Source organism: Artibeus jamaicensis, unplaced genomic scaffold, assembly GCF_021234435.1.
Source record: "Artibeus jamaicensis isolate MK-2021 breed Jamaican fruit bat unplaced genomic scaffold, CSHL_Jam_final contig_729, whole genome shotgun sequence".
Classification (NCBI taxonomy): domain Eukaryota; kingdom Metazoa; phylum Chordata; class Mammalia; order Chiroptera; family Phyllostomidae; genus Artibeus; species Artibeus jamaicensis.
In genome coordinates this window covers 3,397,908-3,616,528 of record NW_026521939.1, presented here as the reverse complement: position 1 = coordinate 3,616,528, position 218,621 = coordinate 3,397,908, and the positions used below count along the sequence as shown (strand labels likewise).

At 40.9% G+C, this 218,621-nt stretch overlaps 5 protein-coding genes, 1 non-coding gene and 3 pseudogenes across 11 annotated transcripts in view; 5 read left to right on the top strand and 4 right to left on the bottom strand.

The window, feature by feature from the left end:
• Window positions 1–3,285, bottom strand: part of LOC119046270 (group 10 secretory phospholipase A2) — a 9,382-nt gene extending 6,097 nt beyond the window's left edge. Inside the window, exons 1-2 of the mRNA XM_053672141.1 lie at window positions 3,213–3,285; window positions 56–206 (exon numbers count right to left, since the gene is read on the bottom strand). Coding sequence (XP_053528116.1) covers window positions 56–206; window positions 3,213–3,261 — 200 coding nt within the window. The 5' untranslated portion in view covers window positions 3,262–3,285. The remainder of the gene's footprint in view (window positions 1–55; window positions 207–3,212) is intronic.
• A 25,365-nt stretch (window positions 3,286–28,650) lies between these two features.
• Window positions 28,651–29,455, bottom strand: LOC119046269 (ras GTPase-activating protein-binding protein 1-like; annotated as a pseudogene).
• Window positions 29,456–47,343: 17,888 nt separating this feature from the next.
• On the top strand, window positions 47,344–50,277 carry LOC128628409 (cytochrome b-c1 complex subunit 7-like; annotated as a pseudogene).
• Window positions 50,278–58,361: 8,084 nt separating this feature from the next.
• On the top strand, window positions 58,362–102,904 carry RRN3 (RRN3 homolog, RNA polymerase I transcription factor). The gene is made up of 18 exons (XM_037141223.2): window positions 58,362–58,488; window positions 60,320–60,425; window positions 61,824–61,880; window positions 75,868–75,957; window positions 76,060–76,189; window positions 76,565–76,624; window positions 76,966–77,029; window positions 78,179–78,248; window positions 80,903–81,001; window positions 85,266–85,358; window positions 86,406–86,544; window positions 87,773–87,903; window positions 92,036–92,166; window positions 93,124–93,308; window positions 95,512–95,620; window positions 97,861–98,013; window positions 99,425–99,512; window positions 101,081–102,904. The coding sequence occupies exons 1-18, from the start codon at window positions 58,400–58,402 to the stop codon at window positions 101,240–101,242; spliced, it is 1,956 nt and encodes a 651-aa protein (XP_036997118.2). The 5' UTR covers window positions 58,362–58,399; the 3' UTR covers window positions 101,243–102,904.
• Window positions 90,801–91,707, bottom strand: LOC119046278 (caspase-3-like; annotated as a pseudogene).
• A 1,660-nt stretch (window positions 102,905–104,564) lies between the features above and the next one.
• NTAN1 (N-terminal asparagine amidase) lies at window positions 104,565–118,727 on the top strand. 4 transcript variants are annotated; one of them, XM_037141218.2, is made up of 10 exons: window positions 104,565–104,731; window positions 110,731–110,833; window positions 110,910–110,975; window positions 111,274–111,382; window positions 113,521–113,594; window positions 114,880–114,933; window positions 115,487–115,540; window positions 116,486–116,583; window positions 117,884–117,997; window positions 118,403–118,727. In XM_037141218.2, exons 1-10 carry the CDS (start codon window positions 104,651–104,653, stop codon window positions 118,580–118,582), a joined length of 933 nt encoding a protein of 310 aa, XP_036997113.2. In that variant the 5' UTR covers window positions 104,565–104,650; the 3' UTR covers window positions 118,583–118,727. The 4 variants fall into 4 exon arrangements, with proteins under 4 accessions (XP_036997113.2, XP_036997115.2, XP_036997116.2 ...); XM_037141220.2 differs by lacking the exon at window positions 114,880–114,933; XM_037141221.2 differs by lacking the exon at window positions 110,731–110,833 and having other exon boundaries at window positions 104,643–104,731.
• A 517-nt stretch (window positions 118,728–119,244) lies between these two features.
• On the bottom strand, window positions 119,245–171,632 carry PDXDC1 (pyridoxal dependent decarboxylase domain containing 1). Of its 3 annotated transcripts, XM_037141215.2 has the most exons (23): window positions 171,433–171,632; window positions 160,853–160,926; window positions 160,243–160,308; window positions 158,357–158,437; window positions 156,451–156,597; window positions 154,646–154,835; window positions 152,298–152,366; window positions 151,562–151,640; window positions 146,274–146,358; window positions 145,358–145,406; window positions 145,104–145,205; window positions 144,099–144,224; window positions 141,669–141,719; window positions 130,308–130,371; window positions 128,569–128,657; window positions 127,079–127,184; window positions 125,013–125,184; window positions 124,265–124,383; window positions 123,860–123,981; window positions 122,778–122,870; window positions 122,608–122,704; window positions 121,565–121,669; window positions 119,245–121,051 (listed from the first exon to the last, which is right to left on the bottom strand). In XM_037141215.2, the coding sequence occupies exons 1-23, from the start codon at window positions 171,451–171,453 to the stop codon at window positions 120,792–120,794; spliced, it is 2,367 nt and encodes a 788-aa protein (XP_036997110.2). In that variant the 5' UTR covers window positions 171,454–171,632; the 3' UTR covers window positions 119,245–120,791. The 3 variants fall into 3 exon arrangements, with proteins under 3 accessions (XP_036997110.2, XP_036997111.2, XP_053528101.1); XM_037141216.2 differs by lacking the exons at window positions 160,853–160,926; window positions 171,433–171,632 and having other exon boundaries at window positions 158,344–158,437; XM_053672126.1 differs by lacking the exons at window positions 160,243–160,308; window positions 160,853–160,926; window positions 171,433–171,632 and adding an exon at window positions 158,715–158,862 and having other exon boundaries at window positions 158,344–158,437.
• Window positions 171,633–172,913: 1,281 nt separating this feature from the next.
• On the top strand, window positions 172,914–173,122 carry LOC119046280 (small nucleolar RNA U3). The gene has a single exon (XR_005081946.2). It is a non-coding gene; the product is annotated as a small nucleolar RNA U3 (small nucleolar RNA).
• Window positions 173,123–187,002: 13,880 nt separating this feature from the next.
• MPV17L (MPV17 mitochondrial inner membrane protein like) lies at window positions 187,003–197,658 on the top strand. Its single transcript, XM_037141233.2, has 4 exons — window positions 187,003–187,392; window positions 190,897–190,967; window positions 196,540–196,569; window positions 196,742–197,658. The coding sequence occupies exons 1-4, from the start codon at window positions 187,083–187,085 to the stop codon at window positions 196,919–196,921; spliced, it is 591 nt and encodes a 196-aa protein (XP_036997128.1). The 5' UTR covers window positions 187,003–187,082; the 3' UTR covers window positions 196,922–197,658.
• Window positions 197,659–218,621: the final 20,963 nt, after the last annotated feature.

Sequence of the window (218,621 nt, the reverse complement as noted above, 5' to 3'; positions counted from 1 at the left end):
CTTAACTACCCCAGAGGGTGGGAGACATTTTAGCCTGGCCCAAGCATGAACTCACCAGTCAATGGCATCCAGGGGCTGGCCACGGCCACCCAGGCCACAATAGCAGCCATAGCTAACATAGGCTAGGGGGGTGCGGGAGCCAACACAGTTTATGGTTTCTGCCAGTTCTATCAGTCCGCGCCGGTGCACGTGTGACTTCAAGGAGGCTGGAGAGAAACAAAGGTGAGAGGCTGAAGGTCAGGTCTGCCTGGGCCCTGGGCCCTGGGGAAGGCCCTGCTGGCCTGAGAAGAGCCTAGATGACTGCCTGGTTTTGAATCCTGCTCCTCCTATTTCCAAGCTGTGTGACCTTGACAACTTATTCAAGCTCTCTGTGCCTTGTTTTCCTCATCTATAAAATAGGGGGATAAGTGTATCTCGTTTGATAAAATAAAGTGAGGCCATAAATGTAAAGCACCTGGCACATAACAAGCTCTAACTATTATCACCAATATCCTCAAGGCAGCCACGAAAGAGAAAACGACACAGAGCCACAGCATCTGGAAGATCCCACCACTGGGCCTGTGCATAGGCTAAGTCCCTCTTCCTGGAATGTCCTGATTCCCAATCTCCTGCCCTTGTCAATTCTAGACACAATCAGAGTCCAAGTTGGACACCAAATGTCTGTCCAGTTGCCTGTGAAGAGTACTGGACATCAGAGATGAGCTAAACAGGGTCCCTGCCACCAAGGAGAGCTCCTCTGTGTGGGTTTCCCTGTCCCTGGTTCTTCCCCCACCCCCTTCTGCTCCCAACTAACACCACCTCTTCTGTCAATCTCTGGTTCAGGGGCCTCTCAATCTCCTCTTACTTCACTGCCCAGGCCCTGCTTCCTCCCACACAGGGAGGCCCTGTGGCCCAAGCCCAGCCATGGCTCTGACACAGAGCAGTGCACAGTAGGTGCACTGAAAACCCTGCCTTTCACAGGTGAGCAAGAAGAGACATGGGCAGTAAGGATGAGCCCCGCAGCTGCACGCCAACAAGAAGCCGGCTGACCGGGGGCTCCAACCTAGGCTTCTGACTCTCAATCCAGCATTTGTCCCTCCTTGTCCAGGAACATCCGGGCAAGGAGGTCTGCCAGGGTGGCCGAGCTGAGGGGCACTGAGCAGACAGAGGCCACTCCTCAAAGCCAGGCACCTCCAAACCCACTGTAACCTGGGCATCAGAGAATCCCAGAGCAACTCCTCCTTCTGAAAGCAATGAGTCTATTCTTTCTGGCATGTGGTCAAAAACAAGTCAGGGCAATAACAGGTGATGCATTCCCTTGAATCTCGCCTTGCACCAGGCATCATCTGTGGTTAATGGCACAGCCTCCTTGTCTTGTGGGTAGCAGTAATCCCACTTACAGATAGGGACAGTGAGCCTGAGAGAGGAGAAAGGACCCTTCCCAGGTCCCGGGGCTGGTGAGCCTCAGAGCAGAAGCCCGCACCCAGGCCTGCCTGGTTCCTGAGAGTCCACTCTCCACTGCTCTGGGGCTGCCAGGACAGAGATGTATGCCTTGTATGTGGGCACCATGTCTCTTTTTTGTCTTTTTATCTAGAACAAGTTTTTATGACACTGACTTTTTTGAAGAATACTGAACCAAATTAAATCTAATTTTTTTTTCAGTGCAGAAAGTAGCATATTCATGTGGGGGGACAGAGAGGAGTTAAATATAAAACAAAATGTAAAAAAAAACAAGTTTAGACTTCAACGCTTCACCTTCCTTTCTGGATGACCAGTCCTTGCGCTCCCGGGACTTGCTGAGTGCTGCTCCCAGCTGCCCTGCCTCAAACCTCCCGTGGCTCCCACCGCCCTCCAGATAAAGCGCCAGGGGCCTGGCAGGAGCCCATCCCTCCCTCCTCGCCAGTGTCCTCTCTCAATGCCCACCCCACGGACTTGCTCATCATTGCCTGTTCCTCCAGTTACACTTCCCATCACATGTATCCTGTGCTGCAAATGCCCTTGCACCATCCTCACCCAGCTCGCCTGCTAGACTCTGCCTGCCCTCAGGTGACCACAGGGGCCCTTGTCACACTGTGCTGCTATCTGCTTATGCTAGTGACCTTCCAGCCTGGGAGCTCTTCGAGGACAGATCTCTGCCATAGGCAGCTTCAGCTCCCCTGGCACACACTGGGCTTCCAGGAAAGGTCCCTTGACTTCTGGATCCACCAAGCCCCAATTCAAGCATACCTGACAGGACCCCAGTCTTAATCCCATACCTCACAGCTGTCCCCAGAGGTCCCCCACCGTGACCTAACTATGTTCTGGCACTTCAGTGTCCTGGGTACAGCCCTATGGGGAACCCAAGCATGGGGCAGACGCCCAGCAGTGGGTTTGGAACCAAGGAAAACACTTCCTCCAGGCCAGCGTAGGTGGGGCAGGTCACTCTGGGGTCTGTTTGCTCTGTCTGCCCACGGCAGCCTCGCTGGGAGTGCCACGGCTGTCCTAGCTTCCTTCCTATCTTCCAGGGCCTGAGGGTGTGTGTGTGTGTGTGTGTGTGTGTGTGTGTGTTTTCCTTGGGGTACCTTTGCTTATGTCTGTGTGTGAGCTTGTTCATGAGCCATACACCTAAGTGTCCAGGTTAGGCTGGGGGTGTGAATGTATATAATGTGGTATCTATGTATTTTCCTGTGAATGTGTGTGCCTGTACACCCCAGAAATGGGCAGTCACTGAGGGGACCTCTCCAAGGATGGGTGAGTAGGTAGCCTTATGCTCTTCCCTGACCCCAGGTAGTGCTGAGCCTCTTCTTCCCCTGCTCCTCCCAGCCTCTGATGTCCACTCCCACCTCCCATGCCCCAGGGGCTGGTGGAGTGAACAGTCAGTTCACTGCACCCAGGGCCAGGTAAATGGGGAGGGTCTGGCCTGTGAAGAAGGATATGGTGATTGGAGGGGATGTTTAAATAGGACACTGAGCTTCCCTGAGCGCCGCCAAGGAAGGACTGGGCTAGACTTGGGTTCCTAGGAGAAGTTAATGAGTGGAAGTTCTTGGGGCGGGCTGGGGGACAGGGTTTTTAAAAACGTGTCAGTGAGGCAGAGAAAGGAGGGCTCAGGCTGCAGAGCTCCTGGGACCTTGGAAAGCTCTGGTAAGTTGGAGTCCTTGCAGAGGGGTGGGGAGCAGGAGTCCTGGGTCGGGAGAGAGGGTTGAAGGAGTCCCTGGAACTCCTGGGTCCCCTCGAGGGGCCCATTCCTCACTCACCTGCGCGGGGCAGGAGTCCGGGTACCAGTAGCAGCAGCAGAGGCAGCATTATTGGCTGGCACAGGGGCAGCTGACCCACAGGATGGAGGCAGGTGTGGGACGATCTGGCGGGCCACTGGATTCACCCAGCCCCGGCCGAACCCCCTCCCCCACGCCCCGCCCATTCCCGCTGCTGCCTTCACCTGCCCTCAGGGCCGGGCGGAGCCCGGTAAGGTCAGGCCCCTGGGGAGCCGAGAAAAGGAATGGGCGCCCGAGGCGTGAGAGAGAATCCAGCCTGGAAACTCTCAGAAGAGGGTTTGGGGGAATTACGGAGGAAAGGAGTTTAGAACAGATGAAGCCACAGAGTAAATTCGTAAAAAGTGTGCTGTGTTAATATTATCACTTGCGGCCCCCTCCCAGCGCTCACCTGGCCTCCAAAAGGAGAAGACTTGGAGGAGGGGGAAATACTGAAATTATTTGAAACACTTTAAATGTAGGAAACTTGGCGCTCCTGATACCTCTAGAAACCAGCTCTTTGCACCAGCCCCCACCACCGGTACAGTCGGGAGACCGTGGGGGTCAAAGATTTGCGGAAGGTCACACAGTGGGTTCTGCTTACAGACAGAGCTGAAATAGTGTAGGAGCCAAGCGAGCCCCGCACCCCTCACCCTTTCTAACTCAGGCTTCTCATCTGGGCAAGGGTAATAAGGCCTCCTCCAAAGGACGTGTGAGGCGAAGACAGACGCAGTAGCGGCTCAGCACTGAGAGGAGATGAGACCTGTGACACACATCCGTTCCCCTTTGTCCCTACCCAATGGCATCAGTTTCTGTTGATTTCTAGCCGTAACTGCTTCTGAGAGTGGAACCCTGGACTCCTCCCCTCGGACCACGGCCAAGCTCTAGTCAAAGTAATGGCAACTAACGATAGTCCTGTCTCACCAGCTACAACTGCGCTATAACGGCAGCAGGCGCATGTGCTCATCACGACCTCGGACCCCTGGCGCCCCCATTTCACAGGGAAAAACTGAGGCTCAGGGAAGCTAAGAACTGAGAATTGCGAGTGCCGAGATCCAAATCCATTACTGTATGGTGCCAAACCTCCATCTGCCTCCCGCTATGAAAACCTGAGGCATCAGACCACTGCTCTGCCTCTCTCGGAGTTACCGCCTCCCCACTGGAGTGAGCTCCTCAAGGCCAGGCCTGGCTCTCTCCTCTTGAAGCCCTGGCGTGAGTGTGCCTGGCACACAACAGGTGTTCAGTTAGGGCTTGTCCTTACAGATTATGGGTTTCAGACTCTCCAAAACAGGGGGTTAAAAAACATTTTCTTTCTTCTGAATCTCCCATGGGTAACGGGGGATAAAATAACCCACAAAAATCTGTGGAGAAAGACTTTTGCTTTCAAGGAATTTTCTAATCAATGTGCACAAAGAAAAAATTATTTATATTGATAATTCCTTATAATTAAAAAGTTAGGAAATCTGTTCTCAGTATTAAAACTTTTGCATCAAAAATTCTATTACTTTAACTGGTTAGCCTCAATCGTCTGCAAAGCTCATCCATACAGAATAATTTGTTCCTAATTATGCTCAATAACTGGGGCCTGGGGCCCATCACCAAATAGACTAATGTCCCGCACTCCATCAAAATTTACATGTTAAAAACAAATTATAAGTCATGTCTTCAAGAGCCTCAGTTGAAAGTACTGAGAGATGAGGGGGTATGGAAGAATGTGAATAGGATCAGAAATTGGTTCACTTCCTAAGGGTGAGTTGCACATGTCAATGACCTGTGCCCTAGTGTTGGTCTCAGTGTAGCCAGATCTTCGGTTTCGTCCCAGTTTACTGATAAAAGGTTGCTACAAATGTTCGGTGAGTGAAAGGATTTCTTCTTCTTTGTGGCAGAAGTGGGCACCCTTCTGTGACTGCAAGGTAAAATAACCACCCACACCAGGAAACGTGTGACTTGAGGGTTTCTCCAGCTCATGAGACCACGCAGAAGAGAATGGCGAATTCCGGTACAGACCAGCACGCCCTTTGCCCGAGTGACCTGTTTCTGGAAGTAGCTCTAAAAAAATAGACAAGATTTATTAACAAAATTGATCCTTTGCAAAGAGCAAAAACAAGTGAGAAGAAATCTCAATATCCAACAATAAAAAGAGTTAAATTATAAGATTTTTCCATGTGATAGAATATGCATTTATTCTAATAGAGTGTTTAAAAAAATATTTAATGGCCATTTAAAAATACTTTAAAAAAGTAGAAACTTACCATATAATTACAGACCATATGGCTGAAAGGGTGATGTGCATAAGTATATCTGCAAACACATACTGACTATAATACATAAATGGGGCTCCCTGGAGGGAGCAGGAGGAAGAGGGAAGAAAAAAGATAGGAAAACTGAATGAAATGTATTAAAATGTAATACCGGTTATCTTCTGGTGGTGGAGTTGCATGAATTTTTATCTTTGTCTCTTCATCCAAATTTTCATCAAAACGTAAACTTTCGTGATTCAGAAAAATTTAAACCCAATCTAGACTAACAAACTTTAATTCAATAAAGCACACCTCACTGGTGTGACTCAGTTAGTTGGGCATCATCCCATGAAGCCAAAGGTCACCGGTTCGCTTTCCGGTCAGAGCCAGGCCTGGGTTGCCGGCTGGTCACTGAAGGCAACTTTTAGATGCTTTTTTTTCTCACATCAGTGTTTCTTCCCCCTTTTTCTCCCTCCCTCTAAAAAGAAATAAATAAAATCTTTTGAAAAATAAAGCTTGTCTATTGAAAAAAGTCGTCTTGACATTATTCTAAAAACAGAGACACAACATAAAGATACCTATATTCATCAGTTTTTTATTTCTATTTTGCGATTTTTTAAAATAATTTTATTTATTTATTTTAGATGGGAAGGGAAGGAGAGACAGAGAGAAATATCAATGTATGGTTGCTTCTCATGTGACCCCTGCTGGGAACTGGCCTGCAACCCAGGCATGTGTCCTGACTGGGAATCGAACCGCAATCTGTTGGTTTGTAGGCCCGTGCTCAATCTACTGAGCTACACCAGCCAGGGCTGTTTTGTGATGTTTTAAAAAAAAACTTCATATTCTTGCAGTTAACACGGGTTGTGGGGAGGGAGAAGAGGGTGTTGTTTAATAAGTATGGCATAAATACATATGCATTTACCTTTTGAGCAGCAATACAATTTTAAGAATCTATGACAAACATACACTGGCAAAACTAGGACAGGACGCATGCTCAAGGCTATTATTCATTTTAACACCTATTATAGTAAAGTAGTGGAAGCAACAGAAATGCCTATCGACAGAGGAATAGTGCAGCCTTGCAATTTTAATAACTTTTAATCAGAACCAGTACTGTTTTTAAAGTATATATTTTTATTTATTTTAGGGGGGAGAAAGGAAGAGAGAAACATCAGTGTGTGAGAGAGACATCAATTGGTTGCCTCCCATACACACCCTGACCCAGGATCAAACCTGTAACCTAGGTATGTGCCCCGATTGGGATTTGAACCCCCAGTCTTTTGGTGTACAGGACGATGCTTCAACCAACTGAGCCACATCAGCCATAGCAGAAACAGTACAGTTTTTGTTGGGAACTGCCCTGCTTGGTTTCAGAAGCTGTAAGCCCCCATGGCTAAGGCTGAGTAAAGGACCTTGGGACCATAAGCCACATAGGAGACAAGGCTTTTCTTCCTTGTAGGGGCACCACCTCTGCCCCCTTTCTCTTCACCCTGCTTGGCCCCGAGTGGATGACTGGTTAGCCAACGATGGGTAAGATTCCCCAAAAGAGGGATGACCTAAGACAGGCATGGTCATGAAGGGACCCTCAGGGAAGGACTTGGGGGGCTATAGAAAAAGGAGGGGATGGACCCTTACCCCTTAGCTTTGACATAGCCTGAGTCCTCATTCTGCCTGCAAGAGGTCTCCTAATCTTTTGGCTGCCTGACTTCAGCCTGAAACAAAGCTGGACATGGATGTGGCCCTGTGCTGGAAAAGGCAGGTTCCCTAGGGCAATCAGGATTAAGAGAGAATGCAAAAAATCCTATGAAACCTACTTTGCTAATACCTTCTATTTAAATGATAAGAATCCAAGCAGGAAGTAAGTTTGTTCCCTAAAGTTTTATGGCCCTTTAACTAGCTGACCCTGACTCAGAATAAGCCCTCAGGGTTCTTTGAATGTTATCTATTGTTTAATCATTTCTGCCCGACAATAACTGATGAGCTTTACATATACATTCTGTATTCCTGTGCAAATCGAACCCAATAAAAGCTTGTCAAGGCAAGGGTCGAGGTGCTCTCCCCTTGAGAGAGAAGCTGTGCCATCCCTTTTCCTCTACAGGACTCAGTAGTCTGTGTGAATTTGTTTCATATCACCCATGATGCCACAGACCCCAGGAGCCGGGATCCACATCAGTTTTAATGAGGAAGCATTTTGCACATAGCTATGGGTGATCTCCAGAACATATTGTCAAGTAAAAAAAAAAAAAAATCAAGATGTAAAAAGGTATGTATATTAGGCCCTGTTCTGTTTTCAAAAGGTAAGGGGAGTATATAAATGCACATACACATAACTTGTTCTGTATATAAAAGTAACATTGGGAAGATAAACCAAAAATGAATTAAAATGATTGCCTAGGTTACCTGTAGGGAACAACAGAACAGACTGAAAAAAGGGTAAAAGGGAGACTTCTCTTTGTGTATATTATTTTATTACTTTTGACTGCAGATTCATGTAAAAACTTTACATAATTTGAGCCCTGGCTGGTGTAGCTCAGTGGATTGAGTACGGGCCTGTGAACCAGAGGACTGCAGTTCGATCAGGGCACATGCTTGGGTTGCAGGCAGGTTCCCTGCAGGCCAGTTCCCTGTAAGGGATGCACTAGAGGCAACCATACATTGATGTTTCTCTCCCTCTCTCCTTCCCCTCTAAAGATAAATAAATAAAATTTAAAAAAATTAAAAAAAAAACTTTACATAATTTGGAAAGTAAGCTAAAAGGATAATATCCCTAAAATAAAAACAAACAAATGAATCTATCTATGTAAATAGTAGGTAGATACCAACAAGAAGAATTATTTTGAAAGATTTGAATATATAATATTTTGACTGTACATCCTAAAGACAAAACACCTACACCAAGCAATTCTAAATTGTGTTCAACAAGTTTATTGATATGGGTAATGGTATATAAATTTTAAAATAAAGTGAATATAGCAAACTAGGAATAGAGAAAACTTCCTCATCTTGATGAAGAATATTTACAATAAACTTCATAGTTAATGGTGAGAAAGTACAAGCTTTCCTACTAAGATCGGGAATACAGCAAGGATGGCCTTTTGCACCACTCCTTTTCAACATGATGCTGGAAGTCCTAGTTAATTTCTATAGAGGGAATGTTTGTGACCTCTCTTATTCATATGTTGAAATCTACCTCCTGAGCTACTACCTTTTGCAACAACATGGATGGAACTGGAAAGCATTATGCTGAGTGAAATAGGCCAGGTGCTGAAAGACAAATACCACATTCTCACCTTTAACAGGAAGCTAAACAACAAAACAAACAAGCAAGCAGAAAAAAAAAAAAAACAAAGACACTGAAATAGAGAACAAGGGGATAGTGACCAGAGGGGAGAAGGAAGGGAAGTTAAGGGGAAAAAGGGGGAGGGATTTGGAGGAACAAATAGGAAGGACACAGGGAGGAGAACTAAGGGGGGTGGAAATGGGAGGGAGGTGGGGAGCAAGGGGCGGGGGAGGCTGGGATGGGAAAAATAGACAAAAAACTGTACTTGAAAAATAACTAAATAAAATTAATTTAAAAAAAAAAGAAATCTACTTCCCAAGGTGATGGAATTTGGATGTGGGGCCTTTGGGAGGTGACTATGTTATGAGGGTGGAGCCATCCTAAATGAAATTAGTGTCCTTACAAGAGACCCCAGCAAGCTCCCTCACCCCTTTCCTCCGTGTAAGTACATAGAGAGAAGATGGCCATCTATAAACCAAGGAGTAAGCCTCACCAGATAATAAATTTGCTGGAAACTTGATCTTAGACTTCCTGGCCTCCAGAACTGTGAGAAATATATTTTTGTTGTTTATAAACCACCCAGTCTATAGTAATTTTGTTATTGCAGCTCAAAAGGACTAAGACACTAATGCAATATGACAAGAAGAGGAAATAACAAGCATATTTGATTGCAAAGGAAAAAATAAACTTGTCTCTGCTTACATATGACATGACTGTCTATGAAGAAAATCCTGGAAGTAATAAGCAACTATAGCAAGGTTAGAAGGATACTGGGTTAATATACAAAAGTCATTTGCTTTCTTGTATACCAGTGATGAATAAATGGAACTTGAAATTAAAAACACAATATCACCCTGGCCGTGTAGCCCAGTTGGTTGGGTGTCATCCCACAGAGTGAAAAGTTGCTGGTTTGATTCCCAATCAGAGCACATGCCTGAGTTGCAGGTTTGGTCCCTGGTCAACGTGCCTGAGAGAGTAAACAGACCGATGTTTCTTTCTCATATCAATGTTCCTCTTCCTCTCTTTCTCCCTCCCTTCCCCTCTCTCAATAAATAAATAAATAAAATCTTTCAAAAAAAACACAATACTATTTACATTAGAACTCCCAAAATGAAATACTTAGGTTTAAGTCTTGCAAACTACAGGATCTGTACAAGGAAAACTACAAAAACTGATGAATGAATCCGAGAAGTACTAGATAAATGGAGTTATTCCATGTTCATGGATATGAAGGCTCAATATTACCAAGATGTTGGTTCTTCTCATTTTTCTTTTATCCTCACCTGAGAACATTTTTCCAGTGCTTTCAGAGAGACAGAGAGAGAAAAGGAGAGAGAGAAACATCCATGTGAGAGAGAAGAATCGATTGGTTGCTTCCCTTATGCTTTTGGACCCGGGATAAAACTCACAACATAGGAATGTGCTCTGACCAGCAATCAAACCCTCACCCTTTCAGTTTCAGGACAACACTCCCACCAACTGAGCCACACTGGCCAGGGCAGTTCTTCTCACCTCCCAATTTGATGCATAGATTCAATGCAATCCCAATTAAAATCCCAACAAGTTCTTCTTTGAATATTGACAAAGTAGTGCTAAAGTTTACATGGAGAAGCAAAAATGCCAAAATAGCCAACAACAATATTGAGGAAGAAGAACAAAGTCAGAGAAATGACACTACTGAACTTTAAGACTTACTCTAAAGCTACGGTAATCAAGGCACTGAGGTGCTAGTGAAAGGATAGTCAAATAGACCAATAGGACAGAACAGAGAGCCTAGAATAGACCCACACAATTTCAGTCAACTGATCCTTGGCCAAAAAAACAAATGCAATACAGTGGAACAAAGTCTTTTCAACAAGTGATACGGGAACAACTGGACATGCACATGGGGAAAAACTGAATCTAAACAGACTTTTACCCCTTCACACACACACACACACACACACACACACACACACAAAATGAAATGGATCAGAGACCTAAATGTAAAATGAAAACTATAAAACTCCTAAAATGTAACATCTGGAGAAAATCTAGATGACTTTCAGTATGGTGATGACTTTTTTAGATAAAACATGATCCATGAATAAAATAATTGATAAATTAGACTTTATTAAAATTTAAAACTTTTTAAAAAGATTTTATTTATTTATGTTTAGAGGGGAAGGGAAGGAGAGAGGGAGAGAAATATCAATGTATGGTTGCCTCTCGTGGGTCCCCTGCTGGGAACTGGCCTGCAACCCAGGCATGTGCCCTGACTGGGAATTGAATCTCAATCCTTTGGTTTTCAGGCCCACATTCAATCCACTGAGCTACACCAGCCAGGGCAAAATGTAAAACTTTTATGTGAAAGGCACTGTCAAGAGAATGAGAAAACAAGGCACAGACTTGGAAAAAATATTTGCAAAATATACATCTGATAAAGTACTGTTATGCAAAATTAATCAAGAACACTGAGAAAACAACCCGATTAAAAAAAAAAACAGATGAAAGAACTTTATAAACACCTCATCAGAAAAGATATACAGATGGCAAAGAAGCACATGAAAAAATGCTCCTCATCATATGACGTCAGGGAAATGCAAATTAAAACAACAATGTGATACTACTACACGCCTATCAGAGTGTCCAAAATCCAGAACCCTGATGACACCAACTGCTGGTGAGGATGTGCAGTGGCAGGGATGCAAAACGGTAGAGCATCTCTGACAGTTTAGTGATTTCTTTCAAAACAAAACATACCTTTACCATATGATCTGGCAACGCTCTCCCTGGTGTTTACCCGAAGGAGTTGAAAGCATCTGTGCACACAAAACCCTGCATACAATGTTTACAGCAGCTTTAATCATAACTGCCAAAATTTGGAGACAACCAAAATTTCCTTCAGTAGGGTGAATGGATAAACAAACCGTGCTACATCCAGACAATGAAATATTATTTGGTGCTAAAATGAAATGAGCTATCAAGCCTAGAAAGAACATAGAGGAACCACAGCTGCATATTAATAAGTGAAAGAAGTCAATCTACATACTGTATGATTACAACAATATGATATTCTGAAAAAGACAAAATGAAGAAAACAACAAAATGATCCATTGTTGTGGAGAATGAGAGATAAGTAGGAAGAGCACAGAGAACATTTAGGGCAATGAAAATACTCTATAAGACATTAAAATGAGAGCTATATGTCACTAGACTTTTGTCTAAACCAGTAGAATGCACAAAACCAAGAGTAAGCCCTAAGGCAAACAATGGGCTTTGAGTGATTATGATGAATGGATACTGGTTCGTCCTTGGTAAAAAAAATGCACCATTCTGGTGAGTGATGTTGATAATGGGAGGGGCAGGGAGTACATGGGAAATGTATTAACCTCCTTCTGAGTCTTGTTGTAAACCTAAAACTGCTTTAAAAAAATAAAGTGTTTTTAAAAAATTCCACTTCAGCCCTGACTGGTATGGCTCAGTGGATTGAGTCCTGGCCTGTGAACCAAAAGGTCACTGGTTTGATTCCCAGTCAGGACGCAGGCCTGGGTTGCCGGCCAGGACCCCACACAATGATGTTCCTCTCCCTCTCTTTCTCCCTCCCTTCCCCTATGTCTAAAAATAAATAAATAAAATTAAAAAAAAATTCCACTTCAGCTTAAAACTCTGCTCTCATAAAGGATGTAAGGCTCTTCTTTCTACCCATTTTGCAGGTCACACCTGAAGTGGAGTGGGTGGGACATCATCTATTTCTTCACTCCCTCTCCTTCCCTTTTTCTAAGCCAGTGGTCTTCATGGAGAGGCGCATTAACCACAGGGAATACACAAAGTGCACTGGGATGCGGGAGAAAAGATTAAAGCTTCCACTGACACTTGTTTTTACCTCAAAAGAAAAAATAAATTAAGCTTTCTGGTAATGCAGTGCAGACTGAAGAGTGATGTCATGCACACATTCTCTGTGAGTCACGTAGTCACAGAGCTACATTAACAGAGGAGTGAAAGCACCGCAGTGCAAAGGGGTTAGAAGTGGTGTCCTCTCATTTTTTCACTTTCAGTATTTTCTGTGTATTACAATGTCCAGTCATTGGATTTATGAATTATATTATACTTCTAAATAAACTAACCTTCAGAAAATGGGCAGAAATGAAAAACAAAAAACAAAAACCAGAGCCAATGTTTCTTTGACTCTCACAAGGAGCTTTTGTCCAGCTATAATTGAGATCAAAATAACAACCCTCCTCCCCTCACCTATCAGCACCTTCCCCCACAGAAGTTCTCCAGTGAGAGGTGGAAACTAATCAAAACAGACACACGTCAGGAGCGTACTAACCCCCATTTCTCTACAAATTTTTCAAATAAGAAATACTCTGATTATATATATATATATATATTTATTTATTTATTTATTTATTTATTTATTTAATCAGCTGCAAATCTCCTTTTGGATGTGGTTTTACTATCACTGAAGTGGGAGTATTTCTCTAAACTCAAACTGTTCTGAATTACTCGGAATTCAAATTTATAAGTAAATAATGTTACTCATGATACCAGTCTGCCAAGCACAAACATTGTGTACACTTACTGTATTTTTTCACACTGCATTTTCAGCAAATGAAATATTTTCTTTTTTCTTCCAACTTAATAATTTTTTTCGAATTTTTCTTTGTGAAATTATTTTCACACAGAAAAAAGGCATTTATTCTAAAAAAAGAAGACACACTTATCTTGTTCTTACAGGTCTAAAATTAAAAGCTATGTGGGGGAGATTGCCAAGTTGGGAAATAAAAATCCATATGCCTAGTTCAATACGAATTACGGATAAACAATGAATTTGTTTAGTATAAGCACGTCTTAGGCAATGCTTGGACAAAATCTTACTAAAAATTATTCAGTGTTTATTTAAATCCACATTTTACTAGGCACCCTGTATCTAACCCGGCAGCCCTAGGTGTGAAGTAGCACTCTAATAGCTGAGCAGTTCCCGAATTTCAGGTGGCATTAAAGTGTTTATTAAAACACTGATTGCTGGGCCCCTATCTTCCAGTTCAATAGGTCTCCGTGGGGCTTGATGATTTACAGATCTAACAAGTTCCCAAGCGATGCTGGTGCTGCTGCGGCGTGAGGACTGTACTTGGAGAACCAGCGCAATAGCTTAGAAGTAGCCTTCATTTAGAAATCACACCTGCATCGAAATAACGTCATGTGAAACAAAATCAGGAGGCAATCACAGTTTCTAATGGAAACAAAGGGTAAAATAAAGTTATGTACCATTTTCCCATTTTTACATAATTGCCTTCAAATGACTTAGTTCGTAGTCGTAGTTTTTGGCCCTGGATGAGTTTTAGAATAACCCGGGAGCTTTTCATTTCTACTGATACAGGTCCTCACCCTCAGGGAGTCTGTTTCAGATGGTTTGGAGCAGGGCAGAGGCAACTGTATTTTTTATAATTTAAAAATATTTATTAATTTTAAAGTAGCCATAATGAACCTATTACATATTAACATGAATGACATATTTTTATGAAAAATAACTATATTTTTCAGGACAAAAAAGATGTAGTAAAAAGGTAGCGCTGTTTTACATTTTTACACATCTCTTTAAGAGGCATCTTTGTTTTAAAAACTCTTTCAGTAGTGGATTCTTCTAGGCAGCAGGTTGGGAACCACTGCCCTGCAGTACCAAGTATTGTTCGCAGCCCCTATTGACAAGATCTTTCACTACCCAAACCACAGGCTTAACTAGGGGAAAAGCAAATCCGAGTTGTAAAAATGGGTTCCTCTAGAAATCCCTGTTACTATAATTAATGACAATCGATCCCACTCATTTAAAAAGGTGAGACGTAGAGAAAAGGTGGGTGCTTAATTTCTTCAGATGTCATCTCTGAAGGTTAGAAGATATCTTGTTTCTTCCCCCAAAATCTTTTTATTGTTACTCTATTACAGTTGTCCCAATTTTTCCCCCTTGGCCCTCCTCCACTGAGCTCCCAAGTCAGCCCCTACACTGTTGTCCATGTCCATGGGTCATTCATACATGCTCTTTAACAAGTCCTTTCCCCTTCTTTCCACAATTATCCCCCTTTCCCACCTCCTCTGACTGCTATCAGTCTGTTGCATGCTTCCATGATCTGGTTCTATTTTGCTCATTAGTTTATTTTGTTCATTAGATCCTCTTATAAGTGAGATCATCTGGTATCTCTCTCTCAGTGGCTGGCTCATTTCACTTAGCATAATACTCTCTAGTCTCAATTATGCTGTTGCAAAGGGTAGAAGTTCCTTCTTTCTCTCTGCTGCATAGTATTTCATTGTGTAAATGTACCACAATTTTTTGATCCACTCATTTACTGATGGGCACTTAGGTTGCTTCCAGCACTTGGCTATTGTAAATTGTGCTGCTATGAACATAGGGGTGCATAGGTTCTTTTGAACTGGCAATTCAGGATTCTTAGGGTATAGTCCCAATAGTGGAATTGCTGGGTCAAAAGGCAGTTCCATTTTTAGTTTTTTGAGGAAATTCCATACTCTTTTCCATAGTGGTTGCACAAGTCTGCAATCCCACCAACAGTGCACTAGGGTTCCCTTTTCTCCACACCCTTGCTAACATTTGTTGTTTGTTGCTTTGTTTATGATGGCCATTCTGACCAGTGTGAAGTGATATCTCATTGTGGTTTTAACTTGCGTCTCTAATGGCTGGTGTGGTTCAACATCCTTTCATATGTCTATAGGTCATCTGTATGTCCTCCTTGGAGAAGTGTCTGTTCAGGTTCTTTGCCCATTTTTAACTGGATTTTTTGTCTTCCTGATGTTGAATCATATGAGTTCTCTGTATATTTTGGAGATCAAACTTTGTCTGATGGATCATTGGCAAATATGTTCTCCCATATGGTCTGTTCCCTTTTCATTTTGATAACGGTTTCTTTAGCTCTGCAGAAGCTTTTTAGCCCTGTTTGGTGTTGCCCAGTGGGTTGAGTGCTGGACTGCAAACCAAAAGGTCACTGCTTTGATTCCAGTTAGGGCACAGGCGTGGGTTGTGGGCTGGGTGCCCTGTGAGGGCATGTGAGAAGCAACCGATTGATATTTCTCTAACACATCAATGCTTCTCTCTCTCATTTTCTCCCCCCTTCCCCTGTCTGTAAAAATAAATAAATAAATATATTTTTTAAAGATTTTTAATTTGACATAGTTTTATTCGTTTATTTTTTCCTTTATTTCCTTTGCCTTAGGAGATATATTGGCAAAATATAGCTAAGAGGGATATCTGAAATTTTCCTCCCTAAGTTTTCCTCTAGGACTTTAATGGTGTCATGATTTATATTTAAGTCTTTTGTCCATTTTGAGTCCATTTTGTCCACCTTATTCTGGTGTATGGTGTAAGTTGGTGGTCTAGTCTCATTTTTTTTTTTTTTGCATGTACCAGTCCAGTTCTCCCAACACCATGTATTGCAGAGGCTATTTTTACTCCAGTGTATACTCATGCCTCCTTTGTCAAATATTGACTGCAGAGCTATGCATTTACTTCTGGGCTCTCTATTCTGTTCCATTGATCTATGTGTCTGTTTGTACTATGTGTTAGCCAGTACCAGACTGTTTTGACTACAGTGGCCTTGTGGTATACTTTGATATCAGGTATTTTGATTCCTCCACTTTGGTTTTTTTTTTTCTCAAGATTTCTGAGGCTATTCAGGGCCTTTTTTGATTTCACACAAATTTTTGAAATATTTGTTCTAGATCTGTGAAATATGCCATTGGTATTTTAACAGGAATTGCGTTGAATCTATAGATGGCTTTGGGTGGTATGGACATTTTAATGATGTTAATTCTTCCAATCCATGAACACAGTATATGCTTCCATTTATTTGTATCTTCCTTAATTTCTTTCTTCAGGGTACTATAGTTTTCCAAGTACAGGTCTTTTATCTCCTTGGTTGAATTTATTCTTAGGTACTTTATTTTTCTTGTTGCTACAGTAAATGGGATTTTCCCCTAGTTTCTCTTCTTGTTTGTTTCTTAAAGTGTCTTCTAATTTGTTGCCTAAGAGACACTATTTATACAAGTAAATGAAATAAAAGTTTCATATAAAATGCTTCAGAAGTTTTTTACTTTTCTCCTGAAACCAAGGTCTCCTTAACGTGAACTCAAAATTCCTTTAAAAAGTTCCTTCTTCTTATCAAGCATGGTAATGATTGTTAGTCCTCAGAATATTCATTAACTTTAAATGTATTAGAAAAATATAGTATCTTAACTGGTCAGAGTGCTTTTTAGAAATTTTTGAAATGATGTCTAAATTTAGCTTCTATCATGTTAAGAAATTTCTTTAAAGGTTTCTAAGAATCCTCAACCGTGGGGAACAAGCTCTCTAAGGAACAAGAGCAATGTTTTAAGCTAGTTTAGCAGCATTTTAGGGCTGCTGAATGTCTCCCTGATAAGGGATCTTTAGCCTTAGTTATTTAGGGAAAAAGTTGAGCAGAAGTTGAAATAACACCAGGTGGTGTGAGATAAGATTCTAAGGTTAATGTCTTACTCCCTCTTTTAGAGGATTTAATTTGAAAAGACTGGTTTGCTTGAATTTTGTTTTTGTTTTTGTTTTAAAAGGAACAGCTTGGTTTCAAAATATTTTGTTAAACCTCTGGTAAATAGAGTAAGATCTCTAATGTTGTTACATCATAACGACTCTACTCAGAAAGAATTTAAATTAATTGTTTAAAGAAAGAAAAAAGATCTCACTTCCCTCAGACAGTAAAAAGCACAGGAAGAAAAATAATGAGAAAATGTGGTCTTTTGACCACTCTGAATCTTCCTTATGGAGGCCCAGGGTCTGCTTTAGTCCTAAGAACAAAGCGTGTGGAGCTTAGCATCTCCCCCCTTGCAGTAATCAATAAGAATTAACAAAAAAAGTAAATGTATTTGCCAGTAGAGAAAAAACTGTTTCTGAAAGTTATGAATGTGTTCATAAGTTTGTCAATCTAAAGCTTGATTAAGTGAGATAGGGGTGTGACATGTTAAAGAAATATAAAGAATCCTCTTCCTTATGCCAGAGTTGTGACCCTTTATTGTAAAAATGAAATGTAGGTGTACTGTCTCCCAGGGAGAACTAGCCCTTCTCCATGGAAGACAAAGGACCACTTTTTAACTGAGTACCTATAAACACTGATCATTTTTGGGGGGAAGAACTGGCTATATTCTCCTGGAAGGAACAGTTAGTCAATCAAGTCACAAACTTGGCATATAACCATTTTTCAAATTATTAAAGAATGTCCTGATTGCCAAGCCCTTAGCAAGGGACCCCCATTTACAGGAATTAATCCTCAAGGACTAAGTTCTCAAATAATTTGGCAAAAGATGCCACTCATTACGCTCCCTTTAGAAAATTCAAATATGTTCATATTTCTACTGATACTTTCTCTGATGCCCTACGTGCATCTGCTGTAACAGGAGAATCTGCTAAAATATACAAGCCCATTGGCTTGAGGCCTTTAATCATTTAGGACGGCTTCAGCAAATTAAAACTGTTAATGGCCCTGGATACCTTGCCCGTTCTACTCAAGTTTTTCGTCAGCGTTGGAACATCCAACATAAAACAGGAGCACCTTACAATCCAACTGGTCAGGCAATTATAGAACGGGCTCATCATAGTTTTAAAAATCTTCTTAAAAACAAAAAAGGGGGGGTCATGAGTCCTCCCCCGCCAAAATTTGATTTTATTAGCCATGTTTACCTATAATTTTCTAAATTACAATGAATTGCTCTATACTCCAATTGAAAAACATTTTCAGACAAAAGAGTCAAAACCGGATTTTACATAGAGATCAGCTACAAGATGCTCCTTGGCAGGATCCTGTAGACCTCTTCACTTGGGGAAGAAGGTATGCTTGTGTTTGCTTTCCAGAATGACCTTTGGAACTGCCAGTGAAGAAGGTGAAGCCATATCATGGAAAAGGCTTCCCTGGCCACGACCCACCTCCACCCATTGGACTCTCCCTATCCAGACTTCTCCAAGCTGTGTGTCATTGCCCTGAAGTGGAATTCCAGCTAGCAGCCCTGGAGCAGTATTCAACATCACCTGAGAGGGACTTTTTCTACCAACTTAAAGAAACAAATTGATAAATTGCAGCTGCAGCTACATCGACAGCTACAGGGCATTCAATACTTAACCAAGCAGGAGGTTTCTCGGACCCTTCGTGATACTTTTGGCTTGCTGAATCCCAAAATTGGTTTGATGGACTTAATCTGAGAATGTGGGTCTTTGGAGCCACCAGTTGTTTACTGATTCTAATAATGCTTCATGACTTGCTAAAACCCTCTCACCCTGAATTCAGGCACAAGCCCTTGCTGCATATTTTTTAACTTCCTGAAGTCTGTTCTAATTCTCCCAAGGACTGAAGTGTTACCAGACCTGTTACTCTTACTGTTCCCTTGCATTTGCAATATTTTTCAATGGACTGAGTTTACGAGTTTGGATCATGGCAGCCTTTGGGTGCCTCCATGTCTTAATCCTTGTTTGTGCTCTCTCTCTCTCTCTCTATATATATATATATATACATACATAAAATGTTATTATATAATGTTATATAATGTTATCTATATATATTATATAATATATATTATATAATGTTAGATAATGTTATCTCTCTCTCTCTATATATATAATGTTATTTTCCTAAGATTGCATTCAGGAACAGCAAATAGTAAGTTTCACAGGCCTAACAGCTACAATTGATTTAAAAAACAAAAAAGGGCCCTGGCTGGTGTGACTCAGTAGACTGAGCACGGGCCTGTGAACCAGAGGATCATGGTTCGATTCCTAGTCAGGGCATATGCCTGGGTTGTAGGCCAGTTTCCAGCAGGAGATGCATGAGAGGTAACCACACATTGATGTTTCTCTCCCTCTCTCCTTCCCTTCCCATCTAAAGATAAATAAATAAGTAAATAAATAAATAATTAAATTTACTAAAAACACTTCACCAAAAAAAATTTTTTTTAAATAAAAAACAAAAAAGGGGGAGATGTTGGGAGCCACCCTGCCTGGTTTCAAGAGCTGTAACCATCCCCTCCCCATGGCTAAGGTTGAGTGAGTGACCTTCAGACCATAAGTCACTAAGGAGACAAAGCTTATCTCCCTGGCAGGAGTACTGCTTCTGTGCCTTTTTTCATAACTGGCCCCCAGTGCTTGATCAGTTAGTCAATGACAGGTAAGATTTCCCAAGGGGGGAATGACCTAAGACAGGCATGATCACATGGAGGCCCCAGGGAAGGACTTGGGGTGCCATAAAGAAAGTGGGTGATGGACCCTCGCCCCTAGATTTTCACGAAGCCTGAGTCCTCATTTCTCCTAATTCTTATTTTATTTTATTTATTTTTAATATATTTTATTAATTATGCCATTACAGTTGTTCTATTTCCCCCTTCATTCCCCTCCACCCTGAACGCCCCTCCCCCACCATTCCCCCCCTTTAGTTTATGACCACGTGTCTCAAGTTTATAGATTCTATATTTCCCATACTATTCTTGCCCTCCCCCTATCTATTTTCTACCTACCATCTGTGCTGCTTATTTTCTGTACCTTCTCCCCCCTTCTCCTTCCCCCACTCCCCTGTTGCTAACCCTCCATGTGATCTTCATTTCTATGGTTCTGCTCCTGATCTAGCTGTCCTCTTAGTTTGCTTTTGTTTTAGGTGTGGTTGTTAATTGTTGTAGACGATCGGCTGGTAAATACACACTCTCGGAGTCCGGAACCGAATTGATAAAAAATTTAATGGCCAAAGATTTTCCTGCACAGGGGCGAACTTCCCCAACTGTGACCGGAGTCACGTAGCTATTCAGAGCTACAAAATGGAAGTCGAGCCTGGCTTACAGACTACTGGGTATTTATATTTTCTAGCAAGCAAGCAAAGGCATACAGAAGCAGAGGTGGTGGTTAGCTATTGGCTTATTTAAAAACGGCGAGGGTCCCTGATTGGTGGGTGCTGCTGCTGGCGGGCACTTTCTGGCGGGCCGGGTTAGTTACCTTATTTGGCTAGAATTTTAAACCCAATTGTTCCCTGATGTTTGTTCATTACCCTGTTCCAGGAACTGCAGATTTAGGGTTGGGTAATGCCCTAGCTATAATTTTCCTAGCTGGGTATAACATTAATGACTGAGCTTGCTGTCCTTTCACTGTTCATCTTTTTTATCTTCTTTCTTTTAGATAAGTCCCTTTAACATTTCATATAATAAGGGCTTGGTGATGATGAACGCCTTGAATTTGATCTTATCTGAGAAGCACTTTATCTGTCCTTCCATTCTAAATGAAAGCTTTGCTGGAGAGAGCAATCTTGGTTGTAGGTCTTTGGTTTTCATGACTTGGAATACCTCTTTCCAGCCCCTTCTTGCCTATAAGGTCTCTTGTGAGAAATCAGCTGACAGTCTGATGGGAAGTCCTTTGTAGGTGACTGTCCCCTTATCTCTTGCTGCTTCTGGGATTCTCACCTTCATTTTATTTTTTTATTTTTTCCCCTTTATTTATTTATTTTTATTGATTATGCTGTTACACTGTTCTATTCCCCCCCTTCATTCCCCTCCACCCTACCCCCCCGTCCCCACCATTACCCCCCCTTTAGTTTATGTCCATGTGTCTCAAGTTCTTTAGATTCTATATTTCTCATGCTATTCTGCCCCCCCCATCTATTTTCTATCTACTGCCTATGCTACTTATTTTCTGTACCTTCCCCCCCTTTCTCCTCCTCCCACTCCCCTGTTGCTAACCCTCCTTGAGATCTTCATTTCTATGTTTCCACTCCTGATCTAGCCGTCCTTTTAGTTTGCTTTTGTTTTAGGTGTGGTTGTTAATAACTGTGAGTTTGTTGTCCTTTCATTGTTCATGTTTCTTTAACTTCTTTTTCTTAGATAAGTCCCTTTAACATTTCATATAATAAGAGCTTGGTGATGATGAACTCCTTGAATTGGATTTTATCTGAGAAGCACTTTATCTGCCCTTCCATTCTAAATGAAAGTTTTGCTGGATAGAGCAATCTTGGTTGTAGGTCTTTGGATTTCATGACTTGGAATACCTCTTTCCAGCCCGTTCTTGCCTGTAAGGTCTCTTTTGAGAAATCTGCTGACAGTCTGATGGGGACTCCTTTGTAGGTGACTGTCCCCTTAGCTCTTGCTGCTTCTAGGATTCTCTCCTTCATTTTAATCTTGGCTAATATAATTATGATGTGCCTTGGTGTGTTTTTTCTTGGGTCCAAGTTCTTTGGGACTCTTTGAGCTTCCTGGACTTCCTGGAAGTCTATTTCCTTTGCCAGATTGGGGAAGTTCTCCTTTATTATTTGTTCAAATAAGTTTTCCACTGGTGGCTGTTCCTCTTCCCCTTCTGGTACCCCTATAATTTGGATGTTGGAACATTTAAAAATGTCCTGAAGGTTCCTAAGCCTCTCCTCATTTTTTTTGAATTCTTGTTTCTTCATCCTTTTCCATTTGGTCATTTTTTTTCTTCCTTCTGGTCCACTCCTTTGATTTGAGTCCCAGTTTCCTTTCCATTACTACTGGTTTCCTATGTATTTCCATTAATTTCAATTAGTTTAGCCTTCATATATTCCTCTAATTTGTGACTAAAATCAACCAGTTCTGTGAGCATCCTGGTCACCAGTGTTTTGAACTGTTCATCTGAAAGTTTGGCTATTCCTTCATCGCTTAGATTTATTGGCTCAGGGGCTCTGAGTTGTTCTTGCACCATGTTTTGATCTGTTCGTGCCTGTTAGGTATGAGGAGCGGATCCTTAGTTGTTCATCAGGGCAGGGCCACCCAGGTCTCTGGTTTGTAATGCTGTATGTGGGGGCGAGGTCAGAGAGGGACAATGGTGGTTCCCTCTGCCACTTTCTGCCTCTGGGGCCTGTAGGGTCTGTCTCACTGCTAGCTCCTTCACCGGTTTATCTGCACACGAATGTGTGACCGAGATCAGCTCTCAGTAGGACCACCGCCTTGTGTCCTCCGTGGATCTGCCCATGGCTGCTGGCGTACCTAGGTTGAGCACCCAGGTCATTCCGGTGGATCTTTCCTGCCCAACCCCGCTCTGCTGCTGGCTCTGCCCCTCTTACCGGTTTGGCTGAAGGTCCACTGTTGTCAGACTTCCATATAGTTCAATTTTCTGTGGTTTGGCTGTGTTTTTGTTGCTGAAACTTTGTTGTTCTTAAACTTGGTTGTGCGAGAAGGTGCAGTGCTTCCACCCACGCCTCCATCTTGGTGGAAGTCCCTCTCCTAATTTTTTGGCTATCTTGTCTCCTCTACCTGACTTAAGCCTGAAACAATGACAGAGGGCAGTGCACCCCCGTGCTGGAAAGAGCAGGCTCCCCGGGTGATTGGGCCTGAGAAAGGATATGTAAAATCCTGTGACACCTCCTTTGCTAAGAATGATCTTAGTTAAATGATAAAGGCCCAATCAGGAAATGAGTTTGTTTCCCAAAGTTTTGTAGTCTTTTAGCTGATAGACTCTGATTGAGAAGAAGCCCTAATAGTTCTTTGTATGCTATCTACTGTTTGATCCTTACTGCCTGACAATGATTAATGAGCTGTACCTATATTCCTGTGTAAATTAAACCCAATAAAAGCCTGTCTAGGCAAGGGTCAGCACACTCTTCGCTTGAGAGAGTAGTGGTGCAGTCTGTTTTCCTCCATGGAACTTGGTAGTCCATGTGAATTTAACTCATATCTCATCCATAATGCCATGGACACTGCAGGCTGGTGCATGCATCACTATCACTATTCATATGATACAGAAGAAAGGTACCTGAGATTTAAAAAATATTTATGTTCTGAATTTATCAAAAAGGAAAGATACCTTGAGTGCACTAGTTCTGAACCCTCCTGATAGGAGGTTGTGGGAGAGGAAGAAACTTTCCTCTACCTTACAGGTTCTTTCTGCTGGTCTAATAATTAAATTCACATGAGAAAGATGAACAAGAGAAAAATAACCAAATTTAATTATATACATACATGTGGGCACACATGAGTCAGAGACCCCCACATACATGAAAGATTCAGAGACAGAAAAGGAAAAGAAAATGAGATATATAAAACCATTTTAGCTAAGGCTGAGGTAAGGTGACTTAGGACTTCAGAGGGGAGGAAGGTGCATTACAAGATAGTAAGATCTGATATTTAGTAGTTAGTTTGTCCTGCCTCATTGTTGGGTCATAAAAAAGTTATTTCTGGTGATAACTCTTATAGGAAAGACCCCTAATTTAAATTCTCCTAGGTGGTTAAGGGGAAGGTGGAGTTTCTCATGAGCCTGCAGGGTCTCTGTGGCCTTTACCTCAAATTAATGTACATACCACAGAGGAATATCTTGAAGTGGCTTGTTCTGAAGCTGTATAAAGTTGCAGGTTATCACTACAACAAAGCTATCAGGAAGATGTGCTTCACCGGGACCAACAGAGTGTCCTCTCCTGATCTTAAAGACAATTTCTTGGAATTGTTTTAAGTATCAACAACACATAGCCTTTGGTGCTTTAACTTTTTTAAACCTCCCCTGAGAATATGTTTGTTGATTTTACAGAGAGAGCGGTGAGGGAAGTGAGGGGAGAAACATCTGTCAGAGAGAAACATCCATTAGTTGCCTCCCTTACACCTTCCTCTCCACTCTCTGCACCAGAGATGGGGTCAAACTACAAGGCAACGCACCAATCAACTAAGCTACCAAGTCAGGGCTGTTGCTTTGATTTTATTTGGAAATAGGGGTACTTCCAAAAAAAGTAACATTTTTTTGAACTCTTCCTACTTACAAGCTTTTAAAAAGATAGTATAATTCATGGTTTTTTTGAGTGCCTCTACAATTGTCTTTGCTGTGAACATTTTGTTATGCATGTTCTCCTTTACTATTCTGTTACTTGCTCTCTGCTTTCAAGTTTTTTCATGAAACTTTTTAATAAGAATCAACAATCATTTCCTAGAAATACACAGTCTGGTCTTAATAAGTGGCTAAAAGTAAGCATATTGTTGGGAGATTTGAATTATGAAAGAGTTTATAATTATCCTCTTAGATAGCATTTTTCAATTCTAGCAAATTAAGAGCAGGTGAAACCAAATGAGAAGGGGCTATAAATACTAATTGAAAACCAATCAGTTAAACGTATATATTTTATTATATTATAAATATTTATTTTCAAATTACTTAATACCTTATTAATATTCGTTTACGGATTTTGAAAGTGATGTCTAAAACAAGTTTGCCGGTGTGCAACTAACATCATACACTCAAGTAGTAAAAATACTATCTGGGGTGCAGTCACCTTTCGGAGATGGACTCCTTTCAGAAATGCCTGGAGTATTAGCTTCTCCTTATAACAGGAAGAAAAAAGGTGTCATTTTTTTCTCTGGTGACTTTGGGGTTTTTTTCGTTTGTTTGAAGAACACCTGTTTATGAAACTGTTTCTTCGTCTTTGTTTGAAAACCTCTTTTTATCCCAGGTAAACGAACTTGGAGTTTTTTTTAAAAAGTGATTACTATCTCATTGTTCTGCAAGGGTATTCTTTTCTGAAAGTTTGTACAGTATTCTTGAACATGCAGTTTATTTTACTTACCTCTTTCTCAGCTTAATCTGTAGAGTAATTCCTGTTATCCTCAGAAAATGTTTGCTAATTTCCCAGTCTGTTTTAAATTAAATACTTTATCTGACCAGAATGCTCCTCATCATTGAAAATGACTTTATTAGAATGCTGTAACAATTTAATAAATATAAAATTCAAAGTAACTTAAGAGAAATAGTTGCTGAGCACTTGCGATGTGCTGGGTAATATAACCCTCACAAGGTGAACACTACTGTTAGCATCTCCCCTGTACAGGGGGAGAGATGCGAGCTGTGTGATTAAGCAATGTGCTCAAGGTCACGTGGTCAGAAAGTGGCAGAGGTAAGACCTGAACCCAGTGCAGCCCCAGCACCCATGTTCTTTGTCACTCTGGAATTGGGTACAGATCTGCCCAATTCCAAAGTTCTTTCACTTACAACAAACTGGGTTTTACACCCAAATTATAAAATCTTTCATATTTTCCTTAACTTATGTCAAAGGACACTTTTGGTCTACGAGATAAGAAAGCTTGCTCTGCTATCTATTAAGATGTTTGGTGCCAAAGAATGATCTTATTAAGTAGTGCTGAGCCTATGGAAAACATCTGAATAAAACTTGGAGGATGTGTTCCCAAGGGCATGAGTTCTGCACAATTTTAAAAGGTCTTGGTGGAAAGTGGTTCAATGGCCAGGTGATTTGGGGGAAGACTAGGTTTCACATGCAAAAGTCTTCAATGCAAAATTTTCCAGAGCTTGAGGAGAGCTGAGTACGTAGCATTTCCCAAACTTTCTACTTGCGAAGCAGTTCTTTGGAGATGAGCGTTCTGTGGAGCTCCAGTGAGGAAATATCTGAAATGCCGGCAATAGCTAAGAAGTAACTGAGATCTTCCTCACTGATTGTGAAAAACTTACATTGATTGTCTAAAAGGTGCTATGGAGCTTCAGATTGGTGCCTTTCTGCCTTCCACACCCTACTTCTCAACCTTTACCACTGTTTCCAGCCAACAGTTGTACATAAAATTTAAATGAGTGATATTTTTCTCATATAATCATAGGACTTCAACTCTGCTCCCCAAAATTTTTCAAAAATTTTCTTTCTGGTCGTAACTATGCTTAATTTGTTCCAGAATCACTCTGTTGAAGAAGTATCTGTGTAGCTACTATGTGACAGCCACCACAGCTGCAACAAACAGTAGAGATGGTTTCTGTTTTCTTGGAGTAGAGTCAGATGACTGGAAGTGAGTGCACCTTTAGCCTTCCTATGCAGGGAGAAATTTAGTAGAGAATAACAGCTAACATGGCCCGTTGCCTTACAGAAGACCTGGGGGTTAAACAACCAGGCAGTGGGCCACTAAGTCCTGTGCTCCACTCTCTCTATTGCTTTCTGCCGGTTCTTTCAGAATGATCTTGCCCATTCCATGGCCTCAACCACTTTCTGTATGCTGGCAACCATTTCTAACTTTTCTTTTCTTTCTTTTTTCTTAAAGCTAGACTTTTTAAAAATTACTCTTGTTTATAAATAATTCCCAAGGCTGGAATCAAAGATAAGTAGAAGGCACAACAGTTTTGCTCTGGTTTTGTGTTATTCAAATTGTGATAGTGGTTTTAGTATTTTGTTTGTGTGTTTTAACAAATACAAATTAAACACAAAAAAATCTCTACTTAAAAAAACTAACAATTCAAGAAAAACATATCAGTTGCATTCTAGATATTTAAAACCTATCTCGATTTAAATTTCAAGGTAAAAGCAGTGGATTTTAGAATCGTTTTGTGGTTTATATCAAAATAAAAAACTTCACTAATACATTTCATTCAGTTTTAACCATACCAGCAAGAATCAAAATTGTCAATTTTTCCAATGCAGACAAATGCCTGCATGAATTTTCCCAAAGCTTGGTTGTTATTAGAGAACAACTCCATCACCTGGACCACCACACCATTGTTCAGAGTGGCACAAGCATCAACATGGTGAATCTTAGTGTGGCAATTGGTGAAGTTTCTCTGCACCAGAAGGTAGTCATGTCTCTCCAAAGAAGAAACAATTTGGGTTTTTTTCCTGCTTTCAAAATGTTATCAAATCTTGTATTTCTCGAAGGCTTTGATACAAGTAGAAAATAAGAAATATCCCAATGAATAAAATATACCAAATGTCAGTAATAAGTAAGACATATTACTTTGGAGGAATGGCTGTTTAAAATAAAATCCAGCCCTGGTTGGTGTAGCTCAGTGGATTGAGCATGGACCTGTGAAGCAAAGGGTCACCGGTTCGATTCCCAGTCAGGGCACATGTCTGGGTTGCAGGCTAGTTCCCAGCAGGAGACACATGAGAAGCAACCGCACATTGATGTCTCTCTCCCACTCTTTCTCCTTCCCTTTCCCTCTCTCTATAAATAAATAAAATAAAATAAATGTTTTTAAAAATTAAAAAAAAATCCAGTCTATATATGCAAAGTAAAGCAAAGAAATTCAATCTTTTTTCTTCTTTTAAAATCCATTTTTTCTAAAATATCATTCCACAAAATTGGAAGTGAAGGACTGAAAGGTGAGCAAAGGAGAAGGGAGGGAACATACACTATTGACACAAAAAATAAAATTGTAAAAACTTAAGCAGTTTGTAAGAGACCAGGGTCACACTGCAAGATACTAAAGGTGACTGATGAAATTCACCTTTCTGCAGGAGCAGGAGTCTGTACTGCGCGTGAGCATCAGTACGAACTGATCGATTCGCTGCCTTGGAGCAATTCCCCTTCCCACCCCAAATCCTGGTCTCTGCACCCTGCCTCCACAGGGAGGGCCTCTCATTCCACCAGCCAGGCCACCTGGAGGGTGTCCGGGTCCTCACAGGCAGTTATCTCTCCTTCCCAGGCAGCTTGAGTCTCCTTCTTTTCCGTATTCACCAGACCTCACCTCTGAACAGGATAGGCCTGTTGCTAAGGACATTTTGAACAGGTTCAGAATCATCAAACACAATGAAACCAAAACTGGGTAATTTCCCACCACTGTTAATGCACAGCTCCACCATATTCCCATAATTTTGAAAGAAATATTTACAGCAGAGTGAAGGGGCGAATGCAGACCACTGCACTTGAGCAACAATGAAATGAAATGAAATGAAATGAAATGAAATGAAATGAAATGAAATGAAATAAATATTTAAGCTCTGACTTATCCACTTCATGAGGCAGACTGCCAATGAAGAGTAGTTGGAGACCATCAGGATGACCATCGCAGTTCTTCAGGGTTCAACACCACCTTGCTCACCAGCCTCACAGATTGGTCTAGGTCCCCTCTGGGGAGAAATATTTATTCATTGTTCTCAAACTCTTTGATCCCTCTGAGACCTGTACAGTGGGATCTGAAATTCAGGCTTAGGCTCTCGTTGAGGCCAGGAAGGTTGTACTTTTACAACATGAGGTGGTATCCCAGTACTTGGAAGAGCTCCACTGGGTGGATGGGTGGAAGGTTCTTACTGGTCACAGATGCCCATGAAAATGTCCTCAAGTCTCCCCGCACCATAAGAGTTGTGTCTGTATGTGCCGCAGAACTCTTCTGAGCATCCTTAGGAGCAGTTTCTTCCAACACTGGCTCACACTTTTCCTCTTGGATTTCAGACACAGGCTCTAGCTCTGGTTCAGCAACAGTTTCCTCTAAATGTTCTTTCAAGTCATTGATGACAGTCTGATTACAGAAAGTTCCAGAATCACCAGCTACCACCTCAGGTGCCTGCTTTCTTCAGGTTCCTCTTCTTCCTCAGATTCCTCCTGTGGCTTAGTAACAAAACCACCACAGACCTCATCCTGGTATCTGAAGGTGTCACTGTGAACGTACAACTTACATGCAACAGAGCCCTCAGGAGCAAGGACAAACGCCTGCATGAATTTCCTCAAAGCCTGGTTGTTATTAGAGAACAACCCCATCACCTGGACCACCACTCCATTGTTCAGAGTGGCATGAGATTCAGAGATTCACCATCAACATGGTGAATCTTAGTGTGGCAATTGGTGAAGTTCCATGACATCATTTTCCTATGGATTTCTTTCTGTCCATAGACCACATCTGCTGGCTATCCATTTGAATCCAATCCCCCATGGTCATAAGAAGAGTTCTTCCCACAAAATCTGTGTAGTATGCCTGGGGCCTGATTCAGCAGTGTGTAATACTGTTTCATGAATTCCCACCTGACCAGCAGAGGACTAAGCTTCTCCATAACCGTTGCTTTGGTCAATTCAACCTGTGCAGCTGAGTGGGGGAGGAACAAAATTTGCTCCACAGCTCAGAGGAAGGAAAAAACCCTCATGCAACTGCATTGGCACCAGCCCTTTCATCTGTCTCAAGTTGGAGGTGTTGCCCACTAGACCCATCCATCTAGATCTGTATAAGCATTTCAGTCCTGACATGTCTACAGCTGAATTCTTCCTCCTAAAAACCATTTTCACCCTGTGTATCCAATCTTAGAAAATGTAGCTATGATAAAACCAGTCATCCAAGCCAGCCGACCCCAATACCCATATACCGTGAGTCATAAAGACCTATTCATTTGTCTTCGGCAACACTTCTCTCGGTTTCTATTAATACTGCCTTTGTTGAGGCCCATGCACCCCCCTTCTGGACTCATTAATAGCTCCCTCATACACATCATTCTCAAGACTAAGTGAGTGTTAATTCTTAAATGTGAGGTGTAAATGTTACTTTTCAGGGCACTATGCTAAGTGTATCATAATTTATCCATTTATCCATTGATGGACAGTTAGGATGTATCCACATCTTGGCTATTATAAATAATGTGGTGGTAATCATGGGGGTTCATATATCTTTTCAAATTAGTTTTTTTTGTTTTCTTTAGATAAATACTCATAAGTGGAATTGCTAGATCAAATGGTAGTTCTACTCTGAATTTTTTTTTATCTAATAGTTTTAGAGAAAGGAGAGGGAGGGAGGGCGGGAGGGAGGGAGAAAGGAGAGAAAGAGAGAGAGATTTCTTTGTTATTCCACTTATTATGCATTCATTGTTGTTTCTTGTATGTGCCCTGACTGGGGATTTAACCCACAACCTTGGTGTACCCAGACAATGCTCTAACCAACTGAGCTAGCTGGCCAGGGCCAATCATGTTTCTTTTTATAGAAGTAGAAAATGACTTGCCATATAGTGGAAATGATGTTTCAGAAAGATGTACAAATTGTATTTTTGTTTCAGGTAACCCATAGCATGACTCAGTAAAATAGGTTATATCTGAGTTTTAAAATAAGTTAACTGGGATTTGTTCAATAAACTTCATGGCCTAAAGCCATAAAGAAGCTAGGCATTTGTCTTTTCTTGAGGAAATCTCATGGAAGATACTCTAGATTACCCTAGAACATTATCTTCTTTATAATATCTCCATGAAACTAGACAGGGCAGAAGACTAGTTTGACCAGTTATGCTCATTGTGAGTACAAATGAACATTATATTGAAAACAATGTCCTTTCAAAATGAGTTCTTCAGTCAGTCTTTATAAATGGTATTTGTAATTCTTTCTCTCTTGTTCCTGCCATCAGCAAAAATCTGCCATATCTGGTAGACCATGTGTCCTTAATTAAAGCACCAGGTCACAGAGATTCAGCATGTAGGAAATTTCTTAATTTAGTGCCATGAATTTATCATTCTCCTTATATAAGGATATTTGCTGTGCACTATTGGAATGGCTTTGTCAACTGATGACTGGATACCTTTTATCCTTGGGCTAATTCTTCTCTGTGTACTGATATTCAACATATGAACACCATAGTGGAATGATGGAGAAGGTGAGTCAAAGGCAAGAAAAGCATTATGGTGCCCACCTGCAGAATGAACCTCTGACCTAACCTTGGCTGCAACAGCCACAATGAGCCTGTTACACATTTTTGGGTGCAGAGCTGAGTCCCAAATGTATCTTAATTTTATTTTCTCTTCTTAAACCCAAAACCTTAGTCTTGAAGTTACAGCAACAAAGATTTTGCTCCTATTCAGTTTATTTCCATTTTCAGAAAAGTTTTTTTTTTTTACATTGTTTGGGGCAGAGGGAAAATTCTTTATCTTAGTAATTCCCAGTTCTCTCCAAATGTTAGTAAGTAGCACAATAAAGTAACCAACAGAAGAGGCAGGTGTAGGGGGAATTTCTTCAGAGCCAGTGTGCAAACCTTTCCTGAGTTCTAGAGTCAGTGCTCTCTAGAATAAAGAATGGCAAAATTCCTATTCCCATGTAACTTTATACCAACCCATCAGCTAAAAAAAAATCCAAATACCACTGACTGTGCCGTTACAGCCTTTGCTTCTAGAGAACAAATTAGGTGGCCCCCAGAAAACATAAACAAAATCAGCACAATAATCCCTGTTTACTAAACAGAAACTACTTGGGAAGGGTGAGGTGTCTTTTGTCTGTTCTCAGGATTTTATTGCCTACACATATGCTGAAGCCTTTTTTTCCCCTTAGAACCTATCCCCCTCCCTCACAGTCTGCCCCTATAAAGAGAGCAATAGAGCCAAGACCCAATTGCTCCTCAGGGTTCCATATGCACAATAAATAAGTACATTTGAAAAGGATACATATTTAATCGCACTATTTGCATCATCCCATGTCCAAACAATTACTAAGTCTTATCATGTCTTTATTCACTCAGACAAATTTTATTGAGAGATTATATGCCAAGTTCTATGCTAGGCTGAGAGAATATCAAGATAAGGCATAGTTCCTACCCTCAACAAGTATGTACTCTCCAGTGCAAAGACAAATAACCAAATAAGTAAAATAAAGATTCAATTTTTAAATCGGGACATTCTATTCTTCTAAACTATTAATTGGCCTTTGAGGAATATGAAGCCATGGTTTTCAACTTTGGTTACACATTAGATTCATCTAAAACTTAAAAAAAACAACAACAACAAAAAACCCTGATGCCCCACCCAAGACAGTTAAATAAACTCTCTGGTGATGTGTTTCAGACAGTGGAACATATATATTCTTCAAGTGATTGTATTGTGTAGGCAGAACTAATAATCAGTGGCTTAAAGTATGTCATATTACTTAGTCATAGTATTTTATCAATAAGTAAAACAAAAGGGAGACCAATGGCTCCCAACTAAAAGGCATTATCAGTGTAAAATAAATCTATTTCCAAAACTAAGGCACAGGCACTATCATGGACAGTTAACAAATATTGCTCCTATTTCCTTGGTTCATAAATTCTTTCTTAAAAATGCATACATACATATATTCCTTCTTGGCCAATAAGTGAATAATTAAGTTATTGACTTAATTAAGAAAGAAACTGCCCTGGTTGGGTAGCTCAGTTGGTCAGAGCATTGTCCTGATATACCAAGGTTGCAGGTTCCATCCCCTGTCAAGGCACATACAAGAATCAACCAAGGATGCATAAATACCTAGAACAAATCGATGTCTCTCTAAAAAAATCTGGAAAGTGAAATATATGTATAAAAATGAAAAAACTAATTTGAAGTGTGAAAGTAGCTTCCTCTAAGAAAGTATGTTGACTTCCGCCAAGATGGTGGCATAGGTGGATATGCCGTGCCTTCTCACACAACCAAGTTTAGAGACAACTAAGTATTAGCAACAGAAAACATAGCCAGAACATGGAAAATTGAACTTTTTGGAAGTTTGTTAACAACAAATTCTTCAGCCTGACCAGTAAGGGGCGAAACCAGCAGCTGGTGAAGCAGGGTTGCACAGGAAAACTCGGTCAGACAGACTCAGGCGTGCGGAATCCAGGCGCAGGGTTGGACCTAGTGAGCGACCGGGCGAGCGACCAGGCGAGCGACCGCGGGGGAGACAGCAGGGGAGCAGGGCTGCGTGTTGACTGTGGTCGCGAATTTATGCGTGGATAGACAAGCGAGGGAGTGGGCAATTGGACCGGAACCCAGCGGGTCCCCACAGCAAGCGGCAGGGAGGGCACCGCCATTTCCCTGCTCTGACCCCACCTCCACATACAGCGTCATAACCCAGCGACTCTGAGTGGCCCAGCCCAGGTGAACCACCTAAGGCGCTGCTCCTCACCCAGCTGTGAGAAACAGCAGAGGGGGTCGCCCTTTCCCCACTCTGACCACGCCCCCACATACAGCATCACAACCCAGCGACCTGGGAGTCTAAGGCGCCTCTTCTCACACTTAAAGGGCGCGAGCAGACCAAAAATGGCTCAAGAAGATCTCAAAGCCCCAGAGCCTATAGATCTAAGTGATGAAGAAATAGCAAAACTCTCAGATGCACAGTTTAAAACACTGGTGATCAGGATCCTCACAGAACTGGTTGATTATAGCCACAAATTAGACGAATATATAAAGGCGAAACTAATTGAAATGAATGGAATTGCACAGGACACCAATAGCAATGAAAAGGAAACTGGGACTCAAATCAATGGAGTGGACCAGAAGAAAGCAAATAGTGGCCAAACAGAAAAGAGTCAAGAAGCAAGAATTCAAAGAAATGAGAGTCTTAGGAACCTCCAGGACATCTTTAAATGCTCCAACATCCGAATTATAGGGGTACCAGAAGGGGGAAAGGCACAGCCATCAGTGGAAACCTTATTTGAACAAATAATAAAGGAGAATTTCCCAAACTGGCAAAGGAGATAGACTTCCAGGAAATTCAGGAAGCTCAGAGAGTACCAAAGAAGTTGGACCCAAGAAGGAACACACCAAGGCACATCATAATTACATTAGCCAAGATTAAAAGGAAGGAGAGAATCCCAGAAGCAGCAAGAGCTAAGGGGACAGTCACCTACAAAGGAGTCCCCATCAGACTGTCAGCTGATTTCTCACAAGAGACCTTATAGGCAAGAAGGGGCTGGAAAGAGGTATTCCAAGTCATGAAATCTAAAGACCTACAACCAAGATTGCTCTATCCAGCAAAGCTTTCATTTAGAATGGAAGGACAGATAAAGTGCTTCTCAGATAAGATCAAATTCAAGGAGTTCATCGTCACCAAGCCCTTATTATATGAAATGTTAAAGGGACTTATCTAAGAAAAAGAAGTTAAAGAAACATGAACAGTGAAAGGACAACAAACTCACAGTTATTAACAACCACACCTAAAACAAAAGCAAACTAAAAGGACAGCTAGATGAGGAGTGGAAACATAGAAATGAAGATCTCATGGAGGGTTAGCAACAGGGGAGTGGGAGGAGAAGGTACAGAAAATAAGTAGCATAGGCAGTAGATAGAAAATAGATGGGGGGGCAAGAATAGCATGGGAAATATAGAATCTAAAGGACTTGAGACACATGGTCATAAACTAAAGGGGGGGTAATGGTGGGGATGGGGGGTAGAGTGGAGGGGAATGAAGGGGGGAATAGAACAACTGTAACAGCATAATCAATAAAAAATAAAAAAAAGAAAGTATGTTGTTGTAATTGTCTAATCAAGACCCTACCTCATGAAAAAGAACTGACTTGCCATGGCTTTTTATAATTTTTTTCATTTATTGATTTGAGAGAGAGAGACAGACAGGTATCAATTGGTTTTTCTACTTATTTATGCATTCATTGGTTGACACTTGCATGTGCCCTGAGAATAAAATCCTCAACCTTGGCATGTGGGGGCGGCACTCTAACCAACTGAGCTATCTGGCCAGGGCATTGTGGCTTTTTAACGATTCACTGCTCATTGTGCTGTTTGACTTGAAAGGCTTTGATCTGTGTCCTTGTATAAGACCTACTTTTTGCTATCAGGTAAGTGAAGCATTTTTTTCATAAAAATAACTTTTTTAAAATACTAAAAAATATCACGACCAAAAAACATTGAAAAATAAGCATAATTTCTTCTAAGCCTTGTCCAACTTGAAGAATTTGAAATCTCCTCACATATCATTTAAACTTTATCAGCCTTTCATAAAACTTCTGATATGGTATTCTTTAACATTTTAAACCTTAAAAAGTTTTACTTGTAGCTCTTGCTGGTGTAGCTCAGTGGATTGAGCACTAGCCTGCAAACCAAAAAGTTACTGGTTTGATTCCCAGTCAGGGTACATGCCTGGGTTGTGGGCCAGGTCCCCAGTTGGGAGTGTGAAAGAGGCAACCACACATTGATGTTTTTCTTCTTCTTTTTCTCCCTCTCTTCCCTTTTGTCTAAAAATGAAATAAATAAAATCTTTTAAAAAAAATTTTGCTTATAGTCCTGGCTGGTGTGGCTCAGTGGACTGAGTGCTAGCCTGCAAATCAAAGGGTTGCTGGTTCAATTCCCAGTCAGGACACATGCCTGGATTGTGGGCAAGGTCCCCAGTTGGGGGTGTGAGATAGGCAACAATACATTGATGTTTCTCTCCCTTTCTTGCTCCCTCCCTTCCTCTCTCTCTAAAAATAAAAAATAAAATAAAATAAAATCTTTAAAAAAAGATTTGCTTATATCAGGCAAGGCAATTTGAATTTTCTTCTCACACCTGATGACAGAATTTAATTCTATTATTCAGAGGACATAGTGTTTAATTTTTGGTCTGTAATAACTATTTTAAAATCTGTTTTAGGATCTGTCAGAAGGAACGCAATGGTAAATAAGATGGATGTTGGTCTCCAACTTCACAGAGGTTTCAAGCCTGTGATTTAGGGGACACACTGTACACCTTCAGACTACGAAAGCTGCTGGGCTAGAGAACACAGGACAGTTTGTATGTATGTATGTATGTATGTATGTATGTATGTATTTAACCTGCAGGCTGTGATCCATTAATAGAAGCTCCTCAGATTTCCCTTGTCAATTCTAATTTCTTAAACAATTTTTTTGGGGGGTCAGGCACTAATTCTCTATCTTACCACTGCTGTCTCAGTCATCCTCTTAATACCCCTCTCCTAAAATGTTACATGAATCTTAATTAACCAGTATCCCTGGTGACAGTCTTGCTATCTTCAGTCTACTTTTCCCACTTAGTTACTAACAGGGCACTATCTAAAATAGTAACTTTGATCATATTCCCTGGTTTAGGGCTTTTCTGTGGTTTTCTCCTACTCACAAAGTCTAACCCATATATGATATCATAAACTCCTTGACCATCAAACCCCTTCTAGCTTCATTTCACCGCTTGTGTGTCTGTATCACACTTTTCCTCAAATCCACAGACACCCACATCAACTAAACTAATCCACTGGCAATTTCCTTAATTACCAGTGCTTTTATTCTTCCTTGCTCACACAACTGTACTACCTTGCTGAAAGACCCATTACCTATAGGAGACAGTTCTGCGTGGCATGGACCCAGCTCCCACTTGGAGATACACAGGACCCATGCCCAAGGATGTGGGGAATCAGGCCTGCATTGTACCTAGACTGCTATGGGACTTGCTTTTGCCAAAAATCCCTCCTCCTGAATTGAGGCAGAAAATGTTTATTGTATATCTTTAAAGTAACTTCCTAAAATCCATGCTAAACCTTCCAAGGATGAGTGTAACCAGGTCAACCACTTTTCTCTTTGCATTTACAAATATTCTTCTTCTGTGATATGATTAGCAGCATCCTTTCCTTTGTTTTCTGTAAAAGGTAAACCACCTAAAGTGAACTTGTGCATAGTAAATGAGGACCATCATGTAATGTGCCTAGAAAAGCAATAAAAGCTTGTCAAGGTAAGGGTTGAGGCTTTTTCTCCTCTAGAGAGAGAAGCTTCTTAGAGTCCCACTTCGTTTATCACTGATGTGCCCCACTGTCCCTTGTGTGTACCTCTATCCTAGCACCTAAAACACAAATTTGATGTCTTGTGTCTCTCTCTATCTTAGGCTGTAAGCCATTTCTAAGCACTCTGCTCGAATGCATTTGCAGCCTCAGCAGCACATAGTAGGCCTTGAAGCCTTGTCTCCTGACTCCCAGTCCACTATGCTGTTCTACATTATGCACCAATTTGCAACCTCGTGGCTATATGATCTTGAACAAGATGGTCACCATTTCTTATTTTCTTCAATCATAAAACACAGATAATAATAAAACCTATTGCATAGGACTGTTGTAAGAATTAAATGACACTTCAAATAAGGAAGTTAGAATAGTATCTAACACACAGAAAGAACTCAAGTGAAGCTGTTCCTATTATCAGAAACCTTTTAGTGATACAAGAAAATCTATCTTACTGTGGAAAGAACTTATGAAAACTAAGAACTACAAAGATTTTATGAAGAATCAGAAAGACGAATTCAGTTTTTAAAAAGATGGTACAATCTTGGCATAGAGTCTTGTATTGGGGACACCTTTCACTACTGAGAACTTGATCATAATACAAACAAAAAATGTGACTGTACCACACCTAAACTAAAGATGAACAAACAGAGAAAGGAGCATTCTGGAGAAGAGAACACACTGTTTTTCTTCGGGACAATTAACTCTTTTCCTGAAGGAGGTGGAATAAGTAAAAGAAAATGTGGTTGTTCCATTCCATGAAAGATGGCCAGTAGTGAGTCTTCCATTTACAGAGTTCTTCCACTGAGCCCCAAAGGTTGAAGGATTGTAATTTTCTGGGCCTGTAAGAGAACCCCATAATTTTTAGACTCTAAAATTACTAAGATTTCCTGCCACTGTTAACTAGTCCTACTGTTGTCTTGTTTAAATAATAGCATGTTTGTCACAGAAAAGTAAATAATACAAACTAATATGTACTTCCTTTAAATTGCCTTTTTTATACACTCTGGTGTTAAAAAAAAACACCTAAGGGTATAATTATCTATTGTGTGTTATTAAATGGGTTTTTTGGTCTGTGTCCTGCAGTGGTTCTATTATAATTTGGTCACCCTAGACTAGGGACAGATTCAGAATTTAGAAAATCCATTTCACATGATGGCTGAACATTTTCAAAGACTAGTTTTATTTTTTTTAAAAACATTCTAATGGCAAATTGATTCATTTTTTACTCACTCTCTTATTCCAAATAATCTTTGTCTTTGTTTCCACATGTATTTTGGGGGGCAGTAATTCAACAGACTCAAATATTTACAAATCAAAAAAATATTTAAAGATGGGAAGAATGGGCCCTGGCTGGTATAGCTCAGTGGATTGAGTGCGGGCCTGCGAACCAGAGTATTGCGGTTCAATTCCCAGTCAGGGCACATGCCTGGGTTGCAGGCCAGTTCCCAGCAGGGGACACAACCCTACATTGATATTTCTCTCCTCTCCTTCCCTTTTCCTCTAAAGATAAATACATAAAATCTTTTAAAAAATGGGAAGAATGGCCCTGGCTAGGTGGCTGTGTTGTTGGGAGCATTGTCCCTTGCAAGAAGAGTTGCGGGTTTGATCCCCAGTCAGGGCACAAACCTAGGTTGCAGGTTCAGTCCCCTGTTGGGGCATGTATGGGAGGCAGTCAATGTTTCTCCTTCACATCAGTTTCTCATTCTCTCTCTCTCTCAAACCAACAGGCATACCCTCAGTGAGAATTAAATAAAAAACAGTTTGGAAGAATGTAAACAGAATTTGTGAACTAAAGATTCAATATTTCATGATAAGGTTTTCTAAAACAAAAGGGTATAGAAATACTCAAACTGATAGTTTCCTAGATGATGCTTAGCAGATAGTAATAAAATCAGAGGGTAAGGCCCTGGCTGGTGTAGCTCAGTGGATTGAGCGTGGGCCTGTGAACCAGACAATCGCGGTTCAAATCCCAGTCAGGGCACATGCCTGGGTTGCAGGCCAGTTCCCAGCAGGGGACACACGAAAGGCAACCATACATTGATGTTTCTCTCCGTCTCTCCTTCCCTTCCCCTCTAAAGATATATAAATAAAATATTTTAAAAAAATCAGAGGGTAAAAGGCAGAATATTTTGCCAGTGATTTTAGATATTGTTTCATGCAAAAAAAACCAAAAAGGTATACCTCTTAAAGCACTGGAAGCCTAAACCCTAGAATCTTTCCACATTTAGAAGAATTCATAGTTTATAACAATGTTGATATAGCTAATGATAAACAGGGATCTGTGTCTTATTTGTGTAATAGAATTTAAAAGTAATTTATAATACTAGTAGAAAATCTCATTAGACCTGAAATACTGTTACGAATACAAGAAGAAAAACATTCTTTTTGCTTTTGATTGTAAATAATACAATCCATCATATACAAATGTGTACATTCACGTTTAGAGTGCTGTCATGCCAATAGAAGAAAGATGTATTGACTTTATGGAGTGAAAAAATTTCCATATGAATAAGCTTAGGAAACTAATGGGAAAAAAGATGATACTGACATGCAAATGCTCATGGCCAGAAAAATGATAATGCAGCAATTATGGCCGCTATATAAAAGGGTAGAAGTCATCATCTCCCCACAAATGATCATCCCACATTTGTGCATTGCTCTGCTCTTAATTTTACATGCAAAATTTCTGTCTGTAAGTTAAAATATATAACCATTTAAACTATTTTATGCACTTAAATAATTTTTTTGCAAATTCAGTGATCAGAAGGGCTATCCTCATATGTTCTAAAAACATTATAGCCACATAAGAATACATAATAGACATTGAGATCACATGCTGTCAAGGCATTTCCTACACAAATTAACATTCACCCAATACTAATATATATTGGGTTGTCGTTTAGTTTTTTCCATATGGTGGCTCTAGTGGTGCTTATTTGTCTCTCACTTTATTCCAAACAATTTTGTTAGATTATGTTGTGACAGCTGTCACATCAGTGTGTGTTTTAAAAAAACTCAAAAATTTTGAATTATTGTGCAGCCATTTTGATATTGAAGATGGAAGAAAATTCACAACATTTTTGGCATATCATGCTTTATTATTTCAAGAAAGGTAAAGTGCAACTGAAATGCAAAACGTTTGTGCAGTGTGTGGAGAAGGTGCTGAGACTGATTGAATGTGTCAAAATTGGTTTAGGGCGTTAATTGGTAGTATTGACATTTTGGCCAAATAGTTCTTTGCTGTGGGGCTGTCTTATGCATTGGAAGATGTTTAACAGCACCTCCGGTCTCTACCCACCAGAAGCCAATAGCTGGATAGCCAACATACTCAAAATATCTAAGTCAATATACTTATTGGTGAAAACAAAAAAATGTGTCTTTTATTTTATTGAAAAAACGAAATGGACTTTTTGGCCAACCAAATGTAATATCAAATGAGGAAATACACTATGATAAAATCACAAGCATTTTGGTGTAAACAGACCACACATTTCATGCAACTTACCAGTGTAGGACGATATTTTGAATTAAGTGTTAAAAGATTACAAAATCCTCCAGTGAGAAAACTTGACAATATAGAAAACTTCATGCTTATTTAAAGGCCTATCCCCTTGATTACAGCAAAGGAAAGTAACTTTGCAAGTATGCTTGTTGCATGTAAAACTTCACCAAACCTGGCGAGTGTGGTTTGGTGGATTGAACATTGGTCTACAAACCAAAGGATCACTAATTGGATTCTCAGTCAGGGCACATGACTGGGTTGCAGGCCAGGTCTAAAAGAGGAAACCAAGAAAATAAATCTAGCCCTAGCTGGTTTAGCTCAGTGGATTGAGTGCGGGCCAGCACACCAAACAACCACGGTTCAATTCCCAGTTAGAACACATGCCTGGGTTGCAGGACAGTTCCCAGCAGGGGATGCACAAGAAGCAACCACACATTGATATTTTTCTCCCTCTCTCCTTCCCTTCCCCTCTAAAAATAAATAAATAAAATCTGAAAAAAAAAAGAAATCTCAAAAGTAAAGAAATGTAATGTATGAATCACTGGATTAAATTATCAATTATTGTGAGAAATAGGTATACTTAAAAATATTAGGATATTATAGACATTCTCATTTCACCTTTCAAATGAAGATGTAAAAAATTAAACTGTCTTCAGATTTTAATTGGTCAAAAATTATTTTCAATGGATATTTCTGACTTATAACAAGCAATCACTGATTTAATTCTCAAATATTCTGATGATTTAAGTCTGAAGCTTCATCTTGAATTATTTTAAGCAGCATGCAGTATCAACAATTCATATTTTAAAAGCCACCATTGTGGTTTGATCTTCTAAAATTTGTTCACAAATTTTACTTAATGTAATCATATCTAAATTAGGAAATGGCCTTCATATATTTTTTAATACTACCAGTCACGATGTTAGAGTCCTATGAAAGATGTGTGTTTCAGTAAGTATACAGCAATTACAAATTAAATTATAAAACATGGCAATTCTCTCCATCGAAAACAAGATATGCTAAGAAGTGTATTATAAAAATATTGTTGATGTTTGCCTCCATAAACATCAGGAATGTAAATTTGCAATACATTCTGCTGTTGGTATAAATATGAAATTTAAACTTAATGTGAGTTTTAATACACCTAGTTTTCAATTTCCAACCTTTTTTCAACTACTTTAACATAGTAGAAAAACTAACCATTAAAAATTAGTGAGAGTGTGAATTTATTGATCATACCTTTTCTCTTTCACATTTGGGTCCAGTGTGACTTGGCTCCCTACTTATTCACCTAGAAAGTCTCAATACATTTTTTTGTTCTCTTTTCTTTCTGTTGTTAAGATTTTATTTATTTTTAGAGAGCGGGGAAGGTAGAGAGGAAGACAGGGAGAGAAACATCGATGTGTGAGAGGTGTGGCATACCCCCAACCAGGGACCTGGCCCAAAATCTAGGCATGTGTCCCGAACCAGAATCAAACCAGTGACCTACCAATTTGCAAGACAAAGCCCAACCCACTTAGCCACACCAGCCAGTCTCCGCATTTGTTTTCTGACTGAATGTTTTTTTCTTTAAATTTGGGTTTTTCCCCAGAAACAATCCCAAGTCTGTAAAAAACATTATAGCATGATAACATTTGGAGCCATCAGTTTGCTCAATAAGTGGATATTTTGTAAATAAATCTTTCTAAAATATTATAAGAGAAGGGAAAGAATAAAACTCATGGGAACAGTCCAGACAATGAAAGGTGCAGTGATTGCATATTTCTCTACAAGTTTATGTCCCCAGAGAAGGGAAGGTTCAGCAAAGCAGTCAGGACTATAAGAAGAAAGTTTTTAACTCAGTATTGACAGTACACCAAGTTAGTCCCAAAATCAATAGGCACATCCTACAGGAGGTATATCCTGATATAACAAAGGTAACACAACGGTTTCATGCTATCTTTCACGCACACAGAACTACTAATGCTTACTCAACAATAAATTGTGTTCTCTCGTTCTCTTTTATATTGGTATAAAGGGGTCTTTGGTTGACAGGACTGTTTTATTTCCCCAATGAAATGATGAAATTTCTCAACAAAGAAAGCAAGCCCCTATGCTGGAGATACAGTGCAAAGCTGTGTGTTTTATTATTTTAAATGTACATGTATTTTTATTCTACTCCATAATATCCACATGCTTATTTTAATGTATGAAAACATAGTAAAAATATAAATATATAATAAAAAGAAATATCTATGAAAATTTGTCAAGTTTCTTATTAAGAAACTGAGGTTCCTGGAAGATGTGCCATGTTTAAATACACTAAAGCGTTGTGTAGATTGGCACATTAACTAATATTCCTATCTCATAGAGAATAAACTTATAGCATGGTTACTTAGCCCCAAATTTCCACTTTTTCATTTTAGAATCTATTCCATACCATATGTTTGGTTTTGTAATATTAATATTTTGTAACATTAATATTATAAAGTGCCTTACATTTAAAGTGCTTACTACTAAGGAAAATTGACATACTAGGAAGGACCATAATTTATCTTGTGATATCAGGTACCCCTTAGCATACTTCAAAGGTACCCAGGTTCAGAAGTAGTCTTACTGATTGGTTCAGAAAGGTCACGAAACATTGCTTCCTAAACTTTTATAAGCACCTATAAAAATAAGTAAGGAACTTTGTAATGTATTTTAAAAAACAAAGGATAACCCTGGCTGGTGTAGCTCAGCAGATTGAGTTCCTGCCTGTGAACCAAAGGGTCACTGATTCAATTCCCAGTCAGGGCACATGCGTGGGTTGCAGGCTGGGTCCCCACTTGGGGGCTAGTGAGAGGTAACCACACATTGATGTTTCTCTCCCTTTCTTTCTCCTCCTCTCTCTAAAAAATAAATAAAGTCTTTTTAAATATCTTTTTTTTAAAAAGCAAAGGCAGTTACTGAGTGTTTAGAAGTATAGAAGAACTCTGTATAGTATCTTTACAACTTTCCTGTAAATCTGTCCATTCTAAAATTTAAAAAGATTTTTTTAAATTCCATCTTTAGAACTGAAGAACCAAGGGCCTATAACTTTTCATTAATACTATAACCTGAATGAAAGCAGGTATTAAACTTTTTCCTACATCTTATTCTCAATCAAGTCTGAAATGCTCATTTTTAAGCTATTGCAGTTTTTATGCTCCAGTCAGTTTTTCTTTTTTTTTTTTTAACAGTTTTCCTATTTTACTCTGTGGCTAATAGTGAGAAAAGATCTTTAAGCATACCCAAGGATCTGGCCCGACTGGTCAACAAATGTGGTAAAAATAAAAGGGAAGAAATTGGAAAGGGCTAGCAGAACCCCAAGAATTCATCTCTAGGTCTGCAATAGTCCAGTACTGGGCAAACAGATAAAGTTGGAATTAATATCTTCTAACAACAGACCCTAACCTAGCCACTTCTTCACAAAAATAAAACTATTAAGTCCTCAAGAGGGCAAGGTGTACAAACTCACTAGGGGTCTTTACTAGAAGAGTATCCTTGCCCTTCGTCCTTCAAGATCTCTCACTCGTTTGGGGAGACTGGGGAGACTGGGTGCGGACGGAGGAAAGTTGACAAACCAGAAACCAAACCCAAGAAGCTCAAACCCAAGCTCGGCGTATGCGGGGAACACGCGAGAGATGCACGGAGAGGAGGAACTGCGCATGCGGAGACGGGCAGCGAGTTGCGGTACCGGCGGGGTTCACCTTCTGGGCGGCACCCTTTTTCCCCGAGGGCGGGTGAAAGGCCGCGGGGCTTTCCCGCTCTCTGGCCCCGCCCCTTACGGGGCGCACCGCCCACCGTTGCCATGGGGATTCAATGGCCACATTCTGCCTTAGGCTGCGCTTTTCGACCCGTAGCCTCTGCGGACCTGGCGAAGGCGTCAGTGGGAGGTCATGGAGGTCTCAAGAAACTCCTTCATGGAGACCAGGAAGTGGACAGGCCTGGGCCGTTGCCGGCATTTCTTTTGGCTGGGCGTCGTCTTCGACACGTTGGGCGCGGCGGTACTATTCACTGGAGTCTTCACCGACCTGCTCTTCTACGACCTGCTGCTCTACCTGGGTTCCATCATCATCTTCTTCAGCCTCCTCTGGTGGGTCTTCTGGTACACAGGCAACATCGAGTTGATTCCTGACAAGGCCTTGCAGAGGCTCTACCACGTCCCCTCCTCCTCCGTGGTGAACTCGCTAAACCAGAGCCCCAGCCTCACTTTTACCATCCGCACCTTTTCCGCCACCTTGGGGCAGCTCCGGCCTGGGCAGCACCACAGGATGCTCCTCCGAAGGTCCCCTCATTTTCTGAATATGACGACCCTCACAGGCCAAGTAGAAAAACAGCTAGCGAAGGAGGACCAGGACAAAGGAGGAATGAGAAATGTCAGGGAGAGTGGTGATGCTGAAGGCTTTAGCAGAGAGGATCTGAGTCCAGAACCGAAAGAAGCCAAAAGTGCAGGAGTTTGTGCCCCAGGCCCTGATGCTGGTCCTCTGGGCCCTGAGGCTGGACAACCAGTGACCCACCTGATGCACCCAGAGTTCACTCCATCTCTCCTGGACCGGTCTCTGCCTCCCATCATTCTTGCCTCTACAAGCCTGCCTGCTGTCCCCTTGCCCTTTAAAGGGCAGCCTGTGGACACCTTGGCCTCTGAGATCCAGACCGCAGCAGCCCCCATGGTTTCACGGAGCCTTCCCCTGGTGTCCGTGGACTTGCAGAACAACAGCCTATCGACTCTGGCCTCTCAGATCCACCCACTGGTGGCTGCCCAGAGCCAATTCCAGGTCCCCATAGTCTCAGAGAGTGATTTCCAGAATCTTTCTTCAGCCTCTCAAACTCAGCCTCCAGCTGTTCAGGCTGCTCAAGCCCAGGCTCTGGCCACCCAGGTCTTCCCAATCCAGCTTCTGCCAGCCCCACTTTTTCAGAACCAATCTTCGGACCAGCAGGTCACTTTGGCTGTCCAGGACACCCTGCATGACACCCAACAGGCCCCCAAGAGCAGTGTTTTAGTTCAAGAGATTGCTCTCAGCCGGTCTTCACATGCCCAGGAGCCCCCAGCTGGCCAGGAGCTAAGTCAGGAAGTCCCTGACGCAGTGCCCCAGCTCCCCACATCGCTGGCTCTAGCTACTGAGGCCCAGCAGTCAATGCCCCATGAAAGTGCACCCTGCCCTACGGCTGAGAATGGTCACCTTCCCTAATACAGAACCAGATGCTCAGGCCTCTGCCAAGTAACTGTCTTGGGGGGAATCTTCACCTACATTATTTCTTGATCATTTCCAGGTATATGTTCTAGCCATTTCCTCAACCCCTTCTGTTCAATAAAATTTAGTGGAGGTGAAGTGGCTTTTTCCCTCAGAGATTAGATTTTTGGAACTTTGGTAGGTTTTTGAAACCTAGTTCCCTGGCCTATAATGTTTTACCAAATCTACCAGACACTAGTGTGATCACTTTCTTTTATTTCAGCCCAGTTAGGAGGGACTGAAATTACATTTCCTTTTGGAGCTCTAAGGTAGGAGGAGGGAGGGGGACTGCAATATTTTCTAAACAAGGCGATTTTAGGTGGTACAGGGACACAGCATTAAATAGCAATGAGCTATCCTGTGGGAAAGTTACTCTCTTTTCAGTTCTTTCTCAATCTTTGTGATTGATTATGTCAAAGAGAATGTCCTTAGTTTGGAGGTCAGTGATCCCTAATACCTCTAATGTTTTGGTAGGCAACAAGTGTCCATGTCGCCAGCTAGGATTTAATACCATTTGTGTTAACAGAGTAATTTTAGTGGATAACATTTATTTATGCCAAGCAACACTGGTTTTTCTGTTTACAATGGTGTTGGTTGCTTTTTGAAATGCATTTATTTAAGTAAAAAAAAAACACTTTACATGAGTCAGCTGAAAGGTAAAAGTTATTGTATAAATGAATCAAAACAATTTAGAAGTTTGGACATTTTCTTATTTGTACTAAATCACTCGTGCTTTCTACTAATCACAAGACCCTTTGTGCTAACCTGCTTGATGAACTTTATGGTGAAGATTATTGAAGATGAATTCTGCTTAACTTTCCAACTTCTTGACCATAAGAAAGGTAGAAAAGACCATAGGGCTGTCAGAATTGGAGACCCTGCTTCTTGGTGAGTTACATGCAGTCATAATAGTATCCATTGTCGAGTATCAATTTCCTGGTCTTTCTAATTCTGTTCTGTAAGTTACCTGCTCTTTGGGGGTTAAGGGGAAAGATATGGGGCAGAGCAATACTTTGGAGACTGTTAATACTCTTTGTTGCTCAAAAATACTAAGAAGGTGTTCATCTGGATTTCATATGGGTTTCCTATTGGTTGGTTTCATTTTCAGTATGAAAGACAACTGAATATAAAGTGGAAGTCAAACTCTTAATTTCCTTACAGATTTCTTCAATTCTCCTTTAAGGGACTGTATATACACTCTCTGGGTGTGTGTGATGTATATATGTTCACACACTCACATATATCACAAAAATAATCTGTATGGGCAAAGCATTTTGATTTCTTTGGTTTTGTACGCTTTGAACACTGGGATTCTGAAATGAAATACATTCAGTGATTTGTTTATTTTTTTAACAGTACAGAGATCTTTTTTTTACACTTATCATACCATGAATTCATTGTGAATGGGTTCCAGCAGCTCAGGCTCCTTTCTATTCGTTCTTACAAGGTAGTCTCTGGGTGGAGCAGGCTGGCACTTCAGCTGAACCCAGGTATTAAGGTATTTTTCTGTTTGGCTTCCTTCTTTTTCTGATCATTTCCTTCACACATTTCAGGAAGTTATCTTAGCTCTTAGAGTGCTTGATATGCTTAATATGTACATTAATTCTCTTGGCAAGAATCTTTCCCTTAACTTGTGTACAGCACTGCCCACTTATGCTTAGTGACATTTGTAGCCTCTTCTAGTTTTGTCCTAGTAACATTTGTGGGGCATTCCTTTTTGGACAGTGGCCCGTTCCCTTGATGTGTACAATATCACCTTTCTTGGAGATTCTCATGTATGTGGCCAAAGGAACAACTCCGTATTCTAAAAGGCCTAGAGAATGCATAGCAGGTGTCTCTTCTCTTTCCCTTTGTGTTAGTCATTTTGGCTACTTAGTGGAAGATGGCAGTTCTGCATGAAAGGAAGGTGGTGGTTTATTTCTGTTTAAAAAAAAAAGACAAGAGGAGCAAAACACTTGCAAGCCAAAACAATTCCAGAAGGAAAGGATTTAGTATTAGTGAATGAGATTATTAATTTTTTCCCCATTAATTCTATTCTTTCAGGTGAAATGTATGATTGAAATAATCAGAATGCAGATTTTGCTATCAGAAAGCTTATAGACTTGGTGTTTTAAATCAAAGGAATGGCTTTTTTAAAAATGTACTTATTTAGAGAGAAGGGAAGGGAGGGAGAAAGGGAGAGAAACAGCAATGTGCAAGAAATGAATGGCTCAATAGGGGACACTTTTATACAAAAACGAGAAGGAGGAGGCTGATGCCTGTCTAATTCTTAGGAGAAAAATTATTTTTGATAGGAAGAGCTATGCAATGCCCTTTAAATAATTAATTCACTGATCAGACATTTATTGAAAACTAGCAAGTGCCAGGCATTACATTATGCACTGGGGATTCAGAGCTACATGGGATTTCCCTGCTCTCCAAGAGCTGTTTGTTAGGGAGACATAGGGATAACTGGTACAGTGTAATATAACAAGTCTAGTCAAAGTTCTTTCAGAATGTAGGTGTAGGATGGGTGAGAGATTTTTGAGTTGCATCCTAAAGTAGTTGTTCACTGGATGAAGAAGATGGGAAGAACATTCCATGCAAAGGGAAAAGCATCAACAGAAAGGCACAGAGGTGTAGTAGTCCTTGGCTTGTTGGGGACACATTTGGGAAAAGATAGCCTAATGCTGTAGGCAAGAGTGCTTGAGACTCAGAGGTTGGAGAGGGGGAGGGAGAGAGACAGAGAGAAAGGGCAAGGGGTACCAAGCGAGACCAACCTTTGAAGGTTTTTTTAAGCAGGGTATTTTGTGTTTTTAATTCTACCTGAGGGCTCTGTGTCATTATGAAGTACATAATGACAATAGACCAATAATTAGAGAATAATTGCCAAGGTCTTTCCCAGTTCTAAGCTGAAAACAGACCTTTTAAATGTTAACAACAGTTTTTAAGCTAAGCATAGGCTCTGCGGGTATTCATCTGGGAAAACACTTTCAGGTGTTTATTTACTTGTACAGACTTTTTTTTTGCTGAAAAGATGACATCAGACAGAGTAAACATCAAATGTTATGAGATATTTATCTATATGATTGTAAGATAAATATTTACCTAAAACAGAGGTTGAGGCCCTCTTAGACTTACCCAGTAGGAAACGCTTCCGTCCTGGGCTGATGGAGAGCCGGCCTGCAGCATCAACCCTGTGGCCAGAGGGTGTTCTGAGATGGCAGTGCAACACTGTGGGATTCAGTAAACTGAGGGTAATGGGGAAAGGTACAATACATGTAGATGACAATGTGAAAGAAGCCGTAAGAAGGCTTCCTGACAACGTGTGTAATGACAGAGTGTTTCGAATTAAGAAAGCACTGGACCTCTCCGTGAGGCGGCAGACTTTGCCTAAAGAGTAGTGAACAAAATCTGAGGAGGATAAAATTTTACCTTGAACCATATCCGAAAGAGGTTATTCAGGAAAGGAAAGGAAGAGAAGAATTTACAGGCAAAGAAATAATCACGTAATCAAAATCTGTGGAATCATCTTCCCTCACTAATTTAATGATGTTGGTTAAACCTGAAATGTACAGTTTAGAACCCTCTCAGCTGCAAATATATTGCTTAAGTAAATGTCTATTATCACTTTAAAAAATAAGTGAAACGGGCATTGATGAATTTTCTATTTGGGCCCAGATAGTAAATATTTTAGGCTCTAAGTATCAAAAAGCAAAATCAAGGATAGTATGTAGCTGCTTGTATAACAAGAAAGAAAACTCCTGCTCCCCCTATTTGCCAGGTGCACAGTTACTTGGACTCTGGTTGCATCAGCTGAATCCCTGTACCTGACTAAGAACAGCTGGCCTGAGGGAGGAGGAGAGGGGCCTGGCCTGTCAGGCCTGCCCCCTACACAGTGTATTTCACTTTGCCCCAGTGACACCCAGATCTGAGGGTGCTGTTCTCTCTTCTCAGAGAACCTGGCCTTCTCATCTTGGTCTGCTGGCCTGAGGATAGGTGATTTGCCGAGTCTCTTGACTCCTAGATTGAGATTTCATTGTTTGGTGCCAGCACTTGCCATCAGTGGAGCCTGCAGTGTGTAGGTGGTGATGCTCAGGCCCTGAGCAGTCTGCTGGTCAGATGGGTGGGCTCTGAGTGCTCTGGGAATGGCAGGGGTGGAAACTTATGCCCCAACTTGGACTTTGAGTCTCATGTTATAAGGTCTATGTTATAACCTTTCCTTCCAAGTTAAAGTTATTAATGAGCCTTTTTCTTAAGCCCGTTAATTATAACTTGGGATGTAATGCCCTAGATTAGTCAGTGGGTTACTTTTCTGTATTTAATGCCTTACTTTCAGAGAGAGAGAAATGAAAATCGACAACTCTAATTTTTTGTTCCAGTCTATGTTTATAAGTGTCATCTCAAATAAAAATTGTTTTTTTTCTTTCCAGAACTCACCAATGTTTCTACAGATTTAAGTCCCAACTTTATAAAAGCACAAATACTTACACTAGTCTCGTTTTGGAAACCTCAGACCAGCAGACTTGCTAGACTGCCTTTGCCAAGTATACATGTTTCAGGGCTAGGGAGAGTTTTCCAGCTAAGATAATAAAGTTATTTATTGCCAGAACTTTAACTCATAATAAATTATGCCATTCCAAATGAACTTTGTTATAAAATAAGTTTTTTTTAAATAGACTCCTCCTGTGAAAGCATTCCGATATTTCAAATGGAAAATAATGTCTCCACGTACTCTGGGTGGAGATGTTAGTTAATACAATTTCTACAGAATAGACATTGAAAATTCAGCTGATTGATTTTAAGGATACTTTGTGACCTCATTAGCTATCAGAAAGGTTAACACAGCCCTGACTGATGTGGCTCAGTGGATTAAGCACCAGGCTGTGAACTAAAGGGTCACCAGTTGGATTCCCAGTCAGGGCACATGCCTGGGTTGTAGGCCAGGTCCCCAGTTGGGGGTTCGCAAGGGGCAACCACACACTGATGTTTCTCTCTGTCTCTTCCCTCCCTTCCCCTCTCTCTAAAAAGAAATAAAGTCTTAAAATAAAAAAGGTTAATACAATCAATGTATTATGCTACAATTTATATTTATATGTTCATTTGATTTAAGTAACATCTGTATTTCCCTTTTTCCTAAGGATTTAAAGTCTACTGAATTGATTGATTGCATTTTGTTTGCATATGTATAGTAAAATAGAATTCATATGGGACTGCCCACCTTTTATGTTCTTTCTTTGTAACAGTGGATTGTTTATATAGCAATGCTCTGCTGCAAAAGTAGTTTCCTTTTGAAATTTCTAGTTATAGGCAAAAGAAAAACCCTACATTTTTTAGGTGGTACAATACTTTGGATCAAAACTTGCAAAATTTTTAGCTGTTTTTACATTTCTCCCCATTTTCTGTGCCATGCGTCAGTATTTTCTATTTGTAATTTTAAACTTAACTCAAGCTGGAAGACTTTATGCATTACAGATGCTTGGAAAAAAGAATAATTGGAAGGACATTCTCCTAAGTGAAACAGGAAATACTGTATGATTCCACTTGTATAAGATTTCTAGAAAATCAACTCCATAGAGACAGAAAGTAGGATGCTGGTTGCTAGGGGCTGGGGAAAGTGTACAATGGGGAGTTATTTAAAGAGTATAATTTCAGATGAAAAGAGTTCTGGAGGTGGGTTGCACAAAAGTATGAATGTGCTTAACTCTAATACGTTGTACACTTAAAAATGACTAAGATGCTAAATTCACTTAAAAAAAAGAATAGTTGGATTAAACCAGCAATGTATAAACACATGACACATATGTATTTCTTTTTAAGGAGTAAATATATGCAACAGTTGAGTGCAAAGGGCATTTTAGAGAAGTGTGTATATTTATCCCTTGAGTTTGCAGCAATGTACAGAAAAGCCTTTAATCTTGCAATGGCTGATCAATAGTAATATGATTGGATTTTGTGTAAATAGAGGTGGTTCTTAAGAACTGTAACTAGTGAATTTCAGGTGGTACCAATAGGGCTTAGAAGAGAAGATGGTCTCCTGGAAAGATAAATAGAAACAGCTTTAATCGTCTTAATGAAGATAGATGTTTATGTATTTTAAAAACACTAAACTTTCCTGGTTTATTTTTTTCACATTAACAAAAAATCATTTGGCCCTGGCTGGTATAGCTTAGTGGATTGAGCATGGGCTGTGAACCAAAAGGTTGCCAGTTTGATTCCCAGTCAGGGCACATGCCTGGGTTGTGGGCCAGGTCCCCAGTGGGGGCCATGTGAGAGGCAACCACACATTGATGTTTCTCTCCCTGTCTTCCTCTCTTCCCCTCTCTCTAAAAATAAATAAATAAAATCTTTTGTAAAAAAAGAATTGTTTTTATAGGATGGACAGATCTTTAAAATTTAAATCTTTGGCTAAGTAATATGTTTACATATCACAAAATTTTAGGAGCATAAATGGCACATACTGAAATTTCATTACAACCTTTGGCACAAAGGTTTCATTACAACCTTTGGCACATATGTCTATCAGCGAGACTGATAGACAAATACTGTTCTTAGTTTCTTATAAATCCTTTTATTTGTATATAATATATATTTATACATTATTAATTTTATATATACTTACATATTCCTGTGCTTTTTACATACTGCTCAGCATCTTGCTTTTTTCACTTAACATATGTCAAAGATCATATGAGCACATGGTATTCCATTCAGTGGCTGCATCGTAATTTGTTTCTTATTGATGGGAATTTTGGTTGTTTGTAACCTAATAAATGTTTCTTTAATAAATGTTTTTAAGCAATAATAAATTTGGATCTAATAAATAGTTATGAACCAATCAGTTACTAAATGATTGCTTATTGAGTTTGAGAATCCCAAAGGTCGTTCAGTTTAGCCTCTTCCTTCTCTCCTCCAAAACTAACAAAAATCATAAGTCAATTACTTAAAATTGCATAGCTGGTTAGTGGCCCCGAGTTTTGATCCTCTTTCCAATAAATCAGTATAATTATCCTTCCGCTGCATTGTAGGTTGCCTCGTTAAAATAATATCATCTTAGAGGTTTGAATTTGAGCTCAGAGAGGGTAATGGAGCATTTTACATTTCCCTTACTACCAGAAGATTTTCATTTTTTTAGAGGCAGTACATGAACAGTTTTTTTTTTAAGTGGTAAAGGCTATTCATGGAAAAGTAAATCTTCCAACCCCTAACCCTCAGTCTTCCAGGACCCTTCCCTAATTGTTGTTATTAGTGTCTGATGTACCTATTGAGAGAGTGCAAAACCCAACATATATACATATGTGTGTGTGCTTTTTAAAGAAAATGTAAATAGTAGGATACTGTACATCTTGTTCTGTACCTTTGCTTTCTTGTTTCCTTTTAAAGTTTCTCTATAGTTGTTAATGTGCAGTTAAATCTGATTTAACAGATTTGTAAGCTCCTGGAAGGCTGGAATCCTCTCTCTCGTTTCTCTCACAGGATATATAAAATACTTCAATGTATAAAGCCAGCCTGGCTGGCTAGCTCATTTGGTTAGAGCACCAACCTGACAAGCTAAGGTTGTGGGTTTGATCCCCCGTCAGAACACACACAAGAATCAGCCAACACATGCATAAATAAGTGAAACAGCAAATCAATGATTCGCTCTCCCCTATCCTCTCTCTCTCTCTCTCTCTCTCTCTCAGATCAATTAAAAAATATACTGAAGTATTTTGGACTTAGCTTTATAATAACAGCACTCAAAGAGTCCCATTTTCACCTTTGGTCTTAAGACTTCTAAAACAGTTACTAAAGAGAGATTACATTGATATATTTGCCAATTTAGCTCATACTAAGTGCTAGGTACTACATGGAACACAAAAATGATTCTTTGTATCAGTCATCCTTTCTAAGTTCAATTATAGAGTGCATGTGATATAACTAATGCTTCCCACACTACAGTTCACAAATCCAGTGTAAATTCCTCATAATCTTATGCTCTTTCATAGATTGACTTGTGGGACAAAATGGCATGGGGGTCATTAGTTATGATTAACAAAATGATGTAGTACTTTTGGAAAAGTAGAAATGGGCTTAAGGACTTATTTCAGCAGTAGTCTGCTTTGATCAGCCTGAGAAAGAATATTTTTCTGGTTCTTGTTTCTGAGTTGGGCAGAAATTGGTGAGCTGCTAGTTTAACCCTCTAAGCTAGGTCAAGACATACTGCTCTAGAGTTTATTTACTTATTCATTTACATTTTAATTCTCACCCGAGGATATTTTTTCATTGCTTTGAGAAAGAGAGAGAGGGAGGGGGGAGAGAGAGAGAGAGAGAGAAAGCATCAAATGGTTGGCTTCTTGTACATGTCACAACCAGGGATCAAACACACAATCTGGGTATGTGCCCTGACTGGGAATCAGAACCCATGATATTTTGGTCTTCAGGAGGATTCTCCAACTGAGCTACATTGGCCAGGGCACTGCTCTAGAGCTTAATGCTCTTTCTACTGCACCATTCTTCTTCCTTAACATACATTTATATCATACACTCTGTATTTGCCATACTATTTTAATGGATCATTCAATTAAATATAGTTTTAGGATGTTCTTTATCTTCTGCTATAGAACTAAGTTTTTAGTTGAATGATTTCATATGGACAAAACTTTCCAGTACCATTATCAGATTATACATGGTGAATTTCTTTTAAATAATACTTCTAAAACTTAACATCCATTCAATTTAGATTGCTGTATCTTTTTGTCTTGCTCTGCAAAGGGACTGTAATAAAGGACAATAATTTGACTGTAAAGAAGGACAAGAAATATTGGCCTTACAAACAAATTCCCAATCATTTATTTAGTTAAGGGTTCCCATTTTGGCTGTTTTCTAAAATGATCCTCTTCATCTCAGCCACCACCATTCCTTAGCTTCGTCCCTTCACCCTTAGTGATTCTTAGATTTCAACTCAATATTTTACTTTCTTAGGGGAACTTCCCTGAGCTCCCTGAAGTTCACAATTTAACAAATGTATTAAGCGCTTAATACATTTGTTAAATTCACTTTTGATCAATGTCTGTTTCTCTCATTAGATGGTGAACTCCAGAAAGGCAATAACTGTTAGTATTATTATTTGCTGAGCACATATCCCGAAATGCATATAGCACAAGGCCTGGTACCTAGGTGTTCCATAGATATTTGGTGAATAGGTTAATGTAGATGTGCACTATTAGATTGAAAACCTATAGGAACAGATAAAGCTAAGGTTAGGTGGTCTTTACAAACCAAAGCTGGTTAGAAAGACAGATAAATCTAATTTCTGAAATTGTCCCAATAAATCAATAGGAAATATGTTACTGATTCACAACTTCAGTCAGATACAGTTGCTTTCTGAGAAATTGTGGGGGGAAATTAAGGTACTTTTATCTGTAGCATCCTTCCAGTAAAAATCTGAACAACATTCCAAATAGCATTAAACACCACGAGGCTCTTGTATATGACCACCATTGTTTTCTAATGAAATAAAATGATAAATTATTTTTCTATGTTCCCCCAAGATTATTAATGAAAAATTGAAATGTTATAACTTTGCAATATAATTGTGTATTATTTTAGTTTTTGTTCTCTAATTGTTTCAAATATGTTTTGTGTCTTTAATTGGACTAAAAGTTTATTAAGGCCAATGGTTTTTAAATTGATCAGTATTACCTCCCAGGGGCCATTTGGCATTTGGAGACATTTTTGCTTGTCACAGTAGGGAGGAGGGGAATGTTACTGTCATCTACTGGGCAGAGGCCAGAGATGCTGCTAAACGTTTTACAATACACAGGACAGCCTCCCCCCTTCAAAAAACATTATCGGGCCCCAAATATCAATACTACCAAGATAGAGAAATTCTGCTTTATACTGCTTTGTAATACTTGGAAAGGAAGGCTGTAGATTAATGGTCTGTACACATACACACAAACATACACGATAATGAATATATACATCTCGTTCGTTAAAATGAGATCTTTCACTAATGAATGGAGTTTTTATAAAGATAGTTGACTCATAATCATTGACTCTTTAGAAAGAGGAAAGAAACAAATGGCATATCTACTTCTGGTTTTACTATTTAGAAATTGTTGCTCTGGCTCTTCCTGACATTTAAGTGTTTAAAAAACATTCGTTGAGCATTTATAGTGACCCTCTCTCATCCACAGCAAAAATTCATTGGAAGCCATTTGCTACAATATGACCTCATCTCTCTAGGCTAGGTTAGAGAAGGGCACCTCATCCAAACTTGGGCAATGAGAGATTCTTTTCTGATGCCTTAAGTTACCCTTGTGTCCTTAGATTCTCTTTAAGCTAGCTTGAAATAGTTTCTGTTATTTTCAAGCCAAGAGGGTTCAACCAACAGAACTACTCTAGGGATGATTGTAAAATTTATCTCTAGGGGAAGGGTGCTGTTTTGAAAAAACAGTTTAATAGGTCTTCTGGGCATATGAAAATAAAGCAAAAATTCATCCTGGAATGAAGAAGCTCAGAACAATTATGAGCAACTGTAATGCAGTGAGGTAAAAAGGATGACTACATTGTGGGCAAGGCTTCATCTTCATAGGCAGCATGCTGTTTGTTTTGTTGTTTTGGTTTTTGGAGTGTCCGGGGTCTTTATTTTCTTTGATTTGATCTGGAAGATAAGACTGGTAAAGAAGGCTTTTTTTCCTGGCGAGTTGGCCCATGGAATTGGGTAACTGAGGAGAGGATCCCACTGAAGGGACATGACCAAAGATTTCCAACACTGAATTATGCTATTTAGTTTTAAGATTTTTCTTATAATTCAGACTTCCACTGCTAAAATTTTCAAACATGGCAACCTTGTCTTAAGCTTTGGAAAAATAAGGAAGGATCTGTGCTTAAGCTTAAGGAAAAGACACTACTAGAAGTATATAATGGCACAACTCAAGAAAGTTCTTTGACTGTTGTATCCTTCAAACCAACAATTCTACCATAAAAACAATTCTCACACACAGGGTATAGAATATACGAGAATAGTCATAGAAATTACATAATGAGCCCTGGCCAGTGTAGCTCAGTGGATTGGGCTCGGGCCTGCAAACCACACGGTCAGGGTTTGATTCCCGGTCAGGGCACATGCCTGGGTTGCAGACCAGTTCCCAGCAGGGGACCCACGAAAGACAACCATACATTAATGTTTCTCTCCTCCTCTCCTTTCCTTCCCCTCTAAAGATAAATAAGTAAAATGTTTAAAAAATTTAAAAAAAAAGAAATTACATGAGTATGAGGATGGAGAAAAGAAACACTCTAAATGTTGGTGATAGGAAAATGGATATATACATCATGGTGTATTCATACAATGGAATGCTATATGGCAGAGAAAATACAACTACATATAACAGGGATGGAGTCTAGAAACAAAGTTGATTGCAAACAAGCAGCAGTATAATATAGCAAGGAAATAACTCAAGTTCAAAGACAAGGAATAGTAAATAGTATGTTTATTATCTATGAATATATATGGTAATTATATAAAGACAAGAAAATGATTTTTGAGAATCAGGATAGTGATTACTTTTGGAAGGAAGCAGAGAGAAGGTGAAATCTGGGAGGAGCTCACAAGTTTCAACAGTACTGGTTAATTTCTTTTTCATAAATTGGGTGGTACATTCATAGGTATTCATTTTATTATGTTTTGTAATTTACATTAACATCCTTTTGTTCATATCAAACGTTATAAAAATGAAAGAATACTTAAATTGCTTTAACAGTACAGTTATACTTATGAAAGTGCATGCGAGTGCCAGGAGACTATGATTTAATTTCTTTTCTTTGGGGGTGGAGAGGAAGAGATTCTCACTTAAACAGCTGTCTTGAGCATCTCTCTGAGCTAGGATGCAATTTCCGCTGCTCTTCGATTATTGATGATTTCTGCCTAACATTCCGCAGGAACCCTAAAGCAGTGAGGGAAGCAATAGTGAAACCATATGGAGAGAGCAGAAAGACAGTTACTTATTTTAGTATTATTTTATATTTAAATAAGTGCTGCAACGGATATAACATGCTTTTGATGGGTTTCCAAAGGTTGCAACATTTTCCCTTAGAGACAGAGAGGAGATTGTCACTCTTTCCCTCTGCCTCCCAGTCCTCCATATCCTGCCCCTTGCTGCTTTGTTGATCTGGCTCCTGCACCTCCTTTAAAATTTTAGGTTAAAGGGCTTAACGGGACGCCCGGTGGAAACTGTCTCCTCTAGCTTTTCTGATTTCTCATCCCAGTATCGTCACACTCTGAGGTTTTGGGTGAGTCGTTTGGGAAACCTGTTTCCGTGAGGATAATTATACTTGAGGCTAGTGCATTGAACTCTGTAGATAGAGTTCAGTGTCTTGGGGCAAGCTGTTTAGTTTGAATCCTCTGCCCACTTCATCAGTCTGAGGGTTTAAGTTAATCTACAGGGCACCAGGTTCTTCAGTTTGACAGAGGCATGCTTTGACTCCAAAAAGTTAATTTTCGAGGAACCCAACCGCCGTTCAGCACCTCGGGTGTCCCGCTCTTTCTCTGGGATCCTTTAGAGATACACAAGACAGGACCTACGTATTGCCCTTCTTCTAGGGCGTACTTGAGACCGCTCTAGGCCCCACACCTCGCTGGGCAGAAAAAGTCCTCCAAGTGGAAGGGGCTTGATGTAGGACAGAGCTTCGGCGGCGCTCTAGCTCGCGGGGTCTCTACGCTCTCCCCACGTGGGGTTCCCGATTGGCTGAAGTCCGCTTCCGGGACAAAGGCGGTACTAGAAGGAGCACCACTTCCGGTGCCAGGCACACCCGTCGCGTTTGTCCGGCCCAATGGCGGCCCCAGTGCTTCACACGCGGCTACCTGGAGGTGCGGCCGCCTCGGCCTCTGTGGTGAAGACGCTGGGCGCCTCTAGGCCTGGGTAAGAGTGCGGCCCGCTCTTTTCTGAGCGGCTGGGACCAAAGCCGAGGAGCGGATTTGAAAGGGTCTGGGACAGAGCTAATAGTGTGGGGGTGGGAGAAGAGAGTAGAGTACATGATTGTCGCAGCTTCTCAAGCGTAAGCACGTGCTCTTTTTTTCCTTTCCTTTTAAAAAATTTTCTTAAAATATTTTATTTATTCATTTACTTATTTACTTTTGAGGGGGAAAGGGAGGGAGGCAGAGATGGAGAGAAACATCGATGCATGAGAGAAACATCAATAGATTGCCTCTCCACGCTCCTAACCCGGGATCTGGCCCGCATGCCAGGCAGGTGCCCTGACTGGGGGGAATCAGTCGGCGTTCTTTCGGTTGGCAGGCCGGAGCACACCAGTCAGGGCAGCCCATGCTCTTTAAGTGGTTATTAAAGTTGGTGGGGCTGAAAAAATGAATCTATTCTCTGGTCCAGCGTCCCCTGTTACTCCTGCCCTGCTAGCGTCCAGGCTTGGGTACTGCATTCTGCTCCTTTACTCCCCTCTTCTGCTTCGTTTAGATTTGAAAAGAGTTTCCTAGGCTATTTGAATTATCAGGGCAATGCCGTCATTGGTGGCAAATTGAGTCGTATTTTTTTTTATATTTGCTTCAACACACGTTTAACAGTCTATGTCTTTTTCAAGATTTTAAAGTCGTTTGCCCCCGAAAACACTTTGGGGTTTAACTTTATTAAGTGCCTACCTATTATGTTAGACACTGGGGACAATAGTCTATCAAAAGAGAGAAAGTCACTGCTCACTCAAGCTCCTAGCTTACAGTCTAGGAAGGGAAAGACAGTAAATAGAGGAAAGAGATGATTTTAGATAGTGATAATTGTGGTGTATTTCAGATTTCTGATGGGGCAGATCTTTCTGACATTTAAGCTTCAATTTGAATGAAGGCAAGAATGCAACCTTCTATAGATCTGGGAGTGAGTGTTTAAGGCCAGTGATTTTCAACTATGTGCCACAAGAATTTTTAAAACATGCAGTAGAGTCCCTTGGCTGGGTAGGTCAGTTGATGAGAGCATCCTCCCTGTCGGCCAAGGTTGTGGGGTCCATCCCTGGTCAGGGCACAAACAAGCATCAATCAATGAATGCATAAATCAGTGGAAAAACAGATCCCTGTTTTTCTGTCGCTCCCCCCCCCCCGAAATCAAATTTTTAAAAAATGCAATTCCTGGCTATTTAGGGGCACTGACCTTTTTTCCATTAGATTGTCAAAATAAAAAAAAAATTGCCAACAGCCAACTCAACGATAGCCATCTAGTGTGAATGTATCAAAAATTATAACTTTTGTGTCAAATTGGCAAAATATATTTTGTGGTGTGCCATAGAGTTTTAGTAATTAGTTTATGTGTTCCATGAGATGAAAATGGTTGAAAATCACTGAGACAGAAGGAATAGCAAGTGAAATGCAACCAGCTTTGCATATTTTTAGAATGGAAAGGACTGGCTGCAGTTTTGTAGATAGTTGGAAATGAGGTCAGAGTGTTAGGCAGGGGCCAGATTAATGAGGACCTGGTTGTGGAGTGTAGGTGTGAATTCTGAGTGAAGCAGGAAACCTTTGAAGAGGTTAAGCAGGGAAGTAGAGTAGCCTTATTTGTTTTAAGTTTTTGAAATACCATTAGATCTCTTGAGTGAAGAATGGATTATTGGGGGATAAGAGTGGAAGCAGGAAGCCCACCCAGTTAAGGGGCTTTAGCAGTTGTATCACTGAATGATGATGGTTTGATAAATGTCGGTAGAATTTTTATAATTCTCTGTCATACACTTAATAGCTTGATAATCTTGGTTGTACAGGATTTCAGATGTGCTTGAATTAGAGAATGATTTCTTCAACTCTCCCCCAAGAAAAACTGTTCGATTTGGTGGAACTGTGAGAGAAGTCTTGCTGAAGTACAAAAAGGTAACAGATAACACATCAAGTTTGGTGTTCCCTGTTGCCCCCTCCCCTCCATATTGACATATCGAGGTTTGTTTTTTATTGGTCAGAGTATAATTATAGCCCTGGCTGGTATAGCTCAGTGGATTGAGCATGGGCCTGTGAACCAAGGGATCACAGTTTGATTCCCAGTCGGGGCACATGCCTGGGTTGCAGGCCAGTTCCCAGCTGGGGACATACAAGAGGCAACCATACATTGATATTTCTCTCCCTATCTCCTTCCCTTCCCCTCTAAAGAGAAATAAATAAAATCTTTTAAAAAAAGAATATAATTATAGCTATTATACTAAAGACCAGTTAACATAATAACATGAATTTTAGGTATCCATTTTTTTTTTTTTTAAGATTTTATTTAGAGCGGAAGGGAAGGAGAGAGGGAGAGAAATATCAGTGCATGGTTGCCTCTCATGCGTCCCCTGTTGGGAACTGGCCTGCAACCCAGGCATGTGCCCTGACTGGAAATCATACCATAGTAGTTTGGTTCGCAGGCCTGCGCTCAATCCACTGAGCTACACCAGCCAGGGCTAGATATCCATCTTGAAATCAAATATTTAATAATAGTATGATACTGTCAGCTCACAATTAAAGAAATAATCTTTTGCTGAGGTTTCACTTCTTCAGCTGCTTTATTTACATGGTATCTTTTAAAAACTTAAGCAATTGCTACAGTAAAAAAAAACTTAGATCATAGCATTTTTTCTTTCTTTTTTTTTAAAGATTTTATTTATTTTTAGAGAGGAGAAGGGAGGGAGAAAAAAAGGGAGAGAAACATCAGTGTATGGTTGCCTCTCATGTGGCCCCCACTGGGGACCTGGCCTGAAACCCAGGCATGTGCCCAGACTGGGAATTGAACTGTTTATCCTTTGGTTCATAGCCCATGCTCAAACCACTGAGCTGCACCAGGCAGGGCATAGCATTTTATTTCTTAAGGAATTGCTGGTTTATTGTCGCATTACTTTGTGACAATAAACCAGCTTGGTTAATGGGGATTGTTTGTTTGTTTGTTTTTGTGTTAGGTTAAAAGTGATTCTACTAAATCTCAACAATGGAGGAAAAAATAAGAATGACATTTGTTTTATTTAAATTGAAGAATAATTGACATACAATGTATTTCATATGTAACATGCATCTGTATCCTATTCAGGTGGCTTTTTGTCATTTTTTCCCAAGCCTCCTAACTCCACCAATATGAATTTTAATACTTTTTATAGTCACAATTTTATAATCCACAATTGATGAGTAGGAGTTGTAGTGTTCCTTTTGTAATTTCATCAGATGTCAAAGATACAGTTAAAAGTCCTGCTGTTGATCTTTAACAGGAAAGCAAAGCAAGTAAGTCTTATTTTCCTCTTTCTTGTCAAGGGTGAAACAAATGACTATGAGTTGTTAAAGAATCAGCTGTTGGATCCAGACATAAAGGTAATTTTGTGTTTGATCATTAGCAGTTAGTCACCACTTTAGACAAATGTTAGTTTGCACTTTTGTTTGATCCTGTTCCATCCTTCAAAACCTGCTCTCTCTTTGATCCCATCTTACCTCACTCGAGTGGTTTTCAACTAGGAGCAGTTTAACCCCCTTTTATTTGGTAAAAAAACTGGAGACATTTTTGGTTGTCACAAAAGGAGGAAAGGGAAGGGTGCTGCTGGCTTCTAATGAATGAGTGAATGACAGGGACGCTGCTAAACATTCTGCAGCGCACAGTGCAGCCCTCTACAACAAAGGAATTCCCAGCACAGAGGGTCAGTAGTCCCGAAGTTGAGAAGACCCTACTTTAATTTTTCTTTTCTAGTACTTTTCCTCTATGCTGCAGGATCCTCGCATGTTTCTCCAGTGCAAATACAAAATCAGAGAAACAACAAAAGATGACTTGTCTTTGAAGCTGCTACTCTTTCAGTGTTTCAGAGTTCAAGTATACAGTGTATACTTGTTGTGTAGTAACAACTCAATTCATTTTGTTTCCCTTTTCTTTTATTGCCCAATTTTGGAAAGCATAGTCTGTTACCTTGCATTGGTAGTCAGACTGCAGGGGATAAAGTTTCAACTCCATTGTTATCCAGTGTGTGATCTTGGGCAAGCTGTTTAATTTCTCTGCTTTTGCTTCCTGTTTTAAAACCAGAAGAATAATGGTTTTTAAACATACGGTTTTTAAACCAGAGGGTTTTCTTTTTTTCTAAATTTATTTATTTATCTTTAGAGGAGAAGGGAAGGAGAGAAGGAGAGAAATATCAATGTATGGTTGCCTCTCGTGAGTACCCTGCTGGGAACTGGCCTGCAACCCAGGCATGTGCCCTGACTGGGAATCGAACCGCGATTGTGTGGTTCGCAGGCCTGAGCTCAGTCCACTGAACTATACCAGCCAGGGCTCTACCACTTACCTCTTAATCATTGCCTTGACAGGTCCTTAAATTTGGTGTTGATTGGGTTTTCAAACTTGACACTTTTCTCATTTTACAGATACCTCTTGTGTGATTTCATTATACCTTCAGGGATTTGAAATTTGCCTGTGTTTCAATAACTCTTTATATCTATAGCTCAGATTGTTCTTGTGGGTTCTAGATTTGTATCTTAACTACTGGCCCATAAGTGTTACATGTACCCGAAACTTAGCCTTCTCTCTCATCCAAACCTGTTCCTTCTGAAGCCTTCCTGTGCTTGGGTTACCTGGGTGTTGAGCTAGGGACCTTGGAGGCTTTCTGGACTCTCACCCCTCATATCTATTGATTTACCAAGTCCTCTGGGGGGTGGGGGGTATCTTTTGAGTCTTATTCTGTGAGTTTTCTCTTTTCTGGATCTTCCAGTAATCTCTTTGGTGGTCTCCAGGTTTCAGTTCTCCTCTGTCTCACTGCTCCCCCACCCCCAGATTAATCCTCAGTCGTGCAGGCAAAATCATCTCCCAAGCACATGCTAAACAACCTATTGCTGTACTGAAAAACTTCATGCCTACTGAAGTATAAAGGACCAACTTCTTTGTATGGCCGGAAACATTATTTTTTATATCTATTTTTTCTGTTATTTTTAATTCTTCACACATGCTAACATTCAATACACATTGCTTTGTACCTTGCTTTTTTCTTTAAAAAAATTTTTTTATTGTTATTCTGTTGGGGTTGTCCCAGTATTTTACCCTTTGCTCTCTTCCAGCCAGCCGCCCCCCCAGTCAGTCTCACACTGTTGTCCATGTCCATAGGTCACTTATACATGGTCTTTGACTAACCCCTTCCCCCTCGTTCCACCATTATCCCTCCCCACCCCTGGTCTGTTCCATGTTTCCATGCCTCTAGTTCTGTCTTCCCTATTTATTTTGTTCATTAGGTTTGTCTTATAGGTGAGATCATAATGCTATTTGTCTTACATCGCCTGGCTTATTTCATATAGCATAATAATCTCCAGTTCCATCCATGCTGTAGTGAAAAGTTCTTTCTGTTGTGTAGTATTCGGTTGTATAAATGTACCACAGTTTTTTGATCCATTCATTTACCTATGGGCACTTAGGCTTTTTCTAACACTTGGCTGTTGTAAATAATGCTGCTATAAACATAGGGCTGCATAAGTTCTTTTGAATTGGTGATTCAGGATTCTTAGGGTATATTCCCAGCAGTGGAATTGTTGGGTCAAAAGGCAGTTCCATTTTTAGTTTTTTGTGGAAATTCCATACGGTTTTCCACAGTGGCTGCACCAGTCTGCATTGCCATCAACAGTGCATTAGGGTTCCCTTTTCTCTACATCCTTACCAGCACTTACTGTTTACTGATTTATTAAAGATAGCCATTCTGACAGATGTGAGGTGATAGCTCATTGTGGTTTTAATTTGTATCTCTCTGATGGCCAGTGATGTTGGTCATCCTTTCATATGTCTGTGGGTCATATGTCCTCCTTGGAGAAGTGTCTGTTCAGGTCTGTTGCCCATTTTTAATTGGATTGTCTTTCTGATGTGGAGTTGTATGAGTTCTCTTTATATTTTGGAGATCAAATCCTTGTCCAGTGGATCATTGGCAAATAGGTGCTCCCATATGGTCAGTTCCCTTTTCATTTTGGTGACAGTTTCTTTAACTGTGCAGAGCTTTTTAATTTGATATAGTCCCATTTGTTTATTTTTTCCCTTTATTTCCCTTGCCCTAGGAGATATATCAGCAAAAATATTACTAGGTGGGTTATCTGAAATTTTCCTACCTATATTTTCCTTCAGGACTTTTATAGTGTCATAACTTACATTTAAGTCTTTTATCTGTTTTGAGTTTGTTCTGGTGTATGGTATAAATTGCTGATCTAGTGTCTTTCTTTTCTTTTCTTTTTTTTTTTTTTTTTGCATGTATCAGTCTAGTTCTCCCAACACCATTTATTGAAGGGGCTATTTTTACTCTATTGTATCCTCATGCCCAATTTGTCAAATATTAATTGACCATAGAGCCATGCATTTATTTCTGGGTTCTCTGTTCTGTTCCATTGATCTATATATCTATTATACCTGAACCATGCTGTTTTGATTATGGCCTTATAGTATAGTTTGATTAACAGGTATTATGATCCCTCCTACTTGGTTTTTCTTTCTCAAGATTGCTGAGGCTATTTGGGGTTCTTTTTTAAAAATTTAATATACATTTTTGAAATATTTGTTCTAGATCTGTGAAATATGCCATTAGTATTTTAATAGGAATTGCATTGAATCTATAGATCCTTTGGGTAATACGGACATTTTAATGATGTTAATTCTGAATATTGACTTTGTATCCCACTATTTGCCAAATTCACTTACTAGGTCGAGTAGTTTTTTGATGTAGACTATATGGTATTCTATGTACACTGTCACGTCATCTGCAAATAATGACAGTTTTACTTTCTTCTTTCCATTTTGGTTGCCTTTTGTTTCTTTTCCTTGTCTAATTGCTGTGGCTAGAACTTCCAGTACTATGTTGAATAAGAATAGTGAAAGCAGATACCCTTGTGTTCCTGATCTTAAGGGGACAGCTTTTAGTTTTTGCCCATTGAATATGATGTTCACTGTAGTTTTCTTGTGTATGGCCTTTATTGTGTTGAGGTATGCTTCCTCTGTTCCCACTTGGCTGAGCATTTTTATCACATATGGGTGCTAGATTTTATCAGATGCTTTTTAGCATCTATTGATAGGATCATATGATTTTTTCCCTTTATTTTGCTTATGTGGTAAATTACATTTATTGATTTACAAATATTGTACCATCCTTGCATCCCTGGGATGAATCCCACTTGATCGTGGTGTATGATTTTTTAATGGGTTGCTGGATCTGGATTGCCAGTATTTTGTTGCAGATTTTAGCATCTGTGTTCATCAGAGATACTGTTCTGTCGTTTTATTTCTTTGCTGTGTCTTTACCTATTTTTGGAATTAGGATAATGCTGGCTATTGACCTCGTAAAAAGAGTTTGGGAGTCTCCCTCTTCTTGAATTTTTTGGAATAGTTTGAGAAGGATAGAAGTCAGTTCTTTAAATGTTTGGTAAAATTAGCTTGTGAAGGTCCCTTGACAAGCCCTCTGGTCTGGGGCTTTTGTATACCTGGAGTTTTTTTTATTATTGCTTCAATGTCACTAGTTGTTATTGGTCTATTCAAACTTTCTGCTTCTTGATTCAGTTTTGGAAAATTGTATGTTTTAGAAATTGTGCATTTCACCCAGGTTGTCCAATTTCTTAGCTTATAGTTGAGTTATTCATAGTCATTTTGTATAGTCCTTTGTGTTTTTGTGGTATCACTTATAACTTCTTTTCTTTCATTTCTGATACTATTTATTTGGGACTTCTTTTTTTTCTTGATGAGTCTGGTTAAAGGTTTGTCAATTTTGTTTATCTTTCAAAGAATCATATCCTGGATTCATTGATCCTTTGAATTGCTTTTTTAGTTTCTGTGCCATTTCATTATGCTTTGATCTTGATTATTTCCTTCTTTCTACTTTCTTTGGGCTTTGATTGATGTTCCTCTACTTCTTATAGATGCAGGGTTACGGTGTTTATTTGAGTTTTTTTTTCTTTAGAGATTTTATATATTTATTTTTAGAGGGTAAGGGAGGGAGAGAAACATCAGTGTTTGGTTGCCTCTTGTGAGTCCCCTACTGGAGCTCAAGCTCCAGCAACCCAAGCATGTGCCCTGACTGGGAATCGAACCAGTGACCCTTTGGTTTTCAGGCTGGCACTCAATCCACTGAGCCACACCAGCCAGGGCTCTTTTTTTTTTTTTAAGTATGTTTTATTGATTGTGCTATTATAGTTGTCCCAGTTTTTCCCCCTTTGCCAACCTCTGTACTGTACCCACCTTCTCTCCAGTAATCCTCCCCCCTTAGTTCCTGTCCATGAGTTGTGATGTAAGTTCTTTGGTTTCTCTATTTCCTATACTTTTCTTAACATCCCTCTGTCTATTTTGTTCATGCCAGTTATGCTTTTTAATTCCTGCTTCATTTCCCCAATTTCCCCTTCCAGCTGATAACCCTCCAAATGTATTCCATACCTATGATTCTTGTCCTGTTCTGGTTGTTTGCTTAGTTAGGTGTTTTTTAAAAGATTCGGTTGTTGATAGTTGTGAATTTGTTGTCTTTTTAATGTTTGTGGTTTTGATCTTTTTGTTAAGTAAGTCCCTTTAACATTTCATTAATAATAATGGCTAGTAGATGATGAACTCCTTTAGCATTATCTTTTCTGGGAAGCATTTTATCTGCCCTTCCATTCTAAATGATAGCTTTGGATATGGTAATCTAAGTTGTAGGTCCTTGCCTTTCATCACTTTGACTGCATCATTGCCAGTCTCTTGGTTGCAAAGTTTCTTTTGAGAAATCAGCTGATAGTCTTATGGCAACTCCATTATAGGTAACTCTCTGGTTTTCTCTTATTGCTTTTAAGATTCTCTCATCTTTAATCTTAGGTAACTTAATTGTGTTGTGTCTTGGTATCTTTCTTCTTGGATCCAGTTGTTAAATATTTGGGATTCTCTGAGCTTCTTTGGAGTTTTATTTCCTTTGCCAGATTCAGGAAGTTTTCCTTCATTATTTGTTCAAGTAAGTTTTCAGTTTCTTCCTCTTCCTCTCCTTCTGGCACCCCTGTGATTTGGATGTTCGTATGCTTAAAGTTGTCCCAGAGATTCCTAAGCCTGTTCTCGTTTGTTTTGTTTTGTTTTTTTTCTTTTTGCATTCTTGTTTCTTTTCTCTGTTCGATTGACTGTTTATAATTACTTCTGTATGTTCCAAGTCATTCGTCTGAATCCTGGCTTCTTTCCCTTCACTGTTGGTTCCCTGTGGATTTTTGTTTATTTCACTTAGGGTAACCTTCCTTCCTGTGTTTCACTGTACTCACTGAGTTCTCTGAGCATCCTGATTACCAGTGTTTTGAACTGTGCGTCTGATAAGTTGGCTATCTCCGTCACCTTTAGTTCATTTTCTAGAGTTTTGTTCTCTTCTTTCATTTGGGCCATGTTTCTTTGTCTCTTCATTTTGGCAGCCTCCCTCTGTTTGTTTCTGTGTATTAGGTTGAGCTGCTTTGACTCCCTGACTTAGCATACCTGTTAAGTTGTATGGGGCAGAGCCTTAGGCATTTGCCAGGGTGGGGTGACCCACTTCATTGCTTTTAACTCTGTGGGTGGGGGCAGGCTTTGAGAGGGGACCATGTCACTACCTGGCTTCTGGAGGTTTGCCCTGCACATGACCCATGCACTTCCCATGTGCAACTGGTTAATTGCTGCTCTGTCCGTGAAACCCCGACTAGGTGGGTTTGTGTATGTTTTAAGTCCTTTAAGTGGTGAATATCTGACAGTTTCTTCCATGCCCCAACACCCCTTGGTATTTTACAGCCAGAGGTAATGGGGATTTATTTTCCCAGTGCTGGCACCCTGGGTTGTGTGGTCTTGCCTGGGACTTGGATCACTGGCTTCTAATGTATTCTCGATTTTTATTCCCCACGTGTGAATGTAGGACCCACCGTTTCACGGCTGCCGCCATCTCTCTGCAGCCCACTGCGCGAGTCTGACTCCGCTCCTCCTGTGCATCTGGATACATGTGGCTTCTTTAAATCCTTGGTTGACAGCTTGGTTTTCTGACATTTCTGGTTTTATTTGTTTTGAGATCTGGTTTTAATTCCTTCTACACTTGTGCGAGGAGGCGAAGTCTTTCTGCCTATGTCTCCATCTTGAGCAGAAGTTGAGATTTTTCTGTCTTCTTTAGGCAGGCCTGTATTGCTAGGAACTTCCCTTTTAGGACTGCCTTCACTGTGTCCCATAGGTTTTGGGCTGTTGTGTGTTCATTTTCATTTGTTTCCAGATACTTTGATTTCTTCCTTGATCTCATTGTTAACCCATTCATTATTTAATTACATATTATTCAGTCTCCATGTATTTGAATTTTTCTGAGTTTTTTCCTTGAGGTTGGTTTCTAGTTTCAAGCCACTGTGATCCAAGAAGATCTTGAATTGATTACAGTTTTCTTGGATTTGTTGAGTCTTGTTTTGTGTCTTACCACATGGTGTATCTTTGAAAATGTTTTACATGTATTTAAGAAGAATGTATATTTTGCTTTTGGGGGGCAAAAGGTTCTATATATTTCAGTGAAGTCCATTTAATCTAGAGTATTGTTTAGTGTGACAGTATCCTTGGTGACTCTTTGTTTGGAGGATCATTGTTGATGGTGGAGTGTTAAAATCCCCCATGATGACTGCTTTGTATTGATAATCTTTCTTGAAGTCTTCCAAGATTTTTCTTACATGTTTAGGTGTGCCTATCTTGGGTGCAAATATATTTACAAGGGTTATATCCTCTTGTTGGTTATATACTCCCTTAAGTATTATGTAGTGACTTTTTTGTCTCTTGTTCGGGCCTTTGTTTTAAAGTTTATTTTGTCTGATATACGTATTGCTGCCCCAGCTTTTTTTCATGTCTGTTTGCTTAGAATATTTTTCTATCCCTTCACTTTCAGTCTTTGTAGATCTTGTGTTCTGAGGTGGGTCTCTTATAGACAGCATATATGTGGGTCTGTTTTCTTATCCATTCAGCTACCCTATGCCCTTTGATTGGTGCATTTAATCCATTTATATTTAAGGTTATTATTAATAGGTACGTATTCACTGCCACTTTTTCCCATTGTACCTGTGTTTCTCTCTCTTTTTCTTCATTTTCTTAAAGCATTCTGTTTAGCATTTTTTGCAGTGCTGATTTGGTGCAGTTGTACTCTTTTAGCCTTTTTGTCTGGGAATCTCCTCATTTCGCCTTCCATTTTACATGAGAGCCTTCTTGGGTAGAGTAGTCCTGATACTAGCCCTTGCATGGAGAAATGATAAGAGTAGGGGATAGAACCAACATGAAGAAAGAAAGAAAATAAAATTTACATCTTGGAAAAAAGGGAGGAAAAAAGGCAAAATGGAGTAAGAAAAGGGAATAGGATAATATTTGGTTTAAAAAGAAATAGGAACAAAATTGAAGAAAAACATCTACCACAGCAATATGACAAATGAGCAAAGATTAATACAAGTTGAAGGGGAATAAGAAGGGAAGAAGGAGGTAAAAAAGATCATGAGATGTCTAAAGGAGGGGAAAGTGATTTTGAGAGGGCAGAGGGAGAAGAAATAATAAGAGGAATGAAAATCAGGCTAAAAGGGGGGAAAATGAAATTTAAAACAAAATAGAAAAGGGTAGGAGGAAGGCAAAATGGAGTAGGAGAGGGGAAGAGTGAAATTGGACATTTGAAATACAAAAGTACTGAACATCTAGGAATAAAATTTAATAAATGCAGCAACGACCACCATATAAACAGCCCCTGAGCAAAGAATAATGAAGGTGGAGAGAAATAAAGATATTAGAAGAAAGGGAAAAAGAATGCGAGATGACTAATGGCAAGAAAATGGTTTTGAGAGGCTGGAGGGAGGAGAAATAGTAAGAGTGTGGAATAGATACAAGTTGTGGAAATGGAAGGATAAAATTTAAAACAAAAATAAGAGGAAGAAGGCAAAATGGAGTAAGAGAAGGGAATAGTAAAATATGAGACTTGAAATAACCTAAAATTTAAAAAACTGTGAATTAATAGGAACAGTCTTGAAGAAAAAAATGTTAAAAAGCTCTGCAGGAGAAAAAAATAATACACAGAATGAAGATGACCATGGTGGATTTTATCTCAGCGGAGGCTAGCGTCTGCCACTGTCTTCTCTTTCTGCATTCATTCCTGGTATGTCAGGTGCTATTCTAGTCAAGCCATAGGCAGCCTGTTTGAGACCACAGGTGATCCAGTCTGTCTTCTTCGGGCTTCGCTGGTCTCCACTTTTCTATTCTGCAAGCTTTCCCATCAGCACAAGGCCTAGGGGTGGTTCATCTAATGTCTGAGAGCGCTGTCAGTGCCACCTCCACCTGCCTCCAGAGGGAGCCTCTGGTGGGATTGGGAGGGTGGAATCCCTTGGTCATCCCTCCTGGGGGGGGGCCCTGTTTTTTCTTCAGGGAAGATGGTAGGAGTGTTTCCCCATCCTCCCCCTCCCCCCCATGCCACAGATCTTGGTCTGTCCCAGATTATTTCCAGTAATGCATAATTTCTTATGTGTTAGTTGTCTGCTTCCTGTGAGGGGCAAATCTGTGCAAAAGGGCAGCTCTTTCCTGCTTGGTGCTGACAGGGGCTCTATGCAAGAGCCGAGGCTGGGCAGTGCCATGAACACACATTGTTGAGCCTGTCCCTAATCTCTGTGTTCTGCTGGTTTCAGTGGATCACGACCTGAGGAACCAGCATAGCTTGTAGTGTCTGAAAGAAGTTAAGAAGGGGGTCCTTTCAGAGCTCTTCTTTCCCCTGCTAATATACACTCAGCAGGGGGCTCCTGAGCCTGGTCTCACTGATCTGCAGAGCCTGTAATCCCACAGGTGGGGTTCGGGTACACCCTGTGAGGGGCCTTCCTGGCTGAAGTGAATCTCAGTGTTCTGCTCCTGGCTGTCCAGTCTCTAGCGTGCTGCTCTTGCAGGAGACTCAGGCCAAAACTCTTTCCTCTGCACAGCCCCTGCTAGTCAGCCATGCTGGGTGAGGTCCCACAGTCCCATCAGTGTGACACTTTCTACTCTTCCTGTGCAGCTAGACTCAGTGGGACCAAACTGCACTTTCACTCTGGTTTCTTTGTTGTCCAGAGCTTCTGTGCACACATATGAGCACAGGGTCCCTGCCAAGTCTCACCTCAGCTCCTCTTTTCAAAGAGTCTCTGTGTGGCCCCTACACTGCAGCGCTGAGCCCTGGGCCAGTTCTCCATACTCTCTACCTCCCCCAAAAGCACAAAGTCTCTCTGGGTCAGGGTTGTCCACAGCCTGCCAGTGTCTGTGACAGTTCCAGGAGATAGAGTTTCCTCTGGAACTGCAGGTTGGCACTGCAGCTATGGACATGCTGGTCTCTCTGTGTGTGTAGCCTAGTGTCCCAGACTGTGTACATCCTTCCAAGTCTCTCCCTATTAGGACTGTGGTTTCCCTGTGAGACCAGGGCCCTGCTCTGGGAGGAGTAGCCACTAAGCTGCGTTTTCTGTCCTCTGCTTTGCTGCAGGTGCCTTGCACAAGGCATTTCCCTATCAGTTTGTAAAATCTCTTACTGACTGGATGGCGTAAAGCATACTCTGTAGTCCTTGGCTTCAAACATTCATATCAGCTGAGTCCATTGATTGTTCAGGTCACTTGTCAGATCAGCTGAAAATCTGTGCTGGGGGCACAGACACATGGGCTCAGCTTCCACCTGCTCACCTGCCATTTTCTGAATCCTGTAGCATTTTTTTCCTTTGGTCAGTCTCACTAGATACTTTATCCCAGGAATTTGCCACTTGTTTTCATCTTTATGCCTTTGTATGTGCCTTTTCTTTCTGGCTGCAGGAGGTCTTTTATAACTGGCTACATGGCCACCTTCCTTTTCTAACTTTGTGATGGAAGGCAAATTACTGTGCTTCTGTACGTCAGTGTCCCCTTCTATAAAATGGAAACCAGTGGTAATGCTTACCTTATGGAGTGATTGTAAGGTTTAAATGAACTGATATACGTTGAAGTCTTAGAACAGTGCCTGGCACAAAGTATTATATTAGTGTTCATTATTACAGGTGCTCCTCCACTTACAATGTGGTCACACCCATTGTCAGTTGAAAATACCATAAGTCAGAAATGGCTTTGATCCATACCTGCCCTACTGAACACCATAGTTTAGCCTAGTCTACCTCAAAGGTGCTCAGAACACTTACACTGGCCTCCAGTTGGACAAAATCATCTCACTGCCTTTGCCCAGCTTTATGAGAGAAGTTGGTGCCCCATATCACTAACCTGGGAAAAGATCAAAGTTAAAAATTTGAAGTGAATTGGTATCTTCACCACTGTGAAGTCAAAAAATTGTAAGTCAAATCATCATAACTAGGGGACCGTCTGTGTTATTACTATAATCTATAAAATCCTTAGTCTTTGGGGTCCAGCTGAGATGTTATCTTCTGTAATGGAACTTAACTTGGTTCTCTGTAAGTACTTGGCTGTTCATTCAGTTCATTCCCCACACTTCCAGCAGATCTTCCTAATTGCAAATTTGGCTTATAGGGACTTCAGTGATTTATGTGGCCCCACTGTGCTCCCCAGACTTATCTGTTGGTTTGCTCACCATGTACTCCAGCCATGCTAAACTACTTTTGGTTTTTTGAAAACATGCTTTTCCCTCCGTAAGGAATCTAGCCCCCAAAGGATGCTCACTTGGTTTAAAGACACTGGCAGCATCACTTCTAGTTTAAAGCTTCCCTGGGCCTTATCTTCTGGCACAGGTACAAAGGACCATTTCCTTTGTGTCCCACTGTATTCTATATTAGCACTTCTCATCCTCAGTATCTGGACCTACCGGATAATCACATCAGTTGTGTCTGTGTTAGTTCAGAGGGGTGTTGCAAGGAATATGCTTCTGATAATAGTTAATTACTAAAGTACCAGAGTCTGACTGATATACTTTTAAAAAAAAGGAGCAGTTTAAATGTTATTATAATTTTGTCACACTTTTTCTTTTACTGGGAAAGAGGATAGAGCTAACTCATTTTCAAGTAACTTACCTTGTCTTCTTTGCCTCAGGCAGTGGTGAGCCATCATTAATGTTACCCTTAATGATTGTGGACATGATGAGATAACCACATTGCAAATTAGTTGTGATTTACATTATTTTTCTGTCAGCTTACATGGGGTTTCATCAGAAAATAGTTAATCTCATTGAAGTTTGTCACTTAGCACATAGAAAGCACTTAGTGGTTAAATGAAGGTAGGGTAAAGGAGGCGCAAGGCATTGTGGGACTGGGTAGAGTTTAGGCCCCAGGTGGCAAGCACAAGGCCCACTGGCCGAATTCAGCCCTCCACCTTGTATTATCTGCCCTGCATCTTGTTTCTACTCCGAGGCAGGGTCAAGCTCCTGCTTAACTGTTAAGGAGTAGTTACATGTATACAGTCCTAAATTACATTCAGCCCTTTGAAGGCAACTGTGAGGCTGATGTGGCCCCTTGTGAAAATGAGTTTGACACATCTGATTTAGGTTTTGACCCAGACAGATAAGTGTGAACCTGGTTATTGGTTTCTTGGTTGGGCAGGTTGCTTATAAATCCCTCTTAGCCTCCATTTCTCAACTGTAAAATGGGAGTAACAGTAATCCTTTTGCAGTGTTGGTAGGATTGGGAAAAGATAACCTATGTACAGAATTGAGCACCGTGCCAGGCACCTGATGTGTTCTCACTAAATTCTACAAATAATCTATAATTGTGGGTACAACCCTGTCTATTAATAGTCTGTCACTCTAGTTATAGCAGTGCCCTGACCAGTGCCTGGAGGAGGTCCCCTGAGGTGGGGTGAGGGGAGATGAAGAAAGACAGACACAGTTTAAGGAAAAGCAGGGGCGAGGTGGGGCATCATCCTCTGATGGAGAGACAGTGACCCTGAACATGGTCTCTGTGTTTATTTTATAAGGGTTAGTTAGATAAAGCTCAAGGATGTTTTGCAGACTCAGGGGAAAACTGCAGGCATAATTGCTCTGTTCCCAGGCTATCTAAATGATAAACATTCCTTCTGCAAAAGTTACAGTCACATTCAGCTGAAGCTCAAGGTTAACTATCTCCTTAACCCCTGTGGGTTCCGGCTGTATGATGCCAGCCTTCACCATCCTCCACACAGCACTGTCTGTTTATAATCTGTTACTGTAGATACGACACTGTATTGCTTTTTCTTTTCTTTTTTTCAGATCTCTTTTCCTACTGAGTCTTAATCTGCATTAACCATTTTTCAAAAATGAAAATTTTAGTTTTTTCTTGTAGATGTTGTATATATGCATGAATACAAACTATATTTTGTGTAACGTGATACTGCATTTTATTCATGGCTTATTTTCTTTCTTTTTTTAAATATACCCATGACTTAAAGTCTAACTTAATTTCCAGACTTGTTAAAGCTCTCTTTTTTCATTTAGCAGTTTTTTCCATGTTACTAAAAGTTGTGAACAGGAATTTTATTGCCTTAAAAATATTTCATAAAGTAGTGGAAGCTTTATTTGCATATAACACATGTTTTTTAAAGATTTTATTTATTTCGCTTTAGAAAAGAGAGAGGTGAAGGTAGGGAGAGAAACATCGATCCGTTGCATCCCATCTGGGGAGTGAGCCACAGCCCAGGCATGTGCCCTGACCAGGAATTCAACTGGTGACCTTTCACTTTGTGGATGCCCAACTGAGCCACATTGCTCTGGGCTATGCAGCATCTTAATGCATTTATTTATGTATTTATTCATTCATTCATTTATCTTAGTACATTTAAACCAAATGACAAGGTGGGGTGAGAAAAATTTATATTTATTAATGACTTTAGTCAGTCAGCCTGGACTGAATGTTATTAACATGCTTCCTTGTTAGCATGGATAGAGGTAGCTACTGGTCCTTGTAGTCTTTTTTCTTTTAAAAAATTATATTTTATTGTTTATGCTATTACAGTTGTCCACACTGTTTTCACTTTTGCCCACTTCCACCCAGCACCCCCCCAGGCAATCCCTGTACCATTGTCCATGTCCATGGGTCACGTACATGTGTTCTTTGGCGGAAGTCCTTGTAGTTTTATAATATTTGAATCTGCCATAATTCTGTGGTTATTCAAAAGTCCCAGGTGACAACATTTGAAAGGTTTGTATTCTTTTAGGGCAAATAAGTGATGAGAAGGAAATATTACATTTAATTCTTTTTCCTGTGTGAGAGTTACTACATTTTTTTCTAAAATGGGCAAATTTGACATCTTTTTCCAGTTTGCTACAAACTAAGAAATTTTTATTCCAATTTTGGCTTAAGTCCAAGTTTGCGACTTTTTTCCTAATTTGAATGTTATTGGTAGGTGATTGATACAAGATAGATATCATTTTCAGTCATTTTTGAGGATTTGTGATTTTTTAAAGTATTTTTCTGTGTTTAACTTAAGGATGACCAGATCATTAACTGGCTGTTAGAATTCCGTTCCTCTATCATGTACTTGACCAAAGACTTTGAGCAGCTTATCAATATTCTCCTGGTAAGTTCACCATTTATTTTACTGACATGCGTGATTCAGTACTTTGAAAAGTATTTTTTGTATCCATAAAATGTTTCTTTGTCTTTCTCTTCCTGCCTGTAGAGATTGCAGTGGTTGAATAGAAGTCAGACGGTGGTGGAGGAGTATTTGGCTTTTCTCGGTAATCTCGTATCAGCGCAGACTGTCTTCCTTAGACCATGTCTCAGCATGATTGCTTCTCATTTTGTACCTCGTAAGTGGTCCCTCTTGCTTTGATTTTTCACTTGTTCATTATCTTTATTAAACTGCTACCTTTCCAATACACTTTGAGATTGTGTCACCATTGAAGATTCCAGGGTACATGTTCGCAGCAGTTCTGGTACACGTGTGTTCCCTGTAATGACCTCTGTGGAAATGCTCAGACTTGTCACCGTGATTTCTATGAGTTGTAATTTGCTTTCATTGGTGAAGTCTTATTAGAACTCAGTTGTTTAAAAACTGTAGTTATGTGACTTTTTTCCCCTCCAGATTGTAAGCTTAATCATTGTACTGGTTTAGACGATGGAAAAATCACTTTTTTTGTAGGTCAATGACAGAAGAATAATATATTTTGTTTTTCATTTCAAAGCCCGAGTGGTCATTAAGGAAGGTGACATAGATGTTTCAGATTCTGATGATGAAGATGATAGTAAGTATAAAGTGGATTAAAGCAAAAAAAAAAAAAAGAAAAAGAAAAAGCCTGCTGTGTCTTAGAGAATGCATGTTGAATGATAAAGTTTAATGGCAACCTTTAATGGAATTATTTATATATATATAGAGGGCACTAACATGCAATCAATTACCCTTAATGTTTACTTATATAATTAGTCCATTTAGTCCTCATTGATAATTGGCTGTAGAGAAAAATCTGGAGACTATTTCTCTGATAAATGATTTCATTTTGGTTGCAGATGCTTTTAATTTTAAGTGTGTGATTTTTCAGTTTTCAGCATTATTTGGCTGCTCATACTCTCATTTTTTGTCTTGTAGATCTTCCTGCAAATTTTGACACGTGTCACAGGGCCTTGCAAATAATAGCAAGATATGTCCCATCGTAAGTACACTTTCATTACTTTTTTGAATCATGGTATTTAGGTCTCAAGAAAATTGCATTCAGTTAGTAGGAAATTACAAAATATTTATGGAAGCAAAACTCAAGTCGCGCGCTGCATGTTTTCTTTTCATATCCCGTTTCTATAATGTCACGTTCTACAAAAAATGGCATTTTAACTTTTTATTCATTGTCTTTATTTTGTAAAACTTGCATGCAAATTTTCCACCAAGTTATGGATAGTGATTGGAATTTTGCTTTCATCTTCAACAGATATGATACTCAGAAATTTTCAGTGAGAAATCCCTGTGTTTGTGTCATGCAATTTGAATAAAAATTGTAATTCTAAGAAATTTTAAGTGTATAGGTTTATTTTGGAGGGGTGGACTTAAGTTTTCTCTCTGTTTATTTGCTAACTTAAAAAAGTCCAAGTTGAGCCCTGGCTGGTGTAGCTCAGTGGGTTCAGCGCAGGTCTGAGAACCAGAGGATCGCGGTTCAATTCCCTGTCAGGGCAGATGCCTGGGTTCCCAGGCCAGTTCCCAGCAGGGGATGCACTAGAGGCAACCATACATTGATGTTTCTCTCCCCCTCTCCTTCCCCTCTAAAGATAAATAAATAAATATTAAAAAAAAAATCCCAAGTTGAGCCCTGGGTGCTGTGGCTCAGTGGATTGAGTGCTAGCCTGTGAACCAAAGGGTTGCCAGTTTGATTCCAAGTCAGGGCACATGCCTGGGTTGCAGGCCAGGTCCCCAGTAGGGGGCACATGAGAGGCGACCCACGTTGATGTTTCTTCCCTCTCTCCTTCCCTTCCCTTCTTTCTAAAAAAAAATTTTTAAATCTAAAAAAAAAGGCCAAGTTGACAATTTATGTGTGCAGTAAAAAATGTTTACATTTTAAACTGATGTTCTTTTTTGATCTTGTAGAAAAAAGAATTCCCCTTTAATTTGCTATTGATATCAAAGTGAATAGAAGCTTATTTTCCCTTAAGTTACAGATTTTCTCTGAAGCTATGCATTAATTTTCAGTTCTAATTGTTTGAGGTAGGAGTTTCCACTTGCCTCCTATATCCATATTTGCTCTTAGAATAGAAATGTTCCCTTCCAAGAGAGTTCAGTTAACATGGGTACGTTGATTTTTCTTTTCCCCCACCAGGACACCGTGGTTTCTCATGCCAATACTGGTAGAAAAATTTCCATTTGTTCGAAAATCTGAGAGAACATTGGTAAGAAATCTTTTCATGGGGAAAATAATGAAAAAATTGTTTTCTGTAATTTAGTTTTGGATGCTATTGGGTCTAAGACTTTGACCCAGATTCCTTTCTCATTGAGTGACTGAGGACCCCTGCTGCTACCTTCTTTGATTCCTGTGTGCAAGTCAAGGGCAGAATTTATTTCAAAAATATCTGAATAGGCTTAATGATTATACAGATACAATTACTAGAAGGTAATAGTTCATGTATTATCAATTGTAAATATACCTTATTTGAACATGAAGGCAGAGCAGAGCCTTCTATAGAATTCTGTTTTAAGTTTTACTTATTCCTTTCTGAGTTTTAGATCATCTACATTGTTTTTATTAAATAATAATGGCTCCTTTCTAAGAAGATTAGTTTTTCCTAAGTAAGGTATTACAAATACTATAAGGAGTTGATAAATTTTTATTTGTGATAGTGTTCTTCAAGTAGAATATTATAAATCCTATGTCTTTTATGAACATAGATATAAAAGTTCTTAACAAAATACTGGAAATAGACAACTGAATCTAGCAACAGGTAAAAAGAATTATGCACCATGACCAAGTGAAATGTATCCTAGGAGTACAAGGTTGACTTAATATCCTAAAATCAATTACTGTACCCTACCACGTCATAGAGTAAGTGACAGAAACTATGTGATCATCCCAATAGATGGAGGGAAAGCATCTGACAAATAGCAAAACTCTTTCATGACAAAAAATGGGACCTTTTTTAATCTGAGAAAGGACACCTATGAAAAATCTCACAGCTGCCCTGGCTGGTGTGGCTCAGTGGATTGAGTGCCAGCCTGTGAACGGAAAGGTTGCTGGTTTGATTCTGGCTCAGGGCACATACCTGGGTTGTGGGTCAGGTTCCCAGTGGCGGGGGGCATGTGAGAGGCAAGCACACACTGATGTTTCTCTCCCTCTCTCCCTTCCCCTCTCTCTAAAAATAAATAAATAAAATCTTAAAAAAAAAACCAGCTAACATTCTACCCAATGGTGAAAGACTGAAAGCTTTCCCATAAGATAAGGAACAAAAAAGGATGTCTACTTCTCTGCTTTGTTTAGTATTGTACTGAAGGTTCTAGCCAGAGCAGTTAGGCAAAAAAAATGCAAAGACATCCAGACTGGAAGGAAGAAGTAAAACTGTCTCTATTTGCACGTGATAAAATCTCACATGTAGAAAAATCCTAAGGAATTCACAAAAACACTGTTAGAGCTAATAAATGAGTTCATCATGGTCACAGGATGTAAGGGTCATAATTCAAAACCCAGTTCTATTAGACAGTTTAATGTCTAATAGAAAAGAATAGTCTTATTAACAACTAGTTCTGGGACAAGTGGATATCTATGTGTAAAGATGAAGTAGCACCTTCTCCTCAGACCATATACAAAAATGAACTTAAAAGGGATCAAAGACCTAAATGTGTAAAAGCTAAAAAAAAATTCTTAGAAGAAAACATGGGTTAAAATTCTTGTGATTTTGAATTATGCAGCAGTTTATGGATATGACATGGAAAAAACAATCAGAAAAGTAGGTGAAGTAGACTTTGATCAAAATTAAAAACAGTCATTCTTCATAGGACACTTTCAAGAAAGTGAAAAGGCAACCTAAGTAATGGGAGAGGATATTTGCAAATCACATATGGGATAAAGGTTGTATCTAGAATATTTAAAGAACTCTTAGCTCAATAATAAAAAGGCAAATAACCCAATTTACAATTGGCAAAGAATCTGAATAGGTGTTTCTCCAAAAAAGATGAGCCAAATGAGCCATCAGGAAAATGCAAGTCAAAACCACAATAACATACCACTTTGCACCTACTAGGATGGCTGTACTCAAAAAGGTAATAGTAACAAGTGGTGAAGATGAGGAGAAAACAGAACCTTGCACATTGCTGATGAGACTATAAATGGGAAATGGTGCAGCTGCTTTGGAAAACGGTCTTGACAGTTCCTAAGGAGAAATGAAAACATTTGTCCACATAAAACTTAAGCGAAGCAGCATTATTATTATTATAGACAAAGTGTAGAAACAACCAGATGTTTTATTGGTTGGTGAAGAAACCAAATGTGGTATGTCTATACAATGAAATATTTTTTGGCAGTTAAAAGGAATGGCTTGCTTACTTGCTACAACATGAATGAACCTTGAAAACATGCTGAAAAGCCACACAATTTAAGTTGCACTTATGTGAAACGTCTAGAATAGGCAAATTCATAGAGACAGAAAGTAGACTAGTGGTTACTGAGGGCTGGACAGAGGTACTGTACTAAAGGATAACAGTTTCTTTCTAGAGTGATGAAAATGTTCTAAAATTGGTTATGATGACCGTTGGTTGTACAATACTGGGTATACTATAAACCTTTGAGCTGTGTGCTTTAAATAGGTGAATTGTATAAAATATACCTCAACAAACCTGTTTTAGTATTTTACGGGGGGTAATTTACCCATTGACATGTAACAGACTACTCTGCTATAAGCAGGCAGAAAATGTATATATAAAAAGTATAGTTTCTGTGTTATTGGATGGTCTGTTTTTTCTGTTTAAGTAATTGGAACTAGAGATTATGTAATGGATTCTTTTCTTACGTAACTGAAAGATTCTCTGTTGAAATGTTTATCTTTTTATGTTTTAGGAATGTTATGTTCATAACTTACTAAGGATTAGTGTGTATTTTCCAACCTTGAGGCATGACATTCTAGAGCTTGTCATTGAAAAGTTACTCAAGTTGGATGTAAGTATCTAATAATTTTTCTTCTTCATTTTCCTTTATTAAGTGTATTTGTTATAATCAAAGTATTTGAAATAGTAGTAGCGGTGATAGAAAAGAATTTATATTTCCACTTTTGTTTCAGTTCTTGTACATTTCTTGAAATTCATTGATGTCCTGGGGATTATAGACAGTCCTCCATTTCTCATGGTTGGGGCACATGGCATTAGACAGTCACACCAGTGTAAAAGTGTAGTTGTGGTAAATGCTGTGAATGGAACGCATGCAGTGTTATGGGCTAGGAAACCTGATGTAACCAGAAGGAGTCAGGAAGGCATTTGAAGAGACCTGCAATAAGGTGCAGTAGGAATGAAAGAAAGTGGTGGATTCTCTTGACATTGTGGAAGAAAGGTGAACTCATCCTCGAGACAGGGTAGGAAGTAGAGAGAGAATGCGGGTAAAGGAAAGGAATCCTTCAAAGGTAGCTCCCTTTGGAATCTTGGTGATGACATTAACAGTAGTAAGAAAAGTCAGAAGGAAGTTGGAAGGTGATGATTTCCATTTTGGGTGGATTAAGGTATGCAGGTAGGGAGCTAGAGGGTGAGTGCTCACTAAGCAGCTGTAGCTGCAGGTAGGGGACTGAGTACAAACCTTTAGAATGATGTAATTTAGGACAGGAGAGAGGAAGTATGATAGGAAGTGTGAGGTAAACCAAAGAACACGGCTATGTGGGGAAGATCTGGAAGAAGGAAGGGTTTGGTTAGCCTGAAATATTGCTGATATTTTTAAGGAGAATGAAAAAAGCAAAAGTCCTTAGATTTGATGATTGGGAGGTAAGTCTGTTGCTTCATCAGTGTGGGGGGGACACTGTGTTTTAGAGACTGCATGGTTAGGAAGTGGGGTTGTCAGAGATCTTGGTGAGGGTTTGTGGTGTGAACAGAAGATGAGGCGGGTGAGAGGCATATGCTAGGGTTGGGGAGAGTTGAGGTTTGTGGCCCGAGGAGATGAATTGATGGAGGAGAACGCTGAAACTGTAGGGGAGAAGGAGGCTATAATGAGGCAAGTCTAGGAAGAGCTGGAGGTTGGGCAGGCTGACACAGTGCTCACTGGGAGTTAATCTCTGCCCAGCTGCATGCATAATCTTGGTAAAGTTTTTCTCGGGTTAATACTTACGGAAAAATTTTTTAAATCTTTATTTATTTTTTAAGTTATATTTTATTGATAATGTTCTTACAGTAGTCCCAATATTTCCCTCTTTGTCTTCCTCTACCTGGCATCTACAGTCCCTCAGGTAGTCACCACACCTTTGTTCATGTCCATGGGTCATGCATAGGTTCTTTGGCTACTCCATTTCCTGTGCTGTACTTACATCCCCATGGCCTATTCTGTAACTACCTATATGTACTTCTTAATCCTCTCACATCTTCACTCACTCCTTCATAGTCCCCTCCCATCTGTCAAACATGAAAATGCTCTCCATATCCATGATTCTGTCCCACTTTTTGTTTGCTTAGTTTGTTTTTTAGATTCAGTTGTTGAAAAGTATTTTTTGCCATTTTATTGCTCATAGTTTTTATCTTTTTCTTAAATAAGTCCCTTTAACATTTCATTTAGTAAGGGTTTGGTGATGATGAACTCCTTTAGTTTTTTACTTATCTGGGAAGCTCTATACCTGCCCTTCAATTGTAAATGATAGCTTTGCTGGATAGAGTAATCTTGGCTGTAGGTCTCTGCTTTTCATGACTTTGCACATTTCTTGCCAGTTGCTTCTAGCCTGTGAGGTCTCTGTTGAGAAATCAGCTGACAGTTTTATGGGAACTCCCCTATAGGTAACTACCTACTATTTCCTTGCTATTTTTAAGATTCTGTCTTTAATCTTTAACCTTTGGCATTTTCATTATGATGTGTTTTGGAGTGGGCCTCTTTGCATCTATCTTGTTTGACACTCTATGGTTCCTGGACGTACATGTCTGTTTCCTCCATCAAATTAGGAAAGTCTTTCGTTATTTTTTCAAATAGATTTCCAATTTCTTTCTCTTCTCCTTCTGGCACCCCTATGATGCAAATGTTGAAGTGCTTGAAGTTATCCCAGAGGCTCCTTACAATGTCCTCATTTTTTGGATTCCTTTTTCTTGTTGTTGTCTTGATCGGTTATTTTTTTTGCTTCCTTATGTTCCAAGTCATTGATTTGATTCTCAGCTTCATTCTACTGTTGATTTCCTATAAAGTGTTCTTTATTTCAATTAGTGTTTCCTTTGTTTTTGACTGGATCTTTCTTATGCTGTTGAGGTCCTCACTAAGTTCCTTGAGCATCCTTATAACCAATGCTTTGGACTCTGCATCTGATAGATTGCTTATTTACATTTTGTTTAGTTCTTTTTCTGTAGTTTTGATCTGTTCTTTCATCTGGGCCTTGTTCTTTGTCTCCTCATTTCGGCAGTCTCCCTGTGTTTGTTTCTATGTATTAGGTAGAGTTGCTTTGACTCCATGTCTTGGTAGCGTGGTCTAATGTGGTAGGTGTCCTGTAGGGTCCAGTGGCACAGCCTCCCCTGTCACTCAAGTTGGGTACTTGAGGTGCACCCTTTGTGAGGGCTGAGTATACCCTACTCTGGTAGTGGAGCCTTGATTGCTATTGGCAGATATGTGGGAAGGATTTACCCAGGCCAGTGAGCTGCAAGGACTGGCTATTACCACTGACCACCAACCTCCATCCCCCCATCCCTGTGGACAGTCAGCTGTGCTGGGGCAGGGCGGAGATGCTGTGACATGGGCTATAGCTGTCCTCTGGGTGCGCTGGCCTTGGGGTTTCCCAGGTGGTACAAGCCAAGTTCATCCTCCACCTGTGTTCTGCCTGGGGCCAACCTGCATGAGCTGAAAAGCTATCTGAGATGGCTGCTACATGTGCTGGGCATGGAGATTCCCAGGAAACCAAGCTGTGAATATAGTTTGGCTGCTGCTATTGCTGAGCCTGGGGCCACTTAGAAAGAGGTAGGTAGATTGAGGGCTGTGGGATACTGAGATTGGCTGTTGCTTGTTTGATTGGAATTTAGGAAGTTGTGAAGCATGAGTCAAGACCAGCCATTCATATCTTGGGTGTGCCTGTAAGTTGGGTGGAATAGCATCTCAGGGGATCTGCAGTGTGGGGTAAACATTGTAAGCCAAGTTGATGGAGTCTCAGATATGGCATCAGCCTGCTGGCTCTGTGGCTATGAAGGGGGAGGGTTCAGAAAAGGAACAATGGCCTTTGCCTGTCTTTCTCTTTGGGAGAAAGCTGTCCCCCAGCTCTTGCCTTGATGCCAGACACTTCAGTTCCTCCCTGGGTGCTGCTGGTGCCTTTCAAGCTGGTACCCAGGTGCTGGAGCTCAAAAGGAATGAGTCTGAGTAAGTCTGTGTGTGGATTCTTTAAGAGGAATTGCTTGGGACTCTTGAAGTTTCTTCCCCCCACTCAATCCTGGCTGGTTTTTGCATTCAGAAGTTATGGAGACTTAACTTCCTTGCCCTGGGGGTTCTGGGGTGGGGCAGGGACCCCTCACTTCCGAGATACCTCTCCTGAATGTTTTTCCATCACAGGTGGATTTGGGAGTAGTCCATTCCACGTCTACACCCCTCCTACAGTCTGGATGGATGTGGTTTCATTAATTCCATAGTTGTCACACTTCCATTCAACTCAGTTTCTGATGGTTCTGAGTGATGGTTGTTCTGTATTTCAGTTGTGATTTTGATGTGCTTGTGCGAGCAGGCGAGCCATGTTTACCTAAGCTTCCATCTTGACCGAAAGTCCTGCTGTGGGGAATTTTAGAGTACATTTAGACAGAAGTTCATGTTTAGATACTAGAAAAGAGGCATGTAAAAAGATAGTGAAAAGTGAATGATATTTTAAACAAGATATTTGAAGTTATATAACAATACTTTGTAATTTAGTTTACTTGCGTTTCATCATTTTTCTGCTTAGTAAGTTGATAATATGCTTCTTATACTAAATGTATGTGAGTATTTTTTATTGTAGGAATTGGAATAAATGTTGAATTTGTTGAAGCGCTCCAAATTTAGACAATCACACTATAGTTAATAGTGATTTAATGTAAGTAGTAAAAGGGACTTGATTTATAATCTCGTAAATTCCTTCAGGACTCATACCAGTTTATAGCTCTGCACCTTAATTATGTAATGAGTTACAGCGCTAATTTGGACACCTTTGAAGCAAGTATGGCAGGCGAATTTTCATTCTCCCGATGATATAGTGGTATTTTAACTGGTTTCTTTCTTTCTTTTCTTTGTTATAATGTAGGTGAGTGCGTCCCGGCAGGATATTGAAGATGCTGAGGAAATAGCAGCTCAAACTGGTAGCGGGACAGACGCCACAGAAGGACTGTTTAATATGGTCAGCGTTTATTAGGGAAAGCAGACACACCTGGTCCATAAGTCCAGCGGGTGGGAGGGGACGGCTAATGGCATCTAATCTTCTTCAAGGCGTTGGTTTAAAGTAGATTTTTTTTCTTTCTTTATTTTTTTGAAAGTGATTTTGTAAAGGAAGTGGTTGCTTCCATGTTGTTCACTGCAACATGTTGCTTTGTTTCCAAGGTTCGAATTTAGGTTTGGGAAGCATGCGTTCCTTTTATTGTTGGTTATGTTTGTTTTTGTAACCACATTATTATTGGTGAGGGAGCGATAAATAGAAGAGCACATCAACTTAATTTCTGTATTTTATAAGTTGTATGCCTTAACACAGTACTTCTGTGCCTGGTACAATGTCTTAAGTTGGGTTCACTGGGAGGAGAGCTGAGACGGGGGTTCAGGTTACCTTGGACAAGGGTGTGAGGGGGCAGGAAAGGGCAGGAGCAGGGCCTAAGCAGGAGTTCCGTTTCAGCTGGGAAGCAGCTACAGTCTGACCGCACCAGGAGCTCTGAAACATGATTGCACTAGAGTTGATCCCAGCTTGGGACGTGGGATATGGTCTCTGATGACCCCTTTTCAGTCAGCCATTAGTTCTGAGGGGGTGTTGCTGAAAGCAATAAATGGGCAGTTCTGGTTTCTGTTCTGCTGAACGTAGTTATCTGGAGAAGTGGGAGCAGTTGTGAGCTATTTGCAACCAAAACTCACAGCAGCAGGGCATGAGTGCCCTGTCCTGGGAAAGGAGGCCTGGCACCACCCACCACAGTGGGTGCCGGGAGCTGGGAAAATCCACGATGTTTGCGTGCCCATGCTCTGCGTGGGTCTTCTAGGTGAGAACCAGAGGCTGAGGCTCTGAACCTGTGCTTTTACTTTGAATTCCACTATTGGTTCTGATTCACACCTCTGGTTGAGAGCTCCTGCCCGGAATAGATTTTCTTTGTTTTATCTTTTAAAGGAAGTAATCACCACTGACAGTTTTCCCTCTAAACTACTTTTCCTGAAATTTGTAATATCAGTGTTTATATTATCTTCAAAGGATGAAGATGAAGTTCCTGAACACGAAACAAGGGCTGACCCTGAAAGGCTCAGTCAGATGGTCCATCCTGTTGCGGAACGCCTGGACATCCTGCTGTCTTTACTTTTGTCCTACATTAAGGATGTCTGCTACGTAGATGGTAATGATCTGGATTAGTCACAGTCACTACTGTTACTGAACACCTGCTGTGCACCTAGCTCTGTGCTGGGTGTTTCTCGTACGTTATCTGGTACTGATGGAAATCCTGTGAAAATCACTATTTGGAGTATGAGGAAAAGAAAGTTTAGAGAGCTTAAGTTACTTGCCAGTATAACACAGCTTGAAAATGGTGTCACTGGGATTCAGGCTCAGTTACATATCTTCAAAGCCCTCGATCTTTTTACTGACTAGTGTGTTAAAGGATTGTGTGTGGTACTTGGTCAGTTTCAGGTGGAGATTAGATTAAACCGAGGTAGTTGAAGACATTTAGGAGTGGTATAGCAGACACTGATCTGTGGTGCTTGGCGTGATGTACTGAGTGCAGAGGGTCTTGGTGCTGCGACAGTGCCAGGTGTTGGCACTGAAGTGACAGATGGGTAGGCTTCCTGTCCTCATGGACTTTTAGTCGTGGAACTTGTTTAGAGGCTTTGCCATCAAAACAGAATTTTTTCTATTCACATTGCAGTGTTTTAACTTTTTTTGCTGTTATATGACTGGAGAAAATTTGGAAATTACAGGAAAGGATTTAAAAAACCGGGCATTTTAAATAGCCACATTCCTACTATTTAGGAATTTGCATTATTAGCATTTTGATAAATGTTTTTTTCTTTTTTATTAGTATGTATATGAGTGGTTTTCAGTGGATTTGGGGGTCACCTATATGTGGTGTTTCATAATCTGCCCTTATCACCTATTGTGAACCTTTTCTCGTACCATTCACTGTTCTTTTAAAGTAGTTGCTACTGATCATACAGATTTAACTGGTCTCTTTTACCCCTGCCCCTTTTTGTGATAGTAAATAATAGTGTAATGAACGTTCTTATACATTATCTTCAATTATTTGGTTTAATAACTGACTAGCAGTAGGATTACTTGATCAAAGGACTCCTGTCCACACACACTGTAAAACTGCCCTCTAGAAGGGTTCACATTTATGGCACCAGAGTAGCGCGTGTGAGGCGAGGGCCTCGTTCCCTGCCAGAGCCAGGTTATTATACTTGAAAAGGAAAATTTGTGCAAAATAAAAACGGCGTTTTGTTTTAGTCACAGCCTAGTGGATGACGATGTATTTCTTAATGGTATTGTTTTTTTTTTTTAATTTGGTAAATGAAACCTGTAGCTTGAAAATAATGTATTTATAAAACTGAAATGCCATATTTTCTTTGTAGGTAAGATTGATATCAACAAAACAAAGGATTTATATCGCGATCTCATTATCATCTTTGACAAACTCTTATTGCCCACCCATGCCTCCTGCCACGTACAGTTCTTCATGTTTTACCTCTGCAGCTTTAAGTTGGTGAGTGTGTCATTAATATTATCATAGCTTATTTATTCTTGCCCCCAATTTTCCCTTAAAAACTGGGGGGTGGAGAGTAGGGAAGGGAGGTCATGAGGTGAGTACCTCTTTTTCTGGAGTTCAGTTTACCTTAAATGTGCGGGAGAGCAGAGGGCATTCGCTGCCTTTCTCATCAGCCAGGCGCTCTGAAAATGTCATCCTGCATCTGGTCCACTAGGTGGTGTGCTTTCATTTAAGTCAAACCTCTATTAAAATCTCATATGGGATATTTCATTTGAATTATTTTTTATTGATTTTTGAAAGATTTTATTTATTTTTTGGAGAGAGGGGAAGAGAGGGAGAAAGAAGTGGAGAGAAACATTGATGAGTGAGAGAAACAGTTCTCGCACGCTCCCAACTGGGGACCCAACTCACAAAACGTAGGCACGTGCCCTGACTGAACTAGCGACCCCTCAGTTTGATGGCCAGCACTCATCTCACTGAGCCGCCCCAGCCAGGGCTTATTTTATTGATTTTAGAGGTGGGGAGGGAAAAGAGAGAGAAAAAGAAGCATCAATTTGTTGCTCCACTTACGCATTCATTGGTTGATTCTTGTGTGGACTCTGACCGGATGATATTGAACCCAGGACCTTGGTGTATCAGGATGATGCTCTAACCAACTGAGCTACCAGACCAGGGCTCATTACTGATTATTTAACTGTTTACTTTTTCTATTCTCAGTTGATTCTGGCTAGCTCATACCAACTTTTTTAGGCTTTGGCTTTCTGTTTTGGGGAAAAAATGATTGGAAGACTCTTCTCCTTTGCACTTATTTTGTAGAACAATCAGGAGGGTATTGGTCATGGGTAAGAAGGTTAAAAATCAGCCTATGTCAAAGTGTGTGTTAAAGTTTTTGAAAAGCTATTTAGAAGAAGTTGGGCAATGCATCCTTTGTTAAAAAGAAGCATGATTAACTAAGTGGCTACAAGTACTGGGGAAGTTAATTCACAATGTGCAAAGACTGGATGGTTGCTTGGTACTCTGGAGGGTCCTGCAGAAGTGGTTCCCATGTGAGTGGATTTTCACTGATTTCCACTTCTTGCTAAATGTCACAACCACTTGTAGAGTTTTTAAAATAGGGGGTTGCAAAGCCCTGTCAACAAACCTACTGAATCTGGAAGGTTGATTTTGATGCTAAGTATGTTTTGGGATCCATTTGATTATTTAATGCTAGGAGGGAGCCTTTCAAAAAAATTCCGTTAGCATTTATATTTTGAAATGAAAGTTTATAAATCATCACATTACATGCTTCATTTACTTAGAAGAAATTACATAGTAAAAAATATATAGCTGTCATTCATAAATGAGAGTTTGTTTCTCTGAGCAAAAGGAAACTCACGTGAAATGTCTGGGATGAAAACCAGGACACATGACACTGTGGATGGCCTTTCACCTCCCTGAGTGAGGGAGGAGGCTCGCAGCCTGGCACTGGAGTGGGGCAGACTGGGTGGTTTCTAAAATCCTGTGTGTTAATGGTCCATTCATTTCAGGGAACAGTATGTAATTATGTACATAGTATCATTTTCCTTAGATCATAAACTTCAGCAGAAAATAATGTGATAACAAATTTTACTGCAGAGGGTCCTATGGATATTATTGTGACTCTTGCCATCTTTAGAAATTTTCCATTTCATAAGTTTCTGATTTGGTTCACTTCTGTGGAGATTCCTGCCCTGTGGACATGGTCCACGCACACCAGTACGTAGGGAGAAACTGGCAGTCTTCTTCCTGAAGCCACGTCTGTGACCCTGCCTTCATCGCCCAGGCTGTGCTGCCTTCTGATTACAGAGTGCCCAGCTGATGGACTTATTTCTTCCTTACGTTTCACTGTATCTTATAAGTTGTATTTTAGCATGTTCTGATAGAGTTTCTTCCATGCGTGATAGTCTCAGTTTGGTCAGCAGTTCAAGGTTTTGACTTAACAGCTCCTCAATTGCACAGGGACAAACACAGACACGGGACACTGGCTGGGGGATGAGCTGCCTTGGAGCACTTCACAGTCCTAACCCCGTCTCCCGCTAGTGAGGGTGCTCGCAGCCTGAAAACTGCCAACCTTGATTGATCAGGCTTTCAAGTAAACAATGCCTTAATGTTAAACATGATTTCTTACAACAAACCATGCTTAGGACAAACATCATGAAAACATACACTGAGATTAAATAATATAAAAACACAGCTACTTTATCTCCAAGTACCAATTCTAAAATTAAGGTCTTCATGCCTTTAACCATGGACATGGCTCCCTAAATTCTACACACATTATCCCATCATCGTATGTCACTCTGTCACCACTTCTGTAGGTTGACAAAAACTAGAATGTATACTTTCAAACGAGAGCATGTCAGTATCATTGAAATTCATTACTCAATGTTTCTCTCTCCCCTAATTCCTTGAAATTTCATAGCATAGCATTACTAAAACTTGCTGATTATCAGAGGAGTTAACTTTACAATCAGTTCCTCTTATAATTAAGCCAGTACTATTTATTTATTCCTAATTAAATTCATTTTCAACTACCTGATTATGAATTTGAGGTAGCTTCATAGTAGTTCTATTGCTGTGAAGGTGGCATGTTTCAAAAGTACAAACTGCAGCCCTGGCCGGTGTTGCTCAGGGGATTGCTCGCCGGCCTGTGAACCAAGGGATCTCTGGTTCTGCTCCCAGTCAGGGCACATGTCTGGGTCGCCGGCCAGGTCCCCAGTAGGGGGTATGCGAGAGGCAACCACACATTGATGTTTCTCTCCTTCCTCCTCTGTCTAAAAATAAATAAAATCTTAAAAAAAAAATACAAACTGGAGTATCAGATTTACCATTGCCCTCACTTTACATACAAACTAAAAAAATAATCATATAGTTCTTCAATGATGAAAATACAGTTCTTTTGTGAGCATAGACACAGTACATGGAATCTGTTTCTTTGCATGAAAAATTAGAGTCAAAGGAAAAGGACTCAAATTCCCTTGCTACCTTTCAGTTAACCTGATGAAGAATATGTGTAACCTCAAGCTTTTGAGTGTACAGTTTCAGCACAGCACGTGGTGGTTGGGTGAACAAGGACCCCTCCTGTGCATTTCACCAGGAATGGTAACCAGGTGTTGTAGAATACACATACAGGAAGTCAACCTCAAGTGGTGGTTTTTGACATGTCATCCAGTTCTGTGCCTTGTCAGGCCCCAGTAATGTGAAGTTTGAGCTTTCCAGTTAGACTTCTACAATAATCCCCTCTGAAAAAACTTGTTCATTTTCTCAGGTCAACAGATCCATCTGTTCCAAAAATTACTCCTTCATCACCATGGCTTAGAAGCACACAAATAAAACTGCTCCTTTTGCTATAATCTTCTTTAGAAACATTGCATATCAATTCCACACTTCCTTCAGCTGTAAGATAATTTTTGTTCCCAACTTCATATTTCAAGTTCATGAATGTTTCCCTGAGGTTTGCTGCATCTGCACCAGACCAAGATGCCATTCCAGTATTTTTATGAAACTTCTTATTATACATAAACCCACTTCAGGATAATCCATTTTGGAACTATTGTCCAAGGATATTCCAGAGTCCCATCAATTTACTACCATATGAGCTTTGTTTCTGAATTTTTTATGGACTTTGAATCCACTGAGTTCTCAGTGTTGTATGTAGGTACTTTTATTAACACACAGCAGCCACCCACCTGGCCCACTCTGTGTCAGCTCTGCCTTTTGTTTTTAATGTTATCTCAAGGTATTTTAAAAATAAGAACCAGGATAACAGTATTGATTACTCATCTAGTAATATAACTGAGATACTAGAATGTTCCCACATTGGTGAGGTGAAATGTTAGGATTCTGGTAGCTAGAGTATCTTGAGAATTAAAAAAGATCAGTCTGTCCCTGGCTGGTGTGACTCGTTGGGCGTTATCCTGCAAAGCAAAAAGGTCATTGGTTCACTTCCGGTCAGGGCATGTGTCAAGGTTATAGGTTTAGTCCCTGGGTAGGGGTGCATACAAGAGGCAACTGGTCGATATTTCTCTTCCTTTCTTTCTCCCCCACCTCCTTTAAAAAATGAAATATATTTGCGAAAAAAAGATGAGATTAACACCTTCATTTGTTACAGGGATTTGCAGAAGCATTTTTGGAACATCTCTGGAAAAAATTGCAGGATCCAAATAACCCTGCCATCATCAGGCAAGCTGCTGGAAATTACATTGGAAGCCTTTTGGCAAGAGCTAAATATATTCCTCTTATGTAAGTAACCTAATTTTCCAAGTGGTTTTTTTTTTTTTCATCATGCTTTAAAAGATTATAGCATTGTCTTAAACCAGAGAAATATCTGTCTTATGTTTTTGGTCTGTCTTTAAAGTGAAAAAGTCTTTCCCTACTCTCTGCAAAATGTTTATATTTTTAAGAAGCAATTTCCCAATAAAATGTGTCCTTTGTTAGATATAAAATTTCATATGCAAAGCTTTTGTCATCTGTTCAGTATGGTTGCACTTGAACAAGAAGATCCACTTTTCTCTATGGATAGTGTGCCGTGTTGTATGCTGTTTTGATTCTTTTTATAGGTTTGTCAAGTTTTTCATTTGTGTTCTGAATTGTATCTGTCAAAGCTGAAGAAAAAATCCTTTTAAAGGTAATAGAAAAATCTATGTAGGAGGCTAGCTCTGGGCCTATTTCCAGTGATCTGTGGAAATAACTTTGGGCCAGGATGCTGATAAAGACCCTCCTTCAACAACTAAAAGCCATCTGGCCATTCTGTTCTAAATTACTGACACAGGACTTCATCAGAGTCCCACAGGGAATAGTGACATCAGCCAGACTCTTTTTTCCTTATAAGTTATTGGTAGACACTTCAGTCTTTGGCCAGATCCCTCCAAGAAGTCTGGGGGTCCATTGGAGAAGCCTTTCTGAGTTGATAAGGAGAAACTGTTCTCCATCCCTTGGGACCCCAGGCATTACTGCCTCTTTTTCTTAAGAGGTTTGTGCTCTACCTGGTGATTGGAAGGCTGTCTTAACCACCCACCCACCCATCTTACTTCTTTCTTTCTTTGTTTCTCCCTTATGCCCACGGGTAATATATGAAGAATCCTATGGACTGACTTTTCTTAGTTTGTAATGAGAGGCAGTTGTGGTTTTTAAGTCACTATAGTTTTGTTTTTTTTTAATGAAGCCAATGGAGTTGACTTAATTTTTTCTTTTCTCTAGTACTGTAAAATCATGCCTAGATCTTTTGGTTAATTGGCTGCACATGTACCTTAATAACCAGGATTCAGGAACAAAGGCATTTTGTGATGTTGCTCTTCACGGACCATTCTACTCAGCCTGTCAAGCTGTGTTCTACACTTTTGTTTTTAGACACAAGCAGCTTTTAAGTGGAAACCTGAAGGAAGGTCAGTGATGTGGGATTGATGGATGCGAACTGGGTTTCCTTGTATGCTAGTCACCCTTTGGAATGGAGATTTGTTTTTGAGAATGTGGTAAAAACATTGGAGTCAGAAAACTGCACATGCACCCAAACTTTTATAAATAATTTCAGGCAGCTTTCAGAACCCCTGAGGCCTCCTCATACTGGTTGATGGATTTGAGGTTGAGAACCTCTGCTGTAGAGGGTGTGGCATCTGGAGTAACTGTAAGATATGAAGATGCTCTTCTTTAAGGGGGAGGCGGAGCACTTGTCCTGTGCCTTCGCCCTGCTCAAGAGCTTCCCGCGGACCCCTCCTTGTCCGTGTAAGGAACAAGGGCAGTGAGGGGCAGGTGTCATTTCCACCTCAGAGAGGAAGAGAGGGAAGTAATTTACTGGCAGGATTAGACATTGAAACCAGGTGAGGGTGGTTGTAAAGCTGTGGCCATAATGATTATGTATCTTTAGCTAAAGACTTTAGTAAACACTGTTTTTCAGTTTTGCTGGTTTCTAAGGGTTTATAATTAAAATCTATCAGATGAAGCCTGTTTATAGATGTAGTATATTTTAGTTGAAGACAGTCCACAGTAGGGGTGTCAGTTACATTAATTTAAATTTTGTTTATTCTCATGAATAATGCAAATGGTTTAATAGGCTCTGGTTTCCTCTAAACCAGAGTTTCTTCACCTCTGCATTACTGACATTGGACTGGATAATTGTTTGTTGTGGCTGATGCCTTTGCCTTGCAAGGTGGTTAGCAGCCTCTGTCACCCTCTAGCACCTCCCCTCACCCTCTTCGTGACAGCCAAAACTGTCCCTGGACGCTGACGATGTCCATCCTTTTGGGGGCACAATTGCCTCGAGTTGAGAACCACAGCTCTAAACTGAAACTTGTATGGGCCGAATTATATCAATATATATTTACTGACATCCTGTACACTTCTGAAAAGATAGGAGAGTTAAAAATTCGTTGTATTTATTAATTCTAGGACAGTGAAATTTGTAATTTTTCCTTCTACATCCATAGTTTTTTTGTTTAAAAAAATGTGGAATACCATCAAACCAAGGTACATTTAAAAACACGCTCAACTTGGGGGTAGAGGGATAGAGCAAATAAGAAAAACAGAGAAAAACTCATGGACAAGGACAACAGTGTGGTAATTCTTGGGGGGAGCGGGGAGGTGGAGGAGAGTAAAGGGGGGATTAGTGGAGATGGACCGGGACGTGACTTGGGGTGGCGAACACACAGTGCAGTGCGCAGATGATGTGTTTACAGGGTCGTGCACCTGAAACCTGTACGACTTGTTAACCACTCTCACCCCAGTAAATAAAGAGGAAAACCCCCAAAATAATACACACATTTACTTTACTGTTACTTTAAGACATACAAGTGTTGTTTTGTGTTTTTTTTTCCTGTCACTGGTTGCTTGTCAGATTGGCGTGTGTGTGTGTGTGTGTGTGTGTGTGTGTGTGTGTGTGTGTGTGTGTGTGTGTGTAGTATATGGTATTTGGGAAGGAGAATTTCTACACTGTACAGTCATTACCTCCAGGGATTGGAGACCATTTTGTTGCCAGAACTTTTCAATGATTTCATGATTGTTAGCTGAAATTAAATCACATGGGCTTTATACTTACTGATTTTTAGAGAGGAGAGAGAAACTGGTTTGTTATTCCACTCATTTATGCATTCATTGCCTGATTCTTGTATGTGCCCTGACCAGGGATCGAACCTGCAGCCTTGGCATACTGGGACAATGCTCTAACCAACTGAGCCACCTAGCCAGGACCAAGTCACATGGTCTTTGAACTTAGCATATGCTGTGCTAACATACATATGAATTTCAGATCGTCATAAAAGCTTATAGTCTGTTAGGAATCGTTGTTTAGTTTGTGGTTCTTTAAAAGAATCAAATTTTCTTTACAAAAGTTGTCTTAGTCATGAATGAATGTAGCCTTGTGACATTCTTCTGGGCTCCACGTTGCATGACTGTCTACATGGCCCTTATTCAAAAGCAGTTCTATAACTGACTTTGTTTTATTTTATTTTAATAATTGTTCAAGTACACGTTTGTGCCTTTTACCTACAAGTAACTTAAAAAATTTTTTTAATCCATGAAAAAAAATCTGTGCTTCTTCAGGACTTACCTTTCTACTTTTTAGAAAAGTCTTTTGTTTTTGTTTTTTTCCCAAAGGTTTGAGGTACCTTCAAAGTCTAAATTTTGAACGGATAGTGATGAGTCAACTAAATCCTCTGAAGATTTGCCTACCCTCGGTAGTTAACTTTTTTGCTGCAATTACAAGGTAAGTTATTTGTGCTTTGTTGGTGGAAGTTATTTAAAAGCAAATTTATATTACTGTTGGTATTATAAAATTCCATTATATTTCTGTGACGCTATTTAGTAAAGTTAGTTAATAACATACATTTTAAAAGCCAGTAACCCAACACTTGAAGGAAACACTGAGGTGCAGCTCTTTTTTTATATTTTGGTGGCATTGGAAATCGGTAATTTTTATCCACAGAGGATAATTCAACAGAAACCTAGACACTTTCAAATAAGTAAGGCAAGTAGTAATCTGAGAGATATAAACCAAAAATGTTTATTAGAGGGACTCCTATTATAAAACCAGACTGGATGTGAAATAAATCTGCAACAATAGGAGATTGGTTTAGTGAGGGACTGTATTCTCTCAGGCCTTTTAACTACAGCTAATGTATAGTTTTACTGTGTGCCTGGCACAAGTCTGTGTACTTTGTGTAGAACTCACTGAAACTTCACACAATCCTGTGACTAAATTATTACCCGTGTTTATAAATAGGTAGATGGAGGTACAGAGAGATTAAATGACTTCTGTGAGATCATACCTGGACTGAGGCAGAGCTGAGGTTGGAATGCAGGCACTCTGGCTCCAGAGCATTTACTGAATTATTTTGCTTCATGTAGACAGTGAATTGGAGACCTTGGGTGTTTAATCAGCAAATTTAGGACAGGGCCATAGCTTAAAATTTTCAACAGATAAGAGTCTAAGATAAAAATAATTCATCCCTCAGTCCCTTTTAGAGAGCTTGCTGCTCTCATTCTGCAGTCTTGTTTTTTTTTGTGGGGCATCTACTTCATGGTTTTCTTTTTCCTGAGATCTGAAAAGTGGTAAAGAATTGAAAGGAATAAAGGGACCAACAAGGAGCAGTGTTTAGTGGTGACATGTTGCAGCACATCGTGGGAGGATAGGCAGTCTAAGGACAGGCGGGCAAGTAGAGGCAGCTGCCCCCCGAGGATATTCTTGGGGTGGGAGCAGGGGCTGCAGCTGATGAACAGACTGGTAGAGAGGCTGTAGATTTGGGGTTGGAGTTAGCAAGAGGTTAAGAGTGAGGTATGACATTTCGTATTGGGTTTATAATTCTGTAGCTGCTGCTCTTAGTGGTTTTGAGATTCATTATCAGTTCATACATCTGTACTTTGATTTTAACTGTTATTTAATGTTCTGTTAATTTTTATTTTTTTCTATTAATTTTTTAAATTGATTCCTTGTTGGGATTTAAGTTCTTAGTTTTTCAGCATTGGGAACAGCAGCCTTGGGACATGGATTTATGTGTGTGTGTCTTGGGGCAAAGGTGCATGCTTTCTGTACACTCGAGTACAGCTGCTGCATGTGGGGGATGCACATTGTGAACTTGGCCAGATCTTGCAAACTGTGCTCCAGTGGGGTTTTGCCGGTTGACCCTCCTGCCACTAGGAGTATGGGGTGAAATATGATCTGTTGGCTACTGGAACGGAAATAAACATTAAGTTACTTAAAATTTCAATAGTGACCTGAGGAAATACACCTGAATGACTACTGTGGAAGGGAGGGTAGGAGGTAGAGAGGAGCAGAAATGAGCTAAATCCTTGTCTCAGGGAGCCTCTCTGTTGGTATCTTTAGCTGTTGGTTAAAGATTCAGGTGGCCAAGGCGTGTGGAGGTAACCACCAGAAGAACTGGCAGTAGTCCTTTGTTTTTTATCTTGAGCTCGTCAGTATATGTAACTTCTTACTCGCTGTGTCTGTTACTTTCTTTACCATTTTCTGAGACTGTGACTCAGTCATCCCACGTCCCTCTCTCAGTACTGTCCTAATTTTTCAATAGTCAAGTCTCTCCGTCATCAACCACGGTCTCCTCTTAGGAAACCATGAATCCTGTTTTCACCAATCCCCTAATTCTATTATAAACAGTAAAAATAAATGAGTGAAGACATATTATTTTTGTAAACTAGGATAGTTTTACCTTGAACACATGTAATTCTTAAATCAGTTGTGCTTATTAACAATCTTAGCCTGCTCTCATTTTCTTAAAGTGATGGCCACATTTTTTTCTCCTTGGCAATCTCATAGTGTATAGCCAGATAACTATACCCTAAAAGCACTACTTTCTGCTTCATGTTTGTTTTTCTTGCTCTCGTTATGTTTGGCAATACGTGTGGTCAGTGTAGTTGTCACTCATGTACAGGCATGTTTGTGGTGAGTAATGCCAGCATGCTCATGCCTCTGTTGGTTCTGTTGCTCCACAGTAAATACCAGCTAGTCTTCTGCTACACTATTATTGAGAGGAATAATCGCCAGATGCTACCAATTATTAGAAATACAGCTGGAGGAGACTCAGTGCAAACCTGCACAAACCCACTGGACACCTTCTTTCCCTTCGATCCTTGTGTGCTTAAGAGGTGGGTACTCTTAGTCAGCTGCCGTTGAATTTAAATGCACTGTGTATTTGCTTTTCCCAAGATTCGAATATAGAGTTTTTTTGTCACAAGGTAAAGTCATGGCCACCTTGGATATCTTTCACAGGCCCAAAGCAGAGAGTGCCTATGAGAGGCTGTGAAGCGTCATAGGCGCTCTAGGGTTCGCAGACCTTAGCCCGTTAGGAACCCAGGGTGATGCCAAGGGTTTTTCGTTTTTCTGTAAATCTGTCGGTTTAAACCTATGTGGTGCTCTGACAGGGAGGATGCTGTCTTTTCTTGTAGACACCACATCTCATACTGTTGCACAGGGTAAACAAAAGCCAGGAGGTTTATTTTGAGGGATAAGTCTGAAAAACTGCCAAGCCAGTATTTAGTTTGCATTTGTATAAGGAAGCAGAATTTTTGTTAGTTTCAAACTAGCGACACAACAATTTGGGATTAACTGGTTCCCCCAAGTCTTAATTGACAGAAACCAGATTGGTCTTTTTTCCAAACATATTTTTAGTAAATTGCTATGGGACTGTAAGAAAGAAAGTTCCATAATACAATTTTTGTTTTCATTTGGACACATAGTAACTCATTGTCAAGCTATACAAAGTTAAGAAATAATTACACTTGAAAATGAAAAGATGAGAAATAGATATCATACACCATCCATATGAGTGGATAAACTCTTAAAAAAAGAAGGAGCCACATTAGTTACATACTTATGTATGAGGAGGGACCCAAAAAACCCAGGAATTTATTTATAAAAAATTGTGTGTTTATCCTTATATGTTTAAACTTCAGTCACCCTCAAGCGCAATTGATGCACTTGATGCATTTGATACAATACACCTATTGAGACTTTTTCCATTGCTCAGAACAGTTTTTGAACTCGTCGATTTTGATGCCTTTTAGCGTTTCTGCCCTTTTTTGTTTCATCTCTTCCACATCATCAAAATGTTTCCCTTGAAGGAATTTTTTCATCAGGGAAACAAACAAAAAAAGGAACTTGGGGTGAGATCGGGTGAATGGGGCGGGGCATGGGGATCATGCCATTTTTGGTCAAAAACTGCTTGACACTCAGCATGTGGTGTGGGCAGATGTGCTAGCAATTTGCCCATTATGCAACGGGCAAATGAATTGAAAGAGCCTTCAAAAACTTTTTCACTGAAGCAGAATGCGGCCTCTCACAACACCAGCCGGTACATGGATACGATGGGTTCCTGTAACGTTCACGTAGGTAATTCTGGAGTTTTTTTGGTCCCCCCTTGTACAGTACTTTTTGGCACTTATTTTTTACGCCATAGTTTTCACTTTGAGTAATAGGTCTCGTGAAAGCTGAGCTAAGTATGTTCTGACCTTCATTGTAGTATTTAACTTGATTTCGAAATATGATCTTTGTTGACAGGTCAAAGAAGTTTATTGATTCTGTTTATCAGATATGGGAAGACATGAGTGCAGAAGAGCTTCAGGAGTTTAAGAAACCCATTAAAAAGGTAAATTTGTGATTCAGTGCATTTTTTGGGAATCTCTGTGTGGTTATAGATCATAGTCAAATAGGAAATAGCAATGTTACACTTAAAAATAGAACATTTTAGCCCTGGCTGGTGTGGATCAGTGGATTGAGTTCTGGCCTGTGAGCCAAAAGGGTGCTGGTTCGATTCCCAGTCAGGGCACGTGCCTGGGTTGCAAGCAAGGTCCCTAGCTGGGGGCGTGCGAGAGTTAACCAATGGATATATCTCTTGCACACTGATGTTTCTTTTCCTCTCTTCCCGTCTCTCTAGAAATAAATAAATGAAATCTTTAAAAAAATAGGACATTTTCTTTATTCTGTCTTTACAAAATTCCAAATTCAGGGTATGTTCTTAAGAAAAGAGTCTTTGATGTTTTTTTATGAATTATTTAAACCAGACACTTCATACATTACCTTTGGAAAGTGAAGGTTAATTAAAAATCAGCTGGACAAATTTAGGTCTTTACTACTGGATCATTGCCACCAGGTAAATGGCAGATTGACTGTGTTGGCACTGTAAGTGACACTGTAATTTTATAGAGGTTAGCACTGATTTTGTAGCTCCCTGAGAAGGTGGTGAAGACGCAGGTCTGCAGCGTGACCTCCAGTGTCTGTCGGGTGGAGGCGAGGCAGTCACTGCCAAAGGAGAGAATCAGAGTCAGGAATAAGTCGTGTCACCGTTCATTGCTTTGTGTCGCATTTCTCTCCACATTAAAAGTCAGCTTTATGTGCCTGTCTCCTTTGTCATAAGTAATCATTGGAAAGATCCCTTTATTATTTTTCTTTATATTTTGTGTTTGAGGCTGCTGCCATTCATTCACTTATTCACATTGTATTAGATGTCAATACAAGGATTATAATAGTGAGCAAGAATGACATATGTTGCCTTCCCTCACTGAATCTTTTTTTAAAAATCAGACTTTGTTTTTATTTATTTTTAAAAAGATTAGCCCTGGCTGGTGTAGCTCAGTGGATTGAGCATGGGCCTGTGAAGCAAAGGGTCACTGGTTCGATTCCCGGTCAGGACACATGCCTGGGTTGCAGGCCAGGTCCCCAGTAGGGGACACATAGAGGCAATCACACATTGATGTTTCTCTTCCACTTTCTCCTTCCCTTCCCCTCTCTCTAAAAATAAATTAAAAAAATATTTTAAAAAAGATTTTATTTGTTTATTTTTAGACACAGGGGAAGGGAGGGAGAAAAAGAGGGAGAGAAACATCAGTGTGTGCTTGCCTCTTGCCTGCCTGCACCCCCCACTACTGGGGACCTGGCCTGCAACCCAGGCATGTGCCTAGACTGGGAATCAAACAGATGACCCTTTGGTTCGCAGGCTGGCACAATCTACTGAGCCACACCGGCCAGAGCTAAAAAAAAATCAGACTTGAAACAAATAGTGACAACATGTGATGAGCAATTTAGTAGGCATCAGAGGAGGCTTTTGAAATTTAAATATTTACTTTCCCAGAAGTAGCATATTCCTAAGGAAAGGAATTCTTGGAAGCTTTTCAAATGACTTTGTAACCTTATTGATAATCTCTGTTCTTCTGACAGGAGGTGGTAGAAGATGAAGATGATGACTTTTTGAAAGGCGAAGTTGGGATCACACCAAACTCCTTTGACACGCATTTCCGAAGTCCTTCAAGTAGTGTGGGCTCCCCGCCAGTGTTGGACTTGCCAGACCATTTGCCTCTGGTGGCAAGGATTTGTGATTGAGACAAACATCCCTCCCCATCCTGCCCTTCAGTACCAGGGTGCACACTCTTGGAGCTTCACATCAGACAAGAGCAAGGGCCTGTCTCAGGCAGCTTACCTTCATGTTACACTTACTCTGGTGTCTGAATAGACATGTGTTTATTTCTTTTTGTTCCCATACAGACAAAAGGAAAAGACTGAATATCATGTGCAATATTTTACAATAGAACTGATGACAAATGTTGAAGGCTTAATTTAAGGTATACATTATTTATCTGTTACAGCTTCTTGATGTAATTATTGTGAAATTTCTATTATCAGCAACATCCTGTTTTAACAGATTGGTTCTTTAACATAGGTTTTGGTCGCAGCCACAAGTATAGGACTTTGCTGATGGGTGGAAATCCGCTAGGACACTATTAAGGTTTTTAGAATGAGTTTATTTTAAGTACATTGTTTTGGGTGCCCTGTGCTGTAACTGTATTTGTGTGCTGGGGTTTAGTGGGGTGCAGAGGAGACAGGACGAAAGTGGGGAGATGGGCAGAGCTGGTCCCAGGTGCTGAAAGTTAGCGCTCTCCAGGGACATTGGAGACCATGAAGGGCCTGGAGGGAAGAGAGGTTTAGGGAAACAGGGCGTATGCTGGTGAGTGTAAAGGTGGATTGAAAAGAAAAATGGAGTTCGGGTAGAAGTAATTCCCATTGACCGAAAGTGGGGTTGGACTTTCATAAAATACAAGCACAGAGCATTTTACCCTGAAACTCCCAAGGATGCTGTTAGAACTGAAACTACTTGTTTGTAGTGAAATACTAACTTTTTTAAAAACTTTTTTTATCAGAATTAGTAGACCAGCTCTTATCTTGAAAATTTCTTTGAGAGGGTGGGGTACATTTTAGGTCATTTGGTGGGATGGTTTTGCTAGCATCAAAAGCCAAGGTTACAGCTGCATTCTTTGTCCACTGGCTATTTGTATCATGGATTCAGCTCAGTGAAACCCTCTGTCTAGGTTCTTTTTGTATTTTTATAACTAAACACAGAGAGTTGTCGAAACCTTACTTTATAACAAATTTGTGCACACATTGCTAGAGTCGTTTTAAAGTTCATGCATATTTTAGCTTCATTTATTTGTATACTATTTTGTTACTCGTGAGAATGGACATCTTTAAACATATTTATTTTCTACCCCTTTTCCTGTATTTTATTTAAGGGCAAGTAATATTTTCTTGATGAGAAATATTTTGTAATGAAATACTTTCCTGGGGCTTTGTATGCTCTTGTATAAATGTATTGAAGGCAATGTAGAGTTTGAATTTCAGTCTGTAAATATGTTCTTGGAAAATATGAATTTTTATTGCTTTAAAAAGTTTTGAATATTGGTGATTTTCTTTTGGTGACTTTGTGGAAAGTCATTTGAGGACATTTAGGTTCTCTTTCTTAACTGCTGACAAGGTGGAATTTTTCTGTACCGGATAAAATGAGTACATGAAATGTGTCCATGGAAATGAATGGTAAGTGGGGTCTTTGTGGGTTGGGAAGTAATTTTAATGTAGATGGACATGTTTATAAATAAGTCTGTTTAATTTCAAGGGAGCTTAAGAAAAAAAACCCATTGTGACAATAAAACAATGACATGGTTAATCTGGAACTATTGTTAGGCCAATAAAGGAGGAGGTTTCAGACACAAATATTCTTTTGATTGATTTTTTTTCTTTCTTCACTGACCTACTGTATTAAAACAATGGAAAACTGCAACTGAGATTTTACTATTAAAAGGCAAAAGTTGCCATTGTGATTTAGTGTGATTTAGAATGCTCAAAAATAAATTGGATTTTGGTGATGAGAATGACTTGCAGGTGCATCTGAAGTGTCAGTGACTCCCTTTGATCACAACGAGCTGAGTGAGGCTTGAACTGGTTCAAGGAAGATGAATACTTCCTCAAAAACTTCATGTGCTTTGAAGGAACATCATGGGGGAAAAATAATTGTGAAGTTTCTTCATATGAAAACAAGGGATTTTCTCTTTCTCTTACTGAAAAGCAGACCAGTTGATGAAGGAGAACCAGGGTCCATCCCTTTGTCCATTATGGTCGGGTCTTCCTTAATAAGTGGCTTCTCTCTGTAACCAGGTATGTGACTTAAAGCTCTTCATTTTGTTGAGCTGCGAAGTGGAAATCATGTAGCTACTGTAAGCTGTGAATATTTGGTGGAAATGTATGTCAAGTTAGTTAATAGCTGCTTGGCTACCTTGTGAGAAAGCCTAAAACAGGAAGCACTCCACAGAAAATTCTTTTTAAGACAGATAACTGTCATTTCACCCATGTTACTTGCTGATTCCAACTTAAGAACTGAACTGAAGGGGCGGGGCCAGAGTGCTCCCCCTGCCAGGCCCTGCCAGCTGTGGTGGTTCTTAACTCCTGTCCTAGGGAGTGTTCCGAAAAAAAAAAATGAGAAGGTGGAATATAGATAATTGCATTTGAATAGTTTTTTTTTCCTCCATGAGATGGCTCCTCTTTCACCTCACCACCTTTTAAATTACTTTTTGTTAATGTAGAGTTGGATCTACTTGAGTGATATTTCCAAGTTTTAGAATAGAGAACCCCAGACTATTACCAGGGTGCTGAATAGGGACTGTTACGTTATCTTGCTGATCTTTACTCCCGCCTATGAGTGCCAACTGGATGCCAAGTGCCAGGTGTGATTGATGATTTCTAAATGTGGAGCTAGCCAAGTTCAGGCTCTTATTTTCCCAGTTTAAATCTGATGTGGTCCTGGCTAGTGTGGTTCAGGGTATTGGGCCTGCAAATCAAAAGGTCGCTGGTTAGATTCCCAGTCAGGGCACATGCCTGGGTTGAGGGTCAGGTCCCCAGTTGAGGGCTTGGGAGAGGATGTTTCCCTCTCCCTTCCCCCACCTCTAAAAGTAAGTAAATAAAAGAGTGTGGTGTGCGTTTATCACTGAATACAATCCTGTGGTGCATTACACTTTCCCAACTCGGACTTGCTCAAGGTTACAACAAGATGCAGTAGAGCTGTGATGTGAATAGGCACTCAGCCCCCACACCCCGCAGTGAAGCCAGGTTACCAGATTTGGGAACTAAGCTATGGCTCTGAGTAAAGGATCTCGAGTTAAGCCCCACTACCCTACCTTCATTTCCACGCTTGTAGGACCACATTTCCCAGCGCCCCTTGCGGAGGAGGCTGGCCGCCGTCCTCCCTCGAGTTTAGACTACACTCCCCATGGGGCCTTGCGGCCCCGCCCTGGGTTTCCTCACCTAGGGGCTGCGCTGTCTCTTCTTCGGACTCCACTTCCCGTCGGCGCTAGCGGCGGGGCGGGGGCGGGGCGGGGCGGGGCGACCCGGGGGCTGGGCCGGCGGGCAACCGGCGGCTGGGGAGGCCATCGCCTCCCTGGGCCTGCCGGAGTGGCTGCCTCCGCGATGCCGCTGCTGGTTGAGGGGCGGCGAGTGCGGCTGCCGCAGTCTGCTGGAGACCTCGTCCGAGCCCACCCGCTTCTGGAGGTGAGCAGGGCCCGGGCGGGGGGCTTCGAGGCAGCCCGAGCCCTCCACACCCCACGGTAACCACCCGCTCCTCCCCGAAACGGACTTCAAACTTGGCGCAGCTGAGGTGCTGGCGGCATATCCGGAGCTCGGGCCGCTGGCAGTCAACTTTATGCCTTCGCTGGAAGCATCTGTGGAGCTTTTACCTTCTTTGGACCTTAGAGGGCATCTGCCGAAGCTCCTTTTTTCTAGAGGGAGGGCGGGGCCCAGAGAGGTTAGGTGACCCGTGCAATGTCGCACAGCAGAGGGGCTTGAAGGCAAGCCGGGACCCCCTGTTCCCAAACAGGGCAGTCCCAACCTGCAATCCTGACTTGGCCCCTTTTGGGCAAATCTGGTTTGGGCAGCCGCCCTTGCTCACCAGCACTTGGCGGGGATCCCCACCCCCTGTGAACGCTGCACCGTTTTGGGGGTTCTCAGGAAGCAGGAGATTATTTAGGACAGCAGTTGGGCAGGGGTATCCTGGCAGGTCCCCTACACTCTTTGCCTCCCTCCCCCGGGGCATAGGGCTCCGGTTATTTTTAGCCAGAAGAAAGGGCCCTGCTTTTTCACAGCTGGGCCGAGTTGAGGACCACGCCTAGACGGCAGGGTTTGGGTTTGTTTTCCTGCTTTTGTCCTCAAATAGATCTCAGAACCCTCAGTCCATGCTTATGCAGAAACGGTTTAGAGAGGGGTTTTTTACTTAAAAAAGAAAAGCGGGGGGGGGGGGGGGGGGGAACCAAACCTTCACTTGCCCCAGTTCCAGTTAAGGGGGAGTCAGTTAATTGACTTTAGTGATACTTATTGAGTCCCTAAAAGCTCCTATGTTCGGCACTGTCCTGTGTTTGCCTCTATCCCTACAATCAGGGCATATACAGTCTATTGAGGGGGGGGGGATTTAATCACAGAATCATTCAAATACCATAAAATGTTAAGTGCCGTAAAGCAATAATGCCCCTTTTCACTTTGAGATATGAAATGCAAAACTTGATCTGGTCTATAGGCTTAGGGGAGGTATTCCTGAAGATTCCCCTTTAACAGTTGCATAGATTGTAATTATTTTTGCCTGCATGCTAGTTTTATTTATTCTCCCTTGATCCGTCCCTCAGCGTGTAAGCTTCCTGAAGGCAGATAGAGTCTTTGCCCTGTATCCTCAGACCATAGGGCAATGGAAGATGAGCCTGGAAATGGATCTGCACTCTGTAGATATTTGTTCCAGAAATGAGTGAACAAAGTGATCCCAAGGGCTACGAGGTGTTACCTGAAAAGGGGACAACCCAGTGAGTCTCAACTTTGCATTTCTAGAAAACATCAGGAGTAGTTGCCAACACATTCTGAGTACCTAGCAGACACGAGGCATAGTTCTAAGTAAGCACTGTCCTTGTACTGTGTCACTGTCACACCATTAACTAGTGAAGTCAGCAGTAGGACTCACCAGGGGGAAAAAAGGCAAGCTGCCGAAAAAACTAGGTGACACTCTACTTTTATGTCTGTTTGAAAATTTCTGCGACAGAAATTTAGAAAAAGATCAGTGTCCAAGACAGCCCCGAGTGTAGAGAGAGGGGGGTGTGGGCATATATCATGACGGCTGGCCCCTCCTGAAGGGGTTTGGCCTGTTGAGGCAGATGTGGCCTAGAAAGGCTGTGTGCAGTGGGGACCAATTCACGTTACAGAAAGGTGGCGGAGGGAAGGTCCCTTTCTTTTGCAGCGGTTTAAGGGAAGGAGGGTGGAGGCATGAGAGATTTGAAAAGGGGAAGAGAGGGGAGAGCTTTCTAGCTGGGGAGGCTAAGACTGCTCCGATGGACAGGAGGGGAAGGGTCGCGAGGGCAGACGGTCTAGCCAGTTTCCTTGGCACAGAGAGGGGAAGAAGGGGAGGGGTGAAGATAAACCAGAGGGGTAGGTCTTACCTGGATTAGAGGAGTTTGGATGGCTCTTTCAACTGATAAGCAGTGGGTGGAAGTGAAAGGCTTAACTATTTTTCTATAACAAGTAGTGTGTCCTCTTTATTTTAAAAAAATATCAGAAAGAAGAAAATCTTTGACATAACTACTGTTCACATTTTGGTCAATATCCTTTCATAGGTTTTTCTTTGTATATGATATACTTTTAAAAATGAGAGTATACTATAGGTTTTATGATGTCTTCTTCATGTAATAATATGTTGTAAGTAGGCAGTGACAAGCCTGTGCCTAACTAAGCCTAGCACAGAGTAACAACAGTAATGACAGTAACGCAGTGGACCTCGCTGAGCACCACTGTCTGTGAAGTAGGTGCTGCTGCTCTTCCCATTTTACAGGCGATGACTGCGAGGCATGGAGCCCTGGCAGTCTCTCTAGCTGCACTGCTCAGTGTGGCCGCCAGCAGCCGCGTGTGGCTGTTTACATTTAAATTCATTAATATTTATAAACTTTAAAAATGAGTTCCTCAGTTGAACTAACTACATTCCAAGTGATTAACAGCCACACGCGGCTGCTGTATGCGACAGCAGAGATGCAGATTGTGGCCATCACTGCAGAAAGTTCCTTTGGGCGATGCTACGAAAGTCTGCTCTTAACCAGCAACTGGATGCCCAGTAACCAGTCTTGCAACATCTTGTTTAATGGTTCCATAGAATTCCACATGTGAATGCAAAGTAACTTTGTTCCTACTCTTTTCTTTAAAAAAGATTTATTTATTTTCCGAGGGAGGGGGAGGGAGGGAGGGAGAGAAACATTGGTGTGAGAGAGAAACTGATCTGTTGCCTCTCTTCTGTACCCCGACTGGGGGAGACCCCGAAACCCAGGCTCTTTCCCTGACAGGGACTCATACTGGTGAGATTTCACTTTGCAAATGATATCCAACGAAGCCACACTGGTTAAAGCTGTTTTTACTTTTAACCGTGTAAAATACTTATAATCTTTTACTATTACAAACATTCACAGAACCAAATATTTATAAACCCCGTAATTATTCCTACAAGTGAACTTGCTGGGTTCAAAAAGTTTGGGTTTTTTTTTTTTGAGCGGAAAAGTTATGTAACAGAATCTGTGTTTTGAAGCGGTTATGCTGGCAGCCATCGAGGAGGACAGCGTGGACAGCAGAGACCTCGGGGGTCAAGGAAATGGGTGGGGAGTGGTGGCAGTCGCCCCCAACCAATATGCTCTCAGTTAATCCTCACACAATCTACGGAGTGGCCAGCACCATCCCATTTCCCAGAGGAGGAGATGGAAGCACAGGGTCAGGAGTGTGCACGGGGTCACTCGGTGAAAGGCAGGCCACTCCAAGGCCCGCATTGTCTTGCTTGCTGTCTGCTCGTAAATTCGGTGGCAGGAATTTAGATGAGATCATGAAGGAATGAAATAAGGTAGCACAAGTGGGAAAGAAGGCTGTTTTGAGAGCTATACCTGTTAATAATTTCTTAGCACCATGCTTTGCAGTTCGCAAAACAGTTTTATGCCTGCTCTCCTGTTTTTTGAAGGAAGAACCGACAGAACATAGCAAGGGCGAAGGGTCTGTGATCCTCCTTGAAGGTACAGCCAGGTGACTGGCGAACACAGGGGGCAGCAAACTACGGCTACAGGCCCAATCCTGTTCGTGGATAGCTTGGCAGCCCAGAATGGTTTTTACATTTTTAAATCGTGGGAGAAAAATCTAAAGAGTAGTATTTCGTGACTTGTGAAATTATATGAAATTCAGATTGTCCCCCATAAATAAAGTTTTGGGGGACACAGCCAGAGCTGGGCATTTACGTGTGGGCAGTGCTGCTTTCGTGCTGCCTTGCACGGTCTGCAAAGCCCCTAATGTTTACCGTCTGGCCTTTTCCAGAAAAGGGTTTGCTGCCCTTGGGTTAAGAGAAAAGTGCCATTGAATAGGAATTGGGAAATGAGGGTGAGGAGTAGCACAGAAAAACCAATGGAAAAGAGATTTGTGTTTTCAGTGAATTTTAGTGTCCAGAGAATAAATATCAAAAGTTGAGAAAGCTGGGGCTGTTCTTATTTCAGAAAGGATGTGAGTTTATAAGGTAGGGCTGGCTGTGGGTTTTCCCACAGAGAACTTTGGCTAAACTTTATTTATTTCTTCAAGTGGAAGACTGATGCAACCTACCAGTTTTGCCTAGTGACATTCTGTCCCAACAATCCATTCTTCTTTTTGCGGAGGGAATAGCAGAAGCTATGTCCAAAATGTCTGGTTTTTGGTGTTGGGTATGAAAGTGATAATCATTTCTCATGAGTAGCTTTGTTTTGGGGTGGTGGCCCAGCTGTGAAAATGAGTGGTAAAAACTCACCTTTACTCCCTCCCTGCCCCTCTTCCCAAAAGAACAAAGCAAAGGTATGTATTAAAGGAATGATACAAAGGAAATTCTGGATTCTCCTTCGTTATTTTGAATTGAGGTGAGGTGAAAAGTGGTATGAAAATGAGAAGTGTTCTCCTGTCAACGATCAGCCACATTTCTTTCTTGGACTCCACAGCAGGCAAAGCTCGCAGGCCAGTCTAGTTCACTGCAGCTCCCTTAACTCTCAATTCCTTTCTTAAATCAAGGGCTGGTCTCATTCTAATCGCTGCTTTGCTTCCAATTAATGGAGGTTCGTTAAAACACTATATAACTCATCGAGTTGGTTGTTGTGCTGTTCTGATACGTTGTACTAACGTAAATGCACACCAACCATGAGCGATGGCTAGAAGCCTGTTCAAGGCTTTAAAAGCCGTTCTCCAGACAACACATGCATGCTCAGTGTTACACATCTGGGTGAGAGTTTGTTCCTTTGGTTTATTTACTGCAGGTAAGGAGGTTATGATATTTAGACTTGTAGCAACTTGGATTTTTGAGAAAAAAAATGTGTAATTCAGTTTTCATTTAAAAGTTTTTTATATAATTTTATTTATTTCTTAGATTTTATTTATCTTTAGAAAGGAAGGGAAAGAGAGAGGGAGAGAAATATCAACAAAATGTATGGTTGCCTCTCGTGTGTCCCCTGCTGGGAACTGGCTTGCAACCCAGGCATGTGCCCTGACTGGGAATCGAACCAGCGACCCTTTGCTTCACAGGCCCATGCTCAATCCACTGAGCTACACCAGCCAGGGTTCATTAACCATCTAAATTTTTTCCCAGGTTTACTGCCTAAGAATTTATACAAATATTCGATTAAACAAAATGTTGACATCTAATATTTATATATCCTTTTTGCAAATTTGCCCCTTTTTGGTCTTTTACTTTAATAATAATGTAACTACATCATAAAAGATTTAAAGATTAAAGACCGCAGTTAAATTACTTGTTTGCCCTGTTCTAACGTAACCAAGCTCATAACGGTAAACTTCCTTCTAGTATTTTTTCCTAGGTATAGCAGCATTTTAGCATGGTAGTGTTAAGAACATATTTATAGCTTTACATTTTTTATACTTTTGTATCTTGCTTTTAAGTGTACATTTCAAAACTAGTTTCCCATAGTCTTCCTTTTCCCTGGTGGTGCAGTTAGTAGTTGTGAGTTGGCTCTGCACAATTTACTTACCTGTCCTATTGGTGCTCCCAGCTTTTTGCCGCCCTAAATCATACAGAGATTTGGGATTATTTACAGAATGGGATAGCAGATTAGGGGGTAGGGAAGGTCTTAACCCCTCTACCTCTGTAAAGCAAGTAAAGGAGGGATGTGGTTTCTGAGCCTCTGATCCACTAGAGATTCACCTATAAGCTGAATCTCTTTACAGTTGTAAAACTGTGGAGAGTCTCATATTCTTTAGTTAAAAAACTGTGAAAAAGGATTTTTGTATCTCATTCCACAGGCACTAATACCTTGTTTTATAGGTTAAAACAGAACAAACTTATTTTTTTGCATTGTTCCCCATGAGAGTTATTTTTGTTTTAGCCTTTCTGTCAAGTAACACACACACCTCAGCCCTACAAGTGTGTGTTTCCCACTTGGGGCACACTTGGCTCTCTCCACCTCTCTAGTTACTCAATTGTCACTAATTTCCATCACTATTTTATTTTTTTTTTAATTAAACAGGAAAGAGCCAGACTTCTCAGAGGTCAGTCTGTTCAACAAGTGGGACCCCAGGGCCTTCTGTATGTTCAGCAAAGAGAGCTTGCAGTGACCTCCCCAAAGGATGGTAGGTTAGGAAGCAGTGAATTGGGCATTATCCCAAAAGGCTATTGGATATTTTATGTTATTTCTTTTTTAAACAGGCTCCATCTCCATTCTGGGTTCTGATGATGCCACCACTTGTCACATTGTGGTCCTGAGGCACACAGGTATGGCAAGAGAGACGAAAGGAAATCATTACTTAAAGTGACCCAACATTTGGGACCATTCATTTCTTGATTGGAGTGTCTTGGTGTCCTCTCTGAGACCTGACCCCGCTTACCGTTCTGGTCTGCATGGTGTCTCCCTGTGGCCCTGGTCAGAACGGGTTGTCTGGGCAGCACAGTTTCTGCTTTTCCTTACAGGACGTTCAAAGATGAGGCGGTCCGAATGGACGGGAGTAGACCCGGCCTGCCTACTGAGTTCTCACTGGGAATAACATGAGTCCTTTCACTCTTTGCTCTTCAGGTAATGGGGCCACCTGCTTGACACACTGTGATGGAACCGACACCAAGGCTGAGGTCCCCTTGATCATGAACTCCATAAAATCCTTTTCCAACCACACTGAATGTGGAAGGTGAGCTTCACACTACTCTGTTTTGTGGTATCAGGAACTTTGCACCTGTGTGTAGAGGAAATCGCTGTGGAAGCTGTACAGAAGCACAGAATGTCACTGTCACATATCTGTCTTATTCCCCTGGAGCAGAGCTGGGCCCAGCATGGCCTCTTGTCAGTAGTCGTTGAGTGAATGAATGGGCGATGGGTGAGCAGGGAAGCAGTGCTGGAGTGTAAATGAAAGGTGTGAACTTGCACCTGTAGTTTTACTTTTAGTAGTGTATTTTTAGATGTTCGTATGTCAGATGTTGCTTTTGAGATGTTGCTTTTGTTATTCCCCATATGTAGTATCTAGTATCTCTTCATTCATTCATCCCTTCAGCAATTATTTATTGAAAGATTCCTGTGAGCAAGAACTTGTGACAGGTGCCAAGGACATAGCAGTGGACAGAGTAGACCAGACCTGCCGCCACTGTGTTCATATTGTAAGGCAAGGAGCCATTCAGTAAGCAGAGTAGAATATTAAATGGTGGGCAGGACCATGGAGAAAAACACGGCAGGAAAGACGGGATGGCTGACAGGCTGGGGGTACAGTTTTAGGTGCCAGTACTTCAGTGGTTTCATCGTGGACTCCTTACAAGAGCTGACGTCTGGCCTGGCCGTGCCTCACAGCATCCAACCCTCCCTGGTTACAGGAAGTGTCACCACCTCCACAGCTGTGGTCACTGTGACTCAGCTGAGCTGGACTCACACAGCTAGTTAGTGGTAGGCCCATGACACGGGTCTGCCTTGTGCTCACACCCCTGTCCCACTCTCCTTTCTCTCTCATTAGGCAGACTTTGTGGGCTTTGCTTTCATTTTATTTGAAATCTAAGGTAGCCATTGAATGAACTAGTTCTCTCATGTACGAGTTCTTAGAATTCCAGGGATATTTTTAAGCCTCTCAGAGTTTTACTAGTACAACAGAAATCAGTTTTTAAATTTAATTCTGTTTCTGCCTGTGACACAGGCTGGGCCAGCTTTACAGGCACGCGACCTGTGCAGTTGCTGAACAGCCTTTTCATTTTGCAATGGGCCCCACTGATTACACAGCGGGACCTGGCCACAGGCCCGGCTCCGTGATTCTGGGAACGCACTTGTGAGATAGCCCTGTTCTGTTCGTGGAACTCTCATGGTCATTTGGGAAGGTTTGCTGCAACCACGATGCGGAAGGCAAACCTGTAGCCCCATGTTGAGCAAAGCCATGGCGATGACGGCTCCTCTCCCTGTAGGTGTCTGTTATGGGGCCACTCGATGCTTCAGCCCGTGCTTGCTTCCTTCGGGATTCCAGCCATTCCTCACGGCCCTGTGAAATAGAGCCGCACTTTCCAAAACCCTAGTCCCCAGGTTGTTCCAAGTTGTGGACTGGTGGCTAGTAGACAAATTATCATGGGAAACATGGGGATAAACAAAGTTAGTTTGATTTTGTCAACTCTTGGACTTCTGAGGGCTTTTCTTTGCTAGCGCGCATTGTGACTCCTGGGGAGGGGTTACAGTAGGCAAGATTTCCCACACGTACTTAACTGCAAGAACACTGTTCTGTTTCATGCGGCCAACTTTTCGGGGCTTTAGACAGAAACCCAGTTTCCTTCTCTGTGGGGTGGAGAGGATCATTCCTCTCTCCAGGAGAGGTGGGCATGAGGGGGACAGTTCTGTGGAGGGGCCACTTCAGTCTCTGCACAGGACAGGCGTAGTCAGCGTAAGCTGTCCTCCCTCCCTACTTCTCCACCCCCGTTCCCCTTAGGCGAGGACACTGAAGATGCTTTAGGGAGGTGTCCTGCTTTGGGTGGGTAAATAAGTGCGATAGAGTCATACTCTTCTGGAGCAAAGTTCCTCACTTGCTGGATCAAGGTGGCATCATATTTGTGATGATATAAATCCACTTAGCCACTGGGGTTCCTGGACAGGGTCTCCAGAAGCTTGCCTGGCCTGGGCAGCCTCACCATTTACCCCAGGGAGCCACACGGTCTCCTGTGTGTGTGTGTCACGGCACGAACAAGGCCCAGGAGCACTGCTGTAGCGTGAGGGCTCACGGAAGCCGAGAACCGCCATTCACAGCAGAACCATTGCACTCTTGCTGCTTCGTGCTGGCCTCTGACCCCCGTCCCATCTCTTTGCCAGGCTGGAGGTGCACCTCGTGGGCGGCTTCAGTGATGAAAGGCAGTTGTCACGAAAACTAACTCATCAGCTTCTTAGTAAGTGCACTGTTTTTTTTTCCCCACCAATTTGGTAAAATTTGTACCCATTTTTCCTTGAATAAGTCCAGGGAGGACACAGTTGAAGAGGGGCACACCTTCCTGGAGTGACATGAACTGCTCAGCTAGGAATCTTCTATAAAGACTGAGCAGCAGAGAGCTGAGTTTTTAGGGGCTAACTGGATGGGGACAAGAATTACGGAAAAACAGAACCTCCCTCCAGGCAGAAGTGGCCATTTTATTTTATTTTTAAAGATTTTATTTATTTATCTTTAGAGGAGAAGGGAAAGAGAGGGAGAGAAATATCAGTGTATGGTTGCTTCTCATGCGTCCCCTGTTGGGAACTGGCCTGCAACTCAGGCATGTGCCCTGACTGGGAATCGAACTGCGGTAGTTTGGTTTGAAGGCCCACGCTCAATCCACTGAGCTACACCAGCCAGGGCAGAAGTGGCCATTTTAATCTGAAGAAAATGAAAACACTGATCATACCATTTTTCCCTACTCAGTGAGCAAGAACATTTTAAGAAACGCATTGTTTTGTGTTAATTAACCGAGAGGCAGTGAGGGCACAGTCACACAGTACTGGACGTGCACTGGTACAACCTGTTGGGGAAGCAGTGAGGTCTGGGAGGGGTTCATGTCCTGTGATCAAGTCGTTCTCCTTCTGGGGGTCTGTTCTAGCACAGTAATCTGAACTGTGCAGATCTGTGCTCAGACAAGCAGTGGAACATGTACAGTAGGAAATAACCTAACATTCATCAGTAGAAGAGTAATTATGTAGATGTTAAAAAATAGGACTTAGGAGGAAGTTTGAATTCCACGGGAAAAAACATACCTGTGTACAAAACTGGGATATAAAACTGTCTGCGTGCCGTGAGCCCGGCCGTGCGCAGGCCTCAGCACAGCGTACTGAGGTCATGGGCATTCAAACCCAGGTACTTCTACCACTAAACCCATTACCCCTTATAATCTCCTGTATTCGCCGTAGTTTGTCAGTGCTCAAATTTTGACTGAGAATCAGAAAAAAAAACTTACTAGGAAGAGTAAAAATCTTGAGTCAGTTTATCCCCTCAAACCTCTCAGAATGGAGAGGAATGGAAAGCCTTGGTCAGTCACCTTTGGGCTGGAGGCTAGGAGCACGCTGTCACTTAGAGCGAAGGGATCCGTGGCGTCAGGTCACGCCAACCTGGCCTCCGTCCTTCTGTCCCCTTCTTGACTTGCTTAGGATATATTCTGCTAATTAAAGGAGTTTTTCTGATGTCCAGTTTTAAAATTCTGATTGTAGGTGAATTTGACAGACAAGAAGATGACATTCACTTAGTGACATTATGTGTGACAGGTAGGTTTTGCCATCTTTCCCAAAGCAAAGCTATGAATTTCAGAGACATTTTGCCCTCAACCTGAAGCAGGACCTAGCGTCAGTACCTCACTCCTAGAAGACACAGTTTGCTGTGCTTTGCTGACATTTGTTCTGGCTTTTCCATCTGCTGGAATGGCCTTCCCCTCCTTCCCAACGTCCAGACCATGCTCAGCCTCAGTTGAGATGCTGGCGCCCTTTAGTGCAACTCATCTTTCCTTCCTTGGGATTTTCAGTAGCCTCTGTACTCCTGGGCGGAAGAGACCACCCGCCCCCCCCAGCAGGCGCTGCTGCCTTGAGTGGCAGACAGCGGGGCGTGTAGACGGTTGGGCGGTGCTAACTCTGCAAGTGGCAGTTTGTTCCATATGAACCTGAATGCTCTGGGCCTCGTCAAGGAGGCAGGGCCCCCCCCTTTCATTGTCTGTTTTCCCCCTTTTGCAGTGGGGGCTCCTTCTTGGCCTCTATTATAAAGTGAAAGCAATTGTTCAGTATTTCTTAAAAATTGGATCTTAAAAAAATTGTTTTTGTTTATTAGAATTAAACGACCGGGAAGAAAATGAAAACCACTTTCCAATCATTTATGGCATTGGTAAGTAGTATATTTACTTGAGGGTTGAAGGCTGGCCACCCGCTGACGAGGCAGGCTCCAATTAGAGGCCGATGCTGTGACCTAGTGAGCCCCCTGATGTCAGTATGTCACAGGCTTAGGTCCCTGTTTGCCAGGGGACCCTGGGCAAGCAGCTTACCTTCTCTAAGCATTATCTACAGAGGGAGGAAGGGTTCACATCCGAAGCCTGGGAGGAGAAAGCCAGGCAGCAGGTACACAGCGTGGACAGAGCCACCGGTAAGGGGGATGTTTGGTGGCACTGTGCCCACCTGAGGCTGCCAGGTGTGCTTTCCTCCAGCAGGGGCTTCAGGGGCCGGAGGGGGCCTAAAATGTTCTTACATGTAGGAAACCAAGTGAGGTTTTGGTTGAGAACAAAGATCCTACAAAGAAAAGTATTAACCATCAGATGAGGGAAAATCCAGCAACTTCCACTCCAGTGACGGCTGCTAAGACTTAAGGATATAATAGGGTGAAACTGGCTGTTACTTGCAGAGAGCTTCTACCATATCTGTAATATTTTACATATTTAGCTGGGTAGTGGGTGTACAGATGTGCATTATTTTATTCATTATAACTTTGTATATGTCTAAAATGGGTAGGAAAAATTGGAAAACAAACAAAAACACCAGACTTGGCCTTGATCACACCCAGCCACTTGCAGACATATTTGGTCACGGGGCCGGCCAGGAGGGCCTTGCCCAGGGGGCGCCGGCGCTCGGCCCGGGACAGTCTCACTGAACCTAGTTCAGCTTAGGCCTCATGTGAGTGAGATGCGTGGCTAAAAGTAATTTTGTTTCATTTCCATTCGCTTCTCTTTTTGAGAGAGACTTGTCCATATTCTGTTATGTACAGTGGGAGAACTGTAGGCCTGTGCAAAGTTTCCATGTTTGTCTTTCGCCAGCTCAGTCAGCCTGTTGTCTCTCACAGCCGTCAACATTAAAACTGCAGAGATTTACAGAGCCTCCTTCCACGATCGCGGGCCGGAGGAGGAGCTGCGTGCTGCACGCGCTTTAACAGGAGGACCAGTGAGTCTGCAGTTACCTTTGTGTTAGGGGTTAAGGAAAAAAGGGGCAGCAAACCACAAAGCCTTACAGACCTTAGAAATGAAAACTTCATGTCAGCTTCTGTAAAGCTGTGGGTTAATCATGCCCCTCCCCCCAAAACACACACACTGAATGCTTTTAGGTTATAAGTTCAAGACCCCACTTCTCCGCCTTGAAGATGTAGAGGGAAGTAATATGAACCCCAGTATCTAATCCAAACAGAATGAACCTCTTTTACTGTCTAAGAACTACCTACAAAGAGCCAGGAAGGGGGAAAGAGAAGCTTCTTTCCTCTTTGCCTGGGATCATATGCTCCTTGGGACCAAGTCACTGAAGAATGACCTGCTGGAACAAACTGATCAAAAGACTGATCAAATCACCTTATTAAAGTCTAGTTGCCTCAGCATGTTTTTCAATTAAATAACATTTTAATTTTAAAAGAAAACGAAAAACCTAAGATTGGCATGCCATTTGAGGAACAGGCGGAAAAAATCCTTTAAAAATGCGTAGAGTGTGAAAAAAGAGAACTTACATTCAGAGCACCAAAAAAAAGATCTGCTCACTCAATGTAATGCTGACACTGCCACTGGAACATAATGTCTGGATTGAGAATGACCCATTTTGCCAGCCCTATAACATTTTTAGGGTTCCTTTTATAATTCCTCAAGTGGCATAATGGCCTTGATTTACATAATATTCAGAATGTACTTCAGTCTCAATAACCAAAACTGAACATTGCTGGTTAAGCTGAGAATGACCATTGACAAATTTGAGAATTCAGAGAATTGATCATTTGGCAAATTAGCATTTTTACAAACTGTTTTCCCTTTCTTTTGATGGGGCAACAGGCATGTATAAAGTTGCAAGGTAACTTAGCTGCTTGGGCATAAATAACAAGGTAGTGTTGTATGTAGCAACAGGGAATGTGGACTTCAGACACACCTGGGTTTGAGGCCCAGCTCTGCTGCTTACTGGGAGCGTGGCTGTGGCTGGCTCTGTGACCTGTCTGAGCCTCGGGTTTTCAACCAGAAAGGGAAGAGTGCCATTTTCCTGTGGGACTGTTGCCAAGACTAACAAAATAATATATGTTACCCACAAAGTGCAGTTACCAGACAGCTGGATATAGTAAGTAGCAGCTTTTGTTATTAGGAGACAAAATTTTAAAGCTTATCATTCAGATAAATGCCTTAACTGCCAAACTGTGCTGGAGTCTGCTTTCATGGTAGTGTTTGAGAAGCTGAAGGCATTCCTTAAATTCTGTCCTTGAAATGTTCTTTTTCAGATGATTAGTATTTACGATGCAAAGACAGAACAACTTCGTATAGGGCCGTACTCCTGGACGCCATTTCCACATGTGGATTTCTGGTTACAGCAAGATGATAAGCAAATATTAGAGGTGAGAATTTACAGGTTGGGCAAACCTTAACTCTCTGGACCCAAGCATCCTCGTCTGTAAGGAAAAAAGGGTTTAGACTAAAAGCTGCTTTTCTTTCATTGGGTAGTAGTTATTTTTAGGAGGCCACTGACAGGCCCCACTCACTTCTCTATCAGTTGGGGGATAAGGGATGCCCTGGATAGACACTGGCATGGATAAAGCACTAAGCAACCAACTGCTTTGTTTCTCATTAACCCCGTACACCTCCGTTCTTAGGTGATCTTACAATTTATATATATTTATATAGTGGTCCAAGAACATCCTAATTAACGTTTAAGAAACAAAAGTGTATTTTATTTGACATCTTTTATCAAAGTAGGGAACAGAGCGAGGATATTTTCTCATGCCTCAAATCTTGTCTTCCAGAACCTTTCCACGTCACCTCTGGCGGAGCCCCCCCACTTTGTTGAACATATTAGGTCTACCTTGGTGTTTTTAAAAAAATACCCATCTCCAACAAACACACTCTTTCCTGGAAATAAAGCTCTGCTCTACAAAAAAAATGAAGATGGCTTATGGGAAAAGATCTCTTCTGCAGGGAGCTAAAAATAGGAAATTACCAAAGCAACTTTTTGGCATGACAGAGACTATTGGTGGGGGTTGGACAGAATATGAATTTGGAATCCACATCTGTTGAGTCTTGGTGTCTTTCAGATGACTTTCAAAATAAAATCTTATTTTGGCAAAGGCATTTGTTTAAGTTTACTTTTTGTTTCCAGCTTTTCTTGTTTGGTTAGTAATAAGGGGCAGAGGAGAAGCCACCTGCCTCACTATTCTGTGACAGCTATTTCAGTTACTTAGGTAAGTATTTCCAATTCTATAAAACTAGTGAATAAAGAAAATTGTAATGGAATTTGCTTTAAAACTAATATTTAAAATAAAGTTCAGTGAGAATTTATACATTTCACAGAGGGTATTTTAGCACCCCAAAATATTTTAGAAGCATCAAATCCAAAACTGCTGTAAATACATTTCTAGATGAATGAGATGAAAAGTTTGGAAAGACAAACAGGGTTTGATCTCACTGTTTTGCAGTAATAACTTCCCCTGAGACTAAATTTAATCTGAGTGTTATATGAAACCACTGATAAATGCCCAAATTGTGATTCTTTGCAAATTTTACTTGAAATCTTTCTGAAGTTGCTATCTAACCTAAAAGAATTCACTATGCCCAATTAATAGTAAGATTTATGAACTGAACTCACTGGTAACAATTTGAAGAACCTTTATTGAAACCAACATTGAAATAGTATCTCAAGGGTGAAATTCTGTTTCAGCAAAACCAACTTAACAATTCCGAATATATATAAAAATGTCTAAAAATTAATCTTGTTAAAGGTGATAATTTCCCCTTCCCCCATTTTATCTGCTATATTTCATTGCACCAAATAAACAGGGAAGACTTCGATCATTTGCACCCCCCCAAAAAAAGAAAGGAAAATTGCATTTTGACAAGTACCAAATGTCAGAAATCACATTAAATCAGAATGTAATTATAGGCCTGCTGTGGTATAACTAAGGCTTCCAATACTACAGTCCACAAACCCAGTGTGGATTCCCACCGCCTAGAGGTTTCTCCAGGCTGGCTGCTGGACTAGAGGCACAGGGCCATCACCTAGGGTAAATGGAGGGGTGCCGTGCTTCCAGAACAGTGGACATGGGCAGTCATTAAGAGCTAACCTTCAGTTATTTTAGCAGGAGTCTGGCTTGATCAGCCTGGGAAAGGTAACCTGGGAACTTCTCAGGTTCTTGTTTCTGAGCTGGCCCCAAAGGGGTGAGCTGCTAGTGGAACAGAAGCTACAGAAGCTCCCATGTGAAACAAGTCACAGACTTATTTTAGGATTTAAATTTAACTGGGTGCTACATAGCATATTTACTATTAGGCTCTTAAGAGAAGCATCTATTGGGTTTTCAGATATGAAACACAGAAATGAGCACAGTCTGTTCTTTTGTGCCAATTTAAAAGCTTTACCAGTATTTAAAAATATACATATATATGGTCAAGAAGAGTCTTTGCAGTTACTCCTAATAGATGAATCCTTTAATTTGTTTACAAATAGTATATAAAGGGAGAAATGGATCCGTGGCAGAGGAAGGCCAGACAAGCACTGCCCCACCTAACTTGCTCGACAGCCTGCTGCAACTCGCACGGACACAGTCCTTCCATCGCCGGGGAGAGCAGCAGGTGGGGGTGGCAGGAGAGGGCTTCTCTGACACTCTTGTTTACAGTCCCACTGAAACAGACCCATTCTCCTTCAAGCCAACACGATCCAGTTGTGTACTGCAACCCGATCAAAGTAATCACCAACTAATGCAAGTGGCAAAAGCTGTCTGTCCTCTGCAGCAGTTCAACAGAACCTGCAGAGGTCTAAAGAAAACTGTCTTACCAAGAAGTTATGTGCAACCTAATAACTTATGCTTACAAAGGTAAGAGCAGGTGTTTCAAGTGGCAGGCACTTGACATTCTGAGTGTTCTTTGTGAATAAAAAGTGTTTATAGTAACTTGGGGATAAAATGTATTACTACAGTTGGGGTGACAGAAACAACAGCTGATCTCTATACCCATAAAATTAGACAAGTCAATTACCCCTCCTAGGAAGCCTGGCTTTCAGGCACATACTTGTGCAAAAATCCCACCTAAGCACAAATAACAGTAATTTCTCTTGTATTAGCATGTGGCACAGTTCACATTTTCAGTATAACTTCATCTTTCTTGACAAAATATTCAATACACTCTCAAACCAAACACTGAGTTTTATCTTAAGCTTTCGGGTTCTTCTACCTGTGGGCGGTCATCTTCTGGGCCCTGGACCCTGTTCTGGGAGTCTCCAGTCCGCTTGGCTTCCTGAGGGGTAGGAGCCCCTGGGTGTTGCTCGGGGCTGTGAGCCTCCAGGGCCCGTTGTTCCGGCCCACCAGACAGATGCTCCACTTTTTCTAAGTCTTCAGTGTGACTGACTGAGCTTGTCTCACTTAGAGCATCTGAACTTCTGAGAGACCTTTTAAAAGGCTTCTGGCCTAGAGAAAGATGGGAGGTACAGCACTGAAGCGCGGTAAAGGACACTTCTGCAATGGAGCTCTCCCAGCAACACATTCCAACCGTTCTGCGGAAATCCCCGGAATTACTGGCTCTGAAGCATTTAAGTGATGAGGCAAGAAAAGACAGCTGATAGGAGACTGACATGCTCCCAAGGCGGGGAACTTTTGAGGTCGCCTTAATAGTGAAAAACTCAGGAGCGTAAACACCAGGTTAAATATGATGCGAGCTCTGGAGACCCTACCTCCCCCCTTGGGAATGCAGTGGAGGTATTCCCCCATGGCTAAAGCCCAAGGCTACTGGAATGGTTATTTAAAGAGACAGCTGGTATTAATCGAAGATAAATAGGACTTTGGGTTAAACAACCAGGAAAACAAAGGGATGCAAGTAATACCAAATGGAAATACCATTACATGATGCAAAAAGGTCTATTTTCCCAAGAGAAATACCACCCATTTTCTTTAGTGTTAATGAACTCAAACATGCAGATGTACCTGGAAGTCTCTGTTTAGTGCGAGTGCCTGAGGGGGTCTGCGGTGGTGTTACTCCTGTACCTTGTACTTTGTAGACGTAAGTGTGTTCTGTGGATTCCAGAGAGCCTGCCAGGAAAAGGAGTAGAGGGGCGGTTGGAAATCCTGGCACGGGTTGCCTTGGGAGATGCTCCCACTCAGCCTTGTTCCCTGTTGAGCTTCCTCTGGCCACGCAGCCTTGCATAGACTAGTGGAGCCTTAGGAGCCCCTGAAACATGCCAGGAACTGGAGAAAGCCATCTCACGGCTGTTTATGAGTCCCGGCCCTGCTGGTATGTTTCATCCTTGCCTCCCCAGGTATCCTGTGTACATGTGAAAACACTCAGCCTGCAGTGTGGCTGGCCTCAGCATGCCTGGAGAGCCAGGCCCACGTGGGAAAGACCCTAGCTTCCCCCTCCGAGTGCTTTAGCAACCGTACTTTTAATGGATGCCTCTGCTAAAGGCTGAGGCGTGGTAGGCTCAAAATTAGATTATCTCTGGTTGTCATATGACAGTGGAGACATCATTTCCTGGGGAAGGGACAGAGGAAGGGGCTCCTGCCAGAACAAGAAAGGGGAAGTCCTATAGTTGGATATTATCTTCCCCAAACCCCAGCAACTTGTAATTCTTGCTGGTTGCCTAGTTTGAAATTCAACTGCCAGTTCTATAGACCAGTCTTTCAACTGTCCCTTTCAATGGCAGCCCTTCGCTGGGCGAAACACGAATGAGGACTGCAATATTAACACTGAAGCAAAATGCCCAGTCTTGAGGGTCTGAACAGCTGAGTGAACATGTTCTCTTTGGATTCCAGGGAAGTCTGCGGTGGGCAATGTGTCTCTGCTTCCGTGCCATCTCAGCAGGCGGGGCAGGAGAGGGAAGATGAGCCAGTCACAGGCACAGATTCCTGGCACGGTACCCAGGATAAAGCATGGGACGTACACGAGGCTTTTCAATCTGAGTGTGGGATCCCAGCGCATTTGGTCAAAACTCTCAAGGTACATGAGTCTGGGAGGAGGCTGTGAGTCCTACCTGCTGTTAGGTTAAAAGTTCTTCCCTTCTGTGAAGGCTGGACTGGAGAAAACCAATTCAGCACGGACCCTACGACAGGGATCTGGCGTAACACCCCCTGCAAAACACAACATTGCTCAACATCACCCTGTCCAGTCTGGCCCCCAGCCTGAGCCCCTCTGCAGGCTCACCTCTTCCAGAAGGCGCTCCTCATTGGCCTTCTGCAGTTGAACTTGAGCTTCCTGAATTCCTTTCCGAACCACTTCTGTCATGTTTTCCAGAAGCTGTGTTAAGACCAAGAAAAGCATCACTTGTCTAAACTTATCGCTTGGGGCCTAGAACTATTAACATAGCACTGAGGACATTTTTTGAAAGTCTATCAGTAACCAATTTTATACTTTAAGTTGCCAGTGTAAAAGTAAAATAGAAAATCAAATAAAAGGATAAAATAAAATGCTCAAGGAACCCTAGGCAGACATACCTTGAGGACCAGCCTCATTAGCCAAGGCACAGAGAAGTAACTGTCCCTATGGTCTGAATGTCAGATCGGTAGAAAAAACAGACATGCAGCTCCACCTTCGTGGGTGTGGAGTCAGAAGTGATACGATCAGGCTTGGAAGAAGCGTCGAGAAGTCCACCCAAGAAGGAATCAAGCTGGTTCTCAGCCTCATTTCAAACTTCCTTCTCTTGCCCATCCCTCCCAAAACTGAAACATGTAATACGTGTTTGTCTCCTTTCAGATCATTCTTGCTTTGGTCCCTTGTCTCTCCTTTTGAGTGATGTCTAATGCCTCAAATCTCTGGTTTGGAGAAGCAACTTTAAGCCTCACAGTCTACTCCTCCATGCCAACTGGCCATAGGAGCACGTCTGTTACTGGTGGGAAGTCCCATTACCAGAAACATGTCTCATTCAGACTCAGGACCCAGCCGCAACCAGGAAGTCTTCCCTGACCCTGTCAGGCAGAGTGAATACTCAGTAGCTACTGAGTATTCACATCTTCCTGAATGCTCAGCTACCCCTCACTTCTACCCCATGGCATTTACCACCTCACCCAGTCATATGCATCTCTTCTCCCAACTGGCTTATGAGTTCCCTGAGGGAAGGGACCATGTCAAATCCAATTGGCATTCCTGATGCCTGGCAAGATGTAACAATTTTGGGGGAATGAACCAATGAACAGACGTTTCTGAGGGTAGCACATTCCTCTGTGACTCTAGTTAGTTGCCCAGGCAAAACCCAAAAAAGGAACAAGATGCTCATTAGTCTTACAGACCCTTGAGTTTTCCTCAATTTCTCGGGCTGTGACTGCAATGGTCTCCACGAGTTCAGAAACATCTGTGTCGTCACTCCCCATGCCAATGTAAATACAGCTCTTCATACTTTTATACTCAGGGCCTGTGGGAACAAACAGCACACCCAGCTGGATAGCTGTCATGAGCCAGACATAGGCCTGCTTTTCTGTGTAACAGCACGACCACGTGCGACGGAGTTTCCCTATGGAGTGAGGAAGGAGAAAGGTTCTAAGGAGAAAGGAAGCCCAGGGAGGCTGCAGCGGGAAAGGAGCCACCTCAGTTCCCAACAAGAACGAAACCAACGTTTCCTCAGAGCCCACTTTCTCTCAAGCAAATCAGACGTGTCCTGGCAAAGTTCACAGTTGACTTATAAAAGATGTAGTTACCAATTTTAAATGTAAGGTCAGATTCCAGTTCATTTAACTTTTTCAGGAGTCCAGCATGAATTTTTTCCCCTTCTGGATCTAATTTCAAACTGTTCTTATCATCATTAGCATGTTCGTACCTATAAACAACATCAAACAACAATATTTAAATCTAGAATGTCAAATGTCTCTTCAGACACAGGATTACAGGGGAATATAAGCTCTGAGAGGTTAGCAAGGATGTGGGATGAGACAAACGGGCAAAGGAGCCACTCCTTTGTGGTTTCAAAATCACAAACTTTCAAGAATATCTCAAGGAAAGGCCAAACCTATAGGTCCATGAAATTTGGAGAGTGAGGGCAAGGTCTGGAAGTCTCATCATAAAAAAAGAGCTGTCCCTCCTCCTGGAAGGAGGTGGAAAGCAGCCACAAGGACACAGGCATGTGCTCTGCTAGGGAACCAGGTTCTTATTTTCACACGCCACGCACAGGAAACACCTATGAGGTGTGTGCCTGAATACATCTTGTCCTAGTAACTTGTGGGCTGGCACAGAAAGCACAAACAGCAACTGCTACTGAGGGCAGCGGTGGCCCCGTCGCCTGCTCCACTGCTTTTGTAAGTGCCCAGAACATCTAGATGAATTTTCAGTACACGTGTGTACTGTGACTACACACATTCATCTGAGATTGTTAAATTGGTTCAGAAACCACACACTACAGTGTTTATACGGCAAAGAGAAATTAACATCAGGAGCAAGCCAAAAGCATACCTGACAACCCCTATTCCAGGCCAGTTAGGATCATCAACATACAAGAGGCCCGCTGTTCCGGCCACTGCCTGCTTGAACTCCTCCCGCAGCTGCAGTGTACAGGTCAGGACAGGCAGCCGGCTTTGTATGCAGGCTACAAGCTGATCCATGTCATCTCCCCGAGTTCTTAAAGCTAAAAACATTCACAGCACGTTAGAGAAATGGTTAAGGAGTGGCTAACAAAGAGAGGGCAGGACTCCCATTTCCTCTACCAGAAAGGCCTACAGCTCTAGGAACATCGATTAGCTGCAGATGAGGAAGAAAAAAACCCACTAAAGAGGGAGCAAAATATATGGTGACAGATGATCTGACTTTGGGTGGTGGGCACACGATGCAACGTACAGATCATGTATCGTAGAAATGTACGCTTGAAATCTATATGACCATACAGACCAATGTCACCCCAGTATATTTAATTTAAAAATGCGTGTGTGTGTGTGTGTGTGTGTGTGTGTAACCAGCTCCTCCAGGTGTAGAGTTTTTTTCATACAAAGACAGAATTAGCCCCTCCAATTTAATACACAATGCAACTGTAATGTGGAAATCGGATTCTTCCCACAGAAAGATTCTGCTTAAGTCATGTTATGAACATCCTGTCGCAAGTTAAGAATGAAGAGGCAACTGTGCAGTTCTTTCTGCACGTTGACATCCTGGAAAGAAAAGGACTTTGGCGTGTTGGTGGCAGGGAGGTGGGGAGGCAGGAAAGGCAGGGTGATGACAGGACGGAACTAAGTCACGCCTGAAGCTCAGAGCCTGAGAGGCTTCAGGGAGCCCAGACATGTCACCACCACTGCTCCCCCGCGTCCCTCGACGCGAACGCCGCATGGGCTCTCACAAAGCCTCAGTTCTTGCTGCCTCAGTGTCCTCAACTTGTTTGTCCAGTTTTATAGACCAAACCTCTGGGGCTTGGCATAAGGACCCCACAGAGCAAAGCAGAGACTCCTAGAGAACCCCAAGGCCGCCAGCCACCTTCATGACAGCTTTTCTTTGCAGACAATTGCCTACACTTCCCTCCTTTGATGTCTTTGAGAAAATATCTTTCCCAAAATGTTGGAAATATCTCATAAAAGCTACCAAACATTTTCTGAAAATATTTAAATCATTTCAAACACAAAAAGCATAAAAATTTTAATATATCTTTCTTCAGCTTTTTTTTTTTTTAAATCCTTACCTGAGGACATTTTTTTTCATTGCTTTTAGAGAGCAAGGAAGGGAGTGAGAGAAACATCGATGTGAGACAAGACTGACTGGTCACCTCCCACATGTGTCTGGACTGGGGTCACATGTGCTGGGTTCCGGGATCATCCGAGCCCAAACTGGGGATCGAACCCACAGCCCTTTGGTTACAGGATGATGCTCCAACCAGCTGAGCCACACCGGCCAGGGCTTTAAACCTATTTTTAACTGTCTACTACAACATGCTAAGCACTATTTCAGGCTTTTTATATATTGAATACACGATCTCATTTGAATCTCTGTACCCTTACCATGAGGTAGCGGGGAACAGGTCTGGAGGTAAGAAACTTGCTCAAGGTCCCCACGGGTATGAAGTGGTTGAGGGGGCGCCAAATACCCAGGACTTTCTGTCAATCAAGTCCATGTACTTTTAGCTAGACTCCTTTCTTAAATGACTGAAACAGTGGTTCTCAACCTTTGCTGTCCCATTCACATCACCAAGGGAACTTTTAAAAATAAGATGCCTGATTTACTCTAGACCAAGTAAATCAGAATTTCTGTGGCAGAGACGCAGCTTGAACTGAGAACCACTGAACAGAAAAGGGTCACAAGACATCAAAACACAGGCTTTTTGTATATTGAGTATATATTCAAGTGACTTCAGAAGTCTCTATTTCTGTGAAATTACACTGGAAGGCTAATCTACCTACATTTAACCCAAAAGAAGCAGCCTCTTAAAAGAAAACAGACTGTCACAGGGCAAAGCTAACTAACCCACTGCCTGGAATTCACAGGTGTGTCACTGCTGCTTCCTAGAACAAAAGTGGCTCCAACCTGCGGAGACGAGTTACCTGCTGCTGTCATCAAAGGGCTGAACTTCAAGCACACGCCCTCCACTTCCAGATCTATGATGGTGAGGCCACTTTCAGGCACCAGCTGTTTCAGCTGTTCTCCCAGCTGCAGAGAAAAGTGTAGAAGAACATACTCTTGCAAGGAGAGAATCAAGTGTCTTTAGACTGACCCTGGCCTACTCAGCCAAGACCCAAGAGGCTCCTGGGAGGTTAATTTCCTTTAATCTTTTGATTTTTCTCTGAATACTATGGCAACTCCTTTTACAAATAGTACATTTTATATGTATTTTTTTCAAGATTTTATTTACTGCTCTGCACTGGATTGAGTGCCAGCCTATGAACCAAAGGGTTGCTAGTTTGATTCCCAGTCAGGGCACATGACTGGGTTGCAGGTTCAGCACTGTTCACTGTTTCCCGTCCTCCCTTTCTCTCTCCCTTCTCCTTCCCTAGAAATAAGTAAATAAGTAAATAAAATCTTTAGACTTTATTTACTTATTTTTAGAGAGAGGAGGAGAAAGGGCAAGAGGGAGAGAAACATCAATGAGGGAGAGAAACACTGACCAGTGCTGAACCTGCAACCCAGGCATGTGCCCTGACCAGGAATCGAACTGGTGACCTTTTGCTTTGTGTAATAACAACCAACCAACAGAGCCATCCTGGTCAGGGCTTTACACCTATTCTTAACTTTAAAAAAAAATCTAAGTTCACTTCAGAAAAAATCTAGGAAATAAAGGATAACCAAAAGAATAAAATAAAAATCATCCACGATACAGTGCTGAGAAACACCCCCGGTTGCCACGTGGTACACACCCACCCCGTCCTCCTGTGTGAGCGGTGTGTGTGTGTGCGCTCTGTTGTCAAAAACAGGATATTCTACACCCTGCCTACTGACCTGCACGTTTTTCAAATACCTTACGGCCACCTCCTTTCTTTCATAACACCAGCTACATGGCTTAACCTGGCTCTTCTGCACGTCATTGTGTGGATGGACTATAACACAAAACTCCCTGGGCTGGACATGTCCAATATTTGGCCACGACTGATACTGCTTTGCTAAGCATCCTTACATTGTTTACAACATTCTTTAGACTAAAACTCCTGGAGGTACAATTTCAGTGTCGAAAGGCAGCCAGAGCACAATGCCTTTGATTCATATTGCCCGGCTGCCAGGGGTGTTCAGTGGCCTCTGGCTTACGTGCTTCTGCTATCACTGCGGACCCTCACCAGAACCCCAAAGCAGCTGCACTGCAGTCCACATGGTGCAAGTTTGAAAGAAAAGAAATGGTCACACGAGGAAACGGAGGGAAGTCTGCTGGGAAGACGTGCCAGAAGTCACACAGTAAGAGAGGCGGTGACCTGACCAGGAAACCCCAGAACGAAGCCCAGCGCCTTCAGGGGGCTCCCTCCCACGGGCCCGATTTCCCAGACGTGACCACGGGCTCTCCCCACCCCCTGGGAAACAGAAGCAGGCGCAGGACTGCCACTCTCACCCAGCGATTCAGGGCGTCACACGAGTGCCTCTCCCGGCTCACTGCGGACGGTGCCGTGTTGGGCGCTGGGACAGCATTAAGCACTGGATCTGACACCAAAACAGAAAAAGGGAATTTGCCTCCCAGAAATGCAGGGAGCTAAAACATGTGCCCCTCCAGACCCATTTCATGTAGCTCCTAATAATAACTGCCCCCCGAAAGTCTCAAATATTACAGAAATCGAATGTATACCTTACATGAATGGATATACAAAATGCAGTATAAACAGAAAATGAACTATTATTTAGCCTAGAAATTCTGTCACATGCTTAAAATAGATGAACATTGAGGAAATTATTCTAAGTGAAATAAGCCGGTTACAAAAGAACAAGTACCGCATGCCTCTGCTATTATAAAATACCTAAAAAAGTCAAATTTATAGAAACAGAAAGTAGAACATGGCTGCCAGGGGCTGGGGAGAGGAAGAAAAGGGGAGCAGTTGTTTGGTGGGTGCGGGGTGTCGGTTCTGCAGATGGAAGAGTCCGGGACAGCTGCTGCACAGCGATGGGGACACATTGAAGGCCGCCAAACTGTACACACGACGGCTAAAGGGGCACATTTTATGGTTTTTAAAACACAATTTAAAAATAAATGCGTCTTACTAAATCAAATGTACTTTTTCATGACAAATATAAACCTTGAATTTATTCACACAAATTCTTAATTTCATTTGAAATGTTTTTTCAAGGAATTTCAAAAGGAAATCACACTGTGTAACATTGCAGGTTATCGACTGAGCACTGTGCAAAGTAAGTCACGACAGAATTACCCTCTGCTCATCAAACGGTCTGGTGCCTACTTGTGTCAGGAGCTGCGTCAGGCCCGAGGGACATGAGGCCGGTAAGGTTTTTGTCATCTTGGAGTTTACACTTTACTGCACTCGAGGAAACAGATCATACAGAAAACAACGAAATCACTCACGCTGCTGTGAGTGCCATGAAAGAGGCGTCTCTGCCATAGCAGGGGTCCCTTCAGACGGGACAGAGGGGAAAGGCCTCTCTGCAGACGCGGACCCCAGGGAGACCTGGACGGTGGGGGGAAGCCAGCCGGAAGAGCCAGGGGAAATGCGTCAGAGGCACAGGAAACAGCGATTGCAAAGGCCTTACTCCAGTGAGCACGAGGAAAGTGGCCCAAGAGGAAGCCAGAGAGGAAGGCAAAAACTAGAGCTGCAGGCCTTACAAGGCCTGGTATAGAGCCTGGACCTTATTCAACTGAAACAGGGAGTTCCGGAAAGTGACACAATGTGACTTCCACTTATAATGCTCGTTCTGCCTGCCATGTAGAGAACGGCCCGGAACGCAGAGTGCGGGACGTACGGAAACTGATTGATCAGTTCAGAGGGGACCGTGGCCACCCAGGTGAAAAATGTAACAGGGTGCTGGGTCAGGCTGGTGGCACTTGGGACAGTCTTAAAAAGTAGAGACTCCTGGATCCAACCTACTAAGTCAAAATATCCAGTAAGGGGCAGTACCAGTGCAGGGGCCAGAATGTGGAAACCACTAGTTTAACAGAGGAAATTTTCAAGAAAATGCTAAGGCATTTAGGTCTGGAGTTTTTGTGAAAATTATTAAATAATTTCTGAAACAATGACTTGAGATTTTAGCAATCAAGATATTTTGGACTATGTATTTCACCTGAAGTACTTTAAAATTCCAGGCCCTTACACACACACACACATCTCTCTTTTTAGAATCACCTACCTGAGCCTGGTAGTTCCGGCAGAAACCTGAACACTACCACTGGAGAACTGAGCTCATCTTCCACCTAAAAAATGGAATCTGACATTACTCAGTCACATAAATTTCAAACACCTACCAACTGAGCCAGAGTGTGAAAAAGAAGCTAAAGATGTTATTTTTTAAATAAACGCATAAAAAGTTCAAAGGTTAATTTCAGTTGTTAGAGAAATAAAAATCAATGGTTTAGTATAATTCTTAGAAATAATTATAAAAAACACATTGCTGAAGGATAATATATGACATTGATACACTGAAAGTGGGAAGAAATTTTAACAATAGTGATTAAACATAAGTCTAACATTCAATATTAAAAAAGGCAAGGAAAAAATGGAACTAGGATCAGTGCTGAGAGCACCGAAGCTTTTTTTTTCTTTAAGATTTTGTTTATTTATCTTTAGAGGGGAAGGGAAGGAGAGAGGGAGAGAAACATCAATGTATGGTTGCCTTTTGTGAGTCCTCTGCTGGGAACTGGCCTGCAGGGAACCGGCCTGCAACCCAGACATGTGCCTTGACTGGGAATTGAACTGCGATTGTCTGGTTCACAGGCCCACGCTCAATCCACTGAGCTACACCAGCCAGGGCTGCCAAAGCTTTTAAGAATCCACGAATGATGCTAACTCAATCAGGACTGACTGGGACTTCTTACAGTCATAGAGAAAGGGAGAACAAGGTCTTGCACCTTGTAAAACTCCCGACCAGGATACAAGTCCTGCCGGCAACACAGATAACCACAGTCTAGAATGAAATCTCTGTATTCTCTAAATCACTCAAGTGGTGCTTATGTTCAGGATAGGCACCAGACAACCAACTTCACTGATGAAGTTCATAACAGATGAAAATGCCCACTGCATTAAGATAAGCCAACGCACAGCTGGCCATCAGCGCTACCATGGAGTCAGGATACAGGAGAAGCAACAACGCCCTTGACTGACTGTGGTATTTTGGGGGGTGAGGGAGGGAGAAACACAGGGAGAAAAGATCTCTAAGCATTCAACAATTCTGGTACTACTATTCCAGTTAGAAAACCTGTTTTCCGAGGCTCTGTGAGGTGATGGCTCCTTTGTGGAGCCACAACAGGAAATGCTAACTGGGAAAAATGACAGGAAGTTCTCGGCTCAAAATCGTTTTACTGACTTTTCAAAAGACCCTATGGATGTGATTCAAATCAAACATGATGGATATTCGAATCTGCTAATTATTTACTGAGCCAATTCCTGTGTCTTCACATTTATTATTCCTTTAACTTTTATAAAAATCAATGTTAATACTTTAAAGTTAGAGGGGCTTAACATTGAAATAGAATGGATGGGAAATAGAAACAAGAATGACAAAATCCTACACCTACCCCCCTCCATCAGGGTAAGGCAGAATGATTTGAGCACCAAGACGTCTATATAATCTTGTGTATCTTACTTCTTTCATCTCAATGGTCTCAAGTCAATGTGCATAAGAAATACTGCACAGTGTTACACAGTCAGCCCTTCGTATCTATGGGCTCCATATCCAAGGATTCCATTAACAGGGCATCACAAATATTTGGGGGAACAAAACTGAAATGTTGGCCCTGACATGTACTATGTGGTTAGTCCCATGATGGTTACATCTGCACTGAACACGTAGACTTTTTCTTGTCATTATTCCCAAAACGATACAGTATGACTACATAGCATTTACACTGCATTAGGTATTGTAAGTAACACAGAGATGATTTAAAGTATACAGGAGAGTGTGCATAGGTTATATGCAAATATATGTAAGGGACCTGAACACAACAGATTCTGGCAGCTGCCAGAGGGTCCTGAAGCCAGTACCCAATGGGTGCTGAGGGATGACTATACACATAGAATTCTGGTTCCAGCAACATGGCAGACTAAGCTAATAATGAAGCTATCAGTTCTAAATACCCGAAATGGTGGATTCAATGTAACTGACAACCAAATAAGGTTCAAACCTTTGCTAGTCTAACAAAAAAGGTGAACCCAGAAAGAAAACAGAAAGGCTATCACTGTAAGCTGGGCTGCAGGGTGGGGGGACGGGAACACACACGGGCTTGAAACTGGGTTTAATGTCCAGGGTCACGGGTCTTCAGGTCCATGTGAGGGAGAATGGTGACTGTGAATAAAGTCAGGACCCTTGAAGAACAGTCCTTATGAAAAGATGGAGAGAAAAACTCCACCCACTGATCAGGAAGAAAGCTTAACTCTGCCTGTGTTTCTATAAAGGGAGAGAAAAAAAGCCTTGCATGAGAAACCAAAACATCAGGTGTGCACTGCACCTGGGCTCGATGTTCTATGTGGTGTAGGATTCCTAGAGCTAAAACCAAAATAAATTAATGGACCTAGGCCAGCTGCACAAGGAAAAAAAAAACCTAGCTCATAATAAAAAATACAACAGACACAGAAAATAAGAGTCAGGAGACATAACTGAGAGGGCAATTGTGTCCCTAAGAATTGAAATAGTAAAACAATCTGAAATAGACTATAATAACTGTTTAATAGAGAAACAAAAGACCAGAAAACATTTAAAAATATTTTATTTATTTTTAGAGAGAGGCGAAGGGAAGGAGAAAGAATGGGAGAGAAACATCAATGTGTAGTTGCCTCTCATGTGTCTCTTACTGGGGACCTGGCCTGCAACCCAGGCATGTGTCCTGACTGGGAATTGAACCAACGATCCCTTGCTTCACTGGCCCGCGCTCAATTCACTGAGCTATACCCGTCAGGGCCAGAAAACATTTTTAAAAAGATAATTTAAAAAGACAGAATGATTTGAAAAGAACGAACGGGAACATCCTGAAATGAAAAAGAAGTTACCCGAAGCAAAAATGTGGTCAATAGGTTAAACAGGTTACCTGCAACTCAAGAGCAAACTATTGAACTCAAAGAAAGATCTGAAGAAATGTGGTGGAAGGCAGCAAGAGATGGAGAATATCAAAGAGACTGATGGAAGATGGAAAAACCAGGTTCAACATGCAGCTAACTGAAGTTTCAGAAGGTAGGACTAGAAAAAAAAAGTCACATTTGAAAAAATGAATTCCAAATAATTGATTAAATAAAAAAAAGAGAGGATTTCCGCCAGGATGGAGGTGTAGGTGGAAGCACTGCACCTTCTTGCACAACTAAGTTTAAAAACAATAAAGTTTTAGCAACAAAAACACAGCCAAACCACAGAAAATTGAACTACATGGAAGTCTGACAACAAACCCTTCAGCCAAACCAGTGAGAGGGGCAGAGCCAGCAGCAGAGCGGGGCAGGAGAGATCCACCAGTCCAACCCCGGCGTGTGACCCAGGTACGCCAGCAGCCATGGGCGGATCCCAGGTGTGGACAAGCGGGTGGACCCACTGAGGGTACAAGGCGGTGGACCCACTGAGGGCTGATCGAGGTCACACATTTGCACACAGTTAAACCAGTGAAGGAGCTAGCAATGAGACAGACCCTACAGGCCCCAGAGGCAGGAAGTGGGAAAGGGAACTGCCATTGTCCCTCTCTGACCCCACCCCCACATACAGCATCACAAACCAGTGACCTGGGTGGCCCCACCCTGGTGAACAACTACGGCTCCGCTCCTCATATGTAACAGGCACAAACAGATCAAAACATGGTGCAAGAACAACCCAGAGCCCCAGAGCCGATAAATCTAAGTGATGAAGAAATAGCAAAACTTTCAGACGCACAGTTCAAAACAGTGGTGATCAGGATGCTCACAGAACTGGTTGATTTTAGTCACAAATTAGAGCAACATATGAAGGCGAAACTAATTGAAATGAAGGGAATTGCACAGGAAACCAATAGTGATGAAGAGGAAATTGGGACTCAAATCAAGAGAGTGAACTAGAAGGAAGAAAATAATGGCCAAACAGGAAAATATGAAGAAACAAGAATTCAAAAAAATGAGGAGAGACTTAGGAACCTCCAGGACATCTTTAAACGTTCCAACATCTGAATTATAGGGGTACCAGAAGGGGAAGAGGAACAGCCACAAGTGGAAAACTTATTTGAACAAATAATAAAGGAGAACTTCCCCATTCTGGCAAAGGAAATAGACTTCCAGGAAATCCAGGAAGCTCAGAGTCCCAAAGAAGTTGGACCCAAGAAGAAACACACCAAGGCACATCATAATTACATTAGCCAAGATTAAAATGAAGGAGAGAATCCTACAAGCAGCAAGAGCTAAGGGGACAGCCACCTACAAAGGAGTTCTCATCAGACTGCCAGCTGATTTCTCAAAAGAGACCTTACAGGCAAGAAGGGGCTGGAAAGAAGTATTCCAAGTCATGAAATCCAAAGACCTACATCCAAGATTGATCTATCCAGCAAAGCTTTCATTTAGAATGGAAGGACAGATAAAGTGCTTCTCAGATACGAGTCACATTCTAAAGTCACAAGGGGATAATCTAGTATTGTCACTTTACACCTGAGAAATCTGAAAATGCAAGAAGTTCATCAAATTCAAGAAGTTCATCATCACCAAGCCCTTATTATATGAAAAATGTTAAAGGGACTTCTCTAAGAAAAAGAAGATAAAAAATATGAACAGTGAAAGGACAGCAAACTCACAGTTATTAAGAACCACACCTAAAACAAAAACAAACTAAGAGGACAGCTAGATCAGGAGTGAACCACAGAAATGAAGATCACGTTGAGGGTTAGCAACAGGGGAGTGGGAGAAGGAGAAGGGTGGAGAAGGTACAGAAAATAAGTAGCATAGATGGTAGGTAGAAAACAGATGGGGGGAGGGCAAGAATAGTAGGGGAAATATAGAATCTAAAGAACTTGAGACACGTGGTCATAAACTAAAGGGGGGAATGGTGGGGGAGGGGTGTGCAGGGTGGAGGGGAATGAAGGGGCAAACTAGAACAATTGTAATGGCATAATTAATAAAATATATTAAAAAAAAAGAATCCTCCTGTCCTGGCCAGCATGGCTCAGCATGTTGAGCGTCATGCCACAAAGCCAAAAGTCGCCAGTTCAATTCCCAGTCAGGGCACATGCGTGGGCTGTAGACCTTGCCCCCAGCTGAGGCACATGTGAAAGTCAACCAGTTGCTGTTTCTCTCACAAGTAGATGTTTCTCTCCCTGTTTTTCTCCCTACCTTCCCTGTCTCTACAATAAATAGTCTTTAGAAAAGGAATCCTCAGTTTAAATAAGCACAAGTCTCAATAAAAAGAAAAATCCTCACTTAGATATAGCATTCTGAGAACAGCAGAACACTAAAAAACATAGAAAATATTAAACGCCAACAGAAATGTAAACATAAAGCCAGGTAAACTAACCTATAGGGGCATTTTCAGATTTCTCAGGTGTAAAGTGACAATACTAGATTATCCCCTTGTGACTTTAGAATGTGATTCGTGTGCTAGGTAAGAGTCCAGTAAAACAATTTATAACAAAGCTGCAGAGAAGACCTGAGTTGGCCCATTGACAAAACAGGTCACTGAGGTCACCCTTGGCACCCTGGGAAAGGTGCCAGTGCTGGTGCTGGTGAGCTAGAGGAATGGATCTGTGTTTCAGGGATGGGATATGCTCCCAAAGGGCCATCCAGATGGGAAGGAAGAACGCCCATGAAAGCCTGAAGAAGGAAGACAGCTTTCCTTAGGTAACCTGGGTTCAAGTCCTGGCTTTCCCACATACTAGTTATGGGACTCTGGACACATAATTAATTTGAAGAACAGACATGGAAGTACGAATACCACTATGACATTGTGAGGATTCAATGATTACATATTCTCTTCTGAAAAAGGATTTTACTTATACTTATTTTTAGAGAGGGGAAGGGAGGGATAAAGAGAGGGAGAGGAACGTCAGTGTGGAAGGAACGCCCGTCGGTTGCCCCCCGTGTGCGCCCAGCCGCGCTGCCACAGCTGCCATCTCAACACGCGTTACAAAACCTGACCGACATTCAGTCAAGATGACAGCACAGGTAAACGTGAGTCGACACCTCACAGACCACGTCAAAATTACAACCAAAATACAGAACCATCACTCAGAGTCATCAGAAATCAAGCTGAATGGAAGTCTGACAACTATGGAATTAAAGAAATCACATCCATCCAGACTGGTAGGAGGGGCAGAGATGAGGAACAGGCTGGTCCCACATCCATGGATGGTGGGAAAAAATTCAGGAGAGATACCTTGGGAGCGAGGAGTCCTAGCCCTGACAAAGGATTCCCCGACAAAGGATTACCCAACCCAGGATTCCAGTACAAAGAAGATAAATCCCCACAACTTCTGGCTGCAAAAACCAGAGGAGGTTGAATTGGTGGAAGAAACTTCTATAGTCTCAAGCAGTTCCTCTTAAAGAACCCATACATGGACTCACCTATGCAGACTCCAGCACCTGGGTAGCAGCTCGAAAGGCACCAGTGGCATAAAGGGAGAAAATGAAGTGTTTGGCATCAAGGCCAAGGCTGGGGGACTGCTTTCTACCAGACAGAAATGCAGAGAGAGGCCACTGTCCCTCTTCTGAACCCTGACCCCACAGAGCCATCAGGCTGGTGCCATGTCTGAGACTCTAACAACCTGGTTACTACTGTTTGCCCTGCCCTGGAGATCCCCTGAGACTCCATCCCATCCAATCTATGGGCCCATCCAAGCTGGTTTTCCATACGAATAGCTAGCTCATGCTTCACAACTTCCTAAATTCTGTAAAACAAACAGCAGCCAGCCTCGCTGAACCCTCAGCCCCTGCACCTCTTGCTAAGTGGCCCTGGGCTCCGCACTAGCAGCAGCCAGCCTAGATTCACTGCTTGGCTTTGCCAGGGAATCTCCAAGCCCAGTGCAAGTAGCACCATATCAGAGTGCTTTATACCTCAGGCAGGAAAGCCCAAGCAGACACAGGTGGAGGCTGACCATGACCCAGAGCCTGCGCACCCACTGGACAGCTACGGGCCACATGGAAGCATCACCATTCTGCTCCTAGACAGCTCATCCTCCACAGATGGCAGAGGTTGGTGGTCAGTGGTCAGAGCCAGTCCTCGCAGCTGACTGGCCTAGGTGAATCCCTCCCATTGACCTGCCAACAGCAATCAAGGCTCAACAAGAGGAGGACTGACTCAGCCCAAACAAAGGGTGCACCTCGAGTAACCAGCCTGGGTGATGGGGGAGGCTGTGCCATTGGACCCTACAGGACATCTACCACATTAAGCCACACTGCCAAGATAGGGAGTCACAGTGTCTCTACCTAATACACAGAAACAAACACAGGGAGGGTGCCTAAATGGTAAGAAAAAGAAATATGGCCAAATGAAAGAACAGATCAAAACTCCAGAAAAGGAACTAAATGAAATGGCGATAAGCAATCTATCAGATGCAGAGATCAAAACACTGTTTATACAGATGCCAAAGGAACTTAGTGAGGACCTCAGCATCATAAAAAAGATCCAGTAAGAAACAAAGAATACACTAACTGAAATAAAGAACAATTTATAGAAAAAGAACAGTACAGTAGATAAAACTGAGAATCATATCAATGGTTTAGCAAATCAGGAAGCAAACGACAACCAAGCAGAATAAGAAGAAAAAAAGAATCCCCCCCAGATATGAGGATAGTGTAAGGAGCCTCTGGGACAACTTCAAACACTCCAACACTTGCATCATTGGGGTGCCAGAGGAGAAAAAAAAGAGCAAGAAATTGGAAATATATTTGAAAAAGCAGTGAAAAAAAAAAACCTTCCCTAATTTGGTGAATGAAATAGACATGCAAGTCCAGGAAGCACAAAGAGGCCCACTCTAAGCCACATTACGATTAAAATGCCAAATGTTAAAGATAAAGTAAGACTCTAAAAAGCAGCAAGAGAAAAGCAGTTAGCTACCTACAGGGAAGCTTCCATAAGACTGTCAGCTGATTTCTCAAAAGAAACTTTGCAGAGAAGAAGGGATTGGCAAGAAATATTCAAAGTCATGAAAAGCAGGAATCTACAGCCAAGATCGCTCTACCCAGCAAAGCTGTCATTTAGAATCAAAGGGCAGATAAAAAGCTTCCCAGACAAGAAAAAGCTAAAGGAATTAATCATTATTAAGCCATTATTATATGAAATGTTAAAGGGATTTATTTAAGAAAAAGATGAAGTTCAAAACCGTGAACAATAAAATGGCAATAAATACAAATCTTATCAATAATGGTAAGAAACAAACTAAGCAAAGAAGAAGAACAAGGACAGAATCATGGATACGATAAGTATTTAGATGGTTGTCAGATGGGAGGGGGGGTGAGGAGGAATGGGTGAAGAGGTGAGGGGATTAAGAAGTACAAATGGGTAGTTACAGAATAGCCATGAAGATGTAAAGCACAGTACAGGAAATGGAGTGGCCAAGAACCTATACACATAACCCATGGACATGAACAACAGTGTGGGGATTGTCTCAGGGAGTAAGGGGTACAAAGGAGGAAATATGGGACAACTGTAATAGCATAATCAATAAAATATAATTAAAAAAACATCAAAATCGGCGAATTTTTGTGCAGCCATTTTAATACTGAAGATGTGTAATATTCTCAGCATGTTATGCTTTGTTATTTCAAGGAGGTAAAATGTACCTGAAGCACAAAGATTTGTGCAGTGTATGCAGAAGATGCTGTGACTGACTGAACCTGTCAAATGTGGTTTGTGAAGTTTCTTGGTACTATTGACATTTTGGTCAAATAATTCTTTGCTGTGGGGCTGTGTCATGCATTGGAAGATGGTTAGCAGCTCCCCTGGCCTCTACTCACTAGAAGCCAATAGTGGGAGATAGCTGACATGCTCAAAATATCCATATCAATAAAGTTACTTGTGAAAATGAAAAATGTATCTTTATTTTACAGAAAAAACTAAACAGACTGTTTGGCCAACCCAGTGTTTTATGTCTTATAATCTTCATTTTGCCTTCCCATACATGCCCTTCATAACAAGCCACTGAGGCAAAATAAACTAATTTCTCCTGTAAATTGCCCTGAGAATGGTCCACTGGTGAACAACCTGGGCTTTGGAGTGAATTCCAGCTCTACCACTTCCGAGCTGTGTGGCCTGGGCAATTCAACCTGTCTGTGCCTTAGTTTCCTAACCAGTAGAAAGGGAACTGCATCCAAGACATTGCATCCAACTCATGGGTTAGATTTATTTATTCATGCTTGAATGCCTTATTCTGTGCCACATACTATATTTGGCACAGGACATAAAACCATTAAAAAAAAAGAGCCTGGATGGTGTAGCTCAGTGGATTGAGCGCAGGCCTGGGAACCAGAGGACCGTGGTTGGATTCCCAGTCAGGGCACATGCCTGGGTTGCAGGCCAGTTCCCAGCAGGTGATGCAAGAGAGGCAACCATATATTGATCTTTCTCTCCCTCTCTCCTTCCCTTCCCCTCTAAAGATAAATAAAATCTTTAAAAAAAGACAAAAATCCTTGCCTTTCTGAAGCTTCTACAGGGAAAAACATACAGTGAACAAATATGTAATACTATTCTAGGTAGTAATAAGTGCGATGAAGGAAAAAACCTTGAGGATAGAGAATGATGGGTGGTGGGGGCTGTTTTAGATTTTTCAGGAAAAATTTTTGTGAAGAGTTAGGATCTGAACTAAGATTTAAGGATAAGAAGACAGTCATTAAATTTTTTTTTAAAAAAAAGAAACCAGTCATGGTGAAAATTAGGGAGAACAGTGCCTTCAGGTGGAAGGAACAGCATGTACGAGGGAGACTGCTGTGAGGGTCAAATGAAACAATGCATGTAAAGTACTTAGTACCTTGCGTTGTACACGGCAAGCATTTCACAAGAGCAGCTGTGACAATGATGACGACTACTGACAGGCCACGGTGCCCCACAGTGTTCACCAAATAATATATCCCCAAATGAGAAAAGCAGTCTTTGGAAGGAGGGATGGTCAAGGTTTATGTCTGGGTCATACGAGACCTTACAAAGATGCTCCAAATCAACTGGTGATTAACTAGCACCATCAGATGCTCTCTGCTTGGAGAAAGAGAGAGAAGCAGAGAGGACATCAGGGAGCCTGAGCAGGGAGCCTGAGCAGGCTCGGGAAGGGAGGGACAAAGAAAGTACACAGGCCCACCACTGTCCTGCTTCCTACCAGCTTGCTTGTCTGAACTCATAATTTGGGTTTCTCTGATTCCAATCTACATACCTTCACTGACTGCTGAGCTCACAGGCTTAGGCAGTTAACAGAATGACTCAATGTCACAGGCCTCTGTAGTATGGCTGAAATTAAAACCCAAATCTCCTGACTTACATTCATTTGTTGGCTTCTCTAGTGGGTCCCTCTCCTCTTCTGAGCTAGAATTTGGGTCAGCTAAGATCGACTGAGAATAGGCTACACACTCAGAAGGCAGTGTAGAGAAGCCCATTCTCAGGAATGTAAACTGAACCATGCACTAAAATGGAAATAAGCTGCACTAACCTGAACCCAAAATAAAAGCAAATATTACTTTAAAATTCAAATGTATCCTGCAAAATTGTAAAAGAAAAAGAAACACAGTGACCCTGTTTAAATTAGAATCTGACCTATATATTTTCTAAAATTCTAAAACACAATAAAGAAAACCATGAAAACATTCAAACCTGAACTGATACTTGGCTATCAGCCTTACTAAATCCTCATTTTCTTGTCTACTTATTATCCCCAGGGAGTAATTTGGAGACTGATTGATATCTTTTAGGAAAATACCAAGGGAGAGGAGAGCAGGGCACTTGCTTTTTTCTCTTCCTTATTCCCCTTTGTGCAAATGAAAACTCTGGTGTCAGAAGGTTTTGGAAAGAGTACACCAAAGCATTCCGAGAGATAAAATAATTTCTCATTTCAGGAAGATGTATGTTCTACAGTTGTTAGGCAAGTAAAGTCAATGGTGTAATTTAATTCTGTGCAATTCTTAATTTAACAATAAAAGTACAATTGTATTCTATGAAAAGCACTGTAGGGATTCAAACAGTGCATGGTGCAAATGTCTAGGCTTTATGCTAACTGTAGATTTAGGTTATTAGTACATGCATGAGTCTCTTGCAAAGAATGTGGTTTTTAAAGTACAGCATAAGAAATATAGTCAATGATACTGTAATAACTATGTATGGTGCCAGTTGGGTACTGGAAATATTGGGGTGAACACTTTGTAAAGCATATGACTGTCTAACCAATATGCTGTACACCTGAGACTAATACAAAATATTATTAAACGTAAATTGTAACTGAAAAAGCCTTTTTTTAATGAAAAAAATGTATTTTTACTAGAGTTCCCACAATTCCACTGAAATGCATCAAATCTAGAGAAAAAGCACTCTAAGTTGTTAAAATTAAATGTTATTTACTTCAAAAACAGATCAAATTATATACTATACCAAGATTTTGATATGGTTCACTTTCTTCAAACCTTCTTGCAACCGTTGACTCTGCAATTAACAACAAAAAAACAGCTTATGTAATTTTATTGAATCAACACAACATATTAAGAAGTAATTTTCATGAGGTCTTTGCAGGTCTGCAAACAAGGATCTCAGGCAGACAAAGCCATCTGCATCTTGGTGATTTCTAAGTCCAGTTGCCAATTTTTGCATCTCAACATCTGCAAATATTCCCCATTGTTTCAGTTTAAGGTTGTATTTTGTGGTTTTAGAAGAGCTTTTTCTAACGAGACATAAGTGAATTTATTTGTATCCACACCTGAGGACATTTTTTTTCATTGCTTTCAAAGGGAGAGAAAGGGAGGGAGAAACATCAATCAGCTGCCTTTCACATGCACTCAGTCGGGGGATGGAACCTGAAACCCAGGTATGTGCCCAGACTGGGAACCAAACCCGCAACCTTTTGGTTATGGGATGATGCTCCAACCAACTGAGCCATATGGACCAGGGCAAGTGAATTTTTCATATTAGCAATTTAAGTCATTCATTCATTCATTCATTCATTCATTCATTCATTCATTCATTCATTCATTCATTCAAAAACTACTGAGTGTAGGCAACAAAAGTGAAGATAAACAAATGGAACTACATCAAACTAAAAAGCTTCTGCACAGCAAAGTAAACCATCAACGAAATGAAAAGCCAACCTACTAAATGGGACAAAATATTTGCAAATCATTTATCTGATGAGGGGTTAATGTCTAACATATATACAGGACTCATACAACTCAATAGCAAAAAAAGAAATCTGATTTAAAAAATGGGCAGAAGATCTATACAGACTTTTTCCAAAGAAGAGCTGAAGATGGCCAACAGGTATGTGAAAAGATGTTCAACATCCCTAATCATCAGGGAAATGCAAATCAAGAGCACAAAGAGATATTACCTCACACCTGTCAGAATGGCTATTATCAAAAAGACAAGAAATAACAAGTGTTGACAAGCATAGAGAGAAATGGGACCTCTTGTTAGTAAAAATGTAAGTTGGTCCAGCACCACAGGAAACAGTATGGAGGTTCCTCCAAAAATTAAAAATACAACTACCACAGGGTCCAGCAATTCCACTTCTGAGTGTTTATCTGAAGAAAACAAAAACACTAATTTGAAAAAATATAGACACTCCCATATTTATTGCAGCATTATAGATAAGAGCCAAGATATGAAAACAACCTAAGTATCTATTACTAGATGAATGAATAAAGAAAATGTGATACATATGTGGACTATAATGGGCTATTACTCAACCATAAAGAAGAATGAAATCTTGCCATTTGCAACAGCACAGATGGACCCTCTGGACATTATGAACCAGAAGACTACTGCTGCAGTAATATGAAAAGACTAATTTTTCTTAAGTATAAAAAAGACACTTGAGGAAGTGCCAATTCTCCAGCTATATATTTATTTATTATTATTATTTTAAAAGATTTTATTTATTTATCTTTAGAGGAGAAGGAAAGGAGAGAGGGAGAGAAACATCAATGTACGGTTGCCTTTCGTGTGTCCCCTGCTGGGAACTGGCCTGCAGGGAACCAGCCTGCAACCCAGGCATGTGCCCTGACTGGGAATCGAATCACGATGGTCTGGTTTGCAGGCCTGTGCTCAATCCACTAAGCTACATCAGCCAGGGCTCCAACTATATATTTAAAGTAAAGATTTACTTTTAAACCTATTTGCATAACTTACTGTATCATTAGGCACTACTGTAAGAGCTTCACATGCATCAACTCATTAAGTCCCCGTAACGATCTTTTGTTATGTCCTTATCCCCATTTACAGGCAAGAAAACGGAGGTATACAGGTGACATCATGCTTTTAGACTATGTAGGACTCAGTTCTCCAGCTGCATAAATACAACACTTTTGCTTTCTAAACTACAGCATAATTATATAATTTTCAAAATTAGAACACCTCAAAGAGAAACAGAATTAAAATTATCTCCCAAAGCCTTGCAATTAGGCAGCTCAAGCCAGCTGATGTTAAAACGTACACATGCCATCCACTTTCAACCCCTCACCCTCACATTCCTTCATCCTCAAGAGTCAGTCAAGTGGGAACATTTATGGCCCCTCTTGCATTCTTCGCCACTCCTCGGCTGTCATCTTGTGACTTCTTTTCTCATCCCATGCTGACAACAGCATTCATTTTAATCTGATTTCATTTGGATACGAAAGCTGGGACGACCCCAACAGTCTTTCCCAGAACTTTGAATAAGAAATGTATACATGTTATTAATATGCTTGCTTATGAAACAGAAAATCCAGACAACAAGGTACTGGATGGAGGCTAAATCAATGCAGTATTTTTCTGACTCTGCATTTGCCAAAGAAAATTTATGACTCATTTAAACTTCAGATTTCTACTCACCAGTTTGCAGGCATGCTTAATCCTGTTCACAGTCGAATCAAGCCCCAAGTATTGTAAAGACAACCATAGTGGCAGGGCACGGAGCTTGTCCGCTGGCTTATTTGATGTAAGACCGGCAACTAAAGTCTAAAAGAGCCAATATGAGTTTATTAACCAAAGCTAGTGGAATCACATACTAGAATTATCTAGTTATCCTTTACTAGGCACTTGGTATTTGTCAGATACTATGCCAGGTACTTGGCTTGCATTATTCATTTGATCATCCAGCAACTCTGTGAAGTATTCTAGGCAACTTAACTCAGGGACCCTGCTTTGCTCAAGGTTTCGTGCCTGAGATGTGGCAAAACCAGGGTGAGAATATAGATGGGTCACATCTCAGAGCCACAGCTCCTAGCCACTCAAAAAGCAACCCCTTCCAAGGCTGTTCTGATCGTCCTTGAATACTTGGTCATTATCAGTTGGGCAAGAAATCAACTGTTATAGCAAGAATCATTTAAAGCTTATTTTGCATGAACCACTAAGTGGTGCACTGTCAAAAACCATTACTATACTTTGTTACAACCTTCTAGACAGTGTGCTTTAACTAACTACTCTGACAGGAATGCCACTTATGGGAACCTAAGTGGCATTCTAAGGAAACAATCTGAAACACAGAAATATGCTCATTATTTCAGGAACAAAAATTTGAAAACGTCCTAAAAGTTCATAAATGGAGAATAATTAAACAAATTGTGGTATTAAAGTGACAGATTATGCAGTCATAAAATATAATAAAATGTTCTTCATACACACAGGGAAGTACGGGAAAAATAAATAGAAAAAGCACATGTGGCACAATTTCACTTGTTAAAAAGTTTTTGAAAAAAAATTGCCACAGAAGTGACATTAAGGACATTTTCACTTTTTCCTTTGTTTTTCTGTATCCCGGCCCCCCCCCCACCCCGCCCCAAGCCCAGTAACGATTACAAGCTACTCCCGACTCCCTGCCAGTGAGAACAGGCTTACCAAGGCGGGGTCGTCGTGTTTATAAAGGGTGACTGCAGGGACAGCTGGCAAACCCAGCCACGGGCCTGGAGTCAGTGTCAGGCTATCACATTTGGCTGCGGCCTACCAAAGAGAACACAGCTTTTTGTTAGACTATTAGAATACACAAAACCCAATACCCTCCTCCATTCGTAAAAACTGTAAAAAGCCACCAGGGATTAAAGCATTTGAAATTCCTTCTTAAAAATCTGATATTTAGTAAACCAACCACATACCAGCACTGAAGAGGAGACATAACCTAGAGCCAACGTTGCCAGATTCACACTGGAAGAAAAAACACCAATCTAAGAATTATTAATGTACTGCTGCTCATTCACTAAGTATGTATTTAAAAAAAAAAACCAAAAGGAAGAAAGACGCTCTGCTGTCTTTCAGCTGTGTTATCAGCTTTTATAACAGCAACAGAAAATGCAGTACACACACATTTCAGGAAATCCTTGAAAATGTATTTCAGGGGATGTCTCCTACTTAGCATAACAGGCCTTATGCCCTTCACAATTATTATTTTCCAGTCACCATTTCCCCCAGAGGGATAAAATAAAATGAAACCTCCCTTGCATGATGTGCTGGATATGGATGGACAACTACAGCTGCCCTGCATCCTCTCCTTCTCTTCTCTTAGCAGCACGCAAATGGCCTTCTGGGAAGCCACCCAATCTCCTCTGTCAGACCTCAGTTTTGGGTGGAGGAGACACCACCACTGGCCCCAGAGGTGGGCAAATAACTTAAACTACATTTTCTTGGCCACAGTGATTACTATGGACTTCTGACCCACCGGACACAGACCAGGAAAGAAGGCTGCAGTTGCCGCAGCTACTTTGGACCATAACAGGAACATCTATCTGTAGATGGAGCCGGCACAGAGGAACAAGCAAGTGACTGGGGGAGTAGGGGAGGACATACTGAGTCCTGACTGATGTTGTGCCTAAAGCCAATCCTAACACTGCTTTTATGTTGTTGTTATGTGAACCAGTAAAATCTCTTCCTACTTAAGCCAATTTGGGTTGTCTTGTTATCTGCAACCCAAAAGAGTCCTTAGGGACAAATGTCATAAAGTGAGAACCTGGATGTCCACTCCCCAGGAGCACCATGTGCAGGCCACCCATGGAGCCAACCCCAACCTCCACTCACCCCTCCACATGAAGCCATATGCCATACTGCTCACAGAGTTCTTTCAAACGCCCGATCTTATCCGTGTGCCCTACTGCTGCGGTGCCTAGAATAAAACACACACACACACACACACACACACACACACACACACAAGATAATAAAAGGAACAAGTATTTTCTGAGTCTTTAAAGAACAGTTAAAGAGCTTTAATATACATTATTTCTCTGTGATGGAAGTAATATTATATGTTTTATTAAGATTTACTTTGTGGACTGGCTTAAAATCAACTTTTGCAAGTTGATGATTCAAGTTTTCAAGAGTGTGTATTCTCCATTACACGTATCTACAAAAAAGCTTGTAGCCCTGGCTAGAGTGGCTCGAGTGGTTGGGTGTCATCCCACAAAGTGAAGGGTCACTGGTTTGATTCCCACTCAGGGCACATGCCTGGGTTGCAGGTTCAGTTCCGGGTTGGGGCATGTGTGAGAGGCAACTGATCAATGTTTCTCTATCATTGACATTTCTCTCCCTCTCCTTCTTCCTCCCTTCCCCTCTCTCTAAAAATAAATAAATAGTCCTAGCTGGTGTGGCTCTGGATTCATTGCCGATCTGAGGAGCACAGGGTCACTGGTTCGATTCCCAGTTAGGGCGCATGCTTGGGTTGTAGGCCAGATCCCAGTAGGGGACGCGTGAGAGGCAATCACACACTGTTGTTTTTCTCCCTCTCTTTCTCTCTCTCTTCCCTTCTAAAATTAAATAAATAAATAAATTTTTAAAAAGGGTTTTAAAAAGCTTGTAAATTGTTATTTAAACCCCCTATATATACTATTTTCTTTCTAGCTGAATTGTTGCTTCATGAAAAATACATTCAAGTCTCCCAAACTGAGATTTATAAGCATTTATAAATGCTCTTAGATTACATGAATTGTAACTTTAACAGGTAGCCTATTTTATCTCACACTAACTGCTTATGTACTTTTGTTCTGTTGGCATTTGTCCAAGATAGCTTTTCCTACTATAACTTTTTGTCATTTTCTGGATTATTTTAATTTACAGGTCTCCTTTTTAAAAAACATTTTATTTATCAATTTTTAGAGAGGGGGAAGGGAGGGAGAAAGAGAGGGAGAGAAACATCAGTGTGTGGTTGCCTCTCATGCGCCCCCTACTGGGGACTTGGCCTGCAACCCAGACTTGTGCCCTGACTGGGAGTCAAACTGGCAACCTTTTGGTTTGCAGGCCGGCATTCAATCCACTGAGCTACACCAGCCAGGGGCACAGTTGTCTTTTTATTAAAAACAAAAACCAAAAAAACATGGCCCTGGCCAGTATGGCTCAGTTGGTTGAAGCGTCATCCCATGGAAAGGTAGCAGATTCAATTCCTGGTCAGGGCACATATCCAGGTTTCAGATTCAACCCCTGGTTGGGGCACATAAAGAAGGCAACCAATCGCTGTTTCTCCCCCTCTCCCTTCCTGCCTCTAAAAGCAATGAAAAAATGTCTTTGGATGAGGATAGAAAAAAAGTACATAGATAAATTTAAGATGTTTTAAACTAAATTTGGAGATTCTTTGTTTTAATATAGAATATGTATTCTGAAGTCAGTACGAACATATTAAACATTTTAATCCAGCTCCTTGGTAATTTGTTTACACTACAGCTTTTGCTGGGCAGATCCCTCTTCTCAAAGCATAAATACAATATGGAGTCATGTATTATCCCAACTATCCTAAATTTCCATTTAGCAGAATCCCACCTAGTAAGATTTTAAAACCTTACTAAATGCCTCAACAAACAAAACTGATACAAGTGATTCTTCAGCAGGATTTATGGTAGGAAAAGAGCTAAAAACTTCCCCAACTTGCAAGTTTGTCTCAAATTTTTGAAAAAATCTTAACTGAGCCTAGCCGGTGTGGCTCAGTGGATTGGGCACCAGCCTATGAACCAAAGGGTCACCAGTTCAATTCCCAGTCAGGGCACATGCCTGAGTTATGGGCCAGGTCCCCAGTAGGGGGTGCATGAGAGGTAACTGCACATTGATGTTTCTCTTCCTATCTTTCTCCCACCCTTCCCCTCTATCTAAATATAAGTAAACAAAATGTTTTTAAAGAAAATCTTAACTGACACATTGGTTTTAGCTGAAACAAGATCAAAGGCCAATGCATGAACTGTGTCATATGATCCATCAAAACTAAAGCACAGTGCTGTGTTTTAGTGACTTGACCACATTCAGATTCTCTTCAAGTTTTTTTTTTTGGCAATGTCTGCTGGCTAACCCCTGCGATGTGCACTCATGGCAGAGTAAGCCATACTGGTAAGTCACTCAGTCACATATAAATTATAGCCTCTTCTATCTATTGAATGATTGACTATGGGTGCGTTTGTTTCTTTTTAAACATACAGTATGCAAAACCAGGCAGGAAGTGGTGGTTTTCCTCCTAATAATAAGATGGTTATGTGTTTTTTGTTTATTATTATTTTTAAAATACAGTTGGCCCTGTCTCCACATCCCTGGATCAAACTAACTTGAATTAGAAATATTCAGAAAAAAAATCCCAAAAAGTTCCAAACAGCAAAATTTGAATCTGCTATGCACTAAGCTGAATAGATACAAATTGATGTGGAGGCACATTGTGCTGTAGCCCATATGTAAATGTAGGATCTATGCAAATATTACACTATATATAGAGACTTGAGCATCTGTGGATTTTGGTATCCAAGTTGGGGGGAGGGTTCTGGAACCAATTCCCCATAGCCAAGGAGCAACTGCAATTAGCTTCATTGACTCAAGTATAATTTACAGGCAATAAAATCCACTCATTTAAGTGTACCATTCACTGAGTTTTGCCAAAAGTAAACAGTGTGTAACCACCAACACAATCAAGGTTGAGAAAATTTCCATCACCCCAGAGGATCTTCCCCACCCCAAAGTTTCATTCTTTCCTCTACTCCCCACTGGCTCTGGAAAACCATGATTGTTTTCTGTCACTATACTTTTGTCTTTTTTAGAATTTCATATAATCATATGCAAGTTCTTCTATGTCTCGGTTTTTGCAGTTAACATGCTTCTGAATTTCATCCCTGAGGATAAGTATATCTGTAACTATTTCTACTTATTACTTAGCAGCCTACGAGAGGGCTAGGCCACAACTTGTTTATCCATTCACAAGGTAAAGGACATCTGGGTTGTTTCTGGTTGAGTATTGCATACAATTCTCTGTGTGGACATGTGTGTTCTTTTCTCTTTGATAAATGCCTGCAAGTGGGCCTGAAGGATCATATCCAATTCTATGTTTAAGCTTTTTAGGAATGGCCAAACTATTTTTCAGAGTAGCGGTAACATTGTTTGCTCCCTACCAGCAGTGTACAAGTTCCAGTTGCTCTGTATTCCCACCAGCATTTGGCACTGAATTTTTTTATTTTCTCCATTCTAGCAGATAATTAATAGTAGCTCACTGTGGTTTTAACTTCCATGTCTCTAATGACTGATAGTAGCATCTTTTTAAGTGCTTAAACATTCATATATCAGTATTTTCTTTGGTGAAGTGCCTATTCAAATCTCTTGTGCATTAAAAAACTATATTATTTGTCTCCTTAATATGCAATGGAAAACTTCCCTATGTATTTTGATAAAGTCCTTTGTCAAAAAATGTTTTGCAAATACTTTCCCCCAGTCTGTAACTAGCCTTTTCAATTTTCTTAACAGGGTCTTTTGAACAGCAAAAGCTTTTAATTTGTGATAAAGTCCAACTTATGGTTCATTCCTTTTCTGTCCTAAGAAATCTTTGCCTACCCCAGCATCACAAAGATCTATGTTTTTTTCAAGATGTTTTAGTGTTGTGTCTCATTTGTTTAGGTCTATGAACCATTTATAATCAGAGTGAGGTAAGGGTTAAGGTTCAATTTTTTTTCCACATGCACATCCAATTGTTCCAAGACCACTGGTGGAAAAGACTATCCTTTCTCCTTTGAATTATCTTGGCATCTTTGTAAAAAAAAATCAAGTTATCACATATATATATACACACACACACACGAGTGTATTTCTGAACTCTCTGTATTCTCTTCAATTCATCTCATACTCTCTTGATTATCTGTATCTTTGTAGTAAGTCTAAAAGCCACATAGGGTAAGTCTTCCAATTTTGTTCTATTCAAAATTATTTTGGCTATTCATAGATACTTTGTATTTTCATATAAATTTTAGAATTACCTTATCAATTTCAGTAAGATTTAGTGATTTCTACAAAGTTTGCTGAGACTTTGATATGGGTTGAGGTGACTCTATACATCAATTTGGGGAGATCTGACTTAATAAGACTTAAGTCTTCCAATCATGCGCATGGCTTATTGTTCCATTTATTTGGGGTTTTTTAAAACTTCTTTTTTTTTTAATTGGAAAGATGCTGATGGTTTTGGGGTTTTTTTTAAGATTTTATTTATTTATCTTCAGAGGGGAAGGGAAGGAGAGAGGGAGAGAAAGATCAATGCATGGTTGCCTCTTGTGCGTCCCCTGCTGGGAACTGGCCTACAACCCAGGCATGTGCCCTGACTGGGAATCGAACCTTGATCGTTTGGTTTGCACGCAGGCCCGTGGCTCAATCCACTGAGCTACACCAGCCAGGGCTCAATTTCTCTTAGCAACATTTTGTAGCTTTCAGTGTACAAATCTTTCATATATTTCTTAAACATAGCCATTAAGTTTTCATTTTTTTGATGCCATTATGAAGAACATTTTAAATTCAATTTCAATTGCTCATCACTAGTATACAGAAATCCTGCAACCTTAATAAATTTGTTTATTAGTTCCAATGACTCTTCTTTGGTTTACTTATTTGAGGACTTTCTATCTGTACAATCATACCATTTGCAAATAAAGACAGTTTATCCTTCCTTTCAATCTGTATGTTACTTACTTTTCTTGCTTATTGCATTGTCTAGAACTTTAAATACAATGTTAAACACAATATGGTAAGCAGAGCAGAAAATAGGAATCGACCTGCTGTTACAAGGTGCACATTCAAGTATGACATTTTAAAATTCAACTTAGAAAGGAAACACGTGAAGCAGAGGCACTTCCAACCTAAATGAAAAAGTACTCACACACAAACAAAGTAACTCCTAAAACAAACCAACAATCAAAGGGACTCAAATGAGCCAACTTCACTATTTTAATTCTTACCACAATACTCATGCAGGGCTATCCTAAACATGTGGCACACAAATATTTCTTAAGACTTGGTCTATCTTAGGCTAAGTACTTAACCTGTCTCATACATGTTCAAAATGTAAGATTCAGATTCATGATACCTACCAGCATTTGCAACCAGTAACAGGGGTAGTTTTCCTCGTTCTATATCATCTTTAATCAGTTTTTCTAGGAGGGCAACATCCTGGAATTGAAAGACAAAACATGAGGTGACCAGAATACAAGTTATACAATGAAAAAATTACAACTTCCAAAAGAAGTACACATGACTTTCAAAATCAATTCTTCAAAACTTTTTTAGTTTCTCTAATCATAAATATGAAACTTAAATAGTGTTTCTTGATTTTAAGTATGATTAAAGGTAAAACTGCATATATAAAGCCAACATTTTCTAGTTTTAAACATTTATGTTTAGAGAAAATGTTCTAATGCAACTAAATTAATGCACAGAAAAATCAAACTATCTTGAAAAAAGAAATGCAGCCCTGGCCAGGAGCTCAGTTGGTTGGAGTGTTGTCCACATGCACCTAGTCTGTGGGTTAAATTTCTGGTCAGGGTGCTGCAGGAAGCAACCAGTGAGTCTGTGGATACATGGAACAACAAACACGTTTCTCTTTCTCTTTCTCTCTCAAATCAACAAATAAAACAAATTTAAAAAAAAAACATTAAAAAGAAATGCAGAACCCCAAAGCATCTGGCTTCAGTATGTAATGGGAAGATCAAAGCAATAAATGAATAGGCTAATAATTATCTGGAGGCCAACAAACACCACTTCAGTAAAAAGGAAGGCAGTTTCAAAACACAATTCCATATGATTTTACAAACCAAAAGAAGAACTCACCATCTGATGCTGGGATCCGAACATAGTGTTACAGGGTACACGAGACAAACAGGGGAAGGGCAAGCCAAGCTGTAAGAGCAAAGATACAATTTTACAAGAAAGTTCTTTGTCACCATTCACTTATGCCCTCAAAAAATGTGGCTCTGAGACAAGTCACAATTATTTTTTAAACAATCTCTCTCCTTAGGAACTCTTAGTATTATAAATAAATGTTAAAGCACATCTAGAAAGTTAAGCCAAGAGGAGGGTGAAGTTTCAGGAGTTGAGATTTCTTATAAGACAGCAGAGACCATGTAAAATTTTCTAAATGAGTCAACTAAATGAGTTACTATCTTTGACATATTTTATATACCAAAGAACAAAACACTTTTCCAAACTGAAAACAACTAAACCCTGAGATTTTGGAGGATAATTTAGGGTCCTTCCTCCAAACATTAGTAACACTAGCTAAAGGCATTCAAAGAATACCTTATTTATGGGTCCACCCACTCCTAAAAAATCAACAGATATAAACTAGCAGATGTACATTTCTTAAAAGAAATGAAATCAATGTTATGAAGATACTAATTTTCAGATTTTATGTTCTTTACTTTTAGCTTACAAATCCTTGTGAAGTTTATAGTTTTAGAAATTTTTAAATAGTTGCAGCCTATTGTTCTATATAACTAAGACTTGGTAAAATTTAAAGATCGAAAGTTTAACAACCACTTTATTCACACTCTTTCCCCTTTAAAGGATTTATCTTTTAAATTATGAAAGTGAAACCCAAATAATGCACACAATAAAAAAAGTATATAGAGACACCCTGACCAGTGTGGCTCAATTGGTTAGGCATCATCCCTCAAAGTGAAAGGTTGCCAGTTCAATTCCCAGTCAGGGCACATGCCTGAGTAATGGGTTCAGTCCCAGACTGGGGTACGTACAAGATGCAACCAACTGATGTTTCTCTTTCATATCAATGTTTCTCTCCCTCTCTTTCTCCCCCCCACCTCTAAAAATAAATAAATAAAATATAATATATATACACACACACATATATATAAATTAAAAGTGAAAATGGCCCTACATAAGCCACCAATCCACCAGTGTTAACAGATTAGAATGTGACCTCCCAGACATTTTTTAGGTATAAATATATTCATATATATTTTTCCAGGTATAAAAATACTCATATAAGTATGTAAATACTTTTGAACATATATATATATATATATATTCTTCTGCCACCTGCCTTTCTCACTTAACAGAACACCTTCACACATCTTTTAAAGACAGGACTGCTGTCCCCAAACAGCCTCAGGTCCATTAGAGTCTGGCCTGTAATGAGTACTCAGTAAGTAAATTGTTTCACGTTTCTACTGAAACGTGTAAAAAAAATTCTCCATTTTTTTACACCCTTTCAAAAAGAGGACATAATTTCTTGACACTAGTGACCACGGCTCAGAATCAATTTAAGCCCCTGAATTCCTCCCACCTATCTCCCCAGGGCTCTTCCACCTTAAGAAAGATAAACTCTCCAATCCTAAGGGTATTGCTTTGAAATATTCTTGGCCAAGAGACTTACTGTATTTTGCTGTGTATAATGCACACTTTTTTGCCCAAATTTCTGAGGGAAAAATAAGGATGTGCATTATTCATGGGCAGTACTAAACTGTGGGTGCACATTATACATGGGAGTGCATCACACATAGCAAAACATGGTGATTTCTTATCTCCAGATAGCCCCCTAATTGGGCTAAATTCACTATAAACTTTAAAAATAATAATGCTCTTTGATATCATAATTCTACACTGACTCTGAAAATCTGAGAAATATAACTCTAAATATACAAAAAGCTTTATGCACAAAGATGCCCATTACAGTACTAAACAAAGAGTATTAACACTGGTCACAGAAAAGAATGTAAATGCTCTAATTGTCCAAAAGGGAAACAGTTAGTTAAAACACTATACACTCCCTTGAAGAGATATTATGAAGACATTAAAAATAAACTTTACTCTGAAGAACTGTTAAAATGATATATACTTGTTATAACAGTAAGTGAAAAAAACCCCAGATATAATCATGTAAAAAACACATATATAGCCTTTGATTAAAGCCTGGAAAAAAATAAAGTAAAATACTGACTGTGGTTGCCATTGGGCAACTAAAAAAAGTACATATATAAATTCATTAATATGCATTTATAACTTTTCTTATAATGAAAAAAAAACAAGCATATTAAAAACCCATCTTTCTTTTCACTTGAAAAGAACAGCAGCTAAAGAAATTGGTCTATACACTTTAAGAAGTTCCAGGACAGAACAAAACATCTAATCTTTAAAATGGCCACCTTACACCACATTACCTGATTACAAAGGTACTGGCCCAGGCCAGGTCTGGCAGCAGCACTAAGATATATAACAGGTTTCTTGTTATATAACACGTTGAAACCATCTACTACAAAGTCTTCATAATGAGAATGAATGGCAAGCCTACAGATCTTTGCAAGTCCTTCTCTTTCTTCTTCATGGAAATAAGCACAGCCATTTTCATACCTGTTAAGAGACACCCATGTATTGATAAATATGTTATTATTTCTGGTTCACTCTGATTCTACATCCTGATTTTGTAATCATGGAAGTAATTCTTTGCTCAGCCTAGAAACTGTCACTTAGATCAGTCAAAGGACATAGGAATTACCCTCATCGTAGATGGCTGACAACTCCTTACAGCTGAAGGTTAAAAGGAACAGAGGCAATGACCTTTTGTCCATACCCAACTTCATATAAGGCAGAAAATATGAAAATCAGTAAAGGACGGGAGTTCTTCAGATATAAAAAGGCTCGATATCATGGTTTTGGCTTATTCTACAAGAAGGCTAGCACTGGATAATGTACGCATGGTTCTTAGCAAAGTTTTAACTCTAAAACATCCAAAGTAAATAAAATTGTCAAAAACACTAATCAGGCTAACTTTTGCTTTCACTACTATTTGCTGGGGACTTTTTATTCTTCTTAATCTCCTAAAGGAAGGAGGGAGAGAGAAATTCAATGACAGGTATTAGAATTTTATTAGAAAAAAACTTCTTGTCTTGACTGGTGTAGCTCAGTGGACTGAGTGCCAGCCTACAAACCAAGGGGTCACTGGTTTGGTTCCCAGGCAGGGCACATGCCTGGGTTGTGGGCCAGGTCCCTAATTGGGGACATGTGAGAGGCAACCAATCTTTTTTCGCACATTGATGTTTCTCTCCCTCACTTCCCCTCTCTCTAAAAATAAATAAATAAAATATTTACAACAAAAATTTTCCTCTTTGCAATATAGTTAGGCAAACTTACACTCTCACCAGGCCAATCTCTTTCCTAACATCTGAAAGTGAGTCTCCTAAGTTAAATGTTCCAATGTTAAGCAATCATTCCTTTTCCATAAAACTATTAACATAAAAATACTACTGGTCCTATGTCTTCTACTGAATTCTCAATCTCCTGTAATTCCTTAATAATGCCATCATTATCACAGTATAAAGCAAATTTCAATTTCACAACACCTACTCATTTTCCTTATTACACTTCCTTTCTAATAAAGCAGAAGCTATAACTTTGATTTAAAATAGTTTAATCTGTTTCACTATTCCTTCTATCGACATGTGCCAATCAGCAATTCTAAAAGTAAGGAACTGCTGACATTACCCAACATGCTTATGCTTACATGCATATGTTCTCAGCTCTTATTTTTTAAAAGATTTAATTTATTTATTTTTAGAGAGGGGAAGGGAGGGAGAAAGGGAAACATCAATGTATGGTTGCCTCTCAAGCACCCCCTACTGGGGAACCTGGTAAACAACCTGGGCATGTGCCCTGACTGGGAATCCAACTGGCAATCCTTGGTTCACAGGACGATGCTCAATCCATTGAGCCACACCAGAAAGCGCTCAGCTCTTTACATGTATGAATTCATTAGCTCATTTCTTCCCCAGAACAATGTCATGAAATAGATATTAATGCTATCCTCATGTAATAAATGAGGAAACTGAGGCATGGAGAAGTTAACCCTTCCAAGAAGAAGGGGAAGAGGCAACTCTCAACCCAGATAGTACAGCACCAGAAAAGATCTGTCACAGTCTATATCCAATTCACAAATATTTTTATCAGAAACTACTCATAATGTCTTTACCTGAAAATTCTGCATAGCCATAAGGTAGTATCTGAAAGTATCCTAGTTGTAAGCTTTCTTAGCTTCTCTTTGTCCAGAGTTGAAATATAGGCTCCCAGACTATGTCCCAACAAAGCTATATGACCTAGTTCTCCAATACTCCGGATTCTGTTAATCAAAATTCATTAGATTAAAAATATATATTAGTAAAAACACAAATAAAGAAGTAAAACTTTTAGAGACATTATTCCACAGACATTTCTGTCAGAATGAAAATCCACTTAATGGCCTAAAAGGCAAAAATTCAGATAAATTTGGAAAATTCAATGCCTATAAAGTATTGGCAGTCTGGAGAAGAAAAACATTTTAAAAATTAATTCCTAGGAGATAAATATCCTTCTATCCATTAAGTATGTAATAAAAATACAAACTTTGTGAGTAATTTTTTCCTAAAATTTTTTAAAAATTAAATATCATCCATAAGAACTATGGAAAGGAGAACTAAAATGTGCAGAAAACAATTTTTTAAAGAATCATTAGATGAAGATCAATTCCTTACATTAAATAGCTGTTTATAACAAAAATATAGCAAATTTAAAGGGAACTAAATATTTATATATGATTAAAATGAATGGACTAATTTCCCTTATAAAAATAACTATAAGTCAATTTTTAAAAAGCCAAAAAAATCAAACAGGATACTGGGCAAAGGAGACAGTTCATAGAAAAAGAAATATAAATGGGTTTTAAAACATACAAAAAGGCACTTAACCTGGTTCAAAAGAAATATGTAAATTAAAATTATGCTGAAATATCATTTCTCACCTATTGAATCGGCAACAACCCTTAAGTCTGCTAACACTCTTGCAGGCAAAGGTGTGGGGAAAGAGGTACTCTCATACCATGCTGGTGGGACTGTGAACTGGCACAGGTTCCATGCAGGGAAATTTGGCAGTATCTATCAAAATTAGAAATACACCAACTATCTGGCCCAGTAATCCCACTTTAGAACTTTAATATCCAGAGACTTTTGCTTCTCTGAGAAATTATACATGTACAAAGACACTGGCTGCAGCGATGTTTGCCAACAGTAAAACACAACAAGTCAAATAAAATGTAGTTCATCTACTCAAAGTAAAAACAAGATAAAACAGTTCTTAAAGGAGAAAACTGCTTATGTACTGATACGCAAAGAACTGCAAAACACAAATTAAAAAAGCGAGGTACAGAACAATGTGCATAGTATTTATGTACTGGAGGGGTCAAGTAAAGATATTTTGTGTACACATGCACATAAAATAATCCTGATGATACACAACACTGTCTATCTCTAAGGAGAACAAAATAAGAGAGGCAGAGATAAGAAGAAAAACTGTCTTTGTATGCTCTTTTTATCTTTGAAATTTGAACTGGGAGAATGCATTACTTATTCAAAAATTTTAAATTTAAAAATAATTAAAGAGAAAATGAAACTGAGTAAATAGCTAAACAGACGAAAAGAAAAATAAAACAAATGGATGATTTACAGATGACCTGGCCTGCCACCAATCAATTCAGTTGCAGCAATTCTTAGTGATCAGAAGCAGAAGCACAAGCACAGAAGCAGAAGCACAAGCACAGAAGCAGAAGCAATCAAAAGCAAAAAAACGCAGAGCATCCCCTCTTTGGTCCTCTTGCCAGTCCCTCCCAAAGACATGATACCATAAATTTTACAGGATTTAATTTTAGTAAATGCATTCCTTTTACAAAATATATTACCTGAAGTATATAAATGTCTTTCTGAAAAGAATAAACATCCTTTTAATATCATATGCAACTCTGAATGAAACATAACTAATTACTTCAGCAACTTGTAAGAATGCAATCACTTTCAAAATCATTAACACATAATACTGTCAAAGAGAAGCTGCCAACCGTTCTCTATTACCGGGCATCCTGGGGCTCCTCGTCTTCATCTCCGTGCATCAGATTCTGAACTAACTGAAGGATGTTCACCATATCTTCTCCACTGCAGAAAAAAAAAACAAACTGATGGATAGATGGAAATGGCACAGACCCCCAACTACTCTCTATTTCTCTCATCCAAACTAGCTTTGATAAGTTTTTTTGTTAAGTTTTTTCAATTGAGTAAGAATGTGTTTGAGATACAGTATACATCTTTTAAAAACAAACCTCAAGTTATTCACTAGAATTTTGATTACAATTGTAATTAATTAAATCTTCTCCTTAATCTGAGATTGAAAATTTTTAATTTCACCAATATTACTTAAGCAGTATTCCTCTACCTGTTCATTGGAATCCTGAAGAATAAGCATGTCATGAGAGCCAAAAGAGTCCTTATGAGATGCTGAAGGTCACAGGAGCAGCAAGAATACTCCAATGCCGCTGGTATATTCAGTTTCCCTCCATGGAGGCATCTTGTCTGTTTGTTCTAACAGACTTAAAGATGCAAAGGAAGTATCATTTATTACCACCTCTTCCCCAAGCTGGGAAACTGGAGATCTGCTTAGAGTATAAACAGATTTACTTCTATCCAAGATATGTTACTAAGTGTTCATCATGTGAGGTGGTGAAAACTTCTGAGAAGAATGTGAATGGCTAAAGGAGTAAGCAATGTCAAAATGAATACATGTAATGTGAAAATATTACAGCTCCATTAATGAGAATATGACTTCTAAAAAGTTTTCTCTTTTGAAAAAGAAGCACTGTTTGTCTAATACCCATCCTCCCAAGGTGCTGACCTTCACACCGGAGGGGCTCTGGTCCTTGGACGCTGTGTAGAGATTAGGCTGTGTGCCTAGCCATATGACCTTGAGCAAGTTATTGACACTCCCTAAGCCCATACATTAAGGATACCATCAGTGCATGTACAGCATTTAACACTATGCCTGGCATAGTGCTATCTCAGATGCTGGCTATGAGCACTATTAAGTGTGAATACACCTGACCAGTAGCATTAATATCCTTCCATTCTAAGAATTACAGATGGTCTTGGTCATATCTCCTCTAGGAAAATATCTGAGGGGTCAGTAGAACTCCTTAATTCCCTTCAGGAAATTTGCTTCTCTGAGGAAATTCATAGAACTTGGTTCCTGTTCTGACCTGTAAGGCTGCACATCTGGAGGGTTTCAAACCAGCATCACTCAAATTACAAGCAGGAGTGCCTATTCTAAAATAGTGGTTATCTGGGTGTGTTAGATGTGACATTTATTGACACACTGTTCTTCTGCAACTTTGTACATATTTATATTTAGGTCAAAGGGCAATTTAAGGGAGTTGTAATGTTTACTTATGTGCAGTTTCCTGGTTATAAAACAAAAAGAAAAGCCCTTGTATGAGGAAAGGCTGAAATTTTAATTATAAATTGAGTGCTAACATCCTGTGAAAATTTTAGTCAGGTAGCTAATTATTTTTCTAATATTTTCCCTGCTAGCTCAAACTATAAACATGACAAATTTGCTTTGGTTGCTAAAAAATAAGTCACTCTGCCAAATAAATGGTTAAAACTGACATTTTCCTTTCATTTTGCTGTATTTTAAACTAAGTATGAGAGTTGAATTATAAGTATAAATCTGTGATTGGTTTTGATTCATGATGTTGTATTAAATTCTGAATGGGAAAGGGGGGAAGCAGGCATGCTTAGCATTATCACCAACCAGCCAATGGCATTTCAGTTTCTACTGTTACACTGCTCATACTTCTAAACTTGCTTTTTGCTTATGAGAACTAAAACTGTAAATCAATGACAGTAAAATCTTGGTTTAAAGAAAATGTATACCCTAACTAAAGGTATGTGTCTTCCTTTCCACTTACCGGTCTGGGAGTGGCCCTGGAATATCCCCTGAGAGGAGCTTCTTTCCATTTTCCTCCTCTGTTATTCTTATTTAAAGGAAATTAAAAAAAAAAAAACCTGTTCATTTTATCTATCAAATTTTTAACATTTGAGCATGCAAACATCTGACAATGTTACCTATGCTATCTCAGTAACTGATGGTAGAATTTAAAACACATTTACCATTTCTCTCCATCTCCCTACCCTCCTCACCCCAGCCCCCAATTTCGAGTCTAATTTGAGTTTCAGGAAAAGAACATGAACAAAATAATTCTTCAACTTATTTCTTAGTTGATACCCTACATGACCTTAATATATAGTAAGAAATGTTTGTAAATTCTAATCAATACATTAAGTAAAGGAAACTCTGAATTGGAAGAACTGAAAATTATTAAGTTCTGCCCTTCAATTTCAAAATCCTTTAATTACAAAGCATCTTCTACCCAAGACAAATGCCATCTTTAAAGTCAGCAGAAGCTAAGCTGACATTCTGAAACCCAGAGGTATTTTTAACAGCAGGAAAACCAGTGCCACCAGTTTCATAACAGGTTGAACATGTTTAATAGGGTTGCTTTGGCTCTGCAGGCTCACCTGTGATTGTCCTCTAGCATCTTCATGGCCTCCTTCAAGTTTTCCCCCATTTCGGCTAATGTAGGGTCTGCTATCTAGGAAACACATTTTTTACAAGTTCAATTTTGACAATCCCTATTACTTCTATAGCATAATTGATCCAGAAATACAAAACACATGGATTATAAAGCAGATATTTGTTTTAGAAATTCCAATAGTAAAAATGTATAAAGTAAAAAAGCCCACTGGTTCCATTCCCCAGGGGAAGCCACTTACAAGTTTGAGTAACAGCTTTCCAAATTTTCACCTTACTTATATGCATTTCTGCAACTTGACTTTTTTTAGTGACTATGGTTCCATGTCAGTACATTCACTTCATATTTCTTAGTGATAATGCTTTATTCCATTCTATGGATGTATCATTGTTTAACCAGTCCTGAATTAAATAGCCCCTTAATAAGTTATTCCAGTTTTTCCACTCTTGGAAGCAAGGTTCAGAAACATGTACAGTGTGCTATTTGTTTTACTGCTGTAGTAGGCTGGAAAGTGACTCCCAAAAGATATACACACCCTACTCCCTGGAACTTGTAAATATAACCTTAGATGGCAAAAATCTTTGCAGATATGATTAGGTTAAGATTCTTGAGAAGGCAAGATCACCCTGAGTTATCCAGGTAAGCCCTAAACGCATCCCATGTATCCACACGGAGAAGCAGAGGGAGACTAAACACATACACACACGTTATGTGAAGATGGAGCAGAGGAAGATTTGAAGATGCTTGCCTCAAAATCGGAGTGACGGAGGGAAACCAAGGAAGGAGTGCTGGCAGGCAACATGAGCTGGAACGAGGAAGGAAAGAGCTCTCTCCCACAGCCTCTGAGTGAGCACAGCAGCCCTGTCAGCACCTTGGTTCAGCCCAGTGATATACAGATTCCAAATCCTGGCCTCCAGAACTGTGAGAGAATACATTTCTATCGTTCTAAGCCATTCCGTTTGTGCTAATTTGTTACAGCAGCCTCAGGACACTAAGGCACTCATAAATCTGCAAGTGCTGCTATAAACTCTGGAAGTTCACACAAGCTGGTAATAGTGACTGCCTCCAGAGAAGAGAACTGCAAGGATGGGCAGAGGTCACAGGGAGTCTTTTCAGTCCACACCCTTGGTCCTTTTGGATTTTAGTGCCAACTGCACATCTATTTCCCATCAAAAAATAAAACATAGGAACAACTATAAAGGACATGTGCACGACATCAAGGGGGGTGGAAGCAAAAGAGGGAGGTGGGTTTGGCTGGGGTGGGGTGGAGTGGTGGGGAGTACACACAGACAACTAATTGAACAAGAATAAAATAATTAAAAATAAATAAATAAAATAAAACAAAAAATTTAAATTCTTGCAGAATTAAAACATACACAATCCTTTTCCTTTTTTTCTTCTTAATCTCTATAGCAATTTTCAGGCAATTTTATTGCTTTGACTCTCTATATAATTAGAGGTGGGCTATAAACAGTTACAGAAACTCTCTTGTTCTGCTCTTAGCCTTCAAGTATATTTATCTGCTTTTTTCCTCACACTGCCTATTGTACTTAGTAACATCTTAGTTGGAGTAGGTATTGTTGGAGTAAGTGTAATACGATAAGCTGTATTACGCTTGGCACTGCATTACCTTCTCACTGTGTGCCCTCCTGCTGCAGTTCCTGTGAAAACCAGGAGGGAACTGCAGTTTCATATTCCCCCACCTGGGTCTCCCTCCACAGCACACACGCTCATTCAGTGGACTGGCTTACATTTACACCGCTCTTTCTCCTACTGTCTTTTAGGAATTGAAATAGGGAAGAGGAAAGGAAGGAGGAAAAATGGCATTTATAGTTAAATTTGAATGAATTAAATGTAAATATGATGTGTCTCTAATACTGCAGACCCTCATGTGCTTGCTGTGTTAACTGGATAATCCAAAATATAAAATGGTATTTAGTTGCAGGAAAATATTAGGTTCTAAGTCAAAAAGTACTCTAAAAAATGTTTATTTATTAGTTGGCTCCTTAAAACTAAAAGCCATGCTTCCATCGGCTTTAAGGGAGGGCCCACTACTTTCTTATTCACATTTTGTACCCACAGTACCACGCCAGACAATGTATATAAGAACTTGATTAAGCATGCTTGGAAGTTGAGAAAATTTTGAAAGTGATTGTAGCCCTGGGCGGTGTGGCTCAGTGGATTGAGTGCTGACCTGTGAACCAAAGGGTCACTGGTTCGATCCCCAGTCAGGGTACATGCTTGGGTTGCAGGCCAGGTGCCCAGTGTGGGGTGCTTGAGAGGCAACCACACATTAATGTTTCCCTCCCTCTCTTTCTCTGTCCCTTCCCCTCCCCCTAAAGATAAATAAATAAAATCTCTAGTTCGCAGGCTGCTGCTCAGTCCACTGAGCCACACCATCCAGGGGTTAAATACATAAAATCTTTAAAATATATATTAAAAAAGTGATTGTAGAGCAGTAACAAAAGCGTGACAACAAAAGCTACACATTTGCTTTCACATGAATAGGGAAAAATAATAACTCAAACTGAATTCACAGGCATTACTGTTTAGCAAAATCGAAGTCAAAAAAAAGAAAAGGTGAGTGAGGGGTGGCTAGACGATAGCGACAGAAAGCACCTCTGGACCCACTCGGAAGGCACGAGGGACCTTCGGGGAGAGGAAAACGTTCCCTATTTTCACCATGCCTGTGGTTGTATTAACTGCATACACCTGCTAAAACTCAAGCTGCATAAAGTGGGTATTTTTATTGAATGCAAATTGTCCCTCAATTTAAAAGGATATATAGAGTCAATTTAAAATCAATATTAAGCGAATAACAGTACAAGTGGTACATAGACATGACAAAATTTACAAAGATGGTATATGAATTATTGCTATTTGGGAAATATAAAGCTAAACCTTTAAAGAGAAGCGGCTTCCAGAAAAGAGGAAAGAGGAAGTCTAAAATATAATTTTAAAATATATTTATCACAACATTCATCAATAACAGGAGTATATGATACTGTTGTCTCAATAAACTTTTTCCTGGGGAAGAGTGTTCATATTGGTGGCGGGTGGGATTCTAAGACTACTGACAGAAGAAAAACTAAAGTGTGTGAAGCGTGAGACTACCAGCTGCTTGTCTCAGAAGACCTTGCTGTTATAAAATTCGAGTTTACAATTTGTACATCAGATGTACAAAAAAAAAATCACCACTTTTCCTTCTTTCTTTTAAAGATTTTTACTTATGTATTTTTAGAGAGGGGAAAGGAAAGAGAAATTAGTGTGTGATAGAAACACTGATCGGATGCCTTTCCCATGCCCCTAACTGGCGGCCTGGCCCACAACCCAGACACGTGCCCTGATGGGGAATTGGACCTGCAACCTTTTGGTTTGCAGGCCAGCACTCAATCCACTGAGCCACACCAGCCAGGGCAAAATCACTACCTTTCTTCAGCTGGTCAAAGTGATCCAATAAAGCTACAAACTGCTATGTTTCTAACAACTTTCTAAACACAAGGTTAATCCTGGATCCTGATAATCGTGTAACTATCAACTCTCTGAACACCCTTTTATTTTCCTCCCAGGTAAAAGCATACATAAACCATGCCTACTATCTAGCACTAGTACCCCCAATACTACTCACCTCTGAAAAGCAAAACACAGCAGCAGCTGTTCTAGGAACACTGTGGTTTCTTGTGGGTCAAAGATGGAGAAAACAACAGGAGTTCTCTGGAATTTGATATACTGCCTTGCAAACCTGACTTAGCTTCCTGGAGGCTCAGTTTCTACATTTGTAAATATTTTTGTCTGATTTCAACAGAAAATATTTACTTAAGAACTGGGTACTTTTGTCTCTGTCTTCTAAGACATGAATACTCTTGGAAATATCTTGTATTTAACTATCATGGATCTGTACTTGAGTGTGTCTATGGAAACATGAAGACAGTAATTAATGGCTTACTGAGCATCATAATATTCCTAGTTGAAAAAGATATGCAAATATTGCATGAGGTATTATTATTTAACCTTACAAATTCCTCAAAAACAGTCAGAAAAGAACATGGAAAAAAAGAAGGTAAAATACACAACAGGTTAAAAAAACCCAACTTTATAGTACAGGTAAGGAGGCAGCAAAGTTAGTAATGTTGATCAAACCTATCACAGATGTACGTATGTGGAGGAAAAAGGGGGGCATTTGAATCACTCATCTTAAAATATTTTTCTGAAACACGTTTCAAAAAATATATTGCTAGAGACCACTACTTCTGGAGAATCAATTCACTTAAGACATTATATCAGAAGTAAATGCTTCCCAGTAACTACACAGATGTAAAAATAGCACACATCAGGAAAGCTCTAGTTCAAAAAGTTTACCAGCTTATCTGGCATCCCACACTGATTCTGGAATGGAAAGAAAACTGCTTAAAGAGAAAAGCATGCTATAGTTACTGGGAACAAATAAGTCTTTCACTGAGACATGCTTCTTATACGGAAGTATTTCCTAGGACTTGTTTGGAGACCAATTCAGAAACATAAAGCTATCCATTATCCTTACTAGTATCATTATTTCCAAAATTGAATTAGAATTATGTAAGATTAATGTTGCCAAGCCTTAGCTTAAATATAGTAAGAATAATTCTGAGGAAAGGAACCCATCAATTCTTGAAGCCTCTGTGTATCTTTAAAAAAATCTTTAGACCTTTAAGGTTGAACTGTGTGAAATTCAATATTCACCTGTTTTTAACGCACAAAAAGAGCAATTTCATATGATTCCACCTACTATAATGTTCAGTCCAATAAGTAATTCCAGTCTCAAAAGAATCCTGAAAGGCTTACTACAGCTAAATATTCAATGTCACCCAGTTATACTTTCAAAGTGAAGGCTTTATTTCACTGCTTCTGTTTTTTCTGAACTTAAGAAAGTCATATTAGAAAAGTCTGCTCTTCCGTCATTTTAACTCAGAATGCATTTTCTATTAAAATAAAATGTGGATAGGGTCCTAGACCAGATCACGCCTTAGGGCTATTAAATATTTAACATTTGCCACCAAGCAAAACACTATTGCAATAATAAGGGAAATTAAATACACACAAAAATTAGATTTTGAATAACTGTATGGCCCTTACATATTGCTTGGAAAGAATGGATTTAATTTAAGCTACATTAATTTATTTACCCCTAAGAGATTTTCATTTTTAGTTTTTAAACAATTAAAAAAAGATTTTATGTATTTACTTTTAGAGAGAGAAGAGAGGGAGAAAGAGAGGATGGGAAACATTGATGTGAGTAAGAAACATCGACAGGTTGCTTCTCAGATGCACCTGGAGGAGCTACCGGGGACAGAACCTGTGACCCAGGCATGTGCTCTGACTGGAATCTGGAATCCAGAATCATACTGGCAATCTTTCAATTTGCAGGTGGACACCGAAGCCAACTGAGCCACACAGGACATGTCAGGACTATTTTTATTTTTGATAAATTAAATTGTGAAAGGAATTTTTGAACATTTTTCAAAGTGATTGGAGGTGTCTTTTTTTATATCAGATTTTTAACTTCAAAAGATGAAATGGCTTTCCTCTCCCTTAATTTACATTCTGCCACCAATAATGAGACACAATCATAGTATAAAGTATACACACATTATGAAAAAAATCTACATTAAAAAAGACTCTAGAGCCCTGGCTGGTGTGGCTCGGTGGATTGATTGGGTGCTGGCATGTAAAGCAAAGGGTCCCTGGTTCAAGTCCGAGTCAGGGCACATGCCTGGGTTGCAGGGCAGGTCCCCAGTAGGGGGCACATGAGAGGCAACCACACACATGTTTCTCTCCCTCTCTTTCTCCTTCCCTTCCCCTCTATCTAAAAAATAAATAAATAAAATCTTTTTTTAAAAATATTTTCTTTATTTACTTTTTGAGAGAGGGGAAGGGAAGGAGAAAGAGTGGGAGAGAAACATCAATGTGTGGTTGCCTCTCATGTGTCCCCTGCCGGGAGCTGGCCTGCAACCCAAGCATGTGCCCTGACTGGGAATCGAACCGCGATACTCTGGTTCGCAGGCCTGCGCTCAATCCACTGAGCTACGCCAGCCAGGGCTAAATAAATAAAATCTTAAAAAAAAAAAAACCAACTCTAGAAAAGTCATGATTCTGAACTAAATATTCTACCTAAAATATCTGTTCAACAAAATCTTTCCTAGTCACTCACTCCATGTACACTCCCCCCATTTACTTCTTATTTTCTGTGATACTTCTTTTACCCCTCCCTGCTATACAAGTATTTTTCTAAACATGTATATACCCCTTACCAGAACATAACCTCCTGCAGAGATCATGTCTTCTTCACCCTGTGTCTTTCTCAGCACTCAGAACTGCGTTTTGACCATAGCTGGCCTTCAATAAAAACTATAAATCAAGCCAGGCTTCTGCTTTAGGTGAAAAAAGATGGCATCAAGCTCAAGCAACTCCTATCTATAATTACAACTCATAAGCCTATATGTGGGGGAACACATATGGGACTGGGGACCATTAATAGCTCTGCTAATGACTACCTCTGCTACCTGAAATAAATCAAGAATCACCAAGGCCATACATTTTTAGGACCAGAACTTTGTACACACCATGTTTTCTCTGACACCCAGCATTTGGTAATCATTTACCATCTCAGCCACCATACACCTGTATGCAAAACCCTCCCGTTATGGCGATACATAAAGCAGCTTAAAATGAACAGTAAGGTTACAAGGTTACAAGGTTATCATCTCCTCACAGAAGTCTCCCATTTTATGTAAGAGTAGAATCTAAAAAAGTACACCACAGAAATGAGTCTTTTCAAGCTTAGCTATTAGGAGTTATTTTTGTGAACATTTAAAGTACAAAGCAGGAATAGAAATTCTGGTAGTCCTTATCAGTAATGATCAGGAATGTTCCATTCATGCTTCAACTGTTCTTTATAAACTTATAAACAGTAAGGGGATCACAAATTTTCCAAAACAGGTCCAAAGGGAGAAAAACTAGCTCATGATGAGCATAAGAAATAAAATGGGTTGTATTGTAACTAGATCGGTCAGAAACAAGGTCCAAGTTGCCTCTTTTAGAGAAAAGAATTAGATATACAACAGATTAATTGGCCTCTTCTAGTTTTGTCCAACAGAACTTTCTGTGGTGATGGGAATCTTCTGTATCTGCACTGTCCTGTAGCCACACTGTGGCCAAAAGCCACACTATGACTGTTAAGCACTTGAAAAGTGACTAGTGTGACTGAGAAACTGAATTAATTTTATTTAGCTTTAATTACATATTTAAATATTTAAGACAAATGTTCTAGTGGCTACCATACTGTACAATGCAGCTCTAGATCCTCTACCAGAGGCAATCCCTCCCACCCCCAGGACAACATGACTTCATCTGGAGAGGTTTCTGGTTGTCAACTGCACAGCGAGGGTGCCCAGGGCATCCAGTGGGTAGAGGCCAGACATGCTGCTCAACATTCTATAAGGCACAGAATAGCTTCCGACAACGGAGAATTATCCAGCCTAAAATGTCAGCAGTGCCAGTTTTGAAAAACACTGCTCTAAGTTTATCCAAGGTTGGAATTAAAAGTAAATGCAAAATAAATTGCCATATACCTTGTTTAAACATAATATCCAGGAAGAATGAGATTCTCCAAGCAATAGGAAAAGGTTTGGGCTGTTCTACAAACTTAAGGTAGCAGGTTTTTACTAAAAAGTATACGTAAATGTGTTCAACAACTTATTAAGAACTTCAGCCTCAGAATAATTATTTCCTGTGGCATTTTAAAACTTGAGTATTAACATAAGTAAGCACTGTGAGACTATGCTTTAAGCAAGGGTGTCCAATGTATGAAGAACAAGGCCCTAGAGCAGGGGTGTCAAACTCATTTTCACCAGGGGCAACATCAGCCTCGAGGTTGCTTTCAAAGGGCGAAAATAATTTTAGGACTGTGTAAATGCAACTACTCCTTAACCATTAAGGAGTTGAAATTACACTTGGCCCTTTGAAGGCTGAGGGTTCTAGTCCCACTCTTTTAGTTTGAATTCCTGGCCCCTTCGATTAACCTCTCTAGTTTCTTAAGACAGCACTAATTTCAGTTACAAGAAGAACACTGATACTATTGTGAAAAAGGACAAGAAAATGGCTGGGTCATTGCAGGTATGCACATCTATATATTACCTAAAAAAAAGCAAGAATGTAATTTTATTTGAATGAAAGGAAATATACTGAATGATTCTATTAAATGATGACAGCATAGTACATTTTAGAGTGAGAGAGATTACCTGAAATTTTAGAGGATGGGTATCAAATAACATTGTGGTGTCTGTAGCAGTATAAATTATGCAAAGATCCGCTTAAATGGGATCATTCAGAACTGCCCAAATAGTTCTCAAATTTATATCAGCAATGTGGAATTTAGCTCAGAATAGACTATTCCTCAAAGAAACAGGAATGGGACCCCACCTCAATGTTTTAGATTTAAACTATTTTTTAGAACATAGTATCTTCGATATTCGTATTATAGCAATGCCTTTTCTCATCTGCCCACTCAGCAACAAGAAGTTGTTCATTACATGTAAGGCCTTCTATTGCTTCAGGAAATGTAAAAATAAGACGGTCTTAGTTCTAAAAAACTTGTCACTCAGAATTTCTACACTGGCCTAAGGCAGAAACTTCCAGCCCACACATTCTGAATTCTTAAAAGAGCACACTACAATTTTTGTGAATGCTCTAGCCTTAAGAACTTTGGAATTTCAGTGTGTCTTCAGATCTTCATCTGGAAAATTTAAGATCTTTTATCATCAATTAACATTTGGAGAACTGCTGTAATCTACTAACCAAATGTCAGAAAAGTAGTAAAGCAGGATTCCAACCCACTGTTTCATACTTTGCCTACAAAGAACTATTCTTGGAGGAAAGATCAGCCAGTTCCTTGGGGTTTTAACTGAAATGACAAAAGCCCATCCTATTTCCTCCTAAAATTGGAAAACATGGAAGCATTTTAACATTATTTTGTATTCAACTACTGGTGTTCCACACAAGGTGCTCTCAACCTCAGCATGACTGACCTTTTGAGCAGATGATTCTCTGGTTTGGGGCTGTTCTGTGCAATGTTTAGCAGCACCAATGGCCGCCATCCACACAGTGCAAGCCTCCTTACCCCCTAGTTACAGTAATCAAAAATGTTTCCTGACGTGGCCAAATGTCCCCTGGGGAACAAAACTGCCTCATAGTTGAGACTCACTGATCCAGACTAAAACTCAAAGTACCTAAAAGTAGACACTGCTAATCAAAAGCCTGGAGAGAGTTTATTCCTAGCCAGAAAGGCAGTGGATGAACACGTTTTCTTTTCATGGCTGCATTCCCCCCAACTTATGAGAAACATCCTAGGCGTGGGCTCTACCGCTGTGGGTACATGAAGACATCTGGCTGAACTTGTACATTACACCCTTCGACTCTCCAGAGACAAGCACAGCAGCTGTTGCATCGACAAATGACAAAATATGTTATTTGTCAGTTCAAAATTAAAAGAATGCGGTCCTAAAACACTAGCATTGCTCCTGAATTCTACGTGTGAAAAATTGGACAAGCAGACTCCCAAACTTGAACAGGGAGAAAGGCTTTAAGGGAGGGCAGAATGTCAGGTTCTGAAAGTAGGTATCCGTGAAGAGATCCAAGCCCTGGTTCTCATTCACAAGCTCTAAACCCGGGACAATCAGAATCCATTTCACAGATCAATGCAGTCAGTCAGGTACATCACGCTACTGTTCTCCCAAGGGAGAGGACAGTAGCTTTCGCAGAGGAAAGTGCTGCTGCCAGCGGATTTCGGGTTGATAGGAGGGTTTCTCCCTCGCCATCAAAAGGAAGAGCCAAAAAGTTCTGAAGTAGCAGCAAGCCCCAAAATGAAACTCACAATCTACAGAAAACCCACCCTTTTGTTGAATGCTGAGGTCTTAACCTGCGTTCACAAACTACTGCATCAGAATCACGTGGGGGAACTTGTTAAACACGCAGAACCCCGTCCCGCCCCCTAGAGAGATTCGGCCTCCAGACCTGAAAATCTGGATTTTAACCAAGGGCCCCAGACGATTTCTAGGCACAGTGAAGCTGGAAAACCACTATTTTACTGGGTTTTTTTTTTTCCCCTACCCTGGAAACCACAGAAAACCTACAGGACTGCAGCTAGCTCCCAGACAACTGGGGCTCCTGTGCAGGCGCTTCTGGGGCTACAAGTTGTTAGCTCTGTCATCCAAATGGGCGAGCCGAACTCAAAGCCAGCCCCAAGGAGGGCCCAGCATCGGGCTCCAGGGCGCTCACGGCCCGAGGCAGAACCAGGCTCAGTCTCTCTCGGTCCACAGGGACACGAAAGACTCCGGGCCCCGTAACCTGACCAGGCCTCAGCCGCGAGCGCTGGGCCGGACCCCGTTCGGGGCCAGGCCTCCTCAGGTGGAGCCCGTTAACCCCCTGCCCACCCCCCACCCCCCAGTCACAATGGCCGCTCGCCACAGGGAAACAGTAACCACGGAGGTGGAGACCCCGGCCGCGGTGCCGCATCCTGCCCCCGGTACGAACCTTCTCCTGGGACGCTTCCATGGTTGAGGCGGCAGGCGGAGCCCGATGGAAGATCGCAGTCCCCGGCGCTACTTCCGCCTCCCGTGCTCCGCCGCCGTTTCCACGCTGGCAGCGCTGACGTCCCGGCGCCCGCGGCTGGCAGGGCGGAGACCAGGAGCAGCTCCCGGAGTCTCCACTGGGTGGAGAATCCGCTTGTGTCCGGGAGGCGGGGCGCAGTGGGATGCGCGAACCCCTACAGGTGGGCGGGTCCCTCTGGGCTTCCGTACCTGGCCAACTAGTGGGCCAGCCCTAACGTTCCCAGTTGAGTGGGGTAGGATGGACGGTGGAGCAGTTCCGAACTCTTTTAAAAACCTTGTCGCACACGTCAGAGTAGAAATATACAATAATAAATTACCACCTATGCAGTCAAATGCAGGAACTCCTAGTAAAGCACCTGTGCTTCCAGGTCTAGGCTTCCAAGTTCCATCATCTCAGGAATAGAACAGTCCATTCACCACAGATGGGCGGGGGGGGGGGGCGGAATACTTGTGCGCATGCTCAGGATCAACAGTTTCTTGGGTGCTTGAGGGGGTTTATCATAAACCATGCTTGGGTGTCAGTTCTTGGATTGTCAAGTGACAGCTGCTCTGAAAAGGCATCGACCAGAGCTGAAGTATTTGTTTCAGACCTTACCGCAGAATTCTAGATAGAAAAGAGTTTGAGACAACTGGCCTAGCCTCCTTCATGTCAAGTCCCAATTATGACTTGTCAGGTGATGATAAAGATAATAAATCAACTGCTGTTTTCTCATTTCATAGTATTGTACAACAGCCCCGTGTTATACAGCTGCTTATCTCTATTATACAGTGGCAATAGGATCCAGACTCAACCACCTGACTGCAGTGTTTGTGCACTACACACACTACCTTGATAACTGCTTCCAAACTTAATATGTAAGCATAATGTGGTTTTAAGGAAAGGAAGACATCAAAATTTGCTCGTTATATTCTTCTAGAAGAGGGAAACTGAAATAGACTACCATGGGTGCAATCAGTAAAGCAATTCACAGCTAGGAGACCAATGACCTTAAAACCACAAAACCATTCCTTCTGCCTCCTGTTTTGTGTGCATTTCTTCCGAAATTTGTGTAAATGACTCGGTCACATTTTCAATGTAGTAATTACATATTTCGAGCTACCTAACTTGTGTTTGGTTATTTTTCTGATTATATTAATAAAATTTTCTACCAAAAGGAGGCTTCTGTGCTGGGAACTATTGGAAACTATTCTGAATAGAACCATGGGAACTATTCAGATTTTCCAGAGCTCTCAAACAGAAGGAATGTCTAAAAATCAAATACGGTATAACCATACTTACGGAACACAGGTCACTTTTACCTATGTGGTATGAAAATTTTCAAACATTTACAAAAGTTGAAAAGAATTGTACATGAACACCCATATGTTCACTGCCTAGACTCTACAATAAACATTTCCCTGCATAAGACTACTTTCAGGGATCGTGTCTACAGTTTCTTACTAGTTTTTCTGAGCGTGCAGAGCACCTGAAACCACAAGGGGGCGCGGCATTCTCTCCTGAGCCTGAAGCAGGCCTTTGGTGTGCTTTGCAACTGCTGTTGTTGGCCCTTGATGGTCATTCTAGCCTTCCTTTGGGAGAGTAAGAGGGGAAGGACAAGCGCAGTCTCAGTGGCTTCTGAAAAAAATTAAAAAATGCGCTTACAATACTTCCTTTATTACATAAAATGTCCAGGAGGGGGTGTATAAAACTCTTGAAACTATCCCCCAAATTTTCTGTGTGTTGAATGGAAAGTGACTATCGCTTTGGTTTTACACTCAAGTGTCTCTCTCTTACACACACACACACACACACACACACACACACACACACACACACACTTCCCGCTAAGGAAGTTAAAACCGTTTGGCTTGTAGATAGCTATGTGAGCTGATAAGTTATAATGCAACAGTCTATGGGCCAGTACAAAGATAAAAATATTGTAGGAAGTGAGAACATAAAAACAACCACTCACTGTGGGGACATTCAGCTTACATGTGCTGATACAGACCTTTCTTGATTAATAGGCAATAAGCAAAGTAAAGGAACCCTGTGGTTATTTTTTTCCTTTGGGGACATTTACATGATTTTTTTTGTTGTGTCCTGAGTAATATGTACATAATATTCTAGATGATGATTTTTAGTCCTTAACTTTTAGAACCAACCAGGTGACACATAAGGAAGATACATTTATTATTCACCATGGCAAGGTAAAAATAATAAATCACCGAAAAGCAGGAGAGAAGAGGCAAGGTGAATAGGAATGTAAGAGGAATCACCAATGTCTTCAACTCCATTCCAAGAAATAAGGTAGAGAGCTAAATCAAGAATCAAAGTTTTACATATACTATTCTTAAAGATGTAAAAGAAAACTTCTAGGAGAAATACAATCTAACAGAAATCAGGATTTGGAAGGGATAAGAGAGCTGGTGCAAATGGCAATAAAGTTCTCATTTTTATAGGAAGGAGTTAATAGATTCTTTCTAAATTAAGACACAATATAGGACATTTTTTACAATGTAGCAAGCAATTTTCCCTTCCAAGTCTAGCTATCTTATCCAGTGCCTAGGGTGCAATGGGAGTTCAGTGAACAATTGCTGAATGCCTTGATTCAACACATTTTTGGAGAGTCCATTATATGCCAGGTAGTATTCTAGGAATTGGTGATACAATGATTAAGAGATTAAGTCTTTGACAAAATAATGGTCACCAGACCGGTAGGTGGGTGGTGGGGGGCTGGGTAAAAAAGGTGAAGGGATTAAGATGTACACATTGCCAGTTACAAAAATAGTCACCAGGGTGTAAGGTACAGCACACAGAATATAGTCGGTAATATTGTAATAGCTATGTATGGTGCTAGGTAAGTACTACACTTATCGGGGTGTTCATTTTGTAAGTTATATATAATAAATGTCTAATCACTATGTTGTAAACCTAAAATTAATATTGTATGTTAGCTGTAGTTGACAAATTTTTAAAAAGAGATTAAGTATCTGAATTTGTGGATCTTACCATACTATTGGAATGGATACATAACAAATAGCTATATTATATAATATTAATTAGTTGTAAGTATCATAAGGAAAATAGAGCAGGATAAAAGAGAGACAATAAATTCTGAATTAATCCATCCCTCAGGTTGAAAATATGAAATCTCTATTCTAAAATATTGAAAATATTTGTTAAGTGATAATTAGCTAAAAGTAGAAGAAAATTAAGCTAAACCAACCACTGTCATCAATTATTTATTATTAAGTAAATAACAGCACTTGGAGGAAAGTGTTCCCGTTGACTTTTTTTCTCATACTCGCAGGAACTTTCTTTGATGTTGGAGCAGTTCTGGAAAGTCATAGACCTTACTATCATTAATTATCGTGGGAGCAGAGTGGGGAGTCTTGGAAAATCTGAAGCAGATATGTTAAGATTGTTAGTCATATAAAAACAAAAATTTTCTAACAGTTTAAACTAAAATTTATGTTTAAGATCATTCTTCCCTTAAGTAAAATTTTAGAGGATATTCAATATTTTATGGGACATTGTAAAAAGGTGAAATAGTACCAAAATGTGAATTCCAAGGGTTATCAAGGATAGACCTTGGTTTATCCTTGGACACATGGACAAAGCCAAAGGGGGTTGGGATTGAGGGTGGGAGGTGGGGATGGGTGGGGTGGAGGGAAGTGGTGGGGAAAAATGGAGACAACTGTACTCGAACAGAAAAAATCCCCCATCACATTGTCTACTTAAAAAAAATGTGAATTCCACTTTTCGTTTGTTTCAGATTTATTTATTTTTGAAAGAACTCAGCCTTCTCTAAAACTGTGCCCCCAAAGGAAAATGAACAAAGACTTTAAAAGACAATATGAGTCCCTGGCCGGTTTGCTCAGTAGGTTAGAGCACCATCTTCAATACACTAAGGTTGGAGGTTCCATCCCCAGTCAGGGCAGAAACAAGAATCAACCAATGAATGCATAAATAAATGGAACAACAAATCAGTGATTCTCTCTCCCTCCTCTATAAAGTCAAATTAAAAAAAAGACAATATAAAAAAGAAAAATATGCAAATGGTCAATAAACTGAAAAAGTTCAACATTACTAGGGATCCAAAAAATGCAAAAATCAAGCAAGATAGTATTTTTGCCCATCAAATTAGTAAAGTTCTTTGTTTTTGATAGTAATATCCACTGTTAATTAAAGTAGAAGAAAATACTCTCATGCATTACTGGTAGAATTTCAAATTGCTGCAACAATTTTTATATGTTTCAATTCAATTGATGTATTTTTGGCATTCAGTAACAACAAAAAACCTTAAAATATACATGCCCTTTTTTGCTAAAAATTCTGCTTCCAGAAATTTAAGATAAAATTAAATGAAAGATTTAACTATAAGAATGTCAATAACAGCAGTATTTATAATGATTAAAAATTTTAAACTATGTATCCAACAATATAACCAGAGAGTGGTTAAAATATGGTAAAATTGGTTAAGAAACCTTTAAAAATAGTGATGTAGATACCTACTTATTGACATGGAAAGATGATATATTGTTAACTCAAAAATGTAGGTACAAAATGCTATGTGTAGTATAAGCCTAATTAAAAAAAATTGTATGAAGACATGGGAAAGGCTATTAAAAATTAACCCAAAATGAAAACTGGTTAACTGGTAAAATGTTAATTTTCTTCATTATACTATTTTATGTTTTTTGTACTTGTTGTAGAATAATTTTTTAAAGTATATTTTATTGATTATGCTATTACATTTGTCCCCCTTTTTTCTCCCTTTCATCCTCCTCTGCCCTGAAAACCCCCTTCCTCCAGCATCTCCCCTTAGTTCATGTCCATGGATCGTACATATAAGTTCTTTCGCTTCTCCATTTCCTATATCATTCTTAACCTCCCTCTATCTATTTTGTACCTACCAATATACCCTTCTTATTCCTTGTACGTTTTAGGTTCAGTTGTTGATAGTTGTGCATTTGTCATTTTACTCTTTATAGTTTTTATCTTCTTTTTCTTAGATAAGCCCCTTTAACATTTCATATAATAAGGAGTTGGTGATGATGAACTTCTTTAACTTTACTTTATCTGGGAAGCACTTCATCTGCCCTTCCATTCTAAATGACAGTTTTGCTAGATAGAGTAATCTTGGACATAGGTCTTTGCATTTCATGACTTTGAATTCTTCTTTGCAGACCCTTCTTGCTTGCAAGGTTTCTTTTGAGGAATTAGTTGATAGTCTGATGGGAATTCCTTTGTAGGTAACTCTCTCCTCTTTTGCTGCTTTTAAGATTCTCTCCTGAAACAGATGAATGACTTCCAGCCAAGATGGAAGCATAGGTAGACACACTGTGCCTCCTTGCACAACCAAAAGAACTACAACAACAAATTTAAAAACAAAAAACAACCAGAACTGACAGAAAAATCAAACTGTATGGAAATCTGACAACCAAGGAATTAAAGAAACATTTATCCAGACAGGTACTATGGGCGGAGACACATAGCTGGGTGGAGAGGACTCTCGGCAAGGCAGTGTCAGGAGGACTGGGTGAGGCAGTGGCTTGCAGACTGGCTGGTCCCACACTGGAGTGCAGATAAACTGGGAGGAACAACTAGGGAGGGAGATAGACTGCACGACCCAGGGTTCCAGCAAGGGGAAATAAAGCCTCAAAACCTCTGACTGAAAATACCTGTGGGGATTGAGGCAGCAGTGGGAGAAACTCCCAGCCTCACAGGAGAGTTCATTGGAGAGACCCACAGGGTCATGAAATGTACACAAACTCACCCACCCGGGAATCAGCACCAGAAGGGCCTAATTTACTTGTAAGAAGCAGGGGAAGTGACAAAGCCGGCAGAGAGCAGAGCAAGCTGCATTGTTCCCTCTAGGACCCCTCACCCATGTACAGCATCACTACACAGTCATGTGGGTTGCCTCGCCCTGATGAATACCTAAGGCTCCACCCCTTACTATGTGACAAGCTGCTGAACCCCCTCCCCCACCAAAAAAAAGGCCCAAATGAAAGAACAGTTCAAAGCTCTAGAAAAAAATACAACTAAGTGACGAAGAGATAGCCAACCTATCAGACGCACAGTTTAAAACACTGGTTATCAGGATGCTCCAGGAACTCACTGAGTTCTTCAAAAGAGTTAAAAAGACCCATGCAGCAATGAAGGCTGCATTATGTGAAATGGAGGAAAATGTACAGGGAACCAACAGTGACAGGAAGGAAACTGAGACTCAAACCAATGGTTTGGAGCATAAGGAAGAAAGAAACATTCGACCAGAACAGAACAAAGAGACAAATTCAAAAAAATGAGGAGAGGCTTAGGAACCTCCAGAACATTTTTAAATGTTCCAAAATCCAAATTATAGGGGTACCAGGAGGGAAAGAGGAAGAGTGAGAAATTGAAAACTTAATTGAAAAAATCATGAAGGAGAACCTCCCCAATCTGGCAAAGGAAATAGATTTTCAGGAATCCAGGAAGCTGAGTCTCCCCAAGAAGTTGGACCCAAGGAAGAACACACCAAGGCACATCATAATTACATTACCCCAAATAAAAGATAAGGAGAGAATCTTAAAAGCAGCAAGAGAAAAGGAGACAGTCACCTACAAAGGAGTTCCCATAAGATTATCAGTTGATTTCTCAGAAGAAATCTTACAGCCAAGAAGGGGCTGGAAAGAAGTATTTGAAGTCATGAAAGGCAAGGACCTACATCCAAGATTACTGTATCCAGAAAAGCTGTAATCTAGAATGGAAGGGCAGATAAAGTGCTTCCCAGATAAGGTAAAGTTAAAGGAGTTCATCATCACCCTGCCCTTATTATATAAAATGCTAGAGGGACTTATCTAAGAAAAAGTAGATCAAAACTATGAACAGTAAAATGGCAACAAACTCACAGCTATTAACAACTGAACCTAAAAACAAACAAACAAACAAATAGACAAACTAAGTGTATAACTAGAACAGGAACAGAATCACAGAAATGGAGATCACATGGAGGGTTATCAATGGGGGAGGAGGAGGGGAGAATGGGGGGAAAGGTACAGGGAATAAGAAGCATAAATGGTAGGTAGAAAATAGACAGGGGGAGGTTAAGAATAGTATGGGAACTCTAGAAGCCAAAGAACTTATGTGTATGACCCATGGACATGAACTAAAGGAGGGGAATGCTGGTGCATGCAGGGCAGAGGGGAATAAAGGGGGAAAAATGGGACAACTGTAATAGCATAATGAATAACATATATTTAAAAAAGAAACAGATGATATTATTAAATTTGTGGAATTCAATTTAAAAAAGGTTCTCTCTTTATCTTTCACCTTGCATAATTTAATTGATATATCTTGATGTGTTCCTCTTTGGGTCCAACCTCTTTGGGACTGTCTAGGCTTCCTGGACTTGCATGTCTATTTCCTTCATCAGATTGGGGAAGTTCTCCTTCATGATTTTTTTCAAATAAGTTTTTAATTTCTTGCTCTTTCTCTTCTCCTTCTGACACCCCTATGATTCAGATGTTGAAATGTTTAAAGTTGTCCCAGAGGTTCCTAAGCCTCTCCTCATTTTTTTGAAATCTTGTTTCTTTATTGTTCTAGTTGAATGCTTATTTCTTCCTTCTGTTCCACAAAAATTGATTTGAGTCCCAATTTCCTTCCCTTCACTGTTGGTTCCCTGTATATTTTTTAAATTTCATTTTGTATAGACTTCACTTCTTCTTTTATTTTGTGACCATACTCAACCATTTCTGTGAGCATCCCGATTACCAGTGTTTTGACCTCTGCATCTGATAGGTTGGCTATCTCCTGGTCACTTAGTTGTATTTTTTCTGGAGTTTTAGTCTTTTCTTTCATTTGGGAGATACATATATTTGTCTCTGTGCACCTGTTATGTTCCAGGGGGCAGAGCCTTAGGTATGCCAGGAAGGGGCAACCCACTTTGCTGAGTTGTGGTGCTGTATGTGGGGGAGGGGTAAGAGAGGGAACAGTGCCACTTGCTCAGCTCTTGACCTGCTTTCAGTTGCTTCCTCTGCTACACGCAGGCAGATTGTGTCCTTTCAGGAGCTGCCTCCTAGGTGGGGGGGGCTTATGTATGGTCTAGGATCCTATGGGACACTCCAACAGACTGTCCTGTGAGACTGGGAGTTTCTTTCATCGCTGCAACCTTCACAGGCCTTTACATCCAGGGGTTTTTGAGGCTTCAGTTTCCCACACTGGAAGTCTGGTTTGCATGGTCTTTCTTGCTCCCCAGTTGTTCCTCCCAGTTTATCTGCACACAAATGTGGAGCCACCTGGTCTGCCAGCTACCACCTTGCCGGGCATCCTCTCTGCCCTGGCTTCCCATCTCTGCCCCTCCTACGTGTCTGGATGAATGGTTTTTCTTTAACTGCTTGGTGGCAGACAACCATACAGTTCGATTTTCTGGCAGTTCTGGTTGGTTTTTTTGCTTTTAAATTTGTTGTCCTTCTTTTGATTGTGCAAGGAAGCAAAGTGAATCTACCTATGCCTCCATCTTGGCCATAAGTTGAAGAACATTAAATAGCACTTGTGCTAATTATTAATTTGTCTTCTGGCTCTAAAACCATTCTTCTCACCTGCTTGGTACAAGTGGATCTGAGTCTTTTAATGTTTTTCCTTTGCTAGCTGACAAAATGTTTTGTCAGTAGAGGAGGACACTGGAGATCCACTGGAGGAGTAAGGGTTTTGCTTCTAGGTTCTTGCTGGTGGTTTTCCAGGGCCCAACTTCCCGAGTATGAGGAGAAACTCACATCTCCTGTGCATCTTCTCTACACTCAATACTTTAATACAGCAGTACTTCCCTTTTGACACCAGATGTGTGGGATTTTACTCATAAAACAATTCTGTGTCACTTTAAAAATTTTATTTATTGATTTAAGAGAGAGAGAAACATCATTTGTTTTTCTACTTATATAAGCATCCATTAGTTGATTCTAGAATGTGCCCTGACCAGGGATGGATCTGCAACCTTGGTGTTCCTTGGTGTATCAGGATGACATTCTAACCAATGGAGCCAGCAAGGATCACTTTTGATATCAAAACCTAGATTTAATATCTAACCTAATTGCTGTTTCAACTTCTCCCAGAAACATAATCTTAACCAGTATAAAGAACACTGGGATTTTCTCGTCAAGTATCAGTAAAGTAAGCTATCCACGTGGCCCTTTTCATACTCCCCCCACCCCACCAACACACCCCCATGAAAAGAAGGGGCAATTTGCGTGATAAAAACTCTTGCCATCCCTGCCCTCCCCAACAAGATGTCAAGGTCTAAAAAGTATTTTTTAAAAAGTAGCTTCCTTGAGCCCCTACCCTTCTTCCTATAAAAACCTTTCTTTTGGTAGAGCCCCTTGTAGAGTTCTTATTGTTGCTAGATGGGATACTGCCTGATGCAAGAAACACTTAATAAAGCCAATTAGCTCTTCAGATTTACTTGGCTGAGTTCTTTTTAACACACCCAACTTGCATGTTCCCAACTACAGTTGAACAAGGCAACACTCTGCCTTCCTTTTGCAGCTTTCATCCTATAAGCAAATATTCTTTACACAGTCTATTTAGAGCACCATTCCCCATATTTTTGTGCTTTTTTGTTAGTGATTTGCTGTTTAAAATGACCCTCAAGCATTGTTCTAAAGCACTGTCTAGTGTTCTTAAGAACAAAGAGGCTGTGAGGTGCCTTATGGAGAAAATGCATGTGTTAGGTAAGCTTTGTTCAGGCTCGAGTTATAATGTTGGCTGAGAGTGCAATATTAATGAATCGATAATATATATTAAAGGATATCCTTCAACAGAAGCATATTGAAACATAAAGCATGCTTATGTATTGATCAGTTGATAAAATGTTGTGACCAGAGGCTCTCAGGAACCTAACCCTAAATTTCCCCTAAGAGTAATGGTTCAATATTTGCTGATTCAGTATAGTGACTTTATAGGACGTAACTACTTGAAATGATAAGAATTGACTGTATTAAAACTTTTCCTGTTCCAATTACAATGTTATTTCTCTCTTCTGATTAGGTCAGACTGATAGAGTACTGAAATCATCATTAAACTATTATTCTACTAATTAGTTTTTTCTTCCACATACTAGTAGAGCCACACATTTTCCACAGTAAGTGAAGTTTCACAGGTCCAAAAAAAGCGTGATTGGAACCCTGACTGCTGTGGCTCAGTTGGTGGGGCATCGTCCCACAAAGTGAAAGGTCACTGGTTCCAGTCCATCTCAGTGCACATGCCTGGGTTGCCGGTTTGGTCCCTGGTCAGGGCACGTGTGAGAGGCAACCAATTGATGTTTCTCTCTCACATCTCACTTTGATGTTTCTCTTCCTCCCTTCTCTCTTTCTCAAAAATAAAAATAAAATAAAACCTTTCTGGACAAGAAAAGTCTGTGATTAATTTACTTTTTTGGTGAAAATTCTTAATTTATTGCATTTTTGAAGACGCACTATCTTTAAAGCTACCACTAATAACGTCGCATTTTTCATAATATCAGATTTTTAATTTTATCTCTTCTTTACATATATTAGGAGAATTTACAAAGGTATCTGTTTTTTCCAGCACTTAATGCAAAATTAATGAAAAAAATTTAACTGACTGCTTTATTCTCCCACACCAATTGTGGGCAGAAGTTACTTAAAGCAGGTGAAATCAGAGTTCCTGAGCTAGAGAAACACTTTATTTCAAATATTTCTCTCAAATGTCACAATTTCAAAATACCACATTGCAAGTCTATAATGTCTACCACCCGTGTTAAGAAATCTATTGCCATGTTTTAATAACTGTTGGGGGCAAGATGGAAGGATGGAGAAGTCTTCCAAACTTCTGAATGAGAGGAAAGAATAGATAAAATGTTAGCCTCAGTACTTGTTTCAGCTCCAGCCAACATTAAAATGGTCTGAAAAGGATCATATAGATCCAAGTAGCTTCATATAAATCTGGGTCAATGTCAAGGGTTTAAGAGTTGCCTGGGTCATAAACACTGAGTTCTTAGGCATATCCACATCAGAGCTGACATGCAAGGATTTCATGACAGAATTGCTTAATAGCATTTTTTTTTTTTTTTGCTAACAGAAGGCTCTGGTGGGAAGCAGGCTTATATGCTCTTCCTTCCTTTTTAAAAAAATATTTTATTTATTTATTTTTTAGAGAGGAACCTCAATGTGTGATTGCCTCTCATGTGCTCCCTACTGGGGAGCTGGCCTGCAACCCAGACATGTGCCCTGACTAGGATTCAAACCGGTAACCCTTTGGTTCACAGGCCAGCACTCAACCACTGAGCCACACCAGCCAGGGCATACCCTCTTCCTTTTAACCTCCCCTTCTGCTCTTCTTCCCCAGCTAAAACATCCCCTTTTTTTCCCTCTCCATTTGTACATTCAGAGAGTAAGCAGTGGTGTTACCTCCTACCCCTAATCTCATGATTTCAAGCTCACCCACTGACACGCATCCAAAGAAAAATAATTTTAAATAAAATTTGCATTAAAGCATAGCTATTTTTATTGCTCTGTAGCCACAGTCTAAGCAAAGACCTTGTGGTTACTGGGTGCCCCTAGCTTCAAATCAAAGCATTCCCTTCCATCAGATGGCTGCTGGAGAAATTAAGAATGAAGGGTTCTGGAATGAAAGGGTGAGTGGGTGAGGAAATCATGAAAGAAGGAGGATTAGGTAAGGTTTCCATGCCAGCTTCCCTCAAGCTTTATTCCAGGTGACAAGGTGGGAGACAACCACTTCAAATTCTTGCTCTGTGCCCACACCCACACATACAACTCACGTCTCACTCAGAGCTGATATTGAAGAGGTTCAAGGAACTTCAGTGACCTTTTTGAAGGTGGTGGCTTTAGCTGATTGCTTCATCCATTTCATTGGAAAACAGACCTGTTGGTCCTGGAGATTTTAAGTGTAGTAGCGGTTTGTTTGTTAGTAGACATTTCAGTATTAGCAAGAGAGGTTAGAAGATTTTAGACACCGTGTCCACTTGGGGGTTCTTATTAAGCCCTGATTATTTTAAACAAAATGAAATAATAATGCTTACAATAAGCTTCGTTGTAACCATGTTAATGTATTTTTAATGTGATCCTTTGTTGTAAATTGCAGCTCAGTGCCCACCTCAGCACTTATTTCCTGCTGAAAGAGTTCTGAACAAAACTCCTCTTTTACATTTTAACTGAGCACTCTGTGCTCCAGTTATCCCCCACTGTTCAGGCATGTTAATGCCACACGAATGTCTTGCTTCAGTTTGCCAGAGGGCTCTGGATCACAGCTCGCACAGATGATAAAGCATCAGTGTAATGAATTCATTGATCCTGGAGCATCTCCTCTTGTTTGAAGGCCATGTGGGTTCTTTATAGCATTTGCTTGAGTAATAGATTGTTTTTTATTTTTTCATTATTCATAAAAAGAGATAAGTATACAGCATTAAATAAAAAACCTTTGTGGCTGAAAGCTTTTCAGAAAGAACAAGACTATAGAGCCAAATGCTGGCCAGAAAAGGAGCTGGTCCTGAGACATGCAGTTGGAAGCACCGAGAGCAGAGGACTAGAGGGAAGAGACAAACTTGCTTGCTGTTCTGGAGCTGATTGGCTCTTTTATACGTGAAATTTGGGGAAGAAAGGTGTAAGTTGTTCTGAAAGAATTTACATTGGCTGCATTGAGTTTTAAGGCACTAAGTCTGTGATAGCTTGTTACAGCAGCAATAGGAAAATAATACAAGTGGGATAAAAGTAATGAACAAACATGTTTTGGTGAGTAGGAGCCTGCCTAGTGGGGAAGAGGCTATGCTGCTAATTTTAAGGATGGAGAAAGGGGTAACAAAGATTATGACTGAGAATTTAAACTAACCTGGGTCTATGGGAGGAGCTAGGGCCTTACACTCTGCATCATCCTACAGGAAGAGCTCTGTGCTTACAATAAAGCTCTACAGTTGTAAGTGTCCCTCCACTTAACTTCCTTTTTATTTCTACATATAGTTCTCCATTTTGGTACACCTGGCAGTGTGTGCACGTGGCTTGCCATGTCTCTAAGCACTGGGTTGCAACCCCCCCCCCCCCCAGTAAATCCTTTTGGCAATGGGATACTTAGTCGGTGTTGTTTTTCAGTTGACTGGAGCTTTTATACAATGCAGGGAGCCTCTGGAAGCTGAAAAGGCGAGGACAAGTGTTCTCCTCCAGGGCCTCTAGAAGGAATGCGGCCCTGTGGACCCATTTCAGAATTCCGACTTCCAGGGGGGTGGGCTGGGATGGGAGTAAAAAACAGAAAACTGTACTTGAACAATAATTAAATAAATTAAAAAAAAAAGAATTCTGACTTTCAAAACTCTAAGACAATAAGTTCATGTGGTTTTGAGTCACTAATGTGTGGTAACTTGCTGTAGCAACAATAGGAAAATAATACATGGAGGACATAAATAATAAACAAAGATACTTTGGTGAGCTAGGAGCCTGCCCAGCTGAGAAAATTCTGACAGAAAGATTTGCTTGGAACTAGTATTGGCAAGGACAAGGAAAGAGGAGGTTTAGAAACAGATCAAGGGTCAAAGAGCACAGAAATGAACAGATCCCAAGATTTGAAGAGAGTGGGTATATTAGTCAGCTAAGGCTGCCAGAACAAGATACCACAGTCTAGGTAGGTTAAAAAAACACAAGTTGTTTTCTCACAGTTCTGGAGGGTAGAAGTCCAAGGTCTAGGTCTCGCTGGGTTGGTTTCTTCTGAGGCCTTTCTCCCTGACTTGCAGATGTCCTCCTTCCCACTGTGTCCTCATATGACCTTTCCTCCGTGCATGCTCTGCCCAGGTGTCTCTGTGTGTCCAAAGTTCCTCTTAGAAGGACACCAGTCGGAGTGGATTAGGACCTATCCTAAGGGCCTCATTTTTAACTCAGTCACCTCTTTAAAGGCCCTGTCTCCAAATGGGAGTTAAGGCTTCAACGTATGAATTTCTAAATTTCAACAATTTAGCCCATAACAATGGGGTTGACAAATGGAGGAACAGTCTGCAAAATAACTGGTTAGTGACCGCATTGGAGAATAAAGCCATGCATGACAATTCAATGCCATGAAAAGTGATTTGGGTTTGGATACCAGGTTGGAAAAAGGACTTTAGTGGAACAATTGGCAATAATTTGAACAAGGTATGTAGGTTACCTAATAGTATTCCATTGTTCTTATTTCCTTCTTTGTTAATTGTGCTATGGTTATGTAGGATGTTAATACTTCGGGAGGCTGGGGTGAAGAGCATATAGGAATTCTGTACTGTGAGGGCTCAGAAGGAGTCACCCCAAGATGCACCTCTATGGTATGGGGATTATTCTGAGCTAAAGGAAACGTTTGCTTTTCCCTCAACTATCTAGATGAACTTGAACTAGTGCACTGAACATGCGCTCTCTCTGCAATGACCTTCTGAAGCCACAAGGTGTACTCCCTCTTCCTTGGCTCAGGACGTCTCAAGTACCTCAATCCCCCTTTCTGTATCTGAACCCCTCCTCCATGTGGGGGCCTCTGACTCTCTTATGTATATGGGGTTCCCATACATATGTATGTATTAACTTTGGTTATTTTCTCTTGCCAGTCTCTCATGCCTATCTGACTGTTAGACCAGCCAAAAGATCCTCCGGGCGGTGGAATGCGCAGTCTCCAACCCCTGCCCCTCATCCCCCTGCTTGAGTGAAGGTTGTATCGGAACTCTGTACTGTTTTGTGGTTTTATCCCTGTCTGGAATTATTTACTTCAAAATTAAACATTAAAAATTTAAAAAAAGTAAAATAGGGTAAACAAAGGGGAGAGAAGGAGAATGAGATTGGAGGTTACAGTGAAGGAAGAAAAAAAGGGGGGAGAAAAGCACGGAGCAACCTGAGTTCCATGAGGTTAGAGGTTATACCTGCCGTTAGAGTGTCCCAGGCGCCCCCACCCCAACCCCTGCTTCTGGGACAGTGACTGGAGGCTCAGCATGTATATTGGGAGGCAGTATTCAAGAAGTTCTATTCATGAAAGACCTCAAATTTAAAATGTTCAGTTTGCCTCAGAACTTAGTGCATTGTGTGTGTCGAAACTGTGAATTCTTTTCATATAAACATTTAAAAGACAGTGACAACTTGGTAACTGGATTTCAGTATCCGTTCTCCACGCCCACACCCCACACCCTGCTCCCACCTCCAAACCTTTTTTGGGAGAGATATAACTCATATACCACAAGATTCACCATTTTAAAGAGTATTTCATGCTTTTCCATCCAACCATTACCTTTATCTAATTATAGAACATTTTCATCACCCCCCCAAAAGAACTCCGCACCAATTAGCACCCCAAACCCCACCCCAGCCCCCGGCTCCTGACCACCACTACTCTCCTGTCTGCCTCCAACGTCTCTTCTATTATGGGCATTTCTTGTAAACGGATCAAGAATGCTGGAGACTAGCCTCATTTCCAATGCTCGGCCAGTACAATGGCTAGTGGCCACGGGATTGGCCGGCACGGATGGGGTGTGTGTGGCCGCCCAATCGCTCCTGCGCATCTGGAGGAGGCAGGTGCAGGTGGCGTAAGGAGGCGTCGGGAGTGCAGGGACAGCGGCGGTCGCAGGCTGGCGCCCACCGCGCGGCATGGGGAACTGGTGGTGGGCACTGCCGCGAGCAGCCCGCCGCTACCCGTGGTTCTCGAACGTGCTGATTTATGGCGCTTTCTGCTCGGCCGGCGACGCGCTGCAGCAGCGGCTGAGCGGTGGCACGGCGGACTGGCGGCAGACGCGGTGCGTGGCCACCGTGGCCGTGGTTTTTCACGCCAATTACAACTACGTGTGGCAGCGCCTGCTGGAGCGCGCGGTGCCGGGCCGCACGCCGCGCGCCATCCTGACCAAGGTCCTTTTCGATCAAATACTGTGCGCGCCGGTGGCCATTTCGGCCTTCTACACGGGTGAGATGCCTGGGCGGGGTTCAGGGGACCTGAGCTGGGGGGCCAGACTCAGGATTTGGGGAATTGAGGCAGGGGCTGGGACTCAGGATGTTAGCCCTGGATAGAGGGATGGCGGTGGGGGGCGGGGTCGGTGTTCAGAGTCCGGAGGGGGCTGGAGGTAAGGTGCAAGGGCCTAGGAGTCCGGGGACCCGGGATTAAGAAAGAGGGTTGAGGAGAAGTTGGGAGATGGCTGGAGAGGCCAGGGATTAAGAGACTAACGTCCAATGGGTCAAGGATCAAGGGGGCCGGCATTCTAGGGTTGTGCAGTAGTCCAAGGCTGGAGACCACAGGGGGCAAGGGGCTAGGTAGGGATGGGAGGAGGCGGGTATGGGGTCTGTTTCCCCCTGAAAAATGTCCACAAGAGTGTTGAGGAGACCCCAGCTCACTGTCATAGCAGCTGCAACACCCTGACCTAGTTGTGGGTTAGCGGTGCTGCTCTTTGGGCCTCTAAATCCACGGGACAAAACCTGAGGGGACTTGGCACCATGGGACCGTTGTGGATGGAGTCTGAGATCCTGCCAGGTTCCCCAGAAAATTCAGCGCAGGGCCTTCTCCCTGCTTTGCTAAGATTTTCCTGCCGGGCAGTGGGCTCATCCCCCACATCAAAAGCCACTGAGATGTGAGGGGACCCCTGCCATAGAGGACTATATATCTGTGAGTGTCCTGGGAGCCCCCCCTCCTCGGAAAACTCATGGTCTGAGGGTCTCACCTGGGGAATCTTGCTCAGTGCCCTAAACACCAAAAAATAGTGGAAAGAGCTGTGTGGCTTCCATCATCTTCAATTTCCATAGCCTGGAAGGGAATGGGCTGGGGAGGGAGACCCATACCCTAAAAAAACCAGAGTCCTGGGCCTGACCTTGGCATTGGGAACCACAGATCACCCCAAGAGGGTCTTCTTGTCAGTGGCTATAGGTACCTTCTAAAATGGGCTCGGATGGTCACGTCACCTCCTTGTAGCAGCCTGTAGAGCCCCATAGATCTTTCTGGGAGCAGGGGCAGACGCTGTTCCTTTCCTCACAAACCCCACAGAAAACTAGAAACACAGGACCACTTGATGTAATCTCAGGCAACCACAGGGCCCACGGGGTCACTGAGGTCAGGGGAATGGAGAATCTGAGAGCAGGGATCCCCTGGTTTGTCAGATATGTGTCTGTTCCCAGGGTGTGACTTCCTTGCCAGATTTGCAGATTGATTCTTTTGGCCTGTTACCGGTAGCCTTGTACACTGGTGAAGGGGTTGGGAGCCAGGCGCTGGGAGTTTGGGAATCAGATTTCCATTTACTTCTCAAACAACCCAGTGAGGCAGGTACTCTTATTATTCCCATGTTACAGATGAGGAGACGGAGGCTCAAAGGGGTTTAAGTGACTTGTCTCAAGACACCACCGTTCATGCCATGTTCTCAGTCTCAATGAATGTTGTCAGTATGCCTGAAACTGAGCGATGCTTCAGTACTACGACTTGGGGAGGCCTATGGTTCAGGCCCAAGGCTCCTGAAATAGGGTCCTGCCTATCTGCTTCTTTGTTTTGCTTTTCAGACTTCTGGACCAGTTTCCCTGTCCTCCTTTTATTTATTTGTTTGTTTTTTAAGATTTTATTTATCTTTAGAAGGGAAGGGAAGGGAAAGAGAGAGGGAGAGAAACATCAATGTATGGTTGCCTTTCCTGCGTCCCCTGCTGGGAATTGGCCTGCAGGGAACTGGCCTGCAACCCAAAAATGTTCCCTGACTGGGAATCGAACCTCGATTGTCTGGTTCACAGGCCCATGCTCAATCCACTGAGCTACACCAGCCAGGGCCCTGTCCTCCTTTTAAAATGAAGGGGGAAGGTGGGACCTAGTGCAGGCCCTTCCGACTTGGAAACTGCCTGTGTCTAATGGTCCCTTGTACGTTGGGGAACTTGAGTAGTAATTAAGAGGTCTGGCTCGGAATCCACACCTGGGTTGGTCTCAGACTACTGTTAACCTCCTAGAGCTCTTTTCCTTCTCAGAAACAGTGCCATCCTCAAGCTGATGGTTAGAAGGTTCAAATGAAATAATGCATGTAAAGTGCTTAGCACTTAATAAGTGCTGGGTAAGTGGAATGAGATATTACCTATACTCTTGCGGGGTCTTCTGAGAGTCCTGTTGTAAGACTTCCCTGCAAAAACTAAAAAGATTTTATTTACCCTTCCTCGTAGTAGGAGTTGGGGAAAACTTTTTTTAATCCTCACTCAACAGTATGTTTATTGATTTGAGAGAGAGAGAGAGAAACAGTGAAGAGAGAGAAACATAGGTGTGAGAGAGAGATATCAATTGATTGCTTCCCGTATGTGTCCCAACCGGGGATCAAACCCACCACCTGGTACGTGCCCTGACTGGGAATTGCACCTGCAGCCTTTTGGTGTCTGGATTGATGCTCCAACCAACTCAGCCACCTGGCCAGGGCTGGGGGAGAATTTTTAAAGTGCTCATTTTTGCACCCTTCCTAAAACAGGAGGGTTTTGTCCTTGCTCCCTGAATTTCTTTTCAGGGTTGTTGAACATAAAAGTTTTCAAAAATTTTTAGGAAGGCTAAATGGGTGTTCTGCTTTCCATTTATGACCAAAAAGCCTATTGTTGGAATACCCAGGGTCTGTCAACCTTTCTTTTTAAATAAAAAGGTAATTAAGTTAAAAAAATTTTAAGCATTTCACAGAAAGTTTGAAATGGAGAGAAGGAAAGTCACCAATAATTCCACTATCATAACAATGCTGTTTTCGTAAATTAGTTTTTAAAAAGTCAGTCACCTATCATTTTTTCTCTTATTCTCAACCGAGGACATTTTTTTCATTGCTTTTAGATAGAGAAACGGAGATAAGAAAGCAGAGAGAGAAACATTGATGTGAGAAAGAAGCATCAATTGGTTGCCTCCAGTATGTTCCCAGATCAGGGAGCGTACCTAGGTATGTGCCCTGACCAGGAATTGAAGCTGCAACCTCTCAGTTATGGGATGACTCTCCAATCAACTGAGCCACACTGGCCAGGGTAACCCCTATAACTTTTATACATGTCTATTCTCACTTAATGTTTATCATTCCTTTAAAAATTTATCTAGTTTTAGCCCTGGGTGGCTCGGCTGGTTGGAGTGTCATCCCATAACTAAAAGGTTGCCGGTTCGATTCCTGGTCAGGGCACATGTTTGTGGTTTGATCCCTGGTTGGGTTGTGGACGGGAGGCAACTGATTGATGTCTCTCTCTCATATCAGTTTTTCTCTCCCCTTTCCTCTCTCTCTAAAAGCAATAGGACATAACCTCAACTGAGGAGAAAAAAAATATCCTGTTTTAGAAAGGATGTTATATTCTGTTTTCTGTGTTGACTAGGAAGAGACATATATTGAGTGAGGGATAGTGGTGGTTACTTTACACACGGAAATAGGAAACTTGAACTGTTACACAGTATTCTTTCTACTGAATCTTTTAAAATTGTTTTGGTGTGTGTTTTTGTAAATAGGTATGAGTATCCTCCAGGGGAAGGATGACATATTTTTGGACCTGAAACAGAAATTCTGGAATACATATAAGGTAAGACAGGCTTTTGACAATGCAACCAAGATGTTTTTGTACATTTTACACATTAAATACATTTTAACAAAGATATTCTTAAACTAGGGCTACTGTTGGTTGATGCAAAGATACAATATGTTGACAGAGAAATCTTACATTTTGATAGCTAACTAAAAAGAAACGTGAAGAGTGTCTATATGTGTCTCTGAATTGTAGTCAGTGTTCTCAATGATTTTTATTTATTTATTTATTTCTAGAGAGAGGGGAAGGGAAGGAGAGAGGGAGAGAAATATCAATGTGTGGTTGCCTCTCATGTGTCCCCCGCTGGGAACTGGCCTGCAACCCAGGCATGTGCCCTGACCGGGAATCGAAACTCGATCCTTTGCTTCACAGGCCTGCGCTCAATTCACTGAGCTACACCAGCCAGGGCTCAATGATTTTTGATATCTTATATTTACTGTTGTTAGTGATTATAACTTAGTGAATTTCAGAACCAAAGAGGTTATTGCAAGAAGGATAGAACGCGAATGGGATCATTCCCGGATTCGGAGTCGAGGTTTCCAGGTTGCATTCTGTTGAGTCCCTGTGCAGGGGACTTTCTTAACCTTGTAAAGGTGTTTATAGAGAAAGATGACGTTTCCTGAGGTTATGTGTAGGCTCGAAGCAAGTCACATCTTGTACTGTTTGCTCAGTACAAATATACACAATCCAGCGTATTGACAAATATGTATTAATTAATTCAACGAAGAGTTGTTGAGCAGGGTTCTTAAGGCTTGGCAAAACGGATGCTTTCCACCTCTGGCCTAGGGCATGCTTGGTTCTATGAAATTACAATGAGGTCAATTTTCAGGATTGCGGAATATATACAGACTGGTCTAGGACTTCATACCTACTTAATTCCCTATAAAGAGCAGTGCCACGCTGCACCTAGCAACTGCCTGCACTGCTTCTAGCATCTTCTAGTGAATGATCCCAAGCCCCAGAAACAGCATCATCCACTTGATGGCCGGAAGGCAGATGACAGGGAGGCTTGAAGCCACATGCTTTCCCCGAGCTCCTGTGCTCAAAGAGTATGTAAAACTCTCGGGCCCATGGTGACACCCAAATGTGATTTTGTTCTGCTTTATTTTGGAAAAAGGAATAAGTTTTCCCATGATGTCATAGATCTTATGGAGATATGTACATCAAACATTTATAAAAAGAGCAAACAAGCAGGGTTGCGAAAGAAAGGGACTTTAGGCAGGGATGTGCGATGTTTCAGATCCTCCTCCCTGGATGAAGACATACAGGTTACCTTTTTTGCATGTTGAATGCCATGCCAAAGATCTTGAACTCCAGTAATAGTAGTGGCAAGAAAAATTAAGTGAGGGAGCTATTGTAACCAAGTTCACATAAGAAATAAGGAAGGAGTGGGAATAGGAATTATAGGAGAAATATTTAGAAGGGAAAATTGGTAGGTCCGGATAATTGGAAAGGGGGATTATGGGCAAGAACACATCTAGGATGCCCCATGGGTCTCTGACTTCAGTAACTTGAGGTAGAATGTAGAGGACAGTGAGCCAGTGGGAGAAACAAGATAGCTGAGTTCAGTATGGGAAATGTTGAATTCCAGATGCTTTTGGGGTACTCAAAGGGAGATTTCCAGATGTGATCAATGAAACTAAGAGCACAGAAGAAAGAAGCAACCTAAAGGAATCTGTCACAAAAGGCTCTCATGGCCCAGGAGACATGTGAGAGAGTAAGTAGAGGTGGCTCTTTGTTGCTAAGGAATTATCCCCCTGTCCAAGCCAAGCTCTTCTGGTGAAGGTGGGTAAGACATCCCTAGTTTATTTGTTGTTTACATGTAAACAGTACTTGACCTTCTTGGTTTTTTGCTTTTGTTTTTATTTTGCCCAGATAGCAATCAATTTCTCCTTTTACTAGCTGCAACATGGTGGTTCAGATATATCATGTCTTAGAAATATATATATTACATTATTTTCTTTTATATAGTTTTAAAAAACTTTAATATGGAATGATTTAAAAATTACCAAAAAGTAACAACAACGGTTCAAAGAATACCCATTTGGGTGGCCTGAATGGTGAGCCAGGTCACACCTGCACACGGGGAGCTCAGTCTCCCTGAAGAGGGAGGAGCTCAGCTCCAGTCACCAGGGTCTCTGGTCCTCCTTTGACACCTTGTCCCAGAGGTTCTACCGATGGCACTAACAGAAACATGGAGCCTACCATGCACCTTGTGCCTTGGCTGGCCTTTTCCTGGCTTCTCTGTGGAATCTGGTTTGAGTATTTGACAGCATCTACTATGTGCCAACACCAACACCGTAACAGAGCTAAGGATTTGGAAATGAACTTGAACTCCTGCCTGGCAGAAGTTCACCATCTGGAGGAAGAGACCAGCCTGTAAAAAGAGAACTTGCCCCTCAAATATTTGATGGGAAAGTTAACACCACCTTTGCTTGATCTGACACTCCATGCAGAACACTCCTTAAAGCGTTTATGTCTGAGAGGCCACCCCAGGGGTCCAGGAACTTGACCTCTGAAAGGCGGTTCTGTCTACCCACAGGCTCCTGACCCAAGCCTCATCTCATGCCTACCTCTCCTGGCTCTGTGCCTCAACTGCTCTTGAATTCTTTCATTTCCTGGAACATGGCAGCCTCTTTCCAACCCAGCCTGTCCCTAGACTCACACCTCCCCTTCCTTCTTACCTCAGTTTATACATCATTTTCTGAGAGAGCCTTTTTTTTTAAAGTAACCCTCATCCAAGGATATGTCCAGTGATTTTAGAGAGAAAGGAAGGGAGAAAGAATGAGAGAGAGAGACACAGAGAAAGAACAATTGGTTGCCTCCCATGCATGCCTCGCCTGGGGACGGAACTTGCAACCTTTTGGTGAATGGGACAGTGCTCCAACCAACTGAACCACCAGGCCAGGGTCTACCTGTATCCATTACAAAGTCTCATAACCCTCAGACTTGCCTTGTTGCGCTTCTCACAGATGTAATAATCACTTAATTATGTGAAAAAAAATCAGTATACCCCTTACTTAAATTCCCCTATTGACATTTTGCCCCATTTATTATTTGCTTGCTCTATCCATCCATCATTCTGTTTTTCTGAATTGTTTGAGTTAGTTTACACATGAAATGACCACTTACCCTAGATATGCCAGTATCTATTTTCCAAGAATAAAGTTGTTCAGCCCTGACTGGTGTGGCTCAGTTGGTTGGGCATCATCCTGCAAAACAAAGGGTCACTAGCTCGATTCCTTGTCAGGGCACATGCCTGGGTTAGGGGTTTGGTTCCTGAGAAGCAGCCTGTTGACGTTTCTCTCTCACATCAATGTTTCTCTTTCTCTCGTTCTCCCTCCCTTCCCTCTAAAAAAATCTGTTCAAAAGATGTCCTCATAACCCGAGCATAGTTACTAACTTCATTAAATTTAACAATGATAATAACCCTTTTATATTATGTACCATCCATATTCTATTTTTTGTCAATTGACCACCTTAATGGCCTTTGTAGCATTTCTTTTCCTTCCAGTACAGGATCCAGTCTAGGCTCAGGTAGGGCATTTAGTTCTTATGTCTCTTTAGTCCCCATGAATTGGAAACATTTTGTTAGCCCCCCTAAAATCTATTACCACATTGATAATTTTGAAGAATATGGTCCTCCTCTCTTTAAAAAGAAACCAAATGAAGCATTTGCCTTTTGGGGGTTTGTCGGTCATTTCGTCACAGTTAGATGCAGGCGATAGTGTACATTCCTGGCTGGAACATGCCATCTGTGGCGGTGTGTCCTCCTCAAGGGTATCACAGCAGAAGGCGCCAGTGTCCTTCTGTCCCTGATTGGAGATGTTTATTTTGATGGCCAGGTCAAGGTGTCTGATTTCCCTACTGCCTACTTTCTATTTTTCCTCTTGAAACTAGTAAGCAATCTGTAGGGAGGCACTTTAAGACCATTCACAAATAAATCCTCTTCCTCATCAGAATATCCACCCTACCCCCACATTTGGCACACACTGGCGGTTCTGTCTGAACCGGTCTTTCCTGTGGCGATGGTTGCCAAATGGTGTTTGCAACTCCATCACCGAGTCCACGTTTCCCAGGTGGTGCTCAGTGATCTCCTGCAGACAAATGCCCGCTCTTCTGTCTCAGTTGTTTATTCACTTATTTCTCTACTTATTAGCAGTATGGACTCAGGGATTCTCATTTTTTTAATGGCTTACAATTCATTACTGTAATTATTTTGGGTGCTTAAGTGTCCCAGATTTGGCCAGTGAGAATCCCTTCAAGCTGGCTTCTATGGTCTTCTGACAACCCTATTTTTTAAAAGTTCACCTCCTTACTTTCATAATAAGATGTCCCGGCTCATCTTTTACCTTTACCCCCTCCCCCCACCCCAGCCCTGCAACCAGCCATTTCTCTGAGGAGTCCTTCTGCCTTTTAGTGGGGAATGGGGAGACCAAGCTCTGTGCACTGGATGATGTTACGTCCTGAAAGAAAACAATTGCTATAAGAAGTAAAGCCAGGTTTGGATGAGTTTACTTTTTTGATCCTTTTTGCTGAAGTAGTAAATTGTTAACTGAGTATATATTTTAAATAGATTATTGTTTTTTTAATTTATTGGTTTTAGAGAGAGAGAACCATCAGTTTCTCGTTCCATTTATTTGTGCATCCATTTGTTTATTCTTGTATGTGCTCTGACTGGTGATCAAACCTGTAACTTTGGTGTATTGGGATGATGCTTTAATTAACTGAGCTACCTGGTCAGGGCCTATTTTAAATAACTTTTATTGCAATGGTTTATTGTAGAAACCATAAGAAATAAAAAGTAGTAAAAATAAAAGAGAAAATAATACCACCTTTATACTATTAGTATAATACTACTTTTAAAGGCTTTAAAAACAAAACCTCTAGCTTTTTTTTAGATATAATTTACATTCCAAGACCTATATCTTTGAAAAAAAATCCATCATCATAATTTTTTGGTCAGAATGTACAGGTTAAATCCTGTTAAAATAACTCTACCTTGAAATACTTTGTGAAAAACAAAAAAGTCAACTGAACTTTTTCTATAGCATGAAATAGTAAAATATATTATTAGCAATCACTCCATAAAGAATGGTTTGGTATAGTTTAAAAAATTTATTGATGATACTTTTATAAATATATTCCTGTATAATTTGCTTGGGATAACAGGAAAATTGCAATATATAGATATATGTTATTATTGGCTGAGGTGTTCTCCAGGCTTTTCAATGATCGCGTGTGTCGCGCCCATCCGATCCCCTTGAAAGCACTTGTCTAACAGAGTTGATACTGATTCTGGTAGACTTTTCATTCTGGATTTGTGACTATAACTAATATAAATGTCTTGTACCTAACAGCTTTTTCCACAACTTCCCACCCTGTTCTACTTAAGACACTTTAATTTAATTGGTTTAGTCTGACAGATGTTATCACCTCTGAATTCTATATGCCTGGTGTGTCTTAATTTTTCATAGAATGAATTGTGGGATTTTTGTGTGTGTGTATGTGTGATTAAAAGGCATTCTAATATGTTTTTTTTGTTGTTGTTTGTTTGTTTTAATTCCAGTGTGGTCTGATGTACTGGCCTGTTTTACAGGTGAGTTTTTAAAACAATTTTTATGAGATTTTATTTGAGCCAAACTGACGACATATGCCTGGGAGCGAGACCTCAAATGCTCCCTGTACAGGTGGGTTTTAAACCACTCATAGCGCTGCCCCTTGGCTTTGATTTACATGGAGCCCTAACATGCTCTCTCTTTCTGTTACAGATAATCAACTTCAGCTTTGTTCCCGTTCAGTGGAGAACAGCTTCCATTGGACTCCACACTTTTCTGTGGTTCTCCTTCCTTTGCTATTCCCAGCAGAGTGGAGATGGCACACTGAAGTCAGCTTTCACCCGCCTTCATCTGAAGGAGGCCAACCAAGTTGAAAGGCCCTCAGAGAAATAAGAAATCAAGGACTCCCTGAAAGTGACAATGTTTTTCCTTAAATGCAGTAAATTGCCTGCTGATAAAATTCTCTACTTACCTAAAGTTATGTGCTCCATTTGGGAGAATTCTTATTCCATAAACCTCCCCCCCCCTTGTTTCTTAATGATCAATAAGTACTTTAAATTTTATCTAAACCTCCTATTCTCGTTCTAGCCTGAAAATATTACTTCTCTAATGTTTTCATTTCTTCAGTACTTTGGTAAATACCAATAACAGTGGTTAAATGACATTTTGTAATTGTTACTATTTCTAATATTTTAAGGCCATTTAATTATACTTAATGCATTTAATTATTAGTGCCATTTAACGAACCTGTTTTGATTGTGTACATCTCTTTTCTAACATCTCAGGTTATCCCTGAACACTTGGGTCTGATTACTTTTTATAGCACAACAGTTCTTAATAGTAAAATTCTATTTACATAGAACTCAATCAAAGATAAAACTGGAAAACCAGGTTCCTCCCCACTCTACTACTATAAATTATTTTATGCTGATACTTAAGTTCTATAAGTATATTCTATAACATAAAAAAGTAGTGTCTGATTGGTATAGAATATATTTGATTCTATTATAATTTGTATGTTAAGCACTTTTCAGCTAATATTTTTTTATTTTGAGCATATTCAGTACCCCATTTCCCAGACATATAAAATTTTACTTCTTAAAGAAATATACTGAGTGAAGTTTTGGGGGGGGGTGTGTGAAGAATTTTTCTGCTCCAGACAGTGTGGCTCAGCTGGTCAGAAAATCATCCAATAAAACGAAAGGTCCCGGCACATACCTAGGTTGAGGGTCTGGTCCCTGGTCAGGGTGTGTTTGAGAGGCAAGCAATCAGTGTTTCTCTCACATTGATGGTTTTTTCCCCTCCTCTCTCACTCTCTCTCCCTTCCCTTCTTTCTAAAATCAATAAGCATGTCCTTAGGTGAGGATAAAAAAAATAAGAATTTTTCTTCCTTTGGAGGGAAGAATTCTATTTCATAGGAGGTCTGTATGGAAAAAGTCCAGCCATTGTTAATATAATGAGAGCAATTTGTGTGACATCGCTGTAGCCTGGCAGCTGAGGAGAGTTCCAGTGGTTCCATGGCGACCACTGGAATGAAAATGCGTGAGTGATGACAACTTCACTGTACTAGTCGGGGGGTGGTAGATGCCATTGAGTGACCATGTGTACTGTTTGGCCATCACACTCAAAATGATTGAGCAAGTAAAGCAATGAATCTGCATCAAATTTTGCCTTGAGCTTGAACATTCCTCTGAGGAAACTATTGAGATGATTCAGAAGGCTGCAGCTATGGGCAACTGGTGATTGGCAGCTTCATCACGTGATCACTCATGTATCACATCTTGTACAGAGTTTTTTGGCAAAACATCAAATCACCCAGGTGACTCAGCCCCCTTAGAGCCCAGATTTGGTGTCTTGGGACTTCTGACTTTTCCTGAAACTAAAATCACCTTTGATGGGAAAGATTTCAGACCATCAGTGAGATTCGGGAAAATACAACAAGGCAGCTGATGGCGATGGGGAGAACTGTGTGAGGTCCCAAGGTGTCTACTTTGAAAGGAACTGAGGCATCATTGTCCTATGTACACTGTTTCTTGTATTTCGTGTCTTCTCCAATAAATGTCTCTATTTTTCATATCACATGGCTGGATGCCTTCTGGACAGACCTGGTATGTTTCCAGGGAAAATAGTTACCCCAAATTTCATGCCGATGTTATATTTTTAAAAATCAAGTATTTTTAAAAATTTTTTATTGATTATGCCATTACATTTGCTCTATTCCCCCCCTCCATTCCCCTCCACCCTGCATACCCCTCCCCCACCATTTCCCCCTTTAGTTCATGAACACGTGGCTCAACTTCTTTAGATTCTGTATTTCCCCTGCTATTCTTACCCTCCCCCTATCTATTTTCTATCTACTGTCTATGCTACTTATTTTCTGTACCTTCTCCCCCCTTCCCCCTCCTCCCACTCCCCTGTTGCTAACCCTCCATGAGATCTTCATTTCTATGGTTCTGCTCCTGATCCAGCTGTCCTCTTAGTTTGCTTTTGTTTTAGGTGTGGTTCTTAATAACTGTGAGATTGCTGTCCTTTCACTGTTCATCTTTTTTATCTTCTTTTTCTCAGGTAAGTCCCTTTAACATTTCATATAATAAGGGCTTGGTGATGATGAACTCCTTGAATTTGGTCTTATCTGAGAAGCATTTTATCTGTCCTTCCATTCTAAATGAAAACTTTGCTGGGTAGAGCAATCTTGGTTGTAGATCTTTGGTTTTCATGACTTGGAATACCTCTTTCCAGCCCCTTCTTGCCTGTAAGGTCTCTTTTGAGAAATCAGCTGACAGTCTGATGGGGACTCCTTTGTAGGTGACTGTCCCCTTAGCTCTTGCTGCTTCTAGGATTCTCTCCTTCATTTTAATCTTGGCTAATGTAATGATGATGTGCCTTGGTGTGTCCCTTCTTGGGTCCAACTTTTTTGGGACTCTCTGAGCTTCCTGGATTTCTTGGAAGTCTATTTCCTTTGCCAGCTTGGGGAAATTCTCTTTATTATTTGTTCAAATAAGTTTTCCACTGGTGGCTGTGCCTTTCCCCCTTCTGGTACCCCTATAATTCGGATGTTGGAACGTTTAAAGATGTCCTGGAGGTTCCTAAGCTTCTCTTCATTTTTCTGAATTCTTATTTCTGCATTCTTTTCTGTTTGATCATTTTTTTCTTCCTTCTGGTCCACTCCCTTGGTTTGAGTCCCAATTTTCTTTTCATTACTATTGGTTTCCTGTGTATTTCCCTTCATTTCAATTAGTTCAGCTTCCATATGTTTCTCTAATTTGTGACTAAAATCAACCAGTTCTATAAGGATCCTGATAACCAGTGTTTTGAACTGTGCATCTGAAAGACTGGCTATTTCTTAATCGCTTAGATCTATCGGTTCTGGGGCTCTGAGTTGTCCTAGAGCCATTTTTGGTCTATTCGTGCTGTTAAGTAAGAGGAGTGAAGCCTTAGTTGTTTACCAGGACCAGGAGACCCAGGTCACTGGTTTGTGACGCTGCGTGTGGGGGCGTGGTCAGAGAGGGAGCAATGGCGGTCCTCTCCGCTAGCCCAGCCCGTCCAGTCACACCACACGCCTCAGGCTTGTTTATCTGATCGGAATGGTGCGAGCCTGCCGCCCCGCGCAGGCTTCCCTTCTCACTGGTTTCTCCGCATGCAGGTGCGCGACCGACCGCAGACAGCCCGCGCCTCTTCCCTGTGCGCTTCCGTAGCTCGCTCTCGATCAGCGCTTTCGGCTGCTCGCGCGCGCGCCCGGGAATTTTTTCCTGCTAACCTGTTCCGCTGCCGGCTTCGCTCCTCCTACCGGTCCAGCTGAGTATCTAGTTGTCCTTTGGACTCCGTATTGTCGATTTTCCGTGTGGCTTGGTTGTGACTGTTGTTAAAAATAGTTGTTCTTAGATTTGGTTGTGCACAGAGGCAAAGTGGTTCCTCCACCTACGTCTCCATCTTGGCGGAAGTCAAAAATCAAGTATTTAAATTAAATTTTTATAGGTAACCTTTAAGGTAAATAAGAGAAATTTGATCCAGTCTTTCAGATTTACTATTTGTCTCACATCAAAACAAATGGTTTTAACAATTATATGAGTATATCAAAAAGTTTCAGCAAATTTCGTGTAAGAACTGAATCACTATTCTGTTGCTTCCACGGGAATATTGCACAAATTTAAAGATATGAAGCACTGCATGGCTGGGTAGCTCAGTTGATTAGAGAATCATCCTGATACATCAAGGTTGCAGGTTTGATCCCCAGTCAGGGCACGTACAAGAGTCAACCAATGAATGCATACATAAGTGGAACAACGAATTGATAATTTCCTCTCTCTCTCTCCCCCTTACTCCATCCCTCCTCTTCTTCTTTCTCTTTAAAATCAATTTAAAAAAATGTGAAGCACCGATATGTCAATAACTTTATCTTGAGAATTTATACTTACATTTTAAATTAATTTAAGAATGTGCACTTAAATTTTTTAAACATAGAATCTGTAATATAAATTTACATAAGTCATAAGTATATGACTTTATAAGTATATGATTAGTTAGAATTTTATTTTACATTATTGGGACAATGGTAGAAAATTTCTAGATCGTTTAATTTAAAATTCTATAACATGGATGGACCTTGAGAATATCATGCTAAGTGAAATTAGTCAAAAAAAGCTGAGAACCATATGATTTCACTCATACGTGGGATATAAAACTCACAGACACAGACAAGAGTATGGTGGTTACCAGAGGGAAGCAGGTGGTGGGTAGTAAAGGGTAAAGGGAGCCGGACACATGGCGATGGAAGAAGATTTGACTCTGGGAAGTGGGCACACAGTGCAACACACAGATCTTGCGTCATCGAAATGCACACTTGAAACCTATATGATCTTATTGACCAATGTCACTCCTATAATGTTAATTTAAAAACTCTAAATTTGTTATTTGTATTATCTTAAAAGTAGTTGATACCACAGAAAAGCTATTTCACAATACATAAGACAAATGTTGTCATCAACATATGTACACAGAGTAACTCTAGTAAGCACTGTCTGCGGTCTTCGAGCATCACTTTCATGTTGGAAGAATAGTGTGTACATTTTGTACAAAAGTAACTGGGAAAACAGACGTGGTCCATACTGTGAAGGGGAAAAAGCTTATTATTCGTTAAAGAGTATGATGATCTTTGTTCAGTAATGTGTTGCTCTGTACTATAGAAAATATTGATATCCAGCAGCATTGGCTGAATTTTTGCAGATAACACATGTTCAATTTTTAATGCAAGTGTACTTTTGTGTTTTGGGGTGAGGAATGGAACTTATTCCAAATAATGCAATGTTCGTCTGTTTTAAAATGCTGCCATCCTTGGTAAAACACACTCTAGACCTTCTGGGACTTAGAGCCAGGCAGGTGGACCCCATTCTACCTCCAAGGTACCCCATTCCATAAGGTTTCTTTAGCTTGGTTGTGTTGCCCTACCATGTTCTTCTGGTCCTATGTTTGCTCAGGCAAATGAATGATAGGCAAAACCTATCATTCATTTCCCTTCATGGAGTTGAGATAGACTGTAGAAATATGTGTAGAAAACAAAAGGTAAATTTGGAGGATGTCAAAAGAATTTCTTTAAAAATCCCTTACAGAATATGGGTTTCTGATTCTCTCATAGTGAGCTTGAACTCAGGGATCACAAATCCTGTCCTAGGTGCAGGCATTTGGGGTATTTATCCTGAAGCTCTAGTGGCTCCTTCCTGGCAGTCTTTCCTGATTCCCTGGTTCTCACTGTGTGATGATGTTATTGGCCTGGGGAGCTGTCTTCTTGGCCCTGCTGCTACCATTAAAATCAAGAGTGCCTGGATCCTATCCTTTTGGACCACTGGTTTCCACTTCTAGTCTCAGAAGTAGGCCTGCTACGGAAATCATTGAAAATGGTTTCTCAGTGCAGGAAATCTTCTACACAAATGGATGAGACTACCTTTAATAACTAATGTTGTTAAATGGAATGTAAAGAGAATAAACAACATGATAACCATGTTAAAGAGGTTCATAGTCTAGTTGAGAGTATAAGTAAAAAAAAAGTTTAATCTGGTTCTCAGGCCATCTAATCCAATTCATCACTCATTGCTTCAACACTTGTAACAAGTGGTCAGTAGGAAGTTTGAGTTTTACTCAAGTAATGCCACCCGACTGTAGGTAAATGGCAGAAGCAGTATGTACTTTGAAATCATGGTGCCCTGGGTAATCTGGGAAGGCTTCATGGAGGAGCTGCCTGAGCTGAGTCTCGAAGACTGGAAAGTCACAAGACTCTGAAGGTCTGTGAACTGGAGTGGTGATGGGAGGATCAGATGAGATATGATCTTGAGAGAGAGCAGTGAGAAAGAAAAGGCATTTCGGTTCTAACATGGGAAATTGCCATCACCTACTCCTCGCCTTTGAATAATATACATGCTTCTATCCAGTTTACTTGTAATTAAAAATGATTTGCAACTTACCTTCTCATTTGTGGGAAAATTAATAAAATCTAATTCTATTTTATCTATATCATAGTTGGTTTGGTGAGAGAGAATTGGGCAATGCGACAGTTTGCATGTGTTTAAAATTTTCTAATACCAATTCTGAAGAGCGCATGTGAAAATATTTTCCAAAAAATCTGTTCAGTAAGGTAATTCACTGTACAAAGTAATTGATGATTTTCCTACTCTACAGTCTGTGAAATTGGCATTTAGGGGTTACTACAAATGAAGGGTGCTTTAGGAAAACTTTATCTTATAATGTATTGATTCTCTTTGGGCCACAATAGAAAAACTAATGAATGAAGAGGATTACAGCTACTACAAGGTATATTGATAGTTCATGGAGGAAAACATTTTTACATTCTAGTACTTCATTAATAACTAATTTTGTTTTTTAACTTTGAAGAAAATTTTTAATAAATTTTCACAATAAAACCTTTAGAGAAAGAGCTTTAGGGCCTCCAGACGAACCACTTAACCAAATTAAATGTAGATATTTCTTTAATTGGGGTAAATTACCCAGAACTACGGTTTCCAACTCATTCATCATTACTGTATACTTTTTTTTTTTTACTGTTTTTCTTTCAAGCACTGTCAACCTTTAGGATTCATTTGAAGCTGTCAAAAAATACTGTTTGCTCCATAGGCAATTTAAATGCAGTTCAGCGGAATTTTATGTGAATGTCTAGAGTGTTTGTCAAAACAAATTGTATCCAGACAGACTTAACAATGTATTCTGGAAGCAGCTTTCCTTTGAAATTAGGTTCATCCTCTGAAAGTATTAGAAAGTTAATGGGTTTTTGTGCCTGAAGATTTTAACCTGGCATTAGGTACATTTAATCTAGTTTTGTCCATAAGGTTTGGAATCTAAAGGAACCAGATCACAGAAAATGCAATAAAAAGCAATTGAAGCCCTGGCTGGGTGGCTTAGTTGGTGGCTTAGTTTGGTGTCTCGTACACCAAAAAGATGTGGGTTTGATTCCGGATCAGGGCACATACCTGGGTTGTGGGTTCAATCCCCGGTTGGGGCGTGTACAGGAAGCAACCCATTGATGTCTCTCATTTCAATGTTTCTGTCTCTTCCTTCCTCTCTCTAAAATCAATAAACATGTCCTTGGCTGAGGATTAAAAATATAACAATAAAAAGTGATTGAATTTTTTTCTAATACTTTCAATGGCCAGTAAGTGAAAGGGGAAATATGGAGTTTAAAGGAAAAGAGCAGATACGGATTTGTGAAACGTGGCCGACCGAGGGAATAGAAGAGAATAATAACTGAGAACATTTTGGGCACATGTCAATTAAAAGCTTTCTAGTTACCTTTTCCTTTGTAAGCCTGTCTTTCCTTAAATGAATATTTATGCACCCCTATTTTCCTCTTTTTTTGGCATTTGGCCCTATCAAACCATCTTCAAGTTTTCCACCGCCTCCTCCCCACCCCCAAACCATGACCACCCAACCACTCCAGGAAAGCGGAGTAATTGTGGTCTGGTTAGGGACCAGAGCATTTAAGGGACATGATAGCTATTCCTTAGGGAGATCGAGGCAGAGACCCCCTCACGGGCTCTCTTCCCTCTGGGGAAAGAAAAGGGGGAAGGATCAGCCCTAGGAAGAATTTTGAAGTGAGTAAACATTCTGGAGGCAGCTTCCACTTGAAATGAGGAAGTTAATGGAGTCTTACGCCTAAAGATTTTGAATTTGTCTTTTCCCTTTGTTTTCAGAGATCACCTCCTGTCCCTAGGTGCCATTTCCCTGCATTCTTTCTGGCTATAGTGCTCTATCTTCCAAATTAGTTCTTGTTTCTTTCCTCACCTCTCAAAACATCCATTCTCTTCCTGTGGGTGATTTCAGCTAGATGCAGAAAAGTAGGTTTAAGATGACAATCTTTGTAGCTGAGGGTTTTTGTTCGTTTGTTTGTTTTTTGTTAATATGGATCTGGATAGAATTTCAGGAATTATTGCCATGGTGGGAGGGAGTGGAGAGAATAGGGTGTATTTTGGGCAGGAGACATTGGATACACTTTACATTGTGCTGTCCACTTCCTGTTGGAATCAAGCCAGCCTGGCAAAGATCATTGCCATGTGAACTTTCCAGGATGGGTGACCATTATCTGTTTGCATATGGTGTTTTCTACCAGACTGTGAGCTTCTGGGGGTGGCGAGAATACATTTCTTATTCATATTTGTATCTGAAATGTCCAGGACAGTGTCCAGTGCATAGCAGAAACCCCATAACACTGTTGAATGAACTATGTTAGTTTATGGATTTTTTTTTTGCTGCGTTTTGTCTCTGGACTGGTGCTGAGAAGTCTGGCCTGATTGCCCTTCCATTTTCATCCTCATATGCAGCCAGCTGTCCTGTCAAGCTTGGCATGTAACCGAAAGCAGGTCTGGCTGGCTGCCTGCCTGCAACTACGAAAGCCAATACTTGAGAGGCAGGTGCCAATGTGAAGGAAAGTGGTTTATTTGCAGATGCCAGCCACCTGGAAGGTGGGGGGACTCACGTCTCAAAGCCCGTCTTCACACCTCAGTGGAGGCAGAGGATTTTACAAGGAGGGAGAGAGGAACAGAACAGAGAGATGAAGCGAAGGGATTGAAACGTTTTCTACGGGCAGACAAGCACAAGTCCATTCCAATAAAGCAAGTGACGGTCCAGTGTGCGTCATCCTGCCTTAGTCATCCCAGCTTTGTGCTGTTGAAGGTCAGCAAATCTCCTGCAGCTGGGATGCCTGAAGGTGGGAGTCTGTATCTTTTGCAGTTAGTTTCTAGGATTCTTATACAAACCAGCTCTTTACTTATAATTGCATATTAGTCAGAGTCAGCACTTACAGAAACAACGTCAAAAGCAATGTTGGGGTGGTCACAGTTCCCCACTATTACAGGCACAGCCCAGACCTTCACCTGTTTTGACCCCAGACCCAGAAAATTGTGTTTCCTTGGGGATGGTTATGACTTGTGGGCTTTGGTTCCCCAGGCCCGACTTGCACACGTCCCTCAGAAACCATCTCTTTACTCTTTTCCCCAGCTCTACTAGACTAAAGGGTTTGTTTCTGAGAACTCGGCGAAATCATAGTAGTTGTCTTTTTCAAGCCACTAAACCTTTTACGATGGTGATTTTACGTGTCAGGTTGACTGGATTATGGGTTGCCCGGGAGTTTGATCAAACATTCTGGGTGTTTCTCTGAAGGTGTTTTTGGGTGAGATTAACACGTGAATCAGTAGACTGAGTCAAGCAGACTGCTCTCCCTAATGTGGCTGGGCCTTGTCCAAACAGTTGAAGGCCTAAATGCAACAAAAAGGCTGTCCCTGTCCCAACTAGGAAAATTATTCTTGCCCATAAACTGGGATATTGGCTTTTTTCCTCCCCTAAGACTTGAACTGAAACATTGGCTCTTCCTGGGTCTCAAGCCTGGCGGCCTTAAGGTAGGAACTACATCAGTTCTCCTGGTTCTCAGGCCCTTCACACACAGACTGGAAGGAATCCATTGGTTCTCCTGAGTCTCCAGTCTGTGATTCACCCTGCAGATCCTGGGACTTGCCTCCATATTCTTGTGACCAATTCCTTTTAATGGACCTATCCATGCATCCTATTGGTTCTGTTTCTCTGGAGAACGAGTACAACCTTGTTCACGCATGCTAATGTTTGGTAATTTGTGGTTTCTGCAGTGTGGTTGTCCATGGGTAATAACCACCAGCTCACAGCTGTCACAGAATCACACTCAGCATTACTTGCCGGGCCCCCTGATAGGCTGTCAGCCCCTCCTACTCCACAGCCTCTCTGTAGGACCCAGACTTCTCTGATCTGAACATGGAAATTCAGCTAGGTAGCTAGATAATTGCCAAATAACAAAACTGACTGCATTTCCACTTTAGGTTGACAGTGGATGAAATATGTATGTTGTGAATTCTGTGAATGTTGGGGCTGAGAATTGATTCCAGTTAGACTGGAAGCCCTTTTGTTGCTGAGATATGACGAGAGTTGATAAGGCCTCTTAGTGAAGAACTCGGTCACGGTGATTGATACGGTACCTCTATCCCAAAGTCAAACAGTCGGTCAGGCACCTGCGTGTTGGGTGCTGGCATTCTAGTGTCCGTAGTGGCAACTGTACTGGTGCTATTGTGCCAGAGACCTGGCCCCTCCAGCCCTGGAGCCCAAACGCTTGTCTCAGATTTTGTGTACGAAGGATTCAGTTGCTTCATTTTTAAGTTTAAAATTTATGTAGACAATGTGTATATAAAATTTTTGATATAATACGATTTAGTATATATGAAGAATGAGTTTTAGTTAAGTATAGCAAATGACTAGCTTCTTGTTGGTGAAGGTATGACTATTCTGGGAAATATGTAAATAAAATGAGATTTACATCTCTAATCTTCCCTATCATCTTCATTGCAAATACAAGATTTATGCCTTTGCTTTAGATTGAGATAACAGTTGTCCTTATCTGTTTGTGTGTGTGTTCTTGGTCACTTACTGAATTCTTCCAAATGTTTGATCTATTGTCTATGTATGTATGTATTCACTGAGCTGAAAATTTAGAGTTGAAATCATTCCCAAGCGACTTCTCAAAATCCATTCCTTTTGAACATAAGGAGGAAAAAGATGCAGGGTTAAGATCCTCTTGTCACGGGCAGCCTTGAACTTCAACTTCAGTTACTGAAGCTGCATTTTCTACCTTCTACCTCACATGCTCCTTTGGCCTGGAGACCACTATTTCTTCTTTTGCAACTTAAGTTATTTACTTCTGTGTTGATGGAAGCAGATTTCCTAAAAATTATTCGATGAAGCAACTGAGGATATGTATTTGAAAAGTATATTGGGTTGTTATGGAGCTGAGTTTAGCAAACATTTACACATTTATTCTGGTTATGAATGTACATACACATGTGCCTCAAGGTCACATTAGGTCTTTCTGTGGTAACCCTTTCTGTATATCTTCATTCTAGGTCCTGTCCTGTCGTTTCAGTATTATAATCAAACTATTATGCATATAACAGGAATGGTAAGTAGCTGTCAGGAAGTTGATTTGGGGCATAGGAGGTAGAAGTCCCTTCCTTGTACACAACACTTAGCTGTTAGTTCTGTAATTTGACAGGGATAGAACAAATGAAATAAATTACCTGTAGAGCTCAGGTTCCAGGTGTGTTAAATTTTCACGTGTCATTCTATCTGAGTGTCTTCTGTGTGAGGGTTGTCAATTAGAAAATGGAAATAAAAACTGACTACTAAACCAAAGTGAAAATATTCCCTGTTCTCTTGATTTCTTTGATAGCGGGCCTCTAAATGGAAGATTAGGACAGTGCTCCTGTAGGGAAGGGTGTGTGTCAGGGAGGAGGAGCCTGGTGCATTTTGGCTGTTGTATTTTCCTGCTACTAAAAGAAAGTAGGAAAAATTAGTTTATGCTTGGGTTGAATGCCAGTGAAAATACTTAATAATATTTACAGGGCTTAATAAAGAGACATGATGTATTAGATTAATATACCAAACTGTAAGATATAAACCTACCAGGCAGAAATCATAATCTGCCAAATTTTTACACACTGTTTTTGTCCCTTGGTGATAAATAGTGCTAAAGTAAACTACAATTTCCAGGCTTTTGGTCAATAATGAATATTATTAGAGAATTTCTTGCAGGCGATATGTGAAATTTTTGAATTGAGCTAATGATTTCAAAGCCATTTATTTTATCCTCTGGAGGAAATTATAAAGAACAATATGTACATCTTGAGTCACTTCTCATCAGTCTGGAGCAATTATGCCTTTTTCTGAAGAAATGAAAAACTTTTCACTATGTTAAAAAATAGTGAATTGTAAGGTGAAGGCTGGAGGAGGCAATTTTTAAATGTGAGCGTGTAGAAAGGGGGATGAAAGGTACAGACAGACATTAAAGGTGAAATGGACAATTTATGTGTAACTCCCCACTGTGCTTCTTCCTCTGCCAGAGACTGCTTTCCTCGTGGTCCCCTCAGAACATCTGACAGTCGCTGCGTGTCCCCTTGTAGGATGCTGTGTCTTTGCCTCTTTTGTAAAATATGATTTTAAATATATATGTATTTTTAAAATTACTTTTTAAAAAATAAGATTATTGATGTTAGAGAGAGAGAGAAGGAATAGGAGGAGGGAGGGGGAGACAGAGAGAGAGAAAGAGATAAAAACACTGATATGAGAGAGAAACATCGATTGGTTGCCTCTTCTAAATGCCTTGACCAGGGATTGAACCAACAACCTGGGCATGTTCCCTGACCTGTGACCTTTTGGTGCATGGGATGATGCTCCCACAGAGTCACACTGGCCAGGAGTCCTTGCTTCTTTTTGATTTAAATTATACTTATTAATCAAACTTTTGGGGGTTGGGCAGGGGCTATCTTAGTATTTTGTCCCCGTGCTGTCTCCAGTCTGTATGGACTCTGAAGGTTTTCCTTTTTGTCCTGTCTCAGGAGACATAGGATTTCTCCACACAGGGCAATTTCTGAGCCATGTCTAAGCCACAGAAGTGTCTGTCTTGCTGGAAGGACAGTGAGAACTCTCATCCATGTAGCTTTGGGACATTGGCTAAAGCTACTGTAGGCTTAGGCAGTGACTTGGGTTATCTGTGAGCCTTGATCTACTCTCCTATAGTGAAGTCCAGTGTTCACTTCATAGAAACCGGGGTGGGGCGTGGGAGGGGCAAGGGCAGGGCTTTCAGTGCTGACTCATGACCTCTCCAAGCAGTCTCTCCAGACCTGATCTTTTCCTTTCCAGCCCCAGGGACCTTTCTCCTCAGTTCTACTGCTTCCATCTCACCTCCCCCTGTTCAGAAATCATATCTCAGGGCAAGGTAATCTGACTCTTCATTTATTCTTTTTTAAAAGTTGATTTTAGAGAGACAGAAAGGGAGAGAGAAACATTGATCTGTTGCTCAACTTATTTTTTTAAACGATCATTAAAAAAAAGATTTTATTTTTAGAGAGAGAGGAAGAGGGAGAGAAACATCAATGTGTGGCTGCTTCCTGAGTGCCCCCTACTGGAGACCTGACCCACAACACGCAGGCATGTGCCCTGACTGGGAATTGAACTGGGGACCCTTTGGTTCATAGGCCAGCACTCAATCCACTGAACCACACCAGCCAGGGTCATTGCTCCACTTATTTATGCATTCATTGGTTGATTCTTGTATGTGCCCTGACCTGAGATCAAATCCACAACCTTAGCTTATTGGGAGGTTGCTCTAACCAGCCAGGGCCTTTTTTTTTTTTAGTCAAGTGAAGCAGTGGGACTGGAAAAGGAGCAAAGAAATCTGTAACTGGCCGTGGTCAATTAGTTGTAGACAACACTGCACTAGGACCAGCTGACTCTTCACTTATTCTTCACAAATTTGTCAATCTTTGTAGAAAGTTTATGCCCTGAGTCCTTTGGGACTTGACTTTAGATACTCAGAGCTAAGTTTTTGGATTGTAAGAGCTATTTACAAATCATCCTTCCGCAGTGAGTTTCCAGAGTTTCTTTTGAAATAAAAAAGTAATATTGACTGATTTCTGGGTTATCTACCCTGCCATCCCCACTTTTAAAAACTGTATCTTACTTTTCCTGAGTTACCAGGGCTGGGAAGGGCCATGTTACAATACATGGTGGTGGGAAACTCAAGTCAGTAATTCACTATAGGACCTACTATTCATTCATTTATTTAACAAGTATTTATTGAACTGAGTACCTACTCTCTCTCTCTATTTTTTAAGATTTTATTTATTTATTTATTTATTTATTTATTTATTTATTGTTAGAGAAGAAGGGAAGGAGAGAAAGAGAGAAATATCAAGGTATGGTTGCCTCTCGTGAGTCCCCTGCCGGGAACTGGCCTACAACCCAGGCATGTGCCCTGACTGGAAATTGAACCGCGATCATGTGTTTCGCAGGCCCGCGCTCAATCCACTGAGCTACACCAGCCAGGGCTATATTTTTTAAATTAACTTATTTATTGATTGATTTGAAAGAGAGAGAGAGAGAGAAGCATCTATTTGTTGCTCCACTTATTTATGGATTCATTGTTTGATTCTTGTATTTGCCCTGATTGGGTATCGAACCTGTGACCTTGGTGACTTTGGTGTATCAGGATGATGCTCTAAACAACCGATCTGTGTGACTAGGGCCTATATTTTAATGCTGGTTTGCAAAGCCCAGCCCCAGCCTCTTTGCCATGAAGACATCCCTGCCTGCACTGGCTTTTATTTCTACTTCTTTTTTCCTGACTCTTAGCACATCTGTAGTCTGTACCACACACTTTAGCACTTAATTCTGTATCATTTTGTATTGTAAGTCATCTCACGTGTACTATCTTCTCTTCTAACAAACTGATGCTAGTTGAGGTTAAGGACTACATTTTAGATTTCTTTTGTATCCCTCCTTCCCAAAGCCTTGCTCAGAGGAATTAAAGTAATGCTTGTTGGCTGATTTCTCTATAAATCAGTACTGACATTACCATGAATTGCAGTCATGCATAGAAACTTCCTGAAACTGAAGAAAGTAGATTTCTTTGACTTCGTTAGTTAGTGAAATAAGTAATATGCCGTTACACTTTAAGCATGTGGAGGAGGAAGGAGAGGAAAGGTGGAGGATGAGAACTGACTCTGAGAGCCGTGGTTTTCAGTGAGGGCTGATTTTCCCCTTCAGGTAGGGCTGCCGGATATAGCAAATAAAAGTACAGGACACCCAGCCGAATTTAAATTTCAGATAAACAACAAGTACTTTCTAAGTACATTGCAAATACTGCATTTTGGACATATAAATAAACATGATGTATTACTTATCTGAAATTTAAATTTAATGGAAAGTTCTATATTTTATCTGGCAAGCCTACACCCAGGGAATGTGTGTCAGTTACAACCACGGGGGGAGGGCTACTGGCACCTAGTGCCCTACCAGAGAGTGATCTGGCCCCAAATGTCAGGCACAGCAAGTTGAGAAAGCCTGTCCTATAGGATATAAATAGTGTCATCTTAGGATATTTTATCTTTAGGGCACTGTAAACACAATGCTTCTTAAGGATTTATAAAACCATTTGGAACCTGAAATGTGTACACACACACACACACACACACACACACACACACGGCATGACTTCAAAATACAAAAAAAGAAATCTCAGGAAATAAATGAGTTTAAATGTCTTTAAAATAGAATTTAATATTCATCAGTCATCTGCAGTTCAATGCATATAATTGTATCATCTATATGAAATGTAATGTGGGAGGTGGGTACATTTTAATGTGTTTGGTATTATGTGGAATAATCCTTTAAAAGGAAAAGTATCTGGCTTTTACAAAGGTTTAAAAATAGCCCTGCTGAAATCAGGCAGCATCCAAAGCATTGTTTCTGGATTGGTCCAGGGAGAGAGGTTGTGAGATATGAAGGACACTGGCATGGAAGATTTGCTTGAAGGTCAAAGTTGAAATAGCCAAGGAAGACTTGAGTGGAGACATTAGGCTATGAGGATAACAATCAAGGACAGAAAGCAGAGGCAGGGGAGAAAAAAAGTAAAAGCTTTTCTGAGTTAGCGTGAATACAAGATCATTATAATGTGCTAAAAATCCTTCCTTTTTCCATCGTCTGATCTGTAAGTCATCTTAGGTCACTCCTCGGACACCTGATACTTGCAATGCCTTTCCATCTCGCTCCAAGGAAGAGGCAAGATTCTCACGGTGCTCTGGGGGTCCCAGCATACCTCCCTGCCTTAAGTCCTCGGTCCTCAGTTCCCACCACTTTTCTCTCTTCCTCACAGCCTCCTGGCACATTCTTGCTTTAGGGCCAGTATTAGTTGTCTTCTGTGGTATAACGCATTACCCAAAATGTGATTAAAACCACAAACATTTATTATCTCCCAAGTGTCTACAGGTCAGGGGTCCTGGAGTCCTCAGCTGGGTGGTTCTGGCTCAGGGTCTCTCAACAGGTTGCAGTTAGAATGTCAGCTGGGGCTGCAGTCTATGGAGAAGACCTGACTGAGGCTGGGGGCTCCGCTTCCACACTTAAAGGCTGTTGGCTGGAGACCTGAGTTTTCCACCAGATGAACCTTTCCGTAGTGCAGCTTCCAATACGGCTTTCCCCAGAGTGAGAGGTCCGGAAGAGAGGGAGCACTCGAGAAAAGACCAACACATGCCTTTCCCGACTTAGTTTTCAAGTCACGCATATTCACTGCTGTCACATTTTATTCCATTCTCTTCTAAATCCAGCCTTCAAGGGCATGGATACTGGGCAAGGAGTATTAGGGGCCATCTTGGAGGCCAGATACCACAGAGCCTTTGTGCTGGCTTTTCTCAGTGATTCCCTCATGGCCAGCTCCCTCAGTATTTATTATCTTCTTCAAGTCTTTGCCCAGATGAATCTTCTCAATAAGGTTTACCCCAACCGTCCTGGCTAAAATTGTCATCAGCATCCACCCCACCTCCCATATTCTCCAATCCTCCTTATTCTGCATGGCTTTATTTTTCCATAACACATAATGCCTTCTACTATCCCATATACTTTACTTATTTATTATGTAAATTACTTGTGTGTCTCCACCATTCCCTTTCTCCAAGCTCCTGGAGAACAGGATTCTTTTTTTTTTTTTTTCCTCCCTGATGTGTCCCAAGCTCTCAGGACAACACCTGGCATATGATGGGCACTCAATATATTGTTAATTGAATGAATGAAGACCATAAATCAGAAATAGCTTATTTAAAAACTAATTAAACATTTTCTGATGTCTCAAATAGACAACTATAACCTGTACTAGAGACTCTTACCTCAAAAGGAAAATGAGCCTAAGCAAGTTCAGCCTTCTCTAGGACAGAAGAAGATAGAAATGACAGGTAAATGAGAAGTTTGTTAGAGACACATGGGTAAGAATGTGATGAGACAAATATACTCATACATTGCTGACAGGAGAATAAATTGAATCATCCTCTTTTGAAAAATAGTAGATGTCACCAGCTACAAAGTGGGCATAACTTCTAGCATAATAATCAGTCTCTTGGGAATTTATCCCAAAGATATAATTCAAGAGAAAAAAAAAGACACAGCAGAGTTTATTACAACATCATGACAATGAAACCATGAAGATAATGTGTTCAAATCTAGGTGAATGGTACATTAATCCAATGAAATATCATGTTATCCTAGAAAATGAAAAGCGGGGGGAATTGAAGAATTCTGGGAGGGGAGATCTATGTGGCCATACAAATGGTTGCCAAACTAGACTCACACCTGGGAATGCGGACAAAGCTTTGTCTTTTCTGGCCCCAACTTTGGGACGTGCAGTGTCCTGTGCACAATTCTTCTTCAGCAGGAATGGGTTGGGCAGACAGAGAGGTGGGGTAGGAGACCAGGCCCAGAAGGTGGAGTTGTTGGGTGGTGGACAGGGGTGTGTTCATTTTTCACTGTAGTACTTTTTGATTTGGGTATATTTGACATGCTTTCTAGTTTTATACTGTTATGGGCAGAAAAGATGATTTCAATCTTATTGAATTTATTGAGGCTTGTTTTATGGCCTATTAAGTGATCTATCCTAGAGATTGTTCCATGTTCACTTAAAAAATTGTACTCTGCAGTTTTTGGATGAAATGACCTCTAAATGTCTGTTAAATAGATTTCATCTAATTGACATTTAAGGCCATTATTTCCTTATTAATTTTTTGTCTAGATGGTTTATCCTTTGATAAGAGTGTGGTGTTAAGAATCTGATACTATTATTTATTACTGTGGAGTTTTCCCTTTATAACCATTAATGATTGCTTTACATATTTAGGTACCCCTCTGTTGGGTGCATAGCAGCTTTTAAAATGTCTGATTTGCTGAATTTATTGAATATTTGGCTTTACCTGTGAGGTTTTCCCTTTCTTCTTTAAAACAATTGTTTATTAGTTGATTGACTTTTAGAGAGAAAGAGGAGGGGGGAGAAACATCAGTTTGTTGCTTCACTTATTATTCATTCATTCACTGGTTGATTCTTATACATGCCCTGACTGGAGATCAAACTAGCAACCTTTGTGTATTGGGACTACACTCTAACCAACTGAACCACCTGGCCAGGGATCGATCTATCTGTCTGTCTGTCTGTCTATCTATCTATCTATCTATCTATCTACCTATCTACCTATCTATTTATCTATGCTTCTCATTTTCTGCTTAAAGAAGATCCTTTAAAAAGCTGCATTAATGGTGATGAACTCCTTTAGTTTTTGCTTGTCCAGGAAACTATATCTTTCTTTCAATTCTGAGTGATAACCTTGCTGGATAAATTATTCTAGGTTGTAGGTTACTTTCTTTCAACACTTCAAAGATGTCCTCTACTCTCTCTGGCCTGTAAACTTGTTTCTCAGAAATCAGCTGATAATAGTCTTATAGCAGGGGCGTCAAACTCATTTTCACCAGGGGCTACAACAGCCTCCAGGTTGCCTTCAAAGGGCTGAAATAATTTTAGGACTGTATAGATGTAATGACTCCTTAACTGTTAAGGAGTTGAAATTAAATTTGGCCCTTTGAAGGCAAACCACATGGACCCCAGTGAAAATGAGTTTGACACCCCTGCCTTGTAGGGTTTCCTTTGTATATAGCTCTTGCTTTCTTCAAGATTGTCTCTTTAGCCCTGGCTGGTGTGGCTCAATGGATTGAGTGCTGGCTTGCAAACCAAAGGGTCACCAGTTTGATTCCCAGTCAGGGTGCATGCTTGGATTGTGGGCCAGGTCCCCAGTAGGGAGCACGTGAGAGGCAACCACACATTGATGTTTCTCTCCCTCTTTCTCCCTCCCTTCCCCTCTCTAAAAATAAATAAAGAAATACATTTTAAAAAAGATTGCCTCTTTATTTTGAACTTCTGCCATTTTAATCACAGTATGTCTTGGTATGGGTCTCTTTGAGTTCATCTCTGTGCTTCCTGAACCTGAGTATCTGTTTTCTTTCCCAGTTTAGGAAAGTTTCAGCCATTATATCTTTAAATAAAGTTTCTGTTCCTTTCTTTCTTTCTTCTGGGATCCCTATAATGTGTATACCTATAATGTGTATATTTGAGCACTTGATGTTCACCCAGTGGTCCCTCCGACTATCTTCATTCTATAAAATTCTTTTTTTGTCTGGTGTTCTGATTGGTTGATTTCCACTAGACTGTCTTTCAGGTCTTTGATACTTTCTTCTGTGATAGTTAATCTGCTTTTGATTCTTTCCAATGTACTTTCATTGTCAGTTATTGTATTGCTGACATTGAAATACAATACATGACACTTCATGTCTGCTTGGTTCTTGCTTATAATGTCTAACTCTGTTGAAGTTCTCCCTAAGTGCCTCTATTTCAGTCTCAAGTTTGGTGAGCATCCTTATGACTGTTTCTTTGAATACTTTATCACACAAACTATTTCCATTTCATTAGAGGTTTTTTTCCTAGTGATTTTTCTTTTTCCTTCACTTGAGATATACTCTTCTGTCTTTTTATTTTGTTTGACTTTCTATGTTTGTTTATATGAATTAGACACAAATAACAGTCTCTTCTGGTCTTGGAAATGTTGCCTCAGGTACAAGTGGGTTCAGTGTAGGCTGTGTGTGGCAGGTGGTTGTGGCAGGATGGTAGGAGTTTAGCAGGTGCCTAAGGTGTACCAAGCACTGGCCTACTGAGCTGGAGAGGTTACAGGTGGGAAAGACACATGCATGCAGTAACACCCTGCTGATCTGTCTGCTCCCTTTGTTCCAGCTGAAATTCATGCAGGACAGGCCCGATTATCTGAATAGAGCCCCTGCCCACCCTATGGAGGTGGAGCAGGACATAAACAATGGTGCTCACAGCCCCTCTGACCCTGGAGAATTCTTGGAGTCCTCAGAGAGTTCCTGAAGCTCTTGAGTCTTCTCTTACATATCTCTCTCTTGTTGGTTGTACTGAAAGTGGTCCCATGCAGAAGTGACCCCTGCACATACTATGTGTGCTGAGTAGTTTTGGGAAGCCACCTGGAGCTCAGCATGCACTTATGGTGCCCGGGGCACCTGCCTGCTGGGAGGAGCAGCTCACAACCCAAGGCCAAGTGGGTGTGGTGACACGCTGTTGTTTTTGCTTGCTCCCTTAGTTTGGAGGCAAAAAGCTCCAGGCAATGTACCTGGGAACTAACAGTGGTGACCTTGCAGGTAGGCCAAAGCCCCCATTAGAGCTCATGCCCACCCCGTGTGAGTGGAAGGGAATGGGAACAGTGGGCCGCCGGCTCCTCGGGCCTGGAGAGTTCCTGCAGCTCCTAGAGGGCTTCCCGGGCATCCCAGCCTATTCTATTCCATCTGTTTTTTTGTTTGTTGTCAGAAGCTGTTCATTTCAGGGCTCAGTCATCTCACAGGAGTAATTGCTGACCATATACATGTATATTTGAGTTTGCTCGCAGGTGGGGGTGAGTTCATCATCCTCCTATGCTGCTGCCATCCAGGAGCTCTCTGTCTTATTAAAAAAAAAGAATCCAAAATGTAAGAGCATAAGGTGAGGTGGATATTTTGGTCACTGTCTAGTTAAACTGGTTAATGTAGACAACACAGCTGGGAAATTCCAGTTGTGAAGTAAAATTTTGGACATTGAGCAATTGATTGTCATAGTTGTGATGTGTGTTCTTTCACTATAGGTTGTGCTGGTAGGGCGTCCTTTCAGAACCTGTCTAGTCTCTTCTAGATTCTATGTCTTCCATAGAGTAATAGTTGGCTGGTCACATGGACAAATTCTCCCATGACTATAAACAACAGAGTGTGTGGTAGGAGTGGGAGAAGAGAGTTAAAAGTCTGCACAGCAGGGGAGCGGGTAAAAGGGACAATAGCTTAGACCAAATATTTTTTGAATAGATAAGGATATAACAAGCATTCCCGAAATTTGTGTTGAAGATGAGAATGAATGAAGTTTCCAGACACTTTGCAGGTTTTTAAAAAAATAGTCATGCTGGTCTGCTGTGTTTCCAGCTTTCCACAGTAAACATTTGTCGGGAACAGGGCCGCACGGGCATTCAGCTGGAGCTGTGGAGGCTGAGAGAGTAATTCTTTTCTTAGTCTGATTACAAGTAAATATTACTTGACACATGCAGTCTGGAATACAAGTCTTTCAAAACAGGCCTTTTGTTGGAGGAAAAAGGCATAAGTAGCACAAGCAGTGGCGACCCTTGGGCTAAGTAGATGCTGCTTAGATTAACTTCACATTTTTCAAGACCTACAATTTATTTTCTTCCATATAGACTCAAAGAGCAGGTGCTATTTAAAAAGTGTTTTTCTTTACTATGCTAAGTGTGAAGCTATAGACAGCATGAGGATAAACACTTTCATAAAGTCTATTGTTGTTCTGGTTATAATTTTGGATGCTAGCGAAAATGAAAATCTCAGTATCCAAAAAAAGTCAAGAGTTGCTTATTCAATAATAAACTAGTTGTGGTTGCTTCTGTGTTTTTCCTATCACATCTTCTCCCCACCCACACCCTCAATGGCTAAAATAAAATTTCTTTGACATTCTGTTTGGGCAGTTGCAAACCTAAGGCCAAATCTGGCCCACAGAGTGCTTGTGATGGCACCCACAAGGTCGGAAGACTTAGAAAATTTCATTAAAAATCTGGGTTTACAGAAGGGGAAGAGGAACAGCCACCAGTGGAAAACTTATTTGAACAAATAG

Excerpts from the sequence above, each read along its gene's own strand:
- PDXDC1 (XM_037141215.2), bottom strand. The coding sequence starts at position 171,453 with ATGGAAGCGTCCCAGGAGAAG. Across the intron at positions 160,927-171,432 it reads TGGAAGCGTCCCAGGAGAAG|ATAGCAGACCCTACATTAGC; the intron begins GTTCGTACCGGG and ends TGTGTTTCCTAG. Across the intron at positions 146,359-151,561 it reads GTTACTGGTTGCAAATGCTG|GCACCGCAGCAGTAGGGCAC; the intron begins GTAGGTATCATG and ends GTTTTATTCTAG.
- RRN3 (XM_037141223.2), top strand. The coding sequence starts at position 58,400 with ATGGCGGCCCCAGTGCTTCACACGCGGCTACCTGGAGGTGCGGCCGCC. Across the intron at positions 76,625-76,965 it reads TTCTGATGATGAAGATGATA|ATCTTCCTGCAAATTTTGAC; the intron begins GTAAGTATAAAG and ends TTTGTCTTGTAG. Across the intron at positions 95,621-97,860 it reads TTTTTTGCTGCAATTACAAG|TAAATACCAGCTAGTCTTCT; the intron begins GTAAGTTATTTG and ends GTTGCTCCACAG.
- NTAN1 (XM_037141218.2), top strand. The coding sequence starts at position 104,651 with ATGCCGCTGCTGGTTGAGGGGCGGCGAGTGCGGCTGCCGCAGTCTGCT. Across the intron at positions 110,976-111,273 it reads TGTGGTCCTGAGGCACACAG|GTAATGGGGCCACCTGCTTG; the intron begins GTATGGCAAGAG and ends TTTGCTCTTCAG. Across the intron at positions 115,541-116,485 it reads TCCAATCATTTATGGCATTG|CCGTCAACATTAAAACTGCA; the intron begins GTAAGTAGTATA and ends TGTCTCTCACAG.
- MPV17L (XM_037141233.2), top strand. The coding sequence starts at position 187,083 with ATGGGGAACTGGTGGTGGGCACTGCCGCGAGCAGCCCGCCGCTACCCG. Across the intron at positions 187,393-190,896 it reads CATTTCGGCCTTCTACACGG|GTATGAGTATCCTCCAGGGG; the intron begins GTGAGATGCCTG and ends TTTTGTAAATAG. Across the intron at positions 190,968-196,539 it reads AATTCTGGAATACATATAAG|TGTGGTCTGATGTACTGGCC; the intron begins GTAAGACAGGCT and ends TTTTAATTCCAG.